This window comes from Acinonyx jubatus, chromosome B3, assembly GCF_027475565.1.
Source record: "Acinonyx jubatus isolate Ajub_Pintada_27869175 chromosome B3, VMU_Ajub_asm_v1.0, whole genome shotgun sequence".
NCBI classification, from domain to species: domain Eukaryota; kingdom Metazoa; phylum Chordata; class Mammalia; order Carnivora; family Felidae; genus Acinonyx; species Acinonyx jubatus.
This window is the reverse complement of record NC_069386.1, coordinates 24,330,883-24,619,240: the sequence shown is the minus strand read 5'-3', so window position 1 is coordinate 24,619,240 and position 288,358 is coordinate 24,330,883. Positions and strand designations below refer to the sequence as shown.

Genomic DNA, 288,358 nt, shown 5'->3' with positions numbered 1-288,358 from the left:
GAAACCACTTACATTTTGAATGTGTCTTAGCTTCACTAGTCAGTGTATCTCTACAAATAAGACACCAGGGGTTTCCTCTCTCACTTTCAACCACAGCCATAAAAGCAAATTCAGATTGCACAACATTATGAAGTGAATTGTACTCTGTAAAATGGTTACTTTTATGTTAGGTGAATTTCACCTCAATTTAAAAAAAAACTTTTAAAAAATCACAAATTCAGTACAAGATAAATAGTACTTCTGAGTAATTTGAGGGCAAACCTATTTGGTCTTCATTTTTTCAGATCACTACCATTGTCACCAGTTGGTTTGCAATATGTGTCTTTTCTTTTTTTATTTAAAAAAAACTTTAATGTTTATTTTTGAGAGAGAGAGAAAGAGTGTGAGTCAGGGAGGGGCAGAGAGAGAGAGAGAGTGAGGGAGATGCAGAATCCGAAGCAGGCTCCAGACTCTTGAGCTGTCAGCATAGAGCCAGACATGGGGCTTGAAACTGAGATCATGACCTGGGCCAAAGTCGGACGCTTAACTGACTGAGCCACGCAGGCACCCACAATGTGTGTCTTTTCTTAAGAAATAATCCAATAAAATTTTTTCCACTTTCAGTAAATTAGGATTAAAAATAAGTAATATGAATTTCACTTAGTTATGTTAACACTAGCTTGATTTTAAATTACAATGATTGTGGTTAATGTTTTGGCAGATTCAAGAGGGAAGTATAGGTATCAGCTTCTCAGGTCTCCGTGACCCTGAAGATGCAGGAAGGAGTACCTGACCTTCAAGGTGTCCCATGCAACACTGAATGCCTTCAGACTTCTCCAAAAAACACTGAGACACAAGCCATGTCACCATGGTTGTGGCTGAGCTGGAGAAGATCTTAAGCAGCTGCCCAGGGGAGGAATCCGTGGTCAGCCTTCTGGATGGCACAGTGGAAAAGCTGAGCATCCCCAAGGCAGGTGGTGGAGTCCATCCAAGTGAAGGAGGAGAGTACCAAGCTGTGCAAGCACAGAATCTAGCACCTTAAGGAGCATAGCAGCAACCAGCCCCTGGCAGCCAGCATGAGGAAGAGAAAGCACATGGACCATACAATGGCGGGGCACCTGTTTTGCTTGAGGCTACATCTCAGTGAATTAGCACACCAGAGTTGGTCCACCAGAGCTGGTTGGACCCAGCCAAGGTGGCTGATGCTGAGCCAGAAGTTCCAGTACAACTACCACCTGCACCAGATGGGGGACAATTCTGTGTTCACCATCACACCAACCTCTCAGCCATAAGGACACCACAATATTCCAAGGGGGACGGCAGCTTCAAGAGCCCCACTGGCCCATGTGCAGCCACTCTCTGAACAAGCAGGCATAGCCCCTGCCCCTGGCCCACCGCGCCAACTCCCACCTGCTCTGCAGACCTCAGACATCTCAATGATGGAGAACAACCGGCCCCCGAGGCTGCCCAACGACTATAGCTACAACCTTTTGCTGTCTGTCCACCAAGAACCAAAGAAGTGTTGCACTTCTCACAATCCAAGAAAGTGTACATCATGTAGGCACCCCACACACACCTGCGTGCCCCATGCCCTCGCACTCCAGCCTGGTCTGCCTACCTGTGTTTCTGTTTCTTGTGACCCAAGATCAGTGAGCGATGGTAACTATTCCTAGAAAGAGAGGAGTCAGATCAAGAGCACATCTGTGCTTGAAGATATGTTTCCACTGGTAGAATTCTGAAGCACTCGTGAGCTACTTGATGCCTTCCCTTTCAGAGAGAGACTTTCCTGCCTGGGAGCTTCCACCACTTCAGAAACAAAAGTCAGTTATTTCCTGCACCCCTGACCCTTGTGTCCTCCTTCTGTCGGCCCCTCCTTCCCATCACCAACCAACATGCCAGGAAGGGTGGCAGCCATGCCCAACGAGCATGCCCTGTAGAGGCGTCCAGCAGAGTTGCGTCCTTGGGACCTGGCTTTGGGTGTGCCAGGTTCAATGTCAGGTCATTCGTGCCACCTTATCTCCTCCTTGAGAATGTGTTCACATGGAAATCCACTGGGCCGAGTTCTGCAGAGAACTTTCCTGCCTATGGTTCCCTAACTGTAGATCTAATGCTGATCCTTACAGTAACTTGTAGTTCAATTGAAGTAAACACCTGTGACTTTTCAAATCAAATGATCTACTGTAGTTTACAAAAAACCATACGGTAGAGGTTTGTATTTAGCACTTATTTTTGCATGTTGATGTTGATTAGTTAATAAACTGTAAATGTAAAGCATAATAAAAAGATTTTCTATTTCTTGAAAAAATAAATTACAATGACAGTAAAAAAAAAAACAAATGTTATGGACAAAATGTTTCCATTTTCTCAGATGCATGAGCATGCATTGTAGTTGAGAAATCACCCTTAAAGTTCGCACACTGTAATGTGATCCCTATGTACATGGCTAGTCGGAAGCTCACACTGTAAGCAACTTATCCCCAACTCCTGAACTGGTCAATACCTACTCACTGAAACAATCCCCTGAATACACATAGGGTTGTTGGGAAACATAGTGTCACGTTTCCATAAAAATTTCTAAATATATATATTCCATTTCTATGCTTATATCCTCACTTGGAAATAACAGTTACCAGACTTCGAGTAGAACTTGATAAATGGGTTTTTGAAACTGGTCTAAATAAACTGCTTTGGAGGAGGTGCCTGGGTGGCTTGGTCAATTGAACAACCGACTCTTTATTTCAGCTCAGGTCATGATTCAGGGTTGGTGGGTTTGGGCCGTGTATGGAGCCCCCCAGTTGGGCTCTGCACTAACAACACAGAGCCTGCTTGAGATTCTCTCTCCCTCTCTCTCTCTCTGCCTCTCCCCTGTTCGCTCTCTCCTTCTCTCTCTCTTAAAATAAACAAATAAACTTTTATAAAAAACAAACTGCTTTGTGAATACCTTAGTAGGTCCCTTTGCTGAGGAATTCTCAGTCTTTAACATATTACCAAACATTGGAAATCTGCAAGAGAAAAATGGAACATGAAACATCTCTCACATTTATTCAACCCCAGGATTTTATTTTTCACTGAGCATCTCACACTACTAAGTTTTCTATGCAACAGACATTGGGAGGTAACACATAGTCATATTCAACACAGACATGGAGTCCAAAAACCCCTGAACCCCATTGCTCACTGCTGCTTGCTCTCTCTCCAGGCAAGCCAACTTTATTCCAGAAGATAAAATGGAAACAAGGTACTGCCACTGAGTGTCTCAAAACTGATTAGAAGTTTGTCTGACTTCCTTCATTTGTGTGTTCAATCCAGCCAGTCATGTATACGGACACCACTGGTTTTTCCATTTGTGAGTAGGATGGGTTTTTTTTTTCTGGTTACTTGCATTATGTATCGCCTCCTTGGTGGCTCCAACAAAGTAACACAACTTAATTTTCCTTGTCTATGGTATGCCACTTACACCCACTTAGTTATGCTTGTGTCATTTGATTAAATTGAACATCCTTGCTGTCTCTATACATAATACAGATGGGTAATCACATAAAAGCCTCTTTCACAATCAGACTTAGATATAAAAAAGCAACATGTTTAATAAGATCCATTGGATTTAATAAAATAAAAAATAGTGGGAGCCTTCGATATTATAAAGGCCTTACTTTGCAAATGAGAACAATGAAGAGTAGAAGGATGAAGGGCTTTGTGCAGGATCACCAGCTGGCTGTTGGCAGAACAGAGCCTGTACCCTGCAAGTATCTTGACATTTTATAGTTTCTCAAAGAGCTATAATGATTTACAACAATATGTAATAATCATTTGACATTTCCAAGTTGGTCACATGTACTTTCTTCCTTCTGACAGTTTCCAGGTGCTTGGCAATTTAATAAAGTATGATAATATTTAGCAAAATGTCCTGCAGCTTGCCAAGCATCATATATTTTCATAATAAAGTACTTGTTTCCAAATTAAATTTCTATTGTTTACTTATTTAATGAAAGTTGTCCACTGTTGGGGCATCAGTCCCACAAAACAGAAAATCTTCTGGACATAGATGCTGCAATATGGGACTTCATTCACTTCATCTATTCATTCATTTATTCACTTGTTCATCATTGAACTGAAATCAATAAATCTAATCAACATTTTGAATGCCCATTGTATATTTGACAAAACCATATTTGTAAAAGGCATAATCCCATCACAAAGAATCTCACAGTTTAGTTGGAAGACAGGTACATAAATAGCACAGAGAGGGACCCTGAGCCTAACATGGGTACCAGGTGACCAGAATGCCAGAGCATGGCCTGAAATGAATTGCAAAGACTGTAGGAGGCATTTGTTCCTGCAAAACACAAAGGTAAGACATGAGAGAGGGAAAAGAAAGGAAAACACAAGCAGAAGAGCCTGCAGGGCACAGGCATGAGAGAAGACCCAGCAGGTACCCATTTGTGGAAACTACAAGCAAATCCATGTCACTGACATAAAAGGCAAAGGTGTGAACCAGTTCACAGAGAGCAATTATCTTGGGCACCATGTGGGCTTTATTCTAGATCTGAGATCTAGATCTAGATCAGGGCTGGATTGTTGTGGGGACCATCTTGTGCATTGTAGGATGTTTAGCAGCACCTCTGGGTTCTACCCGCAAGATGCTTACAGCAACTTAGCCCCCAAAAATGCCTCCAGACACTGCCAAGTATCCTCTTGGGGAGGGGAGGGAGGGAATCATCCCTAGTTGAAGACTACTATTCTAGGTAAAAGAGAGCCATTCCAGTGTTTTCTGAAAGGAATGACAAGGTTGCATTTGCCTGAGACTGGGGCAGGGAGTCTTGGCAGAGGTCTGTGGTAGCATCCTGAGAGATCTGGGACAGGTCGGAGCATGGGTGGATACCAGCATCACCCAGAGTAATGTTTGAGGCCAATTGAAAGTGAAAGTAGGAGACTGTCACACTGAGGGAAAGGTGAGTTTAGTGGAGAAAGATAACAAATACCTTTGGAAGCATGTCCTATTTGAGGTGAGAGTATGGCATTAAACTGATGATGGAAATTTTTCAACACAAACCAGGAGGGAAGAAGATGATCTGGAGGTTTCTATTTGGGCACCACTGCCATGTTGACAGTCTCTCAAACCCTGAAAATGACTAAAACCTCTCCAGGAAAAAGCTTAGAATAAGCAGCAGGGTAGGGAGAGTTTGTGTTTAGAGAGAATAAGAAAGGGCACAGTCAGAGAGAGTTGGGGAGCTCAAGAAGAGCTTGCTATCCTGGAGGCCACCAGCATGAAGAGTGTCTGGGAAGACTTGATCAGCAATCCAGGCAGGGAAGTAGGCATTCGGAAGACTGAGTTGATTAAAACAGCCTGAAGAGGAATAGAGTGAGCATGGCTTTTTTTAAGAGCTCCACCCAAATCAAAAGGGCATCTAGAGCCAAGACATTTAACCTCCCAGGACTTCTAGGACCCAAATGCCTAGGTATGTTAACTAGTGTTACCAATTCTATTGTTTTTATTTGTCTTATCACCTGGTCTCCAAATTTGTTTTTCTTCTTTCAACTTCCTTATTCATAGTTCTATCATTGTTCTTCTACTCGTAAGCACCATGCCCCAGCATTCCTTTCAATCTCTCTCCTCCCACAGTGGGGAGACAGGAAAGCCTGGGGGGAAGACCAGCAGGGAGAGAGAGTGAGTTTTAAGTCCAGTAGATAATTTTTGTCCAATGTCTCAACTTGGCTCCTTCCTATGTATCACTAAGTCACTGCCCTTAAAAAGCCATCTGTGGATCCCCTATGGGCACAGAACAAAATCTAATCACTTTATCTTGATATCTAAGACCTTCCTCCATATTCCTTTTACCAGTCCTGTTTCCAACTAATTCCTGCACCTAGCCTGTGTTCATGGGCTCCATGGTCCACGGAAAGACACACACTGAGGATGAGAACACAAAAGGTAGGTTCTGTCAAATGAGAAATGAGTGAATTTCCTTCTCTCTGTATGTGGTCTATGCCTCAGAGTCTCGAGTGGTTTGGGGAAGTTGCCAGAAGGTAAGTGAGATGTTATGATTTATATTAACAAATACATGTATGGGGACGCCTGGGTGGTTCAGTTGTTTAAGCATCTGAATCTTGATTTCAGCTAAGGTCATGATCTCACAGTTCATGAGTTCAAGCCCTGCATCAGGCTCTGCACTGACAGCATGAAGCCTCCTTGGGATTCTCTCACTCCCTCTCTCTCTGACCCTCTGTGCTTGCTCTCTCTCTCCCAAAATAAATAAATAAAAGAAAAAAAGAAATATATGTACAGTTTTTGTTCTGTTCTTAGAACAAAGCTCCTAAAACACCTGGAATTTTCAAGAGTTAAGCACTATAAAGGTATATTTTGTTATGTTAATAAAATGACTTTTGAAACATCCCTAAGTTCCCTAAGGATGGGGACTGGTCACCAGAGGAACCAACCAAGTGATTAGGGGGTTGGAACTTTTAGTACCACCTTTCCAACCTCAGGGTAGAGGAGAGTGATGAGATAAATTAATTAATTATTTAATTTAAATAGCCGGGGCACCTGGCTGGCTCAGTAGGTAGAACATGTGACATTTGATCTTGGGGTTGTGAGTTCAAGCTTCATGTTGAATGTAGAGATTACTTAAAAAATAAAATCTTTACAAAATAGAAATAATAAATTAATAGCCAATTGAAAATAATTTAATCAGTTGTGCATATCTAATAAAGCCTCCATAAGAACCCAAAAGAATGGTGTTCAGGAGCTTCTGGGTTGGTGAACATATGGAGGTGCTGGTAGAGTGGCACTCCCAGAGAGAACATGTAAGCTCCGTGACCCCTCCCCATACATTGCCTTATGCATCTCTTCCACCTGTCTGTTCTTGAATTATATCCTTTTATAATAAACAGTAATCTAGTAAGTAAAATGTTTCTCAAAGTTCTGTGAGCCACTTTAGCAAATTAATCAAACCTAAGGAAGGGGTCATGGGAACCTCTGATTTTTAATGGATCAGTCAGAGGCACAGGTGATAATCTGGACTTGAAATTGACAAATTGACATCTGAGGTGGGGGCAGTCTTATGGCACTGAGCCTTTAACTTGTGAGATCTGTTGCTATCCCAGGTAGATAGTATCTGAATTTGGGTTAAATTGTAGGACAGCCAGCTAGTGTCGGAGAATTGCTCAGTAGTATGGCGAAACTCCCTGCACCACATCAGAATTGGTGATCAAAACTGTAGATTCCACCTGAATGTCAGGCAGAGCTGGGGTACTAAGGCCATGCCAGAGTGGACCCTCACAGCAGGGTCAAGTAAGGTAGGTCTCAAAGGACAATGGGAATCCCAGACTCATCCTGGGCACTCTGGATCTCTGGCCTAGTTGGTGACAGGCCCCCCTAGGGGTGGGCTGGGGGGTTTTCTTGGGTCACCATATCCCAGAGCAAGATTGATTTACCTGCTACCTCACAGGGTCTGTTTTGGACCTGAGATGGGCTGCCTGCCAACGTGGGGCAGCAGGTGACATTCCCCTGGCTTTGCAGGTAAGGAAGGCTCTGTCTCCAAGACATCCACAGTCAGATAGGTCTACAGTCAGTCAGTCCAGGCCTTGGCCCAGCCCTGCCATCTCTGTTCACCAGACTAGTCCAGAGGAAAAGATGCTTAAGCCACAGTTGTGTGATTTGTGTCAGTTTTTTTCCCTTTGCTCAACTTTTCCATCACTGTCTGCTATAAAAAATCCCACATGTGGCAAAGTGCTTTCCATCAAAGTCCCTTTTTAAGATGCCAGTCACCATGCAAACTTTTAATGATAGAAAGCCATGCACGGGGTGAATTTTTATACCTTTTCATTCAAAGGAAAAGCTATGGGTGAACTCAGTCAGTAAGAGGTTTATGACAAGAAAAAAAAAAGGAAAATAGAAAGACTCAGAAACTACAAGGCCAGGTCTCCCTGAAAATTGAATTGTCTTTGTCAAAAAGCTAAACCCATGACTCCATACAAATATAGAATGGACATGTGTTAAAGATTTATCTACCCAACAGTGACAGCTCCAGCAGGACAGCAAAACTGGTTCAAAGAGAGTTCATTGGATGAGGTCTAGAGCATCAGTCAAGAAGAAAGAAGGAAAAAGCCATGGAAATAAGTCTGCCAAGTTAGAGACAAATGTCCTAATGGGGCAAAGTTAAAAAAAAGAAAAACACTAAATACTTTTGTATGATCTTCTCCAACGGATACAAAGGTTTGCATCTCTACTGGCCAAATATAAGTTTACTGGTAACCTTGCAGGACCTGGGCCTATGTGGGGGAAACTAAAATGGCCCCAGAACTTCTCACTGTAATCCCCAGTACAACAAATATGATGAAATAGCATGTGGTTATGTTACCTCACATGGCAAAAGGGATTGTGCACATGTAATCGAGGTTAATAATTAGTTGACTCTGAGTTCATCAAAAGGAAGACTGCCCAGGTGGGCCTCAACTAATCACGTGCTATCTTAAAGGCAGAGAGTTTTCTCTAGCTAGTGGCAGAAGGGAAATAAGAGTAGGGGATTTATGAGAAAATGTTCTGGGTTGCTGAGATGTAGGGGGCCCTATGGCAAGGACCCAAAAGTAGCTTGTAGGAGTTAAATGTGTCCCATGCTGATGACCAGCAAGGAAATGGAACCTCAGTCCTAGAAGCTCAGGAAGGTAGCAAAAATCTGGATGCTACTAAAAACCAAAATCAAACAAACCGTCGTATGAAAGAGGACAAAAAGTGCAAGAACAATCTATCTCATAATTCATTCATGCCTTTCTTCACTGTCTTCCAGATCCTGCAATCTCTGTTCCATCCCAAGAAGGAAAAGGGTAAGGCAGCATCTACCAGCAAATCATCAAGCCCATGTTTTTCCGATATGTTTTACCTAGACCTACACAATAGGAAATATATTTAACACAAAACCCATATGAAACACTGAAAACACACACACCCACGAATATTTAAAGGCAAAGTTTTACAGAAAACCTTACCAACACCTTGATCCCAGACTTGTAGTTACCAAAACTATAAGATCATAAATTACTGTTGTTAAGCCACCCATTCTGTGGTACTTTGTTATGGCAACCCTAGCAAACGAATACATGATATACTTCGATTTTTTCTATCTGTTCCATGTCTTCCTTTTTTTTAATGCTGTTTAGGACACAATTGATTTCACAATGATAAATTAACCACACCCACAACCTGAAGAACTGAGAAACTTATACAACCCTTCCTTTTTCTACACCAGTAATAAGACATGTGTTACCAATAGCATCAGGAATGAAAGTTTTATATATCTGATACAGAGAATTGCCTTGAGTGATAGGATGTAAATCTAACGCCTTTAATGGGGGAAATGAACTTCTCTAATCATCCCTGACACAAATATAAATAAATGATACTCCCATGGGGCACCTGGTGGCTCAGTCAGTTAAGCGTCCGACTTCACCTCAGGTCATGATCTCATGGTCTGTGGGTTCGAGCCCCACGTTGGGCTCTGTGCTGACAGCTCAGAGCCTAGTGCCTGCTTGGGAATCTGTCTGCTTCTCCCTCTCTATTGGCCCCTCCCCTGCTCGCACTATGTCTCTCTCTCTCTCTCAAAAATAAACATTAAAAAATTTTAAATAATGATACTCCTATTTTCCTTGAAGAAGGGAAAATACATGAACTTGAGTCTAAGGAGAGGAAAGCAATTTTTTTTAGTTCTTTCTGAAGCTATGGTCCCACTCTCAGAATGGGCCTTGGTTATTTCCATGTAATAATGCAAAGAGGAAAACAAAGAATGTGCCTTTGGTTTTGATGCTATCCATCCTGAAAACTGTGGGAAAGAGTACTACATCTAGGGCTTGAAGAAATAGTTTCTCTACCAAATAGACAAGGAATAATAACAAGACTTAGTCAGAGTTTCTAGTATTTCTAAAAGTAGGGCACTGCCCAAATCACAAAGTCCTGCTCTGCAAAGAGCTAGAAAACTAAATTTGGAGTAAATATCATCATCATCATCATCACCATCATCATTATCATCATCATATACTATAGGAATTATAATATAACAAGTCCATGTATAAGTAATTTCACAGTCTACTAAACTGAACAGTTCCCACAAATAGCATCTCAAGGCCTATTGGATCTTTCATGAATCAGGTGTTGGTGCACAAAGGGGCCAGGCCTGAAGTATGGGATGAAGGCCCCATGCTGAAGCCAGATGAGAGTGGGGACAGGGCCATACAATGTGCCCCATGAGTCACTGCTTCTCAGGATTCCATTTAGTCCTCATCAGGATGCAGTGAGGAGTAAGCATGGTGTTCCCATAAAGCCCTTAGAATAGCGCCTGCAGTACTGACTCTTCTCTAGGAGTGTTGGTCCTTATTTGAACACAAAACACCTGGGGGATTTGTGAAAATGCAGGTTCTGGGGGCACCTGGGTGACTCAGCTGGATGAGTGCCTGACTCTGGCTCAGGTCATGATCTTGCAGTTCATGGGTTTGAGCCCCAACTCTGGTGCTATGCTGACAGCTCAGAGCCTGGAGTCTGCTTCAGATTCTGTGCCTCCTTCTCTCTCTGCCCCTCCCCCACTCGTGCTTGCTTGCACTCCCTCTCTCTCTCTCTCTCTTTCTCTCAAAAATAAACGAATATTTTTTTTAAACTTTTTAAATAAATAAACATTAAAAACAAAAAAGAAAACGGCCTGTGGACAGGGCCTGAGGCTCTACCATATATATGTATGTCTATTTTTACATATTTATTTTTTATACATTTATATATTTTTTGAGAGAGATAATCTTTCTTTTAACTTTATTTACTTATTTTGAGAAAGACAGAGAAAGTGAGTGGGGGAGGGGCAACAGAAAGGGGGGCAGAGGATCTGAAGAAGGCTCTGCACTGACAGCAGAGATCTCTATGTGGGGCTCCAACTGGTGAACCGCAAGATCACAACTTGAGCTGAAGTCACATTTAACCAACTGATCCACCCAGATGCAAAGAGAGAGAGAGAGAGAGAGGGAGGGAGGGAGAATGTTTGGCAGGTTCCATGCTCAGTGCAGAGCCCGATGTAGAGCTCAATCCCATGACCCTGGGATCATGATCTGAGCCAAAATCAAGAGTCAGATGCTCAACCAACTGAGCTACCCAGGCATCCCAGGTTCTACTTTTTTAAAAGCTCTCAGGTTATAGTGATGATGCTGGTTGCTGGCCCCATTTTGTGTGGCCAGGATCAAAAACATGCAAAAGAAATAGCTTATCACAGACAAGAAGAGGTTTAATCACTTTTAAACATCTGTGTATGTATGTATAATAAATATAATTAATATATAATTATTTTTAAATAAATAACTAATATATAATTAATATATAATGGTTAATATAAATATACATATATAAGTATGTATGTGTATGTGCATATATAAAACTTATGCTATGATGCTATAGTCAGTAACAGGAAGTATAAACTAAGGACAAGGTCACAGCAGGCGGCTGGAATAGAAATGCAATGTGTAACATCTGTAGTTTAAAGTAACTACTCAATACTGTAATTAAAGGGGAATCATCAAACCTGTAAACACCAGGGCCTGCCAGCCCACACAGTGGCCCAATAACAGCTTCTGACCAGCTGGTGAAACTCAGATGTCCTTCCAAAGTTAATTAAGTGGTTTCTGCTCCACTGGTGGACCCTGGAGGGCCCTACTTGGGATGTCCCATGGGTCCTGCACCTGGACCCTCTGTCCATGTCTTTTCCAAAAAGCAACTGGAATTTCAGAAAGCTTCACAACAACTCACCTCTATTTCTATCATCCTCACTAACCAAAATGTTTTCCTTCCCAGCTCCTGTATTGACCTTGCTCCACCCCAGAACTCAGTGAGACATGCTTCAGGGAGTGTAAAACTCTCCAGTGACACCATTCTTCCATGCCACATTACGATGCTCTCACTCTGAAATGCAGAAAAGATGTCAAAACAAGACGTGGGTTCCTGTTCTCTGTCTAACACATACCATATGGCTTTAGATGGTTACTGCTTATCTGTATTCCTTATCTCTAAACTGACCAGAGAAATAGTTCTTGCCCATCTTCCCACCTTATCACTGGGATCCTTTTCCCAAAGGCCCCAGCCTTTTGCATACTGTGGCACCTTCTGTTCTGCCCTCCAACCCCTCACCCACCACTACCACCACCACATCTGTAAGAAGCAGCCTTTAGGAACCTCTCCTAGGGAAAATCAAAAAGAGATAAAGCTGCTGGACCTACTCATAAGCTGAGAGCTGGCAATTAAAAACCCAGTAAGAGAACTCAGAAGTGTTATAAACAGAGAAAGAAGTGATCAGAACAATTTCTAAATGGGTGGACATCTTTTAGATATAAAATTCTAATGGGGTTTATAACCCTAAATATGAAATGTTTCAGAGTAAACACTGAAAAAGGCAGTTTTACACCAACAAAAATAGCAATGCCTCAATATTTTAAAGTAGCTCAGTATATTAGAATACCGGCCTTCCTACCCCCTCCAAAAATATTAGCACTACAGAAATAACTTGAAACCCAAATGAAAGTGGACAGAAAGTGGGTCAGGGTGTCTGCGGAAAACTGCTTCTTTGGAGGAAGGTTGGGGACAGCCAGGCAGGAGGTGGAGGAAAGGGCCCCACAGCCTCCCCCAAACCCCTCCCACCCAGTTGGGGCACCCACAGGAAGCCTCATTACTGACTTTCCTTTCTTTCCTTCTTTCTTTCATACATTGGTTTCAGCTTGGATTCAAGTTTCTTCAGACACAGTCTTCTCTGTTTCCAACACCCTCCTGGTGTTTTACGGAGACTTCATCTATATTAGTCAGGGTTCTCTGGAGAAACAGAGCCAATAAGATATATATAGACACAGAGAAAGAGATTTAGTATGAGGGATTGGCTCATGTGAATATGGAGGCAAAGAAGTCCCACAGTCTGCTGTCCGCAAGCTGGAGGCCCAGGAAAGCTAGTGATGTGGTTCCAGGCAAGACTGAAGCCCAAAAACCAGGAGCACTAATTTCTGAGAGCAAGAGAAGACCCATGTCCCAGGTTAGGCAGAGAACACATTTCTCCTTCCTCTGCCTTTTTGTTCTATCTGGGCCCACAAAGGATTGGATTATATATACCCACCTGCATTCGTGAGGGCAATTTCCTTTACTCAGTGTGCCAATTCAAATGTTAATCTCTTCAAGAGATACCCTCCCAGACATAGCCAGAAATAATGTTTTGCCAGCTATCTGGACACACCTTAGCCCAGTCAACTTGCATAAAATTAACCATCATACCAGCCAAGTCACATCTCAGAAAAAACTCCCATTCTGAGGAGGTTCTTCTATCAAAACTGGTCAGGCTTGATGTTGTAACCACTAATGTCACCCAAGGATTATAAAATTCTAAAATTCCAACAAAACCAAATAGGTTGTCCTCTCCACATAAAGTTAGGAGGTGTTGGAGCTTTGCCTGGCTCCAACATCTATGTCAGGTGAAGACAATACTCCATCCAGGTCCAGATTTGCCCCCAGGTCCCCATGCAAACAGTTAAGAATCCTCTGATAACTCTCCTCAAGGAACTCAGAGATACCAACAGCATAGGGAAAAACCTCATATGAACCATAGATATACATGAAACAATACAGCTGGATTCTAAAGATGCTGCAGGCTACAGCCTCTGATGTCTTCTGAGGACTGGGGCCGCATTCAAGCCATGCAGTACTGCCATGATGCCAACTAAGCTCTAAGTTCTTTATAACCAGGAACTGAATTCCATGAGTTATCATAATTCACTTGTCATAAAATCACTAGCAAAAGTAGCACATGATCATGATGTACAGGAAAAAAAAAAAAAACCTGTAAGAATTATTCAAAAAGTCATGTTATAGATAGGGTTTGTGTTTAAGCTCAGATGCCAGGACATTTCCAGTGAAATTGTTCAGAAAGTAGAGCAAGCATCAAGGTTGCATTTTTAGTAGCATTAATTTGAAAGATCACACATAAAAAAAACCATAACTCAGTGATATTTTTAGATTATTTCATATTTTATGAGTCGTGATGAGATCTGTAGACACTTAGGAAATAGTGGATGTAAATGGAAGACAGATGCTGACTTAGTCTACGAACACTGCTGAGTGTATGCGGAGGCAGCCCAAGACCTCTGCCCAGGACTAGGAAAGGTGAGGCTGGCTCATGCGTGGGTCCTGGGTGAGGAAGGGCTGACTGATAGAAGCATTGGGATGGATCTGTCTGACCTTTCTGGATCCAAGCCACTTCAAATAACAAGGATTTTATTTTCTCAAATAAAAATGAAAGATGAGATACTGAAACTCCTTAGGGGATTAAAACTCTGTAAAAGACAAACTCTGGATGTTTATATTGTTGAATTGCTAAACTATATTAATTTCCAGGCCAATTTGACATATTATTCTCAATCTCTATAAAACTCTGCATTTATCACTAAAATACATTTCCCAATAAATTCGCTGGACTAAAATACATATATCTTGGTACCATGAGGCCATAATACATCAAATATAAACAAAATAGGGGAAATCAGGAGATGTGTTTTTTTTCTCTTTGCATGAATGATCAAAGCTCAACCTTCTGTAGCACTATATTTGCTTGATTTATGAGTGTCCAAATGACAACTCTTCCTTGTCATACCTCTATTAGACCATAAACTTCATGACTGCTCCTCATACTGGCACAGAACATTGTGTTGCTCTTATTTGGAGGATGTCAAGTTAAATTAATTTTTATGAAGAAAAATTGTTCATGGGAAAGTCACAGGTTTTCAGGGAAATGGAATTATGACGCACATGAGTTGTATATTTAGATTGCCAGTGAACATTCTTTAGGATCTTAGGTCGAATCATCAGGCTAGCAAACCCGCCAGCTGTTTTCCTGGACTCTTAAAAAATTCCCAGAGCCAGGACAGACTTATCCTCACTTTGTAAATGCTTCCTCCCACTATCAATGTTGGCTTTGGATAAGAATAATTTTTTTTTAATTTTTTAAATGTTTTTATTTTTATTTTTGAGACAGAGAGAGAGAGACAGAGTGCAGTTGAGGGAGGGGCAGAGAGAGGGAGACCCAGAATCTGAAGCAGCCTCCAGCCTCTGAGTTATCAGCACAGAGCCAGATGAGGGGCTCGAACTCACAAACTGCGAGATCATGACCTGATCCGAAGTCAGATGCTCAGTCCAACTGAGCCACCCAGGCCCCCCCTGAATACGAATAATTCTTTAACTGAGGGTGTAATAGAAATAAACTTAATTAGAACATCTTTGTGCTTAACCTACCAAATACACTGTGTAAAATTTAATTCATTTTCCACATCAATGTTAGAATTTTCTTTACAAATTAAGTGGCTAGAAAATGCAGGGGTGAAGATGAGCTCACAGTGGGCTGGCTGTACATTTTGTCTCCTCAATAAAATTAAAAGAAGTAGGCCCATGTTTTAAAAGTTTAGGCTTTGGGGGCACCTAGGCGGCTGAGTCAGTTGTGCCTGACTCTTGGTTCTGGCTCAGGTCATGATCTCATGGTTTCTGAGCTGGAGCCCAGTGTCAGGCTCTTTGCTGACAGCGCAGAGTCTGCTTGGGATTCTCTCTCCCTCTTTCTGTCCATCCCCTGCTCACACTCTCTCTCAAAATAAATAAACTTTTTAAAAAATGAAATAAATAAATAAATAAATATTTAAAAAATAATAAAACTCCAGGCTTTGTTCTCTGTCTTACTTGCTGCTGGCTCTGTCTTTCCCTCCCTTTGTGATACATGGACTTTCAGGGACATCCTCATCCTCAGGACTTTCCATGAACACAGTGTTCCTTCATTTCTGGGGAACCTTCTGATTCTGTGATAGCCAATCAGCCTATACTTCAGCCTTGCTCTTCTTAAATGTCTCAAGTGTTTGATTGACTATTAGGTTTGGACACAGCATGCTCACTTCTTAGACCACCTTTCTATCAAATACAAATCTGGAAGAAGAGATTTTTCATTATGAGATTTCCCAATAAAAACAGAAAAAAAGGATTTGACAAAGGCTACCATCTAGGCAGAAAATAGATTGGAGGGCGATTTTATTTTAGCAATGTTAGCTGCTTTGGAAAATGCCTAAATTAGGGACAGATATACGATAAAAATTACATGTTTATTTAAACTCGAGGAAAGGAATACGAATGAAAAGCAAAGGAGTGTTTTGGGGTTAAGCCATTTTTATCCCGCGTTTGCCCCAGAAGAGTTGCACATACGCTGAAGCCAAGATGTTACTGCAGCCTCAATTTGACGTTTCCAACAAACCTCCCGGTCTCATAATCTTCGCTGCCGGCTGCGAGTGCACCACTAGATGGCACTGTTGTCTATGGCACACTCCCTACCTCTGCATGTTTTGCCTTCCTGAGGTGGCGAGGTGGAAGGGGAGGGGGGCAAAGAAAAATCCCAGTTTACTCACACACGCTACCGTGTGCTGAACACTGAAGATAGCGCAATGCCTCTTAGCCTTCAAATCATGCCCCACCTGTCGGAAGCCTTCCACAAATCTCAGTAGTCTGTAGGACTCCCCAGGGCCTAGAAGATGGGTAGACAGCAGACATCAACCAGCTCAGGCTAATAAGCATAATGTACAAAAGCCATCGAGTGTGTGTGCAAGCTGGATCAACTGGAATATCAAAGAGAAGATCAAATTCCAAAAAGAGCACTGAAGGTTGTTCCAGAGAGAAGCAGGGCAGGTGGCAATGCTGAGTTTTGTGAGTGGTAGATGGCTTGTGAGGAATGCATTTAGCTGAAGGAGAGAAGGTCTAGGGCAGGACAGCTAGGGCAGAGGCTAGGGCCTGAGACAGGGTGACCAGAGGCAGCAGTGTCCACAGATGCTAGCAGGCTGCATGGGCAGTGAGCACATGGAGCAGTTATGTTATTATGTTCTCATGTAGCCACAGGTAAAATACAATATATGAAATACAGAGTTGAGGCCAGATTCTCTACCTAATTATGACGCTCGCTATGAACACTGTGTTCACCCTTTGTGGCATTTGTGGAAACCCAGAGTAAAAGGGATTATGGGCCCTGAGGAGCTGTCAGTGGGGAGAGAGTGAGGGGACAGATACCACCCAGCCCACTAGAGCCAAACGGATGAGGCACGTAGACAGAATGGGCCATCACCTCAACTGCTTTCTTGAATGGGTATATTGCTATCAAATATGAATCGTTTTTCAGGGAATGTTAACATCAGTAGGTTTTAATACCACCTGAGAAGTTGCTCAAACATATGAACTACTGTCCTGTCTCTGAAATCAGGTGGGATTTAGTTATTCTTGAAAGGTGTGCCCAAAGGAGAGAGGTGAATCAGAAGGGGAAGGTAACAATAAGTTCCATGAGAGCACTTGCTCCAGGTCAGTTCTGGGATGTATTAGCCTGAGAAACAGCCCACCAGAGGCACCCGGAAACCTGTCCAGCACATTGCTGTGTAGCATACACAGACTTTATAGCTCTGTGCTTTGCTACAGCTTGAGAACAGGACAGCTAGTACCTCACGTATGTGACAACTCACCATACACCAGGACAATCCACCTTTCAGACAGGGAAACAAGAGAGTTCTATGAAGGACTTTCAACACATTCCTCTGGAGTGGAGCACGTTTCCGTTTTGGCAACCCATAAACCACAAAGCACAACCCTAGCCTTCAGTGGATTTTAGCTTTGGAACAGAGATTTTAGGCATTCATTCTCCACCCTTCATCTCTACAACATGCAGCTACTTTGAAGGCCAAATGAGCAACTGTAGTATTATTTTAAGAACTAAAATTTCCCAAAGCCCCAAATACTCTGAGAACTTTCAAAGAAAGCTATTTTGGTCATTTAAAGTTTTGGCCAATATTTAACCTTCTCCATGAATCGTCCATTCTTGCTTAGGTTAGTACTTCCCAGGTTCCCAAGAGAAAGCTACACTCATGATGCAAAAGACATGTGCTGACTGTGCCCTTGAGGGGCAGGGGGAACCCTTGAGAAACTGTTAGGGATCATACACTTCCACAGAAGCCCTGAGAAGGCACAGGTGTGGGATAAGAACTCATTTCATTAGGCTTTTCTCTCTGCTCCCACATTCTGAGCTTCTTGTCAAAAACTGACCTCTGAGCTTCAGAGCCAAAATAGAATTTGAAGACAGAATTTGGGATAAAGAGGAACAATAGCTTTATTACTTTTTAAGACAACAGTTTGCAGCAGGCAAAGACCTTCAAAAGACAGAAAGCCTGCCTGGAGGAAGGGGCTAGGAGAGCATTATAGAGAAATACAGGATCTAGCTGGTTTTGAGAGAAAGAGAGAGAGAGAGCCAGGGAGAAGCAGAGAGAGAGAATCCCAAGCAGGCTCCATGCTGTCAGCAAAGAGCCCAACAGGGGGTTCAATTCCACAAACTGTGAGATCATGACCTGAGCCAAAATCAAGAGTTGGGTGTGTAATCAACTGAGCCACCCAGGCGCCCAAGATTTTAAGTGGTTTCAAGCTCACTGAGAAGGTCTGAGCTATTTGTGTGGAAATGGTATCTTCACACCTCTGTAGATTATAGCCAACTTTATACAAGCAAAAGACAAGAGAATATGTACTTCCGTTATAGAATAAGGTCATTGCCTACTTTTTCTATTGCCTAATTCAAATTCATATATGCAGGAATTTTAAGTTTGTAAAATTAATCATAAATGCACTCTAGGGGAGCCTGCATGGCTCAGTCATTTGAGCCTCGGATACTTTATTTCAGTGCAGGTCATGATTTCACAGTACTGTGATCAAGTCCCATGTCAGTCTCTGCACAGGGTGTGGAGCCTGCTTGGAACTGTCTCTCTCCCTCCCTCCCTCTCTCTGTATCAAATAAATAAATAAATAAATGCACTCTAACAACCTCTTTTCTTCCTACTTAGCCTTAGAATTCAAGAACTTGGGGGTGTTAGTCCCCCAGCAAGGGGTCGTCACCATGTTCTTCCCACTGTGCCATCCTCATATGTGAGTGCTGCCTGAGCACCAGGGACTCTACTGGTGTGAGAGATCGATGTCCACATGAGGTTGCATGCCTCTGTGCAGTGCCTTAGATGTGAAACCATCCTCATAATAGCTAGAATTTACTGAGGGTTCACTGGTAACCCAGAGATCTCTTGAGCACTTTACATCTATTAATTTTTCACTCTTTGTTCCTTTAGGGCAAAGTTTCTCAATTCCAACAGAATCAACACTTTAGGCTGGATAATTCTTTGTTGTAGGATGTTTATCTGCATGCCTGGCCCTACTCACTAGTTGCCAGTAGGGTCTCCTCCCCAAGTCATGACAACCAGGGCTTCCTCCACACCTCATCAAATGTTCTGTCGGGGTAAAACCACCACCCACCCACCTGCATTGAGAACTGCTGCCCCATGACTGTGCCAGGAAGCAGGAATGACTGGCAGGAAAGTAAGGCAGGGAGGTTGGTTGGGGCTAAGCCATTAACTAGGACGAATGTCCCCAATGGCAAAGTCCCCAAAGGACACAACAGTAAAAGTGAGAAGACCCTTCAGGGGAACAGAGGGGGAAATCTTTGGAGGTGTTTAAGAAAGAGAGTTCTGATCGCCATCTCAGGATGGGAAGGAGGGGAAAGACTGGAGACAGAGGGACATCTGTCTGCAGATGACAGGCTCAGATTACATCTGTGGGCTGAGCACATACCTGAGCAAACCCTCTCCGTGTAGCAGCCTGCACATGTGTAATCTCACAACAAAGTCATGGCAGTCATGTCAACTACAGTGATGAAACAGAGTCCTCTCTCCCTTTGTACTCTGCATGGTAAGGCCACTTTTGTGTTCATTTTGGTCGTCACATGTCAAAGGGCATCAACAAATCATAACGTAGAGACAAAAGAGTGTCCAAGATCATGATGGTACCCAGTACTACATCATAGGGGAATGACTAAAAGAACCAGTTGGAATTATGAAAAAGAAAAAAAAAATAGCACTAAATAATGTGAAAGAGCCTCTGGCATATCAGAGTGGCTGGTGCATCATAAATATCAGTAAATTTTAGGAAAGAATAAAGGTGAGAGGCAGGAAAGCTGCCTTCATACAACTGAAGTTCTTCTCTTAGAGAAGCAAATGAGTACTAATGGGTAAATGGTACTGGAGGTTCAAGTGTCAGGAGAGCCATCAATCTAAATGATTCTGAGATTTTCTGATTCTGTCCAATCTCCTCATGTCCTCCCAGGTGATCATTTGCACCAGGAGTTGTGATAGGTTCTGAAGGCCACATTTCAAAAGGAATTTTGTCAAGCTGGGATAGTCTCAAAGAAGAGCACCATCTTGTTGTAAGCAGCATTAATATATTCAGTCATATTTGCCAAGTTAATGGGGTAAGTTTTCTTCTTTCCCCCTTAAGAATAACATTTACTGTTTTATCATATTCTAACAGTATTCATACTCTTTTGAGGACATTTATAAAATACAGCTGAGAGTAAACCCACCATCCAGTAATAACCATTTTTAATATTTTACTATTCTGCTATATTGCCTTCCAAGATTTTTTTTTTGCATACAGATTCTTACTTTAAAACATAATTCAAAGAAATTACAAATTCTTAATCAAATATTTCCATCCAGACACAATCTTCAATGTTTATTTTTGGCATTATGAGCACCATCATTAATTTTGAAATTTTCCTAATCAATTGAGTATAAACTCTAAGTCAAAGCAGGTATGATTGTGGGTGATGATCCCTTCGGATTTCCAGATTCACATTGATTTCATTATGCTTGTAAGATCATCTCTTGCCACAGCCCTTTCATGGCTCCATTTTCCTCTCTATTTTATAAAATAATAACAAAATGTAATAAGATACATTCAAATAATTGCCTAAGCGTTGCCAAAGCTAAATTTTTGGCATGCTAGTAGGGTGCTCAAAATGCTCAAAATGCTGTTCAGTTAATGCGTAAAATGCTCAGTCATCATGTAGTAGGAGGATTGGGGAAAGGTAAAAGTCAAAAGAAACTCAAGGTCTTGATTCTTCTCTTCATGAAGTGTATGTTGTATGTAAGGTTTTGTATCTGCTCCTTGCATGTAATATATTGTCAGCCTTTCTGCCATGTTACTAAATTTTCTCTCAAAGGGATAGGGTGTCTGGGTGGCTCGGTCAGGTAAGCATCTGACTTTAGCTCAGGCCATGATCTTGTGGTTCCTGGGTTTGAGTCCCACATTGGGCTTTGTGCTGACAGCTCAGAGCCTGGAGCCTGCTTCAGATTCTGTGTCTCCCTCTCTCTCTGCCCCTCCCCCCTCACACTCTTGTCTCTCCCTCTCTCAAAAATAAATAAACATTAAAAATTTATTTAATTTTCTCTCAAAGGGAACCTTCATGCATTGGTGGGAACGTAAATTGGTACAGCCACCATGGAAAACAGTATAAAGTTTCCCCCAGGAGATTAAAAATAGAAATACCATGCACTCCAGTAATTTCAATACTGGGCATTTACTTAAAGAAGACAAAAACACTAATTCAAAAAAATATATGCACCACTCTGTTTATTGCAGCATTATTTACAATAGCCAAAACATGGAAAGAACTTATGTCTTTTGATAGATGAATGGATAAAGAAGATGTGGTACCCACACACACATCCATACACACACACACACACACACACTCGAATATTACTCAACCATAAAAAAGAATGAGATCTTACAACAACATGGATGGACTTACAGGATATTATGCTAATAAAATAAGTCAGGCAAAAAAGGACAAATACAATAAGATTTCAGTGATATGTGGAATCTAAAAAGTTAAAGACACAAACAAAAAACAGAAACACTCATAAATACAGAAAACAAATTGGTGGTTACCAGAAGGAAGGGGAGGGAGGGCATGGGCAAAATAGATAGAGGGGATCAAGAAGTACACATTTCCAATTACAAAATAAATAGCTTACAGGAATATAAAATACAGCATAGAGAGTATAGTCAACAAAGATATTGTAATAACTTTGTATGGTGACAGATGGTAACTCCGCTTGTCATAGTGAGTATTGCATAATGTATAGAATTGTCGAATTACTATGTTGCACACCTGAAATTAATATAACATATGTCAACTATACTTAAATTTAAAAGGATTTTCATTGGGGAGCCTGGGTGACTCAGTTGGTTAAGCATCTGACTCTTGATTTCAGCTCAGGTCATGATCTCATGGTTCGTGTGATCGAGCCCCTCATGAGGCTCTGCATTGACAGCACAGAGCTTGCTTAGGATTCTCTCTCTCCCTCTCTCTCTCTCTGCCCCTCTCTTGCTTGCTGGTGCACTCACTTTCTCTCCCTCTCAAAATAAATACATAAACATTTTTAAAGAAGAATTTTCTTTGAGACTAGATTGGAAATTGAGGCATAATATTCATCTGGTGAATGTCTTAATAAATCAAAGTATTTCCCTTTAATTAATAGGTCTGCTATGAGCAAATTTTATCATAAATAAATACTCCTAAAATTAACATCCTTATAGAGAAAACTGAGTTGTGCATATTTTTGTAGACAAAATGCTTAGAAGTAAAATATGACTTCAAAGAGTAAGTATTTGAATCATTCTGGATCCATTTTGCAAAATTGCTCTCCACAAATACAATCCTTTAATGACATATAGTCACACCAGTAGAATATAAAGCTACTATTTAATCTTTCCTGCAACCCTTGCTAATAATAGCAATTATCTCACTGTTTTCCTTCAATCTTTGACAATAGGCAAAAATACTATTTTTATTCTTTGCATTTTTATATTTGAGAGGTACAAGTTTCTTCATATTTATTAAGAGACTGTATTTCATCTCTTATGTTCTTTGCTCAATTTCTATTCATAAATATTAAGTAAGTATATACAAGATTTCCCTTGTTTTTTGTTAGACTTTCTTGGATGAAACTTACCACTCACCCCCATGACCCCTAAAATACTCCACCAATAAGAAATCTGCTCAGCAGCCAGCAAAGGACCTGACTTCTCATGGAACTGAAGCAGTAGGTTTAGGCTGGGTGCCAAGAATTTCAAACAAGGGCCTAGGTGTTGCTGCTGTGCCTGGTCTCAGGGGTGAGGCCATGTGGGTTATAAGCACCTGCTTCAACTGCATCAGCTCTTTTCTCCCTCTTCTCAGAGGCCTTTAAACTAATCCTGAGGGTAAGTATTGCTTTTCCAGGGAGAATATTGGTATAAAGTTACTAGGTAACAATTCTGCAAGTTATATAAATTCAGTAAATTCTTCCTCAAGTCCCGGTGCCTGAGCCTCTGCAGCTGGTTTACATAGGATCTCTTTCTACAATGCCTCCCCCAAATAACAAAAGCAGGGTCTGTTCCTCACCCATGACCAGCTGGATAAGAGTATTAAAGACTACCACACCAAGACACCCTTCTAAATATCATCCTTCATTAGCTGATAAAATCTCAAGTTTGCGTAAGGCTCTGTTTTCCTGCTCTTATGCACAGGGCTGTCACTGGTGACGCTGTCCGTATAAGCTGAGACTGTGGTCTTTGTTGGGATGTTCTGAAATCAGTGTTTCTATAGTGCAGAAGAGGGAGTGACGTCACCCCTTTTGGCTAATTCATCTCCCACCCCATTATTGTCAAAGGATGTATAGTTCCTGAACAAGGGTCCTGTGAGAGCAAAGAGATTGTCAGATTCTTAAAAATATCTTTTGTTCTTTCCTCCAAGTGCATTAATAGAGATACCACTGTCAAGAAATGAAAGTGTCTCCAAACGCTAGAAGCAATGCATGTTAATGTTGTTTTGCTGTAAATAGAATGTATTTCCAAGACTAGCAATTTTTTCAAGATATGCAAGACAGGCAAATAAATATTTTATGTGCTTTCTTTCAGATTCAATGTATCATTCAAGAAGGAAATCAAACCTATGTGGTCAAACAAGATCATGAAATATTTATTCCAATCATAAAGTCTGACTTTTATATGATTAGATAGAATGTTCAATATGTTCTGTCTTTTAGTAACAAAAAAACAAAAATTATACACTAGGGCTAAGATCAAGGCAAAGCTTGTCATGTAGCCTGAAAAAATTAATGGATTCATTTTCTGATGTTTTAAAAGTAATTTTTGTTTAATAATAAAAAAAACTTGTTTAATTTTTATTTAAGCCAAACACTAGAGTTCAATGCATGCTTGCCTACACATTTATGGAAGGGATATCAGGGATTTTCCTATGCTCCTCATCCATATATGTAACTCTTACTACATATAACATTTCATTATTACAAATTAAGTGATGCTTGGGAATGCAAACTGGTACAGCCATTCTGGAAAACAGTATGGAGTTTCCTCAGAAAAGTAAAAATGGAACTACCCTATGACCCAGCAATTGCACTACTAGGTATCTATCCAAGGGATACAGGTGTGCTGTTTTGAAGGGGCACATGCACCCCAATGTTTATAGCAACACTATCGACAATAGCCAAAGTATGGAAAGAGCCCAAATGTCCATTGATGAATGAATGAATGAATGAATGAATGAATGAATAAAGACAATGTGGTATATATGTACACACACACACACACACACACACACACACACACACACACTAGAGTATTACTTGGCAAGGAAAAAGAATGAAATCTTGCCATTTGCAACTATATGGATGGAACTGGAGGGTATTATGCTAAGCGAAATTAGTCGGTCAGAGAAAGACAAATATCGAATGACTTCACTCATATGAGGAATTTAAGATACAAAACAGATGAACATAAGGTAAGGGAAGCAAAAATATATATAAGAACATGGATAGGGACAAAACATAAAAGATATAAAGAGCAAACAAAGGGTTGCTGGAGGGGTTGTGGGAGGGGGGATGGGCTAAAAGGGTAAGGGGCATTAAGGAGTCTACTCCTGAAATCATTGTTGCACCATATGCTAACTTGGATGTAAATTAAACAATAAATAACTTTTTAAAAAATTAAGTTATGCTAAACAGCATTGTTACCTTTTTTTATAAATTAATAGAATGGATAATTGATTAATAATTAATCAGCATTGTTTTAATCTTGACTGCTATTGATAATCTGTCTTTAAAAACAGGTTGCATATTTATTTCTCGGTGTTTTGGGTAATATTCCTCAAAATTCATGTTAACTCATTTATTTACATATAAAGATAATTTTCTAACAAATTGACTTGATGTGACAGGTGTGTTAATGTGTTAATTTTCCATAGATAGAGTCATTAAATCCACAGCTTCAAGGTTGTAATAAAAATATATGTAAAGTATATGATTAAAGTGTTTTATAAAGAAATATTGTATTAGCAAAAGTGTTTTGAGATTAATGTTTCAATTTTTCCAATTTTTTATTAGGAACCTGAAAGTGAAAAAGAAACAGGGATAGTCCTCATAGAAAATTCCTGCTTCAGTAGAGAAGTAAGCATTGTCTAAATTCCAGAGCAAACATTTTCAGTGTATCATATTCTTGCTTTTCTCTGCCATGAGTTATTTTATACTCCAGCAGGTTGAAGACACTGCAAAATCCTTCCTGCCTATAGTGCTGTAAATTCCACCTTCCCGTGGCAATATAGCTGCCTTCCTTTTCCAAATGGAAGGGGACAGCCCTTCTGCCTTCATTTGCACTTTCCTATCAACATTCCTGATCAATAAGTGTCGGTTCTTGTAGTTTCCTTTAAACTGGTTGTAACATCTTACTAGTTTCCTCACTGATAATGATAAATAATATCTTTGGGGTGTCTGACTGGCTCAGTTGGTAAAGAATGAGACTCCTGACCTTAGGGTCATGAGTTTGAGCCTTATGTTGGACATGGAGCCTATTTAATTAAAAACAAACAAACAAACAAACAAAAAACCTTAACATGTGTTCATTTTATAAATGTATGAGAAAGATTTCATCTTTTTTAAATTACCTCTTCACATTGTTAATCCTGATAAAGGCTTTTTTCCTACATATCTCCCAGAAATTGAGAGAGTAAATGACTTCACTGACATGGTAGCAAGTCATAGCTAGTATGCTTCCAATTTTTACTTTTAACAAAATTGAATCAAGCAGGCATCAAACAGATCCTTGAAAATAATATGTAATGATAGATTATGATGTGATTTGGGGCATATAACTCCAGAGAATCCAAAGAACTGAATATTCTTGCTGTAATAAAAATCAGCCCTATGCATCAAAACTTTTCAGTGCTATAGCTATAATATGCTAAAATAGGAATAGCTTCAATGCTGAACTCTACCACATTCTAGCATTAGCAATGTTCATTCATGGATGCATGGACCAACTGAAAAGGAATCCTCATCCTTGTATTAAGTTTATCAACTGATGCATTTCCAATACAATTATCATAATTATATTTCTAATGTTTATTTCTGAGAGAGAGAGAGAGAAAAAGAGAGAGCTAGTGGGGGAGGGGCGAGATAGAGAGGGAGACACAAAATCTGAAGCAGGCTCCAGGCTCTGCACTGTTGGCACAGAGCCCAACATGGGGCTTGAACTCATGAACCAGAGAGACCATGACCTGAGCCAAAATCGGATGCTTAACCAACTGAGCCACTCAGGTGCCCCTATCATAATTATTTAATAACGGTTTTAGTGCATTTGTTGTTTTGATCAACTGGCATGCATGTTTTGTGACATAGAGTATGATAGAATAATTGATAATCAATAAAAGACATTTAAGCAAAAAATAAACTATATTAAGTTGTATGGGGAAGTTAAAAAGAAACACAAAAGAAAAAAAAACCTTATATTGTCCAGCTGTCAAAGATTTTGCTCATTTTTGTTTTGTTTTTGTTTTTTGAGAGAGCGAGAGAGTACATACACACAGTGGAAAAGGGGCAGAAGGAAGAGAGAGAGAATCACAAGTAGGCTCCATGCTCACCACAGAGCCTGACACGGGGCTCCATCCCACAACCATGAGATCATGACCTGAGCTGAAATCAAGAGTCGGACACGTAGCCGACTGAGCTATCCAAGCACCCGGCCTGTGTATTTTTTTAAGGATGATGGTGTATTTCATATGACTAGAGGATTTAGATTTCATTGTATACACTAAACAGAATGACAACATACATATATTAAATGCCAATATTTGCAATATACCAGAAATTACATTGTTTTCAAATATATAAACTTAAGATGAAATATGTCAAAAGCCATTTTTTACAATGTGTACAAGGTATGAAGTTTTTCATTTTACTTTTAGTTATTTGTAAGACAAAGTTTGAAAACCACTGCTATAACTACTAATGTTTACTTTTAGTTGAGAAGTTTTTTGACATACAGAAGTTTAAATTTGCTATGTCATGAAATCCTGATTTTCCTCCAGGTTATTACTTTCGCTGTCTTGATACTTAGATACTTCTCCCTTGTTCACTTATATATTCCATTCTTTTTAGTAGCTCCATGGGAGTGGATCTCAGAAGAACACTCTAATGTCTTGGTAATCACTATTTCTAGTAACACCTAGTACTAGTAACTTGCCTTCTCATGACCTCAGAGAATGCCTCCAATCCTGGTTCTCTCCACAAGGTCTGCAAACCTTTGGACTCTAACTCCCTAAAAGAATGTGAAGTTATCACATACCTCCTTGTATATTTTTAAGATGACAATTTAACATTTTTAATCACACATCTAAATAATTTAAGAGATTTAACTTTCATCATATGGCATATGTTAACATTACAATAAGTACATTCTTTTTTTAAAAGTTTATTTATTTATTTTGAGAGAAAGAGAGAGTGAGCATGGAAGAGAGAGAGAGAGAGAGAGAGAGAGAGAGAGAGAGAGAAAGGGAGGGAGAGAGAGAATCCCAAGCAGGCTCTGCACTGTCAGTAAGAAGCCCAATGTGGGGCTCGAACTCACAAACCATGAGATCGTGACTTGAGCTGAAATCAAGAGTCAGATACCTAACCAACTGAGCCACCCAGGTGCCCCAAAAAGTACATACTTCTTAAATGTGTCCCATGAAATCTAAATAGCCTGAAAATTTGATATCTGCCATCATCCATTTTAATAATGCATGAACAAGCTCTTTCTAAAATAAAACAACTTAATTTTATATTACTGATTTTTCTCCTTCAATCCATATTTTTAGTCCCCGTCCCCCACATAATTATAAATGATACTTTTTATAATTTTCAAACAATTTTTATTATAATGTCTTAGTCTTTTTTAGCTCTACAGTTGAGTTTTCTGAAACAAAAATATGTGTAGAAATGTAACATTTTAATTTTCTATAAACATAAGTCTCTAAATGTTAAATGACTTTTTTCAAGATTGAGTTATCATTGTAATTATTATTATTATTAGCACTCAATTAATTAAAGCAAAATGATTGCTTTATAACTTTTGATAAATAATTATTAATAATTACTTAAAATATGCATGAATCAGAAATACATCTTATAATGAGATGAACGGTACTAAGTCTTTTTCCAAATCATTTAAGTTGTGTTTCTATTCTTTTGTATATATGCATGGAGAAAAATTTCACAAAATAATTACATGATGATGGAAGAAGTTTTATTATACAGATTCTGATTCTTCCAAGTTATATGCTGAAAATTACCTGGCAATTGATCATGAGAAATTATTTTTACTGATCTTCAGTCTATAAACTAACTAGATCTTCCTTCAGTTTATGGAAAGCAGAGAACCAGAACTCTCTGATTTGCACAAGAATTTGTTACACAACCATTAGTCATTCACTTCCTCAACACTTTCTCCATAGTATGAGCACCCTTGTCTGCTGCTGCCTAGAAGACCTTTACCCTCCCTGAGCCCCCACATCATTGCCCCATGCTTGCCGTGGGAAGGGAGAGGTGATTCCTGAGGGAGCAGGAAGGAGCTGCACCTCCATCACACAGCCAGTTTCAGGAAGCAAACATCTATAACGATCTTCCCTTAAAACTTCCTTGGGGTTGTGAGTTAGAGCCCCACATTGGGTAGAGAGACTTTAAAAATAAAGTTGTTAAAGACTTTTTAGCAATCTCTACACCCAACATGGGCTTGAACCTGTGATCAAGAGGCCTATCAACTGAGCTCTATCAACTGAGCCAGCAAGGTGCCCCTACACCTACCATTTCCTTAAAAAGAGATGATTTTGAAATGGTTTTGGTCTAGAAATCAATAGATTTTTCTGCCAGGAACATCTCGATGTCATAATGGAGTTAATGAATGAATAAAATACACTTGGGTAAGGTTACTTTATATCCACACTAGCATGCCAGCCTGTTGGTCCCTGTCCCTGAGGAGATCTGGCCTGCAGCCCAGAGGATGCAGGGATGGGCTGAGCACAGCAGGGTCTAGTGGAACAGCACTGCATTGAAGAACAGTCAGTGGGGTGGCATTCTGTGTGGTTTAAGGAAGACAGCTGAGACCAAGACCTGGAAGAGCTTGAAGAAGGGCCTGATGCTGTGCTGACATTAAAAAACCTCATCATGGTGTCACAAAGCTGTTTCTCAGGCTGTTAGAACTCTCTGCAGAACATGCAATTAATTTGACACCCACATTCCTTGAGGCTGACATCTCGGGCTCTCTGGTGGGAGGCACAGAAGCCCACTGGAGCAAGTCAATGCTGGGAGTTGGGGTACAGGGGCAGGGCCTGGGCTACATGGGGGTTCTGAACAGAGGCTATCTTCTTGACCATACTCTAGCCAGTTTCCTCTGAGCCCTCTTCTCAATGAGGCCCCAACCTTGTCCTGTAAAGAGCACTATCATCATTTCTGACAGCTCAAGGCTGTATCCCAGGTTGATCCTAGCCTCACCACACACCCCCACCCTCCACTACAAAATGCCTGCATGAGAAAATTCAAGCAAATGGATTTGCTGTTTGTTACAGGCAACATCTGAAGATAGGGTTCTATCTCCCAGTCTCTGCGAGAAGGTAGGAGCCTAACATTGATAAGTTCTAGTTAACAAACCCAGATGGGTTCCATATGGATCAATTCTCCCTCCCACTTCTTGTAATTTTTCACTTCCCTGACTACTGAGACCCCACTCACCTCCTCCCTCCTCCCTCATTCTCCTTTAAAAGGACAGTCACCTCCCAGCAAATAGAAGTTAAGCTCAAATCACACTGTTCTCTTTTCCTTATTGCAGTAGTATATTTCAGATTAAAATCTGTCCTTGCCACTTTAGTCTGTGTTTGGCTTTTTTTACCTCTACTACTCTGGAATCAGTGTGGCAGGATGTCCCCACTATAACCACACCTAGTGATCCTGGACTGGATTACTCCTCTCTACCTCTGAGGTTCTGGAGTTGAGAATTTTTTCTGCTTTGTTTGTTTTCATGAGTTTCAGTCCCTCTTAATACACTGGTGGACACCATGGTCAGCGTAGGCCAGCAACTGATCCTGTCCTGGAGGTTCACAACTGTGCCTGAGTCCCTATCCCCTGACAAATGGCCAAAGGCTCCTAATCTCTTATTCAGCCCCTAATCTGGGTCCCACCTTTAGCCAACTTAGCCAGCCCTCCTCATAAACTCCTGTTATTTGTACCTATTTTCTCCAGGCATATAGAAATGTCCTCAAATGGACCTTGCATTTTTCCTTACCCTTTCCTTAGCAACTGGGATTAATATTAGAATTAATTGTTATTTTTGCTTTTCACAATGACTGCCAGTCCCCATAGGGCCCAGCATCAGCCCCATGCTGGTTATCGTGTCAGACACTCACAGGTTCACCCCTGTTCAGAACCCAGGTCCCTGTGAGACCAGCGGTGGGCACATTTGGAGACTCCACTCTGAGTGTGCCAGTGACCCTCTGGGATAGAATAACAATGCACTAGAGTTTACTGAGCCCTTTCTAGGCACCAGTTCTGTGACTAGAATTGTCCAAGAATTGTCTCACTCAATCCCCTAATAGTCCCGGGTATGGAGCTATGCTTACCCACATTTTACAGATAGTGAGTCCTACAGAGGTGAAGTTATTTCCTGAAGATCCCAGAACCCAGAATCACGTTAGGATGTCTGGCTCCAAATACAGGCACCACCCTACAGTGTATTCCCAAAGAATTCCTCACAGAGAGGCTTCCCTCAGAAACCTACCCCTCTGCATATATGGCCACTGTGATGAATCAGCCCCAGTGCCCAATTCCCCCCAGCTGAAGGAACCCACTCTTGAACTTAGCTTGATATGCTGGGGTATCTCACTTACAGTTGCTCTCTATTGTGGTGTAACAAACTAACAGACACTTAAAACAGCACCTATTTATTTTCTCACAGTTTTGTTAGCTCAGGATTCTGGACATGGGTTCACTCGGTTCTCTGCTCAGGGTCTTACCAGGCTAAGATGAAGATGTGAGTGAGCATGGACTGTAGTTTCACCTGGGGCTGGGGGTTCTCTTTCAAACTCACTGATTCTTGGAAGAATTCAGCTCCTTGTGGTTGTGACACAGATTTGCATTTTTTTGCTGGTTATCAGCCAGGGGCCACTATCAGCTCCTATAGGCCAGTCTCAGGTCTGGGGCACATGGCCCCTCCAGTCAAAATATGGCAGCCTTCTTTTTTATGTCCAGAAGGAGGAGGATGTCTATTAGTACTTCCTGTCTCTTGTGGACTCACCTGATTAGGTCATTCTCACAGTAAATCTCCCTTTTGATTAACTCAAGGTGAACCGATCGGGCATATTGATTGCATTTACAAAGTCCTTTTTTGCCACGTCATGTAATCCATCCCATTCACAAGTGCAGGGTGAAATCCTATCTTATTCCCAGGTGTGGACCCACTGAAAGAGAGAGGATTAGGCAGAACAGGTACACCAAGGCCAGGGATCTTGGGAACTAATTTAGAACTGTGCCCACCACATACCCCATTATTGGATTCTGCCAGGCTCTTGCCAGGCCAGTGCTGACTCTGCAATCCTTCATCTCCTCTCAGACCTCTGAGAACTGTGAATTCACTCCCACTTGAAAACAGGGATAACCAAATGCATGTTCAAATGTTGCAGGATCTCAGGAGACTGTGTGGTCATCATGTACCAACTGGTGACAGACAAATGAGCAAGACTGTGAGTCAAAAGGGTACACTCCACTAAGACCAAAGAGGACAGACGCCCCTCTGTGACCCACGTTCCTCCTCCCACCATTTGTGTGTTGAAGGAAATCAGCAGCTGAGGCAGCCATCAGCCTTACCTTTGCCCCATTCAGAGATGCATGCAGCTTGGGTGTGAGTCACTTGCCTGTGAGGGCTGAAGTTTGTCCAGACAGATGAGGGCTTTGCTTAACACCTTGGCACCAACCATGTGGGTTCTCCTCCACATTCAACATCAAATGCTGAATTAATTCCAAATGCCTATCAAACCACACATTAACTAGGGCAAAGGAAAGGAAGATCTGAGATGAAAGAGAGAGAGAAAGTTCACTGAGAAACTCATGTAATAGGTATGGAAATGCTGACCCTAGGTGACAGAAGGAACTAATAAGCAATATTTTACTCTTATCTTTTGTTGTTCAGCAAAAATCCAAAAGAACCTGTGGCAGGTTTGATTCAATATTCCTATTCAGAGCCTTCCTGGCCACCACCAGGACAGTGTGCAAGTTTAATTCATCATATCTATTAAGTGGTATCTGATATTATAAAGGAAGAAGTTCACGTGGTTCAGAAGGGCACCCACTGAAAAGTCAAAGTCCTTCTCTCTCCCTCAGTCCACACTCCACAAGGGTAACCTGGGGTCATGGTTTCTGGCTTCAGTTCTTCTGAGGGATTTCCCTTTGTGTCTTTTTGCTCTGATCCTGGGAAATTTCCTTAATTTCATCTTCCAGATATACAGCTTGGTATTCAGCCATTCCCAGTTTAGTATACTACCCTCACCTTTCATTTAGAGTTTTTTACAATGTTTCAAAACCCCAAGAACACATTAAGTTTCTCAGAGGTTCCTTTTTCATTACAGTACATTGTCACATCTTCCTACTGTATGTATGCACATGCATGTTCTACATGCATGTATATGTAACACATATGTAATGTGATATATGTATATAATATGTGATTTGTGTATTAATTTTATGTACTACATAATATGTACATAATAATATGTACTACATATGAATCAATATATAATAACATGTGTGTAATTATGTTATATATACATATTACATATACATACTATATGTATATATATTTATACAATTACATACATACCTATACACAATTAATATTTATGTCTAATTAAGTATCCTTCTACTCTCTGGATTCTCTCTCCTCTGGCATCAGTTGGTTCATCTTGCTTTTCTGCTGTTGCAAGTTTTCTCCACATGTCAAGTTTTCCTTTGAAAGGAGGGCCCTGAGGATGAGTACAGATGGTGGGGAAGAGGGTGGAACTCATGGGCAGTAAGACTACCCAAAGATCCTTGGGTGCACAGGCTGTTGGAGCCTTGTTACATAGGGGTGAGCTCTGCCCTTCAAGAGGGCTCCCACCCCATCAAATCCAAGGCCTCTGCTGAGGACTTTACACATTGTTGTTTGTGGGCAAAAGGTAGAAAGTAAGGGCCCAATGCAGCTAAAGTCCTCATGCAGCAGTTTACTGGATCTCCTCACCACTCCTGCTCTTGTACTGACATATGCAAGCTTGTTTCTTTTGTCTTCCAGGGGACAACCCCTGCTGATATTCAGATTATAACTTGCCCAAGCAATCAGACCTCACCTGAATAATATCTTTCAAGATTTCCTCAACCTTCAATGGCCTATTGATGACCCCTTTCCTGTGTTCCTGCATCCATGTATTTTCTTGTTTTTCAAAAGCATCTTTTCTGTGATTTCACTGGGGTTCCTAGAGGAAGTAATAGAGCTACCTGGGCCATATTTGTCATCACTATCATCATTATGTCCTTCCATGGTCAAAATCATCCACCATTGTTTGCCCAGCTTGTCTCCTGAGACCTGGAGTTTAGGGGTTGGCTGGGGTATGGACTGCCTCTTGCACTCAGTGTATGAGAATGCCATGCTTTCCCCAGAGAAGCAGAACCCAGGCTCCACTTTCAGATATTCTGATCCATTAGGTTAGGATGGAGCTCAGGACTTTAACAAGGATATCTGGTAAATCGATTATAAGACTCTGAGAATGCTTTAGGAACAGAAGCATTCTGGAACCAGCTAGCCTCAGTTTGACCCTCTTTTACCACTTATTACTGGCTGTGTGGCTTTGGGAAATTTAGTCCTACCCTCCAAGCTATAACAAGGAAAATATACTGGTCTCTTCTTCAAGGATTTGGCTGGATGTAAATGGTAAAATGCAACAGAGGACAAAAGACATCACGTAGGAAGCACTGGTGGTTCTGGCAGGTATACCCCAGCTCCTGCTCTATGTATGTGTGGTGGATTTCTGGTGGTTACCTGAGTTGGGGCCTCTCAAGCCATGGAGCTCACGTCGGAACATTTATGTGATATCTTCATGAGCCAGTAGAGTGTGGAGGACAGTTAATTTCATCATAAAGGGACTCTAGCTCAATGCCACTTGAATCCTTCTGAGGGTTTTTTTCAGGATATTCTGACTCCACCTTGGATAGCAGGATTTTGACCATCAAATATTTCAGTAGGTAGATTACCTTCCTCCAACTCCTTTGGATAATTTGCAATTGCTTATCTATTCTGAGGAAAACCAACCAAGCCTGTTAGAACTATGCCCAATTGAAAGGAAAGGGTAGAGTCTTTTATCTCATTGGCTCAAGTGGATGCTACATTTGGTGTCCTTCACCTCTCACTCACATCTTGTGTGTACATTTTCTTTCCACGCCTTAGCTGGATGGTGTGCTCTTGAGGGTACCTAACATCTACTCAGTACCCCATAAGTTTTGTTAAATACCTGTTCCTGGTAATAAGCACCCTCATCTTCTATAAAGAAAAAATGAAAATCTACAGTTTTATTAACACTCATATATAGCTAGAGACACATTATGTGTAACATCTTCATCTTGAGGTAGAGTTGTATAATAATTCCAAAGGTTTTGAAGAAATCCCTGAGCACTAGATATAAATTTGAGTCTAAATAGAAAAAAGAAATCAGAGACCAGAGATCTAGCTGCTGCAGAAGTAAACAATAGGATCTTATTTTACTTTGAAAAGATGAGAACACATCAACTGGTGATAAATTAAGGGATTAAGATGAAATGGAAAAAACTCTTCTCTGGTCTAACAGGAATGTCAGCAGTTGGAAAAGAAATCTGATTTGGAATATCAGAGTAGGTGGATCAGAGTTCATCTTGATAAATTTCAAAGGGAAAGAATGACCTTGATTTAAATTGTTGATGCCTAGCCTTCAAAAGAGAAAGGAGGTTATTTCAAAATACACCCTTTTTTTCTTTGATCTTGCCATGGAGCTGAAAAATGAAAACACATCATTATGAAATGGATGTCAATTCAAAGAACATCTACTCTTGAAAACATGATCTTATCAGAGAAAGAGAAGGAATGAGAGTGGAAGGGAGAAGGAAGCTTATATTAAGGTGATTCTGAAAATCAAGGAGATCTTTCCTTCTGACACAAATGCAAAAACATGGGATTATGGAAAAAATTAGAATATTATGGAACTATTTGTCTCCAATTTATGTTTCCTGATAACTCATTTTATACTTCAATGAAATTTTAAGGAAAATTGAGTTTTCCTTTTCTCTTTTTCACATCCTGTGATCCCCCCCTGCCCCTGCCCTGAGGGAGACTATACTGTGAGTGAGGAAATAATGCTACAAGGAACACAAGGGCATCCTCCTCACACCAAACAGCTAGGATTGACAGCACAGCTCATTCCCTTATGCCATACATGATGGCCACCAGGGTTGGCTCTAGTTTTGTAGGTTATGGGTTCTCTGCCAGCTTCCTCAACCACTGAGCATTCTTGCCCCATCACCCCTGAGACTGGGAGTGAGACTGGGGAGCAAGGCCCACAGGAGAATTTTGGAGTAATTTGAGTTTAGATACTGAAAGCTTCCCAAAACTCTTTTCAAATAGAAACCATTTTTTTTCAGTATTTCTCTTTATTATTCTTATATACAAACTTTTGTTTGCTGATTTAGAGTGAAGCTTCCTTGGAAATCCTGGGTGTCTCAGTCGGTTAAGCGTCCAACTTCAGCTCAGGTCATGATCCTGCAGCCTGTGAGTTGGAGCCCCGCGTTGGGGTCTGTGCTGACAGCTCAGAGCCTGGAGCCCGCTTCAGATTCTGTGTCTCCTTCTCTCTCTGCCCCTCCCCTGCTCACACACACAATCTCTCTCTCTCTCTCTCAAAAATAAATAAATGTTAAAAAACAAGTTTATAGAGTGAAGCTTCCTCACTCTGTTACATTGTTTTCTATTCTTTGCCACCACACATTGGATTCAGTCTCCCAGAGCTACTGACTCTCCTACCTGTTAGGTTGTTCAGTTGAGCTATTGGTACAATGTTTATTACATATAAAAACAATTACAATAATAATAATACTCCTTAAAGTTCAACAACATAAAAATAAATTAATGTAATCCAGCACGTCGAGAGGTGAAAGAGGAAAAATCACATGATCATATTAATAGCTGCAAAAAAAGCATTAGACAAAATCTAATACCAATTTATGATTAAAAATTCTCCATAAACTAGGAATAGGGAGGGACGCCTGGATGGCTCAGTCAATTAAACGTCTGACTTTTGATTTCAACTCAGGTCATGATCTTTGTGGTGTGTTAGCCCCATGTCAGGCTCTGTGCTGACAATGCAGAGCCTGCTTGGGATGGGATTCTCTCTCTCTCTCTCTCTCTCTCTCTCTCTCTGACCACCCCACCCCCATTCATGCTCTCTCTCTGTCTCAAAATCAATAAACATTAAAAATAATTTTTAATTAGGAATAGAGAGAAACTTCCTCAACTGGATAAAGAACATCTATAAGAAACTGATAGCTGACATCATACTTCATGGTGAGAAACTAGAAACCTTCCCAGTTAGATCAGGAACAAGGCAAGTTTGCCCCTTCTCACCATGCTTTTCAACATTGTACTGGAAGTCCTAGCTAATGCAACAATACAAGAAAGGAAATAAAAGACTAGGAAAGAATAGGGGTGCCTGGGTGCTTCATTCAATTAAGCATCCGACTTTGGCTCAGGTCATGATCTCATGGTCTGTGGGTTTGAGCCCCAAGTAGGACTCTGTGCTAACAGCTCACAGTCTGAATCCTGCTTTGGATTCTGTGTCTCTCTCTCTGCCCCTCCCCTCCTCACTCTCTCTCTCTCTCTCTCTTCCTCAAAAATATTTTTTTAAAAAATACTAGGAAAGAATAAATAAAACTGTCTTTATTGGCAAAGGTATAATTATCTATAAAGAAATTCTGATAAAATTTATAAAAACACTTTTAGAACGAATAAGTGATTATGGCAATGTTTCAGGACATGGGGTTAATGTACAAAATTCAATTGCTTTCCTATATACTGGCAATGACCAAGTGGAATTTGAGATAAAATAGTGCTTTGTGATCATTTGATTTGAATTCCTAGTGCTTAAATTAAAATGCAACTTCTCTTCCTTTTTTAATTATGGAGTTTCATCTTTCTGTTTTCTTTAACCCTTCTCTGCCCTGTCCAGTATTCCAGGACAATCTCAGGAGCAAGCTGATATTCAAGCTCAGGAGCGAGAAGGCACAGTGAAAAGTAGGTCTCTTCTCCATTTCCTGTCCCACTTTCAGGGAAAAGAGCACATCAGTCAACAGCAACCACACAGTGCTTATTCAGTCACAGCTGTCCTGGGAAAGAGTTACAGGTAAGACAATATTTTTTTTTAAGTTTACTTATTTATTTTGAGAGAGAGAGAAAGCATGAGTGGGAAAGGGGCAGAGAGAGGGAGAAAGCAAGAATCCCCAGCAGGCTTCACACAGTTTAGAGTCTGAGTCAGGGCTGGAACCCACAAGATGAGAGATCATGCCCTGATCCCAAGTCTGAGGCTTAGCCAACTAAGTCACCAGGTGCCCCAGGTAAGGCAATAATTTACCTACAGTTTTTAATGTATGTTTTTATGATCAATAAATAGAAAATTTGAAGATTCAATGCAATAAGCACTTATGATGTGGAGCACCATATTTTCTCCTAAAAGAGCAAGGAAATAAAGGACCTTTTTTCCTGTAACTACATGGAAGTAAAAAAAAAAAAAAATGAATTCACTTTGGTAAAAAAAGACCTTGAGAGTTTTAAAGTATAAAAGATTAGAGTTCTATAAAAGAATGTTACCTTTTATCATATTATAACAGAGAATTAGGATTTAATGTCATAACAAAACTACTTTCTTTGCACCTGGATCAGCTCACAAATTCTGATAATATTATGGCCCAATTCTCTAGAATTGCTACATTATTGTAAAGAATCCACGTCAGATATAAATTTACTCATCTTTCTTTAAAGAAGAGTAGACTAAGGTTTTCTACTTTGAGTATGTACCTTGTTAACTTTGGTTATGGGGCTCAAAGGACCTTGAGTTGATGATATTTTTAATATTATCTTTCACTGAAACAATAAAGAATTGCTTACTGTATCTGAAATTAACCACATCCAAACTTTAATTTTTCTCATCACAGTAACCATGCTATTTTTTTAATATTTATTTATTTTTGAGAGTGAGAGAGTGTGAGTGGGGGCGAGGGGCAGACAGAGAGAGACCCACACGGAATCCCAAACAGGCTCCAGGCTCTGAGCTGTCAGCCCAGAGCCCAATGTGGGGCTTGAACTCAGGAAAGGTGAGATCATGACCTGAGCTGAAGTCGGATGCTTAGACGGCTGATCCACCCAGGCACCCCCACATTAACCATGTTATTTATGTCTCCTCTCTGCCCCCAAATTTCAAAGGTTCATAATGACTGTAGGTGGGAATATTCCAACATCTCATATGCACCCACTTCTGAGTCTAGCCTGCATTTCCAAATTTACCTGCTGCTATATCATGGTACCTCTGCTCCACATTCTCCTACCCAAACCCCAGCATCATTTGTTCCAACATGAAGGATTCATTACCATTTCCTAAACATACCACAGCCCCTTGCCTTCTGGTCTTTACATACTTTGTTCTCCATCTGGTATCTCTCCTCCTACATAGCCATTTACAACTACTGGAGCCCAATAATTCTTCAAGGCCAATCATAAATGCCACCATCTTATCAAAGGTTTCCAGTTATAAATGACTATCTTCTTCTGTTTCCCCTTGGAACTTGGGATTTTAGTCTAGCCTTCATCACATCCATTCATTCAATTTAATTGAATGTAGTTGAACGTTATTAGTCATTGACAATTTATCAGGCACTAGCACATATGTTTGGCAACTTTCTATTAAGTGAGCCCAACCCTCTAGTCATTTAAGGTTTTTCTTGGTGTTATAGTAGTAATATTTGTTCTTCTCCATTAGATTGTAAGCTCACAAAGAACAGAAACTCTTCTACTTAGTTTCGTGTTGGGTTATTATTACAAATTAGCTCATGACCACAAGTCTACTCTTGGCAACTGTGGGGTCACAGACATCTTGCCTTCAGATAACAAGCTTATAAAATCAGCAATAAAATAAGACCTAAATGCACAAGTTGATTATAATGTTTATATGGAAAGATAAAAAAAAAAGGAGTCAGAAAAACCTTGGAGGAAAATAACAGGGGTGGGGAACTATTCCTACCAAATGTTAAAATACATTATAAACTTTCATTAATTAAAGTAGTGTGATGTTGGAAAGTAAAAGGATGACAGGCCAGTGAAACAGAATAAAATCCTTAGAGACAAGTACATATGGAGATAGACTGTATCATAAAGATGGCTTTTTTTTTTTAAGGAAGGTTCATACCCAGCATGGAACCCAACATGGGGCTTAAACTCACAACCCTGAGATCAAGACTTGAACTGAGATCAAAAGTCAGACATTTAACCTGCTGAACTACCCAGACACCCCATAAAGATGGTTTCTTAAATCAGTCAGTAAAAAATAGAATTCTGAAACAAATGTTTGGACAACTAGATAGTTACCTAGAAAAAGTAAAATTGTATCCATACTTCACTCCACACCAGAATATGTTACAGATGTAACAGAAATGTAAATGTGGAATTTTGAAATTATCTAAATTCTAGAAAAAAATAAAAGTAAGCTTCTTTATCACCAGGAATAAGAAAACCTCCCTAATTATGATTCAAAAATAAAAATTAAGAAGCAATGAAAACAATGACCAACAACCCTATAGAAAACTTAGTTAAGAAGGTATATTGAGAGTGAGTTTACAGGAGGAAAAAAGTGTAAATAGCTCTTAACCATATGAAAAGATGATCAGTCTCATTCAAAATAAAAGAAATAGGGGCTCCTGGGTGGCTCAGTCAGTTAAGTATCTTACTCTTGATTTTGGCTCAGGTCATGATCTCACAGTTTAGTTCATGGGATCAAGCCCCACATTGGGCTCTACACTGACAGTGTGGAGCCTGCTTGGGATTCTCTCTCCTTCTCACTCTGCCCTCCCCCACCCCCAAATGAACAAACAAACCAAATAAACAAAATAACAGAAATACTGAGAGTGGGGTGTAGGCAAAATGGGTGAAGGTGGTCCATAAACACAAACTTCCAGTTATAAAATCAATCCTGAAGATGTAATGTATAGCATAGTGACTGTACTTAATACTGTACTGTATATTTGAAAGTTGTTAAGAGAGTAGATCTTAAAAGTTCTTATCACAAGAAAAACAAACTCATAACTATGTGTGATGATAGATGTTCATGTTCATATCATGCTCAATGTGTGAAAATGAGGGGTGCCTGGCTGGTTCAGTCTGTGGAGCATATGACTCTCGATCTCAAGGTTGTGAGTTCAAGCCCTGATTGATTGATTTCAATGAATTTGGACAATTGAAAAATACAACTCTAAAATTATAGTGAATATATAATCTTTCTTCAGAGAGATTTACTTTCAAATAAAGGGGAAATATGTGTGGGTTTTTCTGATTGTTCTGATTCTGACTTAAGTGAGAGTTGGTTCTAACAAGAGTGGCTAAAATTAGACATATATACCACTGGTATCTTTATACCACCCAAAGCAGACATCACTAGTGATCATGGAACATTTACTCCTATTCAGTCTGGATTTAGCCACAGAATCTTTGTCAAACTGGCACTCAACTACCAATTCCTCAGTACCTGTTGCTATTCCCTATCTTTGCAAAAATAATCTTTAAATAGGGGTGGAAGAAAACATAAATAGTCACTATAAAAATATATAAGTCTTCATAATTCTGGACAGGAAAAAATAGAAGAAATACAAAATAAAATTAAGCTGAGATACCATTTCTCACCTACCAAGTTGACATAAATACAAAAGATTGACGACAAACTGCTGGAGAGATCATGAGGAAGCAGGCATTCTCAAACATTAGAGGTAGTAATGTCATGGAGGGAAATTTGACAACATGGAGCAAAGCTGCATATGTATTCCAGGAATCTAGCTCAAATTTACACTTGCAAAAATGTGAAAAAATGTAGGCAATAGGGTATTCATTGCAGCAAAAGAACAGAAACAGCCCACATGTCCTCAAAATAGCAGGAAACTGAATACACTATGTGTACCACGTAATGGTAAAAATGAAGGAGGATTCTAGGCAGTGGTTATGTTAAGGTTGTCGTGTTATTCTCTTCACTTTTGTATTTGCTTAAAAATATTTTTATCATAAAACATTAAATACTTCCCCTCCCTTCCCCCAAGGCTGGCCCTGGAGGAATGTTGGTAAATATTTTTTATTCACTCAAGGGTCTCTCATTAAAACAAATATCTGAGGGTGGCCTGTGCCTCTTTCAGGAACTTGCAACTGTCTTCTGTTTGGGGAATACTGTTTCTAAAGTTTGAAAGCCACTGCTGTATATGACATATGCCTGGCTATGTTTCAGGGAAATATTTTGTTGCCATCGCAATTCTTTTCCACTCTTCAAATTTATGGGTCTGGCTGCCCTTCAGGATTCCATTGGCTGAATCAGTTTTATTTGGTACTGTCCTTGGCTGCCAACATTCAACTGCAGTGAAATGTTGCTGCTATAATTTGAGGTATCTCTTGCCTTTTTAGTATTTCACAGCCCCAAACTCCCTGTTTCTGGGTCCCTAGGCAGCACTGTTCATGGGGTGAGGACATTACAAGTTTCAACAGGATGTTACTTTGCAGAGTCACATTTTGACACTCCACCCCACCCCAACCCTACCCCCACCCCCTCCTCTACCACCCTCCACCTTGAACTAGAAAGCAGCCTTGTAAATAAATATTAAAATGAAATGAGATAGTGTTGATAAATAAAAACTTCAAGGGAAATTAAGTGTTAATCAAAGGGAAGGTATGTTATATAAAAATGCCAGCCACATAGTTTCACCATCCCAAGATTATTAATTCCTATAAAGGCTTGGCTCACAGCTTGCTCTACCCAGTTCTTAACCAGTATGTATAAATATTTTCATTCTAACCTAAACATCTTCCACTTACATTTCTTAATCCTTTCTTTCCTTCCCCAACTCAAGAGAAGTAAATTGCAGGTAGCAATTTTAAACTTCCTTATGGGAATTTCCCATCTAACTCAGTTAAAAAAAAATTTTGGTACCTTATGAATCTGTACACACTTCTCTTCACTGATGATATAAGAAAAATTCTGGAGACATAATAAAATCTGCTCTCTTTCACCCAGAATCAAAGCTCTTCTAATCAGTGTCAGGACTGTGGTATAGCAGGTAAACTTGGTGGTCACCTGTTCCAACCTCCTGACTGATCCCAAACTCTTAGATGTTGGCTACCTGAGCCTCAGGTTTTCCTCTGCACGCACCACTTCTGCAGCTGTCTCTCAGGACAGAATCTGTCTTCAAATTTGGAAGTGACATGATGGGCTTGGAGAGAGAGGAGTGTGGGCAATCATTGAAGTATATGACAAATACCTTTCTGATCCTTCCTACTGCAAGTTTCTGACACCTGCCCCATTTTGCCTGGTGCAATAGCTACCCCTTAAATCCTTCTTTCCTTTCCTCTCACCTGGATAATTGTTTTCTGTCTTCCCCCTTTCTGATGTATATTCTACCCTTAATACCTTCCCTTTAATCTACTTTCCACAGTGTCACCAGGAGAGCTCTTTAACAAAGAGCTTCAGGGCACCTGGGTGGCTCAGTCGGGTAAGCATCAGACTCTTGATTTTGGCTCAGATCATGATCTCATGCACATGAACAGTGATCGCATGGTTTCTGGGGCACAAGACTCAGAATAGTGGCTGGGCTCCACCTCACACTGTTGCCCCTCCTATCTTCTTTCTCGCTACAGGCTCCTACCCCAACTCAAGTCTCCTTCTCATTCCAAAAGACCAGGAGGAGTCATGATTCTGTCTTAGGAAGTAAAAGTTGTACAGTGAACCCAAAGGAGGAGGAGGAGAGGAGGAGGAAGACAGAGAAGAAGAATGGAGATAGATAGATAGATAGATAGATAGATAGATTCTTTTTATTTTAACGTTTACTTATTTTGAGACAGAGAGAGACAGCATGAACAGGGGAGGGTCAGAAAGAGAGGGAGACACAGAATCTGAAACAGGCTCCAAGCTCTGAGCTGTCAGCACAGAGCCCGATGTGGGACTCGAACTCACGGACCGCGAGATCATGACCTGAGCCGGAGTCGGACGCTTAACCGACTGAGCCACCCAGGCGCCCCAATATATATATTCTTTTTAAATGAAAATATAGTGGACTGAGGTTCAAAACTACCAAGTACTGGAATTACCAAGCAGGCATAATGGTTATACAAGAAATCAAAAGAGTGAATCCAGAGGAGAATTCAGGTTTCTAAAACTAGAAATAGCAAACATGAGGAAATGTCTGGCACAAACTAGGAAGTAGGTTGTGTAAGAGAATCTGAGTAATGCATTAAAAAACGTACAAAGCCAATTTTAAAGCACCAAAAGAAGTCACTGAGGAATCAATAGTGGGCAAAGCATGAGAGCAGCCAGTACATTCAAGAACAACAACCATTTGACAAAATTAAGACAACAAAACACAAGCTAATAAGTTAACCAGCATATAACGATGAAAATCCTGGGCTGGCAAGCCCTATGTAAGCTGGTGCCATGGCATGTACATGTGTAACCCCCATACCCTTTCTCCTATAGCAGAAACACTTCCCCAAGCAAGTCATGAGCTCCAGAATTGCTGGCATGGAAGAGGGTAATTGGGCAAGACTTTAAGTGGGAAGGAAACAGAGACAGACAGAGCCAGGGAGAAGAGGCGTGGGTGACAGGTGGCATTGAACTTCCCATCTCACTGGTCTTTTTCTTTGACACCAACCTCATTGCCCCATGTCTTTCTGTCCCAACCCACAATGTTCTCTGCTTTCCTGATGGATGGAGAAGAACAAACATTTATATCCTAACAAACACTTGCATGGTGAGATAAGACGCTGATAACCAAGGTGTCTTTCCCTATATCCCTCCTCCCATTTCCAGCAACCTGGAAATTCTTGTTTTACCAGCTTAGGAATATTGGCCAGAAGGGTTGCAGAGATCCAGCACTTGGTTTCTCAAAACCGACTTTTAAAACTTTGTGGCAGAGAAAAACAGCTGAGAGAGACCTCAGGAAGGCTCACGATGAGAGTCATTCCTCTCTCTCACTCTCCCTTGATTTCACAATGATACAGGAGTCCAGAGGGAGAGGAATTAGAGATGGACCCACAGGGCTGGGCCAAAGGAGCAGGGACAAACTCTTAATGGTGTTTCTCTCACTGGCTTCTTCTTACCATGGACTTTTTCCCGTTTATTCAGTCTTTTGTCACATCTGTGTTTGTTTTGCTGTCTTTCAGTTCTACTTATGCCCCAAGATCTCCATTGTCCTTTTCCTCAGATTCATGCACTACTATTATCATTACGTATTATTTTATGTGTGTTTGTGCACACACACTTATGTGGGTTTATCAGCTTCTCAGCTTCTTATTCACACCCTTGCCCAAATGTCTCATGTATTCTTTCTTCAAATATTTATTGACAACATATTATGTGTCAGATGTTATTCTGGGCACTAGAGCTATAGGAGCAAAGCAAACATTTCTATTCTCCTATCATCACCGACTTTCTATTCAGATAAGTTATGGGCAGCATAGGGCATACAATAAACAAAATCAGCATGTAAATCATAATATCAGTTGGTGATAGGGGCTTTGAAGTAAATCAGAGAGACAGACTAAAGAGACAGAGAAGAAGATGGGATTTCACATGTGAACAAGCAAACAGAGATCAGGGAAAAGGGACCTCTAGGCTAGGGGAGCAGCATACCTGGGGGCTGAGGTGGGAGCAGACTCAGCATGTTCAGTTTGGCCTGTACAGGTGTGAGCAAGAAGGAGAGGAATAACATGGGGCCATGGAGACAACTGAAGACAGACATGCTGGGCTTTTCTGACTATGGAAGGGTCAATAGATGGTTTTGAACAGAGAAGTAACCTCATCTGATATACATATTCAAAAAGATCACTCAGGCTGCTATGTAAGAAATACACCAAAGTGGTGGAGTAGAAGCTGTAGGCAGAAGAGTATTGTAGTACTTTAAGGAAAAGATTGTGACTTTGACCAGGATGGTAGCAATAGACATGGTTACAATGAGGGGGGATGGGTTAAGGTATAAGTGCTGAACGTGTGGGATGAGTTTATATAGTGGATGTAGACATAAAAGAAAGTGAACAGTCTTTTCCTGTCTCTGAGCTCTTCTGTTTCACTTCCTTGAAGTTCCTCCTTTCCCCCTCTCTCTTTTTTTTTTTTTAACTTTTTGAAACCAAAGATCTGAACTAAATGTTGTATATGTATTAGTCTGTCTCGAAAAAGCTTCAGGCCTTAATTTAAATGTGTCTCTTTAATGTTTTATAATTTATTTGAAGTAAAAAATAGCAAGGGTGCCTGGCGGCTCAGTCAGTGGAGCATGTAACTCTTGATCTCAGAGTTGTAGGTTTGAGTCCCATGTTGGGTGTAGAGATTACTTAAAATTAAAATTTCAAAGGGCATCTGGGTGGCTCAGTCATTACGCATCTAACTTCAGCTCAGGTCATGATCTCATGGTTAGTGAGTTCCAGTCTACAGAGGGTGAGCTCAAGCCCCACACTGGGTGAGCTCAAGCCCTGCTTCTGGTGAACATGAGCCCCACTTAGGGTAAAACACGAGTTCTGCTTCAGGTTAGCCTTGTGAGCCCTGCTTCTCTCTCTCTCTCTCTCTCTCTCTCTCTGCCCCTCACTTGTGCCCTCTCTAAATTAATTAATTAGTTAATTAATTAATTAAATCTTTAAAAATTAAAATTAAAGGGGCACCTGGGTGGCTCAGTCGGTTAAGTGTCCGACTTCAGCTTGGATCATGATCTCATAGTTTGTGATTTCGGGACCCGTGTCGGGCTCTGTGCTGATAGCTCAGAGCCTGGAGCCTGCTTCCAATTCTGTGTCTCCCTCTCTCTCTGCTCTCCCCCACTCACGCTGTATCTCTCTCTCCTTCAAAAATTAATAAACATTAAAAAAATATTTTTAATTAAAATTTAAAAAAACTAAAATAATGGGGTGCCTGGGTGGCTAAGTTTGTTAAGCCTCCAACTTCAGCTCAGGTAATGAACTCACGATTTGTGGATTTGAGCCCCACATTGGGCTCTGTGATGACAGCTCAAAGTCTGGAGCCTGCTTTGGATTCTGTGTCTCTCTCCCTCTGTTCCTCCCTCACTTGCACTCTCTCTCTCTCTCTCTCTCTCTCTCTCTCAAAAGTAAATAAAGATTTAAAAAGATCAAATAAGTAAAAAATAACAAACTTACTGATGTTTGGTGATAGGATTGCTTTTTTTTTTAATTTATATGTGTTGCTCAATTCCTTTTATTAGTGTGCCAGAAGTCATTTTTCTTATTTTTTATTCCAAGTAAAAATATCTTTTTTCTACATAAAAATATGAAACATTTTTATAGTTGCATATTAAGGAAGTTGCATATAAATGCAATGACCACTGCAGTAGCAATGAATGCCCTATCACCCAGGCTACAGTTTCTAAATATCATTTCCTGTACTAAGTCATCAGGGATCTTTGGAGAAATGCCTTATTTCAGAGCTAATGTAGGAATGGACCTGGGACATCATGTTATCCAAGTTGAGGGAAGCTGTCAAGCACACCTGGGGTTGTATTAAAAAGACTCAGAAACCAACCTGAACTGATACTCACTGACCAATAACAGGACAGGTGGAGCACCAAAATGCTATCTGCAGTGATTGAAAGACATCAAATGTGTTAAAATCCATGAGTTCATTTTGTTACAAAACAAAATACCCAAATTGCTCACCATTGGAAGATACTAGGAACCAATTCATTATTCTGCAAACCAATTAATACAGGAAATAATACGGCATTTTTTATTTTTATCTTTTTTTAACAATTCTTTAAATGTGTATTTTTGAGAGAGAGTGAGAGCGGGTGAGAAGCAGAGAGAGAGAAAGGGAGACAAAGAATCTGAAGCAGGCTCCAAGCTCTGAGATATCAGCGCAGAGCCCGATGTGGGGCTTGAACCCCTGAACTACAAGATTATAACCTGAGCTGAAGTCGGACTTCAACTTAACCAACTGAGCCACCCAGGCGCCCCAATACAGCATTTTTTTAAAAGACTGACTGGAATGTCAATGTCCTTGGGAAATTTGATTTAGCCTAATGTACTGACAGTGGCAGTTAAACAGCTTGATTGCTAAGACTCACAAGATCCAATGGCAATGCTTACAATTATATATACTGTTATAGGAGAATACTCTAATGTATTGCATACAGCAGCAGCATTTAAAGTAAGGACATGTATCACTGCCAAAAACCGTCTCCCAGGAAGGGATCCAGAGAGGTCAGCAGCAGGCTCTTCTGTGCTCCCTCTGACAGGGCTGTGGCCAGGTGCATTCTCTCTTTAATTAGGAACCACGTGGCTGGAGAGGCAAGTAGTAAGCAGGCTGATAAGACAGAACCAAGATGCAAAGCCAAATTGGGAAGGCAAGGTGCAAAGATCCCCAGAGACTAAGGCCAGGGAGCAGAGGTTGGATAGTTTTCCATTGTATTAATATATGTTGAAGTGGTTTCCAGTTTTTAGCTATTTTCAATCAAGTTGCAATGAACAAGACTTTTTATGTGTATGTATTGTTGTTTCTCTAGAGTGTATGCCAAGGACTAAAATTGGAACAGATGTTTATTTAGTTAAAAACTATCGTTTCCAGAGTAGTTGTTCCAGTGTTAAACTCCCACCAGCAATGCATGAGAGTTCTAGTTGCTCCACATTCTTGCCAACATTGGGTGTTGTCATTCCTTTCCATGTAAGTCATTCTATGTGCATAATAGTACCACCTGGAACGGAAGTTTCCTTCATGGGAAGGATGTTGATTATGAACTTAATATCTTAAATTGATATAGAGCTGTTCATATTTCCTATTCATTTTTTAAGAGTCTTATTTCTTTTTTTAAATATTTATTTTGAGAGATAGAGAACATGTGCATGCATTCACGTGAATAGAGGATGGGCATGAGAGAGGGGGAGAGGGAATCCCAAGCAGGCTCCATGCTGTCAGCACAGAGCCCCACGTGGGGCTCAACCCCACAAACTGGGAGATCATGACCTGAGCCGAAATCAAGAGTTGGACAGTTAACTGACTGAGTCACTCAGACACCCTAGCTTCTCTTATAATTCATGTCAGTCAGTGACAAATTTATTTTAAACTACCTTTATTTCATTCTCATTTGGACAGATAGTTCTATTGGATATAGAGTTCTGAATCAAGAATTTTTTTTCTTTCAGTGCTTTAAAGATATTCTTTTACCTGCTATTCTCCATTGTTTATGACACAAGTAGCTGTCGTTTGAGGCACCTGGGTGGTTCAGTTGGTTAAGCATCTGACCTCGGCTCAGGTCATGATCTCACAGCTTGAGGGTTCGAGTCCCACATCAGGCTTTGTGTTGACAGCTCAGGGCCTGGAGCCTGCTTCTGATTCTGTGTCTCCCTCTCTCTCTGCCCCTGTCCTGATCATGCTCTCTCTCTCTTTCTCTCAAAATTAAAATATTTTTTAAAAACTTAAAAAAAAAAGAAGTAGCTGTCATTCATATAATTTCTCTGTATATGTTTTTCTCTGGTTTTCAAATTTTTCTCCTTATCCTTTATTTTTAGCAATTTAACTCTAATGGCCTAGTTCTCTTTTTCTTTTATTCATCCTGCCCAGAAGTTTTCTAAGCCTCTTATAAGCTTATGGAAGCTTATGTTTTTACCAATTTTGAGAAATATTTGCCCTTTATTTTCTCAAACACTTTTCTTGCCCTGTCTCGTCGCCTACTGAACTCCAATTATACATATGTTACACGACTGAATATTGTCCTATGGATCAATGACTCTGTACTCAATGTTTTCAATATTGTTTACTTTCTCTTTTTCAGTTTGGTTAATTCATATATACCTATCTCAGTGTGCACGGAGTATATCTCTGTTACCTTCAATCTACTGTTAAGCCCATCCAGTAAAATTTTCATTTCATATATTGTACTTCTCACTTCTAGAATTTCCATCTGGTTCTTTCAATAGTTTTAATTTTTTTGCTGCTATCCCTTATTTTTTTAATTCATCATGACAATATTTTTCTTTGCACTTAAACATGTACAATAGCTAATTTAATGTCCTTGCCTTCTCATTTTAAATGTGGGTCATAAAGGCTTGTTTCTATTTTTTTGTTTGGTTTTGATTTTGGTTTTTGCTGGTTGTGTATCACATTTTCCTGTTTCATCTCATATTTTGCATGACATTGTGTGTGCTAGGTTGCTAAGAGTTGTTTGTGTTTTGTTTTATTTTTGTCTTCCTGAGACCTGTGTGTTTGATTTTTTTTTTCTGACAGGCAGTTAATTCATTGTTCAATTTCATCCACTTGAGGCTGTTTCTAGGCTTTGATATTGTATACCTACAGTAGCCCTTACTCATGGACTGAAATAGTCTGTCCCTATGGCATGGCCTTTCTGAGGCCATTTGAATGAATATTCAGGGTATCAGCATTGTATCTTTGAAGATAGAAACTTCTGGTGAATGGGAATTCCTATATTTCCCAGACTCTCCAGGATGGTGAAATCTCTCCATTTCTGTTTAACTCAACCGGCAGATCTGAAAATGTGTTCAGTCTACCTTCATCTGAAGTTTGCAAAATACACTCAGGTAGCAATTGAGACAATCTTGGTGTTCATCCCACATTCTCTCCTTCTTCCAGGGGTCACAGTTCAGTGTCTAAAAACAACTGTTTTATGTATTTTGTCCATTTGTATAGTTTTTTATGGTGGAAAATCTACTGTCATATCAGTTACTCCATCATGGCTAGAATTGGAAGTTGCCAAGAGGCTTCTTCCTTCCTTTAACTTTTTCTCTTTTATTAAAGTTTGTACTTCAATAATTCACAAACATCATCACATATAGGTTATACTTTACATAATTTTCTACAAATTTTAAAATAAGAAAGAAAATTAAACAAATGTAAAGTATGATAGCACGTTTTGAAATAGCTTGATATTAAAAAAAGATTATTTTGAAGAAATTAGAGTAACAGAGCCCTTCTGCTGACTCTGCTTCAAATGCTACCTTCTGTCATGTCAGTGCATGAGTCTCTGGGTACTGGGGTTTAAAATGCATTTGGGGGGCACTTGTGTGTCTCAGTCTGTTAAGTGTCTAACTCTTGATTTCAGCTCAGGTCATGATCTTATGGTTGCGGTCATGAGATCTAGCCCCACGTGGGGCTCTGCGCTGGGCCTGGAGTCTGCTTGGGATTCTGTCTCTCTGCGATACCCCCCCAACCCTCAAAATAAATAAATTAACATTAAAAAAATAAAAATAAAACCCATTTGGCATGGGGCACCTGGCTGGTTCCGTCAGTAGAGCATGTGACTTTTGATCTCAGGGTTATGAGTTCAAACCCCATGTTGGACATGGAACCTACTTTAAAAAAATGCATTCGGCAAAACCAGAAGATAAGTAGATGTATAGGTGTAGTATAAGAATAAATATATTTGGCCTTTATCCCTGGTTTCTGGCAAACAGCTCTTATAACCCTTGGAATTGCCTGAGTATTAGCAGTGTATTTTGTCATTCATAAGGAGCCCCTTTTGAGTCCACCCGAGCTTTTGCTAATGAGGTGACATATGCCATCTCAGGATGGTGCTGGTCACTAGGAAAGCCAAGTGATTGGAAGGAAAACTTTCAGCCCCACCAAGAGACCCTTGGGAAGGGGAGAAAAAGCATTGCAGATCAAACTCAATAAAAACTCTAAAATGAGATTTGATAAGTTTTCATATTCATGAACATCCACATGCTGGGAGGGTGCTGTACCCTAGATCCACTGGAACAAAGGCTCTTCCAGTTTGGGACCCTTTCTTCCAGACCTTACCCTATGTACCTCTTCATCTGACTAGTCATGTGCATTCTTTATAACATCTTTTATAATAAGTTGGTAAACCTAGGTAAATATCTTCTAAAGAACAAAAATTGCACCTGAGTAAATTTGATCTAATTGGTTTTATTAATTGATTCTTGACTCAGGAAATATCTCATCTGGCAAGTAGAGGGGAGCTCTGAGGTATTGTACAAAATGGAAGGTTTTTATAGGAAGGATGGTGGGACAAGGAAGTTATTAGCCAAAGAAAAGATTGTTTCAGTCAAGGTCAATTTCTGCCAAGGGGACGGGCAGGGGTTTTTACTAGCTGGATTACCTCATCCTCCTTTGGGGAACGGAGAGGGCTCCTGTGACAAATTACCTCTGGTGCTGACCAGAACATTCCTGACTGACCATTTAAGACTACACTTCCGTGGGAGGTTGAAACTGCACTTAGGCTAGATATTAAGCCCCTGTTTGGTGACTTGGCCTAAATGACTCCATTTTGGGCCTGTAATTTTCTTTTTTTTTTTTCTTTTTTCTTTTTCTTTTCACCCACTCTCCCCTCCCTCCCTCCCCCACTTCAATACACATTTTATTCTCAGATTAAGAGTCTCTTATGCCTTTCCTCCTTCCCTCTCTTTAACTTTTTTCCCCTTCCCCCCACCATGATCTTCTGTTAAAGTTTCTCAGGATCCACATGAGAGTGAAAACATATGGTATCTGTCTTTCTCTGTATGACTTATTTCACTTAGCATAACATGCTCCACTTCCACCCACGTTGCTACAAAAGGCCATATTTCATTCTTTCTGATTGCCAAGTAGTATTCCATTGTGCATATAAACTGCAACTTCTTGACCATTCATGAGATGATGGACATTTAGGCTCTTTCCATAATTTGGCTATTGTTGAAAGTGCTGCTATAAACATTGGGGTACAAGTGCCCCTATGCTTCAGCACTCCTGTATCCCTTGGGTAAATTCCTAGCAGTGCTATTGCTGGGTCATAGGGTACTTCTATTTCTAATTTTTTGAAGAACCTCCACACTGTTTTCCACAGTGGCTGCACCAGTTTGCATTCCCACCAACAGTGCAAGAAGGTTCCCATTTCTCCACATCCTCTCCAGCCTCTATAGTCTCTTGATTTGTTCATTTTAGCCACTCTGACTGGTGTGACGTGATATCTCAGTGTGGTTTTGATTTGTATTTCCCTGATGAGGAGTGATGTTGAGCATCTTTTCATGTGCCTGTTGGCCATATGGATGTCTTCTTTAGAGATGAGTCTATTCATGTCTTCTGCCCATGTCTTCACTGGATTATTTGTTTTTCAGGTCTGGAGTTTGGTGAGTTCTTTATAGATTCTGGATACTAGCAGTTTGTCTGATATGTCATTTGCACATATCTTTTCCCATTCCATCAGTTGCCTTTTAGTTTTTTTTTTTTTTTTATTGTTTCCTTTGCAGTGTAGATGCTTTTTATCTTCATGAGGTCCCAATAGTTCATTTTTGCTTTCAATTTCCTTGCCTCTGGAGATGGGTCAAGTAAGAAATTGCTGCAGCTGAGATCACAGAGGTTTTTCCTGCTTTCTCCTCTAGGGTTTTGATGGTTTCCTGTCTCACATTCAGGTCCTTCATCCATTTTGCATTTATTTTTGTGAATGGTATAAGAAGGTGGTCTAGTTTCATTCTTCTGCATGTTGCTGTCCAGGTCTCCCAGCACCATTTGTTAAAGAAACAGTCTTTTTTTCCATTGGATATTTTTTCCTGCTTTTTCAAAGATTAGTTGGCCATAGTTTTGTGGGTCCAACTCTGGAGTCTCTACTCGATTCCATTGGTCTATGTGTCTGTTTTTGTGCCATACCATGCTGTCTTGATGACTGCAGCTTTGTAATAGAGGCTAAAGTCTGGGATTGTGATGCCTCCTGCTTTGGTATTCTTTTTCAATATTACTTTGGCTATTTTGGGTCTTTTGTGGTTCCATACAAATTTTAGGATTGCTTGTTCTAGCTTTGAGAAGAATGCTGGTGCAATTTTGATTGGGATTGCATTGAATGTGTAGATAGCTTTGGGTAGTATTGACATTTTAACAATATTTATTCTTCCAATCCATGAGCATGGAATGTTTTTCCATTTCTTGGTATCTTCTTCAATTTCCTTCATAAGCTTTCTATAGTTTTCAGCATACAGATCTTTTACATCTTTGGTTACGTTTATTCCTAAGTGTTTTATGATTCTTGGTGCAATTGTGAATGGTATAAGTTTCTTTATTTGTCTTTCTGTTGCTTCATTATTAGTGTATAAGAATGCAACTGATTTCTTTACATTAATTTTGTATCCTGTGACTTTGCTGAATTCATGTATCAGTTCCAGGAGACTTTTGGTGGAGTCTATCAGGTTTTCCATGTATAGTATCATGTCATCTGCAAAAAGTGAAAACTTGATTTCATCTTTGCCAATTTTGATACCTTTGATTTCCTTTTGTTGTCTGATTGCTGATGCTAGGACTTCCAACACTATGTGAAACAACAGCGGTGAGAGTGGACATCCCTGTTGTGGTCCCGATCTCAGGGGGAAAGCTCTCAGTTTTTCCCCTTTGAAGATGATATTAGCTGTGGGCTTTTCATAAATGGCTTTTATAATGTTTAAGTATGTTCCTTCTATCCCAACTTTCTCGAGAGTTTTTATTAAGAAAGCATGCTGAATTTTGTCAAATGCTTTTTCTGCATCGATTGACAGGATCATATGGCTCTTATCTTTTATTTTATTAATGTTATGTATCACACTGATTGATTTGTGAATATTGAACCATCCCTGCATCCCAGGAATGAATCCCACTTGATCATGGTGAATAATTCTTTTTATATGTTGTTGAATTCGATTTGCTAGTATCTTATTGAGAGTTTTGCACCCATATTCATTGGGGATATTTGGTCTGTAGTTCTCTTTTTTTTGCTGGGTCTCTGACTGGTTTGGGAATCAAAGTAATTCCGGCTTCATAGAATGAGTCTGGAAGTTTTTCTTCCCTTTATATTTTTGGAACCGCTTGAGGAGGATAGGTATTATCTCTGCTTTAAATGTCTGGTAGAATTCCCCTGGGAAGCCATCTGGTCCTGGACTCTTATTTGTTGGGAGATTTTTGATAACTGATTCAATATCTTTGCTGGTTATGCATCTGTTCAAGTTTTCTATTTCTTCCTGATTGAGTTTTGGAAGTGTGTGGGTGCTAAGGAATTTGTCCATTTCTTCCAGGTTGTCCAGTTTGTTGGCATATAATTTTCATGGTATTCCCTGATAATTGCTTGTATTTCTGAGGGATTGGTTATAATAATTCCATTTTCATTCATGATTTTATCTATTTGGGTCATCTCCCTTTTCTTTTTGAGAAGCCTGGCTACGGGTTTATCAATTTTGTTTATTTTTTCAGAAAAGCAACTCTTGGTTTCATTGATCTGCTCTACAGTTTTTTAGATTCTATATTGTTTATTTCTGCTCTGATCTTTATTATTTCTCTTCTTCTGCTGGGGTTGGGGTGTGTTTGCTTTCTGCTTCTATTTCCTTTAGGTGTACTGTTAGATTTTGTATTTGGGATTTTTCATGTTTCTGGAGATAGGCCTGGATTGCAATGTATTTTCCTCTCAGGACTGCCTTCGCTTCATCCCAAAGCATTTGGATTGTTGTATTTTCATTTTCATTATTTCCATGTATTTTTTAATTTCTTCTCTAATTGCCTGGTTGACCCATTCATTCTTTAGTAGGGTGTCCTTTAACCTCCATGCTTTTGGAGGTTTTCCAGACTTTATCCTGTGGTTGATTTCAAGCTTCATAGCATTGTGGTCTGAAAGTATTCATGGTATGATCTCAATTATTTTATACTTATGAAGGGCTGTTTTGTGACCCAGTCAGTATAATGATTTATCTTGGAGAATGTTCCATGTGCACTCAAGAAGAAAGTATATTCTGTTGCTTTGGGATGCAGAGTTGTAAATATATCTGTCAAGTCCGTCTGGTCCAATGTATCATTCAGGGCCCTTGTTTCTTTATTGATCCTGTGTCTAGAGGATCTATCCATTGTTGTTAGTAGAGTATTAAAGTCCCCTGCAATTACCACATTCTAATCAATAAGGTTGCTTATGTTTGTGATTAATTGTTTTATTTATTTGGGGGCTCCCATCTTCAGCGCATAGACATTTATAATTGTTAGCTCTTCCTGATGGATAGATCCTGTAATTATTATATAATGCCCTTCTTCATCTCTTGTTACAGCCTTTAATTTAAAGTCCAGTTTTTCTGATATAAATATGGCTATTCCAGCTTTCTTTTGACTTCCATTAGCATGATAGATAATTCTCCATCCCCTCACTTCCAATCTGAAGGTGTCCTCAGATCTAAAATGAGTCTCTTGTAGACAACAGATAGATGGATCTTGGTTTTTTATCCATTCTGATACCCTATGTTCTTTGGTTGGAGCATTTAGTACATTTACATTCAGTGTTATTATTGAAAGATATGGGTTTAGAGTAATTGTGATATCTGTAGGTTTCATGCTTGTAGTGATGTCTCTGGTACTTTGTGTTCCTTGAATCATTTCACTCACAGAGTCCCCCTTAGGATCTCTTTTAGGGCTGGTTTAGTGGTGATGAATTCCTTCAGTTTTTGCTTTTTGGAAAAACCTTTCTCTCTCCTTTTATTCTGAATGACAGACTTGCTGGATAAAGGATTTTTGGCGGCATATTTTTTTTCTGTTCATCACATTGAAGATTTCCTGCCATTCCTTTCTGGCCTGCCAAGTTTCAGCAGATAGGTCTGCTACTACCCTTATGTGTCTACCTTTGTATGTTAGGGCCCATTTACCCTAGCTTCTTTCAGAATTCTCTGTTTATCCTTGTATTTTGCCAGTTTCACTATGAGATGTCATGCAGAACATCGATTCAAGTTAAGTTTGAAAGGAGTTCTCTGTGCCTCTAGTATTTCAATGCCTTTGTCCTTCTTCAGATCAGGGAAGTTCTCAGCTATGATTTTTTCAAGTTCACCTTCAGCCCCTTTCTCTCTTCCTCTTTGGAATTCCTATTATACAGATATTGTTCCGTTTGATTTCATTAATTAGTTCTCTAATTCTGCCCTCATACGCCTGGATTTTTTTCTCTCTCTTTTTCTCAGCTTCCTCTTTTTCCATAATTTTATCTTCTAATTCACCTATTGTCTCTTCTGCCTCTTCAATCTGTGCTATGGCCGCCTCCATTTTATTTTGCACCTCATATAGCATTTTTTTAATTCTGCATGACTATTTTTTAGTCCCTTGATCTCTGTAGCAATATATTCTCTGCTGTCCTCTACGCTTTTTTCAAGCCCAGTGATTAATTTATGACTATTTTTCTAAATTCTTCTTCTGTTATATTGCTTATATCAGTTTTGATCAGTTTGTTAGAGTTTGCTACTTCCTGGAGTTTCTTTTGGGGAGAATTCATCCATTTCATCATTTTTGGCTAGTACCTACAATAGCTCCAAACTGCAGGGCACTTCCCCTGTGCTGTCCAGAGAAACTTGTGTTGGGGGGCAGGGCCGCAGTCAGACCCAATGTCAGCCCCCATCCCACCCCTGGGGCCACAGTCAGCCTGATGTGTACCTCATCTTCCCCTCCCCAAGGGACAGGACTCACTGTGGAGTGGTGTGGCCCCTGTCTGGGCTGCTTGCACACTGCAGGGTTGTGGTGCTGTTTCTATGGGATCTGGCCAAAGGTGTATTAGACGGGGTGGATCTGCAAGGTGCACAGGGGCGGGAGGGGCAGGCTTTGAGGTCAGTGTTCCCTTGTGGGAGGGGCCGTGCAGCACCGGGAGGGAGGCAGACATGTCAGAGGGATGGATCCACAGAAGCACATAGTTGGCCGTTTGTGCGGTGCAAGCAATTTCTGAGTCAGGAACTGGTTCCCTTTGGAATTTCGGCCTGGGGGATGGGAGAGGGAAATGGCACTTGCCAGAGCCTTTGTTCCCCCGCACCCCCAGCCCCAGCTCTGTCCTTCTGCGACTCAACAATTCTCCCTCCCGGAGTCCTGTCACCCTCCATGCTCTCTGAGAACAGAGTTTTTGACTTTTAACATTCCAGATGCTAAGTCCCACTGGCTGTCAGAACTCATGCAGTCCAGCCCCTCCACTTTTGCAAGCCAGACTTCGGGGGTCTGCCTTGCCTGGCGGGCTGCCCGTCCACCGCCCTGGCTCCCTCCTGCCAGTCCGTGTAGCATGCACCGCCTCTCCACCCTTCCTTCACTCTTCCGTGGGCCTCTTGTCTACGCTTGGCTCCGGAGAGTCCGTTCTCTGATTTTCTTTTTCACATAGCTGAGTTCTGTGAGCCATTATAGTGGGGGAAGTCATGTAACCAAACTCAGAGTTGAGGACAAACACAACAGTCCTAGTTGAAGTATATGCTTTATTGCTTGTTCAGTCTCAGACCTGGGCAAGTTTAGATTCCTAAGATGCCCAGAAAAGGCCTCCCATACATCAAAGTGGGCTTAGTGCAAGCTTTTTCTTCGGACCTGCCCTAACTCTGGTTAAAGTTATGGGTAGCAGCCTCAACCAGTTTTCCTGAGTTTCTTGACAAAACTTAGCTAAAGTTTTCTTTAAAGTTCTGTTATGTCTCTCACTTTCTGGATAACTGTGTTCTCCAGGCAACCCGTAGCTCCATTTTATCTCTAGACCATGGGGCACACCCATGGTTATTTTAGAGGCAATTCTGGTCCATTATCATTTTGTATTGTTTTGGGAAGACCAAACCTAGGAATCACCCCCTTGACAACCTAATTTGCTTTTTCATTTCTACAAGGAGAAGCTTCCATCCATCCAGCTGATGAGGAAGCGTAAGGCAAACTGAGGGCAAAAGCACAAGCTAACAATACCACCCCCACCCAGGTGGGATATGTGTGATATTCCTCAAGCACTCCTGACTGTCCAAGAATAAAGGAAAGGGGAAAACCAATGATTAACTGATAACACAGGACCCCAGTCTCCATTAGTTTACAAATGTCTTAGTAAATTACAAGAAAAAGGCAATCTTATCAATAGCCTAATCTCCAGGAACTCCCTACTGTCTTAATGATAATGCTTTGGTAAAGAGGAAAATAACTGTAGTTTGACAATAGTTAGGCCTCCAGTATCCTGTGAGTCTTCTTTAGCATATGAAAATCCCTGTAATAAACTTCCTCTTGACTCTATATCCAACTCCATAGTATATAACTAGTTACTCTTCACAGCCCCAGTGCATCTCTTCCTGCCCCCAGGTCCTGTCCTCTTGCTTTAATAAAATCACCCTTTTTGCACCAAACAGGTCTCAAAAATCCTTTCTTAGCCATTGGTTCTGGACCCCACCATCACTCCAAAACCCCATCATAGTGAAAGTATCTATGAAAATAAGGAGGTATTTATATCTTCCAGAGGCAGTAGGCATAACTGAAATCCACCTGCCTATCTTTCCCATGTAAAGTTCCTCTAGCTGTGTAGCTTTGGCTAGAGGTAGAATCAGCAGGTTAATTTGTATATCTTTTTTCTTTTTTACACAGTACTTACACTTTTGTACAGCTTCCTTTATGGGGTCTCTCAATCTTTCTGAGCGGCTCACAGGCATGAAGATTGTATAAACTGTTATGCCCAGAATTCGTGATCCCCAAGACCGCCAGGGAGCCGAGTCCGATGTAAAAGCAAAAGAGCCTTTATTTGAGCTAGCTTGAGCTCAATCCCCTACCTGCACCAACACAGCAGTGAGATACGGGGGGGGGGGGGGGGGGGGGGGGCGAGTTTCAAAAGGACAAAGGTTTTATTGGGGCCTAGGGGCAGTTGGTGAGGTAATGGCTGTGGCCTCAGCCGATTGGCTGGGGAAGGGTCTGAGTCCTGTTAAGCAGGTGAGCGGGAGGTTACTCAAGGGGAGGAGGCGTGGTCAAGGTGAAGGACACAGAACAAGATGGAGTCAGCCAGCGTAGGCCCGCCCTTTCATAAACATGGGCTGTTGTGGCAATATTCTCTTAAGTTTACTTTAAGTTGTCTGTTTTCAGATTGCAGGGCTTCAAGAAAAAGGACAGCTCTAGCCCAAGTCAAAGAATGGGAGAAAATTAGAAACCTTAGTTTGGAGAATCGTAGCCAGATACTCAGTGAAACCAGAACAATTCAGGATCCAGCCCAGTTTCAAAGGCAAACAACAAACACTCGGATACAATTAATCAGAACTAGAATCTAACATTCACAGAGGTGTGTTACTGAAATGTAATTTTTCTCTCTAAAATCACCCTCATTTCCAACCAAAGATAGACAAATTAAGACTAATTTGTTGTAAAACAAGTACAGTTTTAATGAACTTGGCCTATATATTTACATAGTGAGGCAAGAAATAGTGATTGGACATATAGGCTCTTTTAAATCTACTTTGCTAGAACTTTTCATAACAAATTTCAGATTGAACGGTTAACAGCTTCTCGAGGCACAGAAGCCAAGCCAAATACTTGCTATCAGATTTGCCAAAATACCTGTAGATCTTGGACACTTCCTTTCTTCTTGAGGTCCTCAAAATATCTTGATGTTCCCAAGTATGACAGGAAGTAACCTTCCTTCCTTACCTGGTATGGCTCCCTGGAAACTTGTAAGTAAGGAACCAGGTCAATTTTTTCAAGGGGCTCACTGGCTCCATAAAATCAACCTTAGTTCCTTAAAGCTGTCTGATCATATCTGTGCCTATGCATGTCTCTCCCAAATATGATATTCCTGTCAAAGCCTTGGTAATATGACCAATGTGTCCAATGGTATTCTGTTACAAGGAGAACAAATTTTTATTGAATTCATGCAAATAACTACAATTGCCATAAAAGTAAGAATACTCACTGAATTTCCAAATTCTGGAGTGATTAAATAGGGAGAAAAAGATAAATGTTTAATATTTGTTTACAAAGTAATATTTTACCAAATTTTTCTAAGTCATAGGTAACTTAAGAGAAAATGTTTCCCTAAATCTGGAAGAACAAACATTAGAGAACCAACAATGTTTCAAACAAGAGTCATAAAAATTATAATCATCTCAATTCATTCAGTCCCAAGTTACTAATTCTTGTTCTGTTTGAATGCAATTTTTTTTCTGTTAGTTCCAGAAATTATTACTCGGTTTAGTTTTATGATCTTAACAGTATCAGGAGCAAATACTTTTTGACAGTATTTGTCAAAAATCATTTCCATGAATCTTTTTGAAAATGAAACACATTTGCAAAAGCATCAGGACAATAACTGTAAATGACAAAAGACTCAAAAATAACCATAGTTGAGGATCTGATGAGAGTACATTACAACGTAGTTGACAAGGAAATGTGTGACACATTTCAATAACTAGAATTACAGTTGATGACATTATCTCAGGACATACTAAGACTTTAGAAATTTCATATAATTTCTAGAATAGTTACAGCATTTACCCACACAACATAACCTTAGAAGATTTATCATTTGTGTCACAATGCTTCCCAATGTAACTTAACATAGAAAAGAAACAAGCCTACTTAGTCCAAAAGACTTTTTAGAATTTGAATTTTGGAGAAGTCAGTTAAAAACCTCAGAAAGTTTTAATGTGCATGCCTAAATGAGATCACAGATATACAAAACTTAATAATCTATTTAACCAATGTGGCAGTGACAGATTCTACAGAAGTTTACATAGTTGTTAGCAAATCATGGCTCTTTTTATTTAAGTTTTTGTTTTAATTCCAGTTAACATACACTTTATATTAGTTTCAGGTGTATAGTATAACTGTCAGCACAGGGTCTGATGCTGAACCCAAACTCACCAACCTGGATATCACAACCTGAGTCCAATTCAGATTCTTAACTGACTGAGCCACCCAGCTGCCCCTAATTTAATTTAAACTTTTAAAAAGTGTTTATTTATTTTGAGAGAGAGAGGAAGCATGAGTTGGGGAAGGGCAGAGAGAGAGGGAGAGAGAGAATCCCAATCAGGCTCCATTCTGTCAGCACAGACCCCAATGTGGGGCTTGATCTCACAAACCCTGAGATGACCTGAGCTGAAATCATGAGTCAGGTGCTTAACTGGCTGAGGCACCCAGATGCTCCTAATTTAAATTTTATTAAAGTAGGCTCTGCACCCAACATGGGGCTTGAATTTACAACCCTGAGATTAAAAGTCACATTCTCTACCGACTGAGCCAGTCAAGTGCCTCAAAACTTAGCTCTTTTAATATTAAGAAGATTCAGTTTTCTTAATTAAAGACCTGATAAAGAGAAAACATAGAAACTTTGTTTTTACTAGGCATATAAAGAAAAAAGTCATTGTTTACAATTTCTTATCAAGAGGAATTCAATAATCTAAGAAAACTTTGTCATTTTAAAGGAGAGAAAAATCAAATTCCAAGCCTATATACCAGTATTCTTTTAATTTTTTTAAAGTTTTTAAATGTTTTTATTTACTTTTGAGAGAGAGACAGAGCGAGTGGGAAAGGGGCAGAGAGAGAGAGAGGGAGACACAGAATTTGAATCAGACTCCAGGCTCTGAGCTGTCAGCACAGAGCCCAACTGGAGGCTCAAACTCATGAGCTGTGAGGTCATGACCTGAGCTGAAGTCAAACACTTGACTGAGCCATCCAGGCTCCCCTGTATTCTTTTATTTTTTTAATGTATTTATTTATTTTGAGAGAGAGAGAGTGAGCATGAGCAGGGGAGGGGCAGAGAAAGAGGGAGAGAATCCTAAGCAGGCTCTGTGCTATCAGCACCAAGCCTAACTCACAGGCTCTACCAACTGAGCCAGCCAGGTGCCGCTAAACAGTCTCATTTTAGGACAAAATGACTGTATTTTTTCTCAAAAAGTGTATTCCCAGGGGCACATGCATGGCTCAGTTGGTTAAGCCTCTTACTCTTGATTTTGGCTTAGGTCATAATCTTGTGGTTCCTGAGATCAAACTCCAAGCTGGGCTCTGCTCTGTACTGACATTCTCCCCCCTCTCTCTGCTCCTTCCCTGCTCACTCTCTCTCTTTCTCTCAAAATAAGTAAATAAATTTAAAAAGTATTTCTATTCCTCATTCTTTCTTACCAAAAATATACCTTACTTTCCTTGCATATAGGGTTATTTCCCCTATTTTTTCCAGTGGTCTTAATTATTGGACATTTATTAGAATTCTTAATACTAGTAAAAACTAAGTGGTAAACAATTGTGAACTCTCTGTGAAACCAGGATTCTTTACATAGGCAAATTTATGAATACATCTCATGATTTCTAGGGATATGTACTTCTCCATAGTACAATCTTTCTATAAACATAAAATACATTTACTAACAGACCCAAATTGATCTTTAGTTTCTCTATAACAAAAGTAGATAAACCTATGTTTAATAATCAAAATTTCAGTATTTTATCTCACTTGGAAAAGACTTAGATATGTAGCGAATTCAACTCAATTTATCATTTAAATTTTTAAAGTTCTAAGTTACCAAGGATTTTGGAAACTATTTAAAAGTTTACCTATATAAACCATTTATCTATTTAACCTACTTGTTCTTAACAAGTACTCATGAAAACTTCATGAGATAGACAAAATCAATCATCATTTTAAATCATTTTTGCTGACAAATTCAACAGATACAACAGGAATTTAATAAATTTAGATAGAATAAAAGTTGATTATCTGTATTATATTATATTTGATGCTAAGTCCAAAAGACATGCCTATTTTAATTAAACCAACAAGCTTACACTTTACCAGAGATTATCCCAGATCACATTAACCTGAAAACCACTTGAGGTAATTACTATCTTTCTGAGTTTTAGAATGCCCAATTATAGTTCTTGTCTTCAAGTTAACTAAATAGAGCTCTTTTAGAATTAATTTTAGCAATACCATCTGGAGGTAGAAAATACCTTATATAGACAGACACAACAAAAATGTTACAGTTAAGAGTTGTATTTATCTTTGATAAGTACCTTATGAAATCTTATGAGCAAGGATGATTTTCTAGGCTGTATTTTAAAAAGGCCTGTTTTGGGGCACTTGGGAGCTCAGTCAGTTAAGCATCCAGTTTCGGCTCAGGTCATGATCTCACAGTTCATGAGTTGGAACCCTGCATCAGGCTCTGTGCTGACAGCTCAGAGCCTGGACCCTACTTCACATTCTGTGTCTTTCTCTCTCTCTGGCCCTCCCCTGCTCATGCTGTCTCTCTCTCTCTCTCTCTCTCAAAAATAAGTAAACATTAAAAAAAAAAATGAAAAGGCCTCTTTCCCCCCTTTTTTTTTTCCTTCAATCTTAGGAATGGGGAATGATCTAGATAAAACTTCCCAGAGAATCTGGGGGACTTTGAATTGTTTCTGAGGCTATATTTCTAGTTTTTGCAAAGATTTGTAAGATAAGGACAGTTGCTTTCAATCCCTCTAGGAATTGGGTTGCAACTCAAATGACATCATAGGTTGATCTACCCATCTGATTACATTTTTCTCAATTTGTTTCTATCCCTCTGGGTACATGTTTCTAATTTGGATTTAGGAGAGAAGGCCTTTAAAAAATTTCCTATCAGGTTCTGATTATCAGCTTCCAGTCTGGCCAACTTTTGACTACAGAGTCATTGCATTCCCAATGTAAGGAGGAGAATTTTTATTTTAATGCCTTGTTCTCCAGCATCTCATTTTATGGATAAGAAGAACATAGAGCAGTAAGAAATACTGCTTCAGGGGGTGATATTTTCAAGCTCAATTTTGTCACTATTTCAGAAAGTTTCAGTTTCTTGCATGAATAGCATCCTGTCGATGTGTTTTTTTTTTTATTTTTTTAATTTACATCCAAGTTAGTTAGCATATAGTCCTGTCAATGTGTTTTACAAGCTTCCAAATACCAAACTTTGTATCGTGCTCAGATTGTTTAGTTAATAGGCAGCTTTCTGGAGTTAGGTGTACAAATACACAAATTAGGTATTCCAAAGGATCTTCATTTAGGCCATATGAGTGTTAAAATAATCCTTAGTATAATCCTAAATTGTTTTCTTTCTTTCTTTTTTTTTTTTTAATCCCAGTAACATGTACCTGGTGCGTGCTTCCAGTGATCCAGGGGGCTCTTGCTTCTTTCACTTGGGGACTTCTAGGTTCCACCTGAATAAGCATTTAATCCACCAGGGCATTCACCTAAGGGGCTCTTTTAAAACAAGAACAATAACAAACAAACAAACAAACAACCTTTCCTCTGATCTGGATATCCGTTGAGGATTTGCCCCCAGCAGCCAAGGTCTATGATAAGGGCTAGTTGAAGACACAGACTCAGCTGTTCTTAGCCTACTGAAAATTTCCTTCTCTAGAGAGTAGACAAGTAAGCTCTTAAAAGCTCTTAAGAATGCCCACTCAGGTTGTTCAGGTACAGCACCCTGGAACCTCTCTACAGACAATTTCCAGAACATGAGATTTATCTTACTGATGACTTCAATGATCAGGCATCTCCAATCAGCCTCCAGGACTTGCAACTCCTCAGATTCCCTAACAAGACTAGATCAGATAGCTGTGCAGATTCTGAGCCTTCCCCCTCCCATCCATAGAGGCAGAGCCCTAAAGCAGATTTGTGCCAATTACTTGCCACTCATTTCTCCAAAGTGCTCTCCAATTAAAATGTCCTAAGCAGCTACTGAGCCCATTCAGAGATTCAGGGTGTACAAATTTGACAAATCAGGTACCAAGATGGATTCTCCTATGTTCTTCCCTACAGATTCCTCAGCAACATAGATTAGTTCATCCCCCAACCCTCCACCCTCACTATGTAGCCAGCTGGGAGCTGGGGGAACTAAAAGGGGTTAGGTGAGAGGCCTCATCTGGGTCACAGAAATTTGTAAACAGACAAGCAGTTTGGTGCTTGAGTGCAGTAAATTGAACAGAGCCCAATGAAATGTTGAAAGCCCAATAAAATAAAAAGCTTTTTATTACTTGCTACAAGTAAGAAGGCAAGGAGATAGCTCTTAAAGTGTTGGAGAAGTAAATAAAGTATGCCAAAGATGGCTGACGGAGCTAAAACAGACTCTGGTCTCTAGCTTAGAGACCCCTCCTCCAGGTTCTTCTTCCTTTGTTTGCCGTGCATGTGAAAAACCCCACAGATATGGATGCTGACGACTATAAATTACCCTCCCCACTTGCATTCCGGGCTCAGACCTTTGGAGAAACAGTCTCCTCTGAGCCCGCTCGTGTTAAATAAATCTCCAATCCACCAAGATCTCTGAGTGCCACTTGGTTTTTCTGCCAGCGTTCCAGTCTGGTTCTGTAACATACTTGGCTCCCTGACTGGGAAACCCAACCGTGCTGGCCCATTGTTGCCACCAGTTTGGGAGAACAGCGAGATGGTGATGGAGCAAGGGATTGCAAGGGAGAAGGCATGCCCTGCCTGAATTTCAGCAGTCTCCTTCTCGGTTGCCTTGGGGTGGCCCCACTCTGTTGTTCCCGCCGAACTCAAGAGACCTGGTAGGTGAGGACCTGGACCTGACATCAGAAACGGTAAGGCTGGGGCCCCAAAGAAGTCAGGCCCACCCAAAAGGGTGGAAGGGGGACCTGATCAATCCCTGGAGGCCTTAATAGGTCTCACAGGTAGAGAATTTTGCAGGAGTGAATATAATAGACTCTGGTGTGTGTGTGTGTGTGTGTGTGTGTGTGTGTGTGTGTGTGTGTGAATGTGCGGCTCAGCCAGGCTTGCCAGTCGAGTTCGTGGCTCCATGGATGGGCACTCTTAAGGTCCCCAAAAGTCTGCGGAATCTGAATGGGCTCTTCTGTGTCATGGTGAGCATATAAAGTCTAGGGTGGTATTGGATCAGATGCCAATCTCAAGTCACAAAGCTTAGGCCACTACAGCCAAACCTCACCTAAAGTTTCCTTCAGGAATGTGACCAGAGGAGTATCTGATTGGTTCTCTATCTGAGGGGATACCCTCCCTTTGTCTGTCTTTGTGACACCAAACACGAGAAAGAAATTAATAACGGGATCAAAACAGAGTAAGCCTACGATTTTAGAGGTCATGCTCAAAAATTTTAAAAAAGGATTTTCAGGCGAGTACAGGGTGAACATGACACCAAGGAAGTTAAGGACCTTTTGTGAACTAGAATGGCCCATATTCAATGTTGGATGCCCCCCCAGAAGGGACATTAGATGCTCAAATAGTGCAGCGGGTTTTGCTAATAGTCACTGGGAACCCAGGCCACCCTGATCAATTTCCATACATTGACTCCTGGCTTGAAATTGCCAAAAATCCCCCGACTTGGGTGCAATTCATCATTAGCAAGAGGAGCAGAAAAAGGTTTTAACCACTTTATCTGGAGGCTCACCCAGGGAACCAAAGAAGCGACCCACCACTCCTCTAATATTTAAAGGGGACGTGGCGGAAGATATTGTTTTTCCGCCTCCTTATGACTCGCCAAGCTCCCTCCCCACTGCTCCTGAGCTTGAAACTCCTCCCCCATCTGTCTCTCCACCACAGCGGTAGTCGCTACTGCCGCTGCAGTTGCCGCTGCAGTTGCCGCCACAGTTGCCATTGCAGTCACCGCTGCCACCGCCACTGCCACCACAGTTGCTGCTGCAGCAATCACCAAGGCAGTGGTGGCCACCGCCTCCGCCACTGCAGTTGGCACCTCCCATCTCCCCGACCCTCTTGGACCCAGAGAACCCTCTCCCTCAAGGGCCAGCACCCAGACTGCACCCCAGACCCAGACCTAATGCTCTTCAAATGCCTGTAAGGGAGACGAGAGAGCCTAAAAGACAGAATAAGGATGAACAGTCCAGCCCAGCTGTTCCATGATGTATTATCAACCTTTCTCTACAACCGACCTCCTCAACTGGAAACACAACACTCCATCATACTCTGAAAAGCCACAAACAATGGTCAACTTGATGGAGTCCCTCTTCCAGACCCACTGACTGACTCTGTTTAATACAGAAGAAAGAAGAAGAAGAATGAGAGAAACACGACAGTACCTAGAAGATCACACACCTCCGGGGATTAATGACCCTGCAGTCTGGGCTCAAGCTGCCACACCTGAAGAATGCCCAACATGGGATTTCACCACAGAAGAAGGACAGGCCCACATCTGAGGATTCCAGGAAGCCCTCCTCCGGGGAGTCTGAGCTGGAGCCAGAAAGCCCATGAACATGACTAAAATATCATCAGTCATGCAGCAACCTGGGGAGTCTCCCAGACACTACTATGAAAGATTATGTGAAGCATACTGTGAATATATCCCTTTTGACCCCGAGGCACCAGAAAGTCAACAAATGGTAAATACCTCTTTTGTGGCACAGGCTGCCCCAGATATCAGAAGAAAACTCCAGAAGTTGGAGGGCTTTGCCGGGATGAATATCACTCAGCTGATAGAGGTCACCAATAAAGTTTTCATGAACAGAGAAGTCGCAACCGAAAAAGAAGCAGAGAAAAGACTAAAAAAAGAAGGCCACCCTTCTTGCAGCAGCACTAAAAGAAACAGACACTGAGGAGACAGGATGACACCAACCACCAAAAGGTGGGGGGGGAAGCCCAGAGCCTCCTTAGCAAGGTATCAATGTGCATACTTCAGAGAAGGGACACTGGAAGAATGAATGTCCGAATCGGAAGGGGCCCTCAAAACCCAGCCGATATGAGGAGGAACCTCAAGGCGAGAATCTCATTGGTCTGGCTGGGGTAGAATCAGACTGAGGGGGACTGGGCTCTTTCTCTCTTGGCCCCAGTGAGCCCACGGTCGAAATGAAGGTAGGGGGCTGAACAATAACTTTCATGGTTGACACTGTGGCTGAATACTCCGCTGTTACTTCCCTGGTGGCACCCTTAAGCCAAAAGACAGCAACTATACTTGGGGCTACTGGGACACGGACGATGCAACAGCCCTTCTGTCAAGCTCGACAATTTGAACTTGGGGGTCACAAGGTCCGGCATGAGTTCCTCTTCTTACCTGACTGCCCGATTCCTCTCCTGGGCTGGGATCTGCTCTCCAAACTTGGGGCCCAGATAACTTTTGAACCCACTGGACACACTAGCCTCCAATTAAACCCAAGGCAGAAGGAAACCCTGGTCTTAGCAATTACCCTGCCAAGGGAGGAAGAATGGAGACTATTCTGCACCCAGGCCCTACCCTATAGCCGCTCAGAATTCAGGCTTACATTCTGCTCCGTTTGGGTTGAAGATAACCCACCTGGACTAGCTTGGAGTCAGGCCCCCATCATTGTTGACCTGATCCCTGGAGCCCAACCTTAGAGACAAAGGCAGTACCCCCTTCTACTCGAGGCTAGATGGGTATACAAGAGCACCTGACCAAGCTCAGAGAAGCAGGTATTCTAATTGAGTGCCAATCAGCTTGGAATACCCTGCTCTTGCCAAGTCAAGAAGCCAGCAGGAGGATACCAACCAGTAGAGGAATTGAGGGCCATTAACAAAGTGACTGTTTCCTTACACCCAGTGGTTCTGAACCCATATACTCTCCTCAGCCAGATTCCAGAGTGAGCCAGATGGTTTACATGCCTTGACCTAAAGGATGCTTTCATCTGCCTCTGCCTGGCTCCTTAAAGTCAACCATTGTTTGCCTTTGAATGGGCTGAGCCCATTACAGGGCGCCAGATGCAGCTGACCTGGACACCACTTCCCCAAGGTTTCAAAAACTCGCCCACTCTTTTTAGGGAAGCACTAGCTGCAGACCTCGCTGATTTTCCGAGGGAAACCACAAGGTGTGTCCTCCTCCAATATGTATACGATCTCCTCCTTGCCAGCAACACCCAAGAAGACTGTATGAAAGTTACCAAGGCCCTCCTGCAGCTCTTATCCTACTTGGGGTACCGGGCCTCTTGGAAAAAGGCAGATTTGTCAGCAGCAGGTCTGATACTTAGCCTTCCTCCTCACAAAAGGAAAAAGAGAACTAGGACCAGAAAGGAAGAAAGTTATCACCACACTGCCACAGCCCCAAACAAAATGAGGCTTGCGTGAATTTTTAGGGGCCACAGGGTTCTGTTGCATTTGGATTCCCAAATTCTCAGCCATAATGAGGCCCCTCTATCATCTGTTTGGAGGGCCAGACTGGGAGCCCCTCGCATGGACTGAGGAGGCAAGGGCTGCTTTCACAGAAATAAAGTTGGCTCTGGGACAAGCCCTCGTTTGCCTGACACAGAAAGGCCCTTTAACCTCTTCATACGTGAAAAGGATAAAATAGCCCTTGGAGTGCTGATTCAGAGCATGGGGCCTTGCCAATGGCCAGTGATCTACCTGTCAAAAAAACTTGATCCTGTGGCTGCAGGATGGCCACCATGCCTCAGAGTGCTGGCAGCCACAGTCCTGCTCAAGGAGGCAGACAAACTCCCACTGGGAAAAACACTTAATGTTAAGGTCTGACATGCAGTCATGTCCCTCATGAGCACCCAAGGATATCATTTTTCTCTCCAATTCTTGGCTGACACAATACCAAGCCCTTCTCTATGAAAACCGAAAGTCACTCTCAAAACAGTAAGAACACTAAACCCGGCCACCTTCCTTCCCACAGAGGAGGGAGAACCCAACCATGACTGTTCTGAAGTAGTGGATGAAGTCTACACCAGCCTCCCGGACCTCCAAGACCAGGCTATAACAAGCCCGGAGATCACCCTGTTCAGCAATGGGAGCAGCTATTTACAAGAAGGCAGCTGAAGAGCAGGATATTTGGTAACCACAACCACCGAAGTTCTGGAAGCCAAGTCCTTGCCAGAAGGATGGTCGGTACAACGGGCTGAAATGTACACCTTAACCAGAGCCCTCATCCTTAGCAAAGGTAAACGCGTTAACATCTACACTAATTCCCAGTATGTCTTCGCTACTGTGCATGTACACGGGGACATCTATAAAGAAAGAGGCCTCCTTACTGCTGCAGGGAAAACTATCAAAAACAAAAAAAATACTAAAGCTTCTTGAGGCTGTATGGCTGCCAAACAAGGTAGCTATCCTACATGGTAAGGGACATCAGAAAGGAGACAACCCCATAACTCAAGGAAATCACCTGGCCGGCAAAACAGAGTGGCCACCGGTGGTGACCCAGGCTAAGCTCCTACCTACAGTATGACTCTTGCTCCCCAGAGGGAAGCCTCCCTGCTCCAACGAAGAAAGAAGTTGGGCCTCGACAGAAGGGGCACATTAAGCAAAGAGGGATGGTGGGTCATGCCAAATGGGCACATCTTTGTCCTGTTGTCTATGGGAAAACACCTAGTGAAGGAATATCACCAACTCATGCACCTAGGGAAAACTGTACTGGAGGCCCTTCTCAAAAAAACTACTATATCAGCCAGCTGCTGGCATTATGCTGAGCTGTCAGTGAACAATGTGTAACGTGTGCCAGAAAGAATGCTTGGTCTGCCCCATGGGGCCCGCCTGGCATGCAAAGGATCAGGGCCGCCCCTTTCGAAGACTTAGAGGTGGACTTTACTGACATACAACCAAATAAAGGGTTCAGGTATCTTCTTGTAATAATCTGCACATATTTGGGATGGGTCAAAGCATTCCTGACAAGAAGGAAACGAAGTTGCGAGGTGGCCAAAGTTCTTCTACGGGAGATTGTGCCTCGGTTTGATCTACTCTTAACCATACACAGTGATAACAGACCTGCATTTGTGGCAGACATTATACAAACCCTGACAAAGTCCCTCAACATACCTGGAAACTGCACACTGCTTACTGACCCCAGAGCTCAGAGAAAGTAGAGCGGATGAATCACACCCTCAAGGAAACCCTGGCTAAGTTCCATCAATAGACTAATCTCCCATGGCCAGGTTTACTACCACTGGCCCTCCCGCGTGCCCAATGCACACCTGGGGCACTGGGATTTTCCCCTTTTGAGTTATTATATGGGCGACCTCCCCCCCGCCATGTTTAGGAAAACTCCCAGGAGACCTACACCAGATTGGAGACAAGGGAATAAGAGAACAGCTCCAGACCTTGGGGGCAGTCCTAAACAAGTTATAGAAAGACACCAAAGAGAGGGCCCCAATTTCCTTAGGGACCCCGTTCACCCCTTTCAGCCAGGAGACTCTGTGTGGGTCAAAGATTGGAAGAGGGAACCTCTTAGACCATGTTGGACTGGGCCTCATACTGTTACTCTAACAACTCCTACAGCCCTTAAAGTTTCAGGTATCACCCCATGGATCCATCACTCCAGAGTTAAGAAGGCCAACTCAGAAGAATCCACAACCTGGAGAAGTGATCCAGATCCAGTCAACCCGCTTAAACTGACCCTTAAAAGGGAAACTGACCCCTAAGACCTCTAGTCCTGCTCCAGCCACACCCCAGAAGCTGGCTGGCCTGTGCGTGGCAGAAGCCTGGGGAATCAATGCGTGAACCTAGCCCAGGGGTTTGGATGAAACTCTGCCAGCCCTTGCCACTTACTGGTGTCATAGCCCTGATCTTACTTCTTACTGTTGGCTTGATAGAGACTGCACCAACAAGCTGGACATGGGACAAAAGATGCATGCTGGGTCTCTATACATACCTCCTCTGGGTGGGAGGATTATTAAGTATTGCCTGCATATTATGATAACCTCTCTCACCCTCACAAAGGCCGCTTACCCACTTTGCCCCCAGCATTGTTATATGACAATAGGGTGTTAAGGGCGTTCAGCGCCTTCACCTCCCTCCACAAAGACTGCTACAAGGGAAAAACACCCACTCTCTGTCAGTCACCTGGTGCCCCAAGGGCTAAGTATTAGACCATAGAGATAACCCAAAATGTCAGGAACCCATGTCACAACAAGGGCCTCCAGAGAGGGAAGCAAGCTTGCTATACTTACCTTCCTCAGTGGGGGATCTTGGACAGGGGAAGGGTGCAAGACAGGGCCCCTCAAAAAGTTATAAAGATACCCAGGATAGGGTAATACAAGCCATAAAGGCGACCACTCCCCTGGCAGCCTACCAAGGTTTGAACCTTTGAGCTCTCAATCAGATGCTTACCAATTCCCCACTACAGCATTGGGCCAACACTACTCTACAAGTCCTCCATAAAATAGATAATCACACCGAAACCTGCTGGATGTGCTTGCCCCTCAGCCGGAGGGCTTACATAGCCACTCCCACCCATTTGACCTGGGAAGCTCCTGAAAATCTCAAAACCAACACCTCTGTCTTAATTGGACCCCTGGCCACTGGGGTCTGTCTCATAAATGCCAACAATCTAATCTGTACAGTCCCTGAAGGTATGAACAGTACCTCTCTATGTGGAAGAAATATAACCTTAAAGAGGAATGCAACCCTGTGTTCAACCCCTGGGGTATTCTATCTGTGTTCTAATTCAGCCTACCAATGCTTAGAGGCCAACTGGACTCAGATATGTTATTCTGTCTTCCTGACCCCAGAGATATCCATATACACTGAAGATCAGCTCCTAACAGCCTTTAACCCCAAGTCCTGGGCTAAACGGGCAATCCTGCTACCCGTTCTGATAGGCGCAGGAATTGAGACAGGAATAGGAACTGAAATAGGGGGCATAGGTTCATCTGTAGGACTATACCATAAACTATCTCAAGCGATAAATGAAGACATGGATCTGGTGGCAGATTCTCTGGTAACCTTACAAAACCAAATAAACTCTCTGGTGGCAGTGACCCTCCAAAATAGGCGAGCCCTCGACCTCCTCACTTCAGAAAAAGGAGGGACTTGCATCTTTCTGGGGGAGGAATGTTGCTATTTCATAAACCAGTCAGGAATAGTTACAACTAAGGTTAAGGAACTCAAGGAAAGAATTCAAGGTAGACAACAGGAAAGTATCAATCAATGGAAAGGATGGGATCTCACGGATTGGGCATCCTGGCTTCCTTCCCTGGTGGGGCCCCTCCTCTCCATAATTTTACTTGTATCCATCGGCCCTTGTATACTGAGTGCTATGGTTCATTTTATTGAAAACACTGTTACTCGCCAAACTACTGCAAGTATCTTAGCCCTCAGAGAGTATCAACCTGTAAAAGTGAAAGGTGATGCCTACTAAAAGTTGTTTTTAAAGGCATCAAAGGGGGGAATGCTGGATAAGTAAATAAAGTATGCCAAAGATGGCCGATGGAGCTAAAACATACTCTGGTCTCTAGCTTAGAGACCCCTCCTCTGGGTTCTTTTTCCTTTGTTTGCTGTGAGCGTGCGAAAACCCCCACAGATATGGAAGCTGACGACTATAAATTACCCTCCCCACTTGCATTCTGGGCACAGACCTTTGGAGAAACAGTCTCCTTTGAGCCTGCCAGTGCTAAATAAATCTCCAATCCATCAAAATCTCTGAGTGCCGCCAGGTTTCCAGTCTGGTTCCATAACAAAAGCACTGTCCGCCCCCCACCCCCACCCCATGGGGTTAGTACAGGAAGCTTTTATCCAGTATATTAGAGGGCAGGGTGGGAGCTTGCATATACATTAAGGAATTTATGCATACTCTATTATTTAGGGACTTTGGTTCAATTGTGCATTCCTAGCATGTCAACATGCTAATGCATACACTACATGTTCAAAAAATGGCAGAAAACCCTGCCCATAGGAGAAGATCTTAGTATTATTATCAACTAAAAGAAACTTCAGGACAACTCAGGTGGCTTCTGTGCAGATCCTCTGCTCCAAACCAGTTTGATCAGGCAAGGGGCTATCATGTGAAACACCTAGCTGGAATCTTCTTGGTGGGAGATGCTAGCTATACAAAATAAAACACATCCTGTTCCTGCTTTTGTCGTTCCCCTACCCCACTCCCAGCTCTGCTGATAGATGTTAGCCCTCAGATTTTAGTACCTCTCTGCTGTATCCTAGCTAACAATCTGGGACTGAGCCCTTAACCTGTGGGATCTAATAACTATCTCCAGGTAGTGTTCACTTCAGCAGTACATGTACTATTTCTAGGTAGATGGTGCCAACACTTAATCCCAAGATCAAGTTAATTGCTTGGTGGTGTTGGAAAACACACATTAGAATAGTATTAATGAAATGAGCCATCCAATGTAATGTCAGAAATGGTTGAGAAATACATGGTTTTCTCCTTTTGATACATATATTTTTCATTTCTTCAACTCCCTTGCCCCACTTCCATTTCCTTTGAAATGATAAGTTATGGCATTTCCTATAGCTATAATTCTGATACTAAAAATACCAGTGAGATCTACTTGAAATATGACCTGAATTTTATTTCAAAAAAAAAAAGTGATGTTTTAACCAAGTCAGAAGACAATGACCACAGACAAAAGAAAAAGAAGACAAAATATTCGTTTTTCTACACAGATACCTGAATTATACACATGAGGATATGTGTGTGTTGTTTTTAGTCAAAGTTGCTTCTTTGTATGGAAACTATTTCCCTTTATTTAACTGTCCCGAATGAGGCAAGTTTTTGTTATATATGAATTGTCTACAGCAAGATGGAGAGGGAATTTAGGATTCAAATCCAGTCAGGAAATAAGTGTAATTTACATTTGATAGCTGAAGTACAGAGGAGGTTGGTGAAATCATGTTGCTCCTCAAGACGTATAAGATAAACAGAACTGCCATACTGACATAACTCAAAGGACACCCTCTTTTACCTGCCCCACCACCGCTGTCCCTAACTCCCACATGTTAAAGAACAAAAATCCCACTAAGTACCACTGAAGATCTAACTAGCTTTTTTAAGTGATTCTTGAATCAGGCAGCATCTACCAAGTAGAGGGGAGCTCTGAGGAGTAGTACAAAATAGAAGATTTTTATAGGAAGGAAGGTGAGGTGAGGAAGTTATTAGCAAAATAAAAGAAAGGATCTTCTCAGGTGTGGTCAACTTCCCTTAAGGGGAAGAGTAGGAGATTTATCATGCAGATTATCTCATTTTCTTTTGGGTGGGGTGGATAGAGAGGGCCCACGTGACAAATGACCTCACTGATGCTGATCAGAAAATTTACTGACTGACTGGGTAAGACTACATTTCTGGGGGAGGTTGAAATTGCCCCTAGGTTAGATATTAAGACTGGGTTTGGTGACTCCATCTATGTTGATGCCATTTTGGGCCTGTGGTTTTCTTTGTAACACAGACATACTTAAGTTCTTGCAGAAAGCCTGTAAATAGCTGGCTATTTTACCCTTTGCTTATACTGCTATCTCTGCTGTGTCCTGTTTTCAGGGTACAAGAGGTGGGCATCAGACCTGGTGCACTATTGTAGAGACGTTGGCATCCTATCTTGTTTCACTCTTAAACAGCTCCTGGAGGCAGCTCCTGAAAACCAGTAGAAGCAGAGTTAGTGCATGCAGGAAGACTACAATTGTCAGGAGTTTCACATGTTGCCTTGGTGCTTTTCTCTTGTCTTGATGTACTACAGCTGGTCATCCACAGTTGTCATCGTGAATTTTCTAGCAGAGTTTTTTCCTGATATCTTGCTACTATTTTGAGCATTCTCAAAACTGTCCTGATAGACATCCTTTTCTGTTCAATAGAACAGGACACATCTGTGTTTTTCCAAAACAGAGGTGGGGTCCTTGACACCTAGAGGGGCAACAGTGGTGTGGAAAGGAAAATTTAAGCCTTAGCATGTGAATGTGGTTGGACAGAGATGATAAACTGTCATAATACATGTTTGTACCCCCACTCAACATGGGCTTCTGAGGGCAGAGACCAAGACCTATTCTAGTGTTATTCAATTAGCATATCCAACACTATTTGTCATTTGTCTGTAAAAAGAATAGGAACTTGCACCAGAATGTAATGTTAACATACTGCTTCTTTAACTGAGAACATTTTGTCTAATGATCGGTGCACCAACACTTACACTAGCTATGCATACTTATAATCTTGCTAGTTATTACAGTATGCAATAGTAGGCACTTAATCATTATTTATTCACTTTGTGAAATAGTTTCCTGCATGGATTGATTGATCTTTAGGTTAATCATAAGAGGACCTAGGCCGTCCTGGAAAAGCAGTACTTTTTTCACTAATTACTTTCCTATCTTAACAATTCCTTCATCGGTAAAGTGGCACGTAATGTATCTAGTATATATTATCGATATATATCTATTGATCAATATATTATTTATGATAAAAAATAATATATGTTATTGGTCCAAACATGAATTTGGTTATTCTATAAGATAAAATTGGATGTTCCTTCTTCTCTCCTTGCTGCCTCATCTTCCTATAGCCTAGATACAGCAAGCATCTACTCAATAAATCATTAATTAATTAATCTCTCATGTTAGGGATTGCTATGGGTTGAATTTGAGCCCCCAAATTTACATGTTGAAGTCCTAACCCCCAGTTCCTCAGAATGTTACCTTATTTGGAAATAGAGTTATTACAGATATAATTCATAAAGTGAAGATGAGGTCATACTGGAGTAGGGTGGGCCCTAATCCATTATAACTGTTGTACTTATAAAAAGGGGAAATTTGGAGACAGATACAAACACAGGGAGAGAATGCCATGTGAAGAGGAAGGCAGAGATCTACAAGTCAAGGAATGCCAAACATTGCCAGCAAACCACCAGAAGCTAAGGGAGAAGCCAGGAACATATGCTCCCTCAAGGCCCTCAAATGGAACCAACCTTGCTGACATCTTGATGTTGGATTCCAGCCTTTGAAAGGATGAGACAATACATATCTACTGGTTTTTAAAAAATTTTTTTTAATGTGAGAGATTTATATTTACATTTGAGAGGGACAGAGAGAGCATGAGTGGGGAAGGGGCAGAGAGAAGGAAACACAGAATCTGAAGCAGGCTCCAGTCTCCGAGCTGTCAGCACAGAGCCTGACACGTGCCTCAAACTCGTGAACCGTGAGATCATTACCTGAGCCAAAGTTGGGTGCCTAACTGACTGAGCCACCCAGGCACCCCACATTTCTATTGTTTAAGGCACCCAGTTTGTGGTACTTTCTAATGGTAGCCCTAGAAAACCAATACAGGGATATATTGCTATATACTTTGTTCAAATCCCACAAATAAGATATAATACATATTATTACTGCACATATCATTTTCCAACTTCCCTTTTTCACTCATCAAGGTATGGGTGTCCTTCTGCATGAGCACATTAAATTCTACCTCATTTTTAGAAAATGGCTGCATAGTATGCAAAACTGTGCATGCTTTTCTCTGTTAAAATGTTATTTACCTTTTACATGTTAATATGTTAAGCTTTAATAGTAAAGAAGGATTAAATTATGTAGCTGGTCTTGTCCTTTATGGCTTCTTTTTTTTGTTCTTGTTTAGAAAAATCTTCCCACTCCAGCATTATAAACATAGTACATTTCTATAATATTTTTTCCTTTTTAAAAAATTATATAATTAATCTACCTACCTAGAATTTGTTTTAGTTTATGGTGTGAGATTAGGATTTGATTTTTTCCCTAGTCAACTTTTCCAACATGCTATACTGAATAGTTCTTTCTTTCCTCCATTGATTTAAAACTCCACATTTGAGGGCACCTGGATGGCTCAGTCAGTTAAGCATCTGCCTCTTGACTTTGGCTCAAGTCATGATCTCACAGTTCATTGCATCCAGCCTAGGGCAGAGCCTGCTTAGGATTCTCTCTCTCCTCTCTCCCTGCCCCTCCCCCACTTGCACTTACACTCACTCTCTCTCTCTCTCTCTCAAAATAAATACACATTAAAAAAAAACTCCACATTTATCACGGACCAATTCTCCATAAATACAGAAATTTGTTGCTTTTGTCCCAGTTATACATTCCTTCATGAAAACCATCAGGAAAATTAGCTTTAACTGACATGTAATAGGATATAGCCTTCTAGCCTTCTTCTTTTTTTTTTTTTTGAAAGAGGAAATTATAATGTTTCTTTTTCTTTTTTTGGCCCACTGTTTATTTATTTATTTACTTACTTACTTACTTATTTTTGAGAGAGCATAAGGTGTAGAGGGAGAGAGAGAATCTTAAGCAGGCTCCATGCCCAGTACAGACCAGTGCAGAGCTTGACACAGGGCTCAATCTCACGACCCTGAGATCATGACCTAAGCTGAAATCAAGAGTTGGATGCCTAACTTACTGAGCCACCCAGGTGCCCCGTTTAAACAAATCATTTGGTATACAAACATTATATGTTAGATATATTAGTTATAAAGCATGGTAATACACTTGAATAATAGTTACTTATTACTAAAAAACAAATTACCCAAACAAAAATCACTTGAAACAACAACAATTATTTATTCTCTCTCTGTTTCTGTAGGTCAGAAATTCAGGAGCTGCTTAGCTGGTGGTACTGGCTTGGGATCTTTCATGACCCTAAGATGCATTAAGATGTTGGCCAAGGCTACAAACTTCTAAATGCTTGGTTAGAGCTAGGGGATCCACTTCAAGGATGCCTGGCAGTTGGCAAGAGATCTGAGCTCCTCACCACATGGATCTCCCAGAGGGCTCCTTGGGTGCCCTCCACCATGGTAGCTGGATTTCCCTGGGACAAGGGATCCAGGAAGGTAGGCAGAAACTGCAATGTCTGTGACCAAGCCTTGGAGGCCACACACTGTCATTTCCTCAGTACCCCATTCTTTACACATACCATTCCTATTCAGTGTGAGAAGGGACTACACAAAGGCATCAATACCAGGAGATGGGGACCATTGAGCCACAACATATAACACCCATGAACTCACCACCAAGACCAAGAAACAGTACACTACTGATAACTTGCATCTACCCATGTGTCCTTTCCTTACCACAGCCCCCTGCTTCCTGTTGGTATCATTCCGCTGTTTTTTTTTAATGTCTGCATTTTCAAAAAATGTTTATTTTGAAACAATTGTAGACTCATATGCAATTGTGAGAAATAACAAAAAGAGATCCAGTATATTCTGCACCAAGTTTTCTTTAATGTTAACACCTTACAGAACTATAATACAGTATTACAACTAGGAAATTAACCTTAATGTAATTTGACTTTATTCAAATTTCACCATGCACTCATGTTTTACATGTACTCATGTGTATGTATTTGTATGTGAATTTAGTTCTTTTAAAAAATATATTTTATTTTTCCATAATCTCTACACCCAATGTTGGGCTCAAACTCACAACCCTGAGATCAAGAGTTCCATGTTCCTCCAAATGAGCCAGCCAGGTGCTCGGCTGTATATGAATTTAGTTCTATATGATTGTGTTGCATGTATAGACTTATGTGCTCACCACTATAGTCAAAATACAGAACACTTTCATCACAAGGACCCCTAGTAATACTATTCTATAGCCATAACCACTTCCCTTCCTTTCTCCTCCCAAACCACCAGCAACCACATTTGTTCTCCATCTCTGTTATTTTGTTATCACAAAACCGGAATGGAATCAGACAATATGTAACCTTTTGAGATTGGCTTTGTTTTTTGAGCATAATTCCCTTGAGATCCATCCACACTGTTGTGCATATCCATAGCTCCTTTCTCTCATTGCTGAGTAGTTAATTCCATGATATGAATGTATCACAATCTGTTTATCCATTTACCTGTTACAGTTACTTGATTTCTTTCCTGTTTCTATTATGTATAAAGCTGCTTTTATAAATATTTGTGTGCAAGTTTTGTGTGAATGTAAGTTTTAATTTACTGGGATAAACATTCAGTAGTTTAGTCACAGAATTGCCTGGTAAGCACATGTATAATTTTGTAACAAACTGCTTTATTGCAGATAAAAGTAGCTGAACGATATTTTGCTCAGTATGTCTAGCATTTGGGATCTGTAAAAACAGTATTGCTATGTATATAGTCTTCTGGGACTTATTTTTTCACCTAAAGTTAGGTTTCCAAGATTCTTCCACATTTCTGCATGTATCTATAGTTCATTAATTTTCATAGCTGCACAAATTTCTCATTTTGTGATTACTGTACACAGTCAAAGATGGAACAAGTTGCTCCACTTGTGAACAAGCGCACTATTTACAAAATGAGTGTTCATGTGCAAGTTTTCTCTGGCGTATTCTTAGGGACAGGGGTGCTGAGATTTAAGGACTTCAGATGTTCAAATTTAAGATGGAACGCCAATAATTAACCAAAGTGGCTGCACCCATTCATACTTCCAGTGGCAATGCTTAAAAGTTCTTCTAATCCACATCCTCTAGAGCCTTAAGTATTTGACTTCTTAACTTTTGTCAAATGTAGTAGGTTATTATGACTTCTTAATTTTTGTCAAATGTAGTAGATTATTAATTTCTTATACCCCAAAATTTTTTAACTTATTTATCTTCCTTTATTCTTCTGTTACTTGTATTCAAACTGACAAGTTGAAAACAATAAATCCAGTTGGAATTCGTTTGGAAAATACACAAAATCCACAGGTTAGTTTAAGAAGCAAGCCCACTCAGATAAATGGCAGGTCTATATTTATCCAGATCTTCCTTTACCACCTTTAGCAAAATGTTGGTAGCCATGTGATCACATATTCCTCACCTGTGATATGGGATAAAAATTCTCCTACCTCATGGAATGGCCAGGAGGACGAAGACAATCACTATAAAATGAGTAAGCACATGCCTGACAGGCATTACATTCTCTACAAAGGTTACATTCTCTACAAAGGTTATCACCACTTCTATTGTTGGTTTTTGTTATGATTATTTGCATACATCTTGAACTGACATTTTTGTTCTTCATTAGGCATTTTATATTATTCTAAAAATGAAATCCTTCTGTTGATCCATTATATTTTCTAATTGGCTCTTGCTTATACATGAGAAACTTATAACTGCACATTTTTATCTTATACTTAGCTATATTACTAACCACTTTCCTAGATAAAAACCATGACATTGCAAACAGTGATAAATTTTGCCTTTTTCTTTTCTAGTATTTATACCAAAAATATTACTGTACGGTAATAATCTATAAATACACTATAAGCTGCCCCTGCAGCTCTATACTTTGATAATTTAATTTAAATGAATGTTAAGGCCTTGTTAATTACTGTACAACATCTGTGCCTAACTTTATAAATTACAAATTTCAGAATCTTTTATGACCTTTTCTTACAAATTAAGTACACTCACAGGGCACCTGGGTGGCTCAGTCAGTTAAGTGTCCAACTCTTGATTTCAGCTCAGGTCATGGTCTTGCAGTTTCTGAGATCGAGCCGCACGTTGGGCTCTGTGCTGACAGCTCAGAGCCTGCTTGGGATGCTCTCTCCCTCTCTCTCTGTTGCATGTGTGCACTCTCTCTCTCTCTCTCTCTCTCTCTCTCTCTCTTTGACAAAATAAATAAACCTAAAATATATATTTTAAAATTAGGGACACTTACAAGAGTAAATATTAAACAAATAATATCAGTTTAAAATATTACAGACTGTGATTTTTACTTATTCCATAAGCATTTATTAAGTAAGCATCACACCACCAAAGCAGTACATGAAAGGTGGAAGCAGTCTTCATGATTCTTTGATCCAACTCCATATATTTTTCAGAGAGAATGTATCATCCAGAATTTCTTCTATTTACATTCTATCTGTAGGTACAACCTTCTCATCACACAGCTCCAAATCACAGGTATCTCCTGACATGGCCCAGATCTTTACCTCTAGTGCTTGGCTTTTCCTGTCATGTTGATATTTCACTATCCCTCTACCTCCTTGACATCTGTTAGATGTCAAACAGCCACCTCTACTTTAACATGGCATATGTTAGCTTTGTATTTTTCCCCCAAACCTGTTTTTCTTTGTGGGAGTGGGAAAATTTTCCCTTCTTCCAACCTAGGTTCTTGACTGTCCTAATAATTAAATTAACAGGAGAAAAACAAATTAATTTCATACTTACAAGGGCCCTGTAAAAATATGAGGCTCAAAGAAGTGACCAAAGCAGAAAAATTTTGTACCTTTTAGACAAAAAAATAATAAATAAATTTGTGAAGAATTGACAAGAAAAAGGGGTTTGGGCTTGGGGTAGTAAATGGGTGAAGAGACAGGATCTGTTTATACAGCCTTCTTGGTCTTAAATGTCCTATCTCTGGTGATAAGGATGCCTTCTACCCTCCTGGTACAGGGATGGTACCTTTCACATAGGAGATTCGTTTCCTGCTTTCAGAGAAACAAAAGAGGGTCAGCATATCACTCTTGCACTAACTGTTTTTCAGGTCACTTTAATTCAAAATAATCAATATGCCAAAGTGGCATATTTGGGGCTAGAGCATTCTACAATCCTTCATCCCCAAGTCATTAACTAGACTCTTGAGGGTTACTCTTGATTCAGCTCTTTTCCTTCTCCAAATATCCAAGCTGTTCATCTATGATACTTGTAGTTTTCCACTCTATCCACTGCCTAGAGCCTAAGCCACCTCCTAATTTGTTGCCTTGACTGCTCCCACTGGGCTCAAAATTTAGCTTTCATCTTTTGAAAGGGATAATAATATCTTCTCACCTTATGCCTCTGCTTGGGGCAGTCTACAGCTTCCTATTGCAGTTGGAGCAAATCTAGAGGCCTATCCCTCCCAAAGGCAGCATGGTCCATGCATGCTGGCCCCTCTGTCCCCTTCCCACTACCAGCCACACTCTCTTCCACCCAGACTCACTCTATGACCCCAGACCTGTATCTCTGGCTGGGTCTCTCAGCTGAGCTTGGCTGTGTGCACCTCTGTCAGACTTCCCCTCCAGGGTCTGGTGACCATCCCAGGTCTGCCCCTCCCACTGCCTTCAGGCCCCAGCAACTCAAGATATCAGTTGCTTGGGCCCTCCTCAACTCGTCCCTTATTTCATATCCCACAGCCAGTTCAACACTATATTGTGCATGCTTTAATATGGCCATGTCCCACCCTGCACCATGACCACTCCCACATGAACCACCAACTCCTCTCCAGGATTATTGCAATGGCCTCTTACTGTCTCCTTGCTACTGACCTAGCCCTTCTGCATTCTATTCACACAGCTGCTGGTGATCTTTGGAAACCTAAGTTTAGTGATAAGACTCCTATGCTCAAAGCCCTCCAAAACTTCCCTTCTCACTCAGCTAAAAGCCAAAATCCTTACTCTGATTCTTTAGGCCCTATATGAGCTCACTATGGGTTTATCTCTGCTCAGCCACTTGGCTCTAGACACCTGGACCATCTTACTGGGCCTGGAACCCCACACTCTCCTACACTTGCTCATTTTTCCCCAAGATATCTCTGCAGTTTTTTCCTTAGGCCTCTGCTGAGGGCTGTCCCAGGAGGCCCCCTCTGACAGCCCTAGCTACAGTAGCCCAGGCACACCCTTCCTGCTGGGTTCCCTGTGCCCCTCCACTTCCTACATCCTTCTTGTTGGAATCACCTTAGGAGATATAGCATTCCTGAGAGCAGGGACTTAGTGGTGTTCTCAGGGTGTCTTGTTTAGTTGCTGCCAATTTTAAGGGACACTAATTCTCTTAACATGTGTTGTCTGTGGGGTTTTTCCCCACACCACCAAGCAGTTCCTTGACACCGTTGGGTGTCCTTTAATTCAACTCAATTGACACTACTTGGAGATAGCATCAGATCTCACAGGTTAAGGTCTTAGTCCTGCAAGGCTGCCTCCCAACACACACACACACACACACACACACACACACACACACACACTCTTCAGACACTAGTCACAAGTTCAGGCTGTCAGGTGCTTCTAAACAATTGGCTATAGATCAGATGTTCCAACAACCCCACCTTGGGTTTAATTCATTTGCTAGAGTGGCTTACAGAACTCAGAGAAACATTTTACTTACCCAATTACCAGTTTATTATAAAATGATATAACTCAGGAAGAGTCAGATGGGAGAGATGCACAGGAAAATATGGGGCTTCCATGCCCTGTCTGGGAGTGCCACTTTCCCTGACTCTTCACATGTTCACAAACCTGGAAACTCTCCAACCCCCATCCTTTTGGGGTTTTATGGAGGCTTCTTACATAGACAAGATTAAAACATGGGCCATTGACAATTGATTTGACCTCCAGCTCCTCTCTCCCCCTGAAGGTCAATGGAATGGGGCTGAAAGTTCCAACTCTCTAATCACAGGTGGTTGGTTCCCCTGGCAACCAGCCCCCATGGAAAGTGCTTTCTAAAAGTCACCTCATTGGGGTGCCTGGGTGGCTCAGTCGGTTAAGCGTCCGACTTCAGCTCAGGTCATGATCTCACAGTTTGTGAGTTCAAGCCTCGCATCGGGCTCTGTGCTGACAGCTTAGAGCCTGGAGCCTGCTTCGGATTCTGTGTCTCCCTCTCTCTCTGTTCCTCCCCTGCTCATGCTCTGTCTCTCTCTCTCCTTCAAAAATAAATAAAAACATTAAAAAAAAAATGAAAGTCACCTCATTATGATAAACCCAGGTGTGGTGCAAAAAGGTTTGTTATAACTATCAAGATAATTTTATCAGTCTCATCACTTAGGAAACTGGTTTAAGAGCTTTATGCCAAAAATGGGGATGGAAACCAAATATATACTTATTATTATAAACCAGTGTCATACTGTCTCTTCCTACTAGAATGTTAGATCCATAAGAATATCAGTTGTCATCAGCAATTTTTCCAACTTGGTCCCCAGTGCCTAGAACAGTGTGTGGGGAAAAACTGGGTGATGAATAAGTATTTACTGAAGGAGGACAATTAAAGTGACTTGTCTAGAGCCCAGCAGCAGGACCTCATCAGAGCTCAGTGGTCCAGACAGTCAGCTCAGAGTTCACCCAAGCCTGGCCCTGGCCCAGGCCCAGGCAGTCAAGAGTCTGAGAGTTTAACTGGCAGAAGACATCTAAGCTCAAAACCCCTGCAGAGCAATCTAAGGGGAGGTTTACATACCAATGCACATAAGTCAGAAGAGAAGTGATTCCATGAAGTTCAATGGATCATGCAGTGTGGAAACCTTCTGGGAGATGAGTTGAGTGAGGACTTAGCGGAAATACTGAATTTGGATCGGTGAAGAGCAAGTGGGGAAAGATTCTAGGCTTCAGGAGCTGCAGTGTGACTCATGGAATCTTGGAACCTTACAGCGGAATGTAGATGGGAATGAACAAGGCCTGTTCTGAGAAGGGTAAGGAAACCTCTTGCCCTGGGGCTGGGCCTGGGTAGGGAGGGGTGGAGTTAAATCAGTAAGTTGGTGACAGTTCCCCTGAGGGCCTCAAAGGACCTCTGCCTGAGGAGTCAGCATTTGACTTTGTAAGCAACAGGGGACTCCGGTAAGCTCCAGGGTAAAGAAATGAAGTGAAGGGGTCCAGGAGATCAAGGGACCACTTTGTCAACACGTGGATTGGCTGAAGCAAGGAGACTGGGAGGCAGGGAAACCCTCCCAGAGGGTTGGGGCCACACTGGGGATACCTACAGGGATGGAGGCATCTATGGAAATAGAGGCCCTGGGGCCTCACTGGGTTAGGTAATGGAGGAAAAGAAGAGTCCATGAGGTCTTAGTCCTTGGAAACCAGGGAAGTTGTAGTCCTTCATTTGCTGTTAACACTCATTTTGGGATGCCATTGGTTCATTGTGAGATCTGATTTCTTTCCCTGAAAATGCAGGTACTTTAGCCAAATCTTTCTCTGACCCAGGCCTCTACACATTAATATTATACCCCTAGAAATGGCACAGGGGAGAGGTTTGATATATGGCATGCATCATTTTCTTAGTACCTGTCACTCTACCGTCCTTATGCTGGATTCTGATAAATACTGTGGTCTTTGGCAAGGCTCCCTGTAGACATGTGAGACCCTGGCATGGCTGGATGGTGTTTGACCAGGGTACAGGAGGTAAGAGTATCATGGGGAATAGGTAAATGATTTGAGTAAAGTTTAGGAAGTGACTTGTAGAAGGCCTGGGAGGGATGAACCCAGCACTGGCAGAGGCTGCTAAGGTGGTCTCTTGGGCAATGACTGAGTATCCCAATGCAAGAAGAGAAAGGTGGGGCTGGCCTACAGGAGGAGGCCAACAGCTCTCAGAATCAAAGACAGACAGTGCCCATAATGGCTCTTCTCACCCAAATTCCCAGCCAGAGTCTCCTCAGCAAGAATCTCTGCTTCTTATCTCTGTACTTCCAAAGCAGAAGGCTAACTGTCACAGCTGTGGTATATCTGGGGGAGAGCATTACTGCGGGAGTGGGGACTCCCCCATATCTTCTGCCATACCCAGCATATTCTCCTACACCCATCGTTTACCCGCTCCCCTCTCCAATTGCCCATCAGTACTAAAGGCAGCCTTTGCCCCAAACTTCTGCCACCGCTGGTCTTCACCTGCCCTCCCAACAACCACTTGCAATTCCCTGTCACAGTTTCTCATAAAGGCCTCCTCAAAACTGCAGCACACAGGGATATTTTAGCTCTCAGGGTTTTCCAGAGAGGAAAAGAAAAATACTTGCAAACCTGTCTTTCTTTTCCACTGCGAAATAGTCCTCCCTTCAATTAAAAAAGAAAGAAAGAAAGAAACAGAAAGAAAGAAAGAAAGAAAGAAAGAAAGAAAGAAAGAAAGAGAAAGAAAAAAAAAAAAGCCTATTTAGGGAAGTAAGGAAAGGCGGCTATGATCAGGGAAAAGAAAAAGTTCACCGAAAAAGTGAATCTGAAAGTAGGTGGAGGTTGAGCAGGGATAGGGAAGGGCGTAGAGGCAACGGAATTCCGACTTCTTGGGCTCTCCCCTAAAGCAGATATTCTCGATAAATAAGATTCAAAAATTGGAGCAGTGGTATACCATGGCTCATTTGGATTTTGATTCTAGCTGATTCCAGAAGGAGGCTCCTAACCCGGGTCCCCAAACTGTTTCCTCGTCCTGGGCCCAGGAAGCAGGGCTGGCCCAAGAAGAGCCTGGCAGCTGCCAGAGAACTGCGGTGCCTTTTCTTTCACAGTCTGCAGCTTCCTCTCTCCTACCGGAGACAAGGCGCGTTCCTAACGTTCTGGGACTGAACTGATGCTTCTGGGAAACGAAACCAAACTGCTCTAAGTTTCCAGCTCGGGCTTTTTTTCTTTCCCGCTATCTACGGTATCTCCAGCCCTGGCGCGGCGCGAGGCGGGGCCAGGAGCTGCGGCGGCGGAAATGGCCGGGAGGGCGCCAGCACAAGGGGGCTCTATGCGGCGCGCGCCCCGCCCCGCCCCGCTTGCGCCCTGCCGCTACTGCGGACCGGCGGGCTGGGCGGGGCGGGCGCTGACCGCCGTCTCCTTGCGTCCCGCAGGCTGGGAGCTCGCGCCGCCGCGCCCGAGCCGCCGGCGATGATCACCTAGGAGGCTGGCGCGGTCAGGCGCGAGCGGCGGAGGAGCCGGGCGCGGCGACACGCGGCCATGGAGCGGGATCTGGCGGCGGCGGCGGCGTCCCAGGAGCCCGGGTCCCCAGGTCGTCGCCGTCGGCGGCGGCGGCGTGGGGACGGCAGGACGCGCGTGGTGCGCTCCAACCTGCTGCCGCCCCCGGGCGTCGAGGACCCCGCGGCGGGCGCGACCAAGGGTGCGCGGCGGCGGCGGCGCGGGGGCACCCAGCACCTGGCAGACAACCGGCTCAAGACCACCAAGTACACTTTACTGTCCTTCCTGCCCAAGAACCTGTTCGAGCAGTTCCACCGCCTGGCAAATGTGTACTTCGTCTTCATAGCGCTGCTCAACTTCGTGCCGGCGGTGAATGCCTTCCAGCCCGGCCTGGCGCTGGCTCCCGTGCTCTTCATCCTGGCTGTCACTGCCTTCAAGGACCTGTGGGAGGACTACAGCCGCCACCGCTCGGACCACGAGATCAACCACCTGGGCTGCCTTGTCTACAGCCGGTGAGTTGGGCGCTCGGAGCAGTGGAGCGCGGGGTCAGTTCAGGGCCACGGCTCTCCGATAACTTGGTGTTGGGCTCTGTGTGAATGGCACCGGGCGGGGTGTGCCCAGAGAGCCGCTCGAGTGGGGGCGAAGGGTCCGACTTCCATTGCTCCTGGGAGCGCGGGAGGGTACCCTGTCCCTGATTGCTTGGCACTGAGATGCCATGTCCGAACCAGAATGATCCCAGGGCTGGAATCCAGCGGCCACTGGGCGTCCTCATCCCCACCGCTCCCGCCTTTTAAGTAAAAAGGAGGGAAATCCATCCCCCGTCCCCCCCCCCGCCCCCCCCCCCCCCCCCCCCCCCAGTGCTCTGGTTTGAAGTCCTAGCCCCAGTCTTCCATGAGGCTCTCTAGGATAGGTTGTTTAACAAGTTTAGCAACCAACACAGGTACCTAAAGCTCAGGCTTAGGTAACATCTCTTCTTGGAACAACAGTGAAACTGCCACCAAGTTTTGGTGTGACCAGCACAGACATATTAAAAAAGCAGAGGTAATAATAGCAGCTGCCATCCATTGATGTGAGCTGTGAGCAGGCCACCCACTGAGCACCATTCCATAGTTGACTGTTTATTGTTAATTTTCTAAAAATTAGCCCGTTTCTAAACGTAAAGACTGAGGCTTTGAGGGGTTTTCCAGCCCTGCCCATGGTTGGTATTAGGGAATGTCGTTCCATTGGGCTTTTTCTCACTCCCTGCACCTTCCCAGAGTTTTGGACCCTCAGGCTCGGAGTGACTGGTGTCTTTTCTCCCTTTAGACTATCCATCCCCAAAGAGCCACTCCAGATCCATCTTGGAGCTGTGCCCAGTAGCTGAGCCCACCTCAACAATCCAACCCCTCAGGAAGGCAGATGGTCTGGACTTCTCTCCAAAGCTCATCCCATCTTTCCCTCCTCTTCACTTTGCTTGAGTCCTGGTGTAGGGGGCTGATGTGGGCCGCTGAGTTAAGGACATTACTCTTGTCTGGCTTCTGTCACATGTGAGGGGCTTCTAGGAAATACCTTGTGCTCTCAGTGGCAGATTGTTCCCCTAAAAGATGGGAGTCATGGTTATTCCTACTTTTTAGGATAACTTAGATGCAGAGTTGTATTTCTGACCCTCCCAGCAACATTGGTTGTGCTTCATACTTATTTTACAAATGAGTAAACTGAGGTTCAGAGAAGTTAAGTAACTTGCCCAAGGCCACACAGCTGCTATGTAATGAAGTGGTACTAGAATTTAACCCAGGTCTTATCAGTTTTACAGCTTTTCCAACATTGGTGGTGCTTGTGCTTCTTAAATTTATATAAAAATTACTTGAGGAGTTTGTTAAAAATTACAGCTCTCAGGCTCCCATCGCCAGTGTTTCTGACCAAACTCATCTGGGATTGGACCCAGGAATCTGAGTGTTTAATTAGCACAGAAGTGATGCTTATTTAATGATGTCTCATACTTTGAGTAATGCTCTCTTGTTCTCAAGGGGCACCCACTGCCCAGTAGGCAAGCATGATGTGGATAGGGCTGTGGGATTTCCTGGCTCTTGTTCACAAGAAGCCTGAGAATAAGAAGGGAGGGGGCATCTATTACACAGACATCCTGTGTCCCTAGTGTGAGGATTCTGGGAGCTGTACATCTGTCTTCTGCAAGACAGAACTCTGGTGGGACTGTCACAGGTTTGAGTCTTCACACACACCACTTCCTGTTATTAGTGAGCCAGTAGCTCCGGTAGCCTCCTTTTCAGAAATACTTAGGCCTCAGGAAATATAGTATATTTTCAGTTGACAGAGTGTTTTTAATCCATTAAGTCATTTGACCCTTAAAACCACCATCACCCCAAATGTGCAGATGAGAAAATAGAGTGGGACCCAAACGCAGTTCTCTCTACTTGACTTCAAAAGGTTTCATAGGATTCTGAAACCTTCATCTTCCCCTTGGACCACACCTGTCCATGTTCTCCTCACCTTCTACCCTGACCAGACTGGGATTCTTAAATAATCAGTACAGCCCTCAGGGGCAGGTCCTCAGAGATAATGGTGCTTTCAGGAGAAGTTGCTAAATGTCTCCCAGCTCCCAAGTTGAATTTCTTGAATGCTTTCCTGGGCAGAGAAGGGGCCCTCTCCTTAGGAAGGTCCCATGTGCAAGAGGGGTGGTAGCTGTTTGTGGAGACGAAGACTATCTGGAGGACAGTCATCCTTGTTCAGAAGCCAAACTCTTCCAGGCCTAGAAAGTCTGTGATTGGTGTTTTTAGGACTGAGCTGTGAGTAATGTGGATTTCCGAGCCCTCCCCTGTCCTCTGAGAATGGTGACTTGTGCACCCATTGCATTCCAGGCTGTGTGTAGCTGCCTTGAAAGTTCTGTGCTTTGACTCAAACCAGTGCCCTGAGTTGCTCCTCACCATGTCATGCCCTAGCCACACCCTGGGATAGAAAAGGAGGAGGCTGGGTCTCGCCCGGAGCTTCCTGTGGGGACTGATTGCACTATGCAGGACGTGTCCATGGGCTGGGGCCAGGACAAGGCTCCTAGCCTAGCATTGAAGGATGCAGGTGAGGAGAGGCCTCCCAGAGGAGGGCATGAGTGAGGACCAGGGAGGATGTGGCCAGACAAGGGGCGGGAAGGGCAGATGCCACAGTTGAGAGAACACAGGATGGTGGTGGTGGTGGTGGGGCACGTGACAGGGTCAGGGCAGCCTAAGACTGCAGCCAGGCCATAATTTTTTTTGTGGGGAGGGGGGAGTAAGGTGCATTCTTGAAGCCCAGGATCTCAGGTGCCTGGCATTGGGACCAGCCAGAGTGGCCCAGAAGATGACTTATTTTATGTCAGGCCAAAGTTTGTTCCGTGCCTTTGGTTACTAGAGAGACAATGGGAAGCACAGTTGTGAGCAGTCAAGGTCTGTTCTGTGCTGCATCATTTCTCTGGTTGATGTGCAGAGGGGTGTTTAGTCAAAGCATGTGTAAATGCAGAGCATGAGCAAAGTTTAGTTGGGGAAGCCTTATCCGCTGACACCGTCTCTGGATAGTGGCTTCTTTTGGACATGTCTGTGTTATGACTGTAGCCTGCAGTGTGTCAGTTATTTATGTGGTGTTTCTCTCAGTAACATGGTCCTAGGGTTCCTTCTTTATGAGAATCCCCATCAGACTTGTGAGAAATGCAACTTCCCCAGCCCCCACCCCATGCTTTCTAGCCTGTGGAGGTGGGAAAGCTGGTGTCTTCATCAAAGCTTTGTTAACACACAGAAGTTTGAGAAGCAGTCCTTTGCTTCCATGTCCTGAGCCCATTGTATCCTCTCATGGATTTCATACTGTGGTATTTAGAAAAATTCTCCTGAGCCATGCTCAGTGGGATGAGAGAGCTAGAGAGGTGGGTGATCTTGGGGGTCGGGTCCTATCAGTGACCTCCCAGCTGGTAGAAATGGTCAGTTTGAGCATCATGCATTTGTGGTCTAGTGGGTTGGGGAGGGTGTAGAAAGGTCTTCTTGGTCATACAGACCATTTTGGTGCTGGCTGCGGCTGGCCAGAGGGTCCACAGGTGGAAAGAAAGGGGGCTTACTGAGCAGCCATCTGGGACAAGGCTGGTGTCACCAGAGGCCTGGGCTGAGAGGGGAACAAATGGTTGAAGGGTGCAAGATTGGCAGGGCTGAAGGAGGAGAGGACATGGGAACACAGAATCAGCCTGGAGAGTGGTGATGGGGTCAGGAAAACAGAGAATAGTTGTCTGAGAAGGACATTGATAAGGAAGTTGAAGAAGCAACATTCCGAGAAGGGAATATTGCCCAGGAGAGCCAAAGGGAAGAAGCAGGGACCATGCATGTAAGAAAGCACTCTCATCCTTGTCTTCACTTTTAAGGGAAGTGGGTAATACTTCATTAAACAAGAAAACCTGCTCCCTGCTCCCAGAAACAGAGCAGGTCTCCTAAGGGTACAACTTGAGGTGGGGGTGCTGCATAAGCCCCCTGCCTCACCTGCACTCTGTTTCCTAAGTTGTCAAGTGGGCTGTTGAACCCAGGTCTGCATTCCCCTTCTGGCTCCCTTGTCCTGTGACCCTTTGCTCCATACTCTGCCTGAGTCATTATATAATGTTTCCCCCCCTTTTGCCTCCATTCCCTTTGTAATGACTTAAATATAGTCTTTTTAAAATTTTTTTAATTTAATTTTTTAAATTTACATACAAATTAGCATATAGTGCAACAATGATTTCAGGAGTAGATTCCTTAATGCCACTTACCCATTTAGCCCATCCCCCCTCCGACAACCCCTCTAGTAACCCTCTGTTTGTTCTCCATATTTAAGAGTCTCTTATGTTTTGTCCCCCTCTCTGTTTTTATATTGTTTTTGCTTCCCTTCCATCATGTTCATCTGTTCTGGGTCTTACAGTCCTCATATGAGTGAAGTCATATGATATTTGTCTTTTTCTAATTTCACTTAGCATAATACCCTCCAGTTCCATCCATGTAGTTGCAAATGGCAAGATTTTATTCTTTTAATTGCCGAGTAATGCTGCATTCATCCATCGATGGCATTCATCCATCAGACATTCTTCTTTATCCATTCATCCATCGATGGACATTTGGGCTCTTTCCATACTTTGACTATTGTTGATAGTGCAGCTATAAACATTGGGGTGCATGTGCCCCTTCGAAACAGCATACTTGTACCCCTTGGATAAATACCTAGTAGTGCAATTGCTGAGTTGTAGGTTAGTTTTGTTTTTAATTTTTTGAGGAACCTCCATACTGTTTTCCAGAGTGGCTGCATGAGCTTGCATTCCCACCAGCAATGCAAAAGAGATCCTCTTTCTCCCCATCCTTGCCAACATCTGTTGTTGCCTGAGTTGTTAATGTTAGCCATTCTGACAGGTGTAAGGTGGTATCTCATTGTGGTTTTGATTTGTATTTCCCTGATGATGAGTGATGTGGAGCATTGTTTGATGTATCAGTTGGCCATTGGCATGTCTTCTTTGGAGAAGTGTCTATTCATGTCTTTTGCCCATTTCTTCACTGGATTATTTGTTTTTTGGGTGTTGAGTTTGGTAAGTCCTTTATAGATTTTGGATACTAACCCTTTATCTGATATGTCATTTGCAAATATCTTCTCCCATTCTGTCGGTTGCCTTTTAGTTTTTCTGATTGTTTCCTTCACCATACAGAAGCTTTTTATTTTGATGAGGTCCCAATAGTTCTTTTTTGCTTTTATTTCCCTTGCCTCTGGAGATGTGTTGAGTACGAAGTTGCTGTGGCCAAGATCAAAGAGGTTTTTGCCTTTCTCCTCAAGGATTTTAATGGCTTCCTGTCTTACATTTAGGTCTTTCACCATTTTGAGTTTATTTTTGTGTATGGTGTAAGAAAGTGGTCCAGGTTCATTTTTCTGCATGTCGCTGTCCAGTTTTCCCATCACCACTTGCTGAAGAGACTGTCTTTATTCCATTGGATATTCTTTCCTGCTTTGTCAAAGATTAGTTGGCCATATGTTTGTGGGTCCATTTCTGGGTTCTCTATTCTGTTCCATTGATCTGAGTGTCTGTTCTTGTGCCAGTACCATACTGTCTTGATGATTACAGCTTTGTAGTATAGCTTCAAGGCCAGGATTTTGATGCCTCCTGCTTTGGTTTTCTTTTTCAAGATTGCTTTGGCTATTCAGGGTCTTTTCTGGTTCTATACAAATTTTAGGATTTTTTTGTTCTAGCTTTGTGAAGAATGCTGGTGTTATTTTGATAGGGATTGCAATGAATGTGTAGATTGCTTTGGGTGGTATCTACATTTTAACAATATTTGTTCTTCCTATCCAGGAGCATGGAATATTTTTCCAATTTTTTATGTCTTCTTCAATTTCTTTCATAAGCTTTCTATAGTTTTCAGTGTATGGGTTTTTCACCTCTTTGGTTAGATTTATTCCTAGGTATTTTATAGTTTTTGGTGCAATTGTAAATGGGATCGATTCCTTGATTTCTCTTTCTGTTGCTTCATTGTTGGTGAATAGGAATACAGCCGATTTCTGTGCATTGCTTTTATATCCTGCAACTTTGCTGAATTCATGACTCAGTTCTAGCAGCTTTTTGGTGGAATTTTTTGGGTTTTCTATATAGAGTATCATATCATCTGTGGACAGTGAAAGTCTTAGCAGAGGCTAAGACTTCCAATACTATGTTGAAAAACAGTGGTGAGAGTGGACATCCCTGTCTTGTTCCTGACCTTAGGGGGAAAGTTCTCAGTTTTTCCCCATTGAGGATGGTACTAGCGTTGGGTCTTTCTTATATGGCTTTTATGATCTTGAGGTATGATCCTTCTATCGCTACTTTTTTGAGGGTTTTTATCAAGAAAGGATGCTGTATTTTGTCAAATGCTTTCTCTGAATCTATTGAGAGGATCACATGGTTCTTGTCCTTTCTTTTATTGATGTGATGAATCATGTTGTTTTGTGGATATTGAACCAGCCCTGCGTCACAGGTATAAACCTACTTGGTCATGGTGAATGATTTTTTTACTGTATTGTTGGATTCAGTTAGCTAATATCTTGTTGAAGATTTTTGCATCCATGTTCATCAGGGAAATTGGTCTATACTTCTCCTTTTTAGTGGAGTCTCTGTCTGGTTTGGGAATCAGGGTAATATTGGCTTCATAGAAAGAGTTTGGAAGTTTGTCTTCCATTTCTATTTTTTGGAACAGCTTCAAGAGAATAAGTGTTAACTCTTCCTTAAATGTTTGGTATAATTACCCTGGAAAGTCATCTGGCCCTGGATTCTTGTTTTTTGGGAGAGTTTTGGTTACTAATTCGATTTCCTTACTGGTTATGGGTCTGTTCAAGTTTTCTATTTCTTCTGTTTCAGTTTTAGTAGTATATATGTTTCTAGGAATTTGTCTATTTCTTGCAGATTGTCCATTTTATTGGCATATAATTGCTTATAATATTCTCATATTATTGTTTTTATTTCTGCTGTGTTGGTTGTGATCTCTTTCATTTTGATTTTATTTATTTGGGCCTTTCCTTTTTCTTTTTGATCAAACTGGCTAGTGGTGTATCAATTTTGTTAATTCTTTCAAAGAACCAGCTTATGGTTTCATTGATCTGTTTTGTGTTTTTGGTTTCAATAGCATTAATTTCTGCTCTAATCTTTATTATTTCCTGTCTTCTGCTGGTTTGGGGTTTTATATGCTGTTCTTTTATCAGCTCTTTAAGGCATAAGGTTAGGTTGTGTACTGAGGTCTTTCTTCCTTCTTTAGGAAAGTCTGGATTGGTATGTACTTTCTTCTTATGACTGCCTTTGCTGCGTCCCAGAGGTTTTGGGTTGTGGTGTTATCATTTTCATTAGCTTCCATATACTTTTTCCTCTTTAACTTCTTGATTAGCCCATTCATTCTTTGGATCTTCTTTAGTCTCCAAGTGTTTGTTACCTTTCCAAATTTTTTCTTGTGGTTGATTTCAAGTTTCATAGTGTTGTGGTCTGAAAATATGCATGGTATGATCTCGATCTTTTTGTACTTGCTGAGGCCTGATTTGTGTCCCATTATGTGGTCTATTCTGGAGAATGTTCCATGTGCTCTGGAGAAGAATGTATATTCTTAATATTTCTGTTAAGTCCATCTGGTCCAGTGTGTCATTCAAAGCCATTGTTTCCTTGTTGATTTTTTTCATTAGATGATCTGTCCATTGCTGTGAGTGGGGCATTGAAGTCTCATACTACAATGGTATTACTATCAATGTGTTTCTTTATGTTTGTGATTTATTGATTTATATATTTGGGTGCTCTCACATTTGGCGCATAAATGTTTACAATTGTTAGGTCATCTTGGTGGATAGACCCCTTGATTATGATATAATGCCCTTCTGCATCTCTTGATACAGTCTTTATTTTAAAGTCTAGATTGTCTGATATAAGTATGGCTACTCTGGTTTTCTTTTGTTGACCATTAGCATGATAGATGGTTCTCCATCCCCTTAGTTTTAATCTGAAGGTGTCTTTAGGTCAAAGTGGGTCTCTTGTAAACAGCATATAGATGAATCTTGTTTTCTTATTCATTCTGTTACCCTATGTCTTTTGATTGGAGCATTTAGTCCTTTGACGTTTAGAGTGAGTACTGAAAGATATGAATTTATTGCCATTATGTTGCTTGTAGAGTTGGAGTTTCTGGTGGTGTTCTCTGGTCCTTTCTAGTCTTTGTTGCTTTGGGTCTTCATTTGTCTTTTTTTTTTTTTTTTCATCTTTTCTCCCCTCAGAGAGGCCCCCTTAAAATTTCTTGCAAGGCTGGTTTAGTGGTCACAAACTTTTTTGATTTTTGTTTGTCTGAGAAACTTTTTATCTCTCCTTCTATTTTGAATGACAGCCTTGCTGGATAAAGAATTCTTGGCTGCATATTTTTCTGATTCAGCACATTGAATACATCCTGCCACACTCCTGCCACACTTCTTCGTGGCCTGCCAAGTTTCTGTGGATAGGTCTACTGCAAAACTGATCTGTCTTCCCTTGTAGGTTAAGGACTTTTTTTTCCCTTGCTGAGTTCATGATTTTCTCCTTGCCTGAGTATTTTGTGATTTTGACTATGATATGCCTTGTTGATAGTTGTTTTTTGTTGAATCTAACAGGAGTTGTCTGTGCTTCCTGGATTTTGATGTCTGTGTCTTTCCCCAGGTTAGGAAAGTTTTCTGCTATGATTTGCTCACTTAACCCTTCTACCCCTATTTCTCTCTCTTCGTCTTCTGGGACTCCTATGATTCTGATGTTGTTCCTTTATAATGAGTCACTGATTTCTCTTATTCTTAAATCATGCTCTTTTGCCTTAATCTCCCACTTTTTTTTTCTGCTTCATTATTCTCCATAAATTTGCCGTCTATATTGCTGATTCTGTGCTCTGCCTCATCCATCCTTGCCGCCGCGGCATCCATTCAAGATTGCAGCTCAGTTGTAACATTATTTATTTCATCCTGACAAAATTTTACTTCTTTTGTCTCTGTGCAAAGGGATTTTAATCTGTTTTCAACTCCAGCTAGTATTCTTATTATCATGATTCTAAATTCTGGTTCAGACATCTTGCTTGTATCTGTGTTAGTTAAGTCTCTGGCTGTCGTTTCTTTCTGCTCTTTCTTTTGGGGTGAATTCCTTCATTTCATCATTTTGAAGGGAGAAAAAGAATTAATGAGGTTAAAAAAAATTAAAATTAAAAAAATTTAAAATTAAAAAATTAAAAACAAACATACAAAAAGAAATTGAATAAATGATGCTCGATCCTAGGTGTGTTTTGGTCTGGCTGTTGCAAGGGGCTTGATAGATTAGAGAAAAAAGGGGAAAGAAAAAAAAAGGAAATTGTTTGAAACTTTGAATAAATGAATACGGTGAAGTAGAGTAAAATGAAATGATGGAGGTAAAATAGAATTTGAAAAAAATTTACACAAAAGTAAAAAATATAGTAGAAAAAATTAAAGAAAAATATTTTTAATAAAAATAGAAAATAAAAATGAGTTTCTTCTCTTTCTGTATTTAAAAAATGAAAAGAAACAAGAGAAAAAAAAAACGAAAGAAAATTGAATAGATCGACCTGCAAACAGACTGAAATATGACTGAAATTACTTTGTTTTCCCCTAGAAGTCAAACTATGAAGTGCTTTATAGTCCATAAACTAAGCAGGTGGAGAGACTTCTGTTCCTGAAGAGTGAGGTTGGCCCAGTTGGGCGGGGCTTAGTGTAATGGCTCCATTTTCCACTAGATGGCGCTGCTTAGCTTTCTGGGGTGGATTGTTGTGGCAATTGTAGGTGTGTGTGCGTGGGAGCAGTGAAAATGGCATCACCCAGCTACCCAGTTTCTAGTATGGGAACTCTGTTCTCCCCAATCAACAGTCGCGCACCTGTCCTTTGTCCTCGGCTTCCTTCCACTCCCCACTTTTACACAGTCTGTGACCAAGCCCCAGGCAGACCCTCCCTCCTGAGTTTTGTCTCAGATGCAGCTGTTTTTCCCGACCCCTTACTTCTAAGGGACTGTGTCTTTGACCCATTCTGCCCCTCTACAGGAGGGTCTCACCAAGCAATGGCTGGGTGCAGGCCGCATCCAGGAATGTTTGCAGGACCGTGCTGCTACTGATGCCCAGAGACGGGCTGGCACCCGACCCAGAAAAAAGTCCATGAGATAGTGTAGCAGCAGCGTCTTAGGGATTATGGAAAATCACAATACGCATCTGGTACCAGGCTTCACCCTGAACGACGTTGCAGCACCAGTGGATGTGGTTGTTTTCCCCGGTCCACTGGGGCCTTGCCTTTGGGGTACCCACACAGCCTCTACCAGGTATTCTCCCATCAGGGGAACTGCCTCTCCCTATGTGGCCAGAAGACACCTGGACTCAACTCTCTTCCTGGGGATTCACTCTTCCCACCAGAGCACTGCCAGGTATTGAGCTGAGGAGTTTCAGACTCTGTGCTCCCCCTGTTTATAGTATTAATGGAATTTAAACCCTCTCCTTTCTCCCTTTTTAGTTCAGGCCCTATGGCTGTTTCTGCTTTTCCACTTTCTCTCCAGCTGCTTTGCGGGGGGTGGGGGGGTGCTTTTTCCAGAGTCTTCCCCCCCCCCCATCGTCTCTTTGCACGCAAAAGCAGCTCCCTGCCCTCTGTGGCTTCTCTCCCCCAGTTCACCTCTACCTGCTGTGTACCTGCTGAGTTCTGTGGTTCATGTTGTGCAGATCGTTGTATTAATCCTCAGATCAGTTTTCTAGGTGTGTAGGATGGTTCAGTGTTGGTCTAGGTGTATTTCATGGATGCAAGACACAGAAAAAAACTTCCATGCTGTTCTGCCGTCTTGTCTCCTCCCCCCTGTAATGACTTAAATGACTTAGTCTTAATGACACCTTCCAATGTCTGTCTCCAGAATGGTGGAAACAGAGTTTCTGCATGAAATAATCTGAGATGACTTTTTCCAGAATCATTTGGGCTCTGTACTTGTATTTGAGTATGGTGCCTTGGTGTCTTTCCATTATCTTGTGGGAAAAGAGGTAATCAAGGGGTACTCTAATGCTTATCTTGGAATTGCTCTAATTTTGTCTGTTCCCTTTCCTTTGATTCTCACTTCATTTCCCCAGCTCACTGGGTTTATCTGTCCCAACCTGCTTACCCTGGTCTTCATGATTTGTTTTTTCAGAAGAGCCTGAAATGAGACCCAGCAAAGTTTTCCTTTTGTTTTCTGTTCATTTATCTTGTCTTCCTTCTCCTTCTTTCCCTTTCCTGGGCAGGAAACATCTTGCCTTCATGTCAGCAGCAGAAACATCTTTTCCCTGGAAGCATAGCAACTTTATCTTATTTGGAGTAAAAGATTCACAAAAGCAGACACCAGGATAAGATCCAGGAGACAGGAACATGCTCAGATAATGAATGTCCTCTTTAAGGCCCCTCACACATGCCAGGCTGGAGGACACTTGGATAATATTTGGACATTGCCATTCACCTGGTTTTTAGAAGTTGTTTTTCTTTTGACACCTGCCATGTGTCATTTGTGACTGCACTCATGGTTGTCAAGTTGTAGAAAAAAACCCTTTCTTTCCCTACAATCTTGGTTGCCTTCAGAAGGCAGTCTTGTTCATGGGGCAGTTCTTTTTTACTTGTTGATAGGAGACAAGTGTTTTGTACGTGTAATTCCATCTTAACCTAACAACAGCCATATTTTCACATCCCCACTTTTCACATATGAGAACACTGAGGCCATAACTTCATCTTGTCTTACCAATAGCCCCTTTACTTTTTACATCCCCTTTACTTTTTACACCTCCATTTCACAGATGGGGAAACTGAGGCTTTAAGAAATAGATAGCTTGCCTAAGTTCTCCCTCTTAGACAGCAGCACCACAGCTTAAGTCCACAGTTCTGCTCTGGCTGCACTTTTATTGTTATTTTTGTACTTGCAACCCCTACCTGTAGGAGAAGTAAGCCTCATTTTTTAAAAAATAGTTGAAAATGTTATTCACTTAAAAGTACTTTCTAATTTCCCTTATGATTTCTCCATTGACCCATTAGATATTTAGGAATGTCTTAATTTCTGCATATTTGTGCATTTTCCAAATTTCTTTCTGTTATAGATTTCTAATTTCATTCTATTTGCACATATAGAGAATTGCACTTGTAATAAACCATCCTTCAGTTTCAACAGTTAGCAGCTCATGGCCAACATTGGTTTGTCCTACCCACTCCCTCTTTCCCTTTTATTTTGAAGCACATCCCAGATAGTTTTTTCTGTAAATGCTTCATTATTTATCTTTAGAAAAGCAATGACTCATTTCATTTCATTTCATTTCATTTCATTTCATTTCATTTTTAAACGTTTATTTAAAACACAGAGAGCAAGTGAGAGAGAGCAGGGGAGGGTCAGAGAGAGGGAGAGAGAGAATCCCAAACAGGCTCTGCACTGTCAGCACAGAGCCCAATATGGGGCTTGATCCCAAATCAAGAGTCGGAGGCTTAACCGACTGAGCCATCCAGGTGCCCCTAATTTTTATTATTTTTAAAGATCTTATTTTTAAGTGATCTCTACACCCAATGTGGGGCTTAAACTCAACAACCCTGAGATGAAGAGTTGTATGCTCTACTGACTGAGCCAGCCAGGTACCCTGCAATATTTTTAAAACTAAACTGCAGTATAATTATTATACCTAAATTTATATTCTTTAATACTATTAAGCCTCTAATCTGTGTTCAGATTTTCACTTGTCTCATAAATACCATATATATTTTTTTCTATCTGTATGTTTGAATGAGATCCAAATAAGGTCTCACTGTGATTGGCTGATAGATCTTTTAGGTCTCCTTTAATCTGTTGACATCCCCCTCTTAAACCATTTCTTTCTCATTTTCCTCCTTGCAATTTATTTTGAAGAAATTGAGTTATTTATACTGTAGGTTTTCCCTTGGCCTGAATATTGCCTCTTACTTTCCTGCGATATCACGTGACATGTTCTTTGGGCAGTAATTCCTGTTTAGTGTAGATTGGTCTGGATGCTTTGTCAGAACTTCCTCAGGTACAGATTTGGTTTTCTTTTCTTTTTTTGGTCAAAACCACATTCATAGATGGTGTTGTGCACTTCTATCAAGAGGAACATAATATTCCTCTGTCCCTCTTTTTCTGGTGTTAGCAGCCATTGATGACCGTTGCCTACATCCATTAATTTGTTACTGGATGCCAAATGTTGATGATCTAATTCTTTCATTTATTATTGGGAATACTTTTATCAAAAGACCCTTCGCCTCATCAACTACCTGGTTTCCTAGTGGTACAGATCATAGGAAAAGAGAGATAAGTGCTCAGTTTGGATCCCCAGGATCTTCTGATGGGAACCAATTGGCTTTCTAAAAATTTTAACCTTATTTTGATATAATTTGTAGGAAAGTTGCAACAATAGTGCAGAATTCCTGTATATGCCTTATGTACCTTCTTCTAACTATAACATTTTACTTAACTGTACTACAGTGGTAAAAACTAAGAAATTAACATTAGCACAAAGCTATTAAGTTTTTTAAAAATTCAGATTTGAACAGTTTTTCCTTTAATGCTTTGTGGAGTGGGTCAGTTCTTTTGCATATTGATCCTGTATCCTGCCACCTTGCTAATTCATTTATCAGTGCTAGTACTTGCTTTGTGGATTCCTTAGGATTTTCTCTAAACAATCATGTCTTGTTCCTGATATGAGAGAGAAACATTCAGTCTTTTCCCATGAAATATGGTGCTAGCTTTGGCTTTTATATAAATGCCTTTATCAGGTTGAGGAAGTTCCCTTCTATTCCTACCTTGCTGAACTTTTTTTTTTCCTTTTAAATAGAGTGTTAGATTTTGTTAAATGCTGTTTTTCATCTAGTGGCATGATCATGTGGCTTTTGTCCTTTATTAAATTAATACAGTGTATCACACTGATTGATTTTCATATGTTAAAACTGTTTTGCTTTCGGGGCGCCTGGGTGGTTCAGTCGGTTAAGCGGCCGACTTCGGCTCAGGTCATGATCTCGTGGTCCGTGAGTTCGAGCCCCGCGTTGGGCTCTGTGCTGACAGCTCAGAGCCCGGAGCCTGTTTCAGATTCTGTGTCTCCCTCTCACTGACCCTCCCCCGTTCATGCTCTGTCTCTCTCTGTCTCAAAAATAAACGTTAAAAAAATTAAAAAAAAAAAAAAACTGTTTTGCTTCTTGGGATCAGTCCTACATGGTCATGGAGAATATTCCTTTATAATTTGTTGGATTCAGTTTAAAAGTATTTGTTGAACCTTTTTGCATCTCTATATTATAGGGGATATTGGAGTGTGTGGGTATCTTTGGTTTTGCTCTAAAGAAAACACTATATTGGCTTCATTGCTACTATTCTCATTTTTGGAAGAGTTTGTGAAGAGTTGGTATTAATTTTTCACTAAATGTTTGGAAGAATTCAACATTGAATAGTACTTTAAGCTTTCCTTTGTGGAGAGTTTGAAAATCACTAGTTCAATCTCAATACTTGTTAGAGGTACATTCAGATGTTCTGTTTCTTAAGTCAGTTGTGGTACTTTTTTATGTTCCTAGGACATCCATTTCATCTAAATTTATCTTATTTGTTGGCATACAACTGTTCATAATCATCCCTTATAATTCTTTTTATATCTGTAAGATTGGTAGTGATGTATCATCTTTTATTACTAATTTTAACAATGTGAACTTTCTTAATTTTGCTTGGTTATTCTAGCTAAAGATTTTATGATTCTTTTGATCTTGTCAAAGAACCAACTTTTTTGTATTGTTGATTTTTCTCTATTTTTCTATTCTCTATTTATTTCTACTCTAATATTTATTATTTCCTTCCTTCTGTTTGCCTTAGGTTTAGTTTGATCTTTTTATAGGTACTCAAGGTAGGAGGTTAGGCTATTTTTTTGAGACATTTTTTCTTTGTTAATGTAGGTATTGACAGCAATAATTTCCCTGTAGGAACTACTTTAATTGCATTCTGTAACACTGGATGTATCATATTTTCATTTTTCTTTGTCTCAATATTTTCCAGTTTCCCTGGTGATTTTTTTCCTTGACCAATTGGTTATTTAGTAATGTCTTGTTAATTTTCACATTTGTGAAGTTTTCAAATTTCTTTCTGTTACTCATTTCTAATTTCATTCGATTGAAATACTTTGTGTGATATCAATCCTTTAAATTTGTTGAGACTTGTTTCATGATCTAATCTCAGAAATGTTCCCTGTGTACTTGAGAAAAATGTATATTCTGTTGTATAGATATCTAGCTGATTTACTGTTCTGTCTAGCTGATTTACTTATTTTAAAACATATTTTTAGTGTTTATTTTTGAGAGAGAGAGAGTGAGCAGGGGTTGAGAGAAGAGGACAAAGGATCCAAAGCCGGCTTTGTGCTGACAGCCGAGTGCTGGATGCAGGGCTTGAACTCATGAACCATGAGATCATGATCTGAGCTGAAGTTGGAGGCTTAACCGACTGAGCCACCCAGGCTCCCTGGTCTAGTTGATTTAAAATGTTATTTACATTTTCTATTTCCTTGTTGATCTTCTGCCTACTGGTTTAGTCATCTTTGAAAGTAGGGTGTTTAAAGTTTCCCAACTCTTGTTGAATTGTTTTTCTCCTTCCACTTCTGTTAGCTTTTGCTTCGTGTGTTTTGGGGCTGTCAGATACATAGGTTTTTAAGATTTTTATGTGTTAATGATGGATTGATACTTTTATTATTATAAAATGCATTTCTTTGTCTATACCAATTCTTGTCTTAAAATTTATTTTATCTAAAATTAATATAGCTACTCCAGCTTTCTTGGTTACTGTTTCCATGGTATATCTTTTCTTATCCTTTTACTTTCAACCTATTTTTGTCTTTGAATCTAAAGTGTTTGTCTTGAAGTTGGCATATAATTGAGTTATGTATTTCAAAACTTTTATTCTTGCAATTTTTGTTTTTTGATTGCCTTTTGCTTAACATTTGATATAATTTCTGACAAGGTAGGATTTATGTTTGCCAATTTGCTATGTGATTTCTATACATGTGATTTCTTACATGTTTCTATTCCATAGACTTCTGTTACTGCTTTCTTTAAGTAAATATATTTTTAGTGTACCATTTTAATTCCTTGTTGTTTCTTTTTTTTATATTTATGTGCTACAGGAATTATAAGTAGCATCTTAATTTAAAATAATGTAGTTCACATTAATACTAACAGTTTCCTAGTGTTTAGAAAATTTGGTCAGTATAATTCTATTTTCTCCCCCTCCTTGGTGCTATTAGTATCCTATAAATTTACATCTTTATACATTATAAGTCTATTAACACAGATTTATAATTATTGCTCTATGGCATTGTCTTTTAAATCCACATAGGAGAAGAGACAATTATGAAAAAATACGTTTGTGTTTTTTGCCTCAACTGGCGTATCACCTTCAGGTAACTGCAATGTTGAACAGTTGCTGCTTATTATTTTCAATGGATGCCCTGGGTATAGGGCTTTTCCCATAGAGCGAGGTTCAAATCAGCTCCAGTTACAACACTGCTCTGGGGTTGGGACTTTTTGAGGAACTCTGAACTCCATGTACCCTTTCTGGTGGCATCAGGCCAGGTGATTTTCATAGGTACTATGGAGCTAGGGAGAGGGGGATGGGAATAGGTCAAGTTAAAATACCACAAATCCTAGTATGGTTATTGAGGTTCAACGGTTTTTCTTGAATAAACTCCGCTCAGCTTGTGGCTAGCCTTACTTGTTAAAATCCAGGTTTATGAAAAAGTTAGTTTGGAAATTTTGCCAGTGTTGCTCTTATGGAGGAGCAAATTTATATGAGGGTCCTCATTTGCCATTCTGGCATTCCCACCTACTGGTCAGTTATTTTATACAATTTCCCTTAACGTGGGTTGGTGTGTTTCTCATGATTAGATTGAGACTGGCTTTTTGGCAGGAATACTACTGAAGTGTTGCCTTCTCACTATATGATATCAGGGTGTATATGATGCCCATATATCTTTTATTGATGACACTAATTTTGATCTCTTAGTTAGGATGATGTCTGCTGGGTTTCTCCACTGTAGATTTATTATTTTTTCCTGTTGTAAAAAATAAGTATCTTAGGGTAGATATTTTGAGACTATGTAGGTATCTTACTTCTCCTCAAAATTTTGCCCTCCAATTTTAGGACCCGGAGGTGGATCTTGCCTGCAGTAATAATTGTGGTGGTGTTCTAATGGTGACTTTCCCCCTACCTCTTTCCTTCTGTATTTATGAAGTAGAATTCTTGGAAGAGCCATTTTTTTTCTTCTTCATTGTTAATTTACTCATTTATTCATATAGGTGCAGACTAGCAGATGTTTATTCTGTAGGTTGTGATTGAATACTGTTGTAATTTTCGTTATTGCTCACTTTGTTCCAGCTTTGGTGATTGGGAGCTCTCTCAGTCTGGCTTTTCTGTTCCTTGACATGTCCCTAACCTTTCTTGAGCTCTTTCTTACTTTATTACTCTATAAGATATTCCAGTTTTATCTTCTATTTTCTTTGCTCTGGTTGTAGAATTAACCACTTTTCCTAAAGGGCATTTAGCTTTTAAAAGTTTGTTATTTATTATGGACTTATTTACTATGGAATTCATAGATTTATTTATTTATTTTTAGTATTTGTTTATTTCTGAAAGAGAGAGAGAGAGAGAGAGAGAGAGAATGTGCGCACAAGTAGAGGAGGGGCAAAGGGAGAGAGGCAGACACAGAATCTAAAGCAGACTCTGGGCTCTGAGCTGTTAGCGCAGAGCCTGATGAGGGGCTCGAACTCATGGATTGTGAGATCATGATCTAAGCCCCAATGGGACACATAACGAACTGAGCCACCCAGGTGCTCCTGGAATTCATAGATTTAAGTACAATTTATTGGTTTTGGGCTTATTGTGGTTATTATTGTAATTGATATTCCCTGGTCAATAGGAGCCAATCCAGTTGGCTCTTGAATCTTTTGACATAACCTGCATCCATTTCTTTTGGTCTGTATCCCTGGCTCATATTAAACATTTCCTAGCATACTTCTGGAACCCGAAGGGGCCTTCTTATTTTTTCCCCCAGTTTTATTGAAATATAATTGATATATAGCACTGCATCAATTTAATAGCACAAGGACTTGACTTACATATATTGTGAAATGATTAATGCAATAAGTTTAGTTAACATCCATCATGTCATATAGATATAAAAGCAAAAAGAAAAAAAAGTTTTTTCTTTCTGATGAGAACTCTTAACAACTTTCAAATTTATACAACACAGTTTAAGTTTTTTTTTTTTTTGAGAGTTTGTGGGAGAGCAGGGAAGGGGCAGAGAGAGAGAGAGGGGGAGAGAGCATCCCAAACAGGCTCTGTACTGTCAGCTCAGAGCCTGATGTGGGGCCTGAACTCATGAACTCATGAGTTTTTGATTTTTGTTTCCCTAATGATTAGTGATGTTGTACACCTTTACGTGTACCTGTTGACCATTTGTATGTCTTCTTTCAAAAATGTGTGTTAAGATCCTTTGTTCATTTTTTTAATTGGATTGGAAGCCTTGTTGTTTTTTAATGCAATTCTTCTGTAGCTTTCAGTGGTTTCTGAAGCCCAGTGTCCTGGTTTTCCATGCTGTGGTGTAGCTGGATCCTCTTCTAATGGTTATTTATTACTGTGATCATGAACTCTGCAAGTTCCATCTTCCTGGAAGGGGTCAGGTATCTCCTGTCTGGGGGCAGCACTGCCTCCAGATGTGCTTGCAAATACTTAGCTATCACAATGACTGCTGGTCTTCCTGGTATTTGGTATTCATGGGCCAGGGTGCCGAATGGTATGTGATATACTTGCTTTGCTCTGGATAGTCCCACCCTGTACAGAATTGTCCTGCCACCAAGGCCAGTTTAGGCCCTGGTTGAAAACATTTTTGGGAGACTTTGAAAGTAAGCTCTTATCTGTGTTTCTGGATTACTTGGGAAGATTGAGTAGGGGCTATGTAACATTAGGATCCTGCCCTTCACAATGGATTGCTCCAGTTGCTTGTTGAATCCCTGAAACAGGGGAGCCCAATGTACTTACTTGTACAAGACTTACCTTGCTATATATATAGTGCATTGCAAAAACTAATTGGAAAAAAATGGAAATGCTATGTTGATTTTGCTTTTTTAGAATACTCTTAGCTTGGCTTTCCTTGTTAGTTTGTTTTGCATTTTCCCGGAGTACAGTTTGTAGGCATTGCCTTGGATATACACTCTGTGGTTATTTTTTCCCTGGGAATACTGTATTTTGAAATACTTTGCCTACCAAACTATTTTCATTAGGTAACAACAAATTCTTCTGCCCATTTTAAGCCAAAGAGGGATAATTAAAACCCCTTCAGTAAGGTTTGAACCCTTGCCAACAGTTAGATGTGACAATAGTTAGACGCTGGGCAGGCTGCATCTCTCTTCAGCTCAGTGTCCTCATTTAAATAGGAGGGAGATTAAGTGAGATGATGCACAAAAGGTTGGAGCAATGCCAGGCAGGCAGGCAGGTGTTGAAGAGGTTATCCATAACTCATTATTATGATTACTACTACTACTACTGTTATTTCTGTTGTTATTCAGATTTTTTTGTAAAAATGTTTCCTAACATTGTTTGTTACACTGAAATTGATGTACTTCCAGCTCAAACAAGGAACTTTAAGTGTCATCTAGTCTGTGTGGTTTTATCATGGGTAAATGGGCAGTTTTTGGAAAGCATTTCGAAATATTGAAAGTACCTCATGGACTCCTGATAATCTAGGGATACCCTCGGTTGGCCCAAGTGTCTTCATAGAAATGCACTTCACTGGAAAAGCATTATAGAGAAATAGCAAAATTAAGGCATTATTTGCTTAGTAGAAAGCAGTGTGGTGTATTTTATGCATCTGATTGGATTTGGTAATAATCCAATTTTATTATTGGATTTATTATTTTAAAAAAGATTTTAAAAAAGCACATCAGGAGCACCTGGGTGGCTCAGTCAGTTGGGTGACTGACTTTGACTCAGGTCATGATCTCGCAGTTTGTGGGCTGGAGGCCTGCATCGGGCTCTGTGCTGAATGCTTGCTTGGAGCCTGGAGGCTTCTTCGGATTCTTTGTCTCCTTCTCTCTTTACCCCTCCCCCACTTGTGCTCTGTCTCAGTCTGTCTCTCAAAAATAAATAAATGTAAAAAAAAGTTAAAAAAAAACCCACATCAGGTAAGTTTAATTCATTGATCCATTTAATGGTATCTTTGAAATTCTCATTTTTGCTAATTACCTGTTAGGAAAATTAAAAAAAAAAAACCTAAAGTAAGTCTTTGGTTTTCAAAAGGAAAGTAAATCTTGAGCTGCCAGGACGCATTCCTCCAGAGATGTGCCATGCAGGACTCCTCCGAAGAGTGCTTTCCAGGTGTTATGATCTGTGGTCTTAGAACAGTCAAGACATTAGATCCATGTGGAAATCTGCCTTAGTTTTTACCCCCAATCAGGTTTTCCATCTTTCAGGAACTATAGGACTTTCCTAGAAAGGTCCCAGGGTGTGAAACAGACCTGAGGGTGGTCTGGGTCTTAAAAGGTTGCCCCTTCCAATGCTCAGGAGCGCCCCTGGGCATCCCACTTCTCCAGTCTCATCCTGTTTTTCTTCTCCCACCTCCAGTGCTTTTCTGAATGGAACCTTCTGCCCCATAAAGGATCCAGTAACAGAGGGGTTAATGAAATGGAAGGAAACCCAGCTGTCACCAGCCCACTGAACTGAGCCCTTTGTTCTCACTTCTCACCACTCTTTTATCCCACCCTTTGTTTTTGTATACTTCTAATAGCAGTTTTTTGTTTTTTTTTTTTTTTTTTTTTTTAGTTCAGAAGAGTCTGTGTTTGATTCCTCTTTTCCATCCTTTGTCAAAATGTGACCTTGGGATTCTTGATATGTGTAGCAAGCCAGCTGTGGCTGGGGAGGCTAGCATGGCTGATGCTCAGTGGCATCCTGTCTGTGATGTCTGGGCTCATTGTTCCACCATTCCACCAGCCTCTTTCGGGTGGTCTCACCTAGCAGTCCAGTAAGTTGGGTGGAGGAGGAGGCCCTGGGGCTTACTCCAAGGATGTGGCCATATCCTTTTTCTGTGCTGGGGCAGAGACACAGATGGGGCCTCTCCCCTCGCCCTGTGCCAAGTTGGACATCATTCTCATTTCAGTTATAGAATCCATCCACTCTATCTAGGTCATCTTCAATGCACAGTGGCTCGGGAAATCTATTGACTCCAAAAACTCAGAACAATCTGAGGCAAAAAGGCAATGCAGGAAGTGAGTGTTATTGGGAGGGGACAGTGGTTTCTCTTGGGATGCTTTCAGGACAGGCAAACCATTTTTAAACATAAATCCAAGTGATTTGTTTCAAAATGTCTCCTGTAAATGACAAATAAGGACAAATGTTTCCTGTCCATTCAGTATTCTCAAGATACACATAGCATTTATTTATTTTCTTAAAAAGAGCACTTTTCTTAAATTGCCTGATATTAGCTATGTCTTCTTCCTTGTGGCTAGTTGGTAGAAACCTAGGCAGTGCCATTCCATATTGTAATTGTTATCATCCTCATTCTTTTCTTCATTTTGCCATGACAGACATTAGTCAAACAGATGTGTGTGACTTTTCCTGGCACTTAACTGGCATTGTGACTTGCATTGTAACATTTTCCATGTACAATTTTTCTTTTTTTGGAAAGAAAATTGTTGCCTTTAAGTGGGATGGAAAGTTTGATTCATTACATTGAAATCTGGTTGCTGCGTTGCCATCTGTAGCACCGTGGTGAGTGTGCTACGGCTGGGATGCCAAGCTTGCAGAGGCCCCTGGTGACCTTTCACATGGAGGAGGTGAGAACCAGAGTCCAGTGCTGTGGCAGGCCCCATGGATAGGAATGTCTTCAGGGGTTCTGTCTGTACTCATTGCTGATCATCATAAACCTCCCTGCTAATGGTCTTACTTTCTTTTTCCTCTCTTGGTTTCACATCCTGTTAATTCCTCTGTGAAGTGTCTGCGGATATAATGGGAATTCCTTCATAGTAAGGCCGTGGGGCTGGGAGAAGGGTGTGTGGATGGGTGGAGGGCGTATTGTGTCTGTAATTCTTGGCTCTGTTCCCAACTAGTGCATAGCATACGGTGACATCTTAAATCAGTCCCTGCTTCTTTAATTCTATGTTACCTTTGTCTTTTCATTGTCTATATTTGATACTTTGGCAACTGGGATCTGGTTGACCCTGGAGGGGCAGCCCCTCCCAAGACCTGCCAGTTCCTAGAGAGAACAAAGGACTTGCCTGTGATTGTGTCTTTTTTATGCAAACCAACCAATCTATAGCCCACACTCACAACACTTCTTTATCAGGCCCACACTCAGGGCCACCATCCCTCTGCCCTAATCCCCCTGCCTTAATCAGCCCAGAGCCAGATGCCAGACAACTTGAGGCAGCCCCTATGCCCCAGAGCTGACTTGTTATTCCTAAGCCTGCTTATCCTGCCCTGTCCGTTCCTTCCAGTAGAAACCACAATAAAGGGTCTTGCCCATGTTTTCCCCTTGCTCCTAATGGACTCTAGTGCTTCTCTGTGTGACCTGGTGTGGTGTGATGTGCCCTTTCTTCTTGGGACTGTGAATGGCAAACTATATTTTCATTGTCACTCATCTCCTGATCTGTTGGCCTCACTGCACCTGAATAATAATAAACCCTCATTGAAGACACATACCCAGGAGCTACTCCCCTCAGGCCCTCTTCACTCTCTTTGTGTGTCTGACTTCACCTATCTTTACATCTACTCCTGCCTTTGTTGGTGCCTCACTTCTGGTCCTCCTTCCTCATCATCCCCAGAACTGTATTTTTCAGTTTATAAATTTGTCTTTTTCTTTGAATCTTGGAACCTACCAGTGAATTTAGAAGTCCTCTCCATTGCATGCCAGACTGTAGCCCTGGACCTCCATGCATGGGACCCACGGTTTCAACTGCTCTGCACACACCTGTAGTCCCTTTGCACCCTGCCACCCTCAGCCCATCTCCAGCCTTTTTCTCTGAGACCTGGTAAGTGCTCTCTTCCTGCTGCCATCTGTGCTGGGAGCAGAAGTCCCTCCCGGGTACTCTGAGTATTCATGCTCTTCCCTGCTCCAGCTGTTCCTAAAGACATACTGCTCTGTCCTGCTCTCTGGGCCACTCTGGGACCAGCCAGTCTTTACTGTCCCTGTGGTTCTTGTTCTGGAGTAGGGTCTCAGCATCTCTGAGTATATAGATGAGTGGGTGAACTAATCCTCATGATACAGAAGTCATGGCACAGTGAATGCCTGTTGGTGGAATAATGGCCCCCTAGAGATCCTAATCCCCAGAATCTGTGACTGTTAAGTTACATGGTGCAGGGGAATTAAGATTGGTCATAGATGAAATGGCAGTTGCTAATGAACTGACCTTGAGATGGCAACATTATCTTGGCTTTTAATCAAATCGCAAGTTCTTAATGTAGAAGAAAAGAGGGCAGAAAGATGCAATGTGAGAAGGGCTCAAGAGCTCAAGAGCTGGCTTCAAGGATGGGAGAGGAGCCACAACCTGAGGAATGTGGGTGGCTTGGAGAAGCTGGAAAAATCAAAGCAATAGGCTTTCTCCTGCATCCTCCAGAAGGAGCACTGTCCTACAGAAAACTCAGTTTTATCTCAGTGAGACCCATGTCTGACTCCTGATCTCCAGAACTATAAGAAAACACATTTGTGTTGTTTCAAGCCACTGAGTTTTAATTTGTTACAGCAGCCATAGGAAACCAACACATTCCTGTTGGTGGGAGGATCTAACAAAACCAAGTGCTTGAACTATAGTTTTTAGTGTGTAACTATTGATTTATATAATTTCAGTTGAAAACATTTGTAGCCATTTGAATTAGCTGAGAATACATGAGGATCCCCATGTTGCTTAGTGGGATCATGAAGACATGATATAATGGAAAAGAGGTGTTTTTTTTTTTCCACTGAAATATTTAATGATAGAACATTACACATTTCTCTAGCACTGTATGCTTTTCAGAATTTTTATGAACTTGTCTGGTGAAGTTGCTGGCCAGCCCTGCAAGGTACTGATAAATTCTTTGTTGATCCTCTTAGGAAATGGTGGCCCAGAGAGAGGTCTCAGCTCAGAAGGTGCAGAGCTGGGGAGCAGACAGGTGGTTCTTGGGCTCTAGGATACCAGGTGATGCTACTCAGAGCCACTGGTCACATGCTGATCATGTGTTACCCTGCATGAGCATCCTGGGCCATTTTCACCTTGGATTTGTATGTAGGTAGGATCCAACTGTTTAAATATTTCAGGCTTTTGGGAAAGTGTGTAAAGCCAGATAATTATCCTGATACATGGCAGGACCTAGAATTTACCAAGGATAAATGGCAAGGAGGCCACATATATGCTTTTTAGAAAAATTTAAATGTTGTTGTGGACATTGTTTTTATTGTAGCTGGATCATAGGTGTAAATCTCCAAACTTTTTTGATCTCACACCTCTGTTAGTAAAAAGTACTTGTACATATGTAATTAATGTGTATTTATTGATGTATAAATCATAGGCATACAGTACATGAATAAATGAATGAATAAGTAAATAAATAAATTAGAGAAATGGCAATTACAAATACAAGTTGTGATATTTTTTGCATTTCAGTGATGGTTTATTTCTTGTGTATGTTCATTGCTTCAGGGATCGTTGCCCTAGAACATCTTGAAGTAGCTTTATGTTGTGAAGTCATCTCAGACCACTGAGAAAACATTGCATACTTTTAGTTGTACATAAGTTTAGTTCATTCTCTTAATTGCCCTTTTATCTGGGGCTACTTAGGAAGTTTTAAAGAACCGTAGGCACCACTAATTCTACCATGTGCACATAAGGGCGGTCTTTCCTTGTGTGCAGTGGGGCAGGTTCTGGTGGTCAGAGCCTGTGAGATGCTGAGTGCCTGACTATATCCACTTTCCAGACCTGGGTGGGTCATTGCTGGTATAGGTTGTGAGCCAAGACAGGCTGGTCACTTCACACTGGGCAGCCTGAGCTGTGCTGCACAGGTGCACTGGCCACCTGCTTCTGAGTGCACTGTCTCTTGTGCTTTAAAACTTAAAAAAATATATATACATGACATTTTCCATTTTAACCACTTGTAAGTGTATAATTCAGTGGCTTTAGTTATATTCACACTGTTATGCAACCATCACCACCATCCATCTCCAGAACTTTTTCATCTTCCCAAAGTGAAACTCTGTACCCCCTGAACACTTCCCCAGCCCTTGACAACCACTATTCTACTTTCTGTCCCCATGAGTTTTACTGCTCTAGGTACCTCATATGAGTGGAGTCATTCATGCAGTATTTATCTTTCTGTGACTGGCTTATACACTTAGCATGATGTCCTCAAGTTTCATCCTCAAGTTTGAGGCTGTATAATACTTGAGGATGTATATATGCCCAATTTTACTTACTCATTCGTGTGGTGATGGACACTTGGCTTTTGGCTGTTGTGAATAATGTTGCTGTGAATGTTGGTGTGCAGATACCTGCTTGAGTATCTTGTGGTTTACATTTATGGAGATGTTTTGCATGAATTTCTTTTGGATGTGCTTTCCAGGGGCTGTATCCAGGGTGGCACAGTGAGGGATGGTTATTAGGGCAGTGTGAGCTATGTATGGGGTCATTTTCCCACTGTTAGCTTTTGTGTTGCTCTTAAGAACTCTGAGAATGTTGCATTAGCCCTTTAACTCCAGGTGATACTGCCAACGGACAGGCCTTTAGGGGCGTTGGCCAGGTATTTACTCACCACCCTTGTCCGCCTCCATGGACAAGTACACACAGTGAGCTTGGCGGAGTTGCTATCAATAGAGACAGTGTCAAGTGCTCCTCTATGGTCTGTTGCCTGGATATTATCCCACCCTTTATCTTTGAATTTGAGATTTCTTTTGAATCCAGAGGTAGCCCTGCTTGCTGGCTGCATGGGCACAGCAGTGGGCTTGCTTTAGAGTGTGGGGAGCAGCGCTGGCGGCTGAGAGCACACTGCTGGAGGAGTCCAGGCCTGGTCAGCAGCGTCTTCATCACCAAGGTGGCCTCTGCACATATGGATAATAGGCCATGCTGACTGGATGATTTTGAAGCCGTGATGTGGTCTTTGTTGCCTTTAATTCAAATTCTTCCTTAATGGTTATTCATAGTCTGTGTCCTTTGTTCACACTGATTTTTGGCAGCCAAACAGAGTGAGAAGTTGCCCTCTAGTGTATCTTATAGATCAGGAGAATTTCCAGCTGAGGGGTGTGGGAGCTGAGGTCTTACTTGGTGAGTGGCCACCATGGCGCACAAAGGTGCCACTTTCTCCCTGCATTTGGGGGTTTCTCCTGAGTCAGTGCAACCTATTGACAAGGCCCTTGTTCAGGGTTCTGTCCATTTTGGCTAAATCAGAAACGTGCAGCGATTGGTGATCAGAGGAGCAGGAAGAGTAGCCGTATCTAAAATCTGTCACTAAAGATAGGGAAAAGTTGATATCATCTCCTGTGTCCTTAAAGTGATCATGCCAAAGCTCCTAGCCTTCTAGTGTCTGCCCCATTCTGTGTCTCATATTACAGGTGGGGCTGTGCATGTCCCCAGAAGGCAAGTCTGCGTGTCCATGATGCTGGCTGTTTTGCAGCTGGGAGCTGAGCCAGGGTGTGTGGGGCAGGGCAGGGGATTCATGGTGAGGGGACAGGTGGGGCCGCACCCTGGCAGTTGTTTTTCCACTTCACCCATTACTCACTGTGTGATCATAAAGCCCCCTCTGAAAGAGGCTGTTTTTTTTTTTTTCTTAAAGTTTATTTATTTGTGAGAGGGAGAGGGAGAGAGAGGGAATCCACCAAGCTGTCAGCACAGAGCCCAATGCTAAGCTCAAACTGATGAACCTCAAGATGGTGGTCTAAGCTGAAATCAAGAGTTGGACACTCAACCAACTGAGCCACCCAGGTGCCCCTGAAAGAGGCTGTTTTTAACCTGTTTTATGAATGAATGAGTACTTGCTCTACCTGTATTTGAAAAGCTTTCAGGAACACAGAAATTGCTTAAAGGAAAACCGTTTCACTTAATTCTCTTTTGATTACCTGAGAACTTAATAAACCTCTTTAAAAATAGGATATCATAAAAATATGTTAGAAACATGGTGATAGGTAGAAAAATATCTCTTAAGCTTCATTACTCTATACAGGATCCTTAGTTTAGGAAAACCTATAAACATTCCTTTTATTTATATCATAATTCACCTTGAAGTTGTAGTTTGTTAATCCTCTCTTTTGTGGAAAGAGATGGGATGCAGAGAGAAACCCAAGACTTGTTATCTTGAGGTCTTTTTTACTGAATGGCAAATTCTCCTTTTGAAAATGTTTGGTTTGCAATGTTATGACATACAACTGATTGGAAACAATAGATGCTATCAAAGTAAATGACAAAGACAGTTTTAATAAGATGTGCTTTGTGGCCTGACATCATTTGTTTCTGACATTTTAGTTCTTTTATATTTGGTGTGATAGTAAAGTAAGGTGTCATCTCCACTTAATTTGTCTTGAACAAAAGTTTCCCCTGTGGTGGGCTTTGTCACAGTTTTGTCAGAGGATTTTACTGTCATTTTAGGCCAAAACTGACTCCAAAACTGTACACTGAGTCCCTGGGAAGAAGAATTAGGTGAAAAGGAACCTTTTCTGACAGTTGCCTGTTGAGTGTTCTTGTATTTAGAGTTTTGTACATTGACTGGAAAGAGCATCCAGAAATAGCTTCTAGAATTAGTGGGGTCTATGGGAATAGCTGTGGGCATGGTGTAATTTACCTAGGTAATTCAAATGGTGGGAGTTTCATGTTGGTGGTCATATGTCTGTCTTTTATATTGGTAATGAGTTCCCCTTGAGTATCCTCAAGGGATGTTTTTTGTTTTGGATTCTTGGATGAACTCTGAATATGTGGGAATCAGTAAGTTTACAGCTTAGGGAGGGATGTTGAAAGAAGCTGCATTCATTCATAGATGTCTAAAAGAACTAATGTGCATGCGTGTATGTGTGTGTGTGTGTGTGTGTACACACAAACCTGTATTTGCTATAATATAATTCAGGATGTTAATGACAAATTCCTGCACAGAGAGGAGTATCTTTTTTCTGCACCAAATCTGGACACTTGTGTTTGGAAAATTTATTATTATGTCTATATAGAGGCAAAGTTCAATCAGCTTCTAAGGTAATTTATTATGCTCTCTACCACTTAGTTTATTTTTTTTATTATATTTATTTTTTTTTAATGTTTATTTATTTATTTTGAGAGAGAGAGAGAGGCAGAGAGAGGAGATCCAGGATCCCAAGCAGGCTTCATGTTGTTAGCATAGACCTGGATGCAGGGCTCGAACTCATGAACTGTGAGATCCATAGCATTGTGACCTGAGCCTCAATCAAGAGTTGGATGCTTAACCTAACCGACTGAGCCACCCAGATGGAGCCACCCAGGTGTTCCTGTGCTCTCTACCATTTAAATCACATCTCTCTGGGCACCTGGGTGGCTCAGTCGGTTAAGTGTCCAACCTCGACTCAGGTCTTGATCTCACAGTTTATGAGTGTAAGTCCCCCCATGATGCTCTCTGATGTCAGTGCAGAGCCTGGAGCTCCTTTCTCTCTGCCCCTCCCCTGCTTAGGCACAGGCTCGTCTCAAGAGCCCACTTTCTCTCTCTCTCTCTTTTTCAAAATAAATAAACATTTGTAAAAAAAATAAATCACATCTTTGTCCACTTGAACTGAAGAGAGAGGATTTCCTTCTATTTCTAGTTTTTTGCTTTGAAATTTAGCTTCTGCAGAGCTGTGCTCCCTGAAAGCCTCTGTGTACACTGATGTGGGTTTGGGTGGTGATAAAAGACTTTTGCAGACAATTGTGGTAGGAGTGTGGAGGAGGGACCTACTGCTGTATGGTTCCTGTCAGCTCTCTGGCACCAGAGAGGAGGCTCGTGGAGTGATTATATTGGACATGAGTTTGCAAAATTTAGTTTTGTACCCTCCCTCTAACATTAAACTGTTGGCACCTCCTGCAGCTATTTAGAATACTAGGTTGTGAAATTTTGGATAATGGAGGGAGGTAATTATAATATTTAAATAAAACTTTGTGATCATAGAGTCAGACTTTTACAGTGACAAGAGGCCTTGTAAAATCAGAAATGATGTTTAATGACTGGCCTAAAACACTGTGGATGTCAATCATGTATGTAGATGATGTAAATTCTATTAATCACATTCTGTGAGAATCATATGACTCTCATAGAAATATCTCAGAAAATGCAAGTGAATATAAATTAGTGTTTTGGTTTCTAGCAGTTCCTTTAAATATAGTAAGTAGAGGGGCATCTGGGTGGCTCAGTTGGTTAAGCGTCTGACTTCTGCTCAGGTAATGATCTCACGGTACCCGAGTTTTAGTCCTGTATTGGGCTCTCTGCTGTCAGAATGGAGCCTGCTTCAGATCCTCTGTCCCCATCTCTCTTTGCCCCTCCCCCACCCATTCTCTCTCTCTCTCTCTCTCTCTCTCTCTCTCTCTCTCTCTCTCTCTCTCTTTCTCTCTCTCTCTCTCTGTCTCTTTCTCTCTCTGTCTTAAAAATAAGTAAGCATTAAAAAAAAAAAAAGGATTTAGACACAGTAAATAGAAAAATAGAAAACAGAGACTTTTGGTTCCAGAACAAGATGACATAGATTCACTTTTTCCTACTCCTTCATTGTAAATAAAACCAAATTCTGGAAATAACTCAACAGGCACAATAAAAGGACACTAGAAGTTGGAGAAGAAGGTGGACTGGCTAGGTACCTCAGAAGCTGAGTAATGATAAGATGGTGAATTCTGCAGATTTCCTTTTTTTTAAATGTTTATTTTTGAGAGAGAGAGAGAGAGAGAGAGAGAGAGAGCAAGCACAAGCAGGGGAGGGGCAGAGAGGGAGACACGGAATCTAAAGCAGGCTCCACACTCCGAGCTGTCAGCACAGAGCCTGACACGGAGCTCGAACTCACAGACTGTGAGATCATGACCTGAACTAAAGTCGGACGCTTAACTGACTGAGCCACCCAGGAGCCCATCCAGGTTTCCTTTTTATCTCTCCTATATACCCAGACTAGACATGGAGAGGTCTGTCACCAGAACTGATACACAAAAACAAAACAAAGCAAGATAAAAGAAAAAATGCTGTGGTTGAAGGAGAAGGGCCAGCAGAGACCTAGTGAGAGCCCAGAGTCCTGCCCTACACCCTTGATGCCAGCAGGCTGTCTGGTCCTCCTGCAGGGGCCACATCACAACACTGTGTCTTCCTGCTCTCCATCCAGTGGCTAAAGGAGACCCTGCCTCATGGGCTTCTGCCCACTCACCCACCCCATAGCAGAAGGTAACGCAGGGAGGTACCGTCCATTCCCTTACTAAAAATATTTACAGAAATAATTACAGTTAACAATATACTTCATGATTGAAAGTCTGATGCTTCCCCCTTAAGAATGAAAACAAGACAAGAATGCCTGTTCTCATGACTTTTATGTGATCCAGTATTAGAAATTTTTATCACTTGGGGTGCCTAAGTGGCTCAGTCGGTTAAGCGACATACTATTGGTCATGATCTTGAGGTTTGTGAGATTGAGCCCTACATCTGGCCCTGCCCTGACAGTGTGAGGAGCCTGCTTCTAATTCTCTCCGTCTCCTGTCTCTGCCCTTCCCCAGCTCGCACTTACTCTGTCTCAAATAAACTTAAAAAAGAAAAAAACAAAAGGCTTAAAAAAAGTTATCACTCAAAAAGGTAAGAAAAAGAAGTAAAATGCATCAGCTTGGGCAAAATAACAAAAACAAAAAAACCTCACCCAAACTTCAATTCGCAGATGACATGATTGCCTATAAAGAAAATTCTTAAGTAATCTACCAGAAAACACCACAATGAGATAACCACCTCACACCAGTCAGAATGGCTAACATTCACCACTCAGGCAACAACAGATGTTGGCGAGGATGCAGAGAAAGAAGGTCTCTTTTGCACTGCTGGTGGGAATGAAAACTGGTGCAGCCACTCTAGAAAACAGTATGGAGGCTCCTCAAAAAATTAAAAATAGAACTACCCTACAACCCAGCAATTGCACTACTAGGTATTTATCCAAGGGATACAGGTGTGCTGTTTCAAAGGGACACAGGCACCCCAATGTTTATAGCAGCACTATCAACAATAGCCAAAATATGGAAAGAGCCCAAATGTCCATCAATGGATGAATAAAGATGATGTGGTATGTATATACAATGGAGTATTACTTAGCATTCAAAGAGAATGAAATCTTGCCATTTGCAACTACATGGTTGGAACTAGAGGGTATTATGCTAAGTGAAATTAGTCAGAGAAAGAAAAATATCATATGACTTCATATGTGGAATTTAAGATATAAAACAGATGAACATAAGGGAAGGGAAGCAAAAGTAATATAAAAACAGGGAGGGGAGCAAAACATAAGACTCTTAAATATAGAGAATAAACAGAGGGTTGCTGGAGGGGTTGGGGGGGAGAGTGGGCTAAATATGTAAGAGGCATTAAGGAATCTACTCCTGAAATCACTGTTGCACTATATGCTAACTGACTTGGATACTTGGATGTAAATTAAAAAATAAATTAATTAAAAAAAATAAAGACAAGAAAAAAAGGACTTAAATATGGGTCCTTATATTTGATGTGGTTATAAGAGGCTCTACATGTGGAAAATTGCATTGAGGTACACACACACACACACACACACGAGTGTGCTCAAAGCTGGTGAAATCTGAAGAAGCTCTGTGGATTGTGCAAATATCAATTTCCTTTTTTTTTTTTTCTTTTTAATGTTTGTTTTTGAGAGAGAGAGAGAAAGAGACAGTGCAAGCAGGGGCAGAGAGAGAGGGAGACAGATTCAAAGCAGGCTCCAGGCTCTGAGCTGTCAGCACAGAGCCCAATGCGGGGCTTGACCTCACAAACCATGAGATCATGGCCTGAGCTCAAGTCAGATGCTTAACTGACTGAGCCACCCAGGTGTCCCAATTTCCTGGTTTTGCTAATGTACTCTGGTTATGTAGTGTCTTAACATTGGGGAGGGTGGGTGAAGGGTGAACAGGACCTCCCTTGTACATTCCTTTGCAACTTTCTGTGTATCTATGATTAGTTCAAAATAAAAAGTTTAAAACTGCTCATTTTATTATTAAGTACTATAATTATTAAATATGAAAATGAGACAACAGAAACTTATTCCCAGGCAATGGGAATGTGAACTGCCAGGACCACAGCCTCAGAAGCAACCCTTGTTCCTCAGGATGCTCGGCCACTTCGAATAAGATTGGGAGAGAAGATGTACCTGCTGTTTTTCCTAGGGAGAGGTAGCATCAGAGATTTGCATTCTTTCTAGCAAAGATGAAGCACTTCAGTAACAGCATCTCTCATGGGTACGGGCATAAGCATGTAAAATTTGTGAATAAATGTAATTAAGGACAAATAGAGGATTCTTACTATTATTTCACACCTCACTTTAAGGAGACTTAGTTCTCTGATTATAAGGGATATAAAATGCTTGGGAATATTAGCTCATTAAATTAATGCCTAGAAATATCCACCAGTATTTTATTTTAATGTACTTTTATTGTTATGAATAATTCAGATAATTACAATTCGAAGGGATGGACTAGTGCACACACCCTGTTATGTATTATTCCTGTCTGAATCCTAGGAGTGTCACAGCCCTTTGCCTTTTAAACCAGAACTGTAATTGCATGTGAACAGCCAATGTCGTCTAGAAAGAACAGGTATTGGATAGAAAGCATGCTGCTACATTACAGCTGACACCTAAGTAAATATGCAGTTTTGACACATTTATGAGAAATGGATACTATAGTGAAATACTACACTGCTATGGGTTGTCCCTAAAATAAACAAGCTTGCCGTCAGAGATGTTCACTCCCATGAGACAAGACATAGCATGGGGCAAGTGTCTTGTGCTCATGGAAAAGTGAGGAAGTTCTCAATGGGAAATGCTTCTGAAAACACATTGATTGTTAACTGTAAAAAAAGATTCCTTCTGCAACTGAAATAGTATCCTGGAGTAATACCTACACCCTCCCTTTTCTCAGGTTTTAAGGAAATGCATCATGCAGTATTATCAAGAACCATAACTGTCAGTGGGATGCTTCCTATAAAAAGCAGCAAGGGACTCTCTTGCAGAGTTAAAGATACAGAAAATTGAAACTTGATCTGGATTTCAGTAACAGCACCCAGTTGTTGGATTAATGATACATTAGCTATGATCAGAGATTAAAGCGTATTTGAGTATGAAGCCAAGCCCTGAGGCTGCAATTGGGATGCTGTATAATACAGTCTAAGCTGGCAGAGGCCTCTTGGGCTTTCCTACTGACACTGTGTTTGGGAAGGTGTTAGCTAGGGGAGGCTTTGCTGAGAGTGTGAACTTGTCACCATTACTGGCTATATGGCACATTTGCTCACAGGCTTGGCTTGTTTGGATCTGACAGTCCCTGTGCCTGCCTGCTTGCTTGCTTTCTCTTTCTTTCTTTCTTTCTTTCTTTCTTTCTTTCTTTCTTTCTTTCTTTCTTTCTTTCTTTCTTTCTTTCTTTAATGTTTATTTATTTTTGAGAGAGAGAGACAGAGACAGAACACGAGTGGGGGAGGGGCAGAGAGAGAGGGAGACACAGAATCTGAAACAGGCTCTAGGCTCTGAGCTGTCAGCATAGAGCCTGATGTAGGGCTCGAACCCACCAACTGTGAGGTCATGACCTGAGCTGAGGCTGGCTGCTTAACCGACTGAGCCACCCAGGTGCCCTGCCCCGTGCCTTCTTTCTGTTCCCTGAACGAAACTGAGGGTTGTGCAGTAGCTTAGCTTGCTTGGTGTCCTGTGCCTGTGTCTTAGGCCTGTGTTATGCAGGCAAATTATCTGAAATGAGATTAAGAGTATGTTCGAAAGTGTTAGTCCTCTGAGCTTCTTATTGCAGAGGGTTGGTTTCACATGGAAAAAATCAAAGTATCACAGTTTCTGATATGTCTGAATCAGGTCAAGCAAGAACCTGCTGAATCTCAGGGAAGTTGAGTCTGAATGAGGTATACACTTCCTAGCAGGGCCTTCCTGTTTGACCAGACACTTAATGCTTGAGACATCCAATGTAGACCTTCATGGAAACACTGGAACAACGTCCTAAGTTATGGTGAGAACCCCCAAGAACAGTGGTTTTCAAAATGTGGTCCCTGGGCCAACATCATCACATTACTTGGGAACTTGTTAGAGGTGCACATTCTGTCCTTGACCAGCTGAATCAGAGAGTCTGGGGTGGACACCATAATCTGTTTGATGCTGTCATATGCTGAAGTTGGGCTGGGCATTGAAGTTGAAGCTGTCCCTGGGCATTGTAACTATCAGCTCTGTCCCTCCTCTTGTCCCCCACACTGCCAAGGAGCGGTGCCCCCCAGCCAGGGTTTTCCTTCCAAAAGCGTGGTCACCTAGTTTAACCGTGGTCTATGTCTGTCTCTTAACCAAGTCTACTTTTATATTTCTCCTTCACTTTGTCCTGTCTACCACATGTCCTCGGCCATTTTCTAGGGGCCCTTCCTACTAACTAGAATCAGGCAGGGGATTTTCACTGAATTTGCTATTTGTGAATGTGCCTGTTTTCTGGTTCATTGTCCATTAGCGGCTATTTGTGTTAAATAATAGTTCTTAGAGCTTAAAGAATATTGAAGTTTATAACTTTCTGCTTTGTTCTTCAAGTCAGTGTCATCATCTACACATAACAAAGCCTAGTTCCAGAAGCTTTGTGGACAAAGGTGAAAAATTAATCTTTGCCTTTAAGGGACTTAAAATGTAGTGAGAGGGACAGACATGCACATCCATGACCTTTCTAGATGTGTGGCTCTTTCAAGTGACTTTTGCCTTCACTCCCTGTGAGTTAAGGATGATGATAGTACCCACTTCCTAGGTTTGTTATGGGGAATAGTGCACGTGAGCCAATACCTGCAATGTTCTTAGGATGGTTCTAGCACATTGTTGGTGTTAATTAAATAGAGGGAAGACTTTCTGGAGAAGGTGGGGCTTATACAGGGCCTTGGGGATATCTTAGTGTTTGAATGGATAATTAATTCATTAAATTAATTATGTTTGTACTTGATTGCTTTGTTTCAGTGTTGGCTACAGCAGTTCAGCCCACACCATGAGCCTTATATGCTTCTCACTTTGATGTCAGCACTGCCACCTCTGTGATCAGGGAGTGTTTCCCTTGCCATGCCACACTTACAGGGTAGTTGGTCCAAACAACCCTCAGAAAGGAAGTTAGAAAGGGAAGAGAATTAACAAAGGAAAAAGAGTTCAGAGAACGAAATGAATAGTATGTGGGAAAGATGGAGCAGGAAGAGTAGAAGGAACTGAAGGGGAAAAAAAAGGAGCAACAGATTGGAAGGGAGAGTGGGATGCTCTTGTGCCCAGTGACAAAGCTTCTGGGCCATCTTCATTCAGTATGGACTGCCCTGATTCCTGGAGCCCATAAAACAGCTATAGATACTGTTGAGTGGGTCTGTGTCCCTATGCTTTCTGTGACAAGTAAGGGAGGGATATTGCCCCTGTGGGTATCAGGAGGGCCAATCAGTCATGGAGCATGACTTTTTAAAAAATCTTTGACACCAAAGTGAAGAGATATAGTTTGGTAGCAGTACTCTACTGTCAGACAACTCTTTAAAAAATAAAATTGTGTGTTGTAATGAGAAAGTTAGCATGAAATGGCCTCTAGCCAATCCCATCCTCTTTGGTGCTGTAAACTAGGTTTCACTGAGTCTAGATTCCATAGAAACATCAGTATTCCAGTTTAGTGAGGTCTTTTGGGGAGCATGGCTCACATGCATGCATGCTTGTGCTCTTTTAATTTATTTTATTTAGGCAAAAGGCTATAGCTCTTGCCTGTTTTTGTTTTGTTTTCTGTTTTACACGTAGTATATCAAAGTAGAGTGACTGATGCAAAGGAAATATGTTTGAAAAAAATCTTGGAACCCATTTTAAGTAGAACCCATGATTACAAAACAAAAAATGGAATCTGCCTATCAATAACCCGAGATGTAAAGATGCCAATTTAGAATTCCAGTGATGGATCCAGAGTGTCTCCAGTCTTTGTGACGTCTGTGGCTTGCACAGCACACTCAGTGTAATTGCCCTCCCAGAAATGAGGCCATGTGTTGGCACAGAAAATAGCATTCAGTTCTCACCGTTACTATAGTAGTCTCCCAGGGCTGCTGTAACAGATTACCACCAACCAGGTGGTTTAAGACAACAGAAATTTATTCTCCCTGTTTCGAGAATTAGAGGTCTGAAAACAAGCTGTCAGTAGGGCCATGCTCTCTCTGTGAAGGCTCAAGGAAGGATCCTTCCTTGCTTCATCCAGCTTCTAGTGGTAGCTAGCAAGCATCTTCCAGCTTGTGGTGGTGACCAGCAAGCTTCTTCCAGCTTCTGGTGGTGGACAGCAAGTTTCTTCCAGCTTCTGGTGGTGGCCAGAAATTGTTATTGCTCCAATTTTTGTCTTCATCTCGACATGGCCGTCTTCTCTCTGTGTGAATCTCTTTCTTCATTTTCTTTTTTTTTTATAAGGACACCAGTTGTTGGATTAGGCCTCACTCTACTCCAGTACGACCTCATTTTAACTAGACTAATTACATTTGCAAAGACCCTATTTCCAGATAAAGTCATGTGGTTTTGTCTGGGTGGACATGACTTTTGGGGGGATGCTATTCATCATAGTATAATTGCCATAGTCGCTTACTGACTTGCAAGTCTCTGTAGGGAGTTTTGTTTCTTTTTCAAAGATTCCATTTTGGTGGGGAAAATAAGGAGTTACTAAGAGCAGAAGGTTGTATGGCTCTTTGGAAATCCATGACAGTGTTTGTCTTCTGGATGTCTGGATCAGGCAGTGAGATAGTACACACGGGGAGAATGTCACAGTTACCCCCTGCCTAGCACAATGCCTTGCACATCATATGAGCTCAGCTAGAGTTTGTGGATAAATAAGAACTCAGAAAACATGGTACATTAATCCATATGGTATTTAGAAAAAAATCCTTGAAGGCTGTCTAATTGATTGCCACATATTTCAAGGATGTTGCTAGTTCAGCTTTACTTTCACATTTCTACACGCTGAATGTGTATTTTTAGAGAACTCCCAAATGTGGTTCCATCCCTTATTAGGAATTACCCGCCCACAACATTTCCCTGGAAAATGTTATCAAGAAGATTAACTGTCCGTGAATAAATCTGGCATTTTTCTGAGAGAGCATAAACACACAGAACCCATTACAGTTATAGTAATTGCCCAACAATGTGTAATTGCAGCATGGGTACCTTGTATAGGAGGAGTCCATGGAGGGCCCAAGCCACACATGGCTTTGGAATGAGCTAGGCTTCCTTAGAAGGGAGAGGGTGTGGGCAGCAATTCCAGACATCCAGACAAAGTAGAGGGGGTGCTAGGTCAGGCCCGGGGTCTAGCCTGTCTGCTGAGGGTAGGACAGGGTGTGGTGGGGAACGTGGGTGGGTGGCCAGGAGTTTTGTTAGTTTTGTTTGCATTCATTGCAGATTCGTCATTCACTCCAAATATAATTTTGGCTTTGAATAATGTGGATGGGCACTCAGCTGAAGGAAAGTCTGGCAGGACATGAAGCTGTGAAGCCAGGGAAGTATTGATATCTCCCTCTGGAAGTACTGCTTGCTCAGCTAATTATTTTTTGGTGTCTTTTGTAAGTCTGAGGAAATGAGTTCCTTAAATTTGAAATACTGATTCCCATAAACTATTAGATATTAAAGTCCTCATCAGGTGACAAGTTTAGCAAAACTAATTTTTTTAAGGGTCTAATAGTTAAAATGAAGAGATAGTTTTAGAGCCTTTTTTTTTTTAATGTTTATTTATTTTTGAGACAGAGAGAGACAGAGCATGAACAGGGGAGGGCCAGAGAGAGAGGGAGACACAGAATCTGAAACAGGCTCCAGGCTCTGAGCTGTCAGCACAGAGCCCGACGCGGGGCTCGGACTCATGGACCGTGAGATCATGACCTGAGCCGAAGTCGGACGCTCAACCGACTGAAGAGATAGTTTTATATCTTCCTGGGACAGCTCAGGTGTGGAGAAAATGAGTCTCAGTGTTAGAGTTCTGGAGTAAAGATCCCAAACACACAATTAGAGGAGGAGAGGGGTCACACAGAGCAAGCAGTGCTTTAGTAAAGCAGAGGTGTGATGTCTGGGGACACTTTCTGAGTGAGGTGAAGGTGAGGATGTACGTGCAGGGCCAGGAGCTGCCCTGTGTACTTTCTTTCCTCCAGTTCACCCCCTGCTATGCCTGTGTGGTGGGGTGGTCCCTCTTCATGCCTTGTTCCCTTTGTAGATTCATCCACAGCTTTCACTGGTTTTCCCTGAGAACCTAGCTGCTTCCCTTTCACTATGACCATGGTGTCCTAGCTGGCCTCCCCGCCTTTACCCTCACCAGCTCTTGCCTTTATCCTTGCCTTAGTACACACTGTGTACCCTCCACTCAGCTGCCATAGTGATGCCTTAAAATATAAAGCAGATCACACACACCTCTGCTCAAAAGCCCCCTTTCCCTACCCGCATACCCTGAAGCCCTTTCCCATGCCTGTAGGTCTTTGTACGTGGCTGGCTGCACATCCCTCACTTGTGTTCTCGCCACTCCACTTTGCACCTGCATTTCACCACACTGGCCTCCTGACTGTGCCCTGCCTTAGTCCTCCCTAGCTCCACTGTCACATCTTTAGGGAGTCCTTCCCTGGCCACCTTTGTCCTTACATTGATCTGGTTATCTTGATAGCACTTAACCACCATATCTGCCCTTTTACCTGTTTGCCTGCCCTTTAGCTGTTTTGCAACCCTGTCTCCTCATTATAATGTAAACTCCAGAGGGGCAATAACTTTTTCCTGTGGCTGCACACCTGGCTCCTCGAGTAGAGTGATGTCTACCTCCTAAATGATGCTTCAGATGCATTTATATGAATATATTTTAAAGAACAAAGAACATCAACACACTCAATATTTATTGACTCAGTTAAGAAATGCTTTTACTAAAAATAAAATTTATGGGGTTCTCTATTTTAGCACATCTTTAAGATGGAACTGATATTACCTGCTTAGTAGAAGTTTAGGTTAAATAATTGCAAAGACCTGAAGTCACTGCTCATTGGGTGCTGTCAGAGGTTAGCATCATCACTGGTGTTATATCACTACCACGCATGAAGATGCGTGAACCGACACTTTCCATTTAACCCCAGACATACGCGACCAAGCTTTGTAAAAATCTTTTATGACAAAGCATTCTTTGATCTAATTGTGTTATTAAAAGAGAAAATGGAAAAGGAAGGAATACAACTGGTTTCCACTTCCCTCTTCTTACCATGTTGATTCTTGCAGACATATTGGAGTATGATATTTACCACCCATCCTTTCTCCCAAACATTTATATCACTATGTATGATTTGAACATAGTTTTACTAATAAGGTTAACAGATATCACCAGCCATAGAAACACCTGTGTTTAGTATACATTCCATTTCTACAGATAAAATATGGGGAAAATAATATATATTTTTTAAGTTTATTTGTTTTGAGAGAGACAGAGACAGCACAAGTGGGGTAGGAGCAGAGAGAGAGGGAGAGAGAGAGAATACCAACCAGGCTTCATGCTGCCAGTGCAAAGCTCCATGTGGGGCTTGAACCAATGAAGCCATGAGATCATGACCTGAGCCAAAACTGAGTTGGATGCTTAACTGACTGAGCCACCCAGATGCCCCTGGGGAGAAGAATCTTTAATACAAAGATTAAAGTGCTCAAAGACAGTTAATTTTTACAACAGCAAAAATAGAATATAACTTAATGCTGCCAAATTAGCATAATAGCCAGATATTATGGTATATTCATTTGTTGAGATATTATATATTTGTTAAATTACATTTAAAAATCATTTTAATTGCATGGAAATGCTTATGTTTGAAAAAAAACAGAAATGATATTAAATATAGGATGTTAGATTCCTTCTAGGCACTGTTTTAGCTCTAGCCCATAAATTTTGGTATGTTGTGTTTTCATTTGCATTTATCCCAAAGTATTTTCTAGTTTTCCTTGTGATTTCCTCTTTGATCCATTGGCTCTTAAAGAGCCACATGGCCACATATTTATGTATTTTCCAAGTTTGCTTCTGTTACTGAATTCTAAATTCATTTCATTGTGGTTGGAGAACACGCTTGGTATGATATCAGTCCTTTAAATTTATTAAGGCTTGTTTTATGGCCTAGCATGTGGTCTGTGCTACAGAGCATTCCATGTATACTTGGGAAGAATGTGTATTCTGTTGTTGGGTGACATGTTCTGTAGTTGTCTGATAGATCTAGTTCATTTTCATTGTTTTAAGTTTTCTATTTTTTTTCTGATAGTTACATTCATTATCATAAGTGGGTTATTGGAATCTCCACATATTGTTGAATTGTCAGTTTCATCTTTCAATTCTGTCAATTTTGGCTTTATGTGTGCTGGAACTCTGTTTTTAGGTGCATTTATGTTTATAATTGTATGACTTCCTGATGGATTCACTTATTTATTATAAAACATCTTTTGTTATCACTCTAGTACCAATTTTTATTTTAAATCTGTTTTTTTCTGATATTAATATAGCCAATCAGCTCTCTTTTGGTTACCATTTTCTTATTATATCTTTTTTCATCCTTTTGCTTTCAACTTATTTGTGTTTTGAATCTAAAATGTGTGTCTTGGAGTGCCTGGGTAGCTCAGTTTGTTGGGTGTCCAACTCTTGATGTCAGCTCAGGCCATGATCCCAGGGCCATGGGATCGAGCCCCATGTTGGGCTCTGTGCTGAGCCTGGAGCCTGCTTAAGATTCTCTCCCTGTCTCTTCATCTTTTCTTCTCCCCCATGTGTGCATGTGCGTACTCTCACTTAAAAAGAAATGTTGTCTTGGGGCGCCTGGGTGGCTCAGTCAGTTAAGCAGCCGACTTCAGCTCAGGTCATGATCTTGCGGTCCGTGAGTTCAAGCCCTGCGTTGGGCTCTGTGCTGACAGCTCAGAGCCTGGAGCCTGTTTCGGATTCTGTGTCTCCCTCTCTCTGAACCTCCCCCGTTCATGCTCTGTCTCTCTCTGTCTCGAAAATAAATACACGTTAAAAAAAATCATTAAAAAAAAAAAAAAAAGAAATGTTGTCTTATAGACAGCATATAGATAGATCATGTTTTTTAAAGAAGACTTCATTTTGTCAGTCTCTGTCTTTGATTAGAGAGCTTGATCCATTTACATTTAATGTATTTACTGAGAAAGCAGTATTTAAGTCTGTAATTTTGCTGTATTTTTTCAATGTGTCATGTATTTTTCCTCTGTTCCTTCATCACAGCCTTATTTTTTTTGTTAAATAGATACTTCCTATTGTACCATTTTTATCCCCTTGTTTGTTTATTTGTTTATTTATTTATTTATTTATTTATTCATTTATTTATGGAGTTAATATCTTATTGGTTGCCCTGAGTATTAAAATTAACATCTTAATTTGTTCCACTCTAGTTTAGATTAATACCACCTTAAAAACAGCATGATAAAATTTTTGCTCCTAATCCCTTCATTTGTTCTCCCTTCCATTGTACTCTTACTATGCAGATTACATACTTCTGTGTCTATCGACATAGATTTGTAAGTATTGCTTTATGCAGGTGTCTTTTAAATCAAAGGGAAAACTACATTTATACTGTCTTTTATGTTTACTTAGTAGATTTTACTTGTGCTTTTTGTTTTTTCATGTGGATTCAAGTTACTGTGCTTTTATTTCAACCTGAAGGATACTGATTAGTAGTTCTTGTAGGGGAAGTCTGCTAGTGATAAATTTTCCCAGTTTTTCTTTACTTTTGAATGTGAATTTCTCCTTGATTTTTGAAGGATAGTTTTTGCTGGATATGGACTTAGTGGATGGCAGCCTTTCTTTAAGCACTTTGAATACGTTTTTCAACTCCATGATTTCTGATGAGAAATCAGCTGTTACACTTATTAGAGATAGCATGTCTGAGATGAGTTGCTTCTCTCTTGCTGCTTTCAAAATTCATCCTTGTTACTCAAATTGGGGCATTGGGCTTTTGATAATTGGGTTATTATATGTGTAAGTTCAGATATCTTGAGTTTATCCTACTTGGAGTTCATTGAGTATAGGTGTGTATAATAATGTTTTTCATCAAAGTTAGTAAGTTTTTCAGCCATTATTTATTCAAATATACTTTCTTCCCCTTTTTTCTCTTTTTCTTCTGACACGTATATTTTGTATGTTTCCATACACTTGGTGTTCCACAGATCTCTTAAGACTGTTGATACTTATTTTTTTTCTGTTTCTCATACTGAACAATCTAAATTGACTTATTTTCAAGTTTTTTGATATTTCTATCTTCTCAGATCTGTTGAGCCCTCAATTTTTCATATCCAGCATTATACTTTTCAACTCCAGAATTTTTATTTGGTTCTTTTTTTTTTTCAATGTTTATTTATTTATTTTGAGAGAGAGAGACGGATAGAGAGAGAGAACTGGGGAGAGGCTGAGAGAGAGACAGGGCGAGAGAGAATCCCAAGATGACTCTGTGCTCCCATCTCAGAGCCTGATGTGGGGCTTGAACCCATGAACTGTAACATCATAACCTAAACAGAAACCAAGAATCAAATTCTTACCTGACTGAGTCATCCAGGTACCCCATCTACTTGGTTCTTTATAATAATTTCTATCTCTTTACTGATATTTTTTATTTGGTGATACTTCATTCTCATATATTCTTTTAGTTCTTTAGACATGGTTTCCTTGAGTTCTTTGAATATACTTAAAATGGCTGATTTAAAGTCTTTGTCTTGTAAATCCAACACCTGCACTCCCTTGGTGACAGTTTTGCTTGCGTATGGGCTGTACTTTCTTGTTTCTTTGCATGTCTCATAATTTTTGTTGTTGAAAATGACATTAAAAGAATATAATGTGGACACTCCAGAAATCTAATTCTCCCTCCTTCCCAGGGTTTGTTGTTGCTCTTTGTTGTTTGCTTAGTGACTTTTCTGAACCACTTCTTAAAATCTGTGTTCTTTTTTCTGTTTGTCCACTGAAGACTAGAATACTAACTTAGTGGTCAAATAATGATTGGACAGTCCCCTGGTCTTTGCTGATGGGCTCTTTGTTTATCTTGTGGCATGTCTTCAACACTCAACCAGACAATTTACCCTGTCTTAGCCTACACTTTCTGCTTCTTCAGAACTTCATAGTCAGAAGTGAGAGATTAAGGCCTTTTTAGGTCTCTTTTGAGCATGCACATGGCTCTGGCCATGTGCACATTCCTATGTATGCATGTGGTCTTCTAGATTCCTGGGAACATGTTGGAGTTTTTCACAGCTATCTATTATCTCATTCCCCAGATTTTCTTTCTTTTTTTTAAGCTTTTGGTCATCCTATTGTTTGCCCTGATTCTTATGCACCATCTGAAGCAGCCTATACAATTGCCTATAATTTTTTTTGGCAAACACCCCCAGGAAAAAGGCTTTTCACATTGACTGAGGTCCAAATCAGATCAAATAAAGACAGCTTTTTGGGTGGGGTCTCCCTTGAAACAAACTGGTCAAATAATGACAATTCTGTGAGAATGGGGCTTTGAGGAAGCTCCTGTATTTTGCTACCCCCTTGGCTTCCATGCTGTTGGTTTTTACTGTGGTTATGGCTACTATGATGCTAGAGTGAGGGGAATAGGAACTAGGGAAAGTTAAAATGCCAGAAAACTCACTTACTGAGTTTCAGCCATTTTTCTTCAATAAATGTTCTCAGATTATAGCTAGTTTTTGATTAATTTTCAGAGATCTGAAAAAGTTGATTTTGACAATTTTTGCCAGTATTCTCATTGCTAATCTAGAAGAGAGAATTTTCTCTAACATGGTGGAGAAAATAGGGACCTTTACTCTGCCATCTGCATTGACAGTCTAAACATAGAATGTTAAGAATATTTTTTCAAAAATTTGTTGAAATATTAAAAATATAAGAATATTAAAAATATAAGAAAGTGGGGTGCCTGGGTGGCTCAGTCAGTTAAGTGTCTGACTCTTGATTTCAGCTCAAGGCAGGTCATGATCTCACCGTGAGTTTGAGCCTTGTGTTGGACTCCCCACTATTCTCTCTGCCCCTCCCCCTCCTGCTTACGCTTGGTCTTGCTCTCTCTCTGGCACGTACTCTCTCTCTCTCTAAATAAACTTTAAAATATATATATATATAAGAAATAATAATTGAGAAATATTTTTTCAGTTACTAGGTTTAGCAAAATTATCTTTTCTCTCTGACAGTAGGAAGTGTTATCTATAAATTTTATGTTCATACACAAATAAGCTGCCTTATAGCAAATTATTGGTAACTGGTGAGTGTGAGCAAACAATGGCCCCTGTGTAAATAAAATTTTATAATACAGCCATACTGTTTGTTTATATATCATTTGTTGGTTGTTTTGTGCTACAGTGGTAGAGTTGAGTTGGTGCAAAGGAGAGCTTATGGCCTATAAAGTTTACTCACTCTTAAGCCCCTTACAGAAAAAAAATTTTCCAACCTCTGTAATATAGTAAGTAACTATATAAATTTTTTTTGGTATATTAATGAATTGGGAAAGGTGTTAGCTTAAAGTTTGTTTATTACTATGTGTTCTTTTCAAAGCCCTAGTTTCAAGAATCTATTAGAATGAATTCATTAGAATATTTTAATTAGGGGCAATGTTATGCTATGGAAATTTTTTACTTGCTTATAGAAATTGAAGATCAGTGATGTTGAATTAATTCAAGTGATGTTTTGAGCTCTGAATAAATTGTATAGTAACTTCCTTGGCAAATCTTGCACTTATAAATAATTTAGTCCAGTATTTGAAATTCAATATTATGAATTTCTGATTTTAAGAAAGAATACCTGTGTAAGGGCACTAACCAGGATATCTGGAAAAAATCCTGAAGCTTTCAGTGACTGGCTGTGTGAACTTGGGAAGGTGACTTTGCATTCCTGGCTTCAGTTTTGTCCTCCACTAAATGGATATAATACAATTCTTCTGGAGATGCTTTGCAAAAATTAGGTTATGTATGTGAAAATTTCTCATAAACGATAAGAGCTAAACAATTGTCTATGTTATTATTACTAATAATATAGTTATTAATATAGGATAGAGATACAGAAGAGTTTTTCTTTTGCTAATGCATTGAAGCTAGAATTTTCTTTAAGTTACTAAGTTCTTTATTAACTTAAAAACATACTAGGCTTTTCCAAACTTAAATCACAATTTCTCTTTCACTCTTGAAGTTTCTAAATTTAAAAGTCTACTAGAATATGTAAAAAATCAGTTTGTTTTTTTTAAATAGTTGGTTAACTTATGAAAGTTTGCACATTGCAGGGGTGTCAAGAGTTCCTATTTAGATTAAATGGTTCATAACTTAATGGTGAAATTTATAACCTTAGATGGAAAATCTAATGTAAGAAAGACATATAGGAATCCAGATTTGTTTTTATTTTAGGTTAGAATTAGCAGTTCAGTTTGGCTTAAACTTTGGTTTACCACAGTTGCACATTTAAACATTTATTTGCTGTGAATTGGCAGTACCCTGCTTTGTGTAAGGTATAAAAGGAGAGAGGAAATTGTTATATGTAAGGCAGTTTTCCCTATTGACATTATTTTCTAAGATGTAGGTTGTGTGTGAGAGAGAGAGACAGTACATAAATTGGTATGCCTTTGGAGTGAAATAGACCTGAATTTTGGTCCCAGCTCTGCTTAGGTGCTAATTAATTTGAGCATACTTAAAGTCCATGTTCTTCTGTAAAATGGGAATATTACCTACCTCATATTGTTATTGTGAGTTATGCAAAGGCATGTTTGGTCCTTATGACGTATCTGGTCAGTAGGGATAGGAGGCAAAATCATAAGCCAGATAATAAAGTTTACACACTGTCCCAAAAATTACATAGCCATGCTAAAATTTTAATATAATACTGAAATAAACATAGATTATTATGTACCATTGTGTTTTGAGAAGTACTACATAACAATTTAGCGCATCATACAATATGTATTTGTAAATAACATTTATTATGATTCTAAAGTGTGTAAGTTAACTGTAAATCATTTGGAACATACAGAATGAAAAAAATAATAATTGTGTAACTTTTTCTGCCACTCAGAGATATTTTTACCATCCTGGTATATCTATAGTTTTGTATCCCATGTTGGTTACATCATTATTATGTTTTCTGTGTCATGAAATAGTCTGAAAACATATGACTTTTAAAGACTACAAAGTTTCTACTCTAAAGATTGTCACTATTTACTTCATTATTAATTTTTGAAATGGTTGTATACCCTTGTGCACACTTCTGTTGGTTATGACCTCTAGGTATATTGCTCTGGGCCTCCTGAGACTTGTGGAAAGCCCTTTCCAATATCAGATGCCACAGCTGACATGGTTGCCCACAGAGGCCTCCCCTGCTCACTGACACTGGATACCAGTTTAGTCTGTGTCTAAAGACAGGCAAAAATGGTATCTTCTTGTTTTTAACTTGTGTGTCTTTGATATTATTTGATTGCACATTATTTCCTTACAGTTACCAGCTATATGTATTTCAAGTGATTTTTAAATCACTTGTTCCTTTGCTAGTTACAAAAAGCCATGGTGTTTATTTTTCATTAAATTATAAGATATATAGATATATCCCATCATATTAATTAATTTTTATCTGATATATATGTTGCAAGCAAGTATTTTTCCCACTTAGTCATTACTTTCTATTATTTTTCTTTTTTTTTTTTAAGGTGAATTTTTTGATACATAAAGGCTCGAAAGTTTCATGTAGTCAAACCTTAGCTTTAAAAAAAAAAATTTAATGTTTAGTTATTTTTGAGAGAGAGGGCACAAGCAGAGGAGGGGCAGAGAGAGAGGGAGACACAGAACTCAAAGCAGGCTCCAGGCTCCGAGCTGTCAGCGTAGATCCTGATAAAGTGCCCAAACCCACAAACTGTGAGATTATGACCTAAGCCGAAGTTGGGCACTTAACCAACTGAGCCACCCAGGTGCCCCAATCCTTAGCTTTTTTATACCTTTTAACTTAAAAATTTCTTCTAAACCCTGAAATATGCCAATAGTCACCTATATTCATTTCTATTTTCCTTATGATTTTATGTCTTAATTTCAAAGTTTTACAGGGTAGTGAAAGGGTAGAGGTTTATTTTTCCCATTCACATAATAAATGTTTTCAGGAAGTATGTTTTGACTTTTTTCTTCCTCACCAATTTAAAATCCTACGTTTATTGTATTAATTTTTACAATCTTCTTACTTCAGACTACTGATCTTACCTTGCACATTACACTGAACATTTGTAAACATTTTAACATGTGGTAGTGAAAAATCACTCCTTAAATAGTTTTCTTGGATATTTTCACCTATTTATTTTTCCATATAAATATTTGAGGTATTTTCAAACCACCCTCTCCCTTCAAAAAAAGTCCCTTTGGAGTTTTGGTTAAGATTGCCCTTATGTAAGAGATCAGTATTTGATAAGCTATTGAATATTTCCATTTAGGGCAGTGGTGGGTGAGGCTTTGTATTAGCCAAGTTTCCTTTTAAGTAACTCAGAAAGCAGTGCTATTTTGTCCATACAGATTCTGCACATTAATTTTTAAATTTATTTTCTGACATATTTAATATTTGTGCTGTTGTCAATGGACTGCCTTCCCTGGACAAGCTTCCTTCCCCAGATTTTTGAGCTAGTTTGTGAGTCCATAAGTATGGTATTTACAGTTTTATGTGGTTATTTTATTGAAGTTTTTGACTATGATCATGATGGTTCTATTGTATATATTTATCACTGTCATATGACCTATTCATTTAATATATTTTCTTTAAAAATATTTGCTTAGTATTAATTTACTGTCATTAAAATATTTTCCTATATATTCATCCTATATTTTTTCACATTAAAAAATTCTTTTTGGTTTCAGTTTGCTTTAAGTGTTATCTCCTATAAATAGTAAATATTTTTCTTTTTATATATTGTTTGTATAAAAATAAAGTTCAATTGGCAATTTAAAATTATCCCTATGGTTCATTTTAATGGAATTTAAGATAAAATAAATAATGCTATAGGTTAATTACATTTTTTCTGTGTGGCTTTTTATATTTGTGAATTTATCTTGCAGTTGTTTCAAACAAATTCCACAAAAATTAAGTTTACTAGACTATTAAAACTAATTTCATGTGAAAAGCAAAAATGAGTATGTTTGTATTCTACCAAAAAGAATGAGCATTTACAAGCCAGATTTTACTTTATCATCATCATAGCATTCTACATTTCATTTCATGTTACTCTTCAAATTCTTTAGTACTCTTCCTCTTTGAGAGAGCTTGATGTGGTCTTGTTTTCATTATATTTATGCATATAAATTTATTTATTTATTTTGAGAGAGAGGGCATGCATGTGAGCATGAGTCGGGGAGGGGCAGAGAGAATCCCAAGCAGGTTCCCGGCTGTTAGCACAGAGCCCAAGGTGGGGAGGTGGTGCTCAATCTCACAAGGTGTGAGAGCCAAGAGTTATGGATGCCCAATCTACTGAACCACCCAGATGCCCCTTCTTGTTTCCATTTTAGAGATAAGGAATCTGACCCCAGAAAAGGTTAAATAATGTGTACACAGCTGGATCTGCATCTATTAACAGTTGGACTGATTGTTGAGCCTCACAATCACTTTTTACCCTGCAGAGATTAGTGTCCTTCTACCTAAGATCTGAGTGGATGAGAAAGTTTGGAGAAAAGAAGAGTCAGCAATTTATGTTTATATACATTTGGGCAGTTGTCCTCACCAAGTAAATTATTTTATCAATCATTCTTAGACTCTTTTTAAAAAAAAAAAATTTAACGCTTCTTATTTTTGAGAGAGTGCAAGCAGGGGAGGGGCAGAGAGAGAGGGAGACAGAGGATCTGAAGTGGGCTCTGCACTGACAGCCTGGAGCCAGATGTGGGACTCGAACCCACGAACCATGAGATCATGACCTGAGCCAAAGTTGGGCGCTCAACTGACTGAGCCTTCCAGGTGCCCATTCTTAGACTCTTTTGTAAGATGAAGTATGTTACGTCAAATTAAGTTCCCCAAATGAATAGTATTTTCATGTTAATCATTTCATACTATCAAAATTGGGAATTAATCTATTTAAATAAGGGTTTTACTTTCCAGTGGGATGCAGACTGCACTGTTTGTTAAAATAAATAGGAAAAGGGTGCCTCTGTGGCTCACTTGGTTAAGCGTCAGACTCTTGATTTCAGCCCAGTTCATGATCTCCCGTGTGGGATTGAGCCCCACGTGCAGTTCTGTGCTGGGCATGGAGCCTGCTTGAGATTCTCTCTCTCTGCCCTTACCCCACCCGTGTGCATGCTTTTGCAGTCTCTCTCATGCTTTCTCTCTCTCTTTCCCTTACCTGCCGGTGTGCATGCTTGCACACACTTGTGCACACTCAGAAAAAAAAAGAAGAGAAAATCACATTGTAAATAGTCGATTTTATAGACTAGTGAAATTGTAAAATTTGGGCAGAATTTTTTTTCCTACACATTTTCAAATTCCAAGATAGAGACCCACCCTTTTGTAGCCCGAGTATAAGCTACAGTAGGAATTCTCACCCATTTTTTTAGTAGGCTTTCCTTTTGTAAGCCTCTCATCTCTCTAATGAGGAGAGTGATTCTTTAAACATGGAGATCTTAGGCCTTTTTACTTCACAGATAGGTCAGACTTCAAAAATTCATATGGGTAAAACAAACAAAAAGTCCACATTTCCCCCTCATTTTTAAATTACTCAGAATATTACACTGTCTCAAAACTGTAGTGCAATGGCTGAGATTGCAGGGTTAGGGAGAGAGGTGGCCAAACTTTTAGCATGGTCGATGGTTATCTTTTAATGTGATGTTTAAGGCATAGCAGTATTTTGGAAATATTAAATACATTTATACTCTACAAAACGCACGGAATTCTATATTTCATAGATTTTTTCTGTGTCTGTCACTTAACAGAAATCTGAATTTTTACCATATGTAAAACCAATTTTTTTAAGTTTATTTATTTATTTTGAGAGAGAGAGAGAGCAAGAGAATGAGAGAGGGAGGGAGGGGCAGAGAGAGAGGGAAAAAGAATCCCAAGCAGGCTCCGCTCTATCAGTGCATAGCTGGACATGGGTCTCAATCCTATGACCAACCAACAGATCATGACCTGAGCCAAAATCAAGAGTTGGTTGTTTAACCAACTGAGCCACCCAATCACCTCCCCCCACCCCGCCCCACAATTTTGTTCTTTAGGCACAGCCAGAAAGGAAAAACTTTGAATTCATTTGGTTTTCCATATTTTTACACTTTTGCTTTAAAAGCAAAGCCAGAAAAGCAACATAAAATTTGTCATTTTATTCACCATAATTTTCATTGTTCTGCAAGTTCTGTGTATCAACTTCAAACAGTTTAATTTCTAAATTTAAATGTTGCTGATATTGAAAATATCACACTTATAGAAATAGCTTAGTTTTCTCATAAGTTAATTATTACAGGTATTCTACAACCCTATGGAAATTTCTGGTTAAAAAAGATTTAGGTAATTTTCCTCCCTTCCTTTCTTAAAACTCTTTCAAATGACATAGTTGTCAGATTAATCCTCGGGTTATCAGCCTAGAATTGGAAAGATAAAATTTCCTTACGTTTGCAAGAGTTGGAACTAAAATAACAAACCACTTTGAACCGTAAAGGTATCACCCTATTTAAAACAAAAATGTATTATTTAAGCAAGGAAGCTAGTTGCTTGGTTAAGTTAACATATCTTCTAAAATGGCTAGTAAGTAAAACCAGTCTTAAAAAAAAACAAAAAAAAAACTAGTCTTGTTTGAACATTTCTAGCACAATCTCTTTTTCTTGGGGGAAAGTCACTTTTCACATGTGATGAAAATATTATCATTTAAAAAACTTCATGTTTTTGTAGAATTCATTTCTGAGTTTGGTTTTAGCCCATGTCCTGCAATTACTATTGAAAATTGGAATAGGTGAGCCCTAAGATTCTTTACCTTCTAAGATTCTGCAATTTGAAGAACATCTGCTATTGAATAGCAAAAGTGATACATGGAAGTTTTCTTGCTGCCTGGCCACTCCTGACTTTGGAAGTGGGAAGCCTCAGAGAAGGGTGTGTACACCCATAGGTACAGGCCAGGTCCAGCAGGCACCCCATGTACATGGCACTGTGTGGCTATAGAAGCCAGATCGGCCCCAAGAGATGCCCCTTGTTCCCATGCAGTTGGCAGTGTTGGCTGGGTTTCACAATAAGCCAGACATAGAGATTTTTATAAATGTCTTTTTATAAACCTTTTTTTCCAACTGAGGGCAGAGGTTATTGTGGACCACTGGTCTGGGACCTCAACACTCCCATGGAACTGACCATCTATCGACTCTCTAGGTACTATTTTAGAAGGGTTCAAAATAGAACCTTGAGACAGAGTGCCACAGTTCCTACTTTATGCAATGAGAATGCATTTATAAAACATACTTAATAAAAAAATCAGAAAACAAGCCTGGAGTGTGTGAGAGGCCAGACTGTGGTCACAGTATATTGGCTCTCCTATTACTTCCCTGTGCCCTCTCCCTAGAATGCTACACAGATTTCTCCTGTTTTGGAATTTGAGGTTATGTGAATCATTTTGAGCACTGATAAATTGCACCTGATCAATAATCTTAACTAATTAGATTGATTGTGCAAACATCTATTCAGATTTTTGTTTTTCTTTTGATGGAGCATACCAGCATGAGTTTTATGGAATTTAACTTGAGTGCCTACTAGTCTGATGTAAGCTTGGTAGAGGATGCAGGGGGGGAGGGATTTCAGTTTAATCAAGCTGATTTCAGCAAACAGCAGGAAGTTCAATTGTCGTATCTTTTTTCTTAAAAGGGCCTTCTAGTCTCTTGAGAGAACCTTTGTCCATACATACTCTTCACAATCGACATGAACATTTTATGTTTAGAAGGTATACACCATACATTAAAAAGTACAAATATTTGTGCATTTTCCCATTAATTTTTAAACATTGGTCCCAGACTCTGACATCCTTCAGAATTCCAGCTGACTCTGCCTTTATTGTCTTTCTGTACTCAAATTTCGAAATGTAAAAGATTTTTCACTTTTTATACACAAAATCAGTTCCGAAGCCAGAAATAGTTCCAAGGGAAATCCAAAGTAGCTTAATTTAAATGTAAAAAGGCTCATTCATTTATCTTTCCAAATAACTGACTCCCATCTGCCCAGCTTTAGGACTATGGAAATCTACAAGATCACAAGGAAACATGTATTTTCCAGAGCAACTTTAAGGAAGCATGAAAACAAGGCCTCAGTCAGTATGGAAAGTGTGGGAGAAAAGGGCAAATGAGGATTTGGACTCCAGACTCAAAGGTGTGGATCTGCAGGCGTCATCAGTGACAGTAGGCACAGTTGCCTGTTTCTAATACCTCTCATGGCTTTCTTACATACAAGATTTCCCTCTGCCCAAAGGGTTTCCATTTACTTTCCCAGAGTGTACAGGTCTGCCCAGGATAAATTCTGTTCATTTTTATGAACCTGAAGAAGTTTTTATTTCTCTTTTGTTTTCAAAATATATCTTAACTAGGTGTAGAGTTATAGATGGGCAGTTTTTCTTTTAGTACTTTAAATGTGTTGCTCCACTGTCTTTTTACTTCATTGTTTCCAGTGAGAAGTTTCATTCTTATCTTTGCTTCTGTGTACATAATCTTTTTTTCTGTTTTTATGGTTCTGTCATTGATTTTAAGCAGTTTGAATAGGATGAGCCTGGGTTTGTTTTTTCTTGTTTCTTGTGTTTGGGGTTTACTGAGCATTTTGAATCTGTGGTTGTTTGGTTTTCGTCAGATTTGGAACATTTTTGGTCATTATTTCTTCATCCATTTTTTTCTGCTCCACCCCTCTTCCCAATCTGGTTACAGTTACATTAGCTTACTAGAAGTTGTTCGACAGTTTACTGATGCTCTTCTCATTCTTATTGCCCACCTTTTTTTTTTTTTAAATCTGTTTCATATTAGTTTTTTGTAAATTTATACCTTTTTTAGTAGTCCCTACACCCAACGTGGGACTCCAACTCACAACCCTGAGATCATGAGTCGCATGCTCATCCGACTGCTGTGTCTTCAGGTTCCCTACTTATTTTTTCTTTTATGATGTCTAATCGACCATTAATCCCATCCAGTGATTTTTTTTCAAATCTTTTGTGTACCTTCTTGAACACCTGAATTACAGGTATCACAACTATTTTCATGTCTTTATTTATTTTATCTGTATCATCTCTGATCCTTAGTATGAGTGATATTTTCCAGTTTCTTTGCATGCCTGGTAATTATTTTTATTAGAGGTCAAGCATTTTGAATTTCACCTTATATGGTGTTAGACATTGTTGTGTTCCTTTAAATGTTCTTTTTTTAAAATTGAAGAATAATTGACATACAACATTGTATTAGTTACAGGTGTATAATAGTGGTTCAATATTTACACTGTGAAATGGTCACCACAGTAAGTCTAATTACCATCTGTCACAATATAGAGTTGTCACAATATTAATGAATATAGTCCCTATGATATACATTACATCCCCTTGCCTTATTTATTTAACTGAACGATTATACCTCTAAAACTTCTTTATCTGTTTTGTCCTTCCCTCTACCCTTCTTCTCTTGGGCAACCACCACTTTATTCTCAGTACCTGTGAGTCTGTTTGTTTTCTTTTCTGTTTGTTTTACTCTTTATATTACACACATAAGTGGAATCTTATGGTATTTGTCTTTCTCTGTTTGACTTATTTCACTTAGATAATGCCCTCTAGGTACATCATGTTCTTGTAAATGGCAAGATCTCATTTTTTATGGCTGAGTAATATTCTATTTTATATCTATATCTATCTATCTATAAAATGGAATAATACTAGATGGAAATTCATCTGTCAATAGACATTTAGGTTGCTTTTATATCTTGGCTATTGTAACTAATGCTGCAGTGATCATAGGGGTGCCTATATCTTTGGACATTAGTGTTTTTGTTTTCTTCACAAGTGGAATTGCTGGATCATGTGATAGTTTTATTTTTAATTTTTTTGAGGAAATTCATACTGTTTTCCATAGTGGCTGCACCAGTTTACATTCTCACCAACAGTGCAGTCTCTTTTGTTTTCTATATCCTTGCCAACACTTTGTGTTTTTGATTCTAGTCATTCTGACAGGTGTGAGGTGATATCTTATTGTGGTTTTGATTTGTATTTGCCTGATGATGAGTGATGCTGGCATCTTTTCATATGTCTGTTAGTGATTTGTATGTCTTCTTCAGAAAAATGTCTAGTCAGATCCTCTGCACATTTTTTAATTGGGTTCTTTGGTAGTGAGTTTTATGAGTTCTTTATAATACTTTGTTTTGTTTTAATTTTTTTTGGGGGGGGAATGCAAGTGGGGGAGGGGCAAAGAGAGTGGGACAGAGGATCTGAAATGGGCTCTGTTCTGACAGGCTGACAGTAGCAAGCCTGATGTGGGGCTTGAACTCACAAACTGTGAGATCATGACCTGAGCAGAGGTCAGATGCTCAGCTGACTGACTGAGCCACCCAGGTGCCTCCAGAGTTCTTTATATATTTTGGATGTTAATTCCTATAAATGTTCTTGAGTTTTGTTCTCAGTGTAGTTAAATTACTTAGAAACAGTTTGGTCCTGTAGAGCCTTACCTGTAATCTTTGTGCGACAGGATCAGAGCAGCTCAGTCTATGACTCATTTTCTCCCTACTACTGAGATAATACCTATCAGGTTACTCCACCAGGTGCCCTTTGAATTAAGAGATTCTTTACCTTGGCTGGTGACAGCAAGAACTATTCCTGGAGCCCTGGGAGCTCCAGCAATCTTTCCTTTGCTTTTTTTTCAGGTGGCTCTTTCCCTGGCCCTGGGTAGTTTCCTCCCATGCAGCACTGACCAAGACTCTGCTGAAAACTCAATGAGGACACTCTATTGACTTCCATTGCCATCTGTCTCTGGGCATCTTTCCCCTTTCTTGCACTCTGCCCTGCAAACTGCAGCTGCCTTCGTTTCCCTGGGCCCTCAGCTGTATCTCCTGTACTTAGAGAGACCTTGGGCTTTTCCTGGTACCCTGCCCGTCTGCATGCAGACGGCAACTTTCTCCAGACAATAAAGTTGTCTGGAGTAGGACTCACTTTGTGTGTTCCCCTCTCCTTGGGTCCCTGTGGTTCAATGTCGGACACCACTTTCTTTTAATGTATTTTGTTCCAGTTTCTTACTTATTTCACAGAGGAGGGTAAATCCTGTACCTTCATTCCATCTCAGTCAGAAGTGGAAGTTTGTGATCATTTTTGGAAATGGAATTTTACTTTGTCTTTTCTAAAAATCCAACTCAGAGATTAATAATGTTTTTGCTGCCCTTCTATAGTCAAGGGAGAATAAGAGTTCAAGGTTTCAGAATAGTGTATTCCCCTGTGTTCAAAGAAAAATAAAGACAGCCCAGTACCAAAGAAATTAACTTGTTTTAATTTAAAGTGGAACAAAATGATTATTTTTTCCCCTGTGTTTAAGTCGGGTTGATTGTAGATCAATTAAAGGACTTTGATATCATCAGCAAAGCATTCTTGCTAGCCCAGGAACAAATGAAAGTGTTCTTGGAAAAGGTTTGTGGGTGTGCTTTGGGCGTGCTTGTTATTTTCCCTCTTCCCTCGCTTTGAATGAAAAAAGAAACTTATTTATTTTTGTAGTAATGTTTCCTCAAAGTGATTGTGTAGCAACAGGTAGAACATAACACTCTACAAAGCAGAAACAAACAGAGCTTTGTACTCAGTACAGGGCATGATATCTGAATTACGAAAGTGTTCTTTAACATGGTAAGAATCTGAGTGAGGTTCCTATTTCCTGACTTGTTATGTTTTAAGTGTGATTGATACCATGCTCTTCACCAGAGAATAGTCAGAAACTAAGGAAACTTAAAAAAACAAACAAGCAAATAAAACTAAAACTCAAAGTCATTTTGGCTTTAATTTCTAGGCTTCAGTTTCTTAGAGTGCCAGGCAGGGACCAGAGCTGTCATCTTTGCTCTTATCAGTGTTCATTCTGTCTGTTTCCTAGTTGTCTTTTGGTCAATTTCAGAGGCGCCACTTGGGAAGAAACATGGAATATGCTCTGGGTGAGAGCCATCTTCGTGCGCGGTTCCTATGCAATGCTATGCACTGCCAAGGGTGCTGGCATTCTGCTCACTGGCAGCTCCAGCCACATGCCTCAGTTTCCCCTGGCCTTGAGGCAGGGTCTTGTAGAGTGGAGAGCAATGGGGTGCACTCAGGCATGGATAGACACACAGTGGCTGGTGGGGACCAGCTGCAGTCCAGCCATACTGAGGAAGTGCCTCAAGGCTGGGCTGGTCTGAGCTGGGTCCCCATGGATCAGAGAACTCTGTCTTTGCACTGTCTTTGTACTCCTGACACATGTGGTGTTTCTGAGCCCCTGAATCTTTTCCTTCCCACAATCTCATAAGTGCTATTTCCTTTCTTGTAAATTTTCTAATTGCTTTTCCATTTAGGTATGGTCTTGCCACACACAAAAAATAGTGGAGATGACAGTATGCACTGTCTCCATCTGTTTAAAACTAGAGCAACCCTCAGAGGTAGTTTCTTATGGGGTTCTGGGGTGATGGTGGGGTTTGGGGCTAACGGTCAAGAAAGAATTCTTGAAAACGTCTTTGGTGCAAAAAGGTGATTTTCTCAAAGCAAAAAGAGCTGCCCCGGATGCTGAGGAGAGACTAGTTATATACTTGGGAGTTGGGAGAGGTAAAGTCAAGGGAAGTTTCCAAAGAGATTTTCATATGCTAAAGAAGATCACAGAATACTGGAGGCCTAGCTATCTATTGTCAAGCTAAGGTTGTTTTCCCCTCTAGCAAAGCATTAGCATTAAGATAGTAGAGAGTTCCTGGAGAAATATTATGCGTTGTATTTGCCTCAAGTATTTGTCAATGGGCTGCAGGTTATAAGGAAATTTAATTTTACCTGCCATTTCCTTCTTGCCTTTGTATCCCACATCACTATGAAGGGGAGAGTGATGTTGGGGCTCCAGGAAACTGAGTCTATAGGTTTCTGGAGGTTAGGCTATTGATAAGATTGCCTTTGCTTATAATTTACCAAGACATTTGTAAACTGATGGAGACTCATGTCCTGCATGACTGTGATCTCTATCAGTTAACATTTGTTTTCTTTCCTTTCCTTTGTTCTTGGGTAGCCAGGAGTGTCCGAGGAATACCACACATATCCCACCTGTGGCAGGGTGTGTGTATCTGTTGGGGGTGGAGGTTGCTAGCTTGTACTTTGCCCTCAGTTTGACTTATGCTCCCTCATCATTCTGATGAAGTTTTGGGGTGATGGGGGTGGTCTGGAGCCAACAGCCAAGAAATAATTCTTAAGGATGTCTTTGGTGAAAAAAAAGGTGATTTTATTTAAGCATGGGGACAGGACCTGTGGGTAGGAAGAGCTGCGCTGGGATTGTGGTGGGTAACTGATTATATAATCTCAGGTTGGAAGGGGGATAGGGATAGAGTCACTCTAAGGAATTTTGGAAGCATGGTTTCCAGGACCTTGAGGGGCTAGCTGTTGCTAGGAAAACGCCATTTATTACCGTTTAGTAAAACCTCAGTCATGAGACCCTTCAGATATATACCAGGGGGCCATAAGCTTGGAGTATGATTACCAGCATATATATCTTGGGGAAATTGAGATAAAGGAAGTTTCCAAAGGAATTTTTATATGTTAAAGTACACTTACAGGTTCTTGGTGGGGGTGGGGTGGTCAGGATAATGTTAAGCCAACATTCTCTTTTGCTCCTAGCAAAATGTCATCTTTGAGGCAGCTGAGCTCCTAGAAAGAGGTCACTCTGCTAGTTTCAAGGACTCATCAATAGGCTGTAGGCAGTAAGGGAATTTAATTTTTAATTTGCCTTAGTTTCCCACATCACCATGGCAAGCACTTAAACCCTTTTCCTTTGTTCTTGCATAGCCAGGAGTATCTGAGGAATATTACACATATTCCACCCTGGTGGAGGGTGCTGTTAGCCTGTACTTTGTCCTCAGCTTGCTCTGTGCTCCCTTATCAATTCCACATGGGGCTGTTGTTCGAGGGCTTCTGGCATGCCCCAAACTATTGATTTTGTTTTTCTTCTCTGTCTTTCCTGTTCATCTATTGTTCCTTTTTCTTAGTTTCTTCCTCTCCTTTCTTCTCTCAGCCCTGCCTTATGTCCTGGTGGGATACATCACTATCTTTGTGGCCAGGAACTGGCCAGTCAGCAAAATTTGCTTCTGGCCTTCTTTGTCTTCATAATCACTCAACTCCAATATCTGTGAAGAGGCTGTAAGAACCACAGACTGTGACATCCTGGAAGCTCCCATCTGGGCCCATGCCCTGTCCTCTGATGCTGACTTTTTCCTGTCTCTTGTGTCCCATCCACACTGACTTATCTAGGGCCTATTTTTGAAGGACCCCATTGTCTGGTAGCTGAAGGTTGTTAATGGGTTGTAATTAATCCAATGAAGTAAAATTCCTGCTAAGGTGCTCCTCAAGGTCATCTGTGACCCATGCTGGATAACACAATTCCTCAACCTCATTTAAACACACAATGGTTGTCATTTAACTAGAAGACTTAAGCTGACTCTCCAATCAGGGATTCATTGCTTTTTCTTTGCTTTTGTAAGGTTGCGGTAAAAAAAGAGGCCATTGTATGCCCTCTACTTAGCTTTTAAACATAAATTTTGGTGTTTGGGTCTTTGTAGCACCTCATCTTACTGGCTTGAGGATGATTCACTGGCCACCTGGTGGTTTCCCACTAGAATCCCAGGAGTGGTATTTTGTATAGAAAGCTTATTTACATCAGATCCTGCACAGCTCTTGCCCCCTAAGTTCTGCCGGGACTGTTTGCTGTTTTCAGATTGTGCACAAACATGCCTTGCTGATCTTGCAGGCAGGTGTGAAGCCCTGTTGGACATATAATCCGAGCTCAGTTTGGCTATTATTTTCTTTGGCTATCTTTCATAGTGTATTTTTTTTTTTTTTTAAGTAAGCTCTATGTCCTGAGTGGGGCTTAAACTCATGACCCTGAGACCTAGAGTCCATGCTCTACTGCCGGAGCCAGTCAGGTGCCCCTCGTGGTGTATTTTTAATTTTTGCAAGGCAGTCTCTTTGCCCAGAACCCTGTTGGCATTGGTACATTTTGAAAACAATTAAATACAGAGATGTGCATTTCCTAGGACACCTTCAGATTTAAAGGAACCATAAAACATGCAGACAAGAGGATTAGTTTGCACTTGAACTGCCTATGAGTAGTTGTGATTTCTTAAAAAAAAAACTTTTTTTTTTTTTTTGAGAGAGACACAGAGTATGAGCGGGCAAGGGGCAGAGAGAGTGGAGACACGGAATCCAAAGCAGGCTCCAGGCTCTGAGCCACCAGCACAGAACCTGATATGGGGCTCGAATTCACGAATCATGAGATCATAACCTGAGCTGAAGTTGGATGCTTAACAGACTTCTCCACCCATGCGTGGCCCATGACTGGTTGTGATTTCTAAGAGATGAGGGTGTGTCAGGCTCCAGTGAATAGTTGGTAACTCACCCAAGTCTTCCACCACCTTGCTCATGTTTTCCTGGCAACCCCAGTGTTTCTGTAGCAGCTATCCTGTTAGGTGACCACGGACAGGAAAATTAGGGAAACCTGAACTAGGCTCTGGGGCTTTCTGATGACGGATCTTCTAGAAGGTTTGCGGCAGATGAGGAGCTTGAGAATCGTTATCTTGCTCTGGCCTCCTCATTCTTTGTTCCCCCATCATTGCCATGGATCATTGGGAGTTAGCTGTAAATGATGGGAGAAACTGCCGGGAAGCCTTGGTCTCTGGTTGATGACCCTGATTTTTAAGACTAGGCTCTAAAATACACTCTCATTTTTTTTGGAAAAAAAGTTCTTGTAATTAATTTCTTATGTTCAGATAGTTTATCATATGTGTCCTAGATCTATATGAAGTACTTAAGAGTCTGTAGCTAGGTGACTCCAGGACAGGCCACTTCCCCATTGGGTGACCAACACGGGTCTTACCTCCCAGGTGGCAGAGCTCCAAAGGTGGAACTGAGAATAAAGGCCATGAGAAAGAGGGTCAAGTATCTTTAGTCCCTTTCTTATTCTCTTTGAGGATTTTTAGTAGCAAGTCCCATGCTTAAATCACAATGTGCTGTCGGAGACCCAATTTATTGCAGTAGTGGAAATATCTTCCTGCCTTCCTAGCATATCCTGGGCCATGAGTACGGTTCTCAGGCACACTATACATCTGTGGAACTATGAGTGACTTTGACGTCTTCCCAAGAATAAAGGGGAAATGAATACAAATGAAACATTTAAAGGAGAAATTTAATTATGTGCTACATTGAAGATCGACTTTACCAAAAAAAAAAAAACAAACAAAACAAAAACCAAAAAACAAAACACCATTCTCGTATAAAGTAAATGTGCTCTTTGTTTATTTTTAGCTTATAGTAAATTTATGATGAAGTGGATGGGTTTCTTAAATTAAGGTTTGATGTTCCATTTGATTTTTTTCCCTTGTCTTTGATTTTGAAAGAAAATCCATTCCTTAGAGAAAATCAGAGTAAAGTACATTACTCAGCAAAGCTGTAATTGTCTCTGAAGGTTGGGGAGTGAATGTCCCTGGTTCATGACTCACCTCTTCCCCCCTGTTCACCCCTAGACTCTGGGGAATATGGGAATTCTAGGCTTCCTCCTGTGTCCTAGGAGGAGCTGTCCTCCACCATGATATCTCTCAGGGCTTACACCATCCTACACAGCTGTGCTCTTTCTGGTAGTGGTCCTTCCTCTTCACTTCACAGCAGCCCATCCATGGCCACCAGGGGTGCTCTTACTCAGAATGCAGTTCGTCCCAGTGCTCAGAAAGTTTCTGTGGGGTCCAGGCCTCAGAGAATACAGCAGGGACCCTCTCATTTAGCCTCACAGTGTGGCCCCTCTTCTGTTAGGACCTTAATTGCCTGCATCTGGCCTCTCCACACATCCCCCATCTTGCGGCCAGTCAGTGAGCACATCACATCCTCCCAACTACTTTCATCTTTCCCAATGTCCAGGAAAGCTTGTTCTAATGTTAGCGCTTGTGAATTTCACCATCCTCTAATCCTAAACCCAAGTCCTACCTGATCCAAGAAACTTCTCTATGTTCCTCCAAAGAATGGATAGCATTTGGTATAACAATACCATAGATCCAGGCTTGTCACCTATTAGGGAGCAATATTGGTGTAAAATCACATGTGTTGGGAATCAGTAGTTACTTAAACAGAATGTTTTCCACCTGAGAAATAAGACACAAATGAGAGAACGTTTTAATGAAAGTTGTTGAGCATTTGTGTTGAAATAATCCTTGTTGTTCATTTAACCATTAATTTATGGCTAGCTGCTTAATCCAAATATCCTGCAAGACGGTAAGGCCATAGTGAAACCTTGAAAAAAAGCAAATGCAAATATGAGAACAAACTTGAGAACTAGGAAGGAACCTTGATATCCTGGGGTGACTCATGGCAATGTTATTTTCAAATTGCAAAATGAAGTGCCTTATTGTAGTACAGCATGGGAACAAAGAGTTAAACGGGGTGTGTTCTATCAGCCTGCTGATATATTTGGCACATTTGAAAAGTAAATATAATGTTTAACTTTAAATGTTATTTGATGATTGCTTATTGCTTTTTTTTTTCTTACTAGTATGTTCTTCTGTGTTCTTCCTCAAAGGAATCAGACTTTAACTTTACCTCCATTATAAAGACAAGGTAGTTACAAAATTCAGAAAGTCATTTCAGAGTCCTAAATAGTACCAATAAATGTATTTTTCTTTTAAAAACATTTGGTTAATTATGATTTCTTTTAAAACTATCATCCCACAAGGAATGCTTGACTGTTTTGAGAATTGTCAAAGCGTTCATTCATTCAGCCAGAGTATCTCTGGGAGGCCTGCCATGACTGGGTGTGGGATGGTGCCCTGAAGACCAGCTAGGGCCCTGTGCATTTAGCTGTTGTGGACTCAGTGAATCTAGGGCACTACCTGCCTACCAGCCCCACCTGCTGGTGTACAGGTGCTCTGAGACTGGGCATCCGGTCACCTCAAGAATGCAGAGCTATTTGGTGGTAGAGAGAAGAAGGTATTTGAACCGATTCTTAAAAAATGTGAAGATTCCACCAAATGAAGAAGTGAGTGATGTTTTGCTAGTCTCAACTCAGTATAATCATTCTTTAAAAGTCCTGAGAACCTCTCAACTCTTCCCTTTTGTTCTTTTGTGGCTGACTAAAAAGCATACTCTGAGCTGTGATGGAGACCCATCTGTCTGACAGAAACATGGGTGTGTTGAGGTAGGCTGTGGTCAGAACTGTAATTTAGATGAAGTAGAGAAAAATACATGCCTGCCCTTCAGTTATTCCTAGGGAAAGAATGAATTATGACTTGGGGAAAGGAAACATTTATGGTGGGGTAGAGGAAAAGAATGTGTTAGGGCAGCTGTTTTGTGTATCCGTGGAATGAGTAGAAAATCACTCATTCCATGCATGGCCAAGAGGACATTTAGTCTTCTGTATGGAAATAATCATGTTGAACAGTTTTCATTGCTTCTTCTGAAAGCAGTAAGGACCACTTGTAATAAGATAAACATCTTAGGAAGATTATTTGAAATAAATAGCAGATGTGCCTTCCATCTTTGATTCTAAAATACCTTTTCCTCCAGTCTGTTTGGGAATTATGGGAATTACAGGTTTTATTTTTTGTCTTTTATTTTTAGTAAAGGTAGAAACTTGTTTTCATGAAGCAAATTATGAAATGCTTGGCAATCCCTACAGTTAGGTGAATTTGGGGAAGGAAAATAGCCCAGCCTTCATTTTTTACATAAAATGGATTTAATATTTCCTTGTGTTCAGCCCTTTAGAAGAGAAGCCCTTTAATCTGTGGGCCCAGGAAGGTGCTAGAGAGGAACATGACTCACATTTGTTAGGCTATAAGACTTTGACTTTTATCTGGGCTTTACTTGTATGTTAATGCATTAATTTCCTCACCAAAATCTATAAATAGAAAACTGATTACTGTTTGAACTCAGAAATAGTACAAAAGTAAGTGTGAAGTATGGTGCAGTGGGTAGGTACATTTTTGGTAAATGCTACCACCGAAAAATTGATGATGATCTATCTATATCTATCTATCTATCTATCTATCTATCTATCTATCTATCTGTATTTAATAAAGTCAGCATCTTTTCCCTGGATCATGACTCTTGGGCACAGTAGAAAGAACTTAAAGCCATGTAGGTGGCAGCGCAGTTCCAGTCACTGTGAGATACTAGCTCTGAGGCCAGTATTAAGGCAGGGCATGGCAGATTCCATCTGTATGATGGTCATCTAAAAACAAGCTTGGAAAGTCTCATTGAGTGGGTATCCAGCAGGCTCATGTGGGCCCATGTATGGATGTTGGGACTGGCATCTCTTTGTGAACTGCCATCTTAGTGGACTACATCTTTGTGGACTACCATCAGTGTCCTGTTTCTGACAATGTGCCTTGTATTTCAGGACACTTTTTAGTTTTCCTTCATTCTTGCCTCCCCATTTTCCAAACCCAGAGTGTCTACCTACCCAGGATTTATTACAATTTAAGGAAATCTAAAAATTCTTAACATTTGTGTAATATTTTATACTTATTTTTTTTTAATTTTTAAAAATGCTTGTTTATTTTGAGAGAGACAGAGACAGAGTGGGGGAGGGACAGAAAGAAAGAGAGAGAGAGGGAGAGAGAGAGAGAGAGAGAGAGAGAGAGAGAGAGAGAATCCCAAGCAGGCTCCAAGCTGTCAGCACAGAGCCTGACAAGGGTCTCAAGCTCACAAACCACGAGATCATGACTTGAGCTGAAGTTGGACACTTAACTGCCTGAGCCACCCAGGTGCCCCTCTGTAATATTTCATACTTTCAAAAGAAATTTCACATTTACTATTCATTAAACTATTCAAGAAACATTTATTTGAATATATGTGTTAAACATTCAATAAACTTGTAACCTGTGTTGGAAAAATTCTGATTTGATTCTCATGGACGGTTCTGAGAGGCAATTCACTTTGCATCATTAGCCATATTTTACAGATAAGATGACTTAACATTCACATGACAGAAGTTGGATGGCATATCCATGCACACTCACACAGTGAATGGCAGAGATGAACTTGAACACTTGCTGTTTGTTTTAGGTCTCATGCTCTTTCTGCTCTATTTTGATGTTTGATGCTTCTCTTGTCAGTTATCCTTTATATGTATATCTGTGTATACCTCTTTGTGCACATGTGCACACACACCACATACATGTACGTGCACACACACACACATCTTGGGGGCAGAGCATTGTGAAGACAGACCAGTAGCATGTGGGTAGTATTAGAAGTATTAGAGAAGCTGCTGTTCCCATTCTGTACTCAGAGAAGCCAAGGCCCATGGAGGTTTGGGAACTGCCCAATGTGGTTAAAACTGAGTGAGCTTCATTCTTGGGTTTTCTGAATCTACTGTTCAGTTCACCTGCTGGCATGTCCACTGTGAGCTGTCTTGGAAGTACAAACAGGATGGCAACACGGTTTGTGGAGTTTGGAGAATGTGTATCCTTGTGGAAGCAGTGCTGGTGACAGAGGCACTTATGAATGGGGATGGATTTAACCTGCCTGAGTATAAATCCAGTTGCACTGGGGCTAAACCCTGGTTCATCCAGATGTACAAAGAGCAGTTCAGGCTGCTTATCTGATTCTTAGAAGAACCTTTGACAGTCGTGTGAATTGCTGCTCTAGAGACACAGTCCTTGTGGCTGAGAAGCAGAGAAAATGTGCAGATGCCCAGATTCCAAGATGACATTGGCACCCAGCTTGCTTAGCACCTCATGTGTCCTTAGCACCTAGCATGTGCCCAGCAGAACCAACAGACACTTGATAAATTAATGAATGAAAGAAGGAAGGAGCCTAGCTAGTGAAGAGGCAATAATGTGGTAGACCTATCTGAGAATCTAGAAGAGAGGAGACCAACACGGGCCACAGTGTCACTAGCCAGTTACCTCCTTACTAATGATTTGCTTCCCCTCAGACCCCTGAGATTGCTTTGTCCAGGGTGTCAGATGCAGATGTATTGCTGAGACTTGGCTTGCCTTATCAGGAATTATCCCACCTCACTAAGATTCCTTGGTCATGTAGGCACCAGATAGAAATTGAGTTCTGGGTAAAATCCCGAAAATGGCACACCCCACTTTCCTCATATGTAAAATGCAGTTGTATGTACCAAATTTTTGGCTATGATTCATTTCAGGGAGAATAATGGCCTCCCCAAAGATGTCCATCACTTAGTCCTCAGAACCTGTAAACATTTTAGGTTACAAGGCAAAGTAGAATTGAAGTGGTGAAAATCACATGTCCTTAAAATGAGATTATTTTAGATTTTTAGTGAGCCCAGTGTAATCACAGGGGTCCATGAAGTAGAAGAAAGTATCAGAAAGGGCGCACCTGGCTGGCTCAGTTGGTTGAGCTGTCAGACTTCAGCTCAGGTCACGTTCTCATGGTTCGTGAGTTTGAGCCCCACATTGGGCTCTATGCTAACAGCTCAGAGCCAGGAGCTGCTTCAGATTCTGTGTCTTTCCCTCTCTCTGCCCCTCCCCCACTCATTCTCTCTCTCTCTCTCTCTCTCTCTCTCTCTCTCTCTCTCTCTCTCTCTCAAAAATAAATAAAAAACGTTAAAAAAAAATCAGAAAGAGAACCAGAAAGATGGCACCTCAGTAGAAAAGACTTGGCCTCCATTGTTGGCTTTGAAGATGGAAGAAGAGGCCATGAGCCAAGGAATGTGGGAGGCCTTTTAAAAACTAGTAAAGGCAAGGAAACAGATTCTCTCCTATAATCTTCAGAAACAGACACAGCCTTGCTGACACCTTGATTTTAGCTCAGTGAGACCTATATTGGGATTCTGATCTCTGGAACTAGAAGATAGTAAATTTGTATGGTTTTAAGCTACTGAGTTACTGGCAATCTGTTACTGCAGCCATAGAAAACAGATTCATGATGCTATTGACCTGACCCAACAGACTGTCTACATAGTCCAGGTTGCAGTGAGGGAGGCTCTCAGGCCTGGAGAATCTGCCTCGACATTTATCAACATATTCATCTCAGTTTTCAGAGAGGAAAGCCCAACTCTGTGTTTGCGATGTTAAGACAACACAGTCTGTACTGTGGGGATGGGCATACGCCAGTGTTTCCACAGTGCGCTTTGCCCAATTTCTGTTCTGTTCTAAGAAGAAAAGCATCCAGACGGAGAGTTTCCAAATAACATGTTGGCCCAAAAGCAACATTTTACTGACTTAAAATGGGAAAATAATTTTAAAAGTCTCTCTGGTGAACAAAGATGGCTTTGTATACGGTACTGAACCTAAGTAGGCCACATGCCCTCATCATGTGGAGCACATGTTTCCTTTGTTGACATAAAAATGTAGATGAGATCCTTCCCTTTGGAATACTGGGAGGTTCTCTCAGCCTTTGGCCCAGGGCATGAGGCTAGCTGCTCACCAACCTGGATCAGTTAGCAATGTGGTGAATCCATAACAGAGGAGATTTGCCACTACAGTGGCTTTTATGTTCTGGCAGACACCTCAGGCTTCAGAGATTAGTGTGGGGATTTCCTATGGTGGACTGTGATGCCCTTCCTGTTCAATGGTAGGAAAGAAAAGCTGGCCAGGTAAACGTTAAGTCCAGTAGTGTCAGGGCCAGGGTGCTGTATAGAGCTGGAAAGTGTATTTTTTTTTTTTTTTTGTAAAGCAAGCTGTTCCATGCCAGATGGAGCAGTTTTACCAAAATGAGCAAATTGAGACCCAGGCATTGGCTTCCCTAGGATGTGAATAAGAGTCAGCATTTCAAGGCTGAGTGGTTGTACCTTTCCCCAGAAGCTTGCACCTGAGATGCATTCACAGCCGCCCTAAGTACAGAAGAGAGTTTAATGCTGCATTACCCACATTAACACATCCACTCTCCATCACCCATGATGCTGGCAACAGTAACTTTTGTCCTCATTTTACAGATAGGGACAACCGAGGCTCAGAGACATGATGGCTGTGCAGCTGCAAGTGCCAACTTGGAGGCTTAGCTTGAGGGCATAGTCCTGCCCTGGGCTCTTCTCAGCTCACTTGCCTCATGCTTTGTGCCCAGGTACCACTGAGGGGCACTCAGACAGCCCCATCCGCTGTGCGTGGGCTCCTGTTTGGAGGTCTGGGGAGCTGCTGGCTGAGTAGCCTCCTCAAATCCCAGTGTGTACATGACAACGTGTGGGCGAGCACACATGGGATGAATCCACTAATACAGCCCCATCTCCCTGGGGAAATTGTGCACTGTCATGCCAAAGGCTTTTCTTCAAGTTAGTTACCTAAAAGGAAACATATTTTCCCTTCACCCAGAGTGACTCACCAAACTCTTGGCCTGCGGCTGAAGCTCTAATCAGGTAAACATAAGGATAGTGCAGTCAGCTGGTTATAAGAATATAAGAATATATTAAATGCGTTGATTTTACCTCTGTAAAAACACAGTCTCTGGTGTTGTTGAAATACTAGTAACAAAACTGAAAAACAACAACAACAAAAAAGTAAATAAGAAATAGATGGTTAACATCATTACTGTTGAGTATTGGTGTTTGAAATAAAGTGGATCTAATTAGGACAGGTGGGAAGCCTCAGGGAATGTTCCAGAGTGGGCTGCAGGACTGACCTTTCCACACTAAACTAGGCTTAGTTTACATTATTGGGGACTCCAAGAGGAGTGGTGTTATCTGGCTTGTCCACATGTGGGTGGCACTGTGTGCATTTTGGAGGGGGAGAAGGGCGATGGCTGGCCAGAGTGGTCAGGCAGCTCCCACAGAATCAGGTTTTGCGCAGTGTTTGTGTGTTGTCCTGTCCACTTTAGCAGTGGGGACCTGGAAGCCATTTCACCAGATTGGAATTTGGCACTTTGCAGGAAGGAGAAAAGAGTCAGCTTGTTTTTTCTCCTGTTGATTTGAATCTTCTCGTTGTTCGGTGCTGCCTTCTAATGTGTCCTTGGTCATTTGCTAGGACATCCATAGGCAGGCTGCAGTAGGTGATCTGACCCTTCCCCCACCAGGCACATTCCAAGAGTCATTGTGATTTCATGTGCACATTCTGTCATCCATGTGAAGCCTACTTAAGGAAAAAAAAAATTTTTTTCCCAGTGTGTTTCATGACATATGATTCCAGGGTTAAGGAATAAAATGTCTACAGAAATAATTTCCAGTCATTCTAGTGCTAATATACTATCTGGCATATTTTGGAAAAATAAATACTACTGATAAAACGAGTGATAAGGATAATAACACATTGCTAAAGCCAAAACCATAAATCTAATTCAGTTGCATTTAGATTGTTAAAAACATAAGCAGAAATCCAGAAACATTAAAGTAATTTTTTGTTCCTATTCACAAGTTCTTTGAATCTGAAATCACTAGGGAGAATTGAGGGAAGAGTCCGTCATTCCCTCGTCTCAGTAGACTGCAGCAAAGGCCCTAAGTGATCAATATTCATGTTTAAAATTGGACCAGAGGTAAGAGGTCCATTGGGGACCTGTGATAGTCATCTGCCTCATGGGGTGGGCTCAGCTGTACAACAGTGATTTAGTACTGATGTGGTAGGAACCTTCTGGCTGATTCAGTTTGTCAGAAGGGGCATGCTTCTTATCTTTGTATGTTTGTGAGGTGATGGACGACACTGTGTATGTAACCAGTTGTATCCTGCTCCATGTCCCAAAGAAGAGAAATGTTTTGTTTGTTTTCTAAATTAAACTGGCAAAAACATGTACAATTTAGCAATTCCCATTTTTCAGCATTTCCCCCTGCTAATAATCTAATGTTGGAAAGTGAGAGTTACTTTAGTTTTGGAGCAGGTTTCCTGACTTCTACCTGCAGGTCTTTGGGCACTGACTTACTGACTTAACACCCTCAGACACTCAGTCTCTTCATCCTTAAAATGGGAATGTCACCACTTCAGGGGCACTGCAGAAACAGAATGCAAACCATGACTCTGCAGTGGCCATTGTGGGGTCCAGCTTGTGTGGCATGGGGGTGATGGTCAGAGTGGGCAGTCTCACCATATTTTTACCCAAAGAGGAAAACTGAATTCTAGCATTATTGATGATTCGCAGAAAATGATTGGGTGAAATCATTTTCCCAGGTTACTGCTGCCATTATTGCTTTGCTAGAGAACAATACGATTTGGCTCTCACCTATGAATACCAAAGGTGTCTTAGGTCACCACACAAACTGCATCAAAAGAAATTGTGTTACCATAGCATAGTTTGATCTATATTTTAACATTCCTTCTATTCAAGGGGCTTCATCTCTGAGAAGAGCAGTGCTTATTTGAGGTCTTTCACTGACCCTGCTTTGTAGGCTGTCATAATTGAAGGACATTTATAATAGTTCTGGAGAAATGTTATTGTACCGATTCTTTTAGAAATGCTTAATACAGAGAAGAGGTTGCTTGCATGATTTGTAGTTCTGCACAGTAGGAAGAAACCCAGGGTGGTGTTGGTCAGGGACTGATCTGGAGGTAAATGCTTTTCAGGAAGACTTCCCAGTGGTTCAGGGAGAGACCGTTTGGGCTGCCCTCACCCAGTCTGCCATGCCCATTGAGTAAGAAAACTGATCAGCTTCTCTGGCTTTTAGTCTACTCAAAATATTAAATTAATGGGAGGGATCTTGTCATCAGCAAAACCTTTTCATCTTCAAATTCTGATTCAGAGAAGCAGGGGACTCGGGGAAATGGTGGCCTGCATGCAAACCCTTTCACCCTTTAACCTCACATGCCTGAGCCAAGTGGCCACTGGTGCCTAGGTCTCCTTGCATCTGGAGCAGACCTTCGGTCCATCTGGGTCCTTGGAGAGCACTGGCACAGCTTCCTGACATGGGCTGCTGGCACTGGAGAACAGCATCAGAGAGCCCTGAGGTGAGTCGTACAATGCAGAGCATCTTGGACAACACCTGGGCCTTCAGAAGTGTTTTGGCTTTCAGTGGGGAAGGTGGCTGTCAGTGCATGCAAGGCTAACCAGATGCCCTGGTCCTTGGGATCTTTTCCTGCTCCTGGGGCTGGAAGAGGCTGCCAAGGAGGGCTGGGTGAAGGTTTGTCTTCCCCACTCACCTGGAGAACCACTTCACCTTCCACAGAGGGGACCAGCTATCACTTTAGAAAGCAAAGCAGAGCATAGCACAGCCCAGCCCAGCCCAGGTGTGCTAACCAAGAATAATAACCATTCCTCCAAAGGGACCTGGCCGCCAGGAAGAGGAAGATGGTTTGAGCAAGAGGAATCGAGTCGGGGCAGAGAGACTTGTGGCCACACAGAGAACTGCTCACATTAATTGAGGGCACTGAGCATACTGAGAAAGGGAAATGGGGAAGATCAGCTACTGAAAATGGGAAGAAAAACTGTAAAATACCTCGGAACAAATTTAACAAAGGCTCAAGCCCTTCCTGAAGAAAAGTGTAGTACCTTTTGGTGAGCATGAGGTGATGAAAAGCTTCCTGTAGCCTTGGGTGAGAGAGCAAGTGATGTCATAATCCCAGTTTTCCCAAGAAGAATATACATGTATGTGTGCATTTTGGCCTAGAAGGTTCTGTTGGAATTAAATAAAATGACCGTCAAAGTTTTTTTTTCTATAATTTGTTTATTTTTTATAATTTACAGTTAGCACATAGTGCAACAATGATTTCAGGAGTAGATTCTTTAAGCCCTTTACCCATTTAGCCCATCCCCCCTCCCACAACCCCTCCAGCAAACCTCTGTTTGTTCTCTATATTTAAGAATCTTATGCTTTGTCCCCCTCTCTGTTTTTATATTACTTTTGCTTCCCTTCCATTATGTTCATCTGTTTTGTCTCTTAAAGTCCTCATATGAGTGAAGTCATATGATTTTTGTCTTTCTCTGACTAATTTCACTTAGCATAATACCCTCCAGTTCCATCCACGTAGTTGCAAATGGCAAGATTTCATTCTTTTTGATTGCCGAGTAATACTTCATTGTATATATATACCACATCATCTTTATCCATTCATCCATCGATGGACATTTGGGCTCTTTCCATACTTTGGCTATTATTGATAGTGCTGCTATAAACATTGGGGTGCATGTGTCCCTTCAAAACAGCACACCTGTATCCCTTGGTTAAATTCTTAATAGTGCAATTGCTTGGTTGTAGGGTAGTTCTATTTTTAGTTTTTTGAGGAACCTCCATACTGTTTTCCAGAGTGGCTGCACCAGCTTGCATTCCCACCAACAATGCAAAAGAGATCCTCTTCTCCCCATCCTTGCCAACATCTATTGTTGCCTGAGTTGCTAATGTTAGCCACAGGTGTGAGGTGGCATCTCATTGTGGTTTTGATTTGTGTTCCCTGGATGATGAGTGATGTTGAGCATTTTTTCATGTTTCATTTGGCCATCTGGATGTCTTCTTTGGACAAGTGTCTATTCATGTCTTCTGCCCATTTCTTCATTGGATTATTTGTTTTTTGGGTGTTGAGTTTGGTAAGTTCTTCATAGATTTTGTATACTAACCCTTTATCTGATATGTTGTTTGCAGATATCTTCTTCCATTATGTCAGGTTGCCTTTTAGTTTTGATGATTATTTCCTTTGCTGTGCAGAAGCTTTTATTTTGATGAGGTCCCAATAGTTCGTTTTTGCTTTTGTTTCCCTTGCCTTCAGAGATGTGTTGAGTAAGAAGTTGCTGTAGCTGAGGTCAAAGAGGTTTTTGCCTGCTTTCTCCTCTAGGATTTTGGTGGCTTCCTATCTTACGTTTACGTCTTTCATCCATTTTGAGTTTATTTTTGTGTATGGTGTAAGAAAGTGGTCCAGGTTCATTTTTCTGCATGTCGCTGTCCAGTTTTCCCAGCACCATTTGCTGAAGAGACTGTCTTTATTCCATTGGATATTCTTTCCTGCTTTTTCAAAGATTAGTTGGCCATACATTTCTGGGTCTGTTTCTGGGTTCTCTTTTCTGGCCCATTGATCTGAGTGTCTGTTTTTGTGCCAGTACCATACTGTCTTGATGATTATAGCTTTGTAATACATCTTGAAGTCCATAAATGACCTTAAAAGTTTTATAATGTTCCAGTATAGCCAAGACTTTTTTAAAAGATGAAGGGAGGGCTTTGTATCAGTTAGTAGAACCAGGGCTACAGCATGAGGTGCCCTGCAAAGTGGGGGTAGGAACCCATCCAACAGTCGCTTCCATATGCTAAGCCAGCTGCCTGGGGGCTTCTTCCCCCCAGAGTGGGGAGAGATCAGTGGAGCTGATCTGATACACTGTGCAATCAAATCAGTAGTACCATGGTATGGACTTGAAAACGACAAGTTGATTGCTTGAACATAATAACCCCCCAATAAAAGATATTGTGTGTGAGAATTTTAGAGTAGGTATTTAAGTTCCATAGGAAAATGATTATTTAGTAAATAGCATTTATACAGTTGGCTCTGGGGAGGAAACAGCATTGTACCCTTTGGTTGTACCTTGTAAAAATGAGTATCAGTTGGTTTGAACATTTAAATATTAAAAGAACTCTGTACTTCCCCCATCAAAAAAACAGGAATGCTACATGGTACAGTCCAAAGGCACAGGAGACTCTCTTGGCCAGGCCTATAAAGGTCAGGAATATTTAACTAAATAAAAATTTTAACTGTTGGCGCACCTGAATGGCTCAGTCAGTAAAGTGTCTCAGACTCTTGATTTCAGCGCAGGTCGTGATCTCACAGTCTGTGAGTTCAAGCCCCATGTCAGGCTTTCTCTCTCTCTCCCTGTCTCTCTGTACTTCCCCGTTTGTGCTCTCTCTCTCTCAAAATAAATAAACTTAAAAAAATTAACTGTGATAAGGCAAAATATGCCACAAATTAACATTATAAAACCGTGGTTCTTTAGACAGAAAAGAAATGTTTTCAAGGCAGAAGATAGTAAAGAGGTTAATATTTTTAATATGAAAGTTCTCACAAATTAAGTGGTCAAGAAGGAAGCAAACAATACAGTAGAAAAAATGAGGGGAACATAGGTAGCTAATTCCCAGAAGAACAGGTCAATTGGCCTGGGAGTCAGGGTGATGCAGATAGAAAGGTATAAAGTGTCTTGTCCTGCCTGTCAAACTGGCAGGGGGGTTTTAAAGAGAGAAAGAGCAGAGATTGCTTGCAAAAATAAGGGCGCTGGTACTTTTATATACCCATGAAGAGATGTGAATTGTTGCAGCCTATTAGGAAAAATTATTAACAACACAGGACCTTTCCCAGCTTTAGGGCATTACCTGCAAGAATGTGGATCATATTATTTCTGCCCATTTTGTGACAATATCATGCCAACAAGTGAATTAATGTAGAAGAAATTACCTTGACAACTCTGTAGTGTCCCCAAAGTGTTTTACGTGCTTTACAAGTGGTAATGGTATTATGGTGAAGAATCTGATCTCCTGGTCTTCATATCTGCTGAGCTATTTTGAGAATGTCCCATGAAATTCAGAAAAGACTGCACTAGAAATGATTTATCAAAAAAAAAAAAAGTTTTTATGTCAAAACTCACCAGGGAGTTTCTAAGTGATCTTGTTTTAAGGTATCATTTTGCTAGTATCACAAACTAGTACATTTCCTAGGGAAAATTGTTTCTTCTAGGTGGGCAGTGTTTCATTGTACCAAATAATTATGTGAGAAACTGCACCTCATCTTAATTCTAAAGAAGCCAGAGGTCCTTGTTGTCAGGGAGAGTTCTGCCGGGACAGCTTCAGTACTTTCTGACTTCACCTCAGAGGGCCCAGCATTTTCCTTCATCTTGATTCATGTAAGAAGTCTCCTCCATGCACACATGTGTTTCTCACACATATCTGGAGTGTTTCTTAACTGTGCTTGTAGCTTTTTTTTTTTTAATGTTTATTTATTTTTGAGAGGGAGAAAGACAGTGTGACTCGGGGAGGGACAGAGACAGAGGGAGACACAGAATCTGAAGCAGGCTCTAGGCTCTGAGCTGTCAGCACAGAGCCCAACGTGTGCCTCGAGCACATGAATTGCGAGATCATGACCTGAGCCAAAGTCAGATGTTTAACCAGCTGAGCCACCCAAGCACCCGAGTGCATGTAGCTCTTAGGAGACATCTGGAATAACACATATTTTAGAAAATACATTTCATGCATATGGGTTAAACTACTGTACTTTTGGTAATTTTACTATTGCAAGATTCACTGCAGAAAAATCACCCCAAATATCTTCTCTCACTGCTTCTGACTTTTAGTATTAGATTCAGAAGTCATTAGCATGTCTCACCAGAGGAGCAGATGTTTCAGTTTAGAGAGGAAAGAAGACACATTCTGGATGTTGCACAATATATTTGGGTCAAGTTCCTGCAGACTTTGCCATTTCTGTTTCAGTGCTGAGTTCTCACGTATGTGATTTTTAAAATATGTTGGTCCTGTAAATGTTTACTTAATAATCCATGTTCCAGAATGTTTGTCCCAGGTGCTTTGAAGCAGTGCTTCTCAACCTGAGATGATCTTGTGCCCCAGGAGGCATTTGGCAACATCTAGAGCCATTTTTTGCTGCTACAATTTGTGGGGAGGGGTGTGCTGCTGGCATTTCTTGGGTGGAGGTCAGGTATGCTGCTTGGCATCCTACAGAGCAGGATGGCCAGCCCTCTACGGTAAAGAATTACCTGGTCCACGGGGCTGGGTGGCTCAGTCGGTTAAGCGTCCGACTTCGGCTCAGGTCATGATCTCACGGTCTGTGAGTTCAAGCCCCACATCGGGCTCTGTGCTGACAGCTCGGAGTCTGAAGCCTGCTTCAGATTCTGTGTCTCCCTCTCTCTCTGACCCTCCCCCGTTCATGCTCTGTCTCTCTCTGTCTCAAAAATAAATAAACATTAAAAAAAAATTAAAAAAAAAAAAGAATTATCTGGTCCAAATGTCAATTGTGGGAGGTTGAGAAACCCCTGCTTTAAAGCCACTGCCTCTCATTCTGGGCTTTCCACTCCTCTGCCTGTTGTGTAATGAGGGTTTATTGAATTGGGAGTAATTTAATGGGTCTTTTTAAAGTGCTGTGAGAATTTTCCTGGTCTCTGTCTCTCTTTGCTCCACACACATGCCTTCATTTGTGCACAATATGAAAAATAAATTCCATGAAGGATTTTCTTATCCCCAAGGCATCAGGCCTTGGCACTGATGATTATTCCACGAGGTTCTTGGATCACTTGCTCTGAACCTCCCATTTAGGGCTTGCCTCACTGCATCCTGGTTTCTCCTTCATTCTGTTTGCCTGAAATGTATTGTGCAGCTTTCTCTTTCCTGGGCCTGAGGAGTTCTTCAGCCTGCCCACGCTGGGGAGGCCTCAGTCTAGTTGGTTTGCATGTTAAGTTTGTTCCGTGGTATTCCTTTTTTCTTAAAAATGTGTTCTGTGGATCTTTCTAGATACTTTGCATTTCAACCTAGCTCAACCCTGAACTATTTAAAAGAGAAGTATATGCATTCAAGTCTCTTGTCCATAAGACACATTTTCTGACCAAGTCTGTTTTTGTTGGTTTAGTAAATGAAGCACAAGTTTAGTTGCAGCATGCCTGTCTTACCTATGGGATGTCTTACCAATAGGAAATGTGATAAGCTGGCAGGTCAGAAGCAAATTGATGTTTGGAGAAGAACCTTTCTTTTTACAGGGGTTAGTTGCTCTGTGTTAATGAAATAGTACAGAATTCTGCTAAGCTTATAGTCTTAATGTATGACTATACATTAAGCTGTACCCATCCAAGTGCTTCACTTAACTGTATGGATAATTTTACCATCTTTCTAAGTCAATAAAACAAAATAGCAGCTCTTGCTTTAACTCCAAACCACAAATTAAATGTAAGGTGTAACTTGTTCATTAGTAGTATTTGTGATTTTATTGGTCAAAATCAAATACTTGCTTCAAAAATAATAGAGGGGAAAAATCATGCACAAAAAAAAAAAAATGGAAAGTGAAGTCAAAATAGACACTGTGGCCTTGCTCAGTTGGGAGGTCCCGGCGGATGGTCTCTGATGCCCACCTGGAGAGTGGGAAGCCTGTGGGACTAGAATGAAGGGCTGCTGGGGGGTTGGTGTGAACAGTTTCTGTGAGAAGGCAGACCCCCATTTATATGCCAGGCACCTGAGGTGCTGGAGGTCAGGTGCCTGAGCCCCAATCCCTCTCCTTCCCCTTCACTTCTTAATGAGGATGAGTCATTAACTTGGCAAGATAGTGCCTATACGGGGGCTTGTGACCCTCAGGAGGAGCACTGGCCAGATGCGAGGCATCATCATTAATTATTGATCATTCCAGAGCCAGCTGTGTAGTACTGTTTGTAAATATATTCTGGGGGAGGGATTTTTCAAGAAAGGGTAGGGCAGCTTTGCTTAAAAGTGACCTGGATGGAGTGCCTGGGTGGCTCAGTCAGTTGAGTGTCCGACTTCGGCTCAGGTCACAATCTCACGGTTTGTGAGTTCAAGCCCTGCATCAGGCTGTGTGCTGACAGCTTGGAGTCTGGAGCCTGCTTCAGATTCTGTGTCTCCTTTTCTCTTTACCCCTCCCCCGCTTGCGTTCTTTCTCTGTCGCTCTTTCTCAAAAATAAACAACCATTAAAAAAGTTTAAAAAAATAAAAATAAGTGACCTGTAAGATGCCTGCAGTAGGGGAGCTGGAATAGTTTGGTCCATAGCCTTGTCTCCAAAAGTGCCACGTGTGCCCGGCCCAAGTTGGGAGCACTTGTCAAAGCTACCAGGTCATTCCAAAGCCATGAGAATAAACTGCTCTCCTGCTCCACCAACCTTCCTTCAGCCCCAGAGGGAGTCCCCCCAGAGGACTGAGTCAGGTGGTGTCCTTCAGGTTGCTGAAGCTCAGAAGCTCCCAGCCACAGGTGGTCTCAGTGATGAGCTCATCTCTCAATTTGCCAAGGCCCATTTAGGGCACACTTCCCAGTTTGTAGCAGAGACCATGGTTTGGTGACTTCTAACCTTGGACATGGCTCCTTTGGTCGATTGCAAATAGGCAGGCATTTAGGCAAATTGACTGAAATTCATTATTCTGTGTCTGTCAAACACTGCTTGTAGGTCTGGAACTGTTTGCCTTTCCACCCTTTTTCAAGCATAGTGCTATTTTATTTTCAGGCTACATTGGTCTCTGGGCTGCATAATTTAAAAGGAAAAAAATACAGAGTTTCTGGCTTGGAATTTTGCAGAGTTGTCACTAGACAACTCCTTTATGAGTTTTAGTTGTTCTTCCTTTAGGTCGTTAGATCAGATGTGCTTTTCAAAACCACATGGCCCCAAGGATTCATGATTCCCAGAGTCAGAGAGATTTGGTCCTCACCCTGCTACTTCCTGATGTGTAACTTTGGGCAGGTCATTCCATGTCTATTTCTATGTCTGTAAACGGGAATATAGTGTTGGGATTGTGTGAAGACTCCCTGCAATAAAGGCTGTAAAATGCTCTGTGAAGTGCTGGGTTCATAATAAGGATATGGAGGAGGAAAGCTGTATTTATTTTTCTTTTGTTATTATTATTAAGATACCGATGTCTCAGTACTGACAGGGATTTGGTGTCTAGATGTCCAGCTGGTATTGCCTGAAAGACTTATCCTAAGACTTGAAGCATTCATGAACCTTTTACAGGAGGTCCATATCTCTTAGTCTTTCCAAAGACTGAACTCTCACTTGAGCTGCACACGAATGTGCTTGAGTGGTGACAAGGTCTGAAGGGAGAAAAGCACCAGGAATGTTTGGAAAGGGGACCTTTGGTCTTAATGGGTGTGCCATTTTCAAGTGTGTGCCACTGAAAATTGCCTTTTCAAAATAAGCAATGAAACTATGGTGATTGTGTGCACACATTCCATGACTGCCTTTCCAGATTGGTTCACTTGGCATAGGAAGAGCAAAGGGAGAGGTGTTGAGGCAACGGAAGGTGTGGCACACTGGACTCCTGCCCCTGGTTGCCCTTGGTGATGGGCAGCCACAATGGAACCTTGGCTCCTGGGACTCTGGGCTCTGCTGGTCTCTACCCTGTGCCCACCCTGTCTGCCCAGCCACCCCTGCTGGCTTCCCTACTTCAACCCTTTCCTACCCTTCCTGCTCTCCCAGTCCATTTTCAGTTCTCGTTACTATTTCAGCTCTCATCATTGTGATATCTCTGGTAATCTCAGTGATGGCATCCACAGTAGGGGACTGGTCATCTCCATGCCATGAACCCCAAATTCGTCTTTATCTGCATTTGTCTTCAAAGATGTGGCCATCTCCTACAAGCCCAACCCACATGCCCCACCAGCACCTTGAAGAGATCACAATTGGACTCTGTTCCTTCCCACAGCAGACCCACTCCTGGGTAAGATCAGTGGCACTCACATTTCAGCCACCAGAGCTGGAGATGTGGATACTCGAGTGCCCATTCTCATCTAATCATTCATGGTGTGTGTCCAGTGACATAGATTATATAGTCAAACTTCATGCCCATCATTTCCTCCTGTTTCTATTTCTTTTTTTTTTTTTAATGTTTATTTATTTTGAGAAAGAGAGACTGCACACAAGAAAGGGAGGGGCAGAGAGAGAGACAGAGAGACAGAGAGAATCCCAAGCAGGCTCTGCACTGTCCACATGGAGCCCTAAATGGGGCTTGATTCTATGAACTGTGAGATCAGGACCTAAACCAAAATCAAGAGTCCAATGCTTAACCTAAAGAGCCACCCAGGTGGCCCCTGTTTCTACCCTGTTGCTATTTCTGAGTCTCATGATCTCTCTCTCTCTCTCTTTTTTAATGTTTATTTTTAAGAGAAAGAGAAAGAGAACAAGCATGGGAAGGGCAGGGGGAGGGGGGATGGAGGACTGGAAGCCAGCTCTGTGCTGATAGCAGCGAGCCCAATGTGGGGCTTGAACTTAGGAACCATGAGATGACCTGAGCCAAAGTGGGATGCTCAACCAACTGAGCCACCCAGGTGCCTCTCAGGATCTCTTTTGATCCAGCCCTGCCTTATCCTTGATTTGGGCACTGCCCCTCCAACCTCTCCCTAAATTGCACTCTTTAGTATAAACAGTCTCCTTGGGGGAGGGTGGGGAATGGCTTAGGCTAAGATTCTTTTCATCCTTTAAGATCTAAATTCAGATGTCCCCTCTTCCAGGAATCAGTCCCTGATTGCCTAATCAAAGTAAGTGTTCTTCCTTCAGCATTAAATTGTACTTAAAAAATGTAGTGCTCAAACGTTAAAACCCCAAACCTGCATCTCTTTTTTCTCTTCCTCACTTCCTTTCTTACTCATCTACCCAAGATATTCCTTTGTTGATTAGTCTTATTAAAGGAGAGACATGTTTAAAAAAATTTTTTTTTCAACGTTTATTTATTTGTGGGACAGAGAGAGACAGAGCATGAACGGGGGAGGGGCAGAGAGAGAGGGAGACACAGAATCGGAAACAGGCTCCAGGCTCTGAGCCATCAGCCCAGAGCCTGACGCGGGGCTCAAACTCACGAACCGCGAGATCATGACCTGGCTGAAGTCGGACGCTTAACCGACTGCGCCACCCAGGTGCCCCAAGGAGAGACATGTTTAAAGAAGGAGAGAAAGCAAGGAGTCAAGTGAGATGTGCCTGTTACCCCTGTGCACCCCCACTGCCAGCACCTGAGTAGGGTGTGGGTGTGGTGAATGGTGGGAGGGCAGGAGTGGGGTTCTCATGAGTAGCTGTGACAATAATTTGCAATTGAATTAAAGCTGACATTTTTACAACATGGGAAAGTATACAATAAAATATGGCCATATAAAGATGTTAGATAATGTAAGGGTAAGAAAATCAAATGTGTATGCATGCTACAAACATTTCAGACTTTTCATTCATCTCCTAAATTACCAAAAAACGGAAGAGGCAAGCATCTCCAATTGTAAGATGTCCTAGAAGCTGGCAGGTGGCAGCTCTGTGTGTGTGGCATGCAGTATTTTGTGGACATGATCAGAAGTGTGGGCACTGTAGCATTGCAGACACCCACTGCTACTTTGTGTTGATTACAGTGTCACTAAACTTGAATGATGATGTCATCTTACAAGTGAGGAGTAACTTGTGTGGAACCAGAAATTAGTGTGCCTCTTTCTGCAGCCCAGGAGGACTCTTAAGAACAGATCCAATTCATTCATGAATTCATAGACCAGGTTGGAGATCAGGGACAATTATTGTTGTGATTGTCCTTGTAGAAGGAATGGCAGTGGGTAACCCGGAATATTGACTGGTTGTGGGCAAATTTGGAATCTGTTGTCACCTTAAATTTAAAAAAAAAAAAAAGCTCTTTTACTATGAGGGGAAATCTCAAATATATTTGAAATGCAAATCTACTTGAAAACAACACGTTAAAGATGAAAGTGTAATTCCCTCATTTTCTGCACATGCCTTTTTTTAAAACTCGATCTAAATTTGTTTGGATTTATGAAATAGATCCAACTTCACCACATTGGAAAGATTTATAAATACATTGTTGAAAACCCTGAGCCATTGCAGAGACACCTTAAACACTGGAGGGGTCAGGGGTCAGTAGGGTTGCAACATTCTAATGCTTTTCAAAAAAATAAAACATTAATGAAACATTTCAGATCTGCAGTTCTTGAACCCTGTATTCATGAGTAGCTACATAAAAGTAATAGTGATCTCCAGGAAAAACATGCTTTCAACTACTTAAAGTAATTCCTGTAAATTCTGTAAGTCAGCTGCCTCCCCTTAGGGAATTGTTTACTTAAGAACCTTTTTTTTTTTTTTTAGAGAGAGGGAGAGCAGGTATGAGCACGCAAGTAAGGGAGAGGCAGAGAGAGGCTCCATCCAAAGCAGGCTCTACACTGTCAGCAGAGGGCCCAATTCAGGGCTTGAGCTCACCTACTGTGAGTTGATGACTTGAGCTGAAATCAAGAGTTGGATGTTTAACCGACTGAGCCACCCAGGTGCCCCTACTTAAGAACCTTGAAAACATAACTAATACAAATAAATAGTTTAACTCAGCCTAAATATTAAATAACCAAAAATGATCAATTAAGGGATCTTAAAATTTTATTTACTGCTTGTCTTTAAATAAAATTTGTCACTTGTCATACTTACATTTCCTTATTCTTTCACCTGTGCATTATGTTGTTTTGGACAAAAAAAAAAGGCTCAGATGAGAACTGCAAAGCTCAGCATGACTAATTGTAAAATGTTAGTAATAGATTTTCCCAGAAGAGGAAATCTATTAATCACAGAAGGCTAACATTAGCCTCAGAACAGATTTTCAAGATCATCTATTTAACATTCTCACTGTTTAGCTGAGGAAACAGCTGGCCTAAGAAGTGAGGTGGTTGGTGCAGAGAAAAAGGAGTGGCAGGCTTTTTTAGAAAAAAAACTGGCTTTTGTCTCTGGCTTCATACGTGGTGCTTTTAAATGTAAGACATTTTTATTATTCTTTCCCTTTTTAGTGTTTTTCTTTTTCTTTGCCCCCCATTTCAGAAGAATCACACTTTTTTCACTCATGACCTTTGAAATCTTGCTTTGACACTCTGTTCAGACCTGTCAGGAATCATGAGCAGAAAATTGCAGCTAAATGCAATTGCCATTCCTGTGGAGGAATCATGCACCATGTTTGTAATACTTATAACATAGCCCGTATTTCAAGATTGCACATTTTCAGGGTTTCTCCACATTTTAATATGTTATTCAGGCCCTCTGATGGGCTTCCACTTTATGTGGAGAGAGAAAAACACTTTTGGATTATAACCAGTCTTGTTCTATGCATTCTTTTCTCGTTAAGTAGTTTTTCCTCAAGTATGCAGACTATAAAACTACCGGCAGAATCTTTAGTTTGTTACACACTGTAGAAGACAAAGCTGCCAGGATGGGAGAAGCATCTAGCTCCTGCTTCTGTACAGAAAATGGAAATGGTGTGTATTAATTTTTTATTGCTGTGCAACAAATCCCTGCAAACTCAGCAACTAAAAACAATGTTGCAACAACATGGATGGACCTGGAGGGTATTACGCTAAGTGAATAAGTCAGAGAAAGACAAATACCGTATGATCTCACTTATATGTGGGATCTAAAGAATACAATAAATGAACAAACAAAACACAACAGAAACAGAGTCATAGATAACAGAGAATAAACTGTTGGTTACCAGAGTGGGGAGGGGTTGGAGGGGGGGACATTGGTGAAGGAGATTAAGAGGCACAAACTTCCTGTTATAAAATAAATAGGTCATGGGGATGTAATGTACAGTGTAATCAATAATATTGTAATCACTTTCTATGGTGACAGATGGTAATTTCACTTATCATGGGGATCATTTTGTAATCTATAAAAATATTGAATCACCATGATGTACACCTGAAACTGATAGGATATTGCCTGTCAAAAGAAAGAATCCAGATACATTATCTCACATTTCCTGGAGGTTAGGAATTCAGGCATGGGTTGGCCAGGTCTTCTACCTGATGTCTCACCAGGCTGCGGGTGAGGTGTTGGCTGCAGCTGTGTTCTTGTCTGAGGCTTGCATCTTCTTCCAGGCTCTTTTAGGTTCTTAGTGTAATTCAGCTCCAGTGGTGGTAGGGCTGAGGCCTTGTGCTCTCAGCTCTGGCCATGTGGCCCCTCTGAGTTCCTGTGCCTGTCATTAGGCCCAGGTTTATAGGACTCCTGTGGCTCTGTAAGGCCCACTCAGATGATCTCTTTGTTGGTTGGCTCATAGTCTACTGATTGGGTCACCTTAGTTACATCTTCACAAGTGATTTCCTCCACATTCATACTTAGTCCCTACCTCACTCAAGGGAGCTGGCAGGGGTGTGGACACCAGGACTGGGCTGGAGATTTGGGGGCCATCTCAGAATCCTATTGCCAGGGGTAGTTGGCACCTGTTCTTAGAAGGAATGTGTGGGCAAACTAAACAGTGCCCCTTCCTAATTGCTATGAAGGAATCCAGAATATTGAGGACTTTGATGATTTCAAACTTGCCACTGTAAAAAATATAATCCGTGTGTTTTAGGGGAGTCCTATGGTCCTGCAGGTTTGCAGGCCCATGCCTGGTTGGGATTAGATTTGGCAGGGAGGCCATGGGGTGGTGAGATTATCTCCTGATATTTGTGCCACAGAGAGGAGGCTCACACATTGTGTCTACCCCGACCTGTATCCATACTGACCTGAGGAAATGGAGGGCAGTTCCAAATCATTTACCTGCTGCTTAGAATAGTCTGAAGAAGAGTGTTATTAAGAAGCTAGTGTTTATAGTATTGTTTCAAAGGATTTATTTTTGTCTTCTCTGTGGTGCTTTTCCTGTGCACAGATGCGTGGGGCAGTGTGGGACTCATGCCTATGGATAAATCGCCTGGCATGGTGCCCCTCCACTACCCGCTTCCTCTGCTGTCTCTTCCTCTGTCACTGCAGGCTGGGAGCTGGTCCTTCCAGCAGGAGTCCTGGGACTTGAAGTTGTTAGGTGTTAGTCTGCTCAGGCTGCCATAGCAAAGCACTACAGACCAAGTGTCTAAAACAAGCTTATTGTCTTCTCAGTACTGGAGGCTGGAAGTCCAAGATCAAGGCGTGTCGGCAGGCGTGCTTTTTCTTGAGGCCTTTCTCTTTGGCTTGCAGATGGCTGTCTTCCCTCTGTGACCACACACAGCCTTTCCTCCATGTGCACACATCCCTGGTGTCTTTTCCTCTTATAAGGACATCAGTCACATTGGATTAGGACCACACCCTGTGACCTCATTTCAACTTTAGACCCTATGTCCAAATACAGTTCCTGGGAAAAAATAAGCATATACCCCCCTCATGAGACAAAGGGCTACTTATATGTAATGTGTTATATGCAAGAGATGTTATATATACATATATGTGAATACATAATATATAAAATAATATAGTATACATATATGTGAATATATAATATATAACATAATATAGTATACATATAGCAATATGAGAAAGTAGGCAGGGATATTGCAGGGCTTGATGTAGGGTCCAGACTCAGTGTGGGTCTCCAGCTGGAATCATTGATGGGACTGTGGGGCTTTGATGGGGAATTTTTGGTCTGTTGGTGTGTCAAAGGGGTTCTGTCATGCTGCTCTTCTTTCACAAATGACTCCCAGGTTTGGGTTTTAAGGGCCCAGCCTCCTGCAGAATTCCCGTGAACTGCAGGGCCTTTTCACAGAAGCCATTATGGAGCTACTCTGTGTCCTGCTCCCTTTGCTTTCCATGGCTCACATGGGTCCTCTCGCGAGGACTGTGACTGAGTGCTCACAGATTGCAGGCACATCAGGGGGATTGAGGGGTTGCTGTGGGGGAATCTCCTGTGTGGCTCAGTGCCTCCACCAAAATTGCTGGTTTAAAAGCAGTGCTCTGATGTAGTGGGCAAGCTAACGTTTTAAGATTTCAAAGCAGGTGGAAACTGACTCTATGTTTGATGAGTTCTGTAAATGGAATGTAGTTAAGATAAACTGAACACAGACCATTCTGCTCCTCTTCTTGTCATCACCTTCCTGTGCCATCCCAGGGCACGTCTGGGACCACTGGTCTCCTGGAAACCCCTGTCATCACAAATCCTGTCCACCTCACTCTCAAGAGTGTATGCTGCCCTCCTTTGTGACTTAGCTGTTGGAAACTTTCTTCTGGAAGAGGATAGGCTCTTTCACATTTCTTTGTACTTTCTGTGGGAACCCAACAAATGGTCATGATAAGGAATAAAGATTAAGGAGCTAATGCTTGCAGTGATATAAAATCAAGGTTTGACCTTTAGGAAAGGAAATAGGAACATTTAAAAATGTTTCATCTGTCTCACATCAAGGCTATCTGTCCACAGGGAAGAGGTCAGACTGGAAGTCAGCCAGCAGGATGGTCAGGTGATTGAATGCCCCTTCTGTGCCTTATCTTAGAGCCAGCTGATGTCAGATTGGAGGCTGATGGGACCTTATCACACCTATTTAAGCAGCCTTGAAGAACACCCTGGCCTTGTAAGGAATGATGGGTTGGCCTAGGAAGGATAGTTTTGCTCACACGGGGGGCTTGATTATACAGTCCCCAAGGGTTGCTATCCAGTGGTTTGGCCTTGCCTTGCATTATTTTTGAGGACAGAGCTATATCTAATTTATCTCTGTTGGTCCTAACGTGGCCAAACTATGCTTCGTACATAATCAGTTTGGTGGATCTTTAATTGGAAGAACAAGAAAACAGAGGCTTTAAAGTGGACAGGGATGGAGCAGCTGATAGCTGTGAGCTCCTGGAAGTTTTCCATAGGTTTCCTCAAATCTACAGTGTGGAATTAAATAGATGTGTAAAACCTCAATACTTCTCTCAAAGTGGAGGAGTCCATAAGATGTGGCTGACTTGGCCTACCTTGAGATCCAGACTTGCTGCCTGAATTCAGGCTTTCTGGGAACTCAGGCAAGGGAGAGGCATTGTATGGGGCAGGAACCAGTAAGAAGGTGATGGTTACATTGAAATGTGTTTTCATGTTTTTCTCCCCCCAACAGTATCACCCAGAGCATTTCTTGATGAGATATCTTTATAGCATATCATGTTGATCTAAAGTCATGTTTCTATACTTACTTTATAAATTAAGTGCGCAAAACTGCCATGAAGGAACTCTTAAAAATGCCCTTTGTAGGATTAATTGGCCTGTATTTTCAGAGTAAAAAAAAAAAAATCTGAAGAAGAAATCTACAATGTTTTCATCTAAATATCTGTTAATAGTAACTATTGGAAGTTGAAAGCTGACTGTGTTGGGTATTGTTCTGGGTGATTGGCATATGCTGTCCACTTCGTGTTGAATGATGTGGAGAGGATGCATCTACTGTTATCTCCGTTCTGCGGACAGCAGGACAGTGAGATGTAGAGAGGATCTACTCTCTGTGAATTTGCCTGTTGCAGTCACTTCATAAAAGTGCATTCATATAATATTTGTCCTTTTGTGACTGGCTTATTTTACTTAGCATAATGTCTTCAACTGTCATCCATGTTACAGCATGTAACTTCATTTTCATGTCTGAATAATATTCCCTTGTCTAGATATATACCACATTTTGCTTATCCACTCATTCATCATTGAGCATTAGGGTTGTTTCCACCTTTTGGCTATGGTGACTAATGCTTCTATGAAGACAGATGTACAATTATCTATATGGGTCCTTGCTATTAATTCTTCGGGGTATACCTAGAAGTAGACATTTTAACCATTTTAAAGTATATAATTCAGTGGCATTTAGTGCATTTATAATGTGCAACCATCACCACTACCTAGTCCCAGAACATTTTCATCAAATGGAAACCTGTACTCAATAAACAGTTTCTCCCCATTTCTCTTACCCCTAGTTGCTGGTAAGCACTAATCTACCTTCTGTCTCCATGGATTTGCCTATCCTGAATATTTCACGTAACTGGAGTCACACTGTATATGTGGTATTAATGAGTATCCTTTTTAAACACTTTCCTTATGGAAATTTTTAGTAGAAATATTTGTTAAATGTGCCCATCACACAGATTCAGGAATGATCAGCCTCCTGCCAGTTTTGTTAATGACAGTCTCTTTATCAGGGAGGAAAAGCAGTATGTGAACCGATTCTGGAAAGAAATCCATGTGGGAGATTTTGTGCGTCTTCGCTGCAATGAGATCATCCCTGCAGACATTCTCCTGCTCTCCTCCAGTGACCCAGATGGCCTGTGCCACATTGAGACTGCCAACCTGGATGGAGAGACCAACCTGAAGCGACGGCAGGTGGTCCGCGGCTTCTCAGAGCTCGTAAGTGACTGGATACGTCCAGGGCACCCTTGGCACCACGCCCACACAGTATCTCCCACATTGCCCTCTGGGCATCTGCACCCTATCCCCCAACTCCAGTGGCCAGGCCACTTTTACTAGTAGATAGGTGTGGGACTGAAGGCCTGAGAGGACCTGCCTGAGCCCATGACTGGCCTATGGCTGGGGGGAACCGAACCCAGTTTTTATAACCTTGATTTCCACTCTGTACTTCTGAGTTTCTCAAAACAGTATTTAAAGTTGCAGAGAATGTTTATGACCAGCTGACTGTTGACATTTATCCAGTAGTTGCTCTAGTTTGCTAAATGGCAACACAGCAGAAGTAATGCCCTATTCTGAGAGTGTAGTTCTGAAACATTTTCTCCTCGAGGCTGTTTTGTGAGTTTGGCATCCGATTTTCTGTATCTGAATTCTGCTTTAGAGAGCCTCAAAAATGCACAGTTGATGGGAAATGAGAAGTAGGAAGGGAAGTCAGGTCTGACTGCCTACATTCACCAACAGCCTTGTGGCCAGAAAATTCAAACCCTTCAGGGGTTTCTAACCTTCTGTTCACTGTCCTCTCTCACATAACATGTGTCAGTCAATGTCATACTTTGGGGATTTTCTTCTGTGTCACTGAGACCTCTCCATGAGCTCCCCCAGGGAAATCAGCCTTAGAATCAAGATAAGGTAGGCTTCTCTTGAGCAGTTGGCTTGTTTTACAGCTTATGGATCTCATCCTGAGCACTGTCAGTATTTTGGGTGGGTGTTCATTGGGCAGGATTTATTTGGGGGATGGCATCCTTGCCTCCCACTCACGAGTGAACATGTAATTCACTCTTGGTCACTGTGACAACAAAGGCGCCTCTGTACACTTTCAAAAGGCCAGATAGAATTCCATACATTGGGGCTCCCCACCTTGCCCTGGCTGGTGGGAATTTCTCACACTCCTCCAGCCTACAGTGAGTGTACTTGGACTTCATTACCAGCATCTGCCCTTACTTCTTTCTACATGTTTCCTCATTTACTTTTTTTTAATGAGAAATAATTGACACAATATTATAATTAGTTTCAAGTATACAGTGTTATGATTCAGTATATTGTGAAGTGATCACCACAGTAAGTGTAGTTAACATCCATCACCACATACAGCTACAATTTTGTTTTCCTGTGATGAGAACTTTTAAGATCTACTTTCTTAGCAACTTTCAAATATACAGTGCAGGATTAAAGTCACTACTCGTTTACTTTTCTTTAAGCCTTCTTTTGTGTCAGGTGTGTTTTGTTTTGTTTTGTTTTGTTTTGGTGAGCTGCCGCAAATATTTCCTGGAATGATACAAAGCTGACATAAATACTAAAAATAGCAGTTTTAAAAAATGGAGTGCTGTCATCATCCTAGATCAGAAGAACTGGTGGAATTTAGGGACCTCTGGGGGCACAGTGCTGGAGATTTCCAGCATCTGCATTATTGTGCTCCAGAGTTTGGCAGTAAATGTGGGCTCACCTTCTACTACTAGCCCCTCGGCCCCCGTGCCTATGTGTTCTCCTAAGGTTGACCTTACTTCCAGGCTTTCTCCATCAGGCCTACCCCAGTCTACAAGACTAGAGCCCAGAATTCCAGGGCACAGATTAGTGTGTGGACTAAGCCTGAAATCAGTATGGGGGCTGCATTGCCAGCTCAGTTCTTGTGATCTCAGCATGCATGGGATTATGTGGAGCCAGTGGCTGCACAAGCTAGAATGTTACCTTCCTGGCAGTGTGGCCAGTGTGCACGGAAGAGGACTATAACATGAATGAATACACATGAATCTCTAATGGATGAAAATTTGAGAACTGGCAAGCAAATTGTACATGTTTGTGGTGGTGGCATGGGGAAAGCCACATAGGTGTATCTCCTTGGTCAGCTCTCAAGAATAACGTCCATGTTTCATGTCTTCTAATTTTATTCAATTGTTGTAATCCCAGTAATATTGACAAGCCTCCTCCACCCACTTTTTTCCCAAATAACAACTAGAATACTTCATAGCTTGATAGTGCTTAATATAATTCAGCTGCTTGTAAGTGCTTTATGTAATTCAGCTGTTTGGGTGTTTAAAATTCAAAGATGGCTACAGATAGACACATCCTATATCACCCTCCTTCAGGCCCAATGAATGCCTGAGGAAGTAAATGGAGTTGAGCCATAATTTAGTCAAAATAGCCAAAATTAACAACCAAAGCAATCTTTATCAGCACCCAAATTCTTCAGTATACATGCACATTGTCCCTATTATTGGTGTCTTTTTTCACTTTTTCTTTTTTTTAACTTACCCTCTAAATGTCCAAAGATTTTTTTCTGGTAGCTGAATTCCCATTGATACATTATTATTCTGAAATATAAGAATTGCTCCATGGAGAATAAAGATAGGAAGTCTCTGGCATTTAAAAGCCTGATAATTGGAAAACTAATATAACATATATGTTAATTATACTGGAATTAAAATTAATTCAACTAAACTAAAATTAATTTTGTTTTAATTTTAAAGTTTATTTTTACTTATTTTGAGAGAGAGAGCAAGGTGAGGGACAGAGAGAGAAGGAGAGCGAGAATCCCAAGCAGGTTCCATGTTGTCAGCACAGAGCTCGACACAGGGCTCTAATCCATGAACCTTGAGATCATGCCCTGAGCTGAAATCAAGAGTGGACACTCAACCAACTGAGCCACCCAGGTGCCCCTAACATTTTTTTAAAAATTAAAAGCCTGACAGTTGGAAAGCCAAGGTTATGACTACAATGCTGCAATGTCAAGAACATTTTAGTTCTCTGTATTTAAGTGGGTTTTTTCATAGAATGGAGTCAGCTAGTGTACCTCAGACGGGGGAAGAACTATAGAGAGTGATATGTTGCCAGTTTGATGAATGGCCAGTTGGAAGTGGTGGCCCCTAGCAAAACTTAAATTAGAAGCAATTTGCAAAACTGAGGTAAAGAAATGTGAGAGGACCTCAGTGTTCATGCAGGGACTCTGTGTATCTGTCAGGGTCTGGTGAGGAAGCAAAAATTACCCACGACTCAGGGAAAGTTTGATGTTAAGAATTCCAGTGGGGGGTTGTGAAGTAAATAAAGTAAGAACAAAGACTTGCAAGAATATACGGACGTATCTGACATAAAGAGCAGCCACTGGCCCTGGGGCTGAGATAGTGCCCAGGGAAGAGGCTCCCGAGGTTGAGTCTTATTTTCACGTGAGGGCACAGCCATTACTCACACGATGGTAGAAAAGCTTGCGAGGGGCTGTGCCAGCCAGAAGTCAGTCATCCATAGGAAAGTGCCAAGCCAGGGAATGTGGGAGATACCAGGGGCAGCTGCTGGCCACTGGGCACTGCTTGAGCTGGGCTCTAGGGATGCTACCTTCTGCTTGTGGCTCTGGCAACTGCAGTGGACAAAGGCTGCGTGGTGGCTCTCTAGACAGCCAACCCTGCAGAGCCCAGACCTGCACAGGCAGAGGGCCCGGGAAAGGGTAGAGGGAGCAGCAGCCCCCACTGGGGTCAGGACCCATGCCTTTAGGGTCTCTGGTTACCCTGAACTGAAAGCTGGAGGAAGCATGTGGCTGATCTAGTCCTGGAAAAAAAAAATACACTGCAGGATCCTTGCTTTGGCGAAACCTAGAGGGGGGCTGGGCAGTGCAGAGCAAATCCACACACCCCTTCAACTGAATTCCCACCCCTTCTCCTGCAATGTTCCTCCAAACGCCCTCTACCGAGAAGGTAAAAACTTAGCTTCATTTCTAGAAGTCGTTTATGAAGTGATTGTTTGCTTAGGGAAGGATGCTAAGAAAGAGGGACTTAGGTGGCACTGAGGCTTTCTGGGTCGAAAATAGGAGTGGCAGCTGGGTCCGGGTTTCCAGGATGCTAGGGCAGTCCAGGGCACAGCTAGGAGGTCCATGTCAAGTGGGGAGGACGGCTCAGCTAGCGTGTGGAAGGCCCTCACCTACTTCTTAGTTCTCTCCCATGTGGGAGTGAGCATGCTGAATGTCTTCTAATGTTGCATCATGGAGAGCATGAGAGACTTCAGTTCATTGCCTACCCCCCATCTCTGAATCAGGTCCAAGCCCTTTCCCTGGGGAGATGTTAATCATACTCTATTCCGTAACTCTCAAGTGAGTCCACTTCCAATGGGCTATATAGATGAATAAAGAAAACCTGTATGACTGACCCAGTGGGGAACTACAGAACTGGTTTGGACCATGACTCTGCACACATATGTGACCCTTAAGCTCACCTTCCTTACTTGTATCAAATGATGACCAGTATACTGATTTTCCATCCCTTTGCTTATGCAGGAGATGTCTTAAATAAATAGCTTAGATTGGTCCATAAGCAAAAAAGCCCAATCCAAAACAAAACAAAACAAAAATGAAAACAAAAACAAAAACAAAAAAAAAAAAAAAAGAAAGGGACATGGTCCATGTGCTACCGGGCCTAATGATTTAAGGCAATGGGACCAGTATCTAGACGAGTCAGGCTTGTTTACTAGCAGACTCCCAGTATCAAAATTGTACAGAATTCATGGACTGGAAGCAGGAAGTCAGCATGAATGGCCTGCCCAGACCCTTGAATCTGAGGATAAGACACTTTGTGATGACCTCAGGACCTTAAATAACATAGCCATTTGGTGTCTGGCAAAAGGAAACAGATAATGGGACTTCAAAATAAACATATAATTTAAAAGTTGGAGCCAAATTGGCATTATCCCAGAAGTAATAGAGAACTCCAGTGTTTCACACGAAGCTCCCATGGTAACAACTCACCTTTGTTCAGCCTCCCCTGGTGTCAGACCTTACCATGCTTCTCACATTTGTAGTAGCACAGACATTTTAGAAACCACTTCACACATTTTAGAATGTAACCCTTGTGAGATAATGATTATCACACCCTTTTATAGACCAGAAATGGAAAATGTGAAGATAAGAGATTCTTCTAAGATACACCAGCCGTGGCTCCCTAAATCAGCATAGAGCTGGGAGGCAGTTCTCAGTTCTCTCACCTCCTGAGTTGACATGGATGGGGGGATTCTCCAGCATCCAGGCCTTTGCTTTTGCATTGGGCATCTGTTCTTGCTTTGCATGCTGCCTTTCTCTCTCCCTCCCTCTTACAGACACACACTTGTTCTGACCTGCAGCCCTGCCCTTGAGGCTGCATGCATTTAGTCTCTATACCGGTAGAAATTTCTAGTTCATCTATAGCATTTGCAGTGATTTCTGCAGAATTGGGAGTTCCTTAGGCTGATAATTTTATATAAAAATATTTTAGAGACTAAATTTTGTGATTTTTCATTCTTTTCAGCAAATATTTATTGAGCACCTACTGTACTTCAAATGCAGTTCTAGGCATTGTATTGATCAAAAGAGGCAAACCTCTTCGCTCTCATGATGCTTACGTGACCTGTATAAATAGTGATATGTGCTGAGGGGTAAATGAAAAAGCACAAACAGTGACGTGTAATGTCAGGTGGGTGTTAGAATTTTGGACGGGCATGGGGTGAGGCAGGGCAGGCCTCCCCCAGGATAGCAGGAGAGTACAGACCTGAGATCTTGCTGAACGAGCTATTTCAGTGTCAGGGAGGAACCTTCAGGGAATGACTTCTGTGTTGGTTAATTTACTGAGAAAAAAATGTTCCTCCAGTTTGTCTCTTCGGTAGACCTGTGGGGTTATTATACGGGCTACACCCACAGGGCCATCTGCCTAAGGCTGTTTGGAGTAGTGATTGTGAGGCTTTGGGGAAGAGCTGAAATCACAAGCCTGCAGTTGCTAGCTAGCTCTTCCCAGATGTGTGTGGGTGTGTGTATGGGCATGTGCACGTGCATGGGCATGTGCATGTGTGTCTGCTGACTGCTCTCAATGAGGAAGAAAAAATAAAACTAGTATGGGAACTTTCCTAGGCTGGGGGGAATCTGAGAAGCACTAGTCTAAAAAATGTGCCTAATATCTAGACCTGCACTGATTCCAAGACGATAATGTGGCTTTACCTCCGTTTTGCATATATACTTTTACTAAATTCTCAGTAATATTCTTAAGTGCCAGGCACTTCTAGGCAGAGTTTCCTTTACAAGGGAGAGTTAGGCCTCCCCCTAGTTACTTGACAGAATTAAAGGAGCTTAGAGAAAATCACTTTATGTAGGAGGAGACAAAGTTATTATGTAGGAGACAAAATTATTATGTTGTATATTTGTTTGTTTCCTCCCAAATTATCTCTACCACAGGAAAACCAGAGGTGAAAAAGGATGGTTTGCAAGATCTTGTACCAAAGCTGTTTTTCCTTAAGCTTTTCAGGTTGTTAGTCTTTAACTAAATTAGCTACATGCATTGCTGTGGAATGAAGGAGGAAACAATCTATCATCTAAGTGGAAAACAAAGGCAGCTGGCTGGGTGTGTTAATTGAAAAGGTCAATATCAAGTCTTTACAAAAAGATTCATGGTTTTCTTTTACATATTAGTCACTAAGCTCATAATTTATACTGTGGGACATTTTCATTCCCAAACTTAAACCAGATACTTTAGTTGAAGAATAGTACATATGTAACAGGAAAGCCATTAGGAAAGATTACTTTGAGAACACAGCCATATTTAGACTAAAATTTCAATTCCAGCAAGTATGGATATTCAAAGTAATTTGGTTAGGTCGGTAATATAATAATCTGAGATATACCATAGTTTATATTATCAGCTGTTTATACTTCATGGGGAACATAAATTTGGCTATATAATAAGATTTTGTTTCTTTGTTTCTAATCCTAGTGACTTTGCCACAGATACTTTGCCTTGAACCTGTGGTCTAGCAAATCCCTGCTCCTAGAGAGTAAAGCACTATGATCTTAAGGAGAAAAACTAAATGCCATGAAGTTGATAAACTAGGCTAACCTGACATGTTAATACAAAAAAATCTTATTACATATGGAAACTTGAACATACTTTTTTTTTTAATCTTTGTTTATTTAGAGAGAGAGAGAGAGCAGGGGAGGGGCAGCGAGGGAAAGAGAGAATCCCAAGCATGGGGTGCCATCCCACAAACCATGAGATCACGACCTGAGCTGAAACCAAGAGTTGGACGCTTAACTGACTGAGCCACCCAGGTGCCCTTGGAAACTTGAACATTCTTTGTATACATTTAACTTCACATTTTTATGTGGTTGGAAGTGGTCATGTGTTTATTCCAGGGAAAAGACAACCAAAGCATTAGTAGGTTTTTGTTCTATTTATGGTGGTATGTGATGTGAAATGCTATTTTTCTCTTTGACTATATTTTCATTGAAAACAAAAGGATAATTCTAGCTTTCCTAATTGTTAAATTGCATCAGCAATTGCAAAGAGTTTGAGCTGTGTGTGTGTATCTGTTTCTGAATTAGAAATTTCTTTATGAGATCTATCCAGTTAACACTCATAAGTGGGTATGGATGTGTATGTTTACGGGTGAGAGTGTGTGCATATGTGTGTGTGCACACGTGTAAGCATGAGAACGGATGAGTGTGTTCATGTGTGCACACTTGTGAGTGTGTGAGTGTGCATAGGCATGTGTATGTGTGTGAGAGTATATGTGCAGGCATGGCTGTGGGTGTTCAAAGAAGAAAGCAAAACGAAGTGAAAGGTCTTGAGTTATCACTTTCTGTTACCTTGAAGAGAGAATAAATACTGTTTCCTGGACTAAGACATGATGTTCTGGAAGCAGATTGATCTGTAAAAGCACATTCCTGGAGAATCTGGAGTTGTCAGTCTGGTTATGGAGCACCTGCTGTGCACTGTGAGCATTAGGTGGTGGGTGTCCGGACAGTTCACTCTCTGCTCAGCGGACTGGGGAATACTTTGCTCCTTGATAGGGTGTGTGTAGCTGGTGTCATGTCCCTTCCACTTGTTTTGTGAAAAGAACCCCCAATGAAAGGAAAACCCCTATTTCCGCAACATGAAACTAGTCACCACACCCTGATTGCTACAGCATTTGAATTCTGTGAGCTATTCTAATTTTGTTGCATGTGTTCCTCCAATGAAAAGGCAGTACTTTGGTTCTCATTTTGGTATTAGTGCTTCCTAGAATTTCCCCTCTTCACAAGTGGGACACACCATATATACATATGTATACACAGAGATATGTGTATACACATTTGTACTCTCATGATGATATTAACATAAATGACACCTTATAAAAATATCTGTCTTAAACAAGAACGATACTTCATAAAACACTGTTACCTACTTGGATGTGGATGAAGCCATTTCTCCTAACATCTAAATTGGGTTTCAACTGTGATAAAATAAATTCAGGGCTTTTTAACTATTTCTAATGAATAATCTATGTTGTGAAAGGTACCCACAGATGTGATTTAACAGAATTTTAACTGAGCTGAGATGAGACCTCAAGCAAACTTCTTTAATTCGTTGGTTTTCACTGAAGTTATTTTCAATAGTATGTCAGGTTGCTGTATGCTCTCCCTTTCACTTTTATTTACTTCTAAAAAATTTTTAAAGTATATTTATTTTCAAGAGAGAGAGAGAGCTTGAGCAGGGGAGGGACAGAGGGAGAGGGAGACACAGAATCCAAAGCAGGCTCCAGGCTCTGAGCTGTCAGCATAGAGCCTGATGTGCGGCTCGAACCCATGAACTATGAGATCATGACCTGAGCCTAATTTGGACACTTAACCAACTGAGCCACCCAGGAGCCCCTATTTTTTATTTTTAAAAATGTTTGTTTGCCTGCCTATTTATTTATGTATTTATGTATGTATGTATGTATGTGTGTATTTATTTATTTATTTATTTATTTATTTATTTATTTATTTTTTTGAGAGAGAGAGAGAGAGAGAGAGAGAGAGAGAAAGAGAGGGAGAGAGAGAGAGAATAAGAATGAGAATGAGCAGGGGAGGGGCAGAGAAGGAGGGATAGAGTATCCAAAGGGGCCTTTGCACTGACAGTAGCAAGCCTGATGTGGGGCTTGAGCTCATAAACAGTGAGATCATGACCTGAGCCAAAGTCGGATGCTCAACTGACTGACCCACACAGGTGTCCTCCCCCTGCATTTTTAAAAAGAGTGTCATTTCATTGCCAGTGACAAAAGTCTTACTCTTCAGTTCCAGAGAGTAAGCACTTAGATACATCTGCATGCGGTTTTATAAGTTAAGAATTGGGCCAAAGCTTAAATCATTCTTTGTCACATAATACACACACACACACACACACACACACACACACACACACCCAACTTACCCAAAGAAAAATGTCTTCATATGGTTTTTGTGTCTTTGAGAGAAAGGGGGAAAAACTTGGTTCTCACTCACCTGTAATGACTCACTTTTTAGCGGTAGTTCCTGCTATAGTCCAAAAATGAGCGTTTTTGTTCAGTTGGTAAAAAAGGCCAACTTCAAAGAATTGTGGATTTTGGTTTATTTTGGATGAGACTTCAAACAGTTGGATTGCTCATCCGGCCTTTTTCAAGTGTTTGGTGTCTTGACCATGAGGCCGGAAATTTTGTTGAGGACAGACTTGTGAGGTTTATGTCTTCACCTTGGCCCAGTGAAGCTGGAGTTGGCCATGGAAATCCTTCTCTGGTATTCTGCGTGTTGGCCTTTCAAAACTAACAGTGGGCAGGGCAGGGGAAGGTTGTGCATGTAAGGCTGGGTTCAGTTGCTGAGACTGGAGGTATGTGATGTGTTCATCTCAAGTATTAAAGTCCAGAGGCTTGGGGACACGTGGATATGCAAGGCAGGAGCCCTCTTGCCTGTTCCGAGTATTCCTGCACATCATGCACCCTTGGGAGCCTGGGGTCTTTGTGACAGTCTGCTTGTAAATCACTTGTTGATGAGAGATCCAGGGGCTGGCACCACCTAGAACCTGGGATTGGTGAGAGTTCTGTGTCAGTGTCAGAAAGTTTGTAACTCTTCTGGTAAGAATAACGAGATTCCCCAACCCCCCATATCCTGGGTAATAGTACCAGTTAGTACTCATTCAGTGCTCACTGTGTGTTAGGCCTTCTTCTGAGTCTTCACATGACATTGATTCTTCTAATTTTCTTGATGACTCTGTGAGGGAAGTGCTGTTGTTACTCCTATGTAACAGATGAGTAACTGAGACACAGAAGGACTCAGCCCCTTGGCCCAACATGGGGCAGAGGGAGAGGTGAGCCAGATTTGGGGCAGACTGGTGGGACTCAGTCCCTGGTTGTGAGGCCCACCCAAGGCCACCTCCAGAGACCATTACAACTATTGGTGTTTAGTGTTGGAATTGATATGGGACAAGTTGGGCTAATCCACAGCCACAGGAAAGTCTGGAAGAAATCATGAGCAACTGAAAGTATTTCTGTGAATCAAAATTTTAACTCATGGACTTGGGTAGTTCTGGCACTGGAACAGCAACACAGGTAGGTCAGTTTGGAAAGTTAGTTTGTAAAGGCAATGGTTGGTCACCACCTTGTGCTCGCTGACCTGCCTACATTGGGGGAATAGAATTAACTAAGTCCCTGGGTTATCGAGAGCATGTAAGGAGAGCATGCCTCTCCTCTAGTAAGGACATACTGGCCTGTGGTGGTGGCATGTTGGTGGCACTCACCAAGAAGTACCCCCTTGCTGCTGTGGCCAAGCCTAGGTGTGCCAGTTCCCTGAAGCTGCAGGCCCTGAGACCCCACACAGCATGGGCCAGGTGCTAGCCATACCGTCCTAGCATGAGTGCTCAGACTGCCCACTGTCCTGAGCCTTGACGAGGAATCCTCCTGAGGAATGAGGAGGAAATGCAGACTTATGTCAGGGCTGGAAGGAAGGAAGGGGGGACCTGGTATCAGCTTTGTGATACTCCAGCCCTCAAACCCCAGTTCTGAGGCCTTGGGGCCCAGCACTGCATGGTGGTTCCTGCTCATTTCAGTTTCAGTTTGCAGGAGTTAGTGAGTATACACGCATACCAGCTTACGTTTCAGCATCAAGCTCTAGGTGGGGGGTTGGGGGAGTCTCCCAGCTGAAATCCTCAGGCAGCGATGGCTCAAGCTTTTCCTGAGGTGATTTTCAATTTCTGTGTAGATCATGTTTTAAATGTGTGTGTATTCATTTGCTGGAGATGCCACAACAAAGTACCATAGACAGAGTGGCTTAAATAACAGAGATTTCTTGTCTTTTATTTCTGGAGACTGGAAGTCTGAGATCAAGGTGTCACAGGGTTTGTCTCTTCTGAGGCCTCTCTCCTTGGCTTGTAGATGGCCATCTTCTCCTTATGTTTTCACATGGTCTTCCCTCTGTGCCTGTACACTAATCTACTCTTCTTATAAGGACACTAGTTGAGATTGGGTTAGGGCTGACCCTATGACAATTTTACCTTCATTACCTTAAGATCCATCTCTACATTCTGAGATGCTGGGAATTAGGACTCTAACATAGGAATTTTGAGAGAGGACACAACTCAGCCCATCACAGTGCAGTCTCCTGGTGAAAGTGATGCCATTTCTGCAGGTAGCATTAACATGCTAATTACCTCAGATAAACCCACTGTTGCATTCCACATCCCTTCTCTTCCACTGCCAGGAGGAGGAAGATGCTTTCTCTTGAAGAACTTTTTTTTTTATTGTGAAATTTATTGTCAAATTGGTTTCCATACAACACCCAGTGCTCATCCCAACAGGTGCCCTCTTCAATGCCCATCACTCACTTTCTCCTCCCTCCCACCCCCCATCAACCTTCAATTTATTCTGAGTTTTTAAGAGTCTCTTATGGTTTGCCTCCTTCCATCTCTGTAACTTTTTTCCCCCTTCCCTTCCCCCATGGTCATGTTAAGTCTTAGGATCCACATAAGAGTGAAGACATATGGCATCTATCTTTCTCTGTATGACTTATTTCACTTAGCATAACACTCTCCAGTTCCATCCATGTTGCTACAAAAGGCCATATTTCATTCTTTCTCATTGCCAAATAGTATTCCATTGTATATATAAACCACAACTTCTTTATCCATTCATCAGTTGATGGACATTTAGGCTCTTTCCATAATTTGGCTATTGTTGAAAGTGCTGCCATAGACATTGGGGTACAAGTGCCCCTATGCCTCAGCACTCCTATATCCCTTGGGTAAATTACTAGCAGTGCTATTGCTGGGTCATAGGGTACTTCTATTTCTAATTTTTTGAAGAACCTCCACACTGTTTTCCAGAGTGGCTGCACCAGTTTGCATTCCCACCAACAGTGCAAGAGGGTTCCCATTTCTCCACATCCTCTCCAGCATCTATAGTCTCCTGATTTGTTCATTTTAGCCACTCTGACTGGCGTGAGGTGATATCTGAGTGTGGTTTTGATTTGTATTTCCCTGATGAGTAGCGACGTTGAGCATCTTTTCATGTACCTGTTGGCCATCTGGATGTCTTCTTCTTTAGAGAAGAGTCTATTCATGTTTTCTGCCCATGTCTTCACTGGATTATTTGTTTTTTGGGTTTGGAGTTTGGTGAGTTCTTTATAGATTTTGGATACTAGCCGTTTGTCTGATATGTCATTTAGCAAATATCTTTTCCCATTCCATCAGTTGCCTTTTAGTTTTGTTGATTGTTTCCTTTGCAGTGCAGAAGCTTTTTATCTTCATGAGGTCCCAATAGTTCATTTTTGTTTTTAATTCCCTTGCCTTTGGGAATGTGTCAAGTAAGAAATTGCTGTGGCTGAGGTCACAGAGGTTTTTCCTGCTTTCTCCTCTAGGGTTTTGATGGTTTCCTGTCTCACATTCAGGTCCTTTATCCATTTTGAGTTTGTTTTTGTGAATGGTGTAAGAAAGTGGTCTAGTTTCATTCTTCTGCATGTTGCTGTCCAGTTCTCCCAGCGCCATTTGTTAAAGAGACTGTCTTTTTTCCATAGGATATTCTTTCCTGCTTTGTCAGAGATTAGTTGGCCATACTTTTGTGGGTCCAATTTTGGAGTCTCTATCCTATTTCATTGGTCTATGTGTCTGTTTTTGTGCCAATACCATGCTGTCTTGATGATTACAGCTTTATATAGAGGCTAAAGTCTGGGATTGTGATGCCTTCCGCTCTGGTCTTCTTCTTCACTATAACTTTGGCTATTTGGGGTCTTTTGTGGTTCCATGCAAATTTTAGGATTGTTTGTTCTAGCTTCTAGGAGAATGCTGGTGCAATTTTGATTGGGATTGTATTGAATGTGTAGATAGCTTTGGGTAGAATTGACATCTTAACAATATTTATTCTTCCAATCCATGAGCATGGAATGTTTTTCCATTTCTTTGTATCTTCTTCAATTTCCTTCATAAGCTCTCTATAGTTTTCAGCATATGGATCTTTTACATCTTTGGTTAGGTTTATTCCTAGGTATTTTATGATTCTTGGTGCAGTTGTGAATGGGATCAGTTTCTTTGTTTTTCTTTCTCTTGCTTCATTATTAGTGTATAACAATGCAGCTGATTTCTTTACATTGATTTTGTATCCTGCGACTTTGATGAATTCATGTATCAGTTCTAGCAGACTTTTGGTGGAGTCTGTCGGGTTGTCCGTGTATAGTATAATGTCATCTGCAAAAAGTGAAAGCTTGACTTCATCTTTGCCAATTTTGATGCCTTTGATTTCCTTTTGTTTTCTGATTGCTGATGCTAGAACTTCCAACATGATGTTAAACAGCAGTGGTGAGAGTGGACATCCCTGTCGTGTTCCTGATCTCAGGGGGAAAGCTCTCAGTTTTTCCCCATTGAGGATGATATTAGCTGTGGGCTTTTCATAAATGGCTTTTATGATGTTGAAGTATGTTCCTTCTATTCCGACTTTCTCAAGGGTTTTTATTAATAAAGGATGCTGAATTTTGTTAAATGCTTTTTCTTCATCGAAAACAATATAGAATCTAAAAAAACAGTAGAGCAGATCAATAAAACCAAGAGTTGGTTTTTTGAAAAAATAAACAAAATTGATACACCTCTAGTCAGGCTTCTCAAAAAGAAAAGGGAGAGGACTCAAATATATAAAATCATGAATGAAAATGGAATTATTGCAACCAATCCCTCAGAAATACAAGCAATTATCAGGGAATACTATGAAAAATTATATGCCAACAAACTGGACAACCTGGAAGAAATGGACAATTCCTAAGCACCCACACACTTCCAAAACTCAACAGGAAGAAATAGAAAATTTGAACAGACCCATAACCAGGAAAGAAATTGAATCAGTTATAAAAAATCTCCCAACAAATAAGAGTCCAGGACCAGATGGCTTCCCTGGGGAATTCTACCAGACATTCAAAGCAGAGATAATACCTATCCTTCTCAAGTTATTCCAAAAAATAGAAAGGGAAGGAAAACTTCCAGACTTATTCTATGAAGCCAGCATTACTTTGATTCCCAAACCAGTCAGAGACCCAGCAAAAAAAGAGAACTACAGGCCAATACGCTGATGAATATGGATGCAAAAATTCTCAACAAGATACTTGCAAATCAAATTCATCAGCATATAAAAAGAATTATTCACCATGATCAAGTGGGATTCATTGCTGGGCTGCAGGGCTGGTTCAGTATTTGCAAATCAATCAATGTGATACATCACATTAATAAAAGAAAAGATAAGAACCATATGATCCTGTCTCTTGTTGAAATTAATGCTAGAATCTTGAGCCCTCGTATAGTAGTCCCCCATTATCCATGGGGGATACATTGCAAGACCCCCAGTGGATGTCTGAAACCACAGACAGTACTGAACCCTCTATGTACTATGTTTTTTCCTATACATACATTCCGGTGATAAAGTTTAATTTACAAATCAGGCAAAATAATAGATTAACAATAATAGCTAATATTAAATTAAAACAATTGTAGCAATATACTATAATAAAAGGTATGTGAATGTGATTTCTCTCTCAAAGTATCTTACTGTAGTCACCCTTCTTATGATGTGAGATGATAAAATGCCTGTGTGATGAGACAAAGTGAAGTGAATGATGTAGGCTTTGTGACATAGTGCTAGGCTGCTATTGACCTTGTGATGATAGGTCTGAAGGAGGAATATCAGCTTCCAGACCACAGTTGACTGTGGGTACCTGAAACTCTGGAAAGTGATCAGGAGGGATGAATGGTACTTCCTGCTTAGGCAGGATGGCTTTCTCTGGCTGGCTGCAGCCTGCCAAGAAAATTTATATTATTATATGTATATTAAATATTAAAAACTCTGTGAATGACAATGGAACAAAAAGAACAAGAATTGTACTATTGGGAAGATTTCAGAAATTTGGTTAGAGTACTTATACGTATTTGTGTATGTGTGTGTGTGTACACATGTATGCACATGTTTGTTTAAGTTAGTTAATAGTTAATGCCATGCCAGGACATAAACACTTCTTTCTAAGTAATTTGTCTTAGAAATAGTCAGGGAAAAACCTTCCAACTCTTGACTGAAGTCTTTTGATTTTAGAGTTTCCTTCAAGGAAGAGATCATTTCCATTGACAGAATATCTTACATTTTTTGTATTCACCTGTTCATTTTACATTATAAAAGTAATCTCAGGACTTATTTTACACCAGTAGTAAAAAGAGAACTCTTCTGAGGGTCAGTTTTATACACACACACACACACACACACACACACACACATATATATGATGTTTGTTTTTATTTACTTTTGAGAGAGAGAGAGAGAGCTTGCAGGGAGGGACAGAGAGAGGGGGGAACAGAGGATCCCAAACAGGCTCCATGCTGATGGCAGAGAGCTTGATGTGGGGCTCAAACTCACGAACCATGAGATTATGACCTGAGCCGAAGCATATGCTTAACTGACTGAGCCACCCAGGCGCCCTTGAGAGTCAGTTTTGAAAAATGAGGCCTGGCCCCAGGGTGGGGGGGGTGCAGAGGGTGACTCTCTTTGGGGCAAACAGGTGGGAGTCCAAGTCTCTGTGGCTGGCACCACCATGCTTGGCCCCAGTCAAGGCTTCCTGACCAACTCAGAGTTTGTGCTTCTGATTCCACAATCATGACATGAAAGGAGTAGGACACATTTGCTTTTATTCTAAGCAGATGAAACTATTTCACCCCTCATTATTCCTTTCACAAAAATAGTCCACAGTTAATGGTATTGAGTTGCCATGGGTGCAGGTAGCCTGGACACTCCTTTTATTCACCACCCACCACATAGCTTAGGAGGCCCCACTGACCTGACCATTCCCTTTGTCATGGCTGCCCTTCTCACTTAATCCTATAATGGTCTGCTCATTTCCAAGCCACCCCGGCCCTGCAATTGGAGTTACCACTGTCCTGACCCTGCCTCACTGAGGGCAGACAACCAGTTCCCTGGCCTATAGATTTTACCAGGGCAGTACCTGGGAACCAGACTCCAGGGAGGAGGGGAATTTGGGAGGCAGCCCTCCTCAGCCCCACCTCCACCAGGTGTCACCGCATCAGAGACATGCAGGGCCCTTCCATGTACCTGTCAAGGTTGGCACATCAGATTCACCTCAAATCTATGACTTTGAAAGGTTCTCCCAGCCCCGGCCTTGGGGCCATATGGGGGACATCTAATCTTCCTTCCACAGAAGAGTTCTTCAGATCTTTGAAAGCTGCCAGGTGGCTTGCCTGTGGTGCTGGTTCCCACAGCTAACATTTGCCAGTACTTACCACTTAGCCTGTTACTAGTATGGTTGATCTAAATCTACCATGGGAGGTGCACACGATCTTCAGGGGAGCTTTACACATCTTTGAGGGCCTGGCCCACCAGCACTCTGGCTCCCTTGGTGTGGGGTGGGTAGGCACTGGGGTGTTCCAAGCTCCCCAGGGCTGTGGACCACCATCCCAAGACAGGTTCAGTTGCTTCCCATTTTAAAGTAAGGTGGCCCAGGTCTGAGAGGTTAGGTACCTTGTGTAATAAAATCCTGCAGCTGGTCAGAAAGTGGGGCTGCGACAAATAGGTGTTGTGGCTGCAGAGCCCATTCTTGCAGTGCCCCTCCTCCTGTGCCTTCACTTGCTCCGGCTCACTGGGGGTACCCTTCAGGGATGCTTGCATCTGTCTTGTGCTTCCCACCCACAGCAGTCTGCTTGGCCCCTCCTTGCACCTTCTCAAGGGTGCTGTACTGGGTCCAGGCAGGGTTTTCTTGCCGCAGTCAGCCTTGAACTCTGGGCAGCAGCTGCCAGGATCCTCCACACGGATCGCAGCACTCCTCTGGGCACTCTCTGGCTCAGAAGCCTGCAGTGGCGGTTGGCGCTGTAGTAAAGTTAAGGAGCAGCAGCCTAGGCTAGAACAGACAGAAAGTAAATTGATTACCATCCAAAAATCTGACTGTAATGGGCAGAACAGCTTGGTCTAGAGAAACTGTTGATGCCAAGAAACAGGGCAGGATAAAATGTGTATGTATGTGTGTATCTCCATGTGTCTCTATAATATATGCATGCACAACACATATATGTAAATACATGTATATGCATATAGTAGATACATGCATGTACACAAACTTATGGGTTTCACTTAAGATTTTGTTTGATAAGAGAGTTCCACTCCTTTAAAGTGTTGACAGAACCCTGACTACATTCTTTCTTTAAACATTTTTAAAGATATTTATTTATTTTTGAGAGAGAGAGACAGAGTGTGAGCAGGGGAGGGGCAGAGAGAGAGGGAGACACAGAATCAGAAGCAGGCTCCAGGCTCTGAGCTGTCAGCACAGAGCCAAACGCAGGTCTCCAAACCACGAGCCACAAGGTCATGACCTGAGCTGAAGTCGCACCCTTAACTGACTGAGCCACCCAGGCACCTCCTAGATTATTGCTAGGGTACAATCCAACTGTGTGCCTTTCCAGGTTGTCATTTTAGTCCATGGATTCATTCCAGAAGGTTTTGCTGCAGCCCAATGGGTGTTCTTCCGGGTGAGCACAGACGCTGAGCTCTGGGGTTCTGGGATGGAAAGGCCTTGCCTGGGCCCCTAAGGACCTCTCTTTTACACCTCCCAACTGGTAAGATGGGAGTGATGGGAACCCTCCTGGGGCTATTGGCAGGTGGGATGACATGACCCATCTAGGCCCATTGCATGTACTCAGCACACGCTCCTGTTACCAGATAGTGAGGATTGGAAATAGTTGCATTTCAGCAAGGGTGCAGCACTGGGTGTCCCTCACATCATGTGTGGCCATGGCAGTGCTACATTTGGGCTTAATTAGTATGACAACTTATCACTTTTAGGGATCTGGCCAAGATGCAGAGAGAACTAAGCCCTTACCATGTCTTTACTTTCTGCCTTCCTTGTGTGAGGAGCAGCCAGAGTTGAGGCAGGGAGGCAGTATTGAGGATTGGGGCCTTGTCCTTCAGAGGATGGCAGTAGCTAGGTTGTGCAGAGGAGGAAACAGGAGGTTCTGAAAGACTGATTCATTGCTCACAGATTTATTAAGCACTTATGTGTGCCAGGCCTTGTAATTAAAACAAAAAATCCCTTCTCTCAAGGAAGCACCGGCTAAGTAATTTGATCTGTTGAGTGCAGCAGAGCTGGATTCACAGTGAAGCCTGCCTCAAACAGGAGAGAAGGAATAGTCCCAGCCTCCCAGACTGCCCTTACTTGGTAAGGGTGGAGAGGATGCCTGGTTATGTGCTTATGGATGCTGCCCGCTCCATTCCTTCTGAGAATTTCTAGGAGAAAAACTCAGTAGTAGTACAGGAGAGCAGAACTGGGAAAGCTGACTTAATACTGTGCCCTTTAGTTAATACAAAGAAGAAATAAAGCTGTGAAGTGGTATTCAACTTTTTGCTTTCTCAGTTTCCCAACCTGCTGTGGTGGTGGCTGGCTCTTCTCACCCCCTCTTGCTGGCTAAGAGGAAGCCCCTATTTTCAGAGGGGACAGGGCCTTGCAAGGGCTTGACAAAAATGATGCAGGTGGACAGTTGGGGGTCTGAGGAGGAGGAGCCTGGGCAGGCATGGTCCTGCTTGAAGTTAGAGACTGGTGGCAGAGCAGTGTGGAGACCAGGCTTTGGTCCTACACTTGCTAGCTTGTGACCTAGGAGTCATATGACTTCTGTGGTCCTCAGTTTCAACATCTGCAAAATGGGAACAGTGTTAGAGGCCTTTCTTTCCTGCCAGGCCCACAGTCAGTGGGGGTAGCCATTCTTATCACCAGCCTTTCTCCTGCCCCAGATGCTGTCCTTGAAGGGCTTCTGGAGGGAGGGAGGGAGCAGCTCCTTTGGGCCTCATTACAGGGTGAAACCTCTCTGTGCAGAAGGGCCTGATAGTAAACATAATAGAGCTGTTGCAAGTGGGAGGCTTGCCTTGAGCTCTGAGTCCACAGAATAATGGAGAGGCCTGGAGAGTTTAAGTGTTAGTTGAGAATTGTCTACTGTTCTGGAAAAGAGGAGGCTGCATTATTGACCCCTTGCCTCGGGCTGTGGGAGTCACTGCCTGCCCGTGCCCAAGAGCAGGGCAGCTTTAATACTGCTGTAAGAGCAAGTTCTCCACTGGCAGAGTGCTGGCCTGTGGGATGTGGAATGCCAGGTCTGTAGCTTTAACCTGAGCCCCCCCCTGGTATAAAACCAGAGGAACACATACAACAGAAGCAACACTTTGGGGAGCTGCTACTTGCCTTAATCTCAGGGGCAGGACTTGGTACTTTTAAAGGAAAGTTGTGATTTTTTGCAGGAATTCTTTGGTCACATATTGCAGTTATTGGCAGGTATTCCACAGAAGAGGGGAAGATATTGACTTGATGTGCCAGTGGCTGTTAGAAAAATCTGTACCTGCAGCCCAGGAGCCTGGGCTACAGTGCTGAGCTCAGCAGACACATGCCCCATAGTGCTAGCACCAACTTCATTATGAGGGCCCATGTGGCCACCAGGGCTCTTCAGAGATGCTCTGTCTCAAGCTGAAGGACTGTTATAAAAGCCAAGCTTTCAAAGGGAAAATAATCCAGAAGCAAGCCTTAATCTATGTCCAGTGTTTTTCCTGCCTCCTCTTAAGTGTTTACTAGGCACACTGCAGAATTACCCTCTGCAATTGGCAGGCTGGAGCCCTTAGCTCTTGGCCCCCTTGAATTTGAGGGAAGAGCCTATACAATTTGTACTATCACAGATGGAACCCTCCATGGTGATAACCCTTGTGTTTTAGGGAGGTAAGTTAAAGATGGCTGAGATCACCAGGAAGGGAGCATCCTCAGTCCTAGAAACCCATATTGCATCATGGATCTTTGAATAACTATTTACACATAATTCTTTGGTTTTCTAGGTCCTTGTTTCAAAGGGTGGTAGGTTTAGCACCACCATTGCTGTCACCTAGGGCTGTTGAGAAATGCAGAGGTCCCAGGTCCCACCCAGACCAACAGAGATAGGATCTGAATTTTGACTTGGTCCCTGGGGAATTTATATTTGAAAAGCCCCTTCCAAGTTTGAGAAGCCATGCAGTTCAGGATTTACACCTGGGTATAAATACTTACTTTTCTATAATTATTTCCTCTGTTTTCCAGACATGAATGGGATAATAATCAGTCTTTATGTTCTTCTTGCCCTCTTAATAGAAGCTGATATTTCCATAATATACTAATTAAGACACTTTTTTTTTGAAAAATCACAAACATTGATCACCTACAAAAGATGTGCTTTTGAAAACCTCAATAAAATAAAATTAAGTGACATTCTTTCATAGATGTAATTTCAGGGCTGTTTTATTTGCATTACCGTTAGGTTGATTCATGTGGGAGGAGCCTGTGCTAGCTGGCTCTGATCTGTGTAGTAGTTAATTATGAACAGTGCTTCCTGGAGTGAATCCTTTTACAGCAGGTGCTGTGTCCCAGACTTCATTGAACTGGCAGCATGGTCCCACCAGCTTTCCCTAATGAGGATCACTGTCAACTTGCCTCCTAATGAAGTCCCTCTGCCCCCCTACCACGAAATGCTATTCCACATCTGAACTGTTTTGCTTCATACTGTTGGCTGGCCATTCATTGTCTGCCCTCCCCCTGACTCTGTGAAATTATTTCAGTCCACCACCTTGCAGAGTGGACACACTTTTAAGAGACACTAGCATTTTGGAATATCGTCGATGCATGTCCCAGACCTCCTTTGCTTGGTATCCCAGGTTTCTGTCTAGGTGTGAACTTGGGCAACCCTGGGGATTTCCTTTGCTCCTGGAGTCTGGCCTTCTTTCAAGTACTGCCTGGTTTTTAAAATTCCAGACACCACACCCTGTCCTTCAAGGCCTCCAGAAATCTTGCAACACAAGATTAAAATATATAACAATTGTTCTTTGTTTTTAAAGTTTAAAATGTAAGGGTAAGCTGCAGGCATACCATCCACTCATGCATCTCACATGAGTGTGCATGTGTGTGTGTATAGATAGATACATCAAGATACATGTGCAGTTTTCCCATGAGGAGGTGTCTGCCCAAGAATCTTAATTTTTACCAGTTAGGTCAGCTGATACTCAGGAGGCAGAAATCACGAAAGGTGAACCCACTTACAGAAACTGTTCTTCGAAACCTCTCCTGTTTCATATCTTAGGGCTTTGAGGCTATTTTGGGAAGAGGCCTTAGTTAGGAATCTTGGGGTATTGTGAAAGGGTAATAGACCCTAAGAGGTTGTTGGGTATTGTATTAAGTTCTCCAGAGAAACAGAGTCATTAAGAGAAATAGATAGGTAGATGTCTCTGTGTCTGTCTCTCCATGTCAATGTCTATGTGCCATTATCTATAATAAATTTCTCTGTGTGTGTGTGTGTGTATACATATACACATAAACATATGTGTGTGTGTATATATATATATATATATATATATAGAGAGAGAGAGAGAGAGAGAGAGAGAGAGACATACATATATTTATATATATGGAGATCTATATGTCTAGAGAGAGATTTGTTATAGAAATTGGCTCATGTGATTTGGAAGGTGAGAAGTCTCATGATCTGCCATCTGCAAGCTGGAGATCCCAGAAAGCTAGTGGTGTAGTTCAGTCTGAGACTGAAAGCCTGAGATCCAGAGGAACCAATGATGTAATCTCAGTCTGAGGGCAGAAGACGATGAGATAAGATATCCTAGCTCAGTCAGTGAGGCTGAAAAAAAGGGGGTGAATGTCTCCTTTTTCCATCTTTGGGTCTATTCAGGTCCCCAGTGGATTGGATGATACATACCCATGTTGGGGAGGACCATCTACTATACTGATTCCACTGATTCAAATGCTAATCTCATCTGGGAACACCCACACAGACATACCCAGGAACAGTGTTTAATGAAGGGGAGGAGAGGTGGTGGGGAATGGAATCATGGTGAACAGTTTCAGGGGGCAGTGAAGCTGGGCAGAGAGCAGGGAGACCAGCCATGACGTGGCCATGGGACCTTGGCCATGTCACTCCTCTCAAAGCCCAGGCTTGTTCCCTATCTGGAAATGGACATTGTTGACCCTTGAGGTCTCAGAGACTCTCCTGTCCCCACTCTGTGGCTGCCTTTTATGGGAAAGGGCAAGGACATAGCGTTAGTGTGGAGTGACGGGGCAGCAGCTGCACCCTCTTGTGACAGCATCCAGCCACAGTGCCCACCTGTGCACACACAGTATGCCACGTCTCAGGCAAACCAAAACCTGACAGGTTTTTCTTCTGTCACTGTTCCCATTTTACAACTAAAAATGCGGCATCCAGGACACAGGGAAGTGAAATCTGCTTCTCAGATGAGATGCAATGCAGTAAGTGCTGGCCTCAGGTTTTCAGCTTAAGCCTGCTCTCATCTGCCTCATTATACTGCAGGAGAGGTGCAGCTTTAGAACAGAGAAAGACAGACTTGGGCAGGGAACATTTAAATTAGACATGGAGATAGACTGTCCTGCATTATTAAGACAATTATGTGTCCTGGGGCACCTGGGTGGCTCAGTTGGTTAAGCGTCCAACTCTTCATTTCAGTTCAGGTCATGATCTCGCAGTCATGAGATCAAGCCCCATGTGGGGCTCCGAGCTGACAGTCCAGAGCCTGCTTGGGATTCTTTCTCTCTCCCTCTCTCTCTGCCCCTCTCCCACTTATGCTTTCTCTCTCTCTTAAAATAAATAAACATTAAAAAAAAAAAAAAGACAATTATGTGTCCTAACCTCATGTGGGAGGGGGCAGGGAGACAGAATTCCCTGCAACAGGGGCCTCAGCTTGGGGAAGAAGTTCCTGGCTTTGCTGCATTGTCGTCAGCAAGCAGCTGTGCAGTGAGGGATGTGCTCATTAGCAGAAGGAGGGGCTGGGATGATATTTAACACAAAGGGCCCTGGTGGCCTAGAGGGTTTATGCTTCAGTTTGGGTGCCTCCTTAGGCCGGACTCTCCACAAGTGACTCATCCCACAGGACCACCGTCATCCCTATTTTACATGTGGGAATCAGAATTTCAGCAAGATGCAGCAATTTGCTGGCAGGCACAGGGAGACCTCAATTTTCTGTTTAGCATTGTCTGACTCTGCCTATACCTTTTGTCTTCCCAGTGAGGTTACCAGTTCCAAGACTCATTCATACACCCTAATTGGTAACCAGTGCCCAAGCACACATATCTTCCCTGCAATGTATGCTTTTTTACTTCCTTGTAAATTAAGGTCTGTGCATTAGATTGAACCATTACTGGTTTTGTGGGTCAAATTACTACTAAACTAATACTTTAGGTATCTTGTAAAATATTTGATAGAAAAGAAACATTACAAGATGAGATTTAAAATGGGTATCAATAGAAGTTCTGTTTTAACTTGTTTCTGCATGGTGGATCTTGTCGGAGGCCATCATGGGTAGAGTGCTTGTGTATGCATTGGTGTCCACTTGTCACAGGTGGATTATACATGTATATAACAAGGGGAGTGATCAGAAGACTGCTTTTCCTCCTGGAAAAGATGGATATTTGTCATAGTGCAGTGGGAGCCATAGAGAGACAAAGAGCCAGGGCACCCCTTTCTGTCTTCCTTTTATTCCTTACTTTTCTTCTGCTTTGATCTGGATGAACCAGGACAGTTGCCAAACAGCATGTAAGAGTGAACCTGACAGGGATTAGGTAAACCATACCACCATTGACTTTAAGTCCAGGAGACACGGTGGTGACAGGATCCCTACTCCCAAAGCGCCACCTGCAGTGGGGAGGGATATTACTGAAGAGGCTGGCCTACAAACTTGAATGCCATGGGGCACAGTGAAAAAAACTGTGGTTTAAAGGACAACTAGACTGTCAGTAAAGGAAATCTATTTACTAACCCTAGAGCCTCTGCCAAATGGGCAGGAAACTACTAGAACTCTCTGGGTTGAAGGTGCCAGCGAGAGCCACTTTTTATATTGACTCTCCACCTTGATGAACCCAACAGGAGCAGATTCCAGGGACTCTCACTTGCTAGGGCCACCTCAGCATGCCCAGACCCCTAAGCTACATCAACTCCAGCTGTCTCCCTGAGGGGACCCCAGTACTACACAGCCTGGGCATCACTAGCCTGCACCCACTTCAGCTCCAGCCACTGAGTCAAGGGTACCCTGATACAGTGAGCTCAGGGACCCCTTCTGGCAGGTGCCCAACCCAGCCATCCTGCTAAGATGCAGTCCCAGCATGTTGTGCTCCAGCACCCCCCCGCCCCCCACAGCTGCTCCAGTTCCAGCCAGCCTGCCGTAACAGCCCAGTTTGGCATGCCGCGGGACACCCCTGGCATGTGCTCACTCTAGCCCCAGCTGTCTTGCCACACTGGCTTCTATGTAACATGCACTGAGACTGCTCTTGGCCTGCATCTGATACAGCCATCCCATAAGGGAAACCTTGGTGTGGCCTGGGACCATCTTGTCCTGCACCTGCTCCAGCTCCATCTGGCCTGCAGAAGCTGCCAGACACACACAGTTTACACACAGTCTTTGGTTACCAGTGTGGAGAGGAGTTGGGGGCAAGTGAAATAGACAAAGGGGATTAAGAGGTACACACTTCCAGTTATAAACAAATATGCCATGAGGATGTAATACACAGCACTGTAAATATAGACAATAATATTGTAATAACTTTTTGTGGTAACAGATGTAGACTTAAAGTGTGGGTCATTTTATAATGTACAAAAATAATCATATCACTATGATGTACATCTGAAACTAATAAGATATTGTTTGTTGACTATACTTCAATAAAAAAAAAAAACATACAGGAGCAGGGATGGTCTTATGCCATCACCAAAGTGTTAACATTCAGCATATAAAAGAATAATGAGTGTAGAGTATTAAAAATAAACAATTTACAAAAGAAAATACATGGGATTTTGGGTGGCTTCATTGAGACAAAGAAATGAAATTTCTTATCGCTTTGCTTTAACAAAGCAGTTAATTTTATTATTCTAAGTTAGAGACTCCATCAATCCAAATGCAAATCAAAGGAAAAGATGGGCTTTCCAGGCCCCAAATTATTGTTGCCATCTACAATTTTAGTTCACTTTGCTTCAACAGATGATCATTCTTTGCCTTTCTTCTTCCCAGTATTGACAAACAGTATTTAAAAAGACTAACATCATATTCTAGATGCCACCTTGGTTAACCTGCATGGCAAACAGAACTTGTAATTTTTTTTTCTTTTTAATATAATTTATTGTCAAATTGGTTTCCATACAACACCCAGTTCTCATCCCAACAAGTGCCCTCCTCAGTGCCCATCACCCACTTTCCCCTCTCCCCCACCCCCCATCAACCTTCAGTTTGTTCTTAATATTGAAGAAGAACTTGTATTTTTTATTAATGAATTTTAAAGACTTTAAATCTCATTTTTTACACAAATTGGAATCTTCTTGTTAATAGCTTCTGACATCTCCGAGCTTAAAAGTGGAGCAAGTAATCTGGCAAGAATTTGATCAACTGTAAATCACTCATTGATTGTTTGTTGCCTCTTTTCTTGTTCTTTCTAGAGAAACAAAACTGATACTCTGTTTTAAATTGTAAAAGAAAAATCGTGATAAAGCTTAGTAAACAGAAAGAAAAAAATAAACGAAAAAAATTTAAAAAAATAAAAGAAAGTTACCAGAAATTCCACCATCCAGAGATAACTACTCTAAATGTTTGGCAGTATTTCCTTTCTGGTATTTCTCATGCCCTAATATATGCTGCCCTATTTTTAGGCATTCGAGCGTTACACGTCACTTAAAATACTGCACCATGTCTATGTACATAAATAAATGTATACATGCTGCCCTATTTTTAGGCATTCGAGCCTTACATGTCACTTAAAATACTGCACCATGTCTCTGGATTTAAAAGAAGCATTCATTAGAATTATAAAGAGGTTTTTTTTTTGTTTTTTTTTTTTTTTTTGTGTGTGTTGATGGGTGGGGGCATATGTGAGTGCGTGTGTGCTTAAGGGAGGGGCAGAGAATCTCAAACAGCTGGGCAAGCTAATCAGCACAGAGCCCGATGCTGGGCTTTAAACTCATGAGCCGCCATGAGATCATGGAGCCGAAATCCAGAGTCGGATGCTTAACTGACTGAGCAACCCAGGTGCTCCAGAATTATCAAGAATTAATTGCATTTCCTTTTTTGCTTTCTGAACAAATTTAGCAAACCATGACAGTTTCTGAGTTTTACCTTAGTATTTTATCCTAGATTTGTTTGCTTATAGCACTGAACCAAGCATTGTTAATTTTCACCTCCTAAATGTGTCTACCCATTCTTCTGCATCGCTGTAGCCACAGGCTTTCACCAGCACCTAGCTAGAATGCTAGGTTTCTCTTTTAATAGTGATCACTCTTGACCTCATTTCATTTTCAAATGAGCCCCCTTGTTTTCTGTTCTTCCTTACTAAGCCCATTAAAGGAGGTGTTTTAGGTTTTTTTGTTTTGTTTTGTTTTGTTTTGTTTTGTTTTTTACTGGCACCTCAAACACAATTCATACAAAATCGAACTTTTGATCTTCCCCCTAAGAGTATTTCATCACAATTTTCCACATTTCAGCTTTGGTCCCTTCATCCTTCAGGTTATTCTTGCCAAAATCCCTGACTCCCATCTTCTTCCTATTTCATTCATGACTGTAAGCAAGTCTTTTTTCTACCTCCTGGACCAAGCCACCATCATCTTTTGCTTGAGTTACTGTAGTAGCCCCATACTAAATACTCTCCTTGCTTCTACCCTTCCCCACCTTCCCTTACTCCAACCCAGCCTCTGCCCCTCCCCCACCCAGTCTCCTCTTCAAGCCTCCATGGCTTCCTTTCTCACTCAGAGTCAAAATCAGTAATGGCTCACCAGCCTCTTTATGATCTTTCCCTATCATTTCTGACATAATCTCATTACATTCCTCCTTGCTTACTTCTCACCAGTCCACACTGGACTTCTCACTGTATCCCCAGAAGCCAGCACATTTCTGCCCCAGAGATTTTGCACTTGCTAGTTCTTCTGTCTGTGATACTCATTCCCCAGTTGTCTGCGTGGCTGACCCCTCACCCTCTTTAGATCTTCACTTAAATGTTGTCTTTTCCATGATTATTTCTGTGACTTCCTCATGAAAAGCAGAGTTTACTCCTTTTTCTTGGCCAGACCCTCCATTTTCTGCCTTATATTTTCCCCCATAATAATTCTTCTCAAACAACATACCATCTATTGTACTTACTTTTTTAATTGTCTGTATTCTCCCACTCAAATGTTAGCTCCATGAGAGCAAGAGTTTTTGCTTATATTCTCTATGACTTTACAGTGTCTAGAATAATGCCTGATATTTAGGTGCTGAATAAATATTTGTTGAATGAGAAAGGAAGGAGGGAAGGAAGGGAGAGAGGGAGGGAGGAAGGAGAAGGAAGGGAGGGAGGGAGGGAGGGAGGAAGGAAGGAAGGAAGGAAGGAAGGAAGGAAGGAAGGAAGGAAGGAAGGAAGGAAGTTCTCTTTCCCTAAGGTGAAGGAAGGTATGAAGGAGGGGAGGGAGGGAAGGAAGGAGGGAGGGAGGGAGAGAGAGAGACAGAGAGAGAGAGAGAGGGAGAGAGAGAGAGAGAGAGAGTGAGTTTCTCTTTTCCTAAGGTGAAAATAGCCTTGGAGAAGTCAGGTGACAGTGTACTTCCTAAAGGCCAGTTTATTTAGCAGTTGTGTTTCGCTTCTCTGTAAGACCCACCAAATAATAAAAGTTAGGGAAAATTAGTGTGCCACTAGGAGGGAGAAAACACTTTTACTAGTTAATTATCAGTTGCAAACTTCATCTGCCCTTTCATTTATAAAACTGCTTCATTGAGGTACAGTCGACACACAATAAACTGTACATATTGAAAATGGAGAGTTTGATGAGTTTTACATACGTATACACTAGAGTAACTGTCACCACAGCCAAGTTCATGAACATATCCATCACCCCTAAAAGTTTGTAAAGCTTCTCTCCCACCCTTCTCTGAGCTCCTGGGCAACCATTGATCTTTCAGTCACTTTATTTTGGATTTTCCAGAGATTTGTAGTATGTACTTTTTTCATCTGGCCTTTTTCTCTTGGCACAAACATTTTGAGATTCATCTAAGTTGTTATGTATTAGTAATTTGTTTCTTTTCATTGCTAGTAATACTCCTTTATGTAGCTATATCTCAGCTGTTTATGTCCATAATTCATCCATTGATAGGCATTTGGATTGTTTACAGTTTTTGGCTGTTAACAAATAAAGGTGCTATGAAAATTCATGTATAGGTCTTTGTATGGAAATAGGCTTTAATTTCTCTTAGATAAATAAAATACCCAGGAGTGGAATAGCTGGGTTGTATGATAGGTTAGCTTTCTTTTTTTTTTTTTTTTTTAAGTAGGGTTAACACCTTTGAAGCCCAGTACAGGGGTTGAACTCACAACCCTGAGATCAAGATCTGAAGTGAGATCAAGACACGCTTACCTGACTGAACCACCCAGGTGCTCCCTTTCGGGCATGTTTTGTAGTTTTCAATATGTAAGTCTTTCAACTCCTTGGTTAAATTTGTTACCAGATATTTTATCTTTCTAAATGTTATTGTAAATGGAATAGCTTTATTAATTTTCTTTCCAGAATGTTACAAAGTCCAGTCTTTGTATTTAATGGATTGAAATAGCTGATTTTTGTGTATTGATCTTGTATCCTGCAACTTTGCTGAATTTATTAACTCTAGTACCATTCTTGAGGATTCATGAGACTTTATATAGCATCATATCAAATGTCAATTTCTTAGTAGATATAGAGTGATAAGGTTATCTGTTTCTTCCTCAGTAAACATTGGTAGTTGTGTCTTTTAAGGAATTTTTCCTTAAAATTGAGTTTATTGGCAATGTTTGCTCATAGCCTTAATAGTGGTAGTTAGAGCCTTCTCTGTCTCTCTCTCTCTCCCTCTCTCTCTCAATCTCTCTCTCTGTCTCCCTCTGTTTTTCCTTTATCAGCCTGGCTAGAGATTTATCAGTTTTATCAATGTTCTCTGAGAGAAGACTTTTGATTTCATTGATTTTCTCTATTGTTTTTCTGTTTTCTGTGTCATTTATTTCCAATTTGAACTTCATCACCTTGTTTTATGTTGAATTTAGTTTATTCTTTTTTTCTAATTCCTTAATGTTAAATCTGAGGTCATTGACTTGAGACCATTCATTTCTAATGCATGAATTTAGTGCTATAAATTTCCCCCTATGTTCTGCTTTAATGTAATCCCACATATTTGTGTGCTCACTTTCATTCAGTTCAAAACACTTTCTCATTTCCTTTTTGAATTCTTTTTGACCCATAGGTTATTTAGAAATGTGTTATTTCGTTTACAAATATTTGGGTGTTTTCCAGAGATCTTTGTTATTGATTTCTAATTTAATTCCATAGTGGTCAGAGAATATATTTTATATGACTTGAACTGTGTTAAATTTATTTATACTTATTACCTAGAATATGGTCCCTCTTAATGGCTTTTTTGAGAAGAGTACAAATTTTGCTTTTCTTGGGTAGAATGTTCTATAAATGTCAAGCATTTGTTGTTGATGGTATTAAGTCTTTTATGTCCTTGGCTAATTTCTTGTTGATGGTGTTGTTTAAGTCTTCTATGTCCTTACTAACTTTATTCCAGTTTATTCTATGAATTACTGAAAAGGGCTATTGAAACCTCTGAATATAATTGTGGATTTGTCTATTTCTCTTTGCAGATCTATAAATTTTGCTTCATTTATTTTGAAGCTTCATTGTTTGGGGCATTATGACTCCTCTGTCACTATGATATGACCTTATACCCTGGCAGTATTGTTTGAGCTGAGATTTATTCTGTCTACTCCAGCTTTCTTTGGACTACTTTTAACATCTTCACCTTTTATTTTTAACCTGTGTGACTTTATTTTTGAAGTCTGTTTTTTATAAGCAACAGATAGTTAGGTCTTGCCTTTTTCCCCCCTTAATCCTTTTTGACAATCTCTGCCTTTTAACTGGGATGTTTAAAGCTTTTGCATTTAATGTGATTACTGACATGATTAAGTTTAGTATAATCTTGATATTTGTTTCCTCATCTTCTCTTTTTCATCTTTTTCTGTTCTCTTCTTTGTCTAATTGGCTACAGTTCTTTGTTTTGCTACTTTAGTAGTTCCTTCAGGGTTTATAGTATAAATCTTCAACTTACCACAGCCTATCTCAAGTGATATTCAACTTCACCTATAATAAAAGAACTTTGCAGTAGTATACTTCCATTTCTTTTCTTGAAGCCTTACAACCTTTGTACTATTTTACATGTGTGTGTTAAACACCACAATGCCTTGCTATCTTTTTGTATTTACACATTTATTAAAGAGATTTATATAATAAAAAAAAATCTTGGTATTCACCCATGTAATTAACATTTTCTGTGCTCATTATTTTGTCTAGAGCCAAATTTCCAAATGATAACATTTTCCTTCTGTCCAAAGAGCTTTTAATATTTCTTGATAGTGTGGTTATGTTGGTGATGATTTCTTTTTCAGCTTTTGTGTCTATGAAAACATCTTTATTTTGCTTTTATTTTTGAAATATATCTATACTGTGTATAAATTGTATTTGACAGTATCTTGTCTTTCAGGGCTTTGAAGATGTTGCATCGCCTGTCTTTTTGTTTACATTATTTCTAATGAGAAGTCTGTGATCATCCTTATTTTCATAACTGTGTATATAAAACAACTTTTCTTAAGATTTTTTTCTTAAATTGTTGGTTTTGAGCTAATTGATTGTGATATGACATTGTAATTTTCTTCATCATTTTGAGGCTTGGAATTCTTGGATCTGCAGGTTTATGATTTTCATTAAGTTTGGAAGCTTTTTAGCTAGAACTATTCATAATTTTTTTTTCATACCTTTTCTCTCCTTTTCTAACTCCAAGTACTTAAGTATTAAGTTGCCTCTTGAAGTTATCCCACAATTCACTGATGTTCTTTTCCTTTTTTTTTTCTTTAAGTTTATTTATTTATTTTGAGACAGAGAGGGAGAGATAGTGTGCAAACAGGGGAGGGGCACAGAGATGGGGAGGGGGAGAGAGAGAGAAAGAGAGGGAGAGAGAGAGAGAATCCGAAGTAGTCTCCACACTGTCAGTACAAGCCCCATGAGGGACTCAAACTCACCAATCATGACATTGTTACCTGAAGTGAAATCAAGAGTCAGACACTTAACCTACTGAAGCACCCAGGCTCCCTTGTTCTTTTCTTTATTGATTCTTTGCTCTCTGTGTATTTCAGTTTGGATAGTTTCTGTTGCTGTCTTTCAAGTTCACTGTCTTTTCTTTTGCAATTACTACTCTGGTATTCATCTCATCTGGTTTATTTTTCATCTCAGACATTATAGATTTTATATCTAGAGGTTCATTTGAGCCCCTTTTTTATAACTTCCCTGTCTCTACTTAAGTTTTGATCATAGGAAATCTAGTTATAATTACTATTTTAATGTCCTTTTCTGATAATTCTAACATCTGTGTCTCTTTTGAATCAATTTTAACTGATTTATTAATTTTTCTCAGGCTCTTATTTTCCTGTCAGATATTTGGATTTTACATTATTGGGTGCTGCCTATTTTCATGTTTCTAAATATTCTGAAACTTGAGCTTCACTTAAGTAACTGAAAATTGTTTGATTTGTTAGGTGTAATCAAAGCAGTGCTCATGTAGAGCTAATTATTCTCCCTTTCTGAGTGCTCTACCAGCGTTCATGGATTATGACTTCTTCTATTCCTGCTTCGAACAGACACTGTTGCAGGATATGTGTGAGCCCAGAATACAGCTCCCTCTAATCCTTTCAGATTGTGTTTTCCCTTCTTCGGTAGCTCTGTCATATGCATATGTCTATCATCTTTGGTGGATACTCGAGGGGGACCTTCTACACGTTCCCAGGGTTCTCGGTGCACTTCTGTCTTCTCTGGGACTCTATACTGAAAACTCTAGCTCTTGTTCTTGTATTCTCAAGTGAAGCTCCTTCACTGAAAAAGCCAGCCAGCTGTGTTTCCCCATCCTCTGTCATGGCCTAAAAAGTCTTCCAAAGCAGTAATGTGGGGCAAATGTAGGGCTCACATCCTTTGTTTTCTCTCTTAGGTGTTACTATCCAAATGTTCAGTGTCTTGAATGTCTTTCTTTTATATATTTTGTCTGTTTGTTATTTCTCACTGTAGATTAAGTCCAGTCTCTGTTACTATTTACCAGTAGCAGAAGTCCTGAACTGTACATTTTAAAATCTCCCTCCTTGTTGAGAATGCTTTTCCCATGAATATTGTACTTGTCTTTCAACTCAGTTATGCATGCTCAACCTCTTCTCCTGAACAAGGCACTTAGTTCTGCAAGGAGAATGCTCATCCATGATGAGGATGGCCCCTGCCTTCACAACACTTAGTCACAGGGGAGTGTTAAGATAAGTACATGGACTGCTTTCATCCAAACAGGAGTTAGTAAGACTCTTAGCAGTTTGGTGGACAAGAACTCAGAAGTTAAAGATAGAAGGAAATCATTTCATATAGAAGATGATATTTAAGAGTGATGAGTCTTGGTTATACCCTTACATTAGTATAAAAAAACTTCAAATTTGAATAGTACTTTAAAATTGGTGGAGGTTGACACCCACTAATTCTTTTTTTTTTTAATATTTTTTTAACATTTAATTATTGAGAGACAGAGAGAGACAGAGCATGAGTATGGAAGGGGCAGAGAGAGGGAGAGACACAGAATCTGAAACAAGCTACAGGCTCTGAGCTGTCAGCACAGAGCCCAATGCAGAGCTCAAACTCAAACCGCGAGATCATGACCTTAGTTGAAGTCGGACACTTAACCAACTGAGCCACCCAGGTGCCCCTCATTATTTCTCTTAAGGAGATAATATGGACTTTGCAACACTTGAAGGAAGCTCCCCTGGCATAGGATACAGCTTGAATTAAGGATAGGGTGTCAAGAAAGCCTTGGATGTGTTCAGAAATAGTTGAGTTCTCTAGGTGGATTAACATACAGATTCAAGATGGCTGCCAGCAAAAATTCTGGAGAAAAAGTCATTTGGGGGTCATTTTTTTAAGGTAGTGTATGACAGGTAGAGACATTTATACTTCCTTTCTTAGGGAGCAGGAGTCACTGAAAGAAGCATGGGACCAAAATGATAGAAGCAATGTGTTCTCTAATTAACCTAGAAACCAGAATGGGAGTACAAAGAGAATAAAAGTGAGGAAACAGAAGTGTATTTCAAAAGCTATCTCTTCTTCCCTCTTCTTGAGCTTTCTTCTTGAACCCCTGTCATTTATATTTTTGTCTTGAAACACAGAGAAAAGGATTTGAGTGTAAGCAGTCAATACTTCTAAGTGGCAGCCATTACAGTTTCTTTTTATAAAGTAAAACAAGACAATTGTTGCTCCTGAGGTCATAATTAGTATATATGATCACTCTCCTCTGCCACCTATTTCATATTCCCTTCACCTCAACCAGCTGCTGGTTGGTCTAGGTCTGCTCTGTGGAGTGACCAAGACCTTTGTTTCCAGTGAGCTTCTGGTCACTGGGTCCTTGTTGGCTATGGTTGCTGCAGTTCCACTTTCATTGTCACCAGTTACAGAAGCACCAGTGATGCCATAGCAAATTCTGTAAATTTCAAACCTGCTTCTTCCTGTCCCAGTGATATCCTGGCAACCCTCTCTATTCATGATACTTATGAATGTTCTTTTCCTGTTGGTGTTCTGGCATGAGGAGCCTGTGATAGGTAGCAGTCATAGCTTTAGCTTAATGGAATGGTTTTCTTTTTTTTGTAATGTTTTATTCATTTTCTGTGAGAGAGAGAGAGAGAGAGAGAGAGAGCGAGCACAGGGGAAGGGGCAGAGAGAGAGAGGGAGACACAGAATCCGAAGCAGGCTCTATGGCCCGGAGCCTGACGTGGGGCTTGAACTCATGAACCATGAGATCATGACCTGAACTGTAGTCAGATGTTTAACTGACTGAGCCACCCAGGCACCCCAATGGGATGGTTTTCTGGTGGAAAATTATTTCACCCTACCCCTATTCTCTTCCTCCAGGAACCAGGACATCTTGTCCACTATAGCCTAAAGGTGAAGGGATAAGAAGCACTAATTCCCCATGATAGTCCCTGGGAGTGATAAGAAGAGGGGCTGTTCTACTCCCACATATTTTTAACTTCAATAGATAATGCCAGTCATCCAAAGTAGTTGAACTCAATAGCAGTGTGTGAGAGTTAACTTAGTACTAGTTCCTCATCAGTACTCGGTACTTTATTTCTTGTAGTCATTCTGATGGGTCAAGGTATCTCGCTATGGTTTAATTTGTATTTTTCTTTACCAAGGATATTGAACACCTTTTAATTTTTTTTCTCACATAGATACATGATACATAGTAACATCCCTATTCAAATCCTTTGTCTAATTTTCTCCTAGGTTAGCTGTCTTTTTGTAATTATTTTCTAGGAGTTCTGCATATACAGTCTTAACAAATCCCCAGGCAGATATTTTCTTCCATTCTATGACTTGCCTTTCCACCCTTTTTTATGGTGTCTTTTGATGAAAGTAAGTCATAAATATCTCTATAAGATAATATATTGGTCTTTTTCTTTATGACTAATTCCTCTGAAATTCCATTTAATAAATCTTGCCTTATTCTGGTATCATGAAGATATTCTGCTATAATTTTCTAAAAGCTTTGTTGTTTTACCTTTCACAGTTACAGACACAGTCTATCTGGAATTGATTTTTATAGATGAGAGGTAGGATCAGGTTTCATTCCCTTTTTCCATATGAATGCCCAATTGTCCCAAAATCAGTTACTAAAAAGATATCCTTTTCCTAGAATCATGCCACATTATCATAAATTAGATGACCATATATTCCTGGCTCTGTTTTGAGGCCCCCTTATTCTGTTCTGTTCATTTGTCTAACCTCACACCAGTACTACAGTTTTAACTATTTTGGATTTCTGATTAACTCTTCATACATGGTAGAGATCTTCCTCTCACTTTGTTCTTCTTTTCAAGAGCATCAACTATTCTTGGCTTTCCATGTTTTTTGGACTGAACTTTGCTAGTTCCCAAAGATGTTGGGATTCATTTTTAAGTTTATTTGTGTTGAGAGAGAGAGAGAGGAGGGACTTAGAGAGAGGAAGAGAGAGAATCTCAAGCAGGCTGGCTCTGTGCTGTCAGTGTGGATCCCAATGCAGGGCTTATCTCATGAACTATGAGATCATGACCTGAGTCAAAACCAAAAGTCAGATGCTTAACCAACTGAACCACCGGGCTCCCCAAGATGTTGGGATTTTTATTGTGATCACATTGAATATATAAATAAGTTTGGAGAGAAAGTAATTGATAGTTATAATTTTGAGTCCTCTAATTCATAAATATATATTTCTCCCCTTAATTATATATCCTTTAATCTCTCTCAATAATACTTTGTAATTTCAGCATAGAGAACTTGCGCATTCTTGTTAGATTTATTTCTACAAAATGATTTTATAAGCTTGTTACAGTGTGTTTATAAATGTAATATGTATGCACATTTATAAAGTAGTAAAGTCAGTACACACACATATGTGTATGTATATGCATATATATGTTTGTGTATGAAATCTGTAGAAATACAGTAGATGATCTTGTATCCAGAAATCTAGACCCAGTTATTAATTCTAACAAATGTTCTGAAGATTATTTTAGATTTTCTATGCATATAATCATTTTGTTTGCAAGTGATGATAGCATTGTTCTACCTTTTCAATTATTATACTTTTGGTTCTTTTTTCTTACCCAGTTGCAATGGCAAAGGGCTCCAATCCAGTCTTTAATAGAAATAGCGATGACAGATATTCTGTCCCTGATACCAATCTTAAGGGAAAAATTTGAACATTTTACTATTATATATATTTTATTAGGCTATTGCTGAATACATTTTGCAGACTAAGGATGATCCTTTTTTTTTTCTCTCTTTTTTTTTTCTTTTCCCCTAGCAAGGAAGCATAATCATAAACAGATGTTGAATTGTATCGAATGTGTTTTCTGCTTCGGTCGAGATGATTATATGATTTTTTTTCTCCTTTTGGACTAATGTTGATGATTATACTGATTTTTCTAATGCTATTACCAACTTTGATTTCTTGGACTATATGCACTTTTCAGATGTATTATCTTTTAATATAAAGTTGGGTTTAGTTGCTAATGTTTTATTAAGAACATTTTTATAAATAAGATAGGCTTGTAGTTTTCTGTTTTTATAATGTGTTTGTTGGGTTTTGGTATCAAGCTGATATTGGCTTCATAATATAGGTTAGGAAGTGTTCGTTCTAATCACTAGAAGAGTTTCTTGAGTGTTACTTTTTCCTGAACTATTTAGTAAAGTTCGTGGGTAAAACCACCTGAATTTTCTTTGTGGAAAGATTTAAATGATCTTTCAGTGTATTTAATATTAAATAAATATAATGTGTATTTTTCTACTATAAATTTTAGTACTTTGCATTTTTCTAGTAATCTGTTCTTTTCATTTAAATTTTCAAACTTACTGGGGCGCCTGGGTTGCTCAGTCAGTTAAGCATCTGACTCTGCTCAGGTCATGATTTCATGGTTGGTGAGCTCAAGCCCCACTTCAGGTGAGTGTGAACCCTGCTTTGGGTGACCAGGAATCCCGTTTCTCTCTCTCTCCCCCACCCCTCCCCTTGTGGGATTCTCACCCCTCTCTGCCCCTCGCTCTTTCTCTCAAAAAAAAAAATTATTTTCCCATTTGCAACAGAGTCAGTTAAGCATCTGACTCTGCTCAGGTCATGATTTCATGGTTGGTGAGCTCAAGCCCCACTTCAGGTGAGTGTGAACCCTGCTTTGGGTGACCAGGAATCCCGTTTCTCTCTCTCTCCCCCACCCCTCCCCTTGTGGGATTCTCACCCCTCTCTGCCCCTCGCTCTTTCTCTCAAAAAAAAAAAATTATTTTCCCATTTGCAACAGAGTCAGTTAAGCATCTGACTCTGCTCAGGTCATGATTTCATGGTTGGTGAGCTCAAGCCCCACTTCAGGTGAGTGTGAACCCTGCTTTGGGTGACCAGGAATCCCGTTTCTCTCTCTCTCCCCCACCCCTCCCCTTGTGGGATTCTCACCCCTCTCTGCCCCTCGCTCTTTCTCTCAAAAAAAAAAAAATTATTTTCCCATTTGCAACAGAGTCAGTTAAGCATCTGACTCTGCTCAGGTCATGATTTCATGGTTGGTGAGCTCAAGCCCCACTTCAGGTGAGTGTGAACCCTGCTTTGGGTGACCAGGAATCCCGTTTTTCTCTCTCTCCCCCACCCCTCCCCTTGTGGGATTCTCACCCCTCTCTGCCCCTCGCCACTTTATCTCAAAAAAAAAAAATTATTTTCCCATTTGCAACTATGTGGATGGAACTAGAGGGTATTATGTTAAATGTAATTAGTCACAGAAAGACAAATATCACATGATTTCACTCATATGAGGACTTTAAGACACAGAACAGATGAACACGAGGGAAGGGAAGCAAAAATAATATAAAAACAGGGAGGGGGACAAAACATAAGAGACTCTTAAATATGGAGAACAAACAGAGGGTTACTTAGAGGGGTTGTGGGAGGGGGGATGGGCTAAATGGGTAAGGGACATTAAGGGATCTACTCTTGAAATCATTGTTGCACTATATGCTAACTAACTCAGATGTAAATTTTTAAAAATGAAATAAAATAAATAAAAGCAAGTTAATATTTAAAAAATTTATTTTCAAATTTATTGTCATATAATTATCCATATAATACTTTTATTGGTAGTGGTATCCTCTTTTTTATTCCAGTTATTCATCATTTGTACTCAGTTTTTTCAAGCTCAGTCTTTCTAGGGTGGGTTATTATATTTGTATCTTTTTCTTTTTTTTTTTTTGGCTATTCCTTTAACTTTTTTCAGATTTCATTTACTGTTTTCTAATTTTTTAAATGGATGCCTAGCTCATTAAATTTATATTTTAATATTTAATATGTGCAAATAGGCTCTTAATTTTCCTGAAAAGAAACTATCTGACAAAGTTTGATACATATTGTATATTTAATACCGTTTTGTTAAATATATGTCCCAATTTCTCTTGTGACTTTTTTCTCTGACCGATTGGTCATTTAGAATTATAATCCATAATTTCAAAGCAAATGGGTTTTTTATTTTTTTTTCAACGTTTATTTATCATTATTTTTTTTGGGGGGGGGACAGAGAGAGACAGAGCATGAACGGGGGAGGGGCAGAGAGAGAGGGAGACACAGAATCAGAAACAGGCTCCAGGCTCTGAGCCATCAGCCCAGAGCCTGACACGGGGCTCGAACTCACGGACCGCGAGATCGTGACCTGGCTAAAGTCGGACGCTTCACCGACTGCGCCACCCAGGCACCCCGCAAATGGGTTTTTTTAAAAAGAACTTTCTTCTTATTTTTAATTATGATGTAATTAAATTCTGTATGAGCTATGGTTTTGAAATTTGTTATTACTTGCTTTATGGCTCAGAATATGATCCATAGTTTTAAATATTGTGAGTGCCCTTGAAAAGACTATAGTTGGTGAATACAGTTTTTTATATATGTCCATCAGGATAAATATGTTAATAGTGATGTTCAAATTTTCTGTACCTTCCTGGTTTTTTTGACCATTTGTTCTATCAAATACTGAGAAAGGAATGTTAAAATGCCCTGATTAAGATTGTGGATTTGTTTATGTCTCCTATGTTTCTGTTGATTTTTGCAATATATAGTTTGAAATTTTGTTATTAGAAATATGTAAATTAAGAATTATTTTTATTTTCCTAATGTATCAAACTTTTTGTCATTTCATATTAACCCTTTTTATACATAGAAAAGCTTTTGGATTTAAAATTACTTTGTCTAATGTTAATACAGCCTTCTTTTTGTTAATCTTTGTCAGATAAGCCCTTTTCATCTTTTCACATTGTTCTCTGGTATCTATATGTTTTTAGGTCTTATTTCTTATAAACATATTGTTGAGTTTTGTTTTCTTTTTAATTCTGTTGGATAATCTTTTTATTTTCAGTAAATTATTTTACTTTATTTACTTTTAATGTTAATATTGGTATATTTGAGTGTGAAGCTTTCATCTTTCATTTTTATTTGTTCTGCCTGGCTTGGTTTCCTTTTGCCCTCCGTGTTTGCCTTCTTTTAGATTGAGAGTTTTTATTCTTTCTTCGTTTGGTTTGACAGTTATACATTTCTTTATTCTCATTTTAGTTAATGTTAGAGATTACAGCATGCATCTTTGACTTATCAGTATTTAATAGGGGTTGATTTTTAATTATTTGCTTGGATGATACAAGGGTTTTTATTTTTAAAAATTTCCTCTTATTCCCTCCTTATATACTCTTGTTGTCATGTGTTATAATTATACCTGTTTATGAATCCCCTTAGACATCATCATTTTTCAATACAGTTAACATGCATTCATATTTACCCTGATATATGCCATTTTTGTTGCTCTTCATTCTTTTCTACTTCTTACCCTGTCATTAGGGCCATTTTTTCCTTGTCTTTGGAGAACACTATTTATAGTCTTTTGTTTTTAGCAGTTAGTTCTGGTCTGTCGGTAACAAATGCTGTCAATTTCCTTTTAAGATTTTATCTTTTTTGGTTTTCAGCATTTTCACGTCATGTGCTTAGGTATAATTTTCTTCTATTTATCCAGTTTCAGGTTTTTGGGTCTGTGGATAAGTGCTTTTTCATGGGATTCACTTAACTTGTCAGCTGTTATTTCTTCAGATACTGCTCCTGCATAATTCTTTCTCTTCTTTTCTTCTGGGGCTCTAGTAACACGCATTCTAGCCCTTCCTCCCTGTCTTCTCTGTCTCTTACCCTCTCTGCTGTGTTTGCCGCCTTTTGGTGTCCTTGTGCTTTATTCTGAACACTTTTTCTCACCTTTCTTCTGGCTTACTAATTTTTTTTCTTCAGGTTACCAAATCTGTTATCAAACGGTTATTCATTGAGCCTTTCGACTGAATTTTTTTTTTCAGGTCTAATTTTTTTTTTTCTTGTTTGCTTGTTTTCAAATTTGTTAGGTCACATTTTAAGGTTTCTACCTCTTCCAAAATATCTGTCTTGTCTTTAGTTTCATGATCATGGCAAGCATGGTAACTTACAAGTTCCTGTGAGCCTATTCCTATTCTTGTTTTTGTTGGTTCTTTTTGCATGATGCCTATCTCCTCTTGTACCTGGTTATCTTTGAGTATGCATATGAAATTATACTTGGAAATTAGCTTTTCATAAATAATTTGAAGCCTAGGATTACATTTTTTTTTTTTATCAAGAAAGGACTTTTGTTTGCTTTGTCCAGTATTTGAAGGTTCTAGCAATCCAGAATTGCTTTAATCCAGTTTTAGGGGTTGAGATTTTTCTGGGCCACTCAATTGACTTTAAGCTGGGTGGCAGTTTCTACAAAGGTTCACTTTTCCAGTTCACTCTTTCTTTGGGTTTCAGTTCTTCATGGTCCCATAAAAAGGCATAGCTGTTTATCAGGCCCTTCTGTTGGTAAGTTCAATGGGAAGCAGAATAATAACCTATCAAAGATGTCTGTGTCTTAATTCCTTGAACCTGAGAATGGGTAGTGTTATATGACAAAGGGAAATTAACATTGCAAATATAATTAAGGTGGTTAATCAGCTGTCCTTGAGGTAGAGAGATTATTTCTAATTATCCTGAACTATTAGAGGTGAGTTTAGTGTCATCACAGGGGGCCTTCTAAGTGAAAGAGGGAGGCAGGAGAAAGAGTACACAGTGATGGAGTGTGAAAAGAACTTGGTTTCACTACTGCTGACTTGAAAATGGAAGGAAGCCATAAGTCAAGGAATATGGGCAGCTTCTGGAAGCTGTAAAAAGCATGGCAATGGATTTTCTCCTGAAACCTCCAGAAGAAACACAGCCCTGCTGAAGCTTTGTTTTTAGCTCAGTGATACCTGTTGTTTTTAGCTCAGTGATACGTTTCCAGCCTTTGACCTCCAGAACTGTAACATGTTACAGTGTATTGTTTTGAGCTACCAAGTTTGTGGTAACTTGTTATGGCAGCAATAGGAAAGTATTTCAGGTTTTTTTTTTATATTTATTTATTTGTGAGAGAGACACAGAGTGTGAGTGGGGGAGGGGCAGAGAGAGAGGGAGACACAGAATCTAAAGCAAGCTCCAGGCTCTGAGCTGTCAGCACAGAGCCTGACACGGGGCTCAAACTCACAAACCGTGAGTTCATGACCTGGGCCAAAGTCAGACACTTAACCAACTGAGCTACCCAGGTGCCCCGTATTTAAGGTTCTAAACTCCAACATTCATTCCTCTAGTTATGCTCAGTTTCTCAACTACCTCTTTAAGAAACTCCTATACAAGAAAAGAGGCCCCAAAGACCAATCTCAAATCCCTGGACTTTTTGTCTTCACTAGATCTTGGTTTGACTATTCTTCACCTTCTTGTAAAATCTCTGGTACAAATCGCTGGTACCTTTGGGCATGTGTTTTTAATATTTCCCTAATGTTTCTTTTTCCCTTCAGCTTGATGTTTGGTCCCAACTGCCTAGTCCTTAATAATGGAGAATTTTTCTTTTGAATCTGATGACTGAGCTAGTCTGGTTGTGCTTCAGAATTCACAATCCTGCTGCCATTTTGGTCTCAGACTCATTCTCAAGTTAGTGCAAGAGTTTCTTCACTGACTTGTTTTTTAAGTTCTCCATCCTGATTTTACTCTAACACTAGAATTATGACTTTTTTCCTACGTGGGTACCATTGGGACCTGACCTCAGAGGCCACTTCATTGTAGATGTCTCTCGTTCTTTCTGTGCCACCTAGTGAGAAGAGAGCACCTTATCTCCAGCTAGGATATCTGTCCAGTGATCCCCAAAACTTGACAGGTTTATACCCACAGCCCTGTCTTTGCTCACTCCTTCATACCCACCTGTAGTGATGGAAGAGGGAGAAGTTCATGGCTGTGAAGCAGACAGGTTGACTTGTAACCTGGCAGTGCAAATTAACTCAGCAGCATTGCTGTAGACATGTTTCATACAGTGGCACCTTGTTGGATTAAGTACAGATTCTTTACAGAGGGCTATTTTAAAATATAGTTCTCATTGAGGTTTTGAAGTTGGTTTCTATAAAACAACTCGTGTTGCTTTCTGTCTGCATAGCCTGTCCTTATATACTCTTAACACATTTGATAAAAGAAAAAGCAGGGCTCTGCTGGCAATCACAGCCCATGAAGGCAGCACGACGGAAGGAAAGGCTTTTGATTTTGAGAATTTAGGCTCAAACCCAGCACTCTGGGCCTTTGAATTTTGCTACCATCTAAACTAAAGCTTGGAGACTTTTTGACTATGAAACAGCAAGGAGGCAAGGGAACAAAGGATGAAAAGGCAGGGAAACTAAGGGCGGGGTTGCTCCTGCGTTTTCAAGTCTGAGTCAACAGGGCAAGGCTGGCTTTCTATTTTCAAACAAAGAGAGGTCCACCTGATCCTTGTTCTTAGGACAGGAAAATTTGCAATTAGAAAAAGAAAGCACCCACCTAGATACCCCTTGATCAGTTTTTCTATGAGCTGTCAAAGGCTTTGAGCTTCCAAAGCCTCCTGTAAGGCCAGCTAAAGCCCTTATGCCCCTCCCATGGTCCTGGCCAGCTTGGTTTCCCTGGAGATAACTGTGACATCAGGAAGGAGTGTGGCCCTCACATAAACCATCAGGGCTGGACTACATGCCATCCAGTGCTTTGCTGCAGCTGCAGCACCAACATATTTAAGCATTTGTATATTCAGGACACATTAGATAATACAGTCACAACTATTGCAACTGTAAATTAAATAGTTATTTAAATGTGTTTTCTGATCATTTGTATTTGGGCATAAACTCCCAGTGAGACAAAAGTTTACTTTGATTTAAGGCTCCTTACATGTTTGATGTCTTCTGCAACCAGTACCAGAATGCCTACAATTTCATTCAGGTTTTGACTGATTGATTGATTGATTGAGTACTGACTATGTGTCAGGGGACACCTGGGTGAACAAGGCAGACTATTTCCTATTTCAGGTTAACTATGAGAAAATATTGATTTGGTAATACAATCTTTGCAGTGAATAAGTAAATTTTCATTTATTTGTTCATTTGCTCATGCAGTATTGGTCTATTTGCCCTTTGAATTCCCACAGCACTAAAAGTCATATGGTAAATACAAATTGGATTAAAAATGCAAAACAGAGGCACCTGGGTGGCTCAGTCGGTTGAGTATCCGACTCTCGATTTCAGCTCAGGTCATGATCTCATGGTTCATGGGATTGAGCCCTACCTCGGGCTCTGCATTGACAGCGTAGGGCTTGCTTGGGATTCTCTCTCTTCCCCACTCTCTCTGCCCCTCCCCCACTCTCGCTTTCTCAAAATAAATAAATAAACTTAAAAAATGCAAAACAAAAGAGTTGGAGTGATTATTCCATTAATTTATGTTAAAATGTTTTCCTAAATTCAGATATTGTTCACCCTTTGTTAATAAATAAGCAGATAGAGACTGACAAAATTCTTTTACATTGCTACTAAGTGAAATGCACTTGCACCAAAGAGGGACTATGCTTCTGAAACACAGAGAAACCCTACAGTCAGCCCCGTTGATAGTCCTGTTTGCCTCAGCATCAGGTGAGGAGCACCTGGTAGGCAGAGGTTCTAGGACCCAAGAGCCTAGCATGGAGCTCTAAGTCTATTTGGAAGCTTGTGGTACATGATATCCTTGCAGAATGAACACCTGTCACCCCTGGACCATGTGTGCACCAGGCTCTGTCTTAGCCTCAAGGGAATAGAGCTCCTGTCCTCAGGGACCCTGAGGTCTAGTAAAGCATGGATGAAGCCAGCTTCATCCAGGCACATGTACCTGGAGCCCATTCAAGCTCAAAGCAGTGGAACCTGCCTATCCTACCTAAGGTAGTGGGCTGTCACATCTTGAAATGCAGGAGGCAGTTAGCTAGGTAGAGTAGTGTGGGAGGGCAAGGGAAGCCATGCAGAAGGGTCTGGGCCTCTCCAGAACATCCCAAGTGACAGGAATAGGAGTTGGGAGGGGCAGCAGCTGACCTGGAGCAGAGTCTGGTCACTGCATTAGGATGTGGATTTCATCCTGTAATGCAGCAGCTGGTGTAGGGTGATCAGCCTTTGAAGGCTGATGTGGGGTGGTGATATTGAGGCTGGAGGAAGAGGGGAAACCCCAAGTCCCTTGTGACTGGAGGCATCCTGACACGTGACACAAAGGGCATTTTCTGGACAGGGTCCCAGATGCAGAGGACAGAAGGAGCCATGTGTGTTTTCTCTGTCTTGTTGGTCATTTCTGGGCTCTGTGCATTCTCTTACCAGGCTTCGCTGTGACCTTGTCCTCCAGAGACCAAGACACAGCCTTACTCTGAAATCTCTATGTGGAGAGCTAGTGGGGCCTTTGGAAACATAAGCTTATCTCGTTTTCAAAACAGCATAAACTGGTTCATTTCACTTCTCTTAAGATAAAAAATAATGGTGTCTACTTTAATGGATTACAGATGTCCTTTTAGACATTATGGCTTTTGTTTTAGGATAGAGGAAGTGTCCTTTGGCTTTTACTAAATAGTTATTAGTAATTCACTTAACACAAATGTGAAATACAAGAATGGTAGCAGAATCTTCCCTGTGAATCAGGCATTCACTCAGTGAACAGTCTGGGCACTGCTAAATTAGACATCGTGCCTCTTCCATGTGGTTGGGTCGGGGACACAGTACCTGCGTAGATACCTGTTCTACCTGGAGGGGGTGCCTCTGAGGGGGGGGTAGGTGCTGGGTGTCTGAAGGAGGGACCATCTGCTGGAGTGGCTTGGCTCATAAGGCTCTTGGCTGCTGCAGTATCTAACAAAAATGCAAGTTCAAGGACAGCGCTCTCCTGTGTTACTGCCCTGTCTCTTCCTTTTCATAAGATCAAATCACTTTGTCCAGAGAAGCTGCAGAGATATTTGGAGTATAGCAACAGGAGGTATGAGTGTAGTACTTGTTTGGACACGTCTGCTCTGCAGTGGGTGTTGTCATCAACTACACTTGGCCCAAGATACTTGGCGTGCTGTGGTGGTGCTATAGAGGGCCAGCAGCTTCAGTTTGAGGGCTGACCAGTGTGAGAGCATCTCCTAGGTAACAGTGCATCTGCAGCACCTCCCAGTACTGAGCCTGTCACAAGCATAAGGGTGAATTAGAATCACCTGTGCATTCTGTGGAATTGTGCATTTATATGGCTCCAGAGACTTCAGAGATCCAAGTCCAAATGCCCTCTATTCACTTGGTAAAAATCTCACATTTTTTAAGCTGAAGAACTAGGACTAAATCCCAGATCTGATTTTTGGGTAAACTCTGCTAACTCTACATCCACAGGCGTTGCTGATGAGAAGGGGGCGGATATCGACAGACCAGGATATATTTAATTGAAGCATGTTTTTAAAAACATTAAAACTTAGAGACATATTTAAATTTTTGAAATTTTCTGTAGAATTAAAAAAAATTTTAATGTTTATTTTTGAGAGTGAGAAAGCACGTGCATGAGTGGGGAGAGGGACAGAGGGGAGGGGGAGGCAGAGGATCCCAAGCCAGCTCTGCACTGTCAGCACAGAGCCCAGTGCGGAGCTCAAACTCACAAACCATGAGATCATGACCTGAGCAGAAGTCAAGCGCTTAACCACCTGATTCACCCAGGTGCCCCTGAAATTTTCTGTAGAATTAATTGTATACATTTTGGCTTATTAAACATAATGTAATCTTTTCCTGTTAAAGCAAGATAGTCTCAGCAAGATGTCAGCGGCTGAGCTGGATGTCTGAGAGGCTGAGGAACTGCTGTCAGTTACTCAAAGACCTCTTGACCTTGGGCATGACCTGGGGCATGGTCTTTAACCATCCTAAATTAAAGGTAGCATGAAAAGCAACCTCATAGTGTTGTCATGAATGGTGGTGAATAGCACTTAGCACAAGGCCTGGCATTTAACAAGCTATCAAAAAATTATAATTGGTGGCAATGATTCAGGTGATACAGTACAGTGGTGCTCTCAATAATTACTTATGCATGTTTTCTATATTTGTATTGAAATCCCTGGGTTTCTGGGCTATGTTCTACTTGATGATGAAGTCATTTCTGCACCGTCAGTTCTCAGTTTATATATACTTTTTTAAAAACTTTTTTTGGGGCGCCTGGGTGGCTCAGTCGGTTAAGCGGCCAACTTCGGCGCAGGTCATGATCTCACGGTCCATGAGTTCGAGCCCCGCATCGGGCTCTGTGCTGACAGCTCAGAGCCTGGAGCCTGTTTCAGATTCTGTGTCTCCCTCTCTCTGACCCTCCCCCATTCATGAGCTGTCTCTTCCTGTCTCAAAAATAAATAAATGTTAAAAACAATTAAAAACTTTTTTGTCATGGTAAAAATATATATTACACACAATTTACCATTTAACTGTTTTTAAGTGTACAGTTCTGTGGCATTAATTTTATTTACTAACCATTATTACCATCCACTTTCAGATTGTTTTCATCTTCCCCAACTGTGTATCTGCTTTAAAAAAAAAAATGGAGTTAGCATGTTCAGGATGGAAGGGTGGATTGGGGCCCTCTAAGTCTGTCCATGCTTCAGGGGACGGGGTTGACAGAAATTTGGCTGATGGTGACTATGGTGTGACCTTGAAGCCGGTTTGGAATGAAGCAAACAGATAGATGAGTGGATGGGGAGAAAAATAAATATATTTCTTAAATGGGGTATTATTACATTGCCAATTTACATAGAAACAATCAATGTAAGTAGAATTTTCCCATCTGAAAGGTGTGCTCTGGATGTGAAACACTTTTTAAATGAGAAACCAAAAGATGGTCTCTGTATTAGTTTGCTAGGGCTGCCATAACAAAATACCACAGACTAAGTGGCTTATACCACAGAAATTCACTTTCTCACAGTTCTGGAAGCTGGAAGTCTAGGATCAATGAGTCCACAGGGCTGGTTTCTTCTGAACACCCCCTCCATGGCTTGTGGATGGCCATCTCTTCCCTTTATCTTTATATAATTGTCCTTTGCTGTATGTGTCCAAATTTCCTCTTATAAGGATACCAGTCAGATTGTATTAGGGCTCCCCCTAATGACCTCATTTTAACTTAATTATCTCTTTAAAGATCCTGTGTCAAACATGGTCACATTCAGAGGTTCCGGGGGGTTAAGACCTCAACATATGAATTCTGGGGTGTGGGGCAGGGGGGTGTGGTGGTTATACAATTCAATTATAACAGTCTCTGAAGATCCTTCTGGTTCTAAAAATCCTCAGAATTCTCCCGAATTCCAGACGAAGTGGATGAAGCCAAGCAACTTGTGCCTTGGACGTGCACATTCCTCAAGGCACATGGTTATTGATAGAACATTATGAATGCAGTGCTGAAGTCCAGAGACAAAATGTCCTACCGTTTCTGAGCCATTCACATTACATTTTCATAGAGAGAAAGAATAACAAACAGAGACAGTGTATTTTAAGTGCACCCTCCTTGTCTGCCAAGAATAATCCTGTGTGCTGTGGAACTGAGTCCCTTCATGGCTATCCTGGATGCTGTATCTGCAGATGTCTGCCCTGGAAAAGGCAACCAACTGGCTTCAAGATACTTTGCATGGCTTTAAATGAACACAAGGCAGCTTGAAACATAGCCTCACTCTGGAAATAGAGCCAGAGGCCATTTCAGTCCAAGAAGAGCAGAGCTGATGGCTAATTAAACTTCAAGAAGAGCCTTTTAAATGGCATTTTAATTTCATCTATTGAATTAAGCTACTGTTATCTAGTGAATTCTCTGTTTAATGTACACGATGCACTGGAAAACAGTAAGAACTGATGTTTGAGTAATTACTGTTACGGCTGTATTCTGTGTCGGAAGCTATGTTGTTGTGGTAGAGTAATAATCACGTGGGGTGGTGTTAACAGTATTTGTGATTGCTGTGATTTTTAACCACTTGCACTTTTTGTGTGATGATTTACTTGTGTGAGCAAAGAGTTAATTTTTTTACCATGTTGTGACACTTGGTAGAGAAAAGAGAATGACAAGCCTGAGCAATGAGCTGATTTTTAAAAAATCCATTAACTATCGTCACTTATCCAAAAGACTTATTCCCTGCATTTCCTTCCTTTCTCCCCATTTCCTTCCCACATTCCTCTCCTCATTTGTTTGTATGGTTTATGGCACTGCTGCATCTATCAGTGGCAAAACTACCAATGAGAGACTTTATGGTGAGCTGTTGTTTTTTCATCAAGCAGAATAATAAAGAAATTGTGGGTTTACACATTGGTTATTTAATTTTTTTAATGTTTATTTTTGAGAGAGACAGAGACAGAGCACAAGTGGGGGAGGGGCAGAGAAAGAGGGAGACACGGAATCCAAAGCAGGCTCCAGGCTCAGAACTGTCAGCACAGAGCCTTACGTGGGTCTCGAACTCATGAACTGTGACATCATGACCTGAGCCCAAGTCTGACACCCAACCAACTGAGCCACCCAGGCGCCCCACATATTGGATATTTAGATGTTTTTCATTAAGTATTTGTGCAAAATTTTTAGTGCACATTGAGGAACTCTCCTTTTATTATAAGTTCCTATTTTCCAGATGGAATTTGCTTCTCTAAATCTATATTGGAAGTTGAAAGGTGCTGGTCTGTTTCAAAAAACTCATTCATCCCTTTCAATCATTAGTGGCTTCCTTTGCTGTTTTCTCATGTTCTCTTATTTTCATTGGAGCAGTAATCCTTTCAGCTCACTTACCAGTACTGTTCTACTAATTGCTGTTAGTTCTATAATGATTGGTTATCATTCAGTATAAAAATGAGAAAACATGAGCTAAGTGCTGTGTGTGTATTGGCATTCTGAAGAGGTTACTGGGCAGACTCCTTCCATGAAATTTCCCTGCCCTACATAGATGTTATACAGAAGAGCAAGTGCCTTTTAGAATGGAATGGTCTAAGCCATTTCTCTAATATATGCATGCTGTTATTTTAGGTCTCCGAATTCAATCCTTTGACGTTCACCAGTGTAATCGAGTGTGAGAAGCCAAACAACGACCTGACTAGGTTTCGTGGTTGCATGTGAGTATTGTATATATGCCTGAGCTTTTTCTTCTGTTTGACAAACATAACACACACACACACACACGCACGCGCGCGCGTGTGTGTATGTGTGTGTGTGTGTGTGTGTGTATCTGTATATGCATACAGTTCTAAAATATGCATTTAATATTCTTTACCACCTTTGTAGTCTTTTGGGAATGTTGCCCATACTTGAGCCTCTTTGGTTGCTTATGGGACTTGTTTACAAGATCTTGTCAGCAGTAGAAACTTAGCCACATTGCCTGTGATGAGTAGTTTCTGCTTTTCCTTCCTCTAGTTGGCCCTGGAAAGGTGAGGGGAACAAGGGAAGTATGGTTGACTACACATGGCCCCATTAAATGGAAGCACAGGGGCCACACAAGAGGAGCCTGGGTAGAAGCTCATTCATTCATTCATTTAGGTACTCAGTCATTGATCCAAGTATTTTTTGAGCATCTGCTGCGTGATAGACCCTGTTGAAGACTCTGAGAGGAATGCTGTGAACTGCCTTCATGTTTATTTCATTCTAATTAGGGGAAAAGACCATAAACAAAAACATAAGTATAGTATATACTGTGTCAAATAGTTCTATCCCTTGCTCCAAAATGGAAAGGCAAAAAGGTGGATAAATGTGTTGGGTGCTTGCTGAAGTTGAGCTATGGGTACATGGGAAGTATATGCTAGTCTCTCTACTTTCACGTTCATTTGGAAACTTTAATAATAATAATTGTGTGTGTGTGTGTGTGTGTGTGTGTGTGTGTGTGTGTATGTAGTTGGTTGGCTTGGGGAAAAATAAAATGGGAGAGAAAAGGGAGTGTCAGCATGGAGTTGCTGAGTTGGGTGCCAGAGCAGGTGGGGGCAGCCTCACAGAGAATAAATGAGATGTGTGGGCAAGATCCTGAGGACTTCATGTTTGACCTTGTGGACCTTAGTCTGCGCTCTTAGGCTTAGACCTCTTGTGTGGTGAACTTGGGGCCTTTTCTCTGCCAGTTTTCCTGCTTGAGATGTGAGGTGACCAGTCGGCCCACTGCTTGGTGGTCCAGGCACAGAGTGGCCCCCACAGACATGTGGGGGTGAGGCAGGGTGCTCTCTTTTATGGAAGTGAGCTTCCTTTCCATGACCTTTCAGTGTATATTTGAATCTTTGTGTTCACTGGCATATCCAGCATTGTTGCCTCTGCCCACCACTCAGGAGACTTTCTGTCATGCTGCAAGGTGATCATTGAATGAAAAGTGTTAAGTAGTAAAGGGTGACTGAAATGTGTGTGCTGCCAAGAGATGGCCTAGTCACCCACTGAAATTGCTGATCCATGCCTGAAGATCAGAACTTGGAAAATGTTAGATCGTCCCTTAAAGGAACCAACTAAAAGAGGATAAAAGTTAAGAAAAATGTTAAAATGCAGTATGTAAAAGTTAGGGGGAGAATACTCAACTACTCACATATAACTGGTCTGCCATGGATTTTTCCAGCCTCTGTGGCCAGAGGCCCTTTAACCCGTTGTCCCCAGGACTTCATATATGGCACTATTCTTAGCACTACTGTGAATTTCCAGGACCACATCAGCTGAATGGAGCAGATGCTAGGTTTCCAAAGACCCTAAAATAACCATTTTGAAGGGTGTTAGGACATCCTCTAGGGAGACTATTCTATGTATCTTCTTGTTCATGGGTAATTTTGGGGAGCCAACTCTACCAAGGAAGAAGAGTAGGCATCCTTCACCAAAGACCGTCTTGTAGTCTGTCTTCTCTTCTGTGGGATTCCTCCAACACCCCTGAAAGATGCAGTGCTCCTGTGCCCTCATGACTGTTCATACTTTTGTTGCCTGCGCTTGAGTTGGATTAACACTGAAATGGATTCAACCCTAGGTCTGCAGCTCTTAGTCTTGCCCTCCAGGAACTACCTTTGTCATAGGGCTTAAAAAACAAACAAACAAAAAAACACACGAAAAAACCACTTTTATTTTGAGAGACAGCATGAGTGGGGAAGGGACAGAGAGAAAGAGAGAGAATCCCAAGCAGGCTCTGCACTGTCAACGCAGAGCCCAACATGGGCCTAGATCCCATGAACTACAAGATCACTACCTGAGCTGAAACCAAGAGTCAGACACTTAACCGGCTGAACCACCCAGGCACTCCTGTCATAGGGCTATTAAACAAGTCCAGCTTAGTGTTGATGCCGGCAGGCTCTGGAGCCCACACTTTCTAGCTAGATAACCTTGGGCAATCTGCTTAACTTTATTTGTCGTATAATGGGGAAGATCACAGGAATCCCCTCAAGTCCTTGGTGCAAAGTTTTAGTCAATCTAATACACACAAATCTTTCAGAAGTGTGCTTAATAAATACTTGCAACTATTGTGGTTGTTGCTGCTGTTGTTAATATACCGTTATAGATGACACTTTAGAGCAGGGAGATAGAAGAGAGATTTAGGCAAAAACACAAATGTGTCCAGGGGAGAGAGATTTGTCTTCAGTGTGTTTATTAGGAGAAGCCATAGAAGAAAGGAAAATGGGGTTTTGAGATTTCCTGAGTTTGAGGGGCCGGCAAGTGCATAAGGTGCAGTGACATTTTTTGATAGAAAAAAAAAAAGTGGGCCAGGACTTCAGGGGAGTAGGAGCTAAAGGTCAGGTTTGAAGACCCTCTACCTACAAGTCATGTATGAACTCAGAGAAGAGGCCCAGGAACATGGACAGAAGGCTAGGGAAAAAAGGAAAGGAATAAATACAGAATAACCCCACAGGTAGGAGCAGGTGTCCTTGGGTGTGATAGGGATGTAGTTCCAAGGATGGTACAATGGTGGAGGCATAGCAGGGACACTCAGGAGAAAATCTGCATGCTAGACTCCACAGGCAGCCTAAGAAATGGGAGGGCTACACCATTGGAGTATAGACCCAGAGGGGCAGAGTCCAGATTGCAGGAGGTAGAAGAGGAATTATATTTTTCCACCACTCTTTCTAGAAATGTGGCTTAAAAAGCAAGAACAGGGCTAGAGCTGAAAGCTTCAAAGAAAAGGGATGGACTCTTAGTAGGAAAAGAGAAGATAACAAAAAGCCAGGCTGGTGGAGATCTACATGGGGGCATGGTAACTTTCAAGTGTGGGGAGTTGGTGATCAATGAGGGGTAACATCACGCAGCTCCTAACTCACCTCCAGCACTGCATGGCCTCCACACCCTGCCCTTAGCTGACTCGGCACCCCCAAACGCTTCTTTCTTTAGAAGATGGCCACTTAGGTGGACATCATTCTGCCCCACGGCCAGCCAGGCTTACTCGGCTTCTCTGGCTGATGCCTACAGCAAATATTCCTAATACAAGGGCCCTCGCTGGCACATCTCCTGAGAAAGTAATGCAAGAAGGGCAACTCCCTGCTGCATGAATCTTTCCCTGCTCTACTCTCTAGTTTTGCCATGCTTTCTCCTTACTTTTTCCACCAAATTGTCCTGCACTGAGGCTCGCCTCTGAGTCTGGACACAAATCCCAGTAGTCTAGGTGCTGCACATTCAGGCCTCTGCATACTAGACTGTTGTTTAATTATGATTTGCTATTTCCACCAAGGCAGGCATTTTGGATTGGCTACAGAAAGGTCAGGATGTGGCTAGCCTCTCTCTCAGCAGACCAACACCCTCTGGACGTAGGACACAGATGACCCTGAGTTAAAAGTTTTTTTCCTCTGGTAACTGTGGTGCAAATAGCATGAGCGGCCCTGCCACAGTCAGGGTGAAGTGCTTCAGGAAGAGTGAGGGGAGAGGAGGACAGGTAAGGTGAGCATCAGGGAAGGGGCCTGTTCACACCACTGTGTCCTGTTTGGGGCAGAGAAAAGGGAGACCTCAGTTCCCATATTGGTCCTTATGCTCAGGGGTGGGACTAGCTTGGGTGGTAAATCTGCGGTTTAGGTCCATGGAGCCGATCAGCAGCCAGTTCCTTAGTCTGCTGGTTTGCTAGCTTTCATTATCTGCTGAGGGTGACTTCCTTCAGTCTTGACTCAGCTGCTGCCCTGTAGCCTCACTCCGGCCGTGAGATCAGGCCAAGCCTAGCCACCATTTATACCAGCAGGTTTCACTCATATTTGGACCATCCAATCTGAACTAAAACTTTAGCTATTTGCACTTGGAGACCTAAGCTTGGATTTACAGCAAGAAGAACCAAGTTTGAATTCCAGCTTTGCCCACTGACTGAGCAAGTTATTCCACATTTCAGAACGTGGCTTCCTCCTAATGCTGGAGATAACAATGGCTGACATGAGAATGGAGAGAAAGAATCTGGGTGAAGCATGAGGTGAATTAGAACACTTCATAAGAGAGGTGTTAGCCTTGGTGTGTGATTCTGCTGGTATGAAATGCCTCCAATAGGAATGTGTTTATGATGTGGAAAGTGTTGGGGTTTGGAGCCGACTGCCAAGAAAGAATTTTTGAGATGTCTTCAGTGCAAAAAGGTGGTTTTATTAAAGCATGAGGATAGGACCCTTGGGCAGAAAGAGCTTTGCTGGAGTTGTGAAGAGCAATTGATTATATATTTGGGAGTTGGGGGAGATAAAGACAGGGGAAGTTTCCAAAAGGATTTTCATATGCTAAAGAAGACTGAGGATCCTGGAGGCCTAGCTGTTGTTTAGCTAAGGTTGTTTTTCCCTCTAGCACAGCATTAACATTAAGACATTTGGGAGTTCCTGGAGAAATGTCATCCTCTACCTGCCTCAAATATTTGTCATTGGGCTACAGGTTATAAGGAAATTTAATATTATCTATATTTTCTTTTTGCATTTGTTTCCCACATCATTTAGAGACAGAAAGTGCATTAATGGTTGCCATGATTTGGGAGTGGAAGGGGCATGGAGAGTGACTGCCAATAGATCTGGGGTTTCTTTTTAGGATGATGGAAATGTTTTAAAATTAGATGATAGTGATAGCTGTACAACTCTGAATATACAAAAAACAAACAAAACACTCAACCACATACACTTTAAATGAGTGAATTTTATGGTATGTGAAATGTATCTCAAGCTGTTAAAAAAAAAAAGTGTTAGGAGCTTCATTATTCCAGTGTACTTTAATGCTCACTGTTTAAGACATTCCTGTAAGCACTAACCAAATCCTGATTGTTCTCTACCCCTTGGGCTGCCCTCTTCCTGCCCCGAGGCATTGCAGCTCAGAGAGGCCCATGGGAATGGGAATCAGCTCAGAGGCCCTATGCCCCAGCAGCTCTGGGCACCCTGCTCAGATGTGCTCAACCAACTTCATGGCATATGGTGGGTGACTTCTGAGGCCACCAGTCAATCAAATATTTTCACTTACCTTAGGAATAAAGCAGAGAGGTTGGTTGGTTTGGTCTGGACTAAAATTCCATTTCAGGTTGTAAAAAGCCAGGTTCTATTTCTTATCCCAGAGTCCTACACAGAGTGAGCTCTGAGCTCCCTCCCTATATGGTGCAGAGCCTTATTTGACCTTATAGGGCTGGGAACTTGCCATTGCGAGCCTGAGCGTGCTTGTTGGGGTAGAATCCCCACCTTGTAGATGACACACTCCACTACCACTGTCACCCTATAGGAGACATCAGTGATGTGGTTTTGGAGTGGTGGGGATCCAGAGTTGAAGGCCAAGAAAGAATTCTTAAGACATCTTTGGTATAAAAAGGTGATTCTATTAAAGCATGGGCACAGGACCCATGGGCAGAAAGAGCTGCACTGGGGTTGTGAAGAATGACTGGTTATATGCTATAGAGTTAGAGGAAGTAAAGGCAAAAGAGAAGCCTCCAAAAGGACTTCCATATACTAAAGAGGACTCCAAAGATACCAGAGGCCCAGCTGTTGTCAATCTAAGGTTGTTTTTCCCTCTAGTAAAGTATTAGCATTAAGACAGTAGGGAGTTCCTGGAAAAATGTTATACTCTGCCTGCCTCAAGTATTTGTCAATGGGCTGCACATTATAAGGAAATATTTTTGTGTAATTTTTTTAATGTTTATTTTTGAGAGAGAGAGAGAGAGAGAGAGCGAGAGAGAGAGAGAGAGAGAGAGCGCAAGTGAGGGAGGGGCAGAAAGAGAGGGAGACACAGGCTCCAGGCTCTGAGCTGTCAGCACAGAGCCCAACACAGGACTCAAACTCACAATCCTTGAGATCATGACCTGGGCTGAAGTCGGAGGCTTAACAGACTGAGCCACCCATGGAAATTTAATTCTATGTACCATTTCCTTTTGCCTTTGTTCCCCAACATCATTATGGAGGGGAGGGTGATGTTGGGGCTCCAGGAAACTGAATCTATAGGCTTCTAGAGATTAGGCTATTGATAAATTTGCCTTTTTCTTTTCTTTTTTTTTTTTCAATTTTTTAAATGTTTAGGTTTTTTTGGGGGGTGGGGACAGAGAGAGAGGGAGACACAGAATCCGAAGCAGACGCCAGGCTTTGAGTATAGAGCCTGATGTGGGGCTCAAACCCACGAACCACCACAAGATCATGACCCGAGCCAAAGTCAGAGCTTGACTGACTGAGATTCCCAAGATTGCCTTTTTCTTGTAATTTACTAAGACATTTCTAAACTGATGGAGACTCCTGTCCTGCATGATTGTGATCTCAGTCAGTTAACCATTGGTTTTTCCCTTTCCTTTGTTCTTGGGCAGCTAGAAGTGCCTGAGGAATGTCACACCTATCCCATGGGAGTGGGGGTGGGGATAGTTGCTAGCTTGTGTATGCCCTCAGCTTGCCTTTGGGTCCTTCATCATCAGGACCATTACTAACAGGAGAGCCCTCATGGTCCCTCACCCTTCCTACTCAGTGTCTGGATGGAGCTTTGTGTGGGTTTATGTCCAAGATGTTCTCATTACCAATAACCAGGCATTAAGATGAACTATAACTGCACCAACTGAACTCATTAAAACTGGAAAGTTTTCATTTTACCTTGATAACTTTTAATTGACATATTTACATATCAGGAAAATCTAACATTGGCATAAAACACACAATTGAGTTATTTCTACACGTAGATAATTCCCATAAGTGGAGATCCTTTGAAGCAGGAGTAAGTACGGCTACAAGAGTTAGTAGCAGCTGAAGTGTCACCCCTGTGAGTCCAATGGTTCCAGGGAAGGAGTGGCCGCCTGGGACTCAGGTCAAGAAGTCACCTGGGGAGTCACACAGCCCTGGTCTAGGGACATACCCGGCCCAATGCTCTCTCCCCAGAAGGTGCCAGGGAATAACCTCCCCATCCTCCCTTGCCTTGTTCACTCCCCTGCCCTTTTGACATCACCATTGGATGGATCCAACCTGAGGCCAGGGACAAGGCAGCCTTCGCATTTCCCAGGCACTGAGGTAGGCATCTGGGTTGCAGAACAGAATAAAATTTGAGGAGCTCACATTTAGAAGTGGACACAAAGAAGGAGGCATCAAAGAATACTGCACAGTTTCCTGTCTATAGGTCCTGGGGAGCTTAACCCAGATAATCTTCCTGAAGGCTATAAAATGTGAGCCCAGGATAACAGGCCAGACTTGTCCAGACTAATGGGTTACCCTGGGATGAGAGGCAGTGTGGGTAGAAGGATGTGCAATGTGAGGTGGCTGGAGCCTTAAGCCTGCATGGGAAGGACCCCTAAAGGTGTTGCAGAGCCAGCTGGCCATGTGTATCGAGCATGAGGAAGTAAGGAGCTCACACAGGATGTGCCCAGGAGAATGCAGTGTTCAGATGCACACACTGAAAGGTTGCTTTGGTGACTGTGTGAGAAATGGATAAGAGGGACCAAGGCTGGTGGCATGCTGGCCAGCAAGGGGTGTGTTGCAGGCTCTAAGCAGAGAAATGTGGAAGCCTAAATAGGTACAGAGGGAGCAAGAAGGAGGTGGATTCAAGAAATATCCAGTGAGGAGAGAAAAATTAAGGTTTGGTGTTTGAGTGAGTGTAAAAATGAGGGAGGAGGGGGCAAGAAGGACACCCAAGGATGCTGGTCATGGTGACCAGGGTGAAGGTGGACCACTATCTGGGATGGAGCAGACAGGAGGGCCCAAGTGCTGGAGGTGATGTGACCTATGGAGGAAGGGAGAGAGCTGCAGGCTGCTGTTCAAGGTTCCTGAACTCTCATGCTACTGCCTGTGACCCTGGACAAGTATACCAGCAACAAGTATACTTTGCACCTCTGTGTTTAAACCAATGGATTGCTATTTGTTGCTGGTCCTGTTAGCACCTTCACATGCTGGGAGGAACGAGGACTGACGTGCAAGACCCATTACTAACAGCCAGTGCTGGCAGGGAGACATTACGATTCCTGAGAAAGAGCAGCCAGGCAGGTTGTTAATTAGCTAAACTCTGCCATTTCCCAAGGAGCCTGCATGTGGTGCTTCCCAGTGCACAGGACATTCTCACCAAACAGCTATCTCATCATCACATTGTACTTTGGGGCAGTTTTGATTTAGAAGAGATTGGTTTGATGAGTCAGGATGCCGGGAGACTTGAACCAGAAAAGCTTTCCTCAGAGGCTCAGATGAAATGTTAAAGGATGTGTCAGTGTGCTCAGGGTCACCATAGATCAGGCAGCTTAAACAATAGAAATAAATTTGTTTGTTTGTTTGCTTGTTTTTAGAGCAAGCAAGCATGCGCAAGCAAGGGGAGGGGCAGAGGGAGAGGGAGAGAAAATTTTAAGGAGGCACCATGTCCAGCACGAAGCCAAACATGGCGCTCAACCTTAGGACCCTGAGATCATGACCTGAGCCACCCAGGCACCCCAACAACAGAAATTTATCATCTCACATTTCTGAAGGCTGGAAACCTGAGAGCAGAGTATCAGTAGGATTGGTTTCTACTGAAGCCTTTCTCATTGGCTTGCAGAAGGCTGTCTTCTCCCTGTCTTCATGTGGTTTTAACCTCTATGCTTGTCTATCTCTGTGTCCAAATTTCTCTTTATAAGGACACCAGTCATGGGGTTAGAGCCCATCCGTATGATCTTTTTTAACTTATTTACGTTTTTAAAGACTCTGTGTCCAAATGTGGTCACATTCTATGGTACTGGGGGTTAGGGCTTCAACAAATGAATTACAGGGCAGGGAGCTTACATCAACCCATACCAAAGAAGTGGGTATTGAGGACAACATTATGGAGTGTGTCTTCCTGGAATCAGGCCTCATAGCTGCTTGGCCTTGGGCCTGTTTTGCCTTCGGAGAGTATTTTTCCTCTCTGAAGACCAAGACAGGGCTATCGTCTTCCTTCCCCTTGTTCTTCAGCTATCCTTCTGGAGTTTGGCCTGCCTTCCTCCCTCTTCTAATGCAACGGCCGTTCACTCAGGAAAGGCCATTCATGTCTGTGCACTGCCTGTCCTTGTGGCTGTAGTCTTCACAGGCCTGTGCACCTGCTGGTAACAAGTTCTATTCTGTCTTGGTCTGATAAGAAAGTACAGTATTGCTGGGGCACCTGGGTGGCTCAGTTGGTTGAGTGGCTGACTCTTGATATCAACTCAGGTCATGATCTCATTCATGGTTTGTGAGATTGAGCCCCTCATTGGGGTTTGAGATTCTTGAGATTCTGCTTGATATGCTCTTTCCCACCCTGTCTCTCTCCCTCCCCTGCTCACATTCCCTTTCTCTCTCTGTCCTCCTCTACTTGCATGTGCACCTGTGCTCTCTTCCAAAATAAGTAAACATTAAAAAAATTAAGCAAAAAAAGAAAGTGCAGTACTGCTAAAAAGTGTGTCATATCAAAGAAGGCTTAATATAAAATGTTTTTTCTTGTTTTTATTGAGTTTGTCTCTTATTTTGTGTAAGCATGATGGAAACTTTGATTGAAACTGTTTTTTACTACTCTCCCTCAGAAATCGTGTCCATCTCCAGCTGTTACCAAGAGAACTGTGGCCATAGGTATCTCTCATTCCAGAGGTGGGAATGGTGTTTTATATGTACCATCTTATGTATACTGAGGTCTTGATGCATTATCCAACAGTGAGGTTTTTAGTCTTGAATCTTTTTTAAAGCAAAACCCCATTCTGTCCTGGAACTGCCAAATGGGGGCATAGACACACTGTTGTTTGAATACCCCACTGTGTTCCTTTGCATACCTTCTGCAGAAACATTGATGCTGTATCAATTAAGTAACAAGCTTGTGGAAAATGCATCCCCCTAGCATGCATTTTGACCTTGTCTTTATGATTTAGCCTGTCTTTTTCACCAGAAAATACAATCATTTCCTTGTTGTGAAGAACATGGGTTGTGTCTCAGATTGAATGGCAGCCCTGGCCCATCATTCCAGTGACCAAGGTCTAGATGTGGCAGGAAGGATGGTTTCCCCAGAAACCTTGTATTCTTCCTCTGACCTCGTACCTCCGCGTACCAACTCTATTTCATGTCAGTGGCACTGTGCTAAGAACTGGTGTGAGGGAAAACACCTTCAGGTGTCCTTGGTGAGCTTCAAGAACCACAGAGGAGTTTGGGCTATCCATGTGTGGGAGGGGGAGGCTGTCTACTGATGATGCGAGAAGGTAGCTTTTCTGAAGTCCCCTTTGGAGGCACTGCCTGGTGTAGGCTGGACCCCTACTCTAGTTTCAGAAGCTTCCAAGGCCTCCCCTTGTTCTTCAGACTCCAGGACCATATCTGTCCCACTGTGATCCTAGCATGGGGTGCTCTGGCTGCATGGATGACGAGAGGCCATCCATAGTGGATCAAGAGGATAAGTTTGAAAACCAGTGGCTTATACTTAGACTGTCTCTCTGAATCAAAACAACAAGGAAACCCATAAAATGGAATGTACCACATTTAAAATTTAATATATTAATGTTTTTGATAACTGTATGATTTTTATAAGAAAAAAGGATATAGAAAATGTTGCTGAAACCAATACCATTCCCTTTTCTAAATTTGTCACATTTCTATACACCAATAATGAAGCAACAGAAAGAGAAATTAAGGAATCCATCCCATTTACAATTACACCAAAAACAATAAGATACTTAGGGATAAACCTAACCAAAGAGGTGAAAGACCTATACACTGAAAATTATAAAACACTTATGAAAGAAATTGGAGTGCCTGGGTGGTTCAGTTGGTTAAGTGTCTGACTCTTGATTTTAGCTCAGGATAATTTCATGGTTCTTGGGATCAAGCCCTGCTTTGGGCTCTGTGCTGACAATGTGGAGTCTTCTTGGTATTCTCTCTCCTGCTTTCTGTCCCTCCCCTGCTTGTGCTCTCACATGTTCTCTCCCTCTCCCTCTCTCTCCCCCCACCCTCTCTCTCAAAATAAATAAGTAAATAAATAAATAAACATTAAAAAATTGGGGCACCTGGGTGGCTCAGTCAGTTAAGCGTCTGACTCCTAGTTTTGGCTCAGGTCATGATCTCATGGTTTATGAGTTTGAGGCCTGCATCAGGCTCTGCACTGTCAGTGCTTGGGATTCTCTCTCTCCTTCTCTGTGCCCCTCCCCTGCTCATGCTCGCTCTCTCTCTCTCAAAATAAATAAAACTTAAAAAAAAATGACAATGACACAAAGAAATGGAAAGATATTCCATACTCATGGACTGGAAGAACAAATATTGTTAAAATGTCTATACTACCCAAAGCAATCTACACGTTTAATGCAATCCCTATCAAAATACCAACAACATTTTTTGCAGAGCTAGAACAATCAATCCTAACATTTTTATGGAACCACAAAAGATTCCAAATAGCCAAAGAAATCTTGAAAAAGAAAAGTAAAGCTGGAGGCATCACCATTCTGGACTTCCAAGTTATATGACAAAGTTGTAGTGATCAAGACAGTATGGCTCTGGCACAAAAGCAGACACATAGATCAATGGAACAGAATAGAAAACCCAGAAATGAATCTGTAACTGTATGGTCAATTAATCTTTGACAAAGCTGGAAATAATATCCAATGGAATACAGTGAAGACAGTGGAATGGAATGCAATGAAGACAGTGTCTTCAACTAATGGTGTTGGGAAAACTAAACAGCAAAATGCAGAAGAATGAAACTGGACCACTTTCTTACACCATACACAAAAAGTAAATTCAAAATGGATGCAAGACCTAAATGTGAGACAGGAAGACATTAAAATCCTAGTGGAGAATACAGGCACTAACCTCCTTGACATCAACTGTAGAAACTTGTTACTAGATATGTCTTCTGAGGCAAGGGGAAGAAAACAAAAATAAACTATTGGGACCTCATCAAGATAAAAATCTTCTGCACAGCAAAGGAAACAGTCAACAAAACTAAAAGGCAGCCTATGGAATGGGAGAAGATATTTGAAAATGACATATCTGATAAAGGGTTAGTGTCCAAAGTACATAAGAACTTATAAAACTCAACACCCAAAAAACAAATAATCCAATTAAAAAATGGGTAGAAGACATTAAGAAACCATTTTCTAAAGAAGACGTACAGGTGGCCAACAGACACATGAAAAGATGCTCAACATCACTGATTATCAGAGAAATACGAATTAAAACTACAATGGGATATCACCTCAACACCTGTCAGAATGGCTACAATCAGCAGCATAAGAAACAACAAGTGTTGGTGAGGATGTGGGGAAAGGGGAACATTCCTGCACTAGTGGTGGGAATGCAAACTGGTGCAGCCAATGTGGAAAACAGTATGGAGGTTCCTCAAAAAGTTAAAAACAGAAATATCCTACAATTCAGCAATTGTACTACTAAGTATTTACCCAAAGAATACAAAAATACTAATCCAAAGGGATGTATGCACCCCAGTGTTTATAGCAGCATTATCTTACAATAGCCACACTACGGGAACAGCCCACATGTCTGTCAATTGATTAATGGATAAAGAATAGTTAGAGTATATATATAATGAAATATTACTCATCCGTAAAAAAAGAATGAAATATTGCCATTTGCAGTGACATGGGTGGAGCTAGAGAGTATTATCATAAACAAAATGTGTCAGAGAAAGACAAGTAACTTATGATTTGACTCGTGTAGAATTTAAGAAACAAAACAAATGAACATGGGGGGAAAACAGAAAGAGAGGCATACTAAGAAACAGACTCATAACTGTAGGAACAAACTGATGGTCACCAGAGGGCAGGAGGCTGGGGAGATGGGCCAAACAGGTGATGGGGATTAAGGGATGCACTTGTGATGAGCATTGGTATTGTACGGAATTTTTGAATCACTATATTGTACACCTGAAACTAAGATTATACTCTTTGTTAACTGTAATTTAAATAAAAACTCAAAGAAAAAGAAGGATTTGTGTATTTGTGACAACACAAGGTACTGATGAGGAGCAGTGTTCTCTATGATGAGCAGGAAGTGGGCAGACCACCTGGCAGCCTTCCCTGGCCAACTTCTAACTAGGCCTCACTGCTCCCAGGTCTGCCCTCTCTAGCTGTGGTCTATCCTTGTGATGAAAATAGGCCTGCAGTGCTGACACCAATTCTGACCTGTGGGGTTTTCCTACACATCAAGCAATCCTGTGACACCACCTGGAGATAGTGTCAGGTCCCACAGGTTAAGGGCTCAGGCCCACAAGACTTCCTCACTTCAGATGCCAGTTACAAGTCCAGGTTGTTACTTGTCCTTCTGACTGATGTGCTATAAAGCAGAGGTTCCCACAATCCCCTTTTCAGGTTTAGTTAATTTGCTAGAGCATGTCACAGAACTCAGAAAACAATTTCCTTACTGTTTACCAGTTCATTATAAAACAATATCATAAAGGATACAAATGAACAGCCAGATGGAGGAGATGCATACAGCAAGATATGTGCAAAGGGGTGCAGAGCTTCCATGCCCTGTCTGAGCACCCTGCTCTTCCAGCACCTCCATGTGTTCGCCACCCCAGAAGCTCTCCAAACCCCAACTATTGGGATGTTCCAGAGGCTTCATCACATAGGCATCATCAGTGATTAACTTAATTTCTAGCCCCTGTCCACTCTAGAGAATGGGCGGTAAGGTTGAAAACTCTAAGCTTCTAATCATGGCCTGGTCTTTCTGGTGACTAAACCCCATCCAGGAGTCCACCCAGACTGGCTTCATTAGAACAAAAGACACTGGTATCACCCAGAAAGTTAAAAGGGATTTAGTATCCTATGCCAGGAAAAACTGGAGTCAGAGACCAAATATAAGAACAAAAGATACTGCTAATGCTCATACCACTTAGGAAATTACAAGAGTTTTAGGTGCCCAATGCTGGGAACTGGAGTCAAGACTAAGTACTAGAAGAAAAGATCCTCCCAGCACCCCTATTTTCCAGGATTTTAGGGGTCCTTCCCAGTTACTAGTGAGCACCAGCTCCCTCTCGGCTCTTGCAGAGATCCACTGAGACAAGCCACCCACTCTTGGAGTTCCCCGTGCCCCTTCCCAAACCAGCGTCTAGGCCTTCCTTCCCCAAGGTAGTGCTTCTTGGGACATGAGGTGCTTGGAAGCATCCATGTGATGCATGCTACCTTTTCCTCAACAGTATACATGACAATGGGAAAAAGGCTGGGCTGTATAAAGAAAACCTGCTGTTGCGAGGATGCACCATCAGAAACACGGAAGCTGTTGTTGGCATGGTCATCTATGCAGGTAGGCGTGGCTGTGGCACAGGTAGTCTGTGACAGTGCTGGCTTGCCGCCTCTGCTGTACGTTCTTGAATGTTGTTCCTTGTTCTTTCTTTTTTTTCCTGATTATAAAAGCAGCATGTATCCATTGTAAAAACTTAGAAAACCAGAAAAACAGAAGCAAAATTTCTAATAGTATCTTAACCAAAGTGTTCTCTCAGCATTTTAGCTTATTTATTTCCATTGTTTCTCCATGGTGGTTACATATTTAAGATGGATTTTATACCCTGCTTTTTCAACTGAGCCTAGCCTGTAAGTATGATTGGATGGCAGCACTGTACTTCAATTCACCAGTCAGGGAGCTCCACACTTCACTGTTGGGCATTGATTTACCATGCTCCTCATGCTCCCCTGCAGGACATGAAACCAAGGCTCTGCTGAACAACAGCGGGCCCCGCTACAAGCGCAGCCAACTTGAGAGGCAGATGAACTGCGACGTGCTCTGGTGTGTCCTCCTCCTCGTTTGTATGTCTCTGTTTTCTGCGGTTGGTAAGTCTCCTTCATGGGTCATGAATAAGAGGGCACTGCTGGACAGCCTCCAGGTGAGCCTGGTGGGCTACTGACAACTCATTCTGATCCAGAACTCTAAAGTTAAAACACACATTTGTCATCCACTTAGACTGAAGGGCCATTTGTATCAACATGGGCCATGTTAGAGATGCCTAGATGAAAGATCTTGATAAAATGATACTATTTTTCAAACTTGCAGCTTCTTGGATGGAAGAATGGTTTAATCACACCAGTAGTAATGATTCTGGTAGAAGAAGCATTAGTAACCTGGTGATAAACTGAGAATAATATATCAGGAGATACACAAATGCTACTAATGAGAACTCCATGAGAAGAGGGAAAAAAAAAGTATTTGGGTGCTAAGAAGGGGTTAGCAGTTAGATTGCACACAGGCTGTGGTACTCTCCAGCCTTCGATGGCCTTCAGACCTGGCATGCTGCCTTTACCTCTGGGTAAATGGTCTTCACCACATCCCCTGCCCCCGTCATGAAGCAGACAGGTGTGACGTGGTCGTGGAGCTCAGTGGTAAAAAACACAGGTGTATGGGACATGAAAAGGATTTCTGTTATCAGATAGGTGTGTGACCCACTTAATGAAATATGTGCATTGCCATTGGCTTCTGGGAGTCTATGACATCTGCATTTTGAATCTGTAGCGAAGGTTAGTAATGGCAAGTATCCAGGGCCAAATGGCAAGACTGTTGTTTTCTGAGGCACATGTTGGGAAAATCTTCTTGGGGATTTCCCATTGATAGCTGCCAGCGCATATCCAGTTTCTGCCTTATGACCATTTGCTTTTCAGTACCAGCAATGGGAAATGCCTGATATGAGGAAGAGTCTAAGAACCAGTGCTTCCCAGCAGTCTGCTTGTTGGTGCCACCAGTACTGGTCATGTGTTTTTGCTGTCTTACATGGCAAGGCAGACTAAGGAGGCCAAATGTGCCTGTGTCAAGTCTTGAAGTTTTGCTTTCATTTGCAGTAGCAGTGTCTTATTTTAACATTTAGATGTATGTTTCTTTTTGAACGTTGCTATAGGACATGGACTGTGGGTATGGCGGTATCAAGAGAAGAAATCATTATTTGATGTCCCTGAGTCTGATGGCAGCTCTTTATCCCCAGTCACAGCTGCAGTTTACTCATTTTTGACAATGATAATAGTTCTGCAGGTAACAGTACTAAGTACCATATGATAATTGCTTTATTTATCTGGTAAGAATTTAAAGTCATCTTACTCTGCTGATAATTTCCTTACAAATTTTGCATCTGGGAGGACCACAAATATACCTGCCTAATGTATTACATCTTACTTACTTTTCCACCTAATTTTTCTATGGGGTCTTTTTGGGTGCTTTTCAAGTTAACTTTCTCCTTTGCTATTCCTAAAATTCTTAAGCTTTGGGGGGTTGGTTTTTTGATCATTGTGTTTGTTTTATTTTTCCATTCAATTACTTCTTAAAAACCCAAAATTATTATTTTGGAATAATTTTAAGAGTTATAGACAAGTTACAAACAAGAGTACAGAGAGTTTCCATATGTCCCTTACCCAGAGTCCCCTAATGTGAACATATTATATTACCATGGTGCATTGTCTAAAACAAGAAACTAACTTTGGTACTTTGCCATGAACTAAATCTTAGACATCATATTCTACTAGTCTTTGTACTAATGTGCTTTTATCTGTTCCAGGATTCAATTCAGGATATCACATTGCATTTTGCAGCATTGGTTTTTATTATCATTATTACTATTACCATTAGTATTATCAGTTCACATGCCTCGTGAGCAGCTCCTCGTCACTAATTAAGAGTCTATGCCCAAAAGGCCTGTTTAAGAGTGGGGAAGGGACAGTGAGTATCATCCTAGGAACGCAAAGTGAACAGAGGTCATTTGCTTAGCCTTTGCCTACGAGAGGAGCTCTGCTGTCTTTTTTCACATGTGCTTCATAGAATGGAAACAGACTTATTTAACTTCCCAAATTAGTCTTTTAGTCTGGTTAGTTCAATACTGTTACTCAAAAAAAAATGTTTTTTAAACATTGATTTCATGAAGATTATTCTTAAATTGTCAAAGTGTTAACTGTGAATATTCTCCTCAAAGCCTTCTTCCCTTTTGCTCTATATCGTACAAGATCACAGAAATTGTCCCTCAACACAACCAGCCTCTGGAAAGACTGTCTCTTCTGAACTATGGGGTTGTGTCCATGGGATGGGCAGCTCCTTGTTGCCAGGAGCCCTGGGAGAGCCTGGGGGCCAATTGCCACTGTGGTGCAAGGTGACTTTGCTTATGAGGACTCTGACTGTGCCTTGTGTTTTTTTTCTCTCTTTCTCTTCTTTCCTTTCATAGCTTCTGTCAAGCACAACTTAGTAATATGAAAATGCTTTCTTCTATCCAAGCCATGGTTACCATTCTTCCAGACATGATAGTGGATTTCTGCTCTGCAGTGACACCATAGGCTGTCCTAGTTTAAACTCTTTGCCAATCCTAATACTTTTTCATTACTGACTCTAAACCAACCTGGTTAAGCCCTTAAAGGTACAGTATAGTCCCTACTTACTTGTGGTTGTAGTCATTTGTCATTTGAATAGATTGGACTAGTTCTCATCTCCTTGTTCCTCACAGTTGTTCCTGTACGCCTTATGTCTTCTAGGTTTTGATCCCAATTTCCTTATATGTTTCCATTGAAATTGTTAAAGTATGCCAAGTCTACTTCATTAATCAGGATATAGAGTTGTACGATGAAGAAACGGACTCACAGCTGCAGTGTCGAGCTCTCAACATCACCGAAGACTTAGGGCAGATTCAGTATATCTTCTCAGATAAAACTGGCACTTTAACTGAGAATAAGATGGTTTTCCGAAGATGCACTGTGTCTGGCGTAGAATATTCCCATGATGCAAATGGTGAGTCTCGAGGTAGGAACTCCTAGTCTGGGCTGGACAGGGAGCTGCTGTAGAAAAGCTGCATGCACATGTGCCTGTGTGCACATACATGCACACATGAACATGCACGCATGCGCGCGCGCACACACACACACACACACACACACACACACACACACACAATAAGCTTCAGGGATTGCTGATTTTTGAGAGACTAAAACATAGGCTGTTAGAGCAACCAGGAGACTGAAGCTTAGCAGCATTTATAGAAGCAAATAATGAATTCCATTTACTGACAGTGCCCTACTCACTGCAGTATCTTAGTGTGGTGGGCATCTGCTTAAACACTCATTTTTTGTCAGACAAGAGAACCAAGAAGGGCAATCTTGAGGAACTCACTTGTGAGGTATGTGGTCTCTTTGCCATGCCAAGAATGAAGAGATGTTTTTGTTGTCACCCATCGATCTTCTTGTTATTAACTAAAAATTCTCAGAAGGGCATTGGGCAATTCATGCTGTACTCTTCCCCTTAGAAAATGATGTTCGTGGAAGCTGAAGAGAAATGTTACTCCTGTTTGAAGTTTACAGGGTGTTACTCTTCCCACTTCTCCTTTCCTTATGCTTTGCTGCCTCTGTCCTCCCTGATCCCATAGAGAAGCTATCCACTTCATAAGTGAAGGGTGTGACTAGAACCAGCCACCCACCCGAGTCGGGAAGGGGCACCACAATAAGGGTCCCTGTGCCACAGTAGTGTTTGTGGAGCTATGGCGCCTCTGAGAGGCACCATCAACTCTTCAACCAGGACTCCCTTTTCTTCCTATAACAGCATCTGAGAACATGAAAGAAGTCTTGCCACAGGAACAGAAGCAAATACAGTATAGGAGTCAGCACGTGCTCATCATTAGGAAACTTATTTATTGAGGGGATATGGTAGGAAAGATCTCAAGGAAGCATGGGATTTTTGTGAGTTTCATAAAACAATTATGATACCCACTAAGGCCCTTTCTGTAAAATTAATCATATTAAACAGAAGACATCGGAACTTATACACTATGTTTAACTTTATTTGCCACCCAAAGTAAATGGTCAGTGACTGTGCCCACCTGTCCCTTTTCACTCTACCCTTCTGTAACTCCTCAGCCTAGTGCAGAAGAGTTCATTTGCCTGAAGGCAGAGTTCAGCCTAGTTGTAAAGGAACCAGAGACCCGGGTCTGAAGTCAGGTCAGAAGCAGCCTTTGAAAGCTGGACCTGAGGCTCTATGGGCAGAATCCCAACTAAGATTACAGAAAAATTTTGATAGTTGTTAGATGTTTGTTATAAAACTAAAGGTTGCATTGCCTCTGGAAGATACAGGAAAACATTTCTGGTGAAGACTAAAACAACCAGGCCTCTCCGCTGCATGTTTGAAAGAAATGCTATGATCAGTCATTGACATGCTCCTGGGGCCAAGAGCATCTTCAGCTGTTACTTTATGTGGTCTGACCTCACAGATCTCATTAGTAAAATGAATTCAGATGACTTTGGCTTTGTATGATGAGCCCAGTTCACATATATCTGAACCAGCCATGGAGACTCTTGGTATGGCCCTCTGACCTTCTGTCCTGGTGACACAGTGTGCCTAGAATAAAGCATCACCTGCTCCTTGCCTTTATCTTCCCCAGGAACACTGAAGGCATTGCTCAGGCCACTGTTGGTCAGAAATTGCTGCATCGCTGTAGACCAGTCATATCAACAGTGGTCTGAAGGATGGCTACATTTAGGCTAACATCTGACTACTACTGCAGGAGACTGGGATAGGCAGGTATATCCTTTGAGAGGCTGACACCAAGTTCCTAATGCACAAGCCTAGAAGCTTGACAGCACTGTGTCCAGGCTTTGTTCTTCCTTGATGTTCATTCACCACCAAACTGTGACTTATATCAGCAGGAGCAGGTGGGATGTGCAGGAGGAGATTTGCTTCTGGGGTGAGGAGCTCCCTCAGTGGGATCCTGGTGTTGGCAATTACTGAGTTTTGTGACCATAATTGACTTACCTTTCCTTATCTCTGTTTTTCTCATCCCTAAAGAAAAGTCTTAACTAAAGAAAGTTGTTAAATATAAGGCCACAGGCATTGGAGGGCTCCTCTTTGTCCCTTATGTAGGCCACATTGTGTTAAGATATTTTGTGCTCACACCCAGCACTGGACTTGCCCTCGAAGTTCTTAGCAATTGCTTGTTTTGAATGAGTAATCCTCATGAATAGCCTCCTTGCTCATCTATGATGAAATAAGCTGAACTAAAACTGGGCAAAGCCAGAAAAATGTGTTCAGAGCCGTTCATTAGCAAGAAACAGAGCAGATGTACTTCATGTGATTCACCGAGTGGCTGGCCACATGGCCATGGATTTTTGCTGGGCAATGCCCCACTAAGCATTCAAGTGTAACAGTGCAGTCAAGATCATCTAAAATGGATCTTTGCCGGTGGGTCTATACCCTGGTGACATTTGTCCACTCTATGCAATCCCACAAGGACTGTTAGCCTCCCTATTGGGTAGAGCTTCATCCTTACAAGGTGAATGCAGATAATACCCACCCCCTACCTGACCCTGGACAAGGAGCGCCCGTGGGAAAGCACCATCTATACAGACTGAAAACTATTATTTTTGTGTGATTGCAGGGCAGATGTTCAACTTGTGATCTGTCCTAACAGCCCTAGTGAGTCAGGTGGCCCCATGACCCTGGGATAAGGGCAAAGCCTGGAGCCTGGCTACACTGTGGGAGAGGACTTCATTGCCCTGCCTTTGTCCCCACTGTCTGCTGCCCAAACCACATTCATCACACCTAGGGTCCACCTGAATAGAGGGGCTGTATGTGAATCTGTCTCTGTCCACACCTTACTTGTTTGTGGAGCTCGATGGCCACTGTGCCAAAATGCACAGGATCTTTGCTTTGGCATCACATTGACCTGGGTGTCCTCTCCACCCTCCTGAATCCTGTGTACTTAGCAAGGTCCTTAAGTTTTCTGAGACTCAGTCTTCTCATCTGTGCAGTGGGGTGGAGAATATCAACCTCATGAGGTTGACTGTAGGTGCACATAAAGCCTCCATCTCTCAGTGGAAACTTTTATTAAATGTGGCCTTGCCTTTGGGAAAGTGAGGGTGGTGAGTGCTCTGAATCAGTTTCATTTTCCTAGCCTCCCCATGATGTGTCACCCTGTGTGCCTTTCCCTACAGCCCAGCGTCTGGCCAGGTACCAGGAGGCAGACTCAGAGGAGGAAGAGGCAGTGCCCAGAGGGGGCTCGCTGCCCCAGCGCAGCAGCATTGCGAGCCATCAGAGCATTCGCATCATGCACAGGAGCCAGAGCACCAAGTCACATCGGCGCACAGGCAGCCGGGCCGAGGCCAAGCGGGCCAGCATGCTGTCCAAGCACACAGCTTTCAGCAGCCCTATGGTGAGTCCCACTCAGAGGACAGCAGCTACCCATGCTGGGACAACACCACCTTTCCTTGCCCTGTCATTTCCCTCCATTCATCAGAAGTATCTGTATGTAATAATACAAATGAGCTGTTGCTGGGGGGTTAGCTCTGTTCAGTTAACAGAACTTGTGTGGCCAACACTTTCTTCACCCTACATTGCTGGATCTTTTCTAAAACACTGACATGGCCCCTTTGTCATGGCCTCTAAGGCCAGGGAATTGTTGGTGAACTACTCAGATCAGTGATGGAGAGGAAGTCTGTCCTACCAAATGAAATGAATAAAACATCAGAGCAAGATGACAACTGTGAAAAAGAAAAGACAGATGGAAAAAAAAAATTTTTAAGTAGATGAGCCCAAATGCAATAAACTTCTTTCTCCATTGCCTTGCCCCAACATTTATGGACCATTCTCATCAGGCAGGAAAATTTCCAGAAGTGAATGAGTGATAGCCTTTAAAAGATCCTTTCACTTCTAAAATGTTTTAAGAACAGAGAGGAAGAATCCATTTTGATCACTCTGTGTTGGCCTCATTCTTCTGTGCCCTTTGAAACCTATATAGGCTGCCATTTAAATTGTGATTGCTGATTGGTGGTTTTATACAGGGCACTTGGGAGTCGGGCTCTACCACCTGGCAGGAGGAGCACTGTGTTGAAAGCAAGCTTTTCTGACATCGATGTAACAATATGGGTCCAAGGGTATTTGAAATATTCAAACTTTCTGACCTAGGAATTTAGTGATTCAGTCAAAAATTTCTGTGCATAGAAGTTTATCAATGAAAAAAATATGTATTCAGTGATAAAAGAGTGGCCAAATGAATTATAGTATATCTAATTTCTAAGTTGTTAAAAGTTGTATTTTCAAATGATTCTTAAAAGCCTGGAAAAGATCAGACTGCAGTTAGCCCTTGATCAACACAGGTTTGAACTGTGCTGGTCCACTTACATGCAAAATTAAAAAAAAAAAGAAATATAGTGCAGTATTGTAATTGTATTTTCCTTATGATTTTCATATTTTATTTTTGCTAACTTTATTGTAAGAATACAGTATATAATACATATAAAATTCAAAATATGGTGTTAGTCCATTGTTCATGTTATCAGTATGGCTTTTGGTCAGTAATAGGCTAATTTTGGGAGTGTCAAAAGTTATACATGGACTTTTCGATTGCATGGGGGGTCAGCACCCCAACCCCCTGCACTGTTCAGGGGTCAACTGTGTATAACGTTTTGCGGAACATGAAACTGCCAATTTATGTATATTTTTTCTTTATTGAAGTATAATTGACATATAATGTGTAAATTTAAGGTGGGAAATGCAAATCAAAACCATAATAAGGTATCATTTCACACCTGTTAGAATGGTTATCATCAAAAAGACCAGAGATAAGAAGTGTCAGCAAGGATATAGGGAAAAGGGAACCCTCATTCATGCACTATTGGTGAGAATGTAAACTGGTGCAGCCACTAGGGAAAACAGTATGGAGTTTCCTTAAAAGCTTATAAATAGAATTACTGTATGATCCAGCAATCCCACTTCTGGGTTTATATCAAAAGAAAATGTATAAAATATTTTATTATATATATAACGTAAGTGTCTAGAAAAAAGACTGGGAGGAAACAGAAGCACATGTTTCAAAAAGTGTGTATGTGAGCTGGTGCGATACAGATTTGTTCCATTTTCCCTTCTCTGTCTTTTTCAAATTTTTCTGAGTCAGATATGCTATAATAATCTATATTCTTAGCTGTATTATTTTTTAATGACAACATATATATGTTCTATATAAGAATATATACATTTCATTTCACATATAATGGATATTACATTCTTACACAATTTAAAATTATGTGTAAGTCATCACTATAAAATGGCATATGTAGATGAGTCAGATGAAGGGGCCTTTACAACTTAGAATAAAATCAAGGTGCCTTAAATAGTCAAGCACCAGGATGCTTGGCAGGTCACTGGGTCATACTCACCCCTAAGCCTCCATTTTCTTGCAGGAGAAAGACATTACACCTGACCCAAAGCTGTTTGAGAAGGTGAGTGAATGTGACAGGTGTTTGGCCATCGCAAGGCACCAGGAATACCCACTGGCCCACCTCTCACCAGAGCTCTCTGATGTGTTTGACTTTTTCATCGCACTCACCATCTGCAACACAGTAGTAGTCACATCCCCGGATCAACCACGACAAAAGGCAAGTTCTGGAGTCTCCCTGTGAAGTTGATACCTTTGACCTTCAGCATGGCCCCACTGTTGTCAGTCTACCCTTTCCAACAGGACTATTTACACTACCTCTCTCAGGTTTAAGGGGCTATATCAGGGGGCTTTATATGGGACAAGCCAGCTCACTGGTTCTGTGGTGCCATTCCTAGGCTACCAGAGGCAGGTGAGGGGTTTGGGGCCAAGTAAGAGAGGACAACTTCCTCCCATGATGGGTGGGGCACATAACAGCCTGGCCTGGAGTGAGGCTGCCCTACACTACCTACACAGAATTTCAGGGTTCCAGATTCTCAGAGAAGAGTGCACAAGACAGGCTTGGGGCCCAGACAAATCACCTGGACTTGAATCCTGACTTTATCACTCAGCTGAGTGGCTTTGGATAAGCCTTCCCCTCCTGTGCCTTATGTGACATGAGGCCAGTGGTGAGGGTTAGGGAAAGGGCTCAGAGTAGGGCTTGGCACACAATAAATGTATTTGATGTTAACAAAGGCTTTTAACATCATCTTTCAAGGAGAAGTGGTCAAGAATCGATGGGAAGTTACTTAAGATGGTGGAAACATAGCATTAATCTAAGTTGGTTTTTGTTTGGGTTAATAATAAGATTCTTAAAGTTTCATGTGCAAAAAGATCCTCTCTAGCCCAGGTGCTTCTGAGAAAGTCCTCCAGGTGGGCTGGATGTATGCTTGTATAGGGTGCACCTAAGGATGGATGTGCATAATGCAGCAAGGCAACTTTAAATGGGTAAAAATAAAAGTGTTCTAGGGCTAGATGCATGCCATAGACCTGCCTCTCAATCCCCTACCCTCCCAGACCCCTTTCCCTTCTCCTGGGTTAGCCCTTTTATCAGGTTCCACTGATGGCACCATTGGTGTGTGATGTGGCCTGAACAAGAGGTCTCTGCTGTCTCTTGGCAGCAGCCTATCTGGCAGTAATGCAGCACCCCCTGTGCCCTTGCTTCTGCGACACTGGCCTGCAAAAGCCCCAGTGGGCCTGGTAGATCCAGAGCAGACAAGATCCCACCACTCAGAGACCACAGGGTTGCACCATCTGCCTTAGTCAGGAGGTGTTTTCTGCTGCAGCTCACCTCTTAGCTGCCTCAGCATCCCTCATCTGGCCTTTGGGTTCTTCCACCACCTAGTATTCAGCCCCTCTGGCATGCATCCCTGCATTCTAGTAGAACCTGTCTGACAAACTCAGGCATTGTTGCAACTACTGAATCACTGAGAAAGACCCCAGCATAACCTGAGGCATATGATGATGGTGACATAAGCAGTGCATTCCATATTGGGAGGAGAATATTTAATCACCCACCCTCAGACTGCAAATGAACGGGTCTCTGGATGTGTTCCTCTTCTCACATATTAATGAGTACTAAATCTTCAGGGTATTTGGAGCCGGCTGGAACTCCAGTGTGGCTGTTTGAATCTCCCCCTTGGATATGTAGCACATTTAAAGTTATTATAGGAACAAAGAAGAAGCACCTTTATCAAAGTTGGTCCTATGGGCCCTGCTTGACCACACACCTGACTTTTCTTCAGGCTATTGTATAATATACAACTTTGGACACACGGGCAAAATTATGAAAATTTAAGGCTAACTATAACTCCGTGTTTTGATTGTTATAACATTTGCTCTAAATCCATTTTCTAGCAGAAAGTTAAAATAGGTATATTATGCCAGCATTAGTGAACAATACACCTTTAAATAAAATATTGCTGTTGCTCCATCATTGAGCTTTTTGGAACTCTAGCAAATGTGTATAACTGTTATTTTGTTGTTTTAATTTCTTGTTGGAAGCTATATAATTTATTGTGACTTTAAAAAAGTTAGCTAAATGATTTCAATCCTGAATTTGTCCATGCATTTAGCTGTTTAGAAATGTTCTTTTGGGTTTGGGAATGTTCTTTAAATTTTATATAGACATAATTCAAAGGACTGTATAAACTGGTCTTCTGTTAAATGTTTTTTGCAAGTGGGGAAAAAAAAGGCTGGGTTTTGTGCCAGGCAATGACAGGCATGCTCTTCTGAGCCTTTTCTGCAAAGCAGTGGGACATTGCAGTGTGGAGACAGCCAGCAGAAAGGATAATCTGAAAGCCTGCAGGCACCATTGGCCTGAGTCCCCTGAGTCAGTTCAGGGCCTCCATGTAGCTACCCTGGTGATCACATTCTAAAAGAATATATATCGCGAATCTTTGCTTAAGTGAAGTGTAAGAGGCCAAAGGGTGATCTCAAGGAAGATCAGTGCTGGCTCTGGTTGCAGTTTTTAGTGCATGCCCCAAAATCTGGGAAATGGGAATTCTATGCTCCGAACCCCCACTGGGGAAGTGGTAGTTGGGGTGAGGTCTCTAGACACACCTTCCCTGTCTTCTAACTGCTTCCTTGCAGGTGAGGGTGAGGTTGGAGGTGAAGTCCCCGGTGAAGACGATAGAAGACTTCCTACGAAGGTTCTCACCCAGCCGCCTGACCTCCGGTTGCAGCAGCATCGGGAGCCTGGCCACCAACAAGACCACCCACAAGTCAGGGTCAAACTTTCTGTCCACCCTGTCCAATGACAGCACACTGCTCAGGCTGGAGGAGAGGCTGGGCCAGCCAGCCCCAGCCATTGCCAGCAATGGCTACAGCAGTGGGGCTGCCAGCTGGGCCCCAGAGCACACTGCCCAGGAGCAGGGGGTGGAGCTGGAGCAGGAGCAGGAGCTGCGCTATGAGGCAGAGAGCCCCGACGAGGCAGCCCTTGTGTATGCTGCACGGGCCTACAACTGCATGCTGGTGGACAGGCTGCATGACCAGGTATCAGTGGAATTGCCCCACCTGGGCAGGCTCACCTTCGAGCTCCTACACACGCTGGGCTTCGACTCCATTCGCAAGAGGATGTCAGTGGTGATCCGGCACCCACTCACCGATGAGATCAATGTCTATACCAAAGGAGCTGACTCAGTGGTCATGGACCTCTTACTGCCTTGCTCCTCAGGTATCCAGCTCCTCTCCACTGGGTAGCACCTCCAGTCCCTTTCCATGAGTAAAGTGATTTTCATTAAGCCTTTTCTAAAGCGGTGCCTATCAGAGATTACCTTTCTGGATCACCCTTTCCCTCCTCTGAGGTATTTGGACTAGAATGCTCTGGGGGGTGGAGGATGGAGGGCTTCAGTGCCTAAATTCACCTCAGAACAGTGGGGTTGGGGGTTACTTGAGGTGAGGCCTAGCATCGTTTTAAATCTGGCCAATGGAGGTCAAGAACTTTTAGATTAGAAGTTCCGGAAGGTTCGTTCCTACTCCGTGATTGCCTGGACCAGGGCGACTGTGAAGCCAGGTCATAGTTTGTAGCCAATTTGTGGAGCTGCCTCAGGTCACAGGCTGCTGGCCTCTCACTCACTGTCATCTGTCCCAACTTCAGGCAGAGCCTGAAGTCTCTTTTGAATACTAGAGTTCCATATAACTTCTGTGTTGAAAAAGAGAAATCTAAATCACTGGTGTCGACAGTTAGAACTTTATCCAGCAGAAGGGCTTGTTTGCATCTCCTTCTAGACACATGCTTCTGGGCCTTGGGAGGGGGGTGGCCAAGGTCCCCATCAGTAAACCTTGTCACCCTTCCCTCTGTACTTGGAGGATGAAGGAGTACATATCTAGGTGAGAGAGACTGGGTGGAGGTGAGGGTGCTGCTGGCAGATAGAAGGGTATCTGCTGTGGCTTTGCTGCCTGACCTCCACAGTCTCCTTATCTATTGTATTCTGGAAATAGCCCTAGGTACAACCTGCTGTGAAACCTTGTACACTGGATGGAGCTAGGGAATAATTTACTTCCCGTGGTCCTCTCACCATAATATCAGTGCCTCAGAACTGGACTCCTGGCTCTCTAGGCCAGCACCACTCTGTTGTGGGAAAGTGTACTAAGGAATCTCTACAGACAGGAAATCCTTTTCCCACGGGAATACCTCTCAGTTTGCAAACGTGGCTCTGAAAACAGTTTGGATAGCTTTTCATGGGCATAACCTACCAGAGGGCAAGATTTGCCTTTCCACCTCAGGGATTCTGTGCTAGTGTAGACACAGGCTGATTTTGCATTCCCAGAGCCGCCTTCATTCTGCCATTCAGTAGCCTTTTTGTTTTCATGATGGTTTCCTTCACTGTGCAAAACTTTTTTATTTTGATGTAGTCCTAATAGTTTTTATGCTTTTGTTTTTCTTGCATCAGGAGACATGTCTAGAAAAATGTTGCTACAGCCAGTGTCAGATTACTGCCTGTATTCTCTTCCAGGATTTTCATAGTTTCAGGTCTCACATTTAGATCTTTAATCCATTTTGAGTTTATTTTTGTGTATGGTGTCAGAATAGTTCAATTTCATTCTTTTACATGTAGCTGTCCAGTTTTTCCACCATTTATTGAAAAAAAAATACTGAAAAAAACACAAACACATGGAGGCTAAACAACAGGATGCTAAGCAACAAAAGGAGAAATCAGAAAGTACATGGAAATAAATGAAAATGAAAATACAATGGTCTGAAACCTATGGGGTACAGTAAAAGTGGTTCTAAGAGGGAAATAAATAGCAATACAGGTTTACCTCAAGAAACAACAAAAAGCTCAAATAAACAATCTAATCTTACTACACCTAAAGGAACTAGAAAAAGAAGAACAAAGACCAAGGGAAGTAGAAAGAAGAAAATAATAAATATCAGAGACTTAAAAAAAAAAATCATTGACCAAGAACTGGTTCTTTGAAAAGCTAAACAAAATTGCTAAACCTTTAGCCAGGCTCATCAAGAAAAAAGAGAAAGGACCAAACAAGAAAGAAGTTACAACTGACACCACAGAAATACAAAAGATTATGAGAATACTACTAAAAATTATATGCCAACAAATTGGAAAACCCGGAAGAAGTTGATAAATTCCTAGCAAAGTACAGCCTTCTAAAACAATCAGGAAGAAATAAAAATCCAAGCAGACCAATTAATTGTAATGAAATTGAATTGATAATAAAAAAAAACTACCAAAAAATAAAAATCCAGGACCAAATGGATTCATAGGTGAATTCTGCCTAACATTTAAGGAAGTGTTAATACCTAAATCTCCTCCACCTATTCTAAAAAAGAGAAGAGGAAGGAAAGCTTCCAAATACATTCTTTGAGCCTTCTTCATTCTGAAATTTGATTTTGCATCCACACAAAAGAAAAACAGATATAGCAATTATCTGAGATTTAATTCTACTGTAAAAAAAAAAAATATTTGTCCTTTTAATTAAAGACAGTTTAATGGACTGTTGTATTTAAGAATTAACCACATACAATGGGTCATGTATAAGGTAAAAGGCCTGGAGTAGCACTAAGAAATGGGTAGGACAGGGTGGTAGGTGGGGCCCACCATAGAGAAAAGGGATCCTGTTGAGCTGTGCAAGTACAGTGGTTGCCACACTTGTACTTTGCTGGCAGGTCACTTTTAAATGAGTACATAGTCTTAAATTTCTAGACAAAGCACAAACAAACAACTCCTACCACTCATAATCAACTTCAAGGTCAGGGGCGTGTGAGGAGTCTAAGAGCAGGCTGGGAAGCCTCGTATCCCTCTTCACCTGATCCTTCAGCCCCTGTGTAGCTTTGCTGTTGCACTCACCTCCTCTGCTACTGTCCATCTACTGCAGGTCTCTGGGAGGAAATTACTATCCATATCTAGGTAAGTATAGGTGAAAAGAAGCAAAGCCTTCCATCTGTTGCACCATGGATGAGACAAGTAAAAGAGTGACATTGCTATAGTGACACATTGTCCAAACCATGACATTGAAAGGGGCAGATTAAAAATAGACAATTTGTGTAGCTCTCCACCTTACTCAGGGAATTTCCAAGCAGTGTGTGGTTCAGATATGTTTGGAAGATCTACATGTAGACATCCAGCAACTTAAGATTCAAGATGTTCTGAGACTCCATTGCTTTCCCAAGAGAGGAGCTATAGGATGGCTCTGGGGTTACCTTGAAGTTATCCACTGGTAACACCCCGGCATTATGTATAAATCATTCAACTTTTACTTTGTGGGTGGATGGAGTGTGGAGAGCATACTTGAGCACTTACCTGTGCTCAGGAAGTAGAGCATTGTGTTCAAGCTGCTGTACCTGTGCACTGGTGATAAAGTAAGGTGGGCACACAAGTATTATCCTCTGGATTACTTCAGATCTTTAAGATCTTTCTTCAAAGAGATATAACACTTCTACAAAAAAAGGCAAGAGGAGGCTACGATGATGGTTGATGTGACTGTGTTAGAGGGAGTGCGTCATATTCTCAGGACGTGATCAAATCTTAGAAGTTGTGGGGGATCAGGTAGAAAGCAGGGACTGTATCCTACTCTAGTACCTACAGACCTCTGTTCAAATCCCAGGTCTACATTTATGGGCTGGAAGGAGTGACCCTGGAGAAGTCACTTTCTTTGCTTTAGTTTCCCATCTGCACAAAGGAAATCAGGATACTGACCTCATAGGAAGCCCCTGTCCAAACCCCTAGCACAGTGTCTGGTGTTATATAAGCATAAAGTATAAGCTAGCTCCCTTTTCCCTTCTCTCTGGTTCCTTCCCCTTAAGATTCACTTGCTTGAGGTTTGGTCCAGCTGCTACTTTGTGTGGTGTTTAAGACACAAACCCCCAGATTGCCCCACCTTCTCCAAGAGTGAGGATGGAGAGTAGCCCACCACATAGCATGGGAATCACCCATTGCTGCTATTCAATAAATCAATAAATGCATGCATAAACAAGGGAGGAAATTCACTTTATTTTGCCATCTTGCTGAGATGACTCTATAAGAGAAACAAATTTGTCAAAAGCATTAAGAAAATGAAAAAAATAAGAAATAGAAGTATCACTAAGCATTTTAAAAGCACGTGTTAAAATCATGAGTAGGAGTGGAAATTTTCCTCTGAGCGCCTCTTCACAGGGTCCTGAGCATTGCCAGCAGTGCACTGGTGGGGACCCTGCTGCAGTGTCCATGTGCACTACTCGGCCAGAGCTGGCGCAGGGCTCCTCTCAGTCCTATTGCATCTTGAGTGCAGTGACATGGGAGTCTTCTTTACTGACAGGAGCTGTTACTGTCTGACACTGTGCTTGCCCCCCACTCCTTACCTCCAGCACCCAGATGTGGCTGCAGAGACCTTCTTCCTGTGCCCCTTAGGCCACCACTTCTCTCCAGGAGGTGCTGGGTAGCATTGGTTCTACCTCTGGCCATAATGTTGCTCCATTACCAAACTGGCTGTTTTGCAGTGCAACACAGAATTCTTCCTACTACCATAGATATAAAAGCCACAGGGGGTCTGGGTTGCCTGTAAAGTATCAGAAAGAAGAGTCAGATACTGCATGAATATCACTGAAAATGCAATGTGAACATTACAATGCCTGCAGTCTGAGATCAGTGCAGGAGAGCCAGGCTTACCACATAACTCTGGGGGTCCATGGGTGTACTTTCCAGGACAGCACCAAATCCACTCTTCCTAGGTGCCCCCAGCTCTTTGGTGCTTGTCTGCTTTGGGTTTGAGTTCTTTCTACCATCCTGGCCCCTCCATCAGAATGCAGATGTATTGCAGCATTCACAAAGAGCCAATTCCTACAGACCCTGACATTGGTTCTCAGTGACTGTCCAGCTACTGGTGTAGTGGGAATCTGTAAGGGAGAAATCATGTAAGAATCAGGAGCAAGGTCTTACCTCAAGTGGCAGAGGAGATGTATGTCTTCAAGTCTAGAGGAGGGAGGGAATGAGGCAGGGCAGTCACTGCTTCTCTGCAGGGCTTGCTGGGCTCTTCCCAGGCCCTGCTGTGGGTGTTCCCATACAGAAACAGCTCAGTGTGGCCACCTGTGTGATTGCACACTCATCCAGGGCACCCAGAATGCCAGGCTGCCTGGCCTGCCTCTTTTTCATTGATTCTGTTTTGACAAGTGTTTGGGCACAGCCCCTGCATACTGCTCCTTTACCTTCTTCCCCTCTCCTCTCTGGAGAACTGAAGTTCTTTATGATTATTATTTTAATTCCAAAGCCCCTTAGACAGATGCCTCTGGTCAAGGAACAGCCAGCGTCTGGAATAATGTTGTTATCATGTTCTAAAAATGCTATCATGATATCAGGAGTAAATGGTAGTCACAATTAAGATGTCATTTTTTGAGTGTCTTTTTTCCAGGAAATTTAAATTCCTAAAGCAAAGTCATCTAGGGCAGGATTTTCCCTATCTCTCTCTCTCTTTTTATTCATTATTGCTCCCTTTAAGGAGCCTTTTTAGATATTTTTTAAATTATTCCCCCCATGACATTTTAATGCCACAGATAGGCTATATATATATACATATATATATATTTGTTTATGTGCTGTATATATATCTGTGCTTTATGCTATACCTAAATATGTTTTAAATATATAATTAAAATTATATCTGGGCTTTCTAAATTTTTTTTAACATTTATTCATTTTTGAGAGACAGAGCACAAGCGGGAGAGGGGCAGAGAGAGAGGGAGACACAGAATCGGAAGCAAGTCCAGGCTCTGAGCTGTCAGCACAGAGCCCGATTTGGGGCTCGAACCCACAAACTGTGAGATCATGACCCGAGCCGAAGTCGGGCACTCAACGGACTGAGCCACCCAGCACCCATGTCCGGGCTTTTTTTGCCCCACAACCAGTGTTTTAGACCCATAGAGGTGCTATCTTGATGGAGAACACATGTCTAAGAGGTGAAAGTGTTTCTGCCAGGTCCAGTTTGTCCAGGGCCTGACTCAGATAGTAGACAGCCTTCCCCAAACCAGGAGCCTCACCACTGATAAATAGAGTTGCCAGATTTAGCACACAAAATCTATTGAATGCCCAGTTAATTTAAGTTTCAGATAAACAACATAATATTTTTAGTAAAAGTATGTATTTTTTTTAAGTTTATTTATTTTGAAAGAGAGAATATGTGCACACAATGGGGGAAGGAGCAGAGAAAGAGGGAGAGAATTCTGAGCCCCATGCGGGGTTCAATCTCACGAACCACTGTGAGATCATGACCTGAGCCAAGATCAAGAATTGGACTTTTAACTGACTGAGCCACTTAGATGCCTCAGTAAAAGTATGTCTTATGTGCTATTTATGCATCTTATATTCTATCTGGTAATACTACTGGCATTTTGGGGGTAGAAACTGCACTTTCTGCTAAAGTACAATTTTTTGCAAACTGGAAGAATATGTACCTTAATTTATGTGTACCTCCTGGACCAAAGGGATACCAGATCACTAATAAAGTTTTGTTTATATGAGCTCATTTCAACAAAGGTCATTAGTAACAGTCATAAATATGATGTGGTTCTTTTTAAAATAACAAAGCAGCTTTTACCTTAAATTTTATGTGAAAAGTGTGTACAATTTACAAGTGACAAAATAGACATGGGACGAATCTAGTGGTACCAAGGTTTCACAGGAGATTGTTGGAGTAAATCATGGGGTAGGATGCTCTTGTGACATTCCTGCTTAGTGAATTGCAACAAAATGCAATTCCAAATGCAGACAGCTAGAACACTGCAGAAAGGTGAAGACAACTTCTTTCTCACTGGCCCTGAAACACAGTCATAATATACTTTTATCATGCACAAACTAAAGTGCCTTATGATTTCCCACTCATAATTGGTGACCCAAGAAAATGTTAAGAGTTACAAAAGTGTGTGTCACCTTGTCATGATGCCACAAGTTGGGTGAGGCTAAAAGTCAGCACTTCCGTAGTTCAGTAATAAGCAATAAGTATGCTCAGCTGTGTCTACAGGAAACAGAAAAGGGTGCATGTTTGGAGAGGTCTCACATGTAGACAGCTAGTTTCTTAGCTTTTTCTTTTTAACTGTGGTAAAAAACAAACCCCATATAACAAAATTTACCATCTTAATAAGTATACAGTTCACTAGTGTTAAATAGATTCACATTGCTCTGCATCCTTTGAACAATTCCTTGTCTCCTCTATGCTCCTTTCTGTGTCTGTGAACGTGACTACTTTCAGACCTTAAAAATGTGGCCATTTTCATGGGAGGCTTGCCTGGAAGCTGGGTGAGAAGAGCTTCCAGGCTAGAACATCTAGAGTGGTGCTGACCTCTCCTCTGTGTCAGCTATATGTGTAGAGCTGTTTCAACACCGTGCAAAGCTACCTGAGGTTTATGGAGTGGTCCAGGGCAGTCTGCTGGACTCTGTTCTTACTCATCGATGTTTCTGCTTCTCTTCCAACCTAGATGATGCCAGAGGAAGGCATCAAAAGAAAATCCGAAGCAAGACTCAGAATTACCTCAACCTGTACGCAGTGGAAGGTCTGCGCACTTTGTGCATTGCCAAAAGGGTGAGTGGGTGCCCCCTCCACAAGTGCACGTGCTGACCACTGCCCCAACAGTGCTCAGCACCTGCATTGGATTCATCAGTGTGTCTCATGTAGGTTCTGAGTGAAGAAGAGTATGCCTGTTGGTTGCAAAGTCATTTAGAAGCAGAATCCTCCCTGGACAATCGTGAAGAGCTTCTCTTCCAGTCTGCCATTCGCCTGGAAACAAATTTGCATCTGTTGGGTAATTATGCACATGAGCATGCGTTGCACTGAGCAGTATGGAATTTACAGAGACAGTTCTGGATGGTGAGGTGACATGGCTCCAGTCTTTGGCAGCTCTTCACATGCTGGCCTTGATTAAGGAATTGCCTGGCCTGATGCTAGCATGGCTCCCAGGACCAACCATCCTTGATTGAACATTCACACCATGTCCCGTTTCTTGATGTTCTATGTACTGTCCCACTAGACACCCAGTGACAACACCTGACTTGCCTTCCCTTAAACACTGCTTTCCCACAGAAATAGAGATGAGGAACAAGGCTTCTCAACAATTGATGCTTATTGAGTCTACCTCCTACCCCTAAGTCAAAAAGAAACTGTTGGACTCCAGAAATGGCTGCACTTTATGTCTTATGAATGTTTCATGGATTCAATTTGGTTGAAAAAGAAAATGAGCTCATTTTTTACTAAAATGTGCTCATATTTGCTACTGTGTTCATATTAGTATTTATAAGAGTATTTATTTTAATATTTAAAATATTTAGTATTAAATTTGTATTAAATTAGCTGAGTCTTTGTATACATGGTCTCTGTGACTGCACCGTTTGTAATCATGCTGTATATACACACACTACATCCTGTGGTGCTAGTAGTCAGATGGTATACCTGGGGCATGGAGAAACTGGAGTTCATCTCTTCATTCAATACAGAGAGGCTGTAATTCATTTGCCCTTGTTCCCTGGACAAAGGAATTGGGCTACCTACATATCTATATATACATACATAATATAACATTTAATTCATCTTAATAATATATTTAGTAGCATAACATACATACTTTATATAATATTCTTTTCTGCCTGTGGTATCCTATAAGAGGGCATGCACTGCGCAAAAAAGGCCCAAGATCCAGAGGCCCAGAGACATCATTAGCAGTATCCCTGGGAGTGATTAAATGAAAACACTTGGAAACAGTTTTTTCTAGTCTGCCAGGTTTTGATTTACTGAGCTAGGACTGTTCACATCTAGAACATGCTTCTCCAAAACAGATGAGACCCTTTGGCAAGGCAGGGGATCCTGTTTGTCCTCTTGGCCTGAGGACAGGTGTGCCTGTCTAAGTTCTCTGACCCTTCACTGTGGGGCACTCTCCCTGGAGAGCTCTGACTCTTGAGTGGAGTAAAATTTGCCTCCCCAGTTTCTTCTTCCAGTGGACACTTGTCCTACCCTCTGGAGCAACACAGATAAAATCTCTTCCCCTTCCAAGAAGGTAAGACCTTAACTATTTGAGGACTTGGCTGTGAGCCCCTAGTCTGTCTCTTCACCTATACTATTTCACTCCTACCTTTCCTTTTTTCAGAGGCTAGGAGCCTTGGCTTGGTTGTTCAGTCCTGGCTTTGTCATTTACTGGCCATGAGAGCCTGGGCATGTGACTCTGTCTTTTGACATCCCAGTTTCCTTCTGCTGGGTGATAATTCTCTGGGGTGAACAGAAGGGCTGCAGTGGAGCACTGAGTGAGAAACAGGCACAGGATCCAGTACTTAGCCGCATGTGGTGATGTGTCTTTAAGTTATTGAATGCTTTTTGTAGGTCAATTATACCTTGACTCCACCCTCCTTGCATCTGCCAACTCATCTGTTTTAGGAAGAGAAAAGGAAGTGGTGTCTATCTTAATCATTTCAGGCTGCCATAACAAAATAACACAGACTGGACAGCTCAAATAACAGACATTGCTTTCTCATAGTTATGGAGACTGAAGTCCCATATCAAAGTACTGGCCATTTTGGTTCCTTAAAGGGCTGTCTTGCTGGTTTGCAGATGACTGTCCTCCTTCTGTATCCATAAATGGTAGAGAGAGATCATCTCTCCTGTGTCCCTTATTATAAGTGCACTAACCCCATTCATGAGTGTTCCACTCTGATGACCTAATCACCTCCCCAAGGCACCACCTCCTAATGCCATCACCCTGAGGGTTAGGGCTTCAACCTATGAGTTTTGGGCGTAGTGGTACACATTCAGCCCATAGCAGCCTCTTATCACAGGGATGAGTATGGCATAAAAGAGGAAGGTAGGGCTGATGAGGGGCCCTCAGTCAATGTTGTACTTTAAGAGGGGAGATAGAGACAATCTCATTATGTTGGCAACAGGAACAAAACTGAGGCTAGCCTGGAGAGCATCTTTTGGCACTGAGTAGATTTGTTCCAATATACAGAGGCCTACCTAGGGAAAGCCACTGCTTATTACTTACATTTATGGGGACGGTACCTTCAGGATAACATTGCTTTCAAGAAATAATGGCTTGTGTGGTCTGTGTAGACAGATAATGGTAAGCATTGCTGAGAGCAAATATTGTGGATGTCATTCACCAGAAATTTTACATGGAATGGATAATTTTTAAAGCTTTTTCATCCTTCAGAATATGGTCATTATAAACATTTCCCCACAAGATTTGTTTCCATGTTATCTATTAAGTTAAAAATTAGCTGCATGTTAGAAAACATTGGAAGTGCTTTGTTGTTGGCAAATGAACAGAGAATTCTGTTTAGTGCCTCAGTTATTCTGACTCATTCTTGACTGTGTCAATCGAGGGAGTTATTGAAAGGGTTTACCACTGTCCTGAAACGATGAATTATCAAAGACTGCTTCCACACGAGACCAGCCTCAAACTGCTCCCAGTCTATGGGGTCATGCCAGCATCTTTGGTGTGTTGGTGATGGCATTCGTATCCCATCAGGGTCTGAGGGAATGTGAGGAGGGGGATCACATACACTGTTGCACATTTGACCAGGTGCTACTGGGATTGAAGACCGCCTGCAGGATGGAGTCCCAGAGACCATTGCTAAATTGCGTCAAGCAGGCCTGCAGATTTGGGTTCTCACCGGTGACAAACAAGAAACCGCTATTAACATTGCATATGCCTGCAAACTGCTGGACCATGATGAGGAAGTCATCACCCTGAATGCTGAGTCCCAGGTGTGTATGTTTCCAGGAGCCTGTGTTCTACCTGGGACAGCTTCATACCCAACTAGCCCCCGCAGCAACAGGAATGTTTTCAATTTCTGACAACTGCTATGAGAGGCCTTTGCCCTCTACCTCTCTGTTTACACCTGTGTTGTGTTTCTGGCACTTAGAATGTTTTTGTCATTGCCTAGGAAGGTGTGGAATTTGCTGGAATTTCTTAATTTCAAAGGGACATACATCTGGATTTTACAAATGCAAAGTTCAACTTGTTTTCCCTGACCTGTCCATGTCAACAATGTTGGAGAAGTCTTTTATGAGGTCACATGAGCCAGGGAACCAGTCCATTCAGCACTGATGTACTCAGGACAGGATGGGTTGTCTCATTGATGCCCCACTGTGCACTGAGGGTTTTGATCCAATCACATTTATCTATTAAATCATCAAGTATGTAGGGATTATCTACTTCTCATAAAGCCCTGGTCTGGGCTCTGATTCCTCGAGTGAGATCCCACTTGAAACATCTTTTTGAACTGGATGATGAGGTCCAATTCATCAACTTTTTCTTTAAAAAAATTTTTTTAATATTTATTTATTTTTGAGAGAGAGAGCATGCACGCACATGAGTGGGGGAGGGGAAGAGAGAGAGAGAGAGAAACAGAATCTGAAGCAGCCTCCAGGCTCTGAGCTGTCAGCACAGAACCCAATGTGGGGCTTGAACTCACAAACTGAGATCATGACCTGAGCCAAAGTCTTGTCTCACTCACTTTTCTAAGTACAAGAGTTCCTCAATAAGCACTTACTGAACACAGCTGGATTTTCAGGGTGTATTGCAGGAAATCGATTGCTTACTCAGTGGGCTTACTGTCTATAAAGGGCCAAGAACTACTTGCCTTCCCTGGAGTGTGTTTGTTTCTGGAAATAGTTGTCTTCCTTATGTCCCCTGACCCCTCAGGTTCCCCATTAAATGTTCCTATTCTTTCTGGAATTCAGGTACAGTTTTGAAAGGGCATTGTCAGTAAAAGCCTTTTGTATGCTTGTTAAAAAATTTATTTCCCTGGTCAACTGGAGACATTAGGGAAACACTGATAATTACACTTCCTTAGAGGATGATCATAACAAAGACTTTTAAAGGGCTTTGTACCTCAAGAAGAAACAAGAAGGGCTGAGTAAAGGCCTCAGAGAGCCAGGGAGAAGTACATATAAGGCTTCCTCGCCTAACCAACCAGCAGTTTAGCCACATACATTCAGGCCTTCCAAAATGAAGATATTCTATCTAACCTCCACATAGTACAATGGGAAATTAAAAGTAGAATCTTATCAAAACCCTACAAGTTCATCCTCTTCAATGTGGAAAGTCTTCATCTTCAACTAACTTCCCAGTTTCAGGAGGGAGGCCTTCTGGGCAGAGCCTGCAGCCTGGTGCCCTTGAGATGATTAGACTTTGAGTGTCAAGGAAGGTAATCTGTGGCGCAGCTGAATGAATTGCACTGTCCTCTCATGCCCATTTCAGGAGGCCTGTGAGGCCCTGCTAGACCAGTGCCTACACTACGTGCAGTCCAGGAGCACCCGCATTGCCCCTGAGAAGACCACAGACAACGTGAGCGTGGGGTTCTCCCCTCTCTGCCCACCCTCCACGTCTACCACCTCTGGCCCCAGCCCGAGCCTCGTGATCGACGGGAGAAGTCTGGCTTATGCCCTTGAGAAAAACCTAGAAGACAAATTTCTCTTTCTCGCTAAGCAGTGCCGGTCAGTCCTTTGCTGTCGCTCGACACCTCTGCAGAAGAGTATGGTGGTGAAACTGGTCAGAAGCAAGCTCAAGGCCATGACCTTGGCCATAGGCAAGTATCCAGGCTAGCCAGGCAGGGCCCTGTGTAAATGAGTAGCCCCCATCTTGTGCAGCTGCTTCCTGCATTTTCCACCCCTTCTATGCTCTCCTGTAAGACAGAGAAACACTTCCTTGCTCTTTTTCCTATTCTTAAAATCACACCTAATACAATAAAACAGACATCCTGTTTGAAATACAAAATGTAGATTTGAAAATTACAAACTATGGTAGCAACAGTTATAGCTATATATAGGAAGCCAGTAATACAATGATAGTTTAAGAAGACAGAACTTATATAGTGTTTCCTGCAAGACAGGAAACTAGAGATCGGCCATTCCAGGCAGCCTCGGCCACAGCAGAGCCCTGCATGCTAGCCATTACCCAAGAATACCTTAGAAAGAAGGCCCTTTGCAGGTGTTTCCGGTCACTGTGAGCCAACTGGAGTCCCAAGACTCCATAATGCTACAAGAGCCCAAAGACTTGATGGTGATCATAATTCCCACTGCCTCTTATCCTTTCAATTTTGCTGAATGTTCCAAGACAAGCATGTAATTAAATGTAATTCACATGTAATTCACATAAGCATGTGAATAGTTGCTAAATCTTACATCCTTTCTTTAAGGACTGTGCATCTAATGGTGGCTTTTCCTTGCAGACTGTTGGCCTGGAGAGCTTTCTAGGCTCCTATCCAGTGCTACCTGGTCCTCCCCTGTCTCCTCCTCCCAGGGCACCATCCCCACCCACATCTGGTTGGGTGGGGTCTGGTCTCCAACCAGGTTCAGGGACTCAGCAGCACCACTTGCTGGTGAGGGCTGGGAAAGACTGGGTAGCCTGGGGAAAAGAGTGATCTCCTTGACCCCCAGATCTCAAAAATTTTGGTCTCCCTGAATATAGAATGCATACCTAGGTGAGATTTAGTTTTGAAATAAAGGGTCCTCACTAATCAATAATATTTATAGCATTTTCTGCAAAAGGTCTGTGACAGCCCCCCTTGTTGATGTGGGGGTTACTACCCTCTCACATTAGAATAGGGTTGAGGTTAGTGTAGAGTCTGGGTCTGAGGTCGGGGGGGCCTTAGTGTGGTTGTCATGGAGACAGCTCTGTACATCTTGAGGGCTGTGGTAACCACTAAGGGGAGTGAGATGAGCATAGATGTGAATACATGTTTAGCCATGACTCCCTGGTCCAGGCTGTGGGAAGTCTCCATGGGTGGACCCCTTCCAAAGGAGGCTGTCTCAGTACCACCTTTGCCCCCATGTGTCTGTAGTGGCCTTCAGAGCTCCCTGAGCAAGTTTTGTAGGTGCTGAGGAGTGTGCAGGCTGGGTGCAGGCTTCTCTGAGCAACTCTCAGCGGTGACATGAGGACCATACCTCCTGGTAAGGTTGGTGTAAGACACAAATGAGTAAACCACATTTTCAAAGCTTACGCAGTGCCTGGATCAGTCACTGAATCACTGGTGTATGGTATTCATTTTTGAAAAATGGAGGTAGAGTCTTGGTTGGTTACAAAGAAAAGAAAAAACAAAATAGAATCTCAAAAGAGAAAGGGAAAGTAATGACCCATCAGAACTTTTGCTCATTTCTTTGACCATGAGTGAAAGCATTGATGGCACCTAGTCCCAGGTGTCTAGCAGTTAATAATGTAGAGAACATTATTGCCTACCATATCTCACTTTGATTGGGACATTGTGGGAGAAGCTGCAGAGATTGTTACTACTTCACAGAATTTCAGTGTGACAAATATTGACTGACCACTCATGTTGGGCCAGCACAATAAAGAACAGGAAAATCATAGGACACAGATATCCTATAGCCACATTATGAATCACTCCAACTTGTATGTCTGCACTTTTTGCACATTTGAAATTTGGGAGGTACTCTGGGATTTGGGCCCTTCTATTGCCCCATTCCAAGAATGGTCATTGTCGCTTAGTGACAAAGACTTTAAGTCTCTGCTTGCTTTTCCCTGAAGATGATGAGACCTCTAACCTATGTTTTATGTTCCTAACCATTTTCTAACCATCAGCAGCTTGACTGAACAAATAGAAGTTCTTCTTTATTACATCTTTAAAGGACCTAAAGGCAAGCACAATAGCTAATAAACTTGCTGGTAATCAGTGTACAAAAAGAACTCTACAGTTTGCTGGGCAGAATTTAACCTCCTTTGTTTAGTTCAGAAAGCCACTCCTGTTAGTATGAATTAGAATAGACTTGACTGATATATTCTACATGTGATAAAGGCTAGAGTTCAGTAAGTAATAATAATGGTGATGATACCATCTTTATTGTGCCAGACACCGCACTGTGTTATGGGCTCTCTGTATAGGTATATGAGCCAAATACTAAGTAAAATGGTTACCATGCGAGCCTGCTTTCTGAAACATCTCTTGATGTGACAGGCAGTTCCAAACCTCACACCATGTTTTTTTCTGACTGCTTAACTCAATTTCCTGGGCAAACTCTGTACCGCCTCTTCCTCACTCATCCCCATGACCCTTTCACAGGACTCAGCCCAATAGGGACCCCATGAAGATCCATCAAGCCATTTGATTCTGTGCACCTCAACTCAAACAATTCTTCCTGCCTGTGCTGTTTCTAGGAGATGGAGCCAATGATGTCAGCATGATCCAGGTGGCAGATGTGGGTGTGGGGATCTCAGGCCAGGAGGGCATGCAGGTAAAGACCAATCAGGACTGTCCTATGTGTCCAAGTGGCCCACTGACATACCTTGCTATGAACTTTGTCAAGTAAGCTAAAGGGTTGGCCTTTAATAAAACATGATGGTTGTAAGCCAGTAGTAGACGATAAGGTGGAAGATGGCTAGTCCTTCATGTTTATGAAGCAGTAAAAACCTTTGCCTATGTCTATAAGTATATTTTTGTGAAATAAGTGGAACAGAGTAAGGCAAGGTGAGTCATCACCGCTATGGCCATTTATGGCTCATCCTTGGAGGGCATGTTTTGCTGTTCCTGAACATTAGAGATAACCATTTGAAAAAATGAATCTGCTGTAGGACAGTTGGAACCTGGTATCATTATAAAAATTGAAAGTAGCCATCTTGACTCACATGAAAATTAGTCTCTGCCTTTTTCAGTTGTCACTATGTTGGTTCTCAACATGTGATTTATATGTTGAACAACTGAGTTAATTAAAAATAACTTTCTTCTGGATGTAGTATCACAACAATTTCCAACATTTGATTAACTTTGAATCATGACATTTTTTTTAACTTGGTGGAGATTTTAGAGAACAATCTATCCTGTTTTCTTCTCCTAAAAATCCAGATGTTGGTCACCATTTAGTCATTGGTTGATTCATTCATTGATGCAATCAGTAATTATTCATTGAACACTTAATATGTGCCAGGTCTGTGCAGAACTCCTTTATTTCCTTACCTGACATGCAAATAATAGTAAGTTGGAAAGTCCTGAGCTAGAAACACAGTAGTTCCCTCTTGGCCCAATCTCAGCACATGCCTTACTCTCCTGCTCTCATCTGACCTCAGTCACTGTGCTATGTTACTTGTGTGGTTTTAATTCTTCCGTGAAACTAAAAATGCAGCCCAGGGTTGGTTCCATCCCTGCCTTTTAGTGCTGTGTGCCCAGGGGAAGGGGTTAGGGTGGTGAATTGATAAACATAATCATAATAGTTGGTTCATTTTGATGTTTTCATTATCGCCACCATTGCATCGGTTTCCTGTAGTGAAAAGCTGACCAGGGCAGTGCCCATAAATAGTATATGCAAGAGAAATGCACCAAGTAAATACATTTTGTGTGAAAGATGGTCAGGTTTTTGGATGGGGAAGAGACTGATCTGCCACCACTACTCACTTCCTCAAGGCAGGGGCCAGAGAGATCCATGATTGAAATCATGTGAGAAGTGATGGGAACAGCCAAGCCATAGGGCACATACTGAGACAAAGCTTTGAGTGGGCATAACTTCCAGGTAGGATGTTGCTGGACACTTTTGCATTTATTAAAGGCACACTTCGTATTAAGGATGCATTAAGTAAGACGACAATAAGTCCTGATACCTTTTCTTACTGTTCTAAGTGCTCAGGTTCCCAGGGAATATTTACCTGCTTTCATTTTAGTCCAGTAAGTAAAGGTGAGCCCTTTGGAAGATAGACTTTGTGGGATGCTGTGGTAACAGTGACACTAGGAATCTGAGCAGATCGAGAATGAGTGAGAGTGTTTGGAGCTTCCCAGATTAGCCAACTGGGCATTTGTCTGGCCCAGTTACTTTAACTGTATAGAGCATGATGGGAGAAGCTATCCCAATTGGACAAAGGAGATCCTGCATCTCCAAGAAGCTTGGTCTTCATGGGGTCATCTAGTTCTCTATGTTTATTGATCACTTCATGGGGCCAAGCACTGACTCAGAACTCAGGATTCAGGGTGATCACAACCTCTACTATCCTGGCTCTCATGGAATGTCCAGAAAAAAGCTGGGAAGACAGATACATATTTTAAATGTTCACAAATAGTCACAATTGTAATAAATGCCATCAAAGAGAAACACTAGTTTCTGCATGGAGGATCTAACCTAGCTGGGATCCACCTTGACAGAGGGACAAACAGTGGGTTTGGGGCCTAGATTTGGAGGCAGGAAGGAGTGTCAGAAGTCTGGAGAGGAATACACAAAGCCCTCCAAACCCAGTGGTGACAGAAAGAGGTATAGAAACAGTATTTGCTTTGAAATCCTTAACTTTTGATTCAGAAAGTAGACGTCCTAAGGCTTCTCACTTTTCTGTCATGTATAATTACATTATTCTGATCCACAGAAGACCACATTAAGTGTGATCTACTATTTTCTAGGAGTTATTTGACTATAGGGAAATAAATGAAGCAGACTGACATTTTTGTATAGAACAATCCTTCAAAGATGAGCAGAAATCTATCTTTTCCTGATATTTTCTTTAACTTTTTTTTCCCACATAGAAAAATTCATTATATGGTGGGGTCTAAGTTATTCTGGGTACAAAAGATATAATTTTGATGGCATTTGTCTGGCCCAGTTTAATTATATAGAGCATGATGCTGAGTGAAGTGAGAGGAAGCTTCCACCCCCAGTCATCTTTCCTGTCCATGGAGGAAACCTGCTTTCCCCCACTGTCTTCTGGGTGGAGTGGACACCCATTGCCCTTTAGCGGTTTCCTGGGACTGGATTATGTGAAGGCCTGCAGAGCCATAGGCTTGGCCTTGCTTATCACCTGTGGCTCCTGAGGAGAAGGACCCAAAACATACCTATCCGGATGGTCAACTTCCAGGATGCATACAAAAGGGGAAGCTTTGGTTCATCTCTGGGTTGAGATCCTAATATGAATAAAACATCAGAGAGTGGAGAATAGCAGAGAAGCTGTGTACATCTCTGGGCTTTTGTTTTTGTTTTTTGCTTGTTAAAAAAAGCATTGGAAAACAAAAACTTGTAAAAATCAATTACATATATTTTAAATCTTAAATGACTTCTATAAAATGATATCCCTGAACTAGAGTGCTTGTTGAGACTGATTTTTTTTTTTTAACTGAACGAGATAATAAGGGAAATCCTGGTAAAGTGAGCCTTGGCCAGTCACATGTACATTTGTGTTTGAAACTGGATTTCTCCATGCATGTTTGCCTTGTATTTGGGGAAGATATGACAGACCTTAGGTGGAATAAGGTGTCAACAATAACAGGGACTTCTCTCCCTTTCAAGGCAGTGATGGCCAGTGACTTTGCAGTGCCGAGATTCCGATACCTTGAGAGACTCTTAATTGTTCATGGACATTGGTGCTATTCCCGACTTGCCAACATGGTGCTGTACTTCTTCTACAAAAATACAGTAGGTATTTGACACTTCTGGTTTCTAGAGTGTTTGAATTCAAAAAGCCTTAGCTGAGATTTATTGGACCATCACCTGAATGTGGCCCACTGGCCATCCCAAGGCTTCCTGTCGGTTCCATCCTCCTCAGCCTTTGTGAACTTCCCCCAGGCCTGGCCTGGGCTTGCACCCTATAGGCTCAGGAGTCTAACTCACAGGCACATGAGAGTAACTGCACCTCCAAAGGAGTAAGTTGTGGAAACAGGTGGATCAAACAAGAATGTCCACTTGTTTGCACAAGGTCACACAGCTAGTGAGTAGTCAAGGCAGCATTTAACCCCAGTTCATCTGGCTCCCAACTCTTAACCACTCTGTTAATGTGTTTCTCAGGAGCAGACTGCTGAGGTGTCCACAGAGAGGAGTCCTCTGATCATTGCTCACTCTAGAGCAGTCAGGAAATCCAGTGACAAGTAGGAGTGTATTGGCAGTCCTGGAATCAGAATGACAGGACTTAGTCATGCTGTGATTCCAATATTGAACAGCCTCTATTGAAACATACCCACACTGGGCCAGTGTGCCAGTCCCCTAGTCAGAATGCAAGCTTAGGGCCCGAGGAACAGCGCCACCAGCAGTGTCTTGCCACACTCTCTTCTGTGCTGGCAGAGCAGACATGCCCCCTTCTGGCCAGCTCAGTCTGTAGTTGACGCTCCAGTTGGGTCATACCCAGGCTGGCTGATGACAGTTCTCTCTCCAGAGGCTCTAATCCAGGACGTTTCTCCATTTCATGTTGATCCTAATGTTTAATTCTTAGTTCTTTTATTACTAAGACCTTGGCAGACAAGCGTCTTTCTCCATAGCCCTCCAGAATGGATGCCATGGCCATTTCTGAACCCTGCCCTTCTTGTAGGTGAGGGATAGACATTTTGCTAAGAAGTTGCTGAGTGGGTATGTGTTGCTCTTGTCTCTGATAGCTTGTGGCTGAATGTATAAACAGACAAAATAAACTCTTGGTGTAAGTGATCTTTCAGGGTAGTCCCACAAATCTATCACATTGGATACCACAATTCCAATGTCAAGGTCATCCTATACTCTTCTGAAAAAGAATAAAATACACAATAAATGAAAAGATATATTTCTTATTTCTTTCCCATTAATTCCACTTAAAAATCATACTAAGTCTAAACTGCCACCGGTATGCCTCTTGTTCTTGTTTGTTCTGGAGATTTAGACCTACCTATCTTTCCCAACCCTCTTGCCCCCTCACCCTCATCCATTTTCAAAATGTCTTCTAGCAAAATGAATACAGATACTCAGGACCAGTCAGGGCATGTCTGATTGGTAGGTTGGGTCCTGGAAATTAATTCAGATTAGGTTCTGCCTAGGATTCTGTCCAAGGAAGTCTGTGCCATGCTAGCATTGCATCCCCAGAGCTGAGGTCTCCATGCATATAGTTGCAAACTTAGAGGTTCCCAGTTCCCAAAGAAGTGAATGGGTGCTTGAGTACAGATGAGTGGGGCTGGGCAGATGGAACCCTAGCTCTCTTTCTGTCATTAATTACTTATGCAATCTTGAGCAAGTTTTTTTGCTTCCTGGGGATTTTTCTGATTGTTTTCTAAAAGCAAAACATGAGAATTGAGGTCTATTCTCTGTAATTCCTCATGAAAATTTCGCAGACTGAGGGGAAGAAATTCAACATTTTAGTTGCAAATGAGTGCCAGAGTGGCTGCCTGAATGAGCACAGCCTCCTGCCTGCCATAATGAATCTGTCCTGGAGGGAATGGAAGAAGGTGGGGGTACTTGTCTTTATTCCACATAAGATGCAGGGCCTCTGTTAACAAGCACTTAATCTAGTTGAGAAGTGCAAGGAAAATCACCCTGCCTCCCAAAGTGAGAAATTCATTAGTTTTAGGAGAGAAGGAAAGTTTCCATAGCAACAGTAGTTTGGGAAGAAGTCTTTTTGGTACTACAGGGGAAAAAAAAGTCTCAATTATTTAAGTACTTTTCCTCCTCTTTCTCCTGATTCTAGTTGCTCATTGATGACTCATTAGGCTGAGCCTATGGGGGTGGGTGAAAGTCAACAATCGGAGTGAGAATGGAAGAAAGTCAATGAAAAATCCAAGTTTGTTAGTTTTCAGTGTGGAAGGGAAAAGTTGCATTAGGTCATAGACTGAAACAAGACTTGGAGGAAACGTGTCCTTTTTTTCTGATCTTCAGAACAAGCCATTTTCAGGTCCAGAAACCAAAGCTCAGAGAAGGTAAGTGACTGAGTCAGGGTCAGAAAGAGACAGTGACAGCTCCAGAACTAAAACCCAGGCCATTACCTGTGGTCCCCAGCAGAGAATGTTCTTCCACCATGTTCTGTCCTGGGAGTGTCCATGTCCTCCAGGCCCAGACCCGCAAGTGGCTGAACAAGTTGGGTTTATTACTTATACAATGACCATAGTTAAGTCATTTAACATGCTGGACTTGAGTTTCCTTTTCTCTAAATGGGGTAAACACGCTGGCCCTGCTTGAGGCTAAGAAAATAACTGTACTGCTAACTGTACAAACCATAAGTGAGTACCTATAGTACTCACAAGGAGCTCTTGTGAGTACTTTAAATGCATAAGTTCATTAATCCTTACAACAACCCATAGCTAAGTACCATTGGGATGCCCATTTCATGGACAAGGACACTGAAGCAGAAAGGGGTTAAATGATCTGTGCCAAATTGATAAGTGTACAACTTATAAGTGTAAATGCTTTGCCATCACTAAACTGCCATGCTCTCATGTAAATACACTCAAGCCACTGATATTCAGTGATAGTGGGAAGAGATCCACCCAACTCCTACTGAGCATGGACTTGAAGAGGCTGTTCAAGCTCCGTGGTCTTCACTTCACTATTCGGCAAAGTGGGGGGTAGCTGTAAGAACCAGTGATAATAACTACAGCTCACCTGCCAGCAGAGTGCCCGGTGGATATCAGGACTTGGTCAAGGCACCAATGTTGGTAGCATTACCGACTTCTGCCATGTTCCTGTGTGTCCTCTTTGCCATGGGAAGCAATAATTTCCCACTGTTCTTCATCAGAAAATGTTTGTGACTAAAGACAGTGGCAAGATCTGGGATGTAACACAAGTAGGTTTAGTTTACTATCGCAGAGGAGAGGTGCTAGGGAAGAAGCTGCAATGGGTGAAGAACACAGCTGACCCTTTTGAAATGTGAGCAACCCTAGACCCTGCTGGACCTTTATGAGGAATTCTTCTACTCAGCTGGACTTTATCTTGGCTGGCCTTAGGAACAAGATATAAGGAATTTGTCCTGTGGAGTTAAGGGACTGTCAGGAAAGGCCTAACCAGCACTTTCATAAGTGCTCAGTAAATGCTTGTTCCATCAAATCTGCATTTCTCACAGGCTGGTACCAGTGTCCTCTCTCCATGGGCTCTGCTTGGGAATTCTCATCTCCCATTGCTGGTCCTTCATACTCAAGGAAATGAGGAGGGAGAGACAGAGAGCAACAGTGTTACGGCTATCTTTGGAGGAAATTATTGTCAATAAGTTTAATCTTGCTAGTCAAATTTTGCAAAACTCTTAGATCCCTTGGATGAGAATCTGCAAGGACAGCTAAGAATTGCTTATCCCCATTCTTCCTTTCTTGATTTCAGATGTTTGTGGGCCTCCTGTTCTGGTTCCAGTTTTACTGTGGCTTCTCTGCATCTGCTATGATTGACCAGTGGTATCTGATCTTCTTTAATCTGCTCTTCTCGTCACTTCCCCAGCTTGTGACTGGGGTGCTGGACAAGGATGTGCCAGCTGATGTGCTGCTGACTGAACCACAGCTCTACAAGAGTGGTCAGAGCATGGAGGTGAGGGACCCTTCCTGTACCCACTTCCTATCTTGGCCCTCCCACTCTCCATGTTCACCTTACAGAAAGTGCAAGTCTTCACACCTCCCTTTAACTAGACACCCTGGGAGAAATTGTTAAAATTGTGAAAAATGACCAGTGGGATGAAAAAATGGATTCTATCTACTTGATTGTGCCGTACATTAAGTAGAGTGAGGTTATTGGTTGGAGTGACAGTATACTGGTGTATGCATATGCCCAAACCCATCAAGATGTATATATTAAATGTGTGCAGGTTTTATGTATCAATTTACCTCAATAAAGCTAAAAAAAAAAAAAAAGGAGCTTTAAAGAAAAAGTATAGTGAGGTGAAAACTGTCTCTACACCAAGAATCTCCAGAAACTCAAGGAAAATCCACTTGGAGTTGAAGTCAGGGCCAGGTGGCTGACTCCTGAGCAGGGATTTTTCTTTTTTTTTAATCTTTTTTTTAAAACATTTATTTATCTTTGAGAGAGACAACACAAGCAGGGGAGGGGCAGAGGGAGAGGGAGACACAGAATCTGAAGCAGGCTCCAGGCTCTGAGCTGTCAGCACAGAGCTCAATGCAGGGCTCAAACCCACAAACCATGAGATTGTGACCTAAGGCGAAGTCAGACACTTAACCCACTGAACCACCCAGATGCCCCAGAGCAGGGATTTTTCTAAAACAACCTCCTATCCCCCATCCACAGTGTGATTATTTTGAATGGGACTTAACCAGAAGATAAACCCATGGGGAAAACATTGAGAGAATAAGTGAATTCAAACAGATATAAATACATGTTTACATCAATACACCACATAGATTGACTGCTGATTACCAGCTAGTCCTCCCATCATTTAAAGCCCTCTAAAATTATAGAAAGAACCTAAATGTCCATCAACTGACAAATGGATAAAGACGATGTGGTTTATATATACAATGGAATACTACTTGGCAATGAGAAAGAATGAAATCTGGCCATTTGTAGCAATGTGGATGGAACTGGATAGTGTTATGCTAAGTGAAATAAGTCAGGCAGAGAAAGACAGATACCATATGTTTTCACTCATATGTGGGTCCTGAGAAACTCAACCAGGGGGAAGGGGAAGGGGGGAAAAAAGTTACAGAAAGGGAAGGAGGCAAACTATAAGAGACTCTTAAATACTGAGAACAAACTGAGGATTGATGGGGGTTTGGGGGGAAGGGAAGGTGGGTGATGGGCATTGAGGAGGTCATCTGTTGGGATGAGCACTGGGTGTTGTATGGAAACCAATTTGACAATAAATTTCATATAAAAATAAATAACTCAGGCCCTCTAAGTGCTTCTCTTTGCTAGTTGGAATCATCATATGTATCCTCCCTATCTCTTACAACTACAACAGTCTCTAATTTAGAACTTGTTTACTTTTGAGTTGACTCCCCTGATCACCCTCATTGACACTGAGTTCCCTCTTAGGCAGCTGGGGGGGGTGGGGAGGGGGAGAGGGGGTTGGGCTGCAGGGTAGGAGCTACTGAGGGTCTGGCCAATGAGGAGGGCCTTTGCTAGTTGCCTGTCAGTGGAGAAATTCCTGTGCTCAGCTGGGCCTCTTATCCTCAGCTCAGCCTCAGCTGAGGCTGGCCTAGGGAACCAGACACAGGGAGTTTGTCCTGTGGAACTAGGGAACTGAAGGAAGGGCCTAACCAGCACTTTCTTAACTGCTCAGTAAATGCTCATTCAGTCCAGTCTACATTTCCTGCAAGCCAGTACCAGCCCCAGTTGCTCAGGAACTCAGAGTCCAGTACACATTTTGTTACCCAGTTAATGAAAGCTTGATCAGTCCACATCAAGGTCATTTTTGCCCTCAGTGTACAGCTTTTTTTTATTTAATTTTTTTAAATGTTTATTTATTTTTGAGAGAGAAAGAGACAGCACCAGCAGGGGAGGGGCAGAGAGAGAGGGAGACACAGACTCTAAAGCAGGCTCCAGGCTCTCAGAGCCTGACATGGGGCTCAAACTCACGAACCATGAGATCATGACCTGAGCCGAAGTTGGACGCTTAACCGACTGACCCACCCAGGTGCCCCAGTGTACAGCTTTTTTATTTTAACATTAAATACATCCATGATCTAATTTTAAAAGACACTTTTAAGAAACATTCTAAAAGACCCACCAACAAAGGGTGCAAAACCCTGACAAAGTAGGAGTAGAAGGACTCAAATTGGAGCAAGATGTCCAGAATTTGAGCTGCTGTGTCTACCCTAGGAAAATGCTCCCCATAGGCTTTAGAAAATGGTTTTATCTGTCTATTGTTGGCCTAGAACTACTGTAGCTGGTCTTGTACACAGATGCTCTCAGTGATCGACTCAGTTGGATGCCTCTGCAGATGTTTGCGTTGTGTTTTTTCCTCAGCCCTCTGGGACCTCAAGCACCAAAAGTCCTGAATTAGCAAATTGCCCTAGGGTGATATCTACAGGCCCTGTAGCTACTGGAAAACATCATTTGAAGAGATGTACACTTCCCTGTAATCTGTGATTGTTTTTGTGTCTCAGGAATATCGGCCACGTACCTTCTGGTTAAACATGGCTGATGCTGCTTTCCAGAGCCTGGTTTGCTTTTTCATTCCTTACCTGGTAAGTTGACACCTGGCAGTCTTTCTTAATCAGCTTCATCCAGTGACCCACAGACACAGGACACTGCTGTCTTTCAGGCCTACTATGACTCAGACACAGATGTGTTTACCTGGGGGACCCCCATAACAGCAATCGCGCTGTTCACCTTCCTCTTGCACCTTGGTATTGAAACCAAGACCTGGGTAAGTGCTGTGGACATGATCCCAAAGGGTGCTGATGCTGCGGGCCCCACACTCCCAGGCAGATTCCATGACATCTAGAAGGCTTCTGAGCAGACAGGTTACTACAAAGCTAGCCTCACTGTGGATAAGGAAAACAAATATGTGGGCCTGCCACATGTATGGAGCCCCTGGTGTGGGAACTGCTACATCCTGACACAAATACTTCACCTGGGCAGCATTAAGCTCCTTCCTGCCCTCTCTCCCCTCCTCCTCTACCTCATGTCCCACCCCCTTTCCCCCTCTCCTTTCATTCATATCCCTGACTTCCATCTCCCTGTGTCCAGGCTGGTCCATAGATGCTGAAGGCAGCCTCATCAAGGCCTCCTGGCTGTCTGTGCCAAAGACCTGTGTTTTTGCTAAACCCTTAGAACAGCTACCCGCTCACAGTTGACCAGTGCATTTTTATTGAAATAAAAGTCCTGTCTTTCTCTTTTCCCCTTAGACCTGGCTCAACTGGATAGCTTGTGGCTTCAGTATCCTTTTATTTTTCACTGTGGCTTTGATTTACAATGCTTCTTGTGCAACGTGTTATCCTCCATCCAATCCTTATTGGACTATGCAAACATTACTGGGCGACCCCGTATTTTACTTGACTTGTCTCATAGCACCTGTTGCTGCATTGCTTCCCAGGTAGGTATAAGGGACAGTGTCCCTCAAGTCCTAAGTGAGCTCTGTAGCATTCTCAGGCTTTATATATCTCAGAATATATAAACATTCTCAGTGTTTTTACATTGTGCAAGTCTCAGAAAACTCAAAAGCTCTATCCACGGATAACTGTTTTTTATATGCTCTTTCCAGATTGTTTTTCAAAGCCATGCAGGGGAGCCTTTTCCCCACCCAACTTCAGCTGGGGCGCCAGATGGCCAAGAGGTCCCCCAAGAAACTCATTGCTCCCAAAGAGACCTTTGCTCAGGGACACCTCCCAGGAGAACCCAGAACTGAATCGTCTGAACAGAGGAGAATCAGTACCTCTGGATCCCTCTCCCGGGACTGCATCTCACAGGCATCTTGGCATATGCAGCGGCCAGCCTGCTCCCCAGAAGCTCGTGGGGAGCCCAGTGTGGTTGACATGAATGTGCCCTTAAGGGAGGACATTCTGCTAGAAGGACTGAGCCGTCAGTCCCCAGGGTCCTCCATGCCAAGGGAGGCTATCCTGGAAGGGTGTCCTGGGGACTCCAAGATGAAACCCACCAGCACCAGCAGGGCAGCCTCCCTGTCGTCCATTTTCAACCTGCCCAACTTCAGCTCATTCAACTGGATTTCCCCCCTCTCGCTGGTCAATGGGCTAGGAAGTGTCTTACAGTTCTCTCGAAGTAGTTTACAGATGGACAAGAGGGACAGTGAATTTTTGCCTAACCCGCCTCAGCCAGACCAGGATCTGTGTGGCTTAAATGGGCAGACCACCAACTATTTCTAGGAGCATCTTCCAGGGACCACAGCTGATGGCAGTAGCAGTGAAAACCTTGAAATGGCCTCTTTTTATATAACTTAGATGTTAATATTATTTATGTTTATTATTTTGCACAGAAGAGTTCTAGTGAGATGTATTTTATGTTTCCAAGGCTAACACAGGAAATGAAAGGTACCAAAAAGAAAATTTATTTTTTAAAAGTTCTAAGTAGAATATATTGAAAAGGAAAATAAGAGATTTAACATATATAAAAATTTAAAGAAAAGAAACACTTGAAAAGTGTGTTTAGATTTATTTTTTCATCTCATTTTATAAGAAAATGCAATATGATTGAATTTCTTCAACATGCATGACCTTGGTTTTCCCCACTTGAAAATGTGTGTGTGAGCTCAGTGAATCCCAGGTGGGTATGGCCAGTAGTGAGGGGACATGATGGGACAAGAATGCAGGTTCTCTGTCTTTGTCCTTGTTCCTTTGCCCTGCCTCCACCAACCTGGGAGAGCTGGGCTCCGCTTCACCCAGAAAAAGGAAAGAGAGAATGCATGCGTGGAGTTCATCCTAACGTTGAAGTCTACTCAGGCATTCTATAAAGATCACTTTATAGGTATTGTAGGTATTAAAGTCCCTATGTAGGGTTTTGCCTGTCAAAATCATAACAAGCAATAAAAACTTTCACTTTGCAAAGAGAATATGTCCTGTTGCCACTGTTGTGTGAAGTTATGAATATGTGACCTAACAACATGTTCTAAGTACCACAGGGCACTTTTAGACACCATGCAGGATACAGCAGGGTGTCATGAAAGCTGCACACTGTCACACTAGGTTTATTCCATGGCTCCCTGCACCAGGCTATCAGCACCTACCAGATCCTTCCTTCCAAGAGACAAGGCTTTTTAAGTGTGTATCTTTAGGCATTTATCTTACAAGTCATTATTTCTCTTACTCTAAACAGTGGGAAAAGGAGGAAAAAAAATTAAATATCCAAGATCATTAATGATATATCATTTCCTCTTCAGAGACTTCTCTTTGCACTTTGCCATCAGTTGTGAGTCAGTTGCTCTGTTCAGCCTAGGGATGTGAAGTGAGCATCATGTGACCCTTGCTTAGGTGACTTGTGGCTGGGTGTCCCTAAGAACAGCAAGGTACAAAAAGTGTGGAGGATCTCAGGAGCAAGCAGTTCCTGAGCACAGCATACCAGGAAGAATGGCTGGTTATCCATTGTGTGTGGCTCATTGAACAAGATAGAAGATGCACACCATCTAGTTATATAGAAATAAAAGTCAGGGTTCAATGTCTACAAGGCCAGAGACACATTGGGCTTTAGGACCATTGAACTCAGCACCTCAGACCTGGGGCTTTACACCATTCCTCCTGCCCTGAGCTTTCTGAGGTCAGTTTTGTCTTAAGGCTGATTCTGTTCATATAGATGACATGGCTGGAGCCATCCCACTGTGTAGAAGAGAGGCTGTTGCTCTCCACATTCTCCCAGAGTTCTGGGTTTCTTCAGCTCAAGCTGCACAGGTTGCAGTTGCTGTCAAAGTGAGGAGGAATGAGTGGAGCTTCTGGCTAGAGCTGGAAGAGAAGTCAGCTTCCTTCCAAGAACCTGAATTGCATGAGTGGACTCTCAGAGGAATATCTGGGTCCTGTTAGAGCGGGGAGAGAGAATGAGGAGTGGAAAGAGTTTCAGCAGCCAGAAGAACGGGAGGTGATACTGTCCCAATCCTCCCCCTGCATGCCTAAGGGTGCCTCATCTGTTCTCATAGCAACACGTACAAAAGGAACTTAGGAAGATGCACAACACTGTGCTTTCCTGAGTTAGGGTAATGGTTGTTAGCACAAAGCACACGAAGAACTATATGCACATTTCCCTGATTATCAGAGTTCAGAATGCTCCAGCTTCCAGATTTTCCTGCACTCACAATTGACCTTTCCCAAGGACTTCTCTCCTCCATAGATAGTTCCTCTTGGAAAATGATATGATCCAGGAAGTGGCTTTGGGAATATGCATACCAAAACCATTTCAGAGAAATAAACATTGTAAAGGGCATTGTCCACTGCTCTGTAGGCAGATGAACATTAATAGAAGACTACAATGATAATCCATCACAAGTTTGATCTCAAAATGAACATGGTATAGATTGAACTGCATGATTATCTCAAAAAAATCACTGGGAAATATATGTCACCTAATCCTAATTACAAATCTAAATAAGAAATCTGGCTTTCTAAGGCGACTTCTTCCCCTAGTGACAAAATGGCAAAATTAACCATTTGACATTATACACAATGCCTACTTCAAACCCTAAATCAGTTTTAATTTCTTGGAGGCCTCATCTTATGTCCTCTTCACCTTGTATTCTTACCACTAACATATGGAACCTAGCTCTCAGGGACACCTTGGTGGCTCAGTCGGTTAAGCCTCCGACTTTGGCTCGGGTCATGATCTCGCAGTTGGTGAGTATGAGCCCTGCATTGGGCTCTGTGCTGACAGCTCAGAGCCTGGAGCCTGCTTTGGATTCTGTGTCTCCTTCTCTCTCTGCCCCAACCCCATTTGCACTCTGTCTCTCTTTCAAAAATAAATAAACATTTAAAAAAAATGTTTTAGAACCTAGCTCTTAGAATGTCTGATGAACCTAAGTAAATGTTAATAGTGAAAATACTGAAGGCATTCTTGTTAAAATAAGAGCTAAAGGAGAGTTGCTTATTATAAACCAGTTTTGTTTAATATTTTCTGGAATTTCTGGTTAATGCAATAAGACATGAAGTTTTGAGAAGAATGGGTATTGGAATTAGAGACCAAATTATCATTACTTACTTACATATGATATGCTTATATGCCTAAAAAATCTGAATTAAATAGTGCTCAGGGCTAATAAGAAGCAATAAATTGACTATGAGGAAAACAAACCCTATAGAGCATAATGGGGGAAGGAAAAGATCTAAGTCACCAACACTAACAAAAATTAAAATACCAGGGGTGGGGTCAAGATGACAGAAGAGCATGGAAGTTGTTTTGTTTTGTTTTGTTTTGTTTTGTTTTGCCTCTCTCATCCCTGAAATGCAGCTAGATCAACACCAAACCAGCTTGCACACCTAGAAGACTTACCTGAGGATTAACACAACAATCTGCACAACTTGAACCACAGAACTTGGCAGGTACATGGCACAGAGAGAACGAAGGAAGAGAGCCACGGAGGGTAGGGATCTATTTTTTGCTTCCAGAGAGAGGCCAGTGATTGGGGAGAGTACAGGAAAAGCACTCCCCTGAAAGCAGCTGGAGAGAAAGAAAGTGGAAACACCTGTAAGAGACTTAGAAAGGGAGAAAGGAAAAAGGAGAGGGTTTAAATACCATTAAGTCTCCATAAACAGGGGAGCACAGAGTCTGAAACTCCACAGCTCGATACCTGGTGGAGCTCTGATAGGAAGGGCAAATCCCCAGGAGCAGACAGTGAGGTCTGAGGGGTCCTTGGGCCACACAGGGATGGTTCCCCTGCTGAGAGGGCATTTGGTATAGGCTGTGTGGTCTCCCTACAGTCAAAGCTCCCAGTGATCCCAGAGAACAGCCACATTTGCTGGTGTTGGAATAAGGACATTAAGGGTGAAGCCTGGTGCCAGATGTGTGTTGTGATTTACCATAATCCTGAAATGCTGCTGCTACACAAACACATGAATTTTTCTGGGGCAGGCTGCACCCAGCCACTGTCTCTGGGCATCAGCAGCAGGGTCGCATGAACATTCCTAGGGTGGGGCTGGCACCCAGCCATTGCTTGGTGAGACCCTACCCCAAGGGTGTGAGTGGGTCAAAGCTGTAGGGCCCTCAGAAGTTAGGAGTTTGGAAACACAGCCTCATTGGAGATAAAAAGGGAGGTGCCTCCTGGCAGGCAGACGGTTTGGTCATAGACAGTGTAGAAGCGGGGAGTGGATGGAAGCCAGGTACAAAGGAGGGGTGCTTGATTGCTGGTGGGCAAGAGTACAGAGTTCTGATACAAAAGACTGGGTAGCTAGGTTATGACAGTTTCAGCCCTCTCACGCATGTGCATACATGTGTACATGTGCCACAAAAATCCACCCCAGTAAACTAAGCAGCTCCAACTAGTGGAGAATGGAGTCATTACACCAAGCCTCTCTAACTGTGCCAACCATGACTAGAGGAACACCAAAAGTCTCTCCACCTGCTTGGTTTGCAGACTATAAAGCGTTTCAGAGTTTGATTTCCAGGAGAAACTAGATGTAATTTCAATCATATTTCATTCTGTTCACTAGTCCATCTATTCAATTTTTTTTCTTTTTTTTAATTCTTGAATACAGTAAGAAAAAGTATTTTTATTTTATTTACATTTTCATAAAAAATGTTTTTAAATTTTTTACTATATTTTGTACTTCATTGTAAATGTTTTTTAATTCTATTTACTTTCATTTCATTTTATTCTATTATATTCATTTTTTTTAATTTTCAAGTGTTTTTCTTTTTTGTTTCCTTTTTTTCCCTTTTCTTTTCTTTCCCTTTTTACTCTAGTCTATCAAGCTTTTTCAACAAACAGACTAAACAACACCTAGGATCTAGCATCATTTATTTGTTTTGTGTGTGTGTGTGTGTGTTGTTTAAATTTTTAAATATTTATTTATTTATTTTATATTCTTGATTCTTTTTCTTCCTCCAAAATGATGAAATGAAGGAATTCACCCCCTCCAAAAAAAAAGAACAGGAAGAAATGAAATCCAGGGACTTAACACAGATACAAGCAAGATATCTGAACCAGAATTTAGAATCATGATAATAAGAATACTAGATGGGGTTGAAAAAGCATAGAATCCCTTTCTGTAGAGACAAAAGAAGTAAAATCTAGTCAGGGCGAAATTTAAAATGCTATAACTGAGATGCAATCTCAAATAGTTGCCATAGCGGCAAGGATGAATGAAGCAGAGCAGAGAATCAGTGATATAGAGGACAAATATACGCAGTATAATGAAGCAGCAAAAGAGAAGGAATCTAAGGCAAAAGAGCACGATATATGAATCAGAGAACTCAGTGACTCCTTAAAAAGGAATGACATCCGAATCATAGGGGACACAGAAAAAGGGGTAGAAGGTTTATGTGAGCAAATCACAGCGGAGAACTTCCATAACCTAAGGAAAGACACAGACATCAAAATCCAGGAAGCACAGAGATTCAACAAAACCGTTGAATTAGATTCAACAAAAACCATTAGATTCAACAAAAATGACCATCAACAAGGCATATCATAGTCAAATTCACAAAATACTCAGGCAATTAAAGAATCATGAAGGCAGTAAGAAAAAAAGTCCTTAACCTACAAGGGAAGACAGATCAAATTCACAGCAGACCTATCCACAGAAACTTGGCAGGCCAGAAAGGAGTGGCAGAATATATTCAATTTGCTAAATCAGAAAAATATGCAGCCAAGAATTCTTTATCCAGCAAGACTGTCATTCAAAATAGGAGAGATTAAAAGTTTCCCAGACAAACAAAAGATAAAGGAGTTCATGACCACTAAACCAGCCCTGTAAGAACGTTTAGGTAGAGAAAGACAGATACTATATGTTTTCACTCATGTGGACCCTGAGAAACTTAAAAGAAGAAGATGGGGGAGGGGAAGGGGGAAAAAAGTTACAGAGAGGGAGGGAGGCAAACCATAAGAGACTCTTAAATACTGAGAACAAACTGAAGGTTGATGAGGGGTGGGGGAGAGGGGAAGGTGGGTGATGGGCATTGAGGAGGGCACCTGTTGGGATGAGCACTGGTGTTGTATGGAAACCAATTTGACAATAAATTATATTTAATATAACAAAATAAATTCCTGGGGACAGAGTAAAAAGTTTACTATTTTTCTGTATAAATTACAGGTATATATATATATATATATATATATATGGTAAATAAATGTGTATATATATATGGTAAATGTGTATATATATATATGGTAAATAATGTATATATTTGCCATATATATATATATATATATATATATGGCAAATAAATATATACACAGTAAAAGAAAGAAAGAAAGAAAGAAAGAAAGAAAGAAAGAAAGAAAAAAGAAAGAAAGAAGAAAGTTTAAAGAGGATTCTCTGAGGAGAGAAAAGACAAAATGAAAAAGACCAAAAGCAACAAAGACTAGAAAGGACCAGAGAACACCACCAGAAACTCCAACTCTATAGTCAACATAATGGCAATAAATTCTTATCTTTCTGTACTCACTCTAAATGTCAGTGGACTAAATGCTCCAATCAAAAGACATAAGGTAACAGAGTCGATAAGAAAACAAGATCCATCTATATGCTGTTTACAAAAGACCCATTTTAGACCTAAGGACACCTTCAGATTGAAAGTAAAGGGAGGGAGAACCATCTATCGTGCAAATGGTAGCCAGAAGAAAGCCGGAGTAGCCATACTTATATCAGACAAACTAGATTTTAAAATCAAGACTGTAACAAGAGATGAAGGGCATTATATAATTAAGGGGTGTATCCACCAAGAAGATCTAACAATTGTAAACATTTATGCTCCAAATGCAGAAGAACCCAAACATATATATCTATTAATCACAAACATATAGAAACTCATTGATAATACTATAATAGCAAGGGCCTTCAACACCCCACTTACAACAATGGACAGATCATCTAAACATAAAATCAACAACAAAACAATGGTTTTGAATGACACTGGATGGAATGGACTTAACAGATGTATTCAGAACATTTCATCCTAAAGCAGCAGAAAACATATTCTTCTCGAGTGTGCATGGAACATTCTCCAGAATAGAGCACATAGTGGGACACAAATCAGCTCTCAGCAAGTACGAAAAGATTGAGATCATACTTGCATATTTTCAGACCACAATGCTATGAAACTCAAAATCAACTACAAGGAAAAAAAAATGGAAACACAACAAATAATTGCAGACCAAAGAACATCCTACTAAAGAATGAATGGGCTAACCAAGAAGTTAAAGAAGAAATTAAAAACTACATGGAAGCCAATGAAAATAACACCACAGCCCCAAAACTCTGGGATGCAGCAAAGGCAGTCATAAGAGGGAAGTACATAGCAATCCAGGCCTTCCTAAATAAGGAAGAAAGGTCTCAGATACACAACATAACTTTACACCTTAAAGAGCAGGAAAAGTAACAGCAAATAAAACCCCAAACCTGCAGAAGACAGGAAATAATAAAGATTAGAACAGAAATCAATGCTATTGAAACCAAAATAAACCAGTAGAACAGCTCAATGAAACCATAGCTAGCTCTTTGAAAGAATTAACAAAATTGATAAACCCTTAGCCAGTTTTATCAAAAAGAAACAAGAAATAACCAAATTAAATAAAATCAAGAATGAAAGAGGAGACATCACAATCAACACTGCAAAAATACAAATGATAATAAGAGAATATTATGAGCAATTATATACCAATAATTGGTCAATCTGGAAGAAATGGACAAGTTCCTAGAAATATATAAACTACCAAATCTGAACCAGGAAGAAATAGAAAATTTAAACATACCCATAACTAGTAAAGAAAGCAAATTAGTAATCAAAACTCTCCCAAAAAATGAGAGTCCGGAGCCAGATGGGTTTCCAGGGGAATTCTACCAAACATTTAAAGAAGAGTCAACACCTATTCTTTTGACAATATTCCAAAACATAGCAATAGAAGGAAAACTTCCAAACTCTTTCTATGAAGCCAGCATTACCTTGATTCCAAATCCACACAAAGATCCCACTAAAAGGGAGAAGTATAGACCAATTTCCCTAATGAACATGGATGCAAAAATCCTCAAAAAGATACTAGCCAAATTGATCCAACAAAACATTAAAAGAATTATTCACCACAACCAAGTGGCATTTATACCTGGGATGCAGGGCCAGGTATTGTGGTTCAATATCCACAAAACAATCAATGTGATACATCACATCAATAAAAGAAAAGACAAGAACCACATGATTCTCTCAATATATTCAGAGAAAGCATTTGACAAAATACAGCATCTTTTCTTGATAAAAACCCTCAAGAAAGTATGGACAGAAGGATAATACCTCAAGATCATAAAAGCCGTATATAAAAGACCCTCTGTTAAGACCATCCTCAATGGGGAAAAACAGAGCTTTCCCCCTAAGGTCAGGAGCAAGACAGGGATGTCCACTCTCACCACTGTTATTCAACATAGTATTCGAAGTCTTAGCCTCAGCAATCAGACAACACAAAGAAATGAAAGACATCCAAATCAGCCAGGAGGAGGTCAAGCTTTCACTCTTCGCAGATGTCATGATATTCTATATGGAAAACCCAAAAGATTCCAGCAAAAAACTGCTAGAACTGATCCATGAATTCAGCAAAGTTGCAGGATATAAAATCAATGCACAGAAATAAGTTGCATTTCTATACACCAATAATGAAGCAACAGAAAGAGAAATCAACGAATCGATCCCACTTGCAATTGCACCAAAACCCATAAAATATCCATAAACCTAACCAAAGAGGTGAAAAATCTATATAATGAAAACTATAGAAAGTTTATGAAAGAAATTGAAGAAGACCCCCCAAAATGGAAAAATATTCCATGCTCCTGGATAGGAAGAACAAATGGTTAAAATGTCAATACTACCCAAAGCAATCTACATATTCAGTGCAATACCTAACAAAATAACACCCCCAAAAATACCCCGAATAGCCAAAGCAATCTTGAAAAAAAACCAAAGCAGGAGGCATCACAATCGCAGACTTAAAGCTGTATTACAAAGCTGTAATAATCAAAACAGTATGGTACTGGCACAAAAACAGACACTCAGATCAATGGAACAGAATAGAGAACCCAGAAATGGACCCACAAACATATGGCCAACTAATCTTTGACAAAGCAGGAAAAAAAATCCAATGGAAAAAAGACAGTCACTTCAGCAAATGGTGCTGGGAAAACTGGACGAGGACATGCAGACAAATGAACCTGGGCCACTTTCCCACACCATAAACAAAAATAAACTCAAAATGAATGAAAGACCTAAATGTATGATGGGAAGTCATCAAAATCCTCGAGAAGAAAGCAGGCAAAAACCTCTTTGTCTTTGGCCACAGCAACTTCTTACTCAACACGTCTCTGGAGGCAAGGGAAACAAAAGCCAAAATGAACTACTGGGACCTCATCAAAATAAAAATCTTCTGCACAGAGAAGGAAACAATCAGAAAAACTAAAAGGAAACTGACAGAGTGGGAGAAGATATTTGCAAATGAAATATCAGATAAAAGGTTAGTATACAAAATCTATAGAGAAAGTATCAAACTCAACACCCAAAAAACAAATAATCCAGTGAAGAAATGGGCAAAAAACATGAATAGACACTTTTCCAAAGAAGATATCCAGATGGCCAGGCAACACATGAAAAAATGCTCAACATCACTCATAATCAGAGAAATCCAAATCAAAATCACGATGAGATATCACCTCACACCTGTCAGAATGGCTAATATTAACAACTCAGGCAACAACAGATGTTGGTGAGAACACAGGGAAAGAGGATTTCTTTTGCACTGCTGGTGGGAATGCAAACTGGTGCAGCCACTCTGGAAAACAGTATGGAGGTTCCTCAAAAAACTAAAAATAGAACTACCCTATGACCCAGCAATTGCACTACTAGGTATTTATCCAAGGGATACAGGTGTGCTGTTTTGAAGGAGCACAGGCACCCCAATGTTTATAGCAGCACTATCGACAATAGCCAAAATATGAAAAGAGCCCAAATGTTCATAGATGGATGAATGGATAAAGAAGATGTGCTACACACACACACACACACACACACACACACACAAACACACACACACACACACACACACTGGAGTATTACTTGACAATCAAAAAGAATGAAATCTTGACATTTGCAACTATGTGGATGGAACTAGAGGGTATTATGCTAATCGAAATTAGTCAATCAAAGAAAGACAAACATCATATGACTTCACTCATATGAGGACTTTAAGATACAAAACAGATGAACATAAGGGAAGGAAAGCAAAAATAATATAAAAACAGGGAGGGGGACAAAATACAAGAGACTCATAAATATGGAAAACAAACTGAGGGTTACGGGAGGGGTTGTGGGAAGGGGGATGGGATAAATGGGTAAGGGGCACTAAGGAATCTACTCCTGAAATCATTGTTGCACCATATACTAACTGGGATGTAAATTAAAAAATAAACAAGTTATTAATTTTTAAAAAAGTAAAAAATAAAGAGAAATTATTCGAACTGAAAAAAAAAAGGAATAGTTGCCGACTTGGCAACAGAACAAGAGGAAAAAATAAGTTATTTCCAATATCTCAGAAATCCTATTAGACAACGTATATTTCTGGGGCACCTGGGTGGCTCAATTAAGTAGGCATCTGACTCATGATCTCAGGTCAGGTTTGACCTCAATATCATGAGTTCAAGCCCACAATGGGGTCCATGCTGGGCATGAAGCCTACTTTAAAAAAAAAAAAAGTATACTTCCCAGGGATAAGGCTGCAAAGTTCAGTGTCACATTAAATATGCCTAGTTTTTACTTGAATTTTTGATAGACTGTTACATATGGATTTTATTAATAACAGTATTGAGTCCATTGAGGGAACATAATAAAAGAGCTCCTTTGTGATGCCAGATTTAGAAACCATTTATTATAGTTTAATTGCAAGTAATCAAGTCCTAGTACAAACTCTGGCACATATTATACTCTAAATACATATTTTCTGAACTAGAATACAAGCCCTGTCACACAGTATATACAGGCCTTGGGGGTAATGGGTACTTTGTGCTATTAAAACCATACTAAAAGAGTCTCTAACTTAATTTGACACTTGTGGACATGTCTATTGGATCCATTGGACCTATTGTTTCATATGTCCATTTCCATTTGTTTTTGGATCCTTATCATTGAAAAACAGCATGATATAGCAGTGGAAACTAGATAGAGTATCATAAAATTGGAATTCTTGTCTTGGCTGAGCCACAGAGACCATGGATGCACAAATGTTACCTCCTCTATGGTGTACTTTTCCTGGTTGAAACATAGTCCAAGTAAAATAATTAATAAACTCCTCTTCATTCTAGAATTCTACTCTTTTAGGATAGGCCACCGGTTTAAAACAAAATAAAAGGTAAAAACAATCTGAGCTGCTGTCATAGATGCTATGCCACCAAGACCCTCCAGGTCCTCTTATGATAGCAGCACTTACTCCCCAGCTCCAGGCAGTGTTGGTTCTAACAGCTTTCTGATAGGTACCTCTCCATAAATGCCCTTAGCTAAAAAGACTACCTTCCCAAGCTCATATTTTCTCCCTGGTTTCAACCCACATCTTGTTTTATGTGGATGTACCAAGGCCTGAGCAGCTTTGACAGGCCAACCAAGCTCCAAAACTCCCTATGGGATCAGCCAAGACCTCTGTTACAACTTCATCATAGTTC

The 288,358-nt window shown here is 41.4% G+C and overlaps 1 protein-coding gene and 1 long non-coding RNA gene across 2 annotated transcripts; one reads left to right on the top strand and one right to left on the bottom strand.

The window, feature by feature from the left end:
• Positions 1-87,159: 87,159 nt before the first annotated feature.
• Positions 87,160-277,587, top strand: ATP10A (ATPase phospholipid transporting 10A (putative)). Its single transcript, XM_027067869.2, is given in 22 exon segments — positions 87,160-87,878; positions 174,575-174,779; positions 224,061-224,146; positions 238,521-238,627; positions 239,020-239,151; positions 240,207-240,337; positions 241,819-242,071; positions 245,260-245,477; positions 247,504-247,698; positions 250,110-250,692; positions 257,923-258,026; positions 258,120-258,246; positions 261,010-261,194; positions 262,693-263,020; positions 265,606-265,682; positions 268,704-268,829; positions 272,454-272,654; positions 275,186-275,266; positions 275,344-275,448; positions 275,930-276,117; positions 276,286-276,800; positions 276,803-277,587. Coding segments are annotated over 22 exon segments (4,545 nt in total). The 5' UTR covers positions 87,160-87,408; the 3' UTR covers positions 276,931-277,587.
• Positions 199,604-217,686, bottom strand: LOC113601898 (uncharacterized). The gene is made up of 3 exons (XR_003423229.2): positions 217,587-217,686; positions 216,984-217,099; positions 199,604-200,203 (listed from the first exon to the last, which is right to left on the bottom strand). It is a non-coding gene; the product is annotated as an uncharacterized LOC113601898 (long non-coding RNA).
• Positions 277,588-288,358: the final 10,771 nt, after the last annotated feature.